This window comes from Haliotis rufescens, unplaced genomic scaffold (genome assembly GCF_023055435.1).
Source record: "Haliotis rufescens isolate VD_foot unplaced genomic scaffold, xgHalRufe1.0.p SCAF_57, whole genome shotgun sequence".
Lineage (NCBI taxonomy): Eukaryota > Metazoa > Mollusca > Gastropoda > Lepetellida > Haliotidae > Haliotis > Haliotis rufescens.
In genome coordinates, this window is record NW_025964301.1 from 2214774 (window position 1) to 2503131 (window position 288358).

The 288358-nt window shown below is 41.1% G+C and overlaps 4 protein-coding genes across 9 annotated transcripts; 2 read left to right on the forward strand and 2 right to left on the reverse strand.

Annotated features, from left to right (window-relative positions):
• Positions 1-21304: 21304 nt before the first annotated feature.
• LOC124137801 lies at positions 21305-32021 on the forward strand. Of its 3 annotated transcripts, none has more exons than XM_046504247.2 (6): positions 21305-21438; positions 26142-26384; positions 27539-27745; positions 28869-29084; positions 30976-31107; positions 31242-32021. In XM_046504247.2, exons 2-6 carry the CDS (start codon positions 26324-26326, stop codon positions 31511-31513), a joined length of 888 nt encoding a protein of 295 aa, XP_046360203.2. In that variant the 5' UTR covers positions 21305-21438; positions 26142-26323; the 3' UTR covers positions 31514-32021. The 3 variants fall into 3 exon arrangements, with proteins under 3 accessions (XP_046360203.2, XP_046360201.2, XP_046360204.2); XM_046504245.2 differs by having other exon boundaries at positions 21336-21438; positions 26147-26384; XM_046504248.2 differs by lacking the exons at positions 21305-21438; positions 26142-26384 and adding an exon at positions 27169-27270.
• Positions 32022-54428: 22407 nt separating this feature from the next.
• LOC124137800 (sulfotransferase 1A1-like) lies at positions 54429-68305 on the forward strand. Of its 3 annotated transcripts, none has more exons than XM_046504244.2 (6): positions 54429-54612; positions 64257-64419; positions 65334-65612; positions 66286-66389; positions 66822-66969; positions 67464-68305. In XM_046504244.2, exons 1-6 carry the CDS (start codon positions 54589-54591, stop codon positions 67574-67576), a joined length of 831 nt encoding a protein of 276 aa, XP_046360200.2. In that variant the 5' UTR covers positions 54429-54588; the 3' UTR covers positions 67577-68305. The 3 variants fall into 3 exon arrangements, with proteins under 3 accessions (XP_046360200.2, XP_046360198.2, XP_046360199.2); XM_046504242.2 differs by having other exon boundaries at positions 54430-54612; positions 65292-65612; XM_046504243.2 differs by lacking the exon at positions 54429-54612 and adding an exon at positions 61233-61439 and having other exon boundaries at positions 65292-65612.
• A 9658-nt stretch (positions 68306-77963) lies between these two features.
• On the reverse strand, positions 77964-99582 carry LOC124137798. Of its 2 annotated transcripts, none has more exons than XM_046504241.2 (5): positions 99442-99582; positions 84662-85384; positions 83834-84145; positions 82539-82680; positions 77964-81684 (listed from the first exon to the last, which is right to left on the reverse strand). In XM_046504241.2, the coding sequence occupies exons 2-5, from the start codon at positions 85368-85370 to the stop codon at positions 79482-79484; spliced, it is 3366 nt and encodes a 1121-aa protein (XP_046360197.2). In that variant the 5' UTR covers positions 85371-85384; positions 99442-99582; the 3' UTR covers positions 77964-79481. The 2 variants fall into 2 exon arrangements, with proteins under 2 accessions (XP_046360197.2, XP_046360196.2); XM_046504240.2 differs by lacking the exon at positions 99442-99582 and adding an exon at positions 90276-90499.
• A 4762-nt stretch (positions 99583-104344) lies between these two features.
• On the reverse strand, positions 104345-218460 carry LOC124137854 (carboxypeptidase D-like). The gene is made up of 12 exons (XM_048385285.1): positions 218398-218460; positions 211067-211151; positions 119959-120142; positions 118766-118863; positions 117314-117486; positions 115522-115706; positions 113852-114028; positions 113085-113237; positions 111355-111500; positions 110595-110692; positions 106619-106644; positions 104345-104675 (listed from the first exon to the last, which is right to left on the reverse strand). The coding sequence occupies exons 1-12, from the start codon at positions 218451-218453 to the stop codon at positions 104656-104658; spliced, it is 1401 nt and encodes a 466-aa protein (XP_048241242.1). The 5' UTR covers positions 218454-218460; the 3' UTR covers positions 104345-104655.
• Positions 218461-288358: the final 69898 nt, after the last annotated feature.

Sequence of the window (288358 nt, forward strand, 5' to 3'; positions counted from 1 at the left end):
TTACCTGATGTTTGTACAATGTGATTTAATTTATAAAGACCCCAACACGTGTAGCCCAAATGCAGATGTTATTAGTTTCTTAATCTCCCATCTCGCTGGGGATCCTTTTCAATTTAAAAGGAGGAGTTATTTGATTCTATCAAAAGTATCAGAGATTAAGCGTTATTCAGCCTTGGTTTGAGAAGCCAATTTTACCTTGTGCTGTCAAACACTGTCTGCGCTGATACCCTTCTTGAAAGCCAAAAGCAATGTGAACTATGCAAGATGACTTCCAATTCATCTCAGAGACATGATGGCCCTAGAGAAGACACATTCATAATAGAAAATGTGTTGTGAACAAATCAAGGTAGGAATTCTCAGCTATGGCCATGGAGGGACAAGCTCAGTCTTTTAATGTCAGCATTTCTTGATCGGCTGAGAGCTGTTATGTGCCTGCTGTCATCCCCTGCTGCCATTGACTGTAGAATCGTTTCCTTGACGTTTTTCCCTCATGGGTCTAGATTAGCTTTTTTCTATGGCTATCATCACTGTTTGATAATGATTCGTAAACGCATGCTTATGATATAGTCATATTCTTACAATGGAAATACAATTTGTCGCCTTTTATTTCAGTCGTGCAACTCTGCATGGGATATGTCCCCAGTTTGTTGTGAATATAGTGACTGATGACTTATATAAAAAATGTCATATTTGTCTTTCATATATTGAACCGCCTCCGTGGTCTAGTGGTAGAGCGTCCGCCCGGAGAGCGGAAGGTCCCGGGTTCGATCCCCGGCCGCGTCATACCAAAAGACGTTAAAAGATGGTATTTGTTGTTACCCTGTCTGGCGCTCGGCATAAAGGGGTTAAAACAAGGACTGGTCGGCCCAGAGTCAGTATGCTGTGTCTAAGTGGGGTATTCGTGTTAAACTGCGGCATGGTAACTCAGTGAGCTAGCACTCAGCATAAATGGGCATCAGTCCGGACCAGTACAAGCAGCCACACAAACACGCACACGCACACACACACACACAAACACAAACACACACATACACATGCCTGCACGTCGCTATGTAAGTGCGATAATCTTGGACGCGACGTTAAACCCAATTTCAACACATATTTATTGGAATATTTTCCAAATACAGAGGTGTGTATTTGTTTTAGTTTTGGGCATAGTTGTCCAACGTTATGCGTGTTAATCCTATCTTGTTCAGCGTCTGCATATTACATTGTTTATGGTTTTGATGTTTGACGTTCCGTTCAACAACACGGCATCCCTGGGATGTCTCAGTTCACGTTTGGTGATCAATTATGATTATTGAATTATGTTGTTAGAAGTGTATGTTATCAGTTTCAATATCCAGAGTTTGCCCAAGAGCAATAATCCGAGAGAATATTATGCACATGTGAACATGTAACCCTCGCCAGCACTATTATGCCAGCATCGTTTTATACTATAAATATATACTCTTAAAAAAAAAGAAACTTGACATAGATGTAAAACCACTTTTTTCCAAATATCTAAAATAATTACATTAAATTAGAACCAAATAAGTCAAACAGAAAGATGATGTATCTATAATTCACGAAAACACATGCAAAGCACATAAACGTAGCGTTTGGGGATCAATTTTACTGCTTCATCCAAACGCAACCGCCTGTAAAAAACCTGCTGAATGGTTTATAAAAATCCACATCAACGGCTGTTCATGCAGTCCTTATAACGGCAGTAGAGGCGGTGACAGAATGCTAAGACTGAATGCAGCTCAACGGAACAACGCCATTGGGAGATTACAAGCTGGAGCAACTCAGCAAGAAGTGGCCAGACACTTTGGCGTATCCAGACAGACAATCTCCGCACTGTGGACCCGATACAACAACACCAACAGAGTTGACGACAGACAAAGGGTGACAACCCAAGCACAAGATCGATACATCCGGCTGCGACACCTCCGAGACCGCACTACCACAGCCCTTGTATCCCTGGGGTACGCAGAATATCAGATCAAACAGTACGCAACAGACTGAGGGAGGCTGGACTTTTTTGCACGAAGACCTGTTCGACGTCATGTATTGACCCCGCGTCATCTTGCGGACCGTCTGCTTTGGTGCCAACAGAGGGTTAGATGGGCACGTGCAAGGTGGAGAAATGTACTGTTTACTGACGAGTCCCGTTTCCTACTCACACGTGCTGATGGGCGCGCACGTGTCTACAGACGTCGGGGTGAACGTTACGCCCCCAACTGTGTGCAGCAGGTTGTCCCATTTGGCAGCGGGAGTGTCATGGTATGGGCCGGAATTCATCACGGTGGTAGGACGCCTCTCGTGCATGTGGCAGGAAAATTGACAGGTGTGCGTTACAGAGACTTGATCCTACAGCCTTACGTTCTTCTTCACGTCAACGTTCATGGCGGACAGTTCCAGCAGGACAACGCTCGACTGCATATTGCACGTGTTTGTCAGGACTTCTTACAGCACAACAACATCCAGACATTACCTTGGCCAGCCCGGTCACCAGATTTACCTCGATTGAGCATCTGTGGGACGAGTTGGATCGACGCGTTCGCAGAAGGAATCCACCGCCCCAAACACTTCCGGCGCTTCTTGATGCACTTCAGCATGAATGGCAGCACATCCATCAGCGTGTTATAGACAACTTGATTGCATCTATGGGTCGTCGGTGTCAAGCGGTGATTGATGCACGTGGTGGGCACAACCGGTACTGACATTTTCTGTACCCCTGTGACATTAACTGTATCGCTTTATATTACATTTTCAAAGTCAGTGTCAAGTTTCTTTTTTTGAAGAGTATATATCGTACTCGTTTTTTTCAAGTCCTTAAGATCATGTTGTTAATCTTTAACTGGTTACCAAGCCTTGTTGGCATGGAACTAAAATCAGTTTTTAACCTCATACATTGCTCATGAAACTTTTTTTTTAACATCTGATCTCAAGAATCGATCTTTTTGTGTCGAAAAAGCTCTGTAAACATTCCCCTGATAGAAGTAAAACGATACGGGAAGTTGCATTAATATTCTGCTTACACTGTAACCTTACCAAGCCATCAATGAGTATGTATACAGTGACTATTGATGTCCTTCTTTATAGACCAGGTCGTGATCAACAGCGAGAGGTCAAGGCCGGAGTCTGTCATACACGTTCATTCTGCTTGACGTCCGACATAGGGGACTACTGTTCAAGACTGACAGATATCTCATTCCTTTGTCAGTACATTAGAGCACAGATCCGACAATGATATACGTCAAATACTGGTTCGTTGCTGACAGGAATGATGTTACAGGAAGTCATCACAATTATGTCTTGGATTGTTTGTCGGGAGTTTGCAGAAGGTGAGTTGAATAACAGGAACGACATTCAGTCATATCACCGCTGTGAAGCAGGTTACTTGCTTGATAACGGTGTGAGAACTTACACCGAAACGTCTCTCTTAATTGTAATAAAGAAGTTGTTCATCCATAAATTCCTATCCTTACTTGGACGAAGGAAGCCGTATTTATAGTTTTTTTAGTTTGAAGAAGAAAGAAGAAAAGATCTTGTGTACGGTATGACAATATTAACAGCAGTGGGTAAGTGAGTGAATGAGCTAAGACTTAAAGTAAATAGTTCATTTATGTTGTGACTGGATTCGAATGGTTATTATATTATATACATCTTCCACAGTAGGATACGATGGAGTATATATAAAAAGCTTAATAACGCTGAATGTCAAAGAGTATTAATACCACATATGACCATATGACTCTTTTTACAAGAAGAATGTACTCTACAATGCCAACAACAGAAAAGTAACATGTATATAACCATGTCTGTTTTCGTGTTACCTGTTTTGTTCAGGGTATATAGTTGGATCGACTGGGAAGCAAGCTCGTGCCAGCACCTTCTGTCCTGACATGAGCCACGAGATGGCTGTTGATGGGAACACCAACGCGGTCTTCCCAAATGTGTTTCACACAGGCAGATTGAAAGTAGCTCTGACAGAAACTTTTTTTCTCGACGACGTTTACCTGTTTTTTACTCGGGTGTGACATCAATTGTATTTTCAGATAAACAATATCATTGCAAAACACATACTAAAGGTGAAAAAAGGCTTTGGTTGATCAGATATTATTATTCCTGTATCCACAAATATGACACTACATTTTGAGAGATGAAATGAAATTTCAATTAAAATTCCTTACAATTGATTATGGAAAGGGTTTTGTCGCATCTCTTTGACATTTTCTCGGTAATATTATTTATGAAAATGTTGCAGAAAGTGTGAAAAGATATATTCAACTTTTAGGTTTTTATGCTATCATGTGCGGTGATATAAGTACCATGCATTTAACGCATACGTTTAATGATATGTATTATGTGCTTTGCTGCATCACTTCGGGCTCTCCACCCACAGTTAGCTGACACGCTGTGATATAACAGAAATCCTTTTCAAAACTCACTCAGTCACTCAGTATGTTGACTCACATGCAGTAGCTATGCGGTGACCCTCGTCAGCACGTTTGTGCCAGCATTGTTTTCTACCTATTCCAAACTTGATTTATATTGAATTTAAGCGTAGAAATTCAGAAATCGCATTCTTTGGTTAATTTTAATGTCCATTGTATGTTATGCTGTATAATACGCAATCTTGTGTTGTATGCCCCCTCAATTGTCGGCAATTACATTCTGGAAAATATATCTGTCGTGTATAATACGCACTTTCATAATACAGACTTTTCTTTTGTATCATGTCAGGCTGTCAGCATAACCCACAAAATTTATGATCTTTCAACACTAAAAAGTGCCCCCTATTTCTAATTTTGAGAGCGCCCTGGGCGCTTACTACGTCGAATACGGTAATGTCAATGCCCATTGTATGTTATGCTGCATTCCACCCATTATGCGTTTTACTTGGGGTCATGATACACAACTCCTGGGTCTAATGTCTCCTTGAATCCGACAGATGCTCTTCGCCGTAATGGAGTGAAGATATCACTTTCGCTATCTAATCTTATATCAACTAAACGCAGACATGCAGCACACCTAGATATGTAAATATTCAATGATCAGTGTTACATTGCTGATTTAAATGCAGTAGCTAAGTGGTGACCCTCGTAAGTACTTTCATGCATTAATCGTTTTCTACCTATTCTAAACTGGATTTGCATTGATTTTGAGCGTAGAAATTCAGAAATCGCATTCTTTAATTAATTTCCCTGCCCATTGTATGTTATGCTGCATTCCACCCATTATGCATATTACTTTGGGTCATGATACACAACTCCTGGGTCTAATGTCTCCTTGAATCCGACAGATGCTCTTCGCCGTAATGGAGTGAAGATATCACTTTCACCATCTAATTCGACAAGCGCTGCTTTATGCCACACTGTAACAGGGAAGGCTGATGGATCAGACATCCCAACTGTCTTCACCATCCGCTGTTACGATAGGGGGCGCTACTTGACTTTGTCAACACACACTGGTAATGGAAATGACATAATGCTCGGCTTTGGCGAGGTCAAGGTTCATGGTAGGATATGATAACGATATAATCTTGTTTTCGTTGGCTGATATGTTGACTTGGTTACAACATCAATCTACTATATAATCTCAACAAGGCGGCCATACAGATTCGTCAACCAATAGTAAATTTAAAAGTGTTCCCATCTCTCTTAATCCTACAAAATAGCATTCCATCCGTTATTTCCTGCAAATGATTAATACACATTTATCACAGTTTTTCAATAGTTTAAGTCCCAGTTGTAAAGCTTAGAAGTGGTGTCAAATAGAATAATGACATACACATTATACGTATAAACATATTCAAAAAAGTTAATTTAAATATCATTATTCAGTAAAGGAAGAGCTGAACAAGGTGATCTGATATCGTTCAATAATTTCAAAAAGCCAATTCCCTCCCACTGATTTACTCACCTCAACTAGAAATAAAAGAGACCAATAAAATCGCCTCATCTGTTATATATTTAGATCTATACAAAAATATTGTAAAAATATTTCGAGTGACGAAAAACTCTCCACATGAACGTATGGCAAGAGGGGCTTCGACTGCCCCTATTCCAGCTGCTCCGGCCTTTGGTGTCTTCATTTCACAACATTTGCAATTGAGGTACAATCGATCATGCCACAGGTTAGGCAAGATCCGGACATGCTTACGTTTTCGCGAACATCGTGTTTCACTGATCCATTTATGTAATTATTCAACGCTAATTTGCCTTTTATGTCCAGTGGTATGTTTCGGCAGATAATATCGAGACTGATTATTCTCTAGCCGTGTAAGTATATTTTTCTTCAAAGATTTCAAAGAGCGTCATACGATTCTTGCTGAAAAGTTGTTTGATCAGGGTTACAACCTTCTAGGCCTAAATAATGCTTTCAAAAACCTTTATGGTAAACATGTGGAAATTTAAAGCATTAGTGACACAAACGATGTTTTGACGTACTACATGTTCCCGTATATTTCCAGGTGAACAATTGACTTGACTTTGCCTGTGTTTGTGACGGATGCGACCCGTCGGGCAGGGTGCATGAACAGGGTTGTGACGCCTTTTCGATTTATAAACAGGTATTCATGATATAGTCGGAATTATACAGTGGACTGCTTCAGCAGAGATTTCTTATGATTATGATTGGGGATGATACAAATTGGCATTAAGTGACATCCGATGAACAAAAAGTGCGTGCCCTTATTACAGATAGTTAGCTGACAATGTGTCTATTGCATATTTTCTTCTTGTTCCATACTGTCGGCCTTCAAATCAGACCCCTGTTGCTTCTATAGAACGTAGCCGACAAAAGCATACGGTTCCGCATATGCTGGGCATTTGGACGATGTTGCCTCCGTATAACACATGCAACACATATATTCCTCTTATCATATGATTCACATATATGAGGTCTATGGCACCAGGTATCTCCCTCGAAAATATAGGGCCATGGACCATGTGTCTAAGACAGACATACAACACTCTCCACATATAGTCAGCCTGTGGTCGACGTCCCTAGGTATATATGTGTCCAGATCATCTGTCTGAAACATTTCTCTGTTGTTTACATACCACGTATATCTCGTGACTTTGGTAGGCATACATACCACGTGCACCTCCTGTCCCTGGTAAGCCCTGAAGGTGACTGGAGACTGGTAGGCGTGTGTAAAGTGAAGAGTTGCCGGGAGGTCATAGTACCCCGTCATCAGCTCCACGTTAATGGCTGCAAGGTGTGTATGAAACATGGCTTGTGACTAGATAGCGGTTGTAACATGGCTTGTGACTAGATAGCGGTTGAAACATGTTTCGAGTAAATAGCGGATGTCTTATGGTTACAAACAGTGAATGGTCTAGTGGCTACATACATAGTGGAGAGCCCATGCACGTCAGAATTAGTTTCTATTGTGAAGACTATAGCCACGCACTGCTTACTGGTACAGCTAATGTAGATATAGAGACATACACTTTTTACTGTTTCAACTATGCGATATAACCATATACTGCGTACTGTTACAACTACATAGAGATATATACATGTACTGCTGACTATTACAGCTATATAGATATACTATTAGTCATTGTGTCTTAAGTTGTCGTGTACAGTGTCAAAAAAGTTTTCTGCTAACCTAATATGACATCGTATACGGCAACTAAACATGGGATTAGCTACACATTCTATCCATGTTAGCTTTTATATCGGTAACGTTATTTTTCAGTGCATTATCATTTGCAGAAGCCCTCCCTGTTCAACTCCCCCGCTTCGTCGGCTACGCTATAAGTTTTATTAATAAAGACAGGAACGTGATTAATGTCTTTACACATCCCAATTAATGATATAAAACACAAAATAGTGTCGAAAAACGCATTTCTGTACTAGAATTTGCATGTGCAATATGTGATGTGGGGTATTCGAAAATCCAAGATGTCTGTTACTTACGGTGTACAATCTCAAATTAGGGCAGTAACAACCATCTTGGATTTATACTGAAGGTATACGGGCTCATATATGGCCAGTAGTTCTGCTCTCTGATTAGTCAATCTCACTGAGCCATAATAAAGTAAAACCAACAGCAGACCCTGACCTCCACAACGAACAGTTGCCAAAGTCATAACCAAAATGTCAGTGCATCACAGGCATGCATGCAGTCCATTTTCGACAAGTGGAGCACCACTTCCATTTCCCTCAAGGTCACCATAGCAACGATGGTTTCGGAAAAGTTGTCATAATTGGACATGTACAAATGTACTTTGTGTACACGCTGAAGTCTTTAGCCTTCTCCACTGCAACGACAATATTACCGATATTTTATTCTACAGTTACAATATCGTGTTTACCCACGATCGTGTTACTTTATTGAAAACCAGATTTGTAAAGCAATTCGCAAAGATACGATAACTTACGTCGTCCACACGACGCTGTTGTCCACCCCGCCTGGCATCCTGAAGGACAGTCTCCCGTCACAGAATCACAAGTAAAGCCATTACAGTGACAGTCCATTTCACATCCAGACCCGTACGTCATAGCAGAACATCCTACCCACATAGAAACATATACTCAAAGGCAAGCGTTTGTCTGACCTGAATTCTTTTACATACACACCTTTATATGACATTTTGTATTTGAAACAGCATATATGTTTACGGAAAATGTCGAAAAAGGAAAAACAACCAAATGTCGCTAAGTTTGTATCTTTTGCGAATATTCGGGATAAAAATGCTTCAAATGTTTTCTATAAAATGCCTTATATCCAACCCAATTACACTCCCACTATTAGCAATCTTCGGAAGTTGAGGGTTCAGAATGAAAACCACTTTTGATAGTTTTGATTAGACTTAACCATGTTACACCTACATTGTCATCAACCCTTGACTGAACAACAGGAATGAAGAGACTCCTTCTAGGAACCATGACTGGTAAACTCCTGCCAGGAATTATGACTCAACAACTGCTGCTCGGGATCATGACTGATCGACTTCAGCCAGGAATCATCGATTGATCAATTCCTGTCAGGAATCAAGGGATTGACCCACTTCTGCCAGGAACTCATAGTAAGAATTATTGACTGATCAACTGCCAGGAATCATCGATTGATCAACTCTTGCCAGGAATCAAGGGACTGATTAACTGCTGCCAGGAATCATGGTTTGATCAGCTCCTGCCAGAATCACGACCGATTAATTCCTGCGAAGGAATCACGACTTGTCAAATCCAACTAAGAAGCATAGTTTGATCGACTCTTGTCAGGAATCATGACTGATTAACTCCTGCCAGGGATCACGGACTGATCAACTCCTGACAGGAGTCATGGACTGACCAACTCTTGCCCGGAATCATGAGCTGATCAACATTGCCAGGAATCATGGACTGAAAAAGTCCTGCCAGCAATCACGAACTGATCAACTCCCGCCAGGAATCACGAACTGATCACCTCCTGCCAGGAATAACGGACTGATCAACTCCTGACAGGAATCATGACTGATTAACTCTTGCCAGGAATCATGACTGATTAACCCCTGCCAGGAATCATGAGCTGATTAACTCTTGCCGGGAATCATGACTGATTAACTCTTGCCAGGAATCATGATGGATTAACTCCTGCCAGAAATCATGACTGATCAACTCTTTCCAGGAATCATGACTTATCAACTCTTGCCAGGAATCATGGACTGATTAACTCCTGTCAGGAATCATGGACTGATTTACTCCTGCCAGGAATCATGGACTGGTTTACCCCTCCAGGAATCATGGACTGAAAGACTCTTGCCAGGAATCTTGAGCTGATCAACTCCTGCCAAGAATAATGACTGATCAACTCCTGCCAGGAATCATGGACTGGTAAACTCCTGCCAGCAACCACGGACTCTTGCTAGGAATCATGGGCTTATTAACTCCTGCCAGGAATCATGACTGATAAACTCTTGCCATGATTAACGGATTGATCAACTCCTGCCAGGAATCATGACTGATCAACTTTGCCAGGAATCACGAACTGATCAACTCCAGCTAGGCATAATGACTGATCGACTCTTGCCAGGGATCATGACTAACCAACTCCTGCCAGGAATCTTGACTGATCAACTTAAGTTATCATAGCTAAGTAATTGGTAATGGACACTGGGGGAATGGGGTAATTCATCCACCTATCAGTGCTAGTTATCCCGGGGCCCCCGTTCGCCGAGTGTCCATTACTAATTACTTAGCTATGATAACTTAAGTGTTGGCTTCTATTGTCTATTGCTAATCACCTATCAGCGCCAATCACCTGTTGGCTTCCTTTGTTAGCTTTACCCTTTTGTTATACAGGTTCCGGATGTTGATGTCCAGTGTTACAGGTTCTGGATGTTGATGTCCTGTATACAGGTTCCGGAGGTTGATGTCCTGTATACAGGTTCCGGATGTTGATGTTCTGTATTACAGGTTCCCGATGTTGATGTCCTGTATTACAGGTTCCCGATGTTGATGTCCTGTATTACAGGTTCTGGATTTTGATGTCCTGCATTACAGGTTCCGGACGTTGATGTCCTGTTTTACAGGTTCCGGACGTCGATGTCCTGTATTACAGGTTCCCGATGTTGATGTCCTGTATTACAGGTTCCCGATGTTGATGTCCTGTATTACAGGTTCTGGATGTTGATGTCCTGCATTACAGGTTCCCGATGTTGATGTCCTGTATTACAGGTTCCGGACGTCGATGTCCTGTATTACAGGTTCCCGATGTTGATGTCCTGTATTACAGGTTCCGGATGTTGATGTCCTGTATTACAGGTTCCCGATGTTGATGTCCTGTTTTACAGGTGCCCAATGTCTATGTCCTGTATTACAGGTTCCGGATGTTGATGTCCTGTATTACAGGTTCCCGATGTTGATGTCCTGTATTACAGGTTCCCGATGTTGATGTCCTGTTTTACAGGTGCCCAATGTCTATGTCCTGTATTACAGGTTCCGGATGTTGATGTCCTGTATTACAGGTTCCGGGCGTTGATGTCCTGTATTACAGGTGCCCAATGTCTTTGTCCTGTATTACAGGTTCCGGATGTTGATGTCCTGTATTACAGGTTCCGGATGTTGATGTCCTGCATTACAGGTTCCGGGCGTTGATGTTCAGTGTTACAGGTGCCGGATGTTGATGACCTGTATTACAGGTGCCCAAAGTGTATGTCCTGTATACAAGTTCCGGATGTTGACAAACACCAGGACGTGCCTCTTTTTGATGACCTGTATGACAGGAGCCGTTTGTTGGTGGCCAAAACAATTGGAGCCGATTGTTGATGACCTGTATTAAAGATGACAGATGCCGATGTCCTGTATGACAGCTGTTGGATAACCGATTGCATATTGCAGGTACTGTCCGAACTGAAGTTGGTGGATGTTGGATCAAGATATCTTCCTGCCCAGCTGACAAACAGCTTAAACCATTTTTCTATGACAAATGGGGGGCCACCGACATAGGCTCAGGTGAAACTTTCAGTCGTATCAGTAAAATAAAAGATAACATTTATACATCTATCTTGTTAAAATTGTTGACAGGTTTGGTTTGACGTTTCATTGATCAAGGTTCGCATAAATATAACGTTTTGTTGTGAGTGACAGTAGTTTTCTACCTTCCGTGAAATTTCTCAAATGTTAGTACATTTTGCAACATTTGAGAAAATAGAAGGTACAAATAGACCCTTGCTTGTCACAAATACTACCAACATTGACAGTGTATTTCTGGATTTTATCAACAAAGAGACCAAACATTTTTGCATGTCTCACAGAAATTAGAGGAGGCTGACACCTCTGTCTAATCATGACTCGTGAAGCTGATCAAAATTAAGTAATTTTATTCCCAGATGATAATTGTTTTGAGAGGGCGACCTCCTTCTGACAATACTGTGGCTCTCACCGGAACCTTCCTGTCACTGCCTACTTCCGGCCGCAAGCTACTCAAAGAACCGTACCAGCGAGCATTGAAAGGTCAACATACATTAAATAAACACGCAACTATGTTCTCGGTTTTTGGATATTTTATGAATATAATGGATCTTATAGCAGTGTCACGTCAGATTGCATTGAAAGTGCATCCAGTCAAACAGGTGACTTTAATAATTAGTATCAATCCACGCCATCAGAAGTGTCACTTTTCACTGGATTGTTAGACCCGTTTCACGACGGTCTACATTGTTAGAGCTTCGAAGCTTTACATCTTATGTGAACACCTACGCATGTCCTCCAAATATTACGTTGCAACAGTCACGTTGTCTGTCGTACAACACCAAGATCGTCATGGTGACGACATGGCTTCATATCTACAACATGAATAGTATACCATGTGATATCGAAAGGTAACTGACATTCAATCGTATCTGGACAAGCAGACCCGCCAACACTGCGTCCGGGACCTCTACAATAACAACTACTATGACAGCAGTGTCGACAGGGAGAACTGTCGCGTCAGCATCTTTAAAGCGTCGATTTAAATAAAAGTATAGCTGTGTCTCCATTCAAATTAACACATCTTTTTTAAAGTTACAGATGAATCCTCCCCCATAACATTGTCCTTGGTTTTGCATAATTAAATGCATTCTCTACCTGTAGACTTAGACTATGAGTCTGATTGTTTAGGCGTTCCTCGACATCCATGTAACTATGGAAGATCTTCAATCGCTACATGTAAAACATTTGGAATTCGTATCCTAAATGGACAAACACTGTGGATAACACGGAGGATAACATCACTGCGCTCTCATGCAAACGGAGGAAGACTCACAGCAAGAATAATATTCGATAGTACACAATGGATTCCCAGCTGACCAACTTCTGAAGAAGACTGTACTGCTTATCAAGACTTGGGACTGAAGCAAGATCACGATATTTTGTTTCAGTTGCCCAATATGACATTCGCATGCCAAGCAATGGTCACACTTCCAATAATCCTCTTGAGAGCACAGTACCTACAGTATTGCCAAGGATTCCAAATCTCTTTTTCTTCTGTGTCGTATGGATCCCCAGAGGACCATCATACCCACCTAAAGATATAAGAACTCCATTGCAAGATCCACCAGTAGCAACTCCATCGCCAGGCTCTGTTCGAGATGTTTTTACCTTCCACTCTCATACTAGTGTACCTGAAGAACCTGTAGATGATGCAGCCTCTTCAATTAACAATGTTGGATCTCCTTCACCTCTGGCCAAACTGAGTGTCCAAGGTCGGGGAGTCCTACCCAACATGTCCTGCCTGGATGAGGAATGAAGAGTGGGTTACCAACTTTGTTATTACTCTGAACAAGCCTGCCACCACGGGCGAAGTCTTTGTATAACATGAATTGTATTATCAGAAGTTTCAGTCTGCATGTGTTGTTGAAGTTCTTGTATGCATGTGTTTTCTTTGAATGATATCAGCATCATTGAGACCTATGTTGTTCATGATGTGAGTTAGTGAGCATCCTATGACTTCTCGTCTCTGGATCATCACCCAGCAACCCTTTTCCCAACGACTTCCTATCTTTCGTTTATCCTGTTAAATGTTAGAGACAACTTTTCTAGAAGGAGGAAACATGTCGTCGTCAGTCTTCTTCTAAGTTTTATCCACCTTAAGACTGATTCTCCAGTGTGTTAATATAACTAGTTGTAGGTGCTACCTACACTACTGCCTAAAAGTTCATTCCCCTAACACGCGTTGTGAACGCGTGTAACACGCATGTGACACGGGTGCTCAACGGGTTGCACACGGGGTGAGCACCCGTTGGACACGGGTGTGCAACGGGTGTGCATCGCGTGTGCAACCCGTTGCACACGCGTGTGCCACGCGTGTAACACGGGACCGGGTTCCAGTTGAAGTTAACAAATTTATCAAATGAATAGTGAGATAAAACAAAACAGTGAGATGTGAAATTTGAGTTAATGAGCGGCCATTGAGCTGTGTTCACCAGACCATAAATACAAGGTCGGCCCATCTTAATTAGTGTTCGGTTGCGAGTTTATTGCTAGGGGAACCCCCGTGTTGACACGATTGTCGCGGGTTGGTAAATGTTCGCCATTAATAAAATAATTGTTTGTGGATTGCGAACATATTCATTTGCCCACACGAGTCATTCCATTTGATTGCAATTATAACGTTTTTCGTTCGCCAAATTTATGCTTTAGACAGTACAATTATGACATAGCCGTCACCACTACTAATGTCTCTTTATTTCACGTAGGAATATGTCCCATTTCCCCACACCCCACTTTCTGTGTTGTATTTTGAAAAATAAATAAAAGAAGGTTTTGTGTGGGACACTTTTATACTAATTATAAGAGGATGTTGTAAATGAATATGCACAGCCATGCTGTCTGACAGTTGATTGAATTTGAGATCTTCACAATCACCGGGTGTGACCATGTAGACAGAATCTCGTTAGGGTTTGTGATTTTTACATTTGCCCAATGACCATAGTGAGTATTGCTGGGGATACCAAATGTAACAGTTTATTATTAGAGATTGTGAGTACCTATACCACATAGATAGGATATCTTTAGGATTTTAATCCTTCTTTGAGAGGCATTTAGAAGTTGGAGTACTACGTTAGGATAAGATTTATGGGTGACTTTAATCCTTTCTTTCTCTGTGGGTAATCCTTTCACGTTGATTGGAGGAAGTCACTCAACCAGGTCATGACAGGTCGTGAGTTTACTCACTAACTACTGTGAGCGTTTTTGGCATGACATCTTTTCTTGTATAAACATAGAAACGATGCTCACTCACTCACTGTTAATCTTCTGCAGTTTGCTGGCAAAGTGGGGATAAACTTCAGTGTCAAAGACGATCAAACTTAGTTCGAATCTTTGTTTATATGTGACATCTCCCAAATGGGGACATTTTCATAAACTTGGCAAGTGATGATGAATTTTAATATTAATATTAATATTATTATAGTTTATGAAACTGTTAATAAAACTTTAATAAAATTGTGCTTCACTCTCACGAAAAATATATTGTCTGTGAGTAAATTTATATGTCACGTTACATCGGCATTTTTCAGTGATATTGGGACTACATGAAACATGGCTGGTTTTACATTTCTGATACAGGTGCTTGACTGACTGAGTAGTTCATGATCAATAAGATATGTTTAAATCAGTCAAGTTTGCAACAATAGATGAATAAGTTGATACATTTGGACCGCAGTTACCGATTAACAACTTAAGACATAGAGACAGGGAGGAGATATATAACCAAACCTATGATCCTGTTGAGACAGTCGACAGTTAGAACGTTGGATTAAATGACAGTAACTAATTTGAACATTCCCCAGTTATATCATAAAATACATCATAACTCATAACAGTCCGAGAGACAGATTCCAGACATATACTAGTATTGAAGGGACAATCGCTTTTGACAGTTTAAAAATAAACTCACCTTAAGGTGCTTGGCAAGTCAAAACTGACCTCCCTGAATATGTTTTTTAGGTTTGACAGCAACTATGCTTGTGGATTTCAGAGATAGACATGATTGGTTAGCTAGATGTTATTACAATAAGCGAAAATGTCTTAAAAGTCCACAGTTGGTTTAATAGTACAAAAAGTGTGTTATAGATTTATCAACGTTTTCTTTTATTGAACATAATATTTGCACTATATTGCTGTAAGCTGTAAATAATCTAGCCTCCCCATGTATGTAACTTACATATATTTATGTATGGCCAGAACAGCAAATAAAGTTCTGGTAGATAGGTACCTCGGAGATTTAACGTGCGCTTTCCGACTTAAGCCTATCTCGCACACGGAGAAGCACTTATACTTTTAGGGTAAAAAAGCGTAATGATTAAATAAAGAAGTGCACCCCCCCCCCCCCCCCCCCAAAAAAAAATAAATAAATAAATAAAAATAAGTTTAGTCCTTGTAGTAGTCTCTTGGTCAGCTTCTCATCCTGGGGGTCGGGATTCTGGTAGAGACTCTTGGCAAGGGGGCGGCGGTATTGGCGACGAAGTGGTTTGAGGTCGGTACGCCACTACTCTGGAAGAAGTGGTACAAGTCTGTGTAGTTTGTGATGTCGTACTCGATGTCCTGTCCACCCTTCTTGTGAACCATGACGAAAGGGACTCCTTGTTTGGCGTAGAGATATTCCTTAGGGGTGTTGATCTGGTCAACCTTGAGATCCGGCTGGGGCTTGTAGTGGTTGATCGGAATATCTGATTTTTCCACTAGTAAATAAAGTTCTTTGGTATGACCTCTTTTATCCCTGCTGACGTTATCCTAATGTTCAATTTCAGTCTGCCTCACCAAGCGTATGAAAGCATTGTACATGTTCTGATAAACCACACTGATGCAATTAAGCAAATGAATATTTGCTGTGGGCAAATATCTATTTTCTATATATATTTGTAGATATGAAGCATTCTAGTTAATTGTGGATACACTGGGCAGACATAATTGTGTTTATTTCCAGGCCATCCTGATCGTCGTTTACTACTATAAGGTGTATGGTTGGAGGCAAGATCAAAGGCGCCGCACAGCATTTATTAGATAACAGACGGGGTCGTCCGTTTCGCTTTGAACAACCACCCCACCTGTCTGTAGGAGTTATATAATCGGTGCGCAAATAATTGTGTCAAGTCCACTGCCGGGCTGATGCGGTGTCAGTGTCAGCGATGAACATGAATGCTCAAATTATAGACCTGTAGCACTCACAAGTTGCTTAGCCAAAATATTTGAAAAGTGTATATTCAATTCTCTGATAACAGCAAATATAACCTTAGAAAAAGATTCAACATACAAACAATCAAATGTAGAACACAGACCTATGCTTATTATCATTTCTTCTGGATATGATCAACCTGCGGAACCCTCTATCCGATTAAGTAACAAATGCTCGCTCATTAAAAGAAATCAAATCCTTAATTAATCGTTCTGATGCAATTATTAATAATTTTGACTTCAAATATTTTCATAGATCATGCCAAATTGTCCACTGTCGCCTTAGGCTCGGCTGCAGTGACTTAAACGCTGATAAGTTTAGACGACATGTATCAGACATACCAGACTGCACTTGTCGATATCACCTTGAAGATGCAATTCACTTTTTCTATAACTGTTAAAAAATACGATAATATCAGAAACACTGTGTATTTCTACACACATGGGTATGGTCTAAAAATGATATTACATGGTAGTAGTTAAGCAGTTCTACAAACATGACTCTTCTTAAATCAGTTCATGACATCATTGTCAAAAGCAAAAGGTTTGAGTAGCTTAATTTTATGCATGTGGTAAAGGAAAACTGCATTACCTTATTTCACAGACACCACTTGCTTCAGTGTATTGGCTTCGTGTATTTCATTTGTGCATTTTGTATGTTTATGTTCATCACTCTCTTATATATATCCAGCTGTTGTTAAGTTGTTACCTGGAGAGGTATTACATAAGCAAGTTTTGCTTGTTTACCGATCCAGATTTCTTTTGAAATAAAAATACGTTTAAGCCAACACAGCTAACCCTAAAACACATGATTGTAAACTATTCAAAAAGGGGCACTAATCCCTGGCTTCTTCTCGGGTGTCGGACTCAAACTCATTTATTCTTAGAATAACATGACATACAATTATCTACAATTTTTATTATGTACAATTTAACAAAAATAATAAAAATAGGATGAGTGGATACTAATACAATTTACCAATTGTATTGTACACATTGTTAAGGAATTTAGATAGGCCTTTAAGATTTCTTACACTGTAAGTGGTCATAATTTTCTTAAATGTTTGGAAACTTAAGATATTGCTTATTTAAGAGTTCATATCGCCGTTGGTGAAAAGCTTCACATCGGAATAAATAATGCAATTCATCTCCCACAGCGATAGAATCACAGAGTGGACACTGGCTGTCTTCCCTGGGAATGTTCAGCCATCGACCAGTTTCAACTGGTAATACTTGGTTAGAAAGTTCTGACTTTTAGTATTGGGAGAAATATTGATTTTGAGAGCAGTAGATATTTCGCAAATGAAGGTTGATTCTTCAGGTAATACGACCTTTGGATTTCCGCTTGGGCTTACTAGCTGCCGTGAGTCAATTTGCTCGTTAACGCAACCGAGCGTGACAAGAGACTGGGCTACCAGTCTGCAAGGACAGCTAAATAAACTTACGCATTTTTGAAAACTGATTGGTTACCCGTGATCTATGAAGATTTCAACAAAGGGCGCATGGTAATTAATTTCTTCAGCCTAAACAAACAGACAAATAACGGCGAAAGCTCATCGGATGTCGTTATTTGGAAATACCCCTGATTGTTACAGTTTGATAATAAAAAAGTATCCCTGAGTGAAAGCATTTGCGGATTTCGGATTGCGTGGATGATACAATTACTACTCCCTTGTTGTCATCCACATTTTCTGGTATAACCCTACACTTCTGTATTTGTCGTAATTCACTTGCTGCTCAGTTAATGAATTTATAACATGTATGCTTAGTTGTAGCACCACTCAGATTACCCGATAAAGGTTCAAATTTGGTCTTTCTTGTACCTGGGGTAATTATTTAATCTAAATCCAGGTTTGAAGTGAGGTGGAATGTGAGTTATGCACGTGGCAGCCCAGCAAGAGATGTATGATCAGTTGCTTTACTTTTTTTGTAAATCAACTGATCATTCCCAGACATCAAAGGATCAACAGGAAATACGTTGATTGATTAATTACTGTTATCTTGCACAGTGGATATGTCAAAAGTAAGTGTTTACATGTGAAGGTAGGGTTACTAAACCTAGGGAATACTCATATCATGGCGTGAAGTACAGATGTAAAAACAACATACTTTGTTCAAAGGGTAACCGATAATACACTGACTGGTTGTTCATTGTTATCTAACTCAATGTATGTTTTTAAGAACCGTGGACATAAAAAAATAGTTGTCAAGTGGGCTTTCTCAGCTAACTTGGCGCCTATGTGAAACAATTGAAACAAAATAAGTGATCAGTTAAGAAACAAACACGGGTTATAATATTCGATACATTTAAATAACGTTTGAAAACGATATATTTAAATATTTTAATATATTTCATATATATTCCAAATATTGTTTCCAAATAATTATTATTAAAGTATTTGATTCTCACATAGACATTTGACATCGAATAAGTATTTTTGTACAGCTGCAGACGCAATGGATATTGTTCCTTTATGTTGATATTCCCGGATACATTATAACTTTGGTAGGTTGTTATAATGATATTTGCATTTTGTTTTCATTCATTCGCTGCAGCTTTGAACAGAATCATTCTTGTTCCTTTCCGTTTGGTTGGGAAGTTTTTCGATGCGCGAAAGACGTTGTTTTCACAAGTATTTTCTTTTGTAAGCGTGTATATGTTACAGTCAATGTGTAAAATATGATTCACTCAGGCAATTTATTAAATATCTAAATAGTTCAGTCATTTTACAAATTGACTGAATAATCCATTCATTTATTTAACCGACTGACTAAAAATGATAAAGACGACCAAGAGAGCTTAAACACATCACAATATATTAATTATGCTAAGAAAAGAAGCCAAACAATACAGAACTGTACTTGGTGATGATATTAAACATAAACAAATATTTGGAATTCGTTATCATATTAATAAAGATGGACATATTTTTCAGTTAATTTGTAAAATAAACTGAATATTTAGGCGTTTAATACATTTCCTTAGTGAAATCTGTTTACATTTTGAATGTAAACATATACACACGGTAAAATAAGCAATGTTCAGATGAAATATTTACTTTGTGTTGCAAGTCAAAATAGTGTACACGAAGATCGCACAATTACCAAGCAAGTGACTTATCAAAACTGCATCACCATTACCGATGCTCTACACAAATATACCTACATTTCAAAAACTGTATTTCATTTTTGTTGATCAGTGTGACCATACGTCCTTCTACTTTCAATAAAAATGCGCTTACGAATGGCGAGCACAGGTCGCGAACAAGTCTAGATTTCTGCTATATCATCCGGGTACTCACTGGGAAAATACAGTAATGCACAGGTAACAACTACTCCCGCGGAATTGCTTTAGATCAGTGCTCCTTTGTACGTTGAAATACTATATATTGTGAATGCCAAAATGATGTATCAAGGATCAAGTAGAAGATACATTGACCGTTGCGCTGGGAGTTTATTCAACAGACCGTGAAAATAACACTGCTGTATCTTATTATTTATTTTAGATGACGCAGTCAAAGCTCACTTCTCCTGGCGGCCATTATCGAACGGCCAGCTAAAACACAACCCCGCGCTTACGTCTACAGGTCTCTTCCTGTAGTAGGTAATTAGTATACAAGTGTATCCTCAATGATATAACCCACCCTCATTAATTACATGCTGCTCTTTTCCAGCCTCACGGCTATGGAGCTGTGATAAAGAGTCCAAGTCATCATAAAGTAATTAGGGTCCAATAAAAACAATGCGCCGCCAAATTAAACCTCATACATATTATCACTGAAAGTCGTACTACAGACGGTTAATGTCAAATCACAATAAAAGCATTTCAATTGCAATAACATGTTCCAGGGCCATGTATTCTCTTAACACCATCGGATTTAGAAGCAATGGTCGTATAAAACAAAACAGATCTATTTAATCGCAACAGTATTCGTGTTATTCCCACAAAATCACATAAAGAAAGGAGACATGAGGAAATACATGTGTATTATCATTTTTCGCCAGGATAACAAAATTTTCTCTCCTTGTTACCACCTCCAGGTTCAGCTTAACACGGGTCCTCCTTTGGTCAAAAGTTTGTTCCCCCTCTAATGAGTGTGTCACGCGTTGCACACGAGTGGCGGACGGGGTGCACACCCGTGTGCAACGCGTTGCACACGGGTCTCACACGCGTGACCAACCCGATGCACACTGGTTGCGTAACGCGTTGCCCATGCGTGTAAGGGGAATGAACTTCTAGGCAGTAGTGTATATTTGGCTCCACAACAATTCACGAACTACTACCTGTGACGACATGACAATTTGAATGTACATTCAATTGTCAGCTGGGAGGATTGCTAGCTGTAATCAACACCTTTTTGATATTGACGTTTCATGTTACTTCCCTTACATATTCATTCTACATCAATATCTAATTGCTAGTGTATCAATCATATATAATATATTACTTCATATCCAATCAAGTAATGTCAATTCAAGTTAGTAAAGAATCGATCGCGTATAATGTCAACACCGTGCTTATCGCCATGACTAACATAAGCACAGCGCTTACCGTTTTGTTAAAGCTCGTTCATGCATATCATCAATGACATCTAACTTCAAAGGGTATACGAAATAATCAATAAACAAATGAGAATGTACCAAGTAACCAGTGTTTGTATATAAATGCGACCTTCCAGAGTATGGTTTCTCTTACTTGAAAACACTCTGCATCAGATGTGTCCACCGATTGATGTCTGCCAAACCATTTTAAACATTACGACTGACAAGCTACATACGTCAGCCCAGTAACAGGTATGTCATGATACTTCGCTATATATTTATGTTTTGGGCCAAGCAGATTATGTCACATTTTAGGATAACCATTCAAGTGATGATACAAGCATCACAAGTGGCATAGGTACTACTGTTGGACTACTTTTTCGAACAAGCCTGAAAGCCGTTTCCAAGACACCCGACATTTCAGAAATAAAATAAGATGTTTGCTATAACATTTGACTGGATAGTAAGATTTGAATAATCATAGGTTCAAATACAACTGTTACCGTTGCAAAATCAAGACTTCTCTGGAGCATCCTACTATCATTTAGAGAAGAAAAAGAGTGAATGTCGATGCACAACCAAGCACATTGGTGACATCACTGCTGTGAAACTCAGCATGGGGTTTAGCTAAATAATCACTGTACATAATGTAGTTTAATACATTTTTAAAAGGCTATTTAACGAGTCCCATTCGCATAACCTGAGTCTAGTTAGATGTAGTACCAGTTAGATAGCTGCTCCTGATTCGACAGGATATGCCAGCGCGAGAGCTGAACCTAAGGTAGCATAGCTTTAGTTATCCGTGTGGTGTACTATTTTCCTATGGAACAAGCATCTTCCAGCTCCCAAACTCAGACAATGAAAATGTGAATCAAGAGGCAAAAGTGAAAAGGGTTCCGGAACTTCCTGATTCGTTCGCCATTCATCCTTCTTTCTCCGCGATGCCGAGTCCTGTTTCCTCCAAATTCGGCAGCCCCAGAGACCCAGATACAGATTTTTGTTCCGATTGCAACCCGTACAAATACTTGTACGCAGTATTTGATCTTCAATATGTGTGTCTTGCTGTATCTGGCTTTAAGTCGGGGCGGTCGGGTAGCCTAGTGGTTAAAGCGTTCGCTCGTCACGCCGAAGACCCGGGTTCGATTCCCGACATGGGTACAATGTGTGAAGCCCATTTCTGGTGTCCCCCGCCGTGATATTGCTGGAATATTGCTAAAAGCGGCGTAAGACCATACTCACTCACTCACTCACTGGCTTTAAGTCACTGCTTGGATGAAGGCTTCTTATGAATTTATCTGTAAATATTAGTATTCCATTGCCTAAATCTGTCTCTGACTCGGGGTCCTAGTTAATTGGAACACACATGGTTGCCTATGTTCCGCTGTGACTATGATGGAGGCTTAATTGTAAAACACAAGGAGTATGTCTTTTCACTGACCTAGTACAGGCTTTTAGTGTCAGATATTTGCAACTCATGATCAAGCTGAAGATTTGTCTACACTGTCAGGGAATATAGTCTTTTTAGTGTTGTTATGGTCGGACTACGCGATAAGTAACTGCCAGAAAATGAGTTCGATACGTTTTGTACAACACACACATGTTTTTTTTTAAGGACGATCTCAGCTGACAGACCTTTTCACTTACTCTTTGTCACCAATGCAGTGTTTGGACACAATCTTTCTATAGCACTCCCTCAGTATAGAAACATTCGGGATATCTTCGTTGGCACGGAAATTCCATAATGGAAAATATGTTGAGCACAAATCAAGTTTGGAATTCTCATCTGGAAGGACAAGGATCAGTCCTTTCATGTTAGCATGTCTTGATCAGCTGAGAGCTAGGATATGTCACTCAGTTTGTTGTGAAAATAATGACAGGGATGCATGACTGATAAACAAATAATTCATCGTCATGTTTGTCTTTAATTTTAAGGCTCAGTCTTTTAATGTTAGCATGTCTTGATCAGCTGAGTGCTGTACCTGCTGTTATCTCCTGCTGCCATTGACAACTTAATCTTTTCCTTGACGTTTCTTTCTCCATGGGTCTAGAGAGCTTTTCCATATGGCTATCATCGCTATTTGACAGTGGGTCGTAAACGCATGCTTGTGATATATACTAGCCACATAAAGAAACTGTGCACGGAGAAAATATAGATATAAGGGCACACCGTCAATATATGAAAGATAGGTTTGAACACAGCAATTATTGGAGAAATTCAAACGCTCATGCACGTGCCATGCGATATGACGTCATTAATGGGGGCCTATGGACGTGCAATGTGTTACTGCACGTGCATCCTGTGCAGCTGTACACAGCATGTGCAATTCAAAATTCGCTGTCACTTTGGAAAGCATGATATGTGGTCATTCAAAAATTCAAAACTTCTCAGGCGCAGACACAAGCATATCACAAGCAAATCATGCCAAGATTGACAGCTGCACAGCGTCATGAAGCCATTGGAATGATCCGAGCGGGAATGAGGCAACAACAGGTGGCAACAAATTTCCAATGCCATCGTTACACGATATCGACATTGGTGAGGCGTTATCAGAACACAAATGATGTTGCCGACCACCCACGTTCAGGACGTCCCCGAGTAACGACGCCAAGACAGTACAGTTGGATTCGAGTTACACATCTCCGACACAGGTTCCAAACGGCAGTAACGACGTCCCAGACAATTCCTGGACTGCGCCGTATCCATCCCAACACTGTCAGGAATCGTTTACGTCAGTACGGGATTCGACCACGACGCCCTGCCATACGTCCCATCCTGACACACCGTCATCGAGTCAACCGTCTAAGATGGTGTCGAAATCATGTTCGCCAACCTCGAATATGGTGGAGAAATGTTGTCTTGACAGATGAATCGAGGTTCAACATTTCCCACAGTGACGGGCGCCAACGTGTCTACCGGCGTTTGGGAGAACGTTATGCACGCAACTGTATTGTGGAGAGGAATCGTTTTGGAGGTGGCTCCGTGGTGATTTGGGTCGGGATAACAGCACGGCACCGAACCCCTTTGGTGGTTGTTCAGGGCAATCTCACCGGTGCTGGCTACAGAGATCAGATTCTGCGGCCTGTGGTCATTCCTTTCCTGCAACGTCATGGCCCGGGATTGACATTTCAACAGGACAACGCTCGTCCTCACACGGCTAGGGTCGCAATGGATTTCCTTCACCATAACAATGTCATGTTACTGCCATGGCCTGCAATTTCTCCAGATCTCTCCCCAATGGAGCATGTGTGGGATGAAATGGAGCGCCGTCTGCGTCGTCTTCCACATCCTCCAGATAATGTCCGTGACCTGGCACAGGATTTGAGAAGGATATGGCAGGCCATTCCCCAGGCCTTCCATGCCCATTTGGTGGACTCCATGCGTCGCCGATGCACTGCTGTGATTCACGCACAGGGTGGTCATACCCGTTATTGACTTTGTGACTTTGTCGTTTGACCCCCTACTCCATTTTGATCTTCTGACGTCATCGTAACAGATGTTGTTCAGGTCCCGTTGACATTTTCTTATGGTCCGATCATTCAGCTGCTACAGCGTCTGCATCATTTTGTTCTTGCTGTGTTGTATTTCAATCCAGAATATATTTTCTCCGTGCACAGTTTCTTTATGTGGCTAGTATAGTAGGAATCGTACAATGGAAAAGTAATTTGTCACTTTTGTTTCTGTCCTGCAACTCTGTATGGGATATGTCCCCTAGCTTGTTGTGAAAATAATGACTAGGATGCATGACTGATGTTTGTCTTTAATTTTAAAGAATATTTTGACCCGAAAAAGTGGGGTTAAATTGCTAATGTATTTGTTTTAGTATTTGGCATGGTTGTCCAAAGTTATTCGTGTTAATCCTATCGTCTAACGCTGACTTCGCGTGTGTTTGGTGTCTGCATATTACATTGTTTGAGATGATGATTAGCGTTCCGTTCAACAACATGGCGTTCCTGGGCTTTCTCAGTTCACGTTTGGTGATCAATTTTAATTGTTCAGTCATGTTTTCAGAAGAGTATATTATTAGTTTCAGTATCAAGAGTTCGCCCAAGAGCATTAATCCGAGAGAATACTGTGCAGCTGTGAATATGTGAATATAAGTTGACCCCATAATTATACAGAAAATGAAATCTCCAAATGTACGTCAGTACATTTAATGGTCAATGTTACATTGCTGATTTGTATGCAATAGATAAGTGTGACCCTCGCCAGCACTATTGTGCCTGGATCGTTTTCTACAATAAACATATATATCATATTCGGTTTGTGCAAGTCCTTAAGATTATGTTGTTCAAATCATCAATTTGAGTCAACAGAAAAATCTCGCCTCTGAGCAACATGACATTATCTTTTGCTGGTTACAAAGCCATCTGGGCATTGCACTTAACCAGTTTTTACCTCCAAACACTGCCTATGAATCCATGGGAGTATGTTTGGTTAACATCTGATCTTAAGTATTCATCTTTCTGTGTCGAAACAACTTCGTAAACAATCCCCTGCGAGAAGTAAAACGATACGGGAAGCTACATGAATATTCTGCATGTGTTAATGATGATTGATCTTCCGCTCAAAAATACGGCGTCCCTGGGCTATCTAAGTTCATGTTTTAATTATTCAGTAATGTTTTCAGAAGCATATATAATCAGTTTCAGTTTCAAGAGTTCGCCCAAGAGCAATAATCCGAGAGAATAATATGCCCTTGTGAATATGTGACCCTCGCCAGCACTTTTATGCCACCATCAATTTGTAACCCCATACGGCCTATGTAGCCATGGGAGTATGTTTGTTAACATTTGATCTTAAGAATCGATCTTACTGTGTCGAAAAAGCTTTGTGAACATTCCCTTGATGGAAGTAAAACGATACGGGAGGTCGCATTAATATTCTGCTTATACTTTAACCTTACCAAGCAATCAATGAGTATGTATACAGTGACTATTTATGTTCTTCTTTTCAGACCAGGTCGTGATCAACAGCGAAGGGCCGGAGTCTGTCATACACGTTCATTCTGCTTGGCGTCCGGCGTAGGGGACTTCTAACTGCTGTTCAAAACTGAAAGATATCTCATTCTTTTGTCTGTATATTAGAGCACATATCCGACAATAATATACGTCAAATACTGGTTAATTACTGACAGGAATGATGTTAAATGAAGTCATCACAATTATGTCTTGGATTGTTTATCGGGAGTTTGCAGAAGGTGAGTTGAATAACAGGAACGACATTCAATGATATCACCACTGTGAAGCATATATATTCATTAAGCACCGTAGCTACACTTGCGTACAACGGTATGGTGCAAAAAAACCATGGTTGATAAATGGGACGAATAAGGATCCAAGGATCCTGTCATTTATGAGGGACATAGCCCATGGTTGTTGGTTTCACTAAAAGGATAAGAGTCTACCACCTGTTTTATCCATTTTCCACACATCAGCTGTCACGCGGTAACATAACTTAATGCCGTTCAAAACATCATTGAACACAACTTACTTAATCAGTTTGCCACCTTTGCAACCCGTGCCTTTTAGTCAAAATAAAGGGGTGGTAGGTTGGAAGCAAAGGTAAAAAGTATACGCATGGTAAATATGCGTAGAAACTACCAGGGTGGGCAGTGTATTCGTAATTAACAAAGCATTAACAGTGAACATCTTCTCTGATGGGCCATGTATTTACGATGTTGTTATACTTATAATTACATCTTCAGATACTTTCCTACCGTTGGTTGGTTGGTTTGTTGTTTGACGCCGCACTCAGAAATATTCCAGCTATTTGATGGCCGTCTGTAAATAATCGAGTTTGGACCAGACAATCCAATTATTGATATCATGAGCATCGATCCTCGCAATTGGGATCGATGACATGCTTCAACCAAGTCAGCGAACCGGATCGGAAAGTATCTAAAGATGTACTTATTACTATATCAACATCGTAAATACATGGCCCATCAGAGAAGGTGCTCAAATAGATCTGTGAGATTACTGTTCAGTTATATACGGACTGAAGGAAGAATGCCGTATTTATAGATTTTTTAGTTTGCAAAAGAAGAAAAGATGTGGATGATATGACAATACTGACAGCAGTGGGTAAGTGAGTGAATGAGCTAAGACTAAAAGCCAATAGTTCATTTTATTGTGACTGGATCCAAATGTCTATTTATATTATATACACCTTGCACAGAAGGAAACGATGGAGTATACATTAAAAGCTTAATAACACTGAATGTCAAAAAGTATTAATAACACATATGACTATTGGACTCTTTTTACAAAAAGAATGTACACTACAATGCCAACAACAGAAAAGTAACATGTACATAACCATGTATGTTTTCATGTTACCTTTTCTGTTCAGGATATATAGTTGGATCGACAGGAAAGCAAGCTCGTGCCAGCACCTTCCATCCTAACATGAGGCCAGAGATGGCTGTTGATGGGAACACCAACGCTGTCTGGCCAAACGTGTTTCACACATTGGAAACTGATTCGTCTCCCTGGTGGCAGGTTGACTTGGCTGAGGAAGTATTCTCACCTGAAGTGACGGTCTACTTTCGTTCTGACTGTGAGTGACAAGACGTCATAAATATTATATATATTCTGTATATTCAAACATGAAAACGGTAGTGTCTTTCAGGCAGTCTGAAAGTAGCTCTAACTGAAAGTGTTGTCTTCTCGACGAAGTTTACATGTTATTCACTCGGGTGTGATATCAATGGTATTTTCGGATATATCATTGCAAAACAGATACTAAAGGTGAAAAAAAGTTATATTAGGCTTTGGTTGATTAGATATTATTGTTCCTGTATCTTCATATATGAGCAGTCCATTCTGTTATTCTTGTCAGGAACATAATATGTTTTTCTGCCACGGAGGATGCATAGTATATCTTTACTCCTTCGTTAGTAGTCTTCCTGTGTCATGAATCCTTCACATACGCCGTGCAAACGGAATTTTCATACCGAAAACAAAAATGCAGGTAATAATGTTATTCGGTCAGGTTTCTACACCAAGGGCTAGAGTTTATATCAAATGCGAGATGGTCTCTTTCTTTTTTATTTTGACAGATGAAATGAAATATCAATTACAATTGATTATAATTGAATATGGAAAGGGTTTTGTCGCATTTATTTGACATTTTCTCAGTAATGTTATTTATGAGAATGTTGCAGAAAGTGTGAAAAGATATAATCAACTTTTAGGTTTTTATGTTATCATGTTCGGTGATATAAGTACAATGCATTTAACAAATACGTTTACTGCCATGTAATATGTGCTATGATGCATCACTTCGGGCTTTCCTCCCACAGTTAGTTGACATGTCGTGATATAACAGAAGTTCTGTTCAAAGCGGCGTTACACCAAACTCACTCACTCAATATGGTGCCTTATATCGACTAAACGCAGACATGCAGCAAACCTAGATATGTACATATTCAATGATCAGTGTTGCATTGCATATTCAGATGCAGCAGCTACATGTAAGTGGTGACTCTCGTAAGCACTTTTGTGCATCGTTTTCTACCTATTCTAAACTGGATTAGTATAGATTTTGAGCGTAGAAATTCAGAAATCGCATTCTTGAATTAATGTCAATGTCCATTGCATGTTATGCTGCATTCCACCAATTATGCATATTACTTTGGGTCATGATACTCCTGGGTCTAATGTCTCCTTGAATCCGACAGATGCTCTTCGCCGTAATGGAGTGAAGATATCACTTTCACGATCTAATTCGACAAGCGCTGCTGTATGCCACACTGTAACAGGGAAGGCTGATGGATCTGACATCCCAACTGTCTACACCATTCGCTGTTACGATAGGGGGCGCTACTTGACTTTGTCAACCCTGACTGATAATGGAGATAACATAGTCCTCGACTTTGGCGAGGTCAAGGTTCATGGTAGGATATAATAACAATATAATCCTATTTTCATTGGATGATAGTCGCTGTAACAATGTCTGCCCATCTGATATATTATCTCGCGATGCTAGGAAGCCATACTGAAACGTTAGGAAGAGGTCAATCAATAGTAAATATAAACGATATGCTATTTCTCTTTATGTTGTTTCCTGCGAGTGATAAAACACATCAGTCTTTCTGATCTAGATACGTTCACCTTTCTTCCTTCAGCAATGATCAGGTTATTGCTGGGTTTGTGTAACTATATCAATACATCTCTGACGAAATTCATTGAAACATAATAATGGTGTATCAACAATATCCAAAGGAATATCTGAAATTAGCACTGATAGATAAAAGAATTACCCCGGGCCCCCCGTTCGCCCAGTGTCTATTGCCAATTACTTAGCTATGATAACTTAAGTTGATCAGTCATGATTCCTGGAAGGAGTTGATCAGTCATGATTCCTGGCAGGAGTTGATCAGTCATGATTCCTGGCAGGAGTTGATCAGTCATGATTCCTGGCAGGAGTTGATCAGTCATGATTCCTGGAAGGAGTTGATCAGTCATTATTCCAAGCTGGAGTTGATCAGTCATGATTCCTGGCAAAGCTGATCAGCTCATGAGTCCTGGCAGGAGTTGACCAGTCCGTGATTCCTGGCAAGAGTTAATCAGTCATGATTCCTGGCAAAGCTGATCAGCTCATAATTCCTGGCAGGAGTTGATCAGTCCGTCATTCCTGACTGGAGTTTATTAGCCATGATTCCTACAGGAGTTAATCAGTCGTGATTCCTGGCAGGAGTTCATCAGTCCATGATTCCCGGCAAGAGTCGATCAGTCGATGATTCCTTGCAAGAGTCGATCAGTCGATGATTTTTAGTTGGATTTGACAAGTCGTGATCCCTGGCAGGAGTTAATCAGACGTCATTCTGGCAGGAGCTGATAAAACCATAATTCCTGGCAGCAGTTAATCAGTCCCTTGATTCCTGGCAAGAGTTGATCAATTGATGATTCCTCGCAGTTGATCAGGCTATAAATCTTTTTCTGGAGTTTATCAGTCAATGATTCTTACTATGAGTTAACAAGTCATGATTCCTTGCAGAAGTGGGTCAATCCCTTGATTCCTGACAGGAATTGATCAATCGATGATTCCTGGCTGATGTCGATTAGTCATGATCCCGAGCAGAGTTGTTGAGTCATAATTCCTGGCAGGAGTTTACCAGCCATGGTTCCTAGCAGGAGTCTCTTCATTCCTGTTGAGGGGACATGGGGGGCCCAGTCGTCTAAGGCGCCGCGATTCGCTGAGCAGAGTTGCGTCCCTTGGGCACGTCAGAAAGCTATGATTGTGGGTTCAAGTTCCGGCTCGCCCCGATTATGTTTCTAGGTTTGTCAGCAACATACCCGTGCTCGTGGGTTTGACCGAAGTGGTAAACGTCTGAGACCTGCATCACTTCGGGCTTTCCTCCCACATTAAGCTGACACGCCGTGATATAACTGGAATAATGTTAAAAGCGGCGTTAAACTCAACTCACTCACTCATTCCTGTTGATCAGTCAAGGGTTGATGACAATGTAGGTGTAGCATGGTGAAGTCTAATCAAAACTATCAAAAGTGGTTTTAATTCTGAACCCTCAACTTCCGAAGATTGCTTATAGCGGAAGTGTAATTGGGTTGGATATAAGGCCTTTTATAGAAAACATTTGAAGCATTTTTATCCCGAATATTCGCAAAAAATACAAACTTAGCGACATTTGGTTGTTTTTCCTTTTTCGACATTTTTCGTAAACATATATGCTGGCTCAAATACAAAATGTCATATAAAAGTGTGTATGTAAAAGAATTTAGGTCAGACAAACGCTTGCCTTTGAGTATATGTTTCTATGTACCTAGGATGTTCTGCTATGACGTACGGGTCTGGATGTGACATTGACTGTCACTGTAATGGCACGACTTGTGATCCTGTGACGGGAGAGTGTCCTTCAGGATGCCAGGCGGGGTGGACAACAGCGTCGTGTGGACGACGTAAGTTATTGCATCCTTGCGAATTGCTTTACAAATCTGGTTTTCAATAAAGTAACACGATCGTGGCTAATACGATATTGTAATAAGGGCCAGTTGAACTGTAGAATAAAATATCGGTAATATTGTCGTTGCAGTGGAGAAGGCTAAAGACTTCAGCGTGTACACAAAGTACATTTCCTCATGTCCAATCAAAACAACTTTTCTCAAAACCACCGTTGCTATGGTGACCTTGAGGGAAATGGAAGTGGTGGTCCTCTTATCGAGAATGGACTGCATGCATGCCTGTGATGCACTGACTCTGTGCACACATTTTGGTTATGACTTTGGCAACTGTTCGCTGTGGAGGTCGGGGTCCGCTGTTGGTGTTGATGTGGAAACACGAGAACTGTGGAAGAAGGAGAACTGAAAGTTCACACAGAATGAAGCCTTTGCCTTAACTATAAGGACTCAGAATATAACTGGTTTCTTACTACCGGGACGCTGTTTGTGTGCGATTTAAAAAAAAAACACTTTCGTTTACAAATTGGTTTAAAGCACTGTAAATACCAATACTAATATGTGAAATATATACACATAACACGATATTGTTGGTTTAAAGCACTGCACATACTACATGTTGTTTTAATTTGGAAACACTGCACATTATACGGTTTGCGTACCTTTCAAGATGTTGTAGTTAGATAACTCTTAAAATCTTCTTATTCTATAATCATATAGAATAGACGTTTGTATTTATTGTCTCTCTTTCACAATCTCTCTCAACCACATGTTCCTGTAATGTTCAACCACATCCATTTCGACTGCTGATCTTGTTAATCAGTTAATATACCAATTATGTACGGATGTATATATCAATCTTGTGCTATTTGAACTTTATTGTAAGCTGTGTGAAATATTTTACATAAAAAGAGTTGGCTGACTCCAGCATGTTCTTATTGTTGTGATATCAGTGATATGATTGTGAGTGTGTGAGTGAGGTTTAACCCGGAATGCATTGGGCAATTGAACCACGTTTAACCCTTATAGGCCATGTGCCAGATGTTGAAATTTCACATATTGGTAGAAACCCAAGGAAAGAAAAGCGACTTTCATCAGATTCAATAGATTGTACGATTCCGACTATGAATCACCCTCAAGTGTGAGTGAGTTGGGTTTAACGCCGCTTTTAACATTATTCCAGTTATATCACGGCGTGTCAGCTTAATGTGGGATGAAAGCCCAAAGTGATGCAGGTATCAGACGTTCACTATTTTGATGAAACCCACAAGCACGGGTATGGTGCTGACAAACCTTGAAACATAATCGGGGCGAACCGGGATTCGAACCCACAATCATAGGTTGAATCACTATCAAATAGTGATGATAACAGGTGTTGGTGAAAAGGTGAGCGTAAAAGCTTCTTTCCTTGATCCATGGGGCATTCGTCACTAAACATGGTGCCCATTGATATAGCTACATATCCAACTTTTGAGGTTCAGGACATTTTGTCAAAAATGAAAGCAAATGTCTTCTGAAGTCTACTTAGAAAACTATATGTGACATGATGGGCATGCTCACTGATAACAACTATGTAACATTTGGGACGAACAGACGAAATTGTGTGGTTGACGTTTCACATGACTCTCATAGAGTTCAACCGATAATAGGATCATAATGATCCCTGGTCGCCAAGCCGCGTGTGCCACCATAGACTATTGACTAAATCTCTCCGGTACTCGGAACAATGGAACACATGGAACACTCACAATATTAACTATTCACGGAATGTTTTTAAAAGGCACTTTGAGTGCTATAGGGTGCAACGGGAAACCCAATCGTGTATCTTTTGCAACAATGTGTTAACTGACAAGGAACACTCACGTTAGAAATTTATGATTTGCGTTTTCTTAATGGTTGCATGCCGAGTTTAACTTAAGGTGACATCGGACAACACAGACGTCTGAACTCAATCTGGGTGCGTTGTTCTTTTATTTAAGCCTATGATGGAAAATATGCCTTGTGCTGAAAAGACGTAACTTGACTTTAACGTAGCGTTTTCAATAGAATTTTCTGTGAGTATAGGTGCATAGCAATAGCTATTTCACAGTGACAGTTTGACATTTTGAAATAATAGATGCTCCCTTGATTGTTTGGTTTACTGCGAGCCAGTGATCCACGACTTAGAATGCAATTCAATTCAAATGTTTTAAAGTGTTGTTCACGTCCTTGATCCACTCTTTTGGGTCCTAAACATCAATATGACACAACATAAAGATTTATGCCATGTCCTATGCCATTGTCAGTTAGGTTCATACATTTCGTAGAAAGTTATTTTGCCTCGTATCCTAATTTCGTGAGATCAGTGCGCACTTATCAGCTGACGTGCAAAGAAAACGTTACCAAACAATATACTAAAACTAAGAACAGGATCAATATCAAGAAAGATTGCGTGTTGTGAAAAATTATGCCGTGAATGAGAACAGAAATGCAGGTGTTTTGTCCAAAGTTTTGATGCCCGTAAAGATCAGAGGTAGAATAGATTTTTAGGTTCAACTACACCAAATCACAACCAGTTGGGACAGTTCGAGTGCCTTCAGTGCAGATCCAGAAACATCTGCAGGCTGTGATAGGAAGATATTGTGTAACCTTTTTATGTCTTTTAAATGTAGATCCATCCAGTTATTGAAACTGACCATGTTTTTCTATATTTAGTACTGTCTTTTTCAACATGATGACCACAGATATTTTCAAGTAGGTTACATTTTGTGCGCAACTGGGATTGGTGTGTTTAGCTTCCTGTACTCGGAAAAGGAGCTGACTGAGCTAGTCGTTTTTTTTGTTTTTATTGCTGCTCTAAGGCCAAACTGTGCACGTACGTACAGGTTATAGCTGTTGAATGCTTAGTTAAGTTTTTAAAAAATATAACGTTACTATAGAAGTCTTTTGGAAAACATTTGGTTGTGTATAACCTTTAGCCACCCATGCTTGCCGTAAAAGTCAACTGTGCTTGTCGTAAGAGGCAACTAACGGGGTCGGATGGTCAAGTTCGCTTACTTGGCTGATGCATGTCTTCGTATCCCACATGCGTTGATCGATGCTCATGGTGTCAATCACTAGATTGTCTATTCCAGACTGGATTAATTACAGACCGCCGTCATACAGCTGGAATATTGCTGATTATGGCGTTAAACAACAAACAAACACACTTTGGAGGATGAAGTCGGTTGTATAGTAATCAACCATCAAGACTGAAATTACCACATGAAACTCCCCTGAAACCTTCAGAATGTCACACTTCCTAGTCATTATCGTGTATACCCACTTCGGACATATGCTTTGAAAAGCTTGAATCTGCTCTCGGCTGTGAACATGACTCTTTGCAAGTTTCTGTTCTGCCAGTGTCGCACTGTTCGGTGTTCCCACGTCAGCGTTACGACTCGTAGTATTAGCTTATAGTTGGTACCAACGCAATCGTAACAGGCGTCTAACGGGATCGGGTGGTCAGGCTCGGTGACTTGGTTGATGCATGTCATCGTATCCGATTATTCCAACTCGACGCTCATAATGTCAAACACTCAATTATTTACAGACCGCCGTCATATAGCTGAAATATTGAAGAGTGTGAAGTTACCCAACAAACACTCCTTGGATTCAAGTTTGTCGTCAGATGTAAGATGTTGATATTGTCACAAGCCAGGTAATTTTATTTCTGAGTGTCGTATTCTCAAGGCTAAATATCTGTCACAAACCTCTGGCCATGCTTTTGTGAATGTCAAGTCCAAGCCTATTAGTGATGACATTAATAAATCCATATTCTACTTGGCACAGGCGCACAACCGGCTTTATATTTAAAGGGTGTCTTGCCAATTTTAGCTGTGTGTTATTTATGTATTTCCATAACGACAAGTTGATCCTTCAAAACAATTTCAAGGCAATTTCCGGAGCACAAATGTTGACTATTTAATGCTGAAACTTCACGTCAGTCCAGTGGTGAACTGGTGCCTTTTGATGATTTGGTATTTTGAAAAATACTGAACACATTACTTTTGTCTTCACTGAACTGAAGGTATCCAATGGCAATGAACCAAACGTGGGGTATAAGTAGCCTTACTTCATTTCTGAATTGCAACGGACCCGGGGGATATATCATCCTGCTCTACGATTGGCACCAGTCACAAACACATGCAAAGGCAATTTAATTAATCACCTGGAAAAATGGGAACACAAGGTTCCTGTCAAAAAGGGGAATTGCATCGGACATAATTATTGTTACTGATGCGTCAAATTTGGAAATGTCTTCCATAAAACTCTAATAATTAAATTTCCGTTGTGTTCATTGAAATTCCTGAATTCTAATTGGCTGAATTGGTTACGTGTTATTGCATCCATTTCCCAAAGAATGTAAAACATTAAGCCACGCCCACTGAAGCGGACTACTATTATTACGACGGAATGTCGGGGAATCCAAATATTACAGTCGAGGGACTTCCCTTTCTCTTCACGTGTATAGTCATGCACAGGACATTTAGCGAAATTCATCCATATTCATTGTCCAAACAACATATGGAGACTGAAGGCCGAGAAGGAATGAAACAGCAAACGTGCAGGCTCTCTCGCCATTTTGTCCCCGCTCGCCGCGGTTCCACAACTTTCATGTCTTCGGGTTTCATTTCTAACTAGCATATTTCCAACTGTATCTTCCCGTTCTCAGGGACCTAATGTTTGAATCTGGCGGTAACTGACCATGCCATTTGAAACAGCCGCCTTCTCCAAGACATATTTATTCTAGCTCGTTACAGTCTGACTGTTGCAGTTCTTCTCGCCTCTTGCCTTGATTGACAGGTCATTTGAACATTGTTTTGATCTTACTCTCCATTGATTGGCTTCTAACTTTGTAGGCGTGTCAAGTTATGTGCATAAATTAAACAATCACCTCATTCATGTCACGCCACAGTATGTATTCCTACGTCTGGAACCTATATTGGTTAGGTTTTATACCACACGCCTCCATGAGATGGTATAAAACCTAATGCAGGACCCATAAAACCACATGTTAAAAAAGAATAACACCACCAAAATCATGTCAAATTAAAGCTATATTTCGGTCCATACTGAGCTATGTGGGAGTAAATATTGTTGTAAATGTAGTTATTGTGATTTTCAATTGGCAGCAAATGGTTGAAGGGCTAGTAAAATGAGTGATGTTGTGGTTGCAGCGGCAGCAATGAGTAATTTAGAATCTTTGTGTATTGTTGAGTATTTCAGGGAAAGGACACTTTCTAGAGGCCTTTTACGAGCTGACTTGTGTTGTATCTACGAACCTGACCACCCGATCGCGTTATTTGCCTCTCACAAACATGGGTGTGGAAGACCAATTCTACATGCAAGTGCCAATATGATGCCAATCTGAAAACATTCCTACTATGTTCCAACACTCCCAGATTCACAATAAACAGTGATAATATTCAGGACATTCTGGAAATAGACCCGTACTGCTTGTTTTACAAATTTGCGTCAGAAAAACAGTTAAGTCCATTTATATATAATCAAGTAAAGTAGATTGAATAAAAGCTATCTAACCCTTTCCATATACATAAGAACACCATTTGTTTTGGTAATTGCTAGCAAGTTAAATAGATCCTTCAGTAAGTGGAATGAATATCATTGTTCCTGTCCGAATATATTCGTATGACCTACACATTGACTTGTCATACAGTGAGTGAGTGAGTGAGTTTGGTTTAATGGCGCTTTTAACAGTATTCCAGTTATATCACGGCTTAATGTGGGAGGAAAGCCCCAAGTGATGCAGGTATCAGACGTTTACCACTTCGGTGAAACCCACGAGCACGGGTATGGTGCTGACAAACCTAGACACATAATCGGGGCGAACCGGGATTTGAACCCACAATCATAGGTTTCTGGCGTGCCCAAGGGACGCAACTCTGCACAGCGAATCGCGGCGCCTTAGACGACTGGGCCACCCGTGCCCCCTGGCAACTAAAGATACCATAACTAATGATATAGTTCTATAGTGACTTTATATCGTTTAATAAAATAATTATGTTTTCAGCTGCTTTTTCATATACATGTACGTTAGCCTGGCCTTAGAGCTGTAAAACCACAAAGTATGACCTTACTGGTACAAATAGATGACCACTGAGCTATACATACTATAAAATGATTCAAGGTTTATATTCTTTTTGCTGCCGTCCGTTCCTTGGCACTGACCTTGAAACGACGGATCATATCAATATATTATTCACAAAATATGGTCTACTAGACCCTGATGTACACTTAATAACAACAAGTTCAAAGGGTCACAACTGCAGAAGAAGTACATCCTTTGCGCCAACATCTTGGTCAAATTGATTTAAATGATCAAAAAATCTTTAGAAGTTACCATAGACAGACACACAGCTGGCTAGGTATCCCGTCGTCAGCATATAGAGGTACGTCTGCCTACCCAAGTCATCATCATCATATAAAGACCTAGAGGTAGGTCTGCCCACCCAAGTCACCATCAGCATCATATATAGACCTGGAGGTAGGTATGCCTACCCAAGTCACTATCAGCATTATATAGAGACCTGGAGGAAGTTCTGCCTACCCAAGGTACCATCAGCATATATAGACCAAGAGGTAGGTCTGCCTACCCAAGGTACCATCAGCATATATAGACCAAGAGGTAGGTCTGCCTACCCAAGTCACCATCAGCATATATAGATATGGAGGTAGGTCTGCCTACCCAAGGTACCATAAGCATATATAGACCTGGGGGTAGGTCTGCCTACCCAAGGTACCATCAGCATATATAGACCAAGAGATAGGTCTGCCTACCCAAGTCACCATCAGCATGTATAGAAATGGAGGTAGGTCTGCCTACTCAGGTCACCATCAGCATATATAGACCTGGGGGTAGGTCTGCCTACCCAAGTCACCATCAGCATATATAGACCTGGAGATAGGTCTGCCTACCCAAGGTACCATAAACATATATAGATCAAGAGGTAGGTCTGCCTACCCAAGGTACCATAAACATATATAGACCTGGAGGTAGGTCTGCCTACCCAAAGTACCTATACATATATAGACCTGGAGGTAGGTCTGCCTACCCAAGGTACCATAAACATATATAGACCAAGAGGTAGGTCTGCCTACCCAAGTCACCATCAGCATATATAGATATGGAGGAAGTTCTGCCTACCCAAGGTACCATAAGCATATATAGATCAAGAGGTAGGTCTGCCTACCCAAGTCACCATCAGCATATATAGATATGGAGGTAGGTCTGCCTACCCAAGGTACCATCAGCATCTATAGATATGGAGGTAGGTCTGCCTACCCAAGTCACCATCAGCATATATAGATATGGAGGTAGGTCTGCCTACCCAAGGTGCCATCAGCATATATAGATATGGAGGTAGTTCTGCCTATCCAATTCACCATCAGCATATATAGACCTTGAGGTAGGTCTGCCTACCCAAGTACCCTCATCATAAATGGACCTGGAGGTAGGTATGCCTTCCCAAGGTACCATTAGCATATATGGACCTTGAGGTATATCTGTTTACTCAAGGTACCATCCGCATAAATGGACCTGGAGGTAGGTCTGCCTTCCCAAGGTACCATCAGCATATTTTGACCTGGATGTACGTCTGCCTTTCTAAGGTACCGTCAGCATATCTAGACCTAGCTGTAGGTATCCAGTTATCATCATATATAGACATACAGGTGCGAGTTACCCCATCATTAGCGTGTAGAGGCCTGCATGTGGGAAGGTACCCTGTAATCAACATATAGAGATTATCAGGTACTTTGTATACGGATCCGTGACGATCCGGGGTAGAAAAGGTCTTCAGCAACCCATGCTTCTCGTAAATGATGACTATGCTTGTCGTAAGAGGCTACTAAAGGCATCGGGTCAGGCTCACTGACTTGGTTGATGCATGTCATCGTATCCCAATTGCGTGGATCGTTACTCATGATGTCAATCACTGGATTGTTTGGTCCAGACTCGATTATTTACAGACCGCCGTCATTTAGCTGGAAAATAGCTGAGTGCGGCGTTAAACAACAAACAAAAACTTTGTGTAGGTCCTACGTCGGTCAACCACCCCTTAACTGCATAACGTTCTACTGGGTTTTCGTCTTACAATGTATAATGAGTCTAAAATAACTTTCGAATGATCGACCATTTGATATTCTGGAGGAAGGGGTGGTGGAGGCTAGGCAAGATGATACTAAAATCTTTTTGTATAAAAACACTTTGCAACAGTGTAATGTGTGTGGTAGTTGCAGGAAAAAAAACCTTTATTTTCTTCAAGATTTTCGGGGACAATTCATTTTTTTCAATAACACCTCTCCCCCCTCCCTCCCGAATGGTCGGTCCCTAACCACTAATTACAGTACACAGATAACTAGATTCACAAACATGTTTGCACACAGTCGCAGATATCATGTATGTTAGTGTTCCCACTGTTTGTATTGTGATCGACGTGTTTATTTATGCGTTCCTGACCATTGGTTCATAGCTCATGTTGTGAGAACAATGTTAATACAAGTGTTGAGGACATTGTGTTTTTGCAGCTGCTTTTAGAAAGGCAGGAGTCTGGGTGCTGGATGAGAGTTCCTACTTTTCCTCCTGTGGCACGTGACGCTACGAAGGAGGTTTCGGGTGCATACCATATTCTTATCCATCGACTCGATGCATGAGGAATAGAAATTCGAAATAAACGGACCCATTCATTGTGTGAGATCGCAGGGATCATAGTGAACAGAAACTATAATTATTCTCATGTGATTACTCATCTTCCCGAGGCAAGAGAGTTAACTGACATTAAAAGTCCAGTTCCCACCCTTGCCGAACTAGGCTGGAATTCCTGGGCTCGATCGTAGCGCCACCAGTGGCTATTACGAGTTGTGTCCTTTCTATGCCTCTCCTATTGACCAATCAGATTCAACCTCTCGTATCACTTGCATTTGCTTCAAACAAAACGGTGGCGCCCAGTCAAGACAATCTGATCGATAATCAAGATCTATATTGTGATAAAACGAGTCTTACATCGCGAAGTGCATCAAATAATCTGAGCAATATCTAACAGCCTGTCTGTATTTTTATATTCTGTACACAAAGGCCTGGCGTGCAAGGGACGCAACTCTGCACAGCGAATCGCGGCGCCTTAGACGACTGGGCTAGCCCCGTATCTGTGAATGTGCTTCCACTGGTATCTCTTACTCCGCCATCAGGTAGCTCCCTCCATCTCTGGATACTGTTACTTCCTGCATTGCTGGAAATGATGTAGATATATATGCTGACACATTGAACCATGTCTCAAGTAAGTCCTTCAGTATGATCTCCACACGTGTCTGCTTAATGGTAAATCGGCAAAATGAGTGAAAGATGACGCCAGTGTGTTGCTAAATGCACCTTTTTATGCACATTGTGCGTGTGGTAGGTGCTACTGATAAGGCAGGACAAGTTTACCCTTTTTGCTAACACCTGGTGTCATCGCTGATTTTCAGTGATCCATCCCTATCATTTCACCGCTGTTTTGCCTTTCACTCCCAATGGAATATGCTTCGGCAAATAACCCATTATTCTCTCATTGACGTTTAATATCTTAATATTTCTATCAACGTATTATATAACACGGCGAATTATTATGGTATGAATATTTCATTTATGTCAGGGCATTACAAAGTTTATGGTATGCTTACTTGGGTATCGGATTAATGTCACACACCATATTATCAAAAACTGCCATGGATCCCATGAAGATCCGGGTTAGAATAGGTCTTCAGCAACCCATGCTTGTCGTAAGAGGCGACTAAGGGGATGATTGGGTTGTCAGGCTCGCTGACTTGGTTGATGCATGTCATCGTATCCGAATCGCCTAGATCGATGTTCATTATGTCAATAACTAGATTGTCTGGTCCAGACTCGATTTTTACAGACCACCGTCATATAGGTGGAATATTGCTGAGTACGGCGTTATACAACAAACAAACACAACTGCCATTTTAACAATAAAAGCTGATCATTAAACTTTGAGTATTGCAGTTTGACTATTTGGTATGTGGTATTCTAACGGGTATCGAATTAAATTCATACACCACATCACTGACAACTGTCACTGAGGCTGTTTTGTCAGCAAATGCTTACAAAGCAAACATGTTCTGATCATTTGAATCAATATGTCCAAGATCCCTGAGATCTGCAGCTCTTTTGTTATGTGGTCTCCATCTGTTTTATCCAGGGGCATGTAGAACACGTTTTGTGAATGAGATATTGATATGGACGGGATCGGAGAAGTTTTTAGTTCTGTGCTAAGAAACGGACGTCACACACTGACGGAAAACTGAAATCATTTTTTGGTTATTGACAACTCGACTCATACACATTTTTGAATATAACTTGCTTATTCATTCTGTGTAATGGTGTGCCATCATACTGTTGTTTGCAACCTGACACCAACCATGCCATGGTTCCAGGTTAATGTACAGGCTGCGTGATATAGCTGGAATATTGCGTTTTAGCGTTTAACAAACAACAAGGAAAGAGAGAAGCTAAAATGTGAAACCAACTGGAGAAGTCCCGTTGTTCCTCGCCTTTCCTGTTTCCTGTATGCACTCAGCTTATTCCCCTCCCTACATATACTGAAACGTAAAAGAAACGTCATTTCAGGAAAAATATACATGAAAGTCTCCCATTGAAATATCAATGTATCTTTATTAGGTATCTCGTTTTTTTACATCAGTCTGTATCTGAATGTAATCTTAACGGCAAAAAAGTGCCACAAATATGGATATAATAGGTTGCCAAAACACAGCTTAACAAATGACCATGGTACAAAGTCCCGAATGTTTTCCATTATAATCAAAATGCAGTTACGTTTCCTTGTGCTTTTTTCTGATACGTGGATCCAACAACACCGCCATGCCAAAACTTTCAAAGAATCAGAGAAACCATTCTTTCGGAGATGCATGCTGTTGGTGACCTGGTATCATTGTTGTATTCTGAAGATGATTCTCATGTGGACATTAAAAGCATTGGCTACCATTATTGCAGTCTGGTCAGCATGCATTCGTCCTAAAGCCTTGTTCCTCTGAATCTTCGAAAGTCTTGCCATGGCACATGATTATCGAGGATATTACGTAACCTGCATCGCTTTTTATCTCATCTGGCCACTCCGTCGGCATGGTCACCTACCAGAGACATTTTACATTTTAGATTTCTCTGAATTGGCTTGAGAGATTCAGCTGAACCTTTCTTCCTGTAGTTGATTCTGGTTTGAGCAAGGTATCTAAATCTCATTTGTATCACTTCTTCCATAGAAATAGAAGAGCCCGATGCAAAAAACGTAGTAGGTTAGATGGCACCCTTATGTATCCTACTTGAACCTGCAACTTGCTTGTTCCCTGCAAAGATGACACTATATTTGTTCAAGAGGTTCGAATCTTATTTTTCGACATGGCAGATATATTAAACGAGGTTTTTTAAGGCCATTACTCAATCACTTTTGTTAAAAAATGTAATTAAAAGTTTGGTAGTGGGTAGTTAGTAGCAGAGGGTGTTCAACGTATATGCTACGGGGTTATTGTTTTGAATTGTGTTTTGCGGTATTTAAGATTTTGACCATTCTTAAATTCTCGAAAAATATATTTCCTTCTCAGGTACCCATGAAACCGTATGACACTAAAACTTCACATGCCTGTTCCCTCCAATAGTGACACCTTAATCTGTTCAAGAGATTCGAATCAAAACACTTATATTCCTTTTTCCAATATATTTTGAATGTTTACCCTTTTTTTACCTTTGAAATTTTACCTTGCTCCTAGATTTTCTCACAACGCTTGTCTGGCACTGTAAACACGTTATCCCACCAAAATCACTTGAATAATAATTAAGCTGAAACGTCACATGCATCACTAATGATGACACCTAGATATATTTGAAAGCAGTTCGCAGTTCGTAGTTCTCGCAACAGCTAAACAAAGATCAGAGGACATCTCATTTTGCTCTGTAAACAATTTCTCTGAAATAGCCAGACTGTTCCATGTATTTTTCTCCTGATGATGACAATGTCATAATATCTTGTTCAAATCAATAGATTTTGGTGTTAGAAGCTTTCCTCGGTATTTATTGATAGTGACAAAGGCAGGAGCATTGTTCCCACACAATGTCCGCATGGATCGTGAGATCCAGGGTAGAATATGTCTTCGGCAACTCATGCTTGCCATAAAAGGCTGATGCATGTCATCGATCCCAATTGCGTGGATCGATGCTCATGTTGTCTGTCACTGGATTGTCTGCTCCAGACTCTCGATTACTTACAGACCACCGTCATATAGCTGGGATATTGCTGAGTGCGGCGTTAAACAACAAACAAACAAACCACATATCACGGCGTGTCAGCTTGAAAGCCTGAAGCGATGCAGGTTTTAGACGTTTAACCACTTTGGCGAAACCCACGAGCACGGGTATGGTGCTGACAACGTAATTGGGGCGAACCAGGATTCGAACACACTGTCATAGGATTCTGGCGTGCCCAAGGAACACAACTCTGCAGAGCAAATTCCAGCGCCTTAGGCGATTGGGCACATGTGCCCCCGTACACAACTGTAACAAACTATCATACAACAAAGATGTTTTAAATGAGATATGTATTGCGTACCATTCCATGAAGAAACAGTGGCAATATTACTCTATCACAAATTACAAAATATATGCACATTAAGCGATAAACACACAGGTACATTTAACATACAAAGGAGGTACATTATAACAATTCTATTTTAAAACAAGTGTATTAATATTATATGGAAACAATATAAGACGGAGCAAAGCTATGGTAATGTTGTACAAACAAGGAATTTGTTTATAATTGTAGACATGATAACAGATCCTGAAAATTGTTTCTTGAAAACTGTTGTTAAAATTTATTGAGAATTGTTCCTTTTAACAATATGTACCAAAATCTTTATCATGATTGAGGACTTTTTGTGATTCTCTTTCTTGGTTAATTGTTATACATAATGTTGCTCAACTTCTAAGACATCACATGTTCGACAACCACGTTGTTCTATGTAAACCAGTTTCAATTTTTAGTTTGTGATTACTTAAACGAAGTTTTGAGAAATGTGACCTATGAGCTTTGTAAAATAATGTAAAATAATTCTCAATATTTATAGATGACCAACCTGTATGTTCTTATCTTGCTGTTTGACAAATGGGAATCCCTTAATGAATGCGTGAACGTATCTGGACTAAAGTTTATTTACAGTGGGCTTATTACATTTATTTGAGTTTACTATTTCAAAAGTTTAGTTTATTTTAACCCAGCCAACGTTTTTTACCAGAAAGATTGATATTTGCTTGCCAAAGCATGTTTCAGAATGACCTTTGTTGTGTTATCTATATATGACTTGTAATCAATTATTGTTTATATTATTGGTACTAATAGAAGGCATGTAAAAAGTTCTGCCTGACAGGCCCAGTTTTGTGTTTTCTTGCCTTGGTTTTCCTTGTTGTGACCATTTAAAGACACTGTTCCTTTTATTGTGCTTTCCAAAGACAACTACATTAACAACAACCAATTTGAACTTTACACCAATCCTCTCCTCCCATTGATTACACTTCCTTCCTCCGCATATAACAGTATACGGCGGGGAACAGTTGATGCACTGCAGCAATCTCTACTTGTTATTATAGTCCAAGAGCAATGTTTTTGCCCTTGGATCGTAGCTCAGGGTAATGGCTGAAGACAGAACTCAGGGGTGAAGTTAAAGATGACAGCAGCCATGTTTATTGTTGATGGGTTGAAATAGGTGGAAATGTTACAAGTAATGGTAATCACCTGATAGAACGCATACCGGGACCGAGGGGATATTAAGTTCCTGGTGTGGTGACCCGCTCTGTCACTTGCCCCTTGGCAGGAAGTCGGATAGGGATTGTTCATCGTCGACGGCCTTGGAGGTGTTAATAGACATTTATAGAGAGCGCCGGGGATTAAGGGTCCTGCCCGGAGGGTGCTTATGATTAGATGCGATATGCCGAATGTTTGGTTTATAGTAAAGGGATAGAATTTCGGTGTACTTTGGAAACATTGAAACAATTAGGTATTTTAAAAGTTTTAAATAAAAGTATTAAAGTACTTTGCACTATAACATTGAAGTGCTTTGCACTATAACATTATAAATTGTTATTGTTGTTGTTGTTGTTGTTGTTTTTTTATAATGGGCGATGGTTTTGTTCCAAAGGGCTATAACTCTCCTTTGATATGATATAAATGATATATGCTACCGTCCAACTTCTCGCTGTCGTCTGGTTCCCGGTTTAATATACGCTGTGACAACGGGGGACAAGTAAAGACGGAGCCAAGCTCAAACGTTACCCTGTTAACTTCATTACAGAACGGACATTTACCACTGAATATTTTTAAATGACACGTTTTGGTGAGATTTTTAGTTTAGAATAGCATCATTTGCTCTTCAAATAAAACATGACAGATGTTTACGAGTGAAAACGTCAAGAAAAACTATATATTTCCGTAGCATTTCCTCCGTCAGAAAACAGCAGCGCATTCTGTCAGTCAGGGGTAACACCACATCGATGAAATAAATTAACTGTATGCAAACTTACTATATTAATCAGCCTTTGTGTTATTTCACCGGACAAGTTCTTACCTATTGCAGCATTCACAGCTTCATGTGCGCTTTTGCACTAAATGGCACTTTATGTTGTCTGATGTCTTTCGGTGCGTGCACCATGCACTCCAGACACACTTCACACTTCAACAGCCTCTCTGTAACTTCAGGCACACGTAGTGGACGTTCCGGCCGACGGCGGTGACACCCTCACCTCGATAAACGACAACGGCGTCCTCATACCCAACTTCCCCGACGGATCAGGCATCCAGGGTGTACGATCTGTTAAAATACGCAACGATGACATCATGCTCTGCACGTATTCTAAATCAGGTAACATTATAACACACCATGCACAGTATGCCGATGATTGACACTTTTCGAAACTTTAAAGAAAATCTAACTACGAGCGTGACCCATAATGTGTTTTCTATCATGTCTCTACTGTCATTTCCTGCCTCTTACTAGACGCTCAACTTGGGTAAAACACTTACTCATGTTCAATGGCCAGAACAAACATTCTTGGAAACTTGTCAGCATGTATTTGTTAAAAATCGTATATATGTGAACGTTCATCATTCATTCTCTCATATACCTTTTTGTAAGCGTTGTGCTGGTTTCTCTAATGTTGTAAAAAGGGTCCTTATCATTCATGTGAGTGTTTTCATGCATTTTTTTATGTGGCATTCCTCTTCATAGGAACCCACTGGCTGTTTGAAATAACACGGGAACTTCTCACAGGGGAGATAATTGAAGATGACGTCACGATGAGCCAGACCTTCATGGAATTTGGTCCAGAGGAGGGTTATGCCGACCTCCAGTCTCCCAGGATCCTCTGTTCCCATTTGCTAATGAAACATCTGCCAGAAGATGTTCTCAACAAGAAAATAAAAGTCATTACTGTTCTACGAAATCCAAAGGATGTGGCAGTTTCCTTCTATAATTTCTTGAAAACGCTTCCACTTGTAAGATACAAAGGGCAGTGGAAGAACTTCTTGAATCCCCTCTTCCAGGGAAAGTGTAAGTATTCGTTCTGTCTGTTATCATCCATGTAGAAACAAAACGCAAGCTTCCAATAACTGTGATCATTTTTCGTCGTCCTTTTCATGAGGAAACTGGCTTGTTCAATCCTCCAGAATTTGATGCTAGTATCTATGCTTGAATGTCTTCTTCCTATGATCCTTCCTACAAGCATACTCCTTCCTGTGATCTGTCATAACAACATCGCCCTTCTTTCTTATAACCCTTCGTCTTGTACTCCTAATAGTACATACGAGTACTTCCAATAATCCTTAATAATTATAAACATGCTTGGAGATCTTCTTCTGTTGACCATTCCTCTTACAATCCTTCTTCTTATAATCTGTTTCTTAATCTTAATCTTCTTCCATCTTACCCAAAATTGGCACGCCAGAAACCTATGATTGTGGGTTCGAATCCCGGTTCGCCCCGATTATGTTTCTAGGTTTGTCAGCACCATACCCGTGCTCGTGGGTTTCACCGAAGTGGTAAACGTCTAAGACCAGCATCACTTCGGGCTTTCCTCCCACATTAAGCTGACACGCCGCGATATGACTGGAATACTGTTAAAAGCGGCGTTAAACCCAACTCACTCACTCACTCACTCTACTGTCATTTCCTGCATCTTACTAGACGCTCAGCTTGGGTAAAACACTTACTCATGTTCAATGGCCAGAACAAACATTCTTGGAAACTTGTCAGCATGTATTTGTTAAAAATCGTATATATGTGAACGTTCATCATTCATTCTCTCATATACCTATTTGTAAACGTTGTGCTGGTTTCTCTAATGTTGTAAAAAGGGTCCTTATCATTCATGTGAGTGTTTTCATGCATTTTTTCATGTGGCATTCCTCTTCATAGGAACCCACTGGCTGTTTGAAATAACACGGGAACTTCTCACAGGGGAGATAATTGAAGATGACGTCACGATGAGCCAGACCTTCATGGAATTTGGTCCAGAGGAGGGTTATGCCGACCTCCAGTCTCCCAGGATCCTCTGTTCCCATTTGCTAATGAAGCATCTCCCAGAAGACGTTCTCAACAAGAAAATAAAAGTCATTACTGTTCTACGAAATCCAAAGGTTGTGGCAGTTTCCTTCTATAATTTCTTGAAAACGCTTCCACCTGTAAGATACAAAGGGCAGTGGAAGAACTTCTTGAATCCTCTATTCCAGGGAAAGTGTAAGTACTCGTTCTGTCTGTTATCATCCATGTAGAAACAAAACGATAACTTCCAATAACTATGATCATTCTTCGTCGTCCTTTTCATAAGGAAACAGGCTTGTTCAATCCTCCAGAATTTGATACTAGTATCTATGCTTGAATGTCTTCTTCCTATGATCCTTCCTACAAGCATACTCCTTCCTGTGATCTGTCATAACAACATCGCCCTTCTTTCTTATAACCCTTCGTCTTGTACTCCTAATAGTACATACGAGTACTTCCAATAATCCTTAATAATTATAAACATGCTTGGAGATCTTCTTCTGTTGACCATTCCTCTTACAATCCTTCTTCTTATAATCTGTTTCTTAATCTTAATCTTCTTCCATCTTACCCAAAATTGGCACGCCAGAAACCTATAATTGTGGGTTCGAATCCCGGTTCGCCCCGATTATGTTTCTAGGTTTGTCAGCACCATACCCGTGATGGTGGGTTTCACCGAAGTGGTAAACGTCTGAGACCTGCATCACTTCCGGCTTTCCTCCCACAATAAGCTGACATGCCCCGATATAACTGGAATACTGGTAAAAGCGGCGTTAAACCCAACCCACTTACTGACTTTTATACTTTATTGTATATGATACCATAAAGAACATTCTTTAAGGACGTACTTCTTTTAACACGTAACTGTAAGCATGTTTTCATTATCATGTCTGATTTAACTTTAAAGTAGTAGTAGTAACTTAAAGGTAATCTTGGTACCTTAACTGTCACCGTCATGTTTGACCCAGCCCTGTACCAACATATACCCTTCTGTTACAGTTATGTATGGATCATGGATGGACTATGTTATTGACTGGGAGCAGGTGAAGAAGACCAATCCTGATCTGCCTGTTCTGACTCTCTTCTACGAAGACGTTAAACAGATGAGAAGGGCATCACTTGGATAAACATTACATTTTGTTTGTTAGTTGCTCACTTTTAGAATACCGCTTTCTTCAGTAATCCAACTATATGATGGCGTCCTGTAAATAACTGAGTCTGGACCTTAAAAGACAGTCGTTAAAAATATTAGCAACGCTCAACGCCGCTATGCAATCAACCAATTCACCGATTCATGTAGGTCGCGTTTTGCGACATGCATAGGTCCTGTGGATCAATTCTAACCAGAACGTCATTGAGATACTCAGCAGTTCGCAATAAAGAGGTAAAAGATCAACCCAGGGCGCATTATTGCTGTAGCAAAAAAATGGGCAGGTATGTCGGGACAACACGTGGATACATTAAGCAGGTATAGCGGGCAACACGTGGACACATTATTCAGGTATGGTGGGGCAGCACGTGGACACATAAGTCAGGTATAGCGGGCAACACGTGGATACATTAGGCAGGTATAGCGGGCAACACGTGGATACATTAGACAGGTATAGCGGGCAACACGTGGACACATTAACCAGATATGGAGGGGCAACACGTGGACCGATTAAGCAGGTATGGTAGGGTAACACGTGGACACATTAAGCAGGTATGGCGGGGCAACACGTGGACAGATTAAGCAGGTATGTCGGGGCAGCACATACAAACACTAAGCAGGTGTGTCAGGGCAACACATGGATACATTTATTGTAGGTGTGTCGTACCAAACTAGGAATTCATTAAGAAAGTATGTCGGGGCAAGAGGTGGACACGGTTAACACTCATACACGAAGCCGTTATGTAGGGTCAACACGTTGATACATTAAGAAGGCATGTCGGGGTAACACCTGGACGCATTTAACCAGGTTTGTCGAGGCAAAACGTGAACACATTTAACCATGGTATGAGCGGACAACACCTACAAACCCTAAGCAGGTATGTCGGGGCAACACGTGGACACATTTATTCAGGTTTGTCAGAAAGGGAAACAAGTGGATGCACTAAACGAGCAAGCCAAGTTTAGAGTGAGGTAAGTGATAAATCTGTTGTAATGTTGTATGTGTAATGAGAAGATATTGGAGGTTGGTTTATTGAACTTTATGTTACTTCAGGATCAGATGCGAGAGATGAGGAGGATATGTGAGTTCCTGAGTGTAGAGAGAACGGATGCCTTCCTTTCCAGAGTCTGCGACAACACAACAATGACACCCATGAGAACTCTTAAGAAGACCACGGCAATACAAATCGCCGTGTTTAGAAAGGGTAAGGATGGGTTTTATAGATGTCGAATAGATATATCGTCTCGCGGTACTTTTTAGGCTAGAAGTTGGACTTTAACCGACAATACTTGTGATAAGAGTTTGTTACTCTAATTTGAGACGAGGTCGATCACATTTGCGTTTATTTCTGATGCTCATTAAAAATCCACATAACATTTTCTGTTCTGCAAAAAATGTTAAATAGCAACCAGGAGGGATTCCCTTCGTACTGATCCAAGTGGCACGGCTGGTATGGATTCAATTGTTGCTTGTAAGTAGGACAACGTACACACTTACATGTATGTCTGTTTAAGGCGGAGTGGGTGACTGGAAGAACTGGTTCACTGTTGCCCAGAACGAGTGGTTTGATCAGCTCTACCAGGAGAAGATGACCGACTGTCACCTTCAGTTCAAATACACACTGTGACTTCTGTTCTTTATTCAGTTCAGTAGCCTCTCATTGGAGGGTTTGGATTAGAAAAAAATATATCTATATATAAGGTTGACAGGGCCAAGGTTTTCACAACAGTTATTTTAACTATCAATGTTAAATTTCATTTAGTTCAATTCACCAATATTTTATTATTTCAAATTTCTTTTTTTGTATTGATTGCCCACAGATTATTAAAGTTAGAATTAAGAGTTATTCCCAATATTTCAAAGTCCCAACAGTGCCAGTTCAGTTTCAGATCCCGATGCAATTTTATGTTACAGCCTTTGAGCTGTCATTGAGCCTTTTCACATTGCCTTTCTCTTATCAATATTCATTTGTAATCCAGACATTTTATAAAAGTCATTGAGGGTGTCAATATCTTCACTTAAACTTCCATCTGTCCTATTTAGAAATATTTCTTATCATCTGATCATATCATCTAAGTACTAATCTAGTATATGTTCATTTTTCAGTTTGATACCCTTTTTTTACATTATTATCACAAATCGTCATTCCTAACTTTTCGCAACTAACAGGAACAAATAAAGTGACAGTGGGTCTCTGTGTTTGCATGTTCTTTTCTTTATAGAATAAAGAGGATGTGTGTCCATTTTGTATGACACAAGATGAAACAGTATTTATGTATTCAATTTTATCTATTCGGCTAAAATACACATATCCCGCCTGTTTTTTAACTTCTCGTATCTTATGTGTCAAAATGGTATATTGTTTTGGTATCATTACTATTTGATAATGATTTATAAACACATGCTCATGATATAGTCGGAATTGTTAATCGACTCTGCTTTATGAAGAGATTTCTATTGGATGTGGAAAGGGTTTTGTCTTTTTATTTATTTGAAACTGTATCACAAGATGTTTTTGAGTCTGCAAGTAATAGAAGACCAGGCATATTTGTTTTAATTTGTTTCAGACAAGATCTCACATAATAGTCTTTTGTTTTTGTTGATATATCTTTGGGGTTTTTTTTATGTATAAATGCATTAAGTGTCATTTTTATTCTGTTTGATATAAACTTGCTCTAACCATTCTACGATGATTTTAAATGGCATGTTAAGGGAAAAAACTGATTGTGTTTTTGTTGCAAATGTCAATTTTCCCAAATACATTTTTCCGTAAGAGAAAAATTGATAATGTTCATAGAAAGCATTTTGATATTCAAGCGAAAGTGTTGAAATCAAATGTTCCATAATCGGCTTCCAAAACAAACCTGTTTTGAGTTGTGGCCTAAAGCTACCGGCGCAGCGTTGACAACGGTTTTTACTGGCTGTATGTTTATACCACGTAAATCTATCTTGTGATTCATAGCCGTTATACATATCCTGTTTCTGATATTTATTTTAATACTACAAAAGTACCAACGTTGCATGCATTGTTGAATGTGTGAAACTACCTTTGATCTTGACATTATGAATAATCAAAATAACATTTACAATCGGTAACTAGCGTTTTATTACTATGATCCAATTCGGGTAATAGACTACCAGCTGGCCTCGGCCCTATTCTACAAAATAAATTCATGTCGCGGAAAAATCCTGATTAAAACAACTGAAGGCATCTCTGGTGTTGTTACTGAGGTGACATAAGTTGTGGGAATGGTAATTAAATGTTTGAGCAGACAGAAAAAAACTAGATATAATGTATCAGAAAATTCGAGGCAGAAGCAGGCAGAAGTGCTGCAGCGCGTCAAACACTGGGAAGTGTAATGGTTTAGGGTTGCATCACCACTCATGGTAGAAACCGAACGCATGATTGTTAATTGCATGTTGAATGGCATACACATCCAGGACTCATCGTTGAGGTCATGTTCAACCCTTTGTGGAAATGCAAGGACGTAACGTCACCTTGCAGCAGGCTGGGCATGCCCACCCACATGTTGCACGTGTTGCAAGCAACTGTTTGAGGCAAAATAAAATTACCGTACTGCCATGTTTCTCGAGAATATGGCTGGGATGAGATAGTCCGACGCCTATGACAGGACCAGAACCAGTCAATAACGCTAGCTCAAATGGACGAATCTTTGGTTGACATTTGAGCAACAAAACCAGGCTGTTTTCGATCATCTGGTGTCTTCAATGGGCCGCCGTTGCCTCGCCTGTATCAACGCAAATGGTGGTCACGTCCGATATTGATATTGTTAATTGAGCTGTTACACCACCCCTCTTTTAGGGCGTGTCTCTCTGTCTCCTGTTACCAGGTGTGAGTTTTCTCGATCATTTTGTTATCATTAAACATTGATCAGACGAATGACAAAATATGATGTTGTTATTTTTAATAACATATACACCACATTATGTGTTACCCTTTTCCTTGGTATATTTAACAAGCTGTTCCATAGTAGCAATACAGACTAGTACGAGTTTCCAGTCATTGGTACATGAACTGTTAAAATAGATAGTATAACAACTACTCATATACATTTCGGAATATCACTTGCTGGTTCTCGTATCTGGCTACACGAAATCAAACTAGGAACACGGGGCATGAATGAAGAAACCACAAGATGTGACTGGATATTGTTTTAGATTTTTATGTTTTTGTCTACATCCACCAAGTGATTAAAACGGAACATTTTTAAATATTTAGTCCTTTATTTTTAACAGTATCTCTAATGCTGAACGTGACTAGACATACGTGTTCGTGGAATGGCAGTTTATTACCTGATTATATTTTTTAATTTATAACGTCAGTGTAGACGTATATGGAATAATGTTTGGTTCATGACGCTGTAGAAGTATTTTGGGTAATTGTTGGTTGCACATCGCTGTAGAAGTACATGTATATGGGAAAATGTTTGGTAACATGTCACTTTAGAAGAATATGGGTAAATGTTTGGTTGCAAATCACTGTAGAAGTATGTGGGCATAAGTTTGGTAACATGTCACTGTAGAGGAATATGGGCAAATGTTTGGTAACATGTCACTGTAGAAGGATATTGGTAAATGTTTGGTTGCACGTCACTGTAGAGGTATATGGGAACATGTTTGGTTGCAAGTCACTATAGAAGTATGTTGGGAAATTTTGATAACATGTCACTGTAGAAGAATATGGGTAAATGTTTGGTTGCACATCACTGTAGAAGTATATGGAATAATGTTTTGTTGCACGTCACTGTAGAAGTATATGGGGCCATGTATGGCTGCATGTCACTGTAGAAGTATATGGAATAATGTTTGGCTGCATGTCATTGTAGAAGTATGTGGGAAAATGTTTGGTTGCAAGTCACCATAGAGGTATGTGGGAAAATGTTTGGTTGCATGTCATTGTAGAAGTATCTGGGAAAATGTTTGGTTGCACGTCACTGTAGAAGTATCTGGGAAAATGTTGGTTGCACGTCAATGTAGAAAAAATATGGAAAAATAGTTGGCTGCACGTCACTGTAGAAGTATATGGGGCCATGTTTTGTTGCATGTCATTGTAGTAGTATATGGGAAACGTTTGGATGCATGTCACTGTAGAAGTAAGTTAGGTTGCATGTTACTGTAGACGTTTGTGGGAAAATGTTTTTAGTATGTCACACTTGAAGTATCTGGGAGTATGTTTGGTCGCACGTCACTATAGAGGTATGTGGGAAAAAGTTTGGTTGCATGCCACCTTAGAAGTATGTGGGAAAATGTTTGGTTGGATGTCACAGTAGAAGTATCTGGGAAAATGTTTGGTTGCGTCTGAAAAGAAATATGTGGGTAAATGTTTGGTTGCATGTCACTGTGAAATATATGGGAAAATGTTTGGTTGAGTGCAACACTAAAGTAGAAAAAAACACCCACATTGCACATCAACAGCATTAAAAAGCTCCTGCATGCACACACGTGGGTCAAACACCGCTGGATCGTCCCACACAACAAACACAATTATGTACTCATGTTTCGTCACAGCTGTGACCTCCTTCACGACAGAGAGCTTACCAGGTATCTATCTTGGTATTCGTGCCTGTGATTCTACTGTTGGCTCGTTCACCGCCATCAGCAAGCCTGGTAGCCTGCTCCATTCCTGGATATTGTTGTCTACTGGACTGTATTGCTGGATATGCCGTAGATCTATATGTTATTTTCAACCATGTCTCAAGTAAGTACCTCAGTATGATCTTGATATATGTGTCATAGTGAATCAGAATAGTGCTGTGTGCAACCTGACGCCGCACGCACTTTACTTACAAGCAGCAGAATCTGCATACCCTTTTCGCGAAAACCACCACGGATTTTCTTTTTCCTATACATAATTTTCACATTTATTTTGCCTTTTACGCCCAATGGAATTTGTTTCGGCAGATAATCGAGATGGCGCAGTGGTGACTCAGCATAACACCTCTGCCACAGGCGAAGTTGCATATCACGTGACCGGACTTTTCCCTTGTTTGTAAATAAACGCGCTTTTTCAAAATCAGAACAGAACGGACTAATGCATGTATTTGGGGGCGCTTTACATTTTGTTTTCCATAATTATATAGATATAGCGAATTGCATGACAATATATATTTACACATCAAAGTGACCGTATCGCTAGCTCTCCGTTGGGCTTCGATGACAGCACGTGGAGCTGTACAACCAATGTAAACAAACGATAACTACGCAAAGCTAGTAGATTTTCACGTATTAGGATACTTTCTGAGTGAAGCGTAACCATTCGTTGACATTTGTTTATGAAAATGTGTGGACTTGTTTCAAACATGAAACGGATGAAAAACATATGCAATATCTTGAATGGACTGTGAAAGATGTGAAGAATCGTCACTTGGCGTTGGCCTGTGGCAGATGTGCTATGCTGGCTGGCTACCGGCCGCATGGAGTGAGTGAGTGAGTGAGTTGGGTTTAACGCCGCTTTTAACAGTATTCCACTTACACTTTTTGCGAAGATAAGCGTTTGTGTGTATGTATGTATGTGCGTGCGTGCGTGCGTGCGTGCGTGCGTGCGTGCGTGCGTGTGTATTTATTTCAACGGCTCCTATCCATTCATCTTCGGCATATACTTTAACAACTGCACGTTTGAAAAGGAATCTTGATAAAGGAAAAAATGACGGCTGGTTTCTTGGTCGTCAAGGCTAGGCAAGGAAAGGTTGTTAATTTCATACATGTATTTGCCTTTTAATTTATTTAAATATTTTTAATTTACAATAATCAGCTACTTTATGCATTTCACACGCATTATCGTCCAAGTATAAATGTCAACGCTACCTCCTGGGGCGGGAGCCACCTGTTAGGCGGAATACGCTCACCTTTTCCAAACTGTTTGATGGTGATTGATAATCACATGCTCATAATATAGTCAGAGTCGAACAATGGACTCTGTTTCAGCGGATACTTCGAATTCTTTTCAATATGGAAATCTGTTTTGTCCCTTTGACTCAGAAATAATGAGAGGGAGAACGCGCGTAGCGACCAGGACTGGGATAAACACCATAGAAAATAAAGTGTCACATGCTTCTATGTATTCATGAAGTAAAGTATAGATTCCAGTACTTTCCTTTTTTTTGGAAGCCTCGGTTTCTGAGTGCGTTAGTTCGCTGACTTTGTCTGCTGGCGATTAGGTGCCTAAATCTGGCAGTGTGGGTTCGAATCCCGGATGGGATTCAACCCAAAAATGTACTAGAATCTGTACTTTACTAAGAAAATGTTATTCCAAATGCACATTTCTTAAATATTATTGTCACTTTCACGTTAGACTTTGGTGGAAACAATTATTCAATGTCTACTCTTTTGCCAGCAAAGTGTCTTCAGTATAAGTGGCATCTAAATATTAATATTTAATATGATTGTCATGTTTAGGAGGCTTCAACATTACCTAGATAAGACAAAAATATATAATTATAAACCCCATTACTAATAGAGAATTGAAGTTGTTATTCCATGCTCTGTCATCGTTGACACTGATATTTGTGGGACAAAGCATCAGTAAGAGTTATCCTCCATTCACCACTTGATCACAGTGACCGTCTGATCCTTGCTGTTGGAGGCCAAGTGGCTGAAGTTTCTGAGATGAGATTATTTTTTTTAAAGATGAAACTCTCAAGGTAAGTGATATATATTTTTCTGTGGTTTCTTATGATGACTAATTATTACAGTTGTGAAGGGGGCGAAGCTTTTTTTAAAACTATGTAGTTTTATATACCAAACTAATGATCAAAGAACATATTTCTCACAGGTGTGAAATGTGAATGACAATCACAAGCAAACAAAAACTCTCAAGATTCAATTAATTCTTGAAAGCATTACTTTTATGTCATTTCTGGCCCAGTAGCCATGAGCAATAATATCGTACAATATATCTTAAACTTAGCAGTATTGACTCATTGCATTCACGTTCTGCTCACAAGTTGGAAATGCTATTTACTATCATCAGCCAGACGAAAATCTTAAGATTCCATTAATTGTAGATTTTAAAGGCGTTATCCCACTTCTGGTCGAGGGGTAACCATGAGTAATAACATAGTCACAAATATCTTAAAATTAGCAGTATTGACCCATTGCATTCAGATTCTGCTGATAAGTTTAAAAGGTAATATACTATCATAATATTTCCTATTGGTAGATGATGGTAAATAACATTTCAAACTTGTCAACAGAATCTGAATGCAATGGGTCTTTTCACACCCGCCTTTCTTTCTGAATAATGTGTATAATATATCTAAGATATACACTCAACCGCCTTTCTTTCTGAATGATGGATATAATTTACCTGAGATATACACACACCCGCCTTTCTTTCTGAATAATGTGTATAATATATCTAAGATATACACTCAACCGCCTTTCTTTCTGAATGATGTACATAATATACCTGAGATATACACACACCCGCCTTTCTTTCTGAATAATGTGTATAATATATCTAAGATATACACTCAACCGCCTTTCTTTCTGAATGATGTATATAATTTACCTGAGATATACACACACCCGCCTTTCTTTCTGAACAATGTGTATAATATATCTAAGATATACACTCAAACGCCTTTCTTTCTGAATGATGTATATAATTTACCTGAGATATACACACACCCGCCTTTCTTTCTGAATGATGTACATAATATATCTAAGATATACACACACCCGCCTTTCTTTCTGAATGATGTACATAATTATATCTAAGATATACACACACCCGCCTTTCTTGCTGAATGATGTGTATAATATTCTAAGATATACACACACCCGCCTTTCTTTCTGAATGATGTGTATAATATATCTAAGATATACACACACACGCCTTTCTTTCTGAATGATTTATGTAACATATCTGAGATATACACTCATCCGCCTTTCTTTCTGAATGATGTGTATAATATATCTGAGATATACACACACCCGCCTTTCTTTCTGAATGATGTGTATAATATTCTGAGATATACACTCATCCGCCTTTCTTTCTGAATGATGTGTATAATATATCTGAGATATACACACACCCGCCTTTCATTCTGAGTGATGTACATAATATATCTGAGATATACACACACCCGCCTTTCTTTCTGAATGATGTACATAATATATCTGTGATATACACACACACACCCACCTTTCTTTCTGAATGATGTACATAATATATCTGAGATATACACTCACCCGCCTTTCATTCTGAGTGATGTGTATAATATATCTGAGATATACATCCACCCACCTTTCTTTCTGAATGATGTACATAATATATCTGAGATATACACTCACCCGCCTTTCTTTCTGAATGATGTACATAATATATCTGAGATATACACTCACCCGCCTTTCTTTCTGAATGATGTGTATAATATATCTGAGATATACATCCACCCACCTTTCTTTCTGAATGATGTACATAATATATCTGAGATATACACACACCCGCCTTTCTTTCTGAATGATGTGTATAATATATCTGAGATATTCATCCACCCACCTTTCTTTCTGAATGATGTACATAATATATCTGAGATATACACTCACCCGCCTTTCTTTCTGAATGATGTGTATAATATATCTGAGATATACATCCACCCACCTTTCTTTCTGAATGATGTACATAATATATCTGAGATATACACACACCCGCCTTTCTTTCTGAATGATGTGTATAATATATCTGATATATACATCCACCCACCTTTCTTTCTGAATGATGTACATAATATATCTGAGATATACACTCAACCGCCTTTCTTTCTGAATGATGTGTATAATATATCTGAGATATACACACACCCGCCTTTCTTTCTGAATGATGTGTATGATATATCTGAGATATACATCCACCCACCTTTCTTTCTGAATGATGTACATAATATACCTGAGATATACACACACCCGCCTTTCTTTCTGAATGATGTGTATAATATATCTGATATATACATCCACCCACCTTTCTTTCTGAATGATGTACATAATATATCTGAGATATACACCCACCCACCTTTCGTTCTGAGTGATGCATGTGATATATCTGAGATATTCACTCACCCGCCTTGATGTATATAACATGTCGGATATACTCACACGCTGTTTATACTGAAAGATGTATTGAATATCCGATACACACACACGCCTTTCATTATGAATGATGTATATAACATGTCCCATATATATACTCCCTCGACTTTCATTCTGGATTATATATAAAATATATCTGATAAACAATCTCCCTGCGTTTCATTAAAAGTGATGTATATTTTATGTCTGATGTACACACTTCCTCGTATTTCTTTCTGTCAATCACTTAATTAATATAGAGATGAGGGCAAGGTGTGTTTCATTTGGGGAAAGAATGGGAGAGGGCTTTGTTTGTTTGTGTATTGTTTAACGCAACACTCAGCAATATTTCAGCTATATGACGCCAGCCTGGACCAGAAAATCGAGTTATCGATTCACTCAATAGGGAAACAATGACATGCAATTAACCAAGTCATCGAGCATTACCACCCGGGCCTTTTTTGACAAGCATAGTTTTCTTGGGACCTATATTCTTATCCGCAATCCCCAGAGTTTTTTGTTTTTTTACTGCCTTTGGGTTTACAGATAAGGACGCCTATGTTGATTGTTACATTTGAAGTGTGAATTATTAATGTTTCTGAATTAGTATATATTTATTCCAAGATGTTTGAAAAACCTTAGTGGAAATAAATCAAAGCCTGGGCTTCTGCTATTTTTCATAGAGTTTACACACTTTCTTATTTCAATCCATTTGTTAAAGATTTCTAAACTATCAAACCTGTGGCAACACTACGCCATCTTCCCGAGGCAAGAGCGTTAACTGACGATCAACGTCCAGTTTCCGTGCACCCTTGCCAAACTAGGCTGGTATTATGGAGTTACATTTTGGCTGGACTAACGAGTCTATGCATAGTCCAATCAAAATCGCACAACGAAATCAAAATCCGGTTCGTAAACTGTCGTTCAGATTTCTGTCGACTGCAGGATTTCCAAAGCATGTGCACCGCCAACTCGTTGTCAACAGATATTTTCCAAATCTCACGTGATTTGATGCATTTCGCGATGTAAGACTCGTTTTATCACAATATACATCTTGATAATCGATCAGATCGTCCTGACTAGGCGCCGCCTTCTTGTTTGAAGCAAATGCAAGTGGTACAAGAGGTGGAATCTGATTGGTCCATAGGAGAGACTTAGAAGGGACGTAACTCATAATAGCCACTGGTGGCGCTAGGAATTCCAGCCTAATTCGGCAAGGGTGGAAACAGGACTTTTAAAGTCAGTTCACTCTCTTGCCTCGGGAAGATGCACTACCCAGGTATGTCGGGGCACCACTTAGATACAGTTGATAGAGTATGGCTGGCTTAAGGTGTCTTGTGGTTTCAAGAACGAGGCAAAACAATTCAGCGTTTTTTTGAAAGGATAAGGATGAGTTTCAGAGGTGTCCCCAAAATATAGCGCACCAGTGGTATTTGTTACGATGCAAGTTGGACTCCATCGGGCAATACTTGAAGTAAGTAGTGAAACACACTTTAGGTCATATTCGTTGCTGCCTTCACTGATAAATAATTATGAGGAATGAATCCATTCGGAGAAAAATCTAAGTTGTAGTATGGATTAATATTTTGCATGAACGTGCGTGGTTTCAGTTCTAGGCTTTGTTTGGGGTTTTGTTTTAGGGTTTTGTTAAAAGCCGCAATCAGCAATATTCTATATATTATGACGGCGATTTGTAAATAATCTAATCTTGACCAGACAATCAATTGATTGACATCATGAGCATCGATGTACACAGTTGGGATATGTAAAGATGCATCAACTAAATCAGTGAGTCTGACAACCGTTAGTCCCCTCTCACAACAAGCATGACTTTCCGAAGACCAGTTCAGATCTTTACTTAATGGGTTTACTTCTCGTCATCAACATCATCACTTATGCTGAACGTGTCCACAGTCGTGTTCAGTTCAGAGTCATTTGGCGCAGAACTGCAGTTGCTGTGTTGAGTTTCCTTCATTAGGAAATGAAGCTGGGAGAGGTATCCATGTTTTGTGATTTCACTGCAGCTGAAACTGCAGGCTAAGGATACATAGATGTGGCAGTTGAATGCCTAATTATTTTATTGAACCATATAATGTCACTAGAAGTACTAATACTAGTATATGAGAGAATGTTCGCTTGCGTGTAACACGAAAGGGGACATTAGAAAACCACTGTATAAACACACACATGTAGGTTACACATAGCTAGATCGACAAGCACATTCGTGTAAATCATACCACCCTCGACAACGTTGACCTGGCAATAACGTTTAATGCAGACAGATCGCCTTGTAGCTGCATGGATATCTCCACTGGGGCTTCTACTGTTACCTCGGTCACTATCATCAGCTCGCCTTGAAGCCACCTCGATCTCTGTGTGTGAGAGCAGTTGTCTTCGGTTGTCTATATACTGGAAGTGCTGTAGAGGTGAATGCTGATACATTGACACATGTCTCAAGTAGGTTCTTTAGTATTATACCAATTTGCGTCTGTGTAATCGTGAATGATAACATGGCTAGGTCAACCTGACACAGCGAGTACACACTTATAAATGCACAACTGATACCGAGTCCCAACTTTGCTCCGTTCACTGTGCTGACAGCTCACCTGGCCTCCACCCAATCTGTGTCTGGATACCTTTGTCCACTCGCCTGTATTATTGGATATTCCGTCGAGCTGTATACATTGAACCATTCTCAAGTCAGTATTAGTATCATCTCAATTTGAACCTGTGTAATGGCGAACCCAGTATATTGTTGTGTGTAGCCTGACGCCACATACAGGTCGTGATTTCCATCTTAATATGGGACCCGAGTATATATGGGCCGCCGTGACATTAGCGTTAAACAATTTATAAAGCCCCCTTTACACAAGGCTGCGACCTTTGTGCCACCTTTGAGCGATCAAAAAATAGGCAGGACGCTCAATGGTCGCCTAAACTCAGAAAATCATGTTTCTATGTAACTGCTCCAGCAGTTGTTCAGCAGTAACTGCGAGAGTTGTTCAGCGTCTGCAACCACAATGAAACACTGCAGGTACATGCCCTCTATTTATAGGCAGGCTGAGGAGGCACTACAGGTAGTCTCAAGGGTTACCGTGGTCGCCGAATCGAGGCATGGTGGTCGCCAAAGTCATCGTTCAATGCACGCTGTTGATCGCCCAAAGGAGGCAGAAGCGTCGCCAATGATTGGCGGGAAAATATTTCAGCAGAACGCATCTGTTACCTGGCGACCATTGAGCGACCACTGTGCCTTTATTCTGCAACAGCGGCAATGCTTGTGCCTCCCTTCTGCCGCCTTTGAGCCACCTTTGAGCAACCAACCTCCTCGGCGACCTTTGTGCGACTGTTTTGAACCTCCTGTGTACTACATTTGAACGACCTAGGCAACCATTCTGCCTCCTTTGAGCCTCCAACGACGACCTGGCAAATTTTATGGTCGCAAACGGGAGGCACAAAGGTCGCCATCCTGTGTAAAGGACCCATAAGCGACAAAACCTTTTCCATATTCAGAAGAAATCTATACCAAAACCAGAGTTGATTTACTATTCCGACTAGATCATGAGCATGTGTTTGTGAATCACTATCAAATAGTGATGGTATCAGGTGTTCGCGAAAAGGTGAGTGTATCCTGCCCCTCCAGTGGCACCCGTCACAAACACATGCAAGGCAAGTCAATTGTTCGACTTAACAAAACAAAAGGAACATATGGGTACAAGCCAAAATAGGGAATTGCATAGGACATCAAATTAATTTATCACTGATGGTCAAATTGGAAATGTCCTCCATCATATCTACCATAAAACAGTTTGTAAGCTTTACTGAGGTCTTCAATGTTGTAACCTTGAACAAACAACTTCTGATCAAGAGTCGTATGACACTCTATGAAACATTGATTAAATACTTGTTTATACCTCAAAAGTTGTGAAATTTAAACGTCAAAGACTAGAGCTGCTCGACGTTGAAGTCATCCCTCGTTTTGGGATACAGGCTTGTCGTAAACACATGCTTATGATAGAGTCAGAGTCGTACAATGGACCCTGCTTTCTTACGATTATGAAAATGATTTCGTCGCTTTTATTAGCATTTCTTCTTCTTTGATTTGTAAGTAACTGTATTCGTGAATGTTCAGTTTGTCAAAATTAATTCTCCTGTGAATTTTCGGTCTCCTGCTTTGAGTTCCAAAAAGGAACACCTCTAATATTACACATTTTGTGTGTTTCCAATGATGCGTTACTATTCTTGTCGAAGCAGCCATCCGATTTGAAATCTAATGATGGAATTTTGATGTGTAAGAGACTTTCATTAAAAAACAGCAGGTTTGAAGTATCTATAGTCATTATTGGCACTCGGCTATTCCGAGAGGAACATTAAACATGTGTGCGTCCATTTCGAGCGTGCTTACATAACGTTGCTATGCAAGATAATATTCTCAGGGGGCACGGGTGGCTCAGTCGTCTAAGGCGCCGCGATTCGCTGTGCAGAATTGTGTCCCTTGGGCACGCCAGAAACCTATGATTGTGGCTCCGAATCCCGGTTCGCCCCGATTATGTTTCTAGGTTTGTCAGCATCATACCCGTGCTCGTGGGTTTCACCGAAGTGGTAAACGTCCTAGACCTGCATCAGTTCGGGCTTACCTCCCACATTAAGCTGACACGTCACTCACTCACTCACTCACTCATTATTCTCAAAGACACCCCTACTGGAAAAGGGATTTACTACAGTCTTTCAACGTCTTCGCGAAATGTGCGTAAAACAAGACGCTATGAGATCCTGGAGGAAGTGTTAGGGTTGAAGGTCTTCTTTCATAAAACTGGGACCTGTTTTGTTCCAACCGCCGCCTTCAGTTTAGAGGCAAAGCTTGCTTGTTGTTTTTGACGCACTCAGCTATATTCCAGATATATGACCCCGGTGATCTGTCAATAATTGGGTCTGGACCAGACAATCCAGTGCTTGACCACGAGAATCGATACAGGCAATTTGGAAACGATGACATGCAACTAAGTCAGCACGTCTGACCACCCAAACCATTTGGTCGCCTCCTATGACAAGCATAGGTTGCTGGGGAATCCCCGAGTGTACTGAAGGCAGATCAGCAGTGGGACAGGTTCATGATCACGAAAGTGGTGGAAGGGAGGCAACCCTAAAACGGAATATTTTTTTGCGTCAAATGACACTTTATGTTGTCTGATGTCATTCGGTGCGTGCACAACGCACCTCTCCCCGTCATGTACTCCAGACACACTTCACACTTCAACAGGCTCTCTGTGACTTCAGGTACACGTAGTGAACGTTCCGGACGACGGCGGTGACACCCTCACGTCGTTAAACGACAACGGCGTCCTCATACCCGAATTCATCAACGGACCAGGCATCCAGGGTGTACGTTCTGTGAAAATACGCGACGATGACATCATGCTCTGCACATATCCTAAATCAGGTAACATTATAACAACACCATGAAGTGGGCAGAGCGTCTGCCTGGCGAGCGGAAGGTGGTTGGTTCGATCCCCGTCATACCAAAAGACGTTAAAACATGGTACTTGTTGTTACCCTGCCTGGCGCTTGGCATTAAGGGGCTAAAACAAGGACTGGTCGGCTCGGAGTCAGTATAATGTGGCAGAGTGGGTTATATAATTATTCCTATTAAACTGCGTCATGGTCTCACAGTGGGCTAGCACTAAAAAATCGGCACTAGCGCTGACTAGTACAAGTAGCCACGCACACACAGGCGCGAAACAAGTGCAACAATCTTGAAGGTGACATTAAACCCCATTTTACCTCACTTCACCATCGTACATCGCTACAAAAAACAGCTTGGGTCAAAGACTTACTCAAGTTCAAACAGCGTTATAAGCACATAACATTCGATTGTTGAAAATCGTATATATGTGAACAGTCATCATTCCTTCTCTCGTAGAACTATTTGTGAAAAGTTTTGCTGTTTTCTAAAATGTTTCCAAAAGGGCCTTGTCCCAGTGTATAACATTTCCAAAACTTTCAGTCAGCTGCACTGATAACTTTGCAAAGTTACCACGCCAGTATTTGCTAGACTTACGAACAAAAGTAATAAAAGGATAAACATAAGACTAGTACTGTTCAATGTTAGTTCTCCGAAAATAACAACAAACTTGTGGATTCACAACTTAGTAACTTTAAAACCCGACCATCGAGCATGCAACTTTTCAAAACTGTCCGTCCGCCAGCAAAATAGACCGCCTCGGACTGTCGGGCTGGCGGATATTTTTAACAGTTATCATTACATAAGTGTGTTTTCATGTATTGTTTTTCACGTTGTATTCCTCTTCGTAGGAACCAATTGGGTGTTTGAAATAACACGAGAACTCTTGACAGGGGAGATTACTCAAGATGACATCGGAATGGACCAGACCTTCTTGGAATATGGGCCAGAGGAGAGGTATGCCGACCTCCAGTCTCCCAGGATCCTCTGCTCCCATTTGCTGATGAAGCATCTGCCAGAAGATGTTCTCAATAAGAAAATAAAAGTCATTTCTGTTCTAAGAAACCCAAAGGACGTAGCAGTTTCCTTCTATAATTTCTCGACAACAATTCCATGTGCAAAATACAAAGGGCAGTGGAAGAACTATTTGAATCCTCTTTTCCAGGGAAAGTGTGAGTATTCGTTCTGTCTGTTATCATCTATTTAAGAAATGAGCGACGAGGGGGAGTTACTTATCACACAATAAAACACTGGAGGGAGAATATTTGAATTGGAAGTTTATTCTTACTGCACTGTGGTGTGATAAATAACGTCCAACGAGTCGTTTATGTCTTATATGAGATATCAACATTACCTACAGCCGCTACAAGGATGAGGATGAATATACAACCTTTAAAACTATTAAACCGTATTTAAATAATGATGACAGCCTCAATAGAATCCGACCTCGGCAATGTCAGAAAAGTCCATTTTATGCACAGGTTGGTATTTCCCGCTTATTCCCATAATCCTAATGTTGATTACCTGTACCTTTTCTCCCAATACCGATTGTCATATCTCTTCCGCTTTTGAATGCGATCGTTCGGCCATCGCGTTAATCTGCGTTGCCCAGCTACATCTACGTCATGATAGTCGTGAAATAAACGATCGCATCAGAAAAAAGTCTTTTGCCGTAAAAGGCAACTATGCTTGTCGAAAGAGGCGAATTACGGGATCGGGTGGTCAGGCTCGCTGACTCGCAATTTTTCCTAATTATAATCCCAAATTTCATGATTCATATTGGTTCTTAACTGTCACAGTCATGTTTGACCCAGGTCTGTACCAACATATACCCTTCTGTTACAGTTATGTATGGATCATGGATGGACTATGTTACTGACTGGGAGCAAGTGAAGAAGACCAATCCTGATCTGCCTGTGTTGACTCTCTTCTACGAGGACATTAAGCAGGTACGTGTGGGCAACACTTGGATAAATAATTGTTTGTTAGTTTGTTATCATCAATAATCCAGTCATATCATGGCGTCCAGTAAATAATTGAGTGGGGACCTTAAAATTCACCGAGTGTGTCCGTCCGATGTATTCAGGTCGCCTCTTCCGACAGAGAATTAACAGATGGCATACTCAGTAGTTTTCGTTAAATATATCAGACCAAAATGAGGGAACTCAGCAACTTGTGAACACATCAGTAGATATGTCGGGATAACGCGGAAAAACTAAGGACGTATGTCGTGGCAACACGTGGCAGCACTAAGCAGGTGTGTCGGGGGACCACTTCAGTTACAGTTGACGGGGTATTGGCTGGCTGAAGGTGTCGTGTAATGTCATATGTGTAAAGATCAGATGTTGGAGATGAGTTTATTGAACTTGATGTTGCTCCAGGATCAGATGCGAGAGATGAGGAGGATATGCGAGTTCCTGGGTGTGGAGAGAACGGATGACTTCCTGTCCAGAGTCTGCGACAACACAACCATCACCTCTATGAGAGCCATCAAGGTCACCACAACTGAATACGGCGTTTTTCGAAAGGGTAAGGGTCCGTTAGATATATCAAAGACATATATCGCAATAGAGCCACGTGTTATGCTACAAGTTTATCTATTTCGGGCAATACTTGGAATTAACTTTTGTTACTCAAATTTGAGACAAAATGAAACACATAAAATGCACATAACGTTTTCTGTTCTGCTTAAAATGTTACATAAATATCACGGGTGAAAAACTTTGTATGAAGTTCAGAAGTGGTATGGATTAAAATGTTGCATGTAGGTATGACAACGTGCACTTGTTGACCCGTGAAGGGATAGAATAGGTCTTCAGAAACCCATGCTTGCCGTAAATGGCGACTCTGCTTGTCGTTTAAGGCGACTAACGGGATCGAGTAGTCAGGTTCGCTGACTTGGTTGATGCATGACTTCGATCCCAATTGCATGGACTCGATTATTTACAGACCGCCGTCATATAGCTGGAATATTGCCGTGTACGACATTAGACAATAAACAAACAAACGTCCATCTGTTCCAGGCGGAGTAGGTGACTGGAAGAACTGGTTCACTGTGGCCCAGAACGAGTGGTTTGATCAGCTCTACCAGGAGAAGATGGCCGACTGTCACCTTCAGTTCAAATATACACTGTGAATGTTCTGTTCTTTATTCAATTCATTAAGTCATTAAGACTATTCATGTTGCCTTTGTCTTGTCAATATAATTTTTATATCCAGACATTTTATGAAAAGTCATTGAGGGTGTCATAATCTGCTCTTAAACTTCCATCTGTCCTATTTATAAACAGTCATCACAAATCATCATTTCTGAAAAGTCCACAACCACCAGGGACAACTAAGGAAACAGTGGGTCTCTTTGTCTGCATCCCTTGTCATTATAGAATAAAGAACATGCGTGTCCATTTTGTATGGCACAAGAAGCATTACTTAACAGTATGTGTATCCATGTCTTCACTCATATATATATATTCCAAGATGTTTGCAGGTATAAATTGTTAAACTCTAGTGGAAAGAAAAAACAACGTCTTCTGCAATTTTTCATAAAGTGTCCAGTTTCATTCATTTGATCATGGTTTCGAAACTATAAAACAATATATTGCAAAATATTGGTGTATTATTTTTTTTCTAATGAATATCAAGATGTAAAGCGTAGTTTCTTTTAAAGACTTCTTTGTTCACTCAGAATTGTTTCTCCTTTGGTTATTAATTCTTAACCCTTTGCACTGGAAATGAAAATTAGTATAGCCTTGTCTTTCAGCAGATTTTCACATCTTCTATTTGCTAGGCCCCTGACATTTGTTTATACTATCCTGATTTTGTCACCCATAGTCATTTTTTTCCAAAATAAACAGAATCATAGTTTTGTTAGGTTCGTTATTTGTATCTACTAATTAAAACAAAGTATACATTGACATGGACAAAAAGCAAACGCACTGGGATCGCAACTGTCGCTTTTCACTAAAAAACAGCTGATGACAAAGTCTGACAACAAATTAAGACCTGAAACCTCAACCTGACCCATGACAGCAAGGCACATACACAATTCAGCAGACAGACGTGGGCCAATATTGACAGTAGCGGGTGACCTTGCCCAGATGAACACAATTCAGCAGACAGACATGGGCCAATGTTGACAGTAGCGGGTGACCTAGCCCAGATGAACACAATTCAGCAGACAGACGTGGGTCAATATTGACAGTAGCGGGTGACCTTGCCCAGATGAACACAATTCAGCAGACAGACGTGGGCCAATATTGACAGTAGCGGGTAACCTTGCCCAGATGAACACAATTCAGCAGACAGACATGGGCCAATATTAACAGTAGCGGGTGGCCATGCCCAGATGAACACAATTCAGCAGACAAACGAGGGCCAATATTGACAGTAGCGGGTGGCCATGCCCAGATGAACACAATTCAGCAGACAGACGTGGGTCAATATTGACAGTAGCGGGTGACCTTGCCCAGATGAACACAATTCAGCAGACAGACATGGGCCAATGTTGACAGTAGCGGGTGACCTAGCCCAGATGAACACAATTCAGCAGACAGACGTGGGTCAATATTAACAGTAGCGGGTGACCTTGCCCAGATGAACACAATTCAGCAGACAGACGTGGGCCAATATTGACAGTAGCGGGTAACCTTGCCCAGATGAACACAATTCAGCAGACAGACATGGGTCAATATTTACAGTAGCGGGTGACCTTGCCCAGATGAACACAATTCAGCAGACAAACGAGGGCCAATATTGACAGTAGCGGGTGACCTTGCCCAGATGATTTAGCGCATTATAATAAAAGCAACAAATTCCTTTCCACATTCATAAGAAATCTCTGCCAAAAGGAGAGTCGATTGTAGAATTCCGACTATATCTAAGCATGTGTTAGTTAATCACTATCAAATAGTGATGATCGCAGGTGTTCGCGAAAAAGTGAGTTTAGGACTTCCAAACAAAACTTGACCTTCCAGCAAAGAGGCACGTGTAATTTTCAGTGAGCATATAGCTGAATCACAAAGTTGTCATTTAGTTTCATAAATCATCTTATTCACGTTTACACGGATCATCATAACATCCAAGAGAACATCATCACAGACTTCACGTGTCATCAAGTTAGACATGGGGAGGTCGGGTAGTCTAGTGGTGATTTAAAGCTTTCGCTCGTCACGCCGAAGACCCGGGTTCGATTCCCGACATTGGCACAATATGTGAAGCCCATTTTTGGTGTCCCCCGCCGCGATTGAATATTGCTAAAAGCGGCGTAAAACACACTCTCAAGTTATACATATCCATATATACTCGTTGTGTTATTCTTTGATGTTTTATGAACGCTTGCTTCCGTCAGGTTTCCGGGAAGGTATGTTTGTGACCGTCTGGTTAAGCCATTTATTTATTATCTGTGCCAAGATGAGCCTTTTGTTGTAATCTCCCAACCTTATATAATATTTGAAATGACAAAAAAAATTAAACCAGGTATTTACTGTTATGTAGCGGTACAGATTGGTGTGAGTATATTATTAGTGATTGTCAAGGGCAGCGAGTGATTGAAGGGCTAGTAAAATGTCGAGTGCTGCACTCAACAATATTCCAGATATATGACGGCGGTCTGTAAATAATCGAGTATGGATCAGACAATCCAGTGATTGATATCATGAGCATCGATCCACGCAATTGGGAGCGATGACATGCATCAACCAAGTCAGCGAGCCTGACCACCCGATCCCGTTAGTTGCTTCTTACGACAAGCTTAGTCGCTTTTTATGGCAAGCATGGGTTTCTGTAGACCTATTTTACCCCGGATCTTCACGGGTTCAAAGCCTGTCGTAAATCCCTCTTGTGGCAGGTGTTCTTCACGATTAATGGCATCCTATCCTGCATAGCAAGGGAAGCTCGCCCGAAATGGACTCACACATGTTAAATGGTCCTCTCGGGATAGCCAAGTGCCAATAATGACTACATATACCTCAATCCTGTTGAAGTTTTAATGATAGTCTCTTACACATCGAAATTCCATCGTAAGATTTCAATCAGATGGCTGCTTCGACAAGAATGGTTACGCCTGATTTGACACAAAAAAGTGAAATATTATTAACAAACAGGAGACATACCCATAAATCACAGGAGAATTAATTTTGACACACTGATCATTTAAGAACACAGTTACTTACAATGCAAAGAAGACGAAATGGTTATAAAAACGACAAAAAACATTTCCATAAATCTCTTCTGAGTCCATTGAACGATTCTGACTATATCATAAGCATGCCTGTACGAGAAGACTGTATCCCAAAAGAGGGTGACGTCAACTTTACAATCGTCAACTTTCCCTAATGTCGAGCAATATTCCTGCAGCTCTCGTCTTTGACGTTTATATTTGGCAACTTTTAGGGTACAGTTAACCATGCCATCAAGATTTCAAAGAGCGTCATACGACTCGTGCTCAGAAGTTATTTGATCAAGGTTACATCATTCAAATGTTTTATGGTAGACCTGTGGAGGACATTTCCAAATCTGACGCATCAGTGACAAACATGATGTCCGATAAGATTCCATATTTTGAGTTGTACCATATGTTCCTCTTATTTTCTTCGGGTGAACAATGGACTTGCCTTTGCATGTGTTTGTGACGGGTGCCACTGGAGGGGCAGGATGCGCTCACTATTGGATAGTGATTCATTAACACATGTTCATGTTCTAGTCGGAATGAGACGATCGACTCTGCTTTAGGAAGATATTTCTTCTGCATATGGAATAGGCTTTGCCGCTTTTAGCTTGTTGCTTCTTTAAACGCTAAAGTGAGGATTCCAGCTATATCACGGCGGTCTCTATATAATCGGGTCTCATATTAAGATGGACATCACGACTTGTGTGTGGCGTCAAGTTACAAACAAAAATATACATATTCACCATTACACAGATGGATATTAATTATTGAGATCATACTAATGAACTGACTTGACATGGTTCTAAATTTATGTGTCAGCAAAAACCTTGACAGGAATAAGGCGATTGAGCAATGGTATCCAGACACAGATCAGCTGTCAGCAGTGAAGAAGCAAGGGTGGATTCACCCAGTATCAGTTGTGCATACTTGTTTCCTCCCTGGGTCAGGGGGCGGTCGGGTAGCCTAGTGGTTAAAGCGTTCGCTTGTCACGCCGAAGACCCGGGTTCGATTCCCGACATTGGTACAATGTGTGAAGCCCATTTCTGGTGTCCCCCGCCGTGATATTGCTGGAATATTGCTAAAAGCGGCGTAAAACCACTCTCACTCACTCACTCACTCCCTGGGTCAGGATGACCTGGCTGTTTTATCTGTGTATAGCGTCACAGCGGTATTCGGGCTGATGATAGTGAACGAGGCAACAATAGAACCCAAGTGCATATATCCGCGCAACTACGTTGTCGTGGCAGGTAAGATTTCTACGAATGTGAGTCGCGTGAGTGTCAATCTAGCTGTGTGTAACCTACACGAGTGTGTTCATACAGTGACTTTCTAATGTTCCCGTCAGCGCACGAGTTGTCAGAGCCACTGATTTGGTTGATGCATGTCTATATATCCCAACTGCATAGATCGATTCTCATAATGTCAATCACTGGATTGTCTGATCCAGACTTGATTATTTACAGACCGCCGACATATATCTGGAATATTGGTGATTGCGGCGTTAAACAAACAAACAAACAAACAAACAAACGAAGCCTAGAACAGAAACAGCATTGCAGATGAGGTGCGGGATAGAGCTGACTGACCATACATGTGTCGGTATATATATGTGTGTGTGGGGACTGATCGTGTGACGGCTCCAAGATGCAGTCTGGCCATGTCTGTCCAATTACAATTATGTAGGTGTATATCTATAAGTGACGAATTAAATTATTGTGGCCCCAAAGATGGCATCGTGTGGTTGAAGAACAGATATCCCAGACCAACCATCTCTGGATGCAAGACTCGGCCTGGTTTCATTTGACAAGACTACCATTTCGGCACCACCACTACTTTTCCAGGAGTCACACCTTTTCCCTGTATGCAACTCGAGCATCTATACATAGAAATCTTATTATTGGTTTTTAAATTGGATGGGTAGAATAATATTGCCAATGACAAATGTCTGCTTTGCCAATAATAATTAATATAAGCGACAAAACCCTTTCCATATTAATAAGGCGACACTGTTTTTATTTCATGGTTACCGGATTTCAAACTCATTTCAAGGGTGAAGTAAGCCAATTTTTTTTTTAAAAAGCCCCTTTTTTATACTTGCATTTTGTCCTTAAAAGTTAGGTAGGTATATAAAAAGATATTCTGGAGTAACAAAAGTAAAATAACTCAATTTTTCAAGAACATTTTATTCCCTGGCAATCAGCTTGTGCACAAATAGCAACATAACAATATGGGCGACGATTAACTCTTTCAACACCAGTCAACCAGTAGATGATTACTGCTGTGACACCGAGTTCCCAGAGACTGGTTGTAAAACATCTTTCAACTGCCTCTAGATCTACATGTTTGGCAATACAACATTTGAAAGGTCTAATAAATCCTATTGTTTATAAATATGAAAGTTATGTGTATCACATTTAAATAATTCATTTAAAACTTAATTAAGTTCGTTCTAAAATAAAATAATGTAAGCTAACACATTCATAACGTCCATATTAAGGACCAAGGAAGCGAAAATTTAACGATTTTCGGCAAATATAAGATTTTATCAAACCCACTTGCCTATTTCTTTTTTAGTTTCATTGTTTACGTAATCGGAAAATTACAACTAACATCTGTCATCACCCATACCCCGATAATAGTACCGCTACGTGACATTAGGAAATACCTCCGTTTTCGGAGCTTCGTATGAAGAACACGTACGTCGAAGGCTGCCATGTCACTATCTTTAAAAAAAGTTACATTGTTTCACCGACATAATGATGACACGGAAGTAACACCCACTGGAGTCTTTTCGTAGCTGTGACATGTATAACTTGGTTTCTAGAGACGCTTTCCTGCCGAAATATACTACAAGGTTTGTGATTGGTCAAATTTAAGCATGTGACCTAAGGCAGCCAATCAAATTACAGCAACGGTACCATCCTCGTGTATGATAAGTTTTAGATTTTGACGAAGGGTTTTGGTTAAATCATGTTATTCTGAACGTTTTAAGGAGGAAATCGCGATCTATATTACAAAAAGGAACTTCATGGATGTATAGTGCAAGGTTACGAGCTGTGACAAAGATTTCTTATGCATATGTTTTGGCATTAAACATCGTGTGCGAGCCGAGAAATAGAGGCGACGGAAGCCGTAAGACAAGTATGACCTTAATAACTTTGACATACCTGCCATGAACCTCCGAAAAGCCAGCTCTAATGTCTTCATTCTTCCTTTACAAGATGCAGTTATATATCCGAAACATGAATGAATCCAGGCGCTGAACTGACACACAACGATATGCTGATCACCATCACACAGAATATTAAGCAAATTTTATTGTGGAATTTGAGTCGAATTGTCAAATACTATAAAATGATAATAGTGTTTTGACTTTCGCCTAGTGGCTAGCGTTCGCCTTTCACGCCAAAGACCCGGGTTCGATTCCCTACATGGGTACAATGTGTGAAGCCCATTTGTGGTGTCCCCTGTCGTGATATTGCTGGAATATTGCTAAAAGCGGTGTAAAACCTCACTCACTCACACACTAACGGACTTTCGCCAAAGACCGTCCTCTAGCACTGTACTTAACTCTACCGATCTTGTCAATATCTTATCAACAAATAATCATGTTCTATGTGTCCCAAGCTAAAATTGATGTCGTCTTAATAACAACAGAACTGCACAACTCAGTGAAGGATACACAACCTCCGCGCCAAGTCTTGGACATGTTGATCAGAACATCTGTACAAGTTCGCGGATTTTTGCTTAGGAAAAGGCCTCAAAGGCAGTTGTCAGTGATACGTTAATTTAATTCGTTACCCAAGTTAGCATTCCATATACTTTGTAATTGCATACATAATTTGATCTTCCATACAATAGAGAGGTGTTCAGGTGATGGAAATATAAAAAGGCCAACGTCAGAGAATAGCCAGTCTAAAATCAGTAATGACACCAAATGATCTTGAATAAACATGTCCTGCTTTACCGGTAGCACCATAAAAAAGTATGTGTTTGTTTGTTTGTTTCTTGCTTGACGTCGTTCAACATTACTCCTGCAATAGAATGGCGACCTGTCAACAAACTAGAGAATCAAGTGATAGATTATCCACAAAATCCAGTGACACCATAGCCCATTTACTGCTTTTGTTGAAATTAAGAACGATATGTTGATTTTGAATACAGTATGAAGAGATTCTGCTGCTTATTAGTAAAGAAAACATTTTTTAGAAATATTGTTCGTGATGCCACCATCCCGTGTGTGGCTTCAGGTTGCATACTGCCCTAGAAGATCCGGGTCAGAGAATTGGTTTTCAGCAACCCATGGTTGCCGTAAAATGTGACTACGCTTGTCGTAAGAGGCGACTAACGGGATCGTGTGGTCAGACTCGCTCAATTGGTTGATGCATGTCTTCGTATCACAATGGCATGTATCGATGCTTATGATGTCAATCCCTGGATTGTCTGCCCCAGACCCTCTGCAGTGAAATAAGTCAAAGTTGTTGTGACGTAACATGTGTTCATAAAAGTGATCGTTGTCTACTTGGTTGTGTTTATCTGGGCAAGGTCACCCGCTACTGTCAATATTGACCCACGTCTGTCTGCTGAATTGTGTTCATCTGGGCAAAGTCACCCGCTACTGTCAATATTGACCCACGTCTGTCTGCTGAACTGTGTTCATCTTGGCAAGGTCACCCGCTACTGTCAATATTGGCCCACGTCTGTCTGCTGAATTGTGTTCCTCTGGGCAAAGTCACCCGCTACTGTCAATATTGACCCACGTCTGTCTGCTGAAATGTGTTCATCTGGGCGAGGTTACCCGTTACTGTCAATATTGGCCCACGTCTGTCTGCTGAATTGTGTTCCTCTGGGCAAAGTCACCCACTACTGTCAATATTGGCCCACGTCTGTCTGCTGAATTGTGTTCATCTGGGCAAGGTCACCCGCTATTGTCAATATTGGCCCACGTCTGTCTGCTGAATTGTGTTCATCTGGGCAATGTCACCCGCTACTGTCAATATTGACCCACGTCTGACTGCTGAATTGTGTTCATCTCTGTTCATCAAGTGATTGTTTAGGTTGCTAGATCATTATTTCCACAGTCAATTAACCAGTGTGCACTCGATTTTCATGCTCAGCTCAACCTGTGAGGCGTTAACAGTCACATTACTATCACATCCTACCGGGTACCCATTCACTGCTGGGTGAACAGAGGCATTTTATGAACAAAGTCGCCTGTCTAAAGCGACACCACGTGTTTTGCATGTTCTTCAGTTGGAGGAAGGACTTAAGCCCTAGAAGATCTCAGGAGTCAAGTTGCCGAACACGATCACAACACGGGAACAAACACATAATCTCGGATTCGAACCCACGATCTTACGATTCCTGTACGCATATGGCACTCAACCCTGTAAAATAAACAAGAGGTACCTCTCGCCCCTTCATCTGATGAATGCGTGGTTTTAACTGCTGATTGCAGGAAACATGATGGGTGCTTCTGGTGGGGCAGGACAGTCACCTCTCGAAAACATGACATCATCACTAGTTAATACTGATTCATAAGCACACCTGTATGACGCAGTCGGACTTGTACAACGGACATTTCTTGTGATTATAGAATTGGTATTGTCACTATATTTGTTCAATCAACCACGTGTCTGCTTTGTGCAGGCTGTTATTTCAGGACGCCGTTAAATACACTGCCGGGCAAAGGAAAGTATACACCCATGTTTGATGGTGGCTAAAAATAAAACAAACAAGAAATGTTTATTCAATCGTAATGAATATGATACGGATATCATCTTAGTATTTTGGATCTTACGTTTGACGCGTTTCTGTAAAGGGTGTCAGCCTGGTAACGTTTTGTTAATATTTGTAATGGTTGGGTCAAAGACAATTTTCAAGTTTATGCTTTCTTTTGCCCGACAGTTAAGTTAAAATATTGCTGACTTCAGTGTTCAACAACATTCACACACTGACTTTACTTGTTTTGTCAAGTACCACAAAACAAGGTAGACCTTTATACGTTTTAGCTCCCCTTACTGAAAGTCAAGCGTGGTTATGTTGTGACCTGCTTGTCCATCCGTCGTAAACATCATCAAAGCAACCTCTGGACCAATGAAGCTGAAACTGCACTTCAGAGTAAGGATGACACCAAGGCATATTGAAAAACTATGAATGGCCATTCATAGTTTGTGTTCAGATGAAGTGAAATGTGTATTGTGTTTGAGTGTTGTGTGTTTGTGTGTTGTGTGTTGTGGTTTTGTGTGTTGTGTGTTGTGGGTTTGTGTGTTGTGTGTTGTGGGTTTGTGTGTTGTGTGTTGTGGGTTTGTGGGTTTGTGTGTTGTGGGTTTGTGGGTTGTGGGTTGTGTGTTCAGATAGTAGTGGGACTCAACACCAGTGTTTCAGTGGTGTTGTATTTTGCATATGTTACAGTTGGACCTTTTGAACTTGTTTGCTCTAAGACACTTTCAAAATGCTTTTTTTTTGCACTGTACACACTATCTCCCAAAATGTCATTTCACTACTGAATCTGAAACTAGCTTGTTCCCAACAATGATGACACCCATCTTTGTTCAGGAGGTTCGGAACCTATTTATGGCTTCTACTGTGTGTGTGTGTGTGTGTGTGTGTGTGTGTGTGTGCGTGCGTGCGTGCGTGCGTGCGCGTGTGTGTGTGTTTCATCTTGTATAACACTTGTCTATCTGTCTTGATATTTTAAATTGCAAACTATAAACCCAGGTGGTCTACTGTGAGGATACGTGTGTATTTTTTCAAAAATATTAGGAAATCCTTCACTTCCGTTTTATTAAATATTCAACCTCCAAGAAATCCCAATCAATGTGGGTGTTTTTTACTCATGACTATATATTGTATTTTGTTTGTTTGAATGTTGTTTAACGCCGCACTCCGCAATATTCCAGCTATATGACGACGATCTGTAAATAATCGAGTTTCAATATTGCGAATAACGAGCCAAGCCGTCGTGGCACGATAACACGCTATCAACTAAGACATCGAGCCTAAGCATCCAGTCCACTAGGTCGCTTCCTACGACAGCATACCAGGTTCCTTGGGACCTATTGTAACCTGGAATTACCCACGGGGGATATCTATGATAGGCCGCCTGTTCGTCTGCAGACAATGGTATACATGAAAATGCATATTATATCCAACTCTCCATAGTAGGAATTCAGACATTCAATTTCCTTTGTGCTGGGACAAGGCCATCATTCGTTGGTTAAACATAGCAATTACGCCTCATAGTGGCCATTGTATTCATGGGTTATGGATGAACTTCGAATGATGTCTCTAACATTCTTATTCATCTAAAACACGCCGAGGCTCATAATTATTGCATCGAAACAAGAAAACGAAATTAGGAAAATAATAGTAGATTTTATCCGTTAACATAAGAACAGATGTAAACATATACATTGATAAAAAATATATAACTAACTAATGTAAATAATAATAAATACATTATTGGACGGACGTTGTACATTATGCACATCCTTTGAAACAGGTTCTTCAACTCTGTGTTGCCATGAATTATACATGTATTGTAAAGACTATTAACGTCTCAAATTGGGGCTTTGTTCAAATTCAGTCTAAGTCAAAAATAGAATCATATCGTTTTACTCCAAATGTGCTTATAATAACATAACTGTGTATCCTTTTTTGATCGCAAAATAGCTAATATGGGGGAACAGGGTTTTCTTTGTTGTGCATGCGTAGACAGTATCCCTGTTTCCGTTTTGAACAGTTTCGCACAGTACCTTAAAGCTCGACCTCATTTTCACATCACTTTTACCAAAAATATACGTGACGGGTTGACATACTTATTAAATTCGCAATATTGATTATGGTTCTTCTTCTCGGTTGAAATCATAAGATCTGCTGAAATCTAACGTACACATTAAGAAAACCGCTGTACGGCCAGAGAAACAAAGAATATGTTGCTAGCTACATATAGACTATGGTTTTGTCATGATGTGTGTAAGCAGTTCAAAAGTTATATGTTTCTATAAAAGAACTTCCATGTATTCCTTAATTTTTAGACATACCCACATCCGCTCCACAACGTAATTGTTAAAATGGTGACATTTTAATACAGAAAAAATACAACTTAGTGTTCCAATGCACACATGTTACCAACAACAAGTTGTAGAGCCATACCAACATACCAAAGTTTTTTCAACGATCTTTCTTCTGTTTCCCATCGCTGTGCCTACGGTGGTGATCCTGTATAAATATATATTGTATTACACTGGCTGAAACTGAAACTGTAAATTCCCTGAAATTGTTTTTTTTTCAGTTGGCAACTTGTACATATATCCCCGCCCTTCTCCTGCTCCAATCACAACCTCTAGAGAGAGTGAGTTTAACATTTAACGGTCGTATCGGCATTATTTCGGCCATATAGCGACCCCAGCGTTAGAAGTAAGATGTTTATGGCACACCAAACTTATGAACTGCTTCTAGTGGAAGGGAGGATTCCCTGTAATGAGGCAATGATGGTAAACTGGCACCAAGTGGCATCATAATAGACAAATTAACAATGAAACATATAAAAATTAACTTTGTATGTACCCAGAAGACATTACATGGAAAGGAGACATTTTTATAAAATACCAAATACTGTCACATTGCTTTAAAGTATTCTGAGGTTTGGGTTTACATCATGGCCTACTGAACTTTAATTTACAACATGGAATAATGGCAACTCATTACGTAATCAGTCGTTCGAGACATGTGGATTGTCAATATTACTGAGAAGTGATATTCCAGGACCATAAAGTGACACTGTCTTGCGGTTCTTGATGAGGTTTCTGGAATCTCCAAACCTGTAGCCATTCATTGACCAAGCAAATGATTGAAATGTCAAGCGTTGAAGTTACACAGGGCTGATATATTTTAATGTTTTCAACCCGACAATCTGTAACGCAGATTCCTTGGCCTGTGAGATGAAAAGGCGACCCTCTGAAGTCATCTTTGCATAAGAAACCACCAGTTTGGTCAATGTTCGTGAATCTGCAATACCTCCAGCTAATATCAAGCACAGCTCAGTTGTCAGCTCCGAGTTGCTGAGATCCAGACACTGGAGAGTGTTTGACATACGGATGGACTCCGCCAGGGCCACCACACCTGATCTGTCGAGACGCGTGCCACCAAGATTCAGCTCCTCCAAGGATTCACCCAGTTTTACACCTTTTGTTAGAGCCTTGATGTCAGAGCTCTCCAGCCTTGTACTGCTCAGATTTAGCCTCTTAAGCTTTTTGGAGTGCTCAATCTTTGTGGCAACCTCGCCGGCACAGATTGGGTTCATGGCGCACCCGGCAAAGTCAATCTCCTCCAGTGTCTCAGGCAGATGATGAAGAACATGGCAGACAACAGACGCCATCTTGCAGTTCAGGAAAATGAATTTCTTTATGTTTTCCAGCTTGCTGCAAAACTGTTGGAGGTCAGCCCACGTTTCTGCTGTCACCTGCGTACATACCTTCTTTGAACAGTCTTCAATCTGCAACGACTGTAGACTTTGTGCATTACGAGTTGCGATTGAGAGGAACTTTGCCATCAATTCAAGCCCATACCACAACACCCTTAATCGTCTTACACGAGGACTGTTTCCGATTGTTTCTGCAAGTGTTAAGTAGATATCTGGTTGCAACATGTACACTGGAAGAAGGTTGATTTCAATGTGTGTGATGTTCACCGATTCATTAATAAGAACAGCACTGAGACCGTGTACACATGTGTGAGGGATTGCTCCATCTCTCCGGATGATCAAATGGCTTGGCATGGATTCCACAACTTGTGTCAAAACATCGTCTCGACACTCGCTTTCCGAAAGACCTTGAAGACTATGATAGTAGTCAGTCACATAACCAGATGTCAGGTGACTTGTAGTGGACGTTTCTCCATCAACTGGTTTTCCATGCCCTGTTCTGTTCAACGCTCTTGTTTGTTTTATGTTGTGAGTTTTTAATTCTGTGAAGATATTCCCTAGAGTTGGAGTGTCATGGTCGTTCCTGAACAAGCCACACAGGAAAGAGATCATATTGGCATAACATACTCGACTGAGTAGTTTCTGTTCTGCAATGATCTCGCTTAGATCCCCCATTGGCATGTCTGCCAGGTACCGAGCGGTGAGGAAATCTGCCAGCAGAGAACATGTCATTTTCCAACAATTGCTGAGTCCATTTTTGACAAGGACGCCAAATTTGGTCATCAGGATGTTTTGACTTTCATGGATCAACTCGCCATCTGTGAAGATCCTCCTTTTGCCGCAAACAGCAGCAAAGGCAAGTTGTTGCAACTGACCAATGGTTTTCAGAACTTCATCAGGAAACTCCGTTCCAACAACATCAATATTTTGTCTTCCACAAAAATCTTTCGCCATAGCCTCACCAAAGAGTTCAAACAATTCCGTTGTGGTAGATATGCTGACAATTTCGCGTTCCTTGCAAATTTTATACACCATAATAGTGGCTAGGCAAATGAAAGGTGAGGATAGCAAGTGTCTGAATGTCCATTCCTTGTTTTGTGCCATCTCCAGTAATTCATCACATTGCTCCGCAGTCATTTCCATTAAGTATCCATACGTCTTCAGACACCTTGAGACATTACCAGAGTTCAAGCCAATGTTGAACAGTTTGGCATCTGCAGTAACATATCGATGGACGTGGATTTCAGGATGAACAAACAGAACCACGGAAGAGAGCTTCATCTTTGTCCCTTGAATTATTTGTTTAAGATCAGGACTTGGCACATCCTCATCAAATCCGTCAATCAGGAACACAACATCCCTTGCGTTAGCTTCAAGCAAAGACCAAAACTCCTGGACTGACAGTTTTGTGTTCTCTGGCAGGACCTGTTTGTAGACTGAGTCGTGGAAATCTTCCCCAATTGCATGCGCATCAATGTGAACCAGAAATTCGTATTTTACCTTGAAGTAGTTCTTCTGGTTGGCCCACATGTGTGTAAGCATCGTTGCAAGAGTTGTCTGCCCAATCCCAGGAGCTCCTTCTAGAACAATTCTTTTTCCCTTTCCCGATTTGTTCTGGGTGGGAAATATATCACTCAAGTGTTGTTTCTTCCTGTAGATTGAAAACACAGTTATGGTCACTTCTATAATTAGCATTCTTACTTACATGGTATGGAAGCGTATTAGTGCCACATTCTAAACTAATTATCATCTACGAAGGTGATATTCAAATTACGTAGATCGTTGCTCATGATGTCAGTCACTGGATTGCCTGGTCCAGACGCTTTATTTACAGAACTCCGTCATGTAGCTAGAATATTTCCGAGTGCGGCGTTATACAACAGACAAACAAACAAATATTCTTCTGAAATAATAAACACTTCAATTTTTACTGAGAACATATAGGAATTATTCACTCATGACAAACCTTTAATGAATAAAGGGCTACAATGGACATTTAAAACAATTTTCCCAACGGTAAAATTTAGGATGTTTATCCAGGCTCTATTTTGTAGGGTTTCTTGTTTGATCAATGTTACAACATTCAAGGCCTCAGTAAAGCTTTCAAAAGGATTTTTATGGTAGACCGTTCCAAATTGAAGCGTCAGTGAGAAAAAAATATGTCCGATGCAATTCCCTCTTTTGACTTGTACGATGTTCCCGTGTTGTTTCTTTTAGGTGTACAATTAACTTGTCTTTGCATGTGCTTTTAACGGGTGCCACCGGTTGGGCAGGTAACACCCAACACCAGGTATCATTACTATTTGATAGTGAGTCATAAACACATGTTCATGATATAGTCGGAATCGTACAATCGACTCTGCTTTATGCAGAGATTTCTATTGGATATGGAAAGGGTTTTGTCGCTTTAGGTATATTATTTTGTAAAGGGTTTTCGAGAAACATTTAGCCATGGTCATACCAACAATAGAAAGTGTGAATTCTTCAACGTGAAAGAACACTCACCCATCACTGTCTACAATATCAACCGGAGTATAGAAGTCCCGGACACTCATATGCAGAGACTCCATCCATGGCAATGGTGTACAGCGGGAGAAGGCCAGTTTGTACATGGCAGAGAGAGCCTCCTGGCACACGCTCACAAGGTCTACAACATCAATACTGTCATTATTTATTAGGCTTCACATCTAGAAAGGAGTACTAGAAAGGTTAACTGCCTCGGGTGAACTAGATATGAGTATTGTAACTATGAAATAATAAACTTAATACATGTACCTATGTCACAAATACATTGTGTTAAAGGTCCACAATAGCTTCTTGTTGATAACCACAGTGTAGCTAGCAAGAAGCACAGGTATTATTATCATACATATCTGCTGCAATAATAGTGATTGAGTGAAGTAATGTTTGATACAGACTTGGATAATGTATTGTATAAGTAACATCAGTAGATGAGTGGACAATTCAATGTCATTGTATCAGTTAGATGCACCATATGTTGTGTGATTAATCATGCATGGGTACTTCATAGTGCAACAAAAGCTGGAATAGCAATACATATACTTTAAGCTTCTTTAAAACTGGGCGCCGCGATTCGATGTGCAGAATTACGTCCCTTTGGGCACGCCTGACACCTATGATTGTGGGTTCGAATCCAGGTTCGCCCCGATTGACACGCCTTGATACAACTGGAATAAATGTAAATGTTAAAAGCGGCCTTAAACGCAACTCGCTCACTCTTTAAAACTCTATTTTACGTGTATGTGGATGCTTGTACAGATTCACTGTTACCGAGTGTTGGCCCGGTAGTGTAAGGCGCCCTGATTTTCGTCCTGTAGGCGTGCAAGAATCATATGTGACCAACAATGAGATAAGGGACCTGATGGGTGAAAAATCACATTTTTTACAGCATCCTCTGAACACAAAAATACTATTCACAAGCTTCAATTCATATTTATTACAGAGATACATGACATCATACATGACTATGTTCACTGACGTCAAAAGTCTTATGACGTCATAGAACACTTGTATCCTAGCAACCATAGGGTCCCTTTATTCCTGGTGGGTCACATATGATAGCGTGATTCGAATCTCACATTCGCCCTCATTGTGTTTCTAAGCTTGTCAGCACCATACCCACGCTCATGGCTTTGACAGAAATGGTAAACGCCCATGACGTCCATCACTTCAGACTATCCCCCACATCAAGCTGCCACACCGTGTAATAACTAGAATACTGTTAAAAACCAAACCTAACCTATTCACTCACTCACAAATACCATAAAGTAAAGCCTTACCGACAGTCTCAACAATGCCTTGTTTATAAGTGGCCTTCCTCGTCTTCATAACCATTTCATATTCCTTCGGGTATTTGAATTTCAGAGCATCACAGAGCAGTTTAAAGGCATAGTTCACTCTGGAGGCCAGGATCTTGTCAAGAATCAGCTGCATTCTCTCCTGGTTTTTGCTGAGAGCCATAATCTCTTGTCTGTCACTGATCTTTATTATCTGGCCTTGCTGCAGACGGTCCATGATGTCCTCGGCAATGATGCTGTCGACAAGAGTCTTGTACACTTTCATAATGACATGCTTGTCTTCGGGGGGTATACCTGCATATGATTGATTGAGAGAGATTGTTGTCAAACATGCATTTCCAAACATAAAGTACAACATAAAGTACAACATAAAGTACCTTTCTCGTTATACGGTCAACTTAGGGACGGAACATTTGATATTCGGGGGCCTGGGATTTTATCCCCCAAAAACATTCTTCCAGAAAAAGCTTTAAAACCTAAATTATGCATTAGACTGTTGAAACAATAGCAATTTTACCCACGAAAAATTATATTGTTCCAAGATGTTATTTTTTTATAAATTAAGGCTAGTTTTAATTAAAAAATAATTGGTTCTGAAGATGTAGCTGAAGACATCTCTCGTCTCAATACAAAATTCACGAATATGAAATGGTTGATCCCTTACAATTTGAGGTGATTCCAGGGACATAGCAAATGTATTGAGAAAATGACGGCCTAAAATTTTGTAGTTATTATAGGTTGAAGAAGTGGACTTTCTTTCTATAACTAGTATATTACTTTAAGTAGGAACATCATATCTGTTTACGCTACCTTCATCTTCCTTTTTCTTCACCCGCGAACCTTTTTTCTTGGGAGATTTTGATGATGTCTGACTGTGACGTGAAAGAGCCTCCAGGTTTGCACTGAACATCCCCTTCTCATCCAGTGTCCATATTTCTTTAATCAGCTGTATGTAATGGTTCTGAAGGTCTGGAGGAACACTCTCGTTATCAATTCTCTGGATCTTTATTCTAGCTGGAGGGCCTCCAAGTCGTAACAGGACCTCCCCGATCTGTTTCCACAGCACTGGATACTCCTCGTCCCTGACGCCGCCCAGACTCCCGATCTGCTGGAACAGGATGGACAGCCGTACCACATCTGCACTCAGACTGCTGTCTGTTCCAAGGGGTAAAGCGTTCCATCCATGGGGGTAGGGGGGACAAAGATGACATACTGTCTGCAGAAGAATGGCTAGAAGCCGACTGTCATATCTTTGTGAGGTAACGCCTCTCTTCTTTATGGGATACAGTGTCTTCCAGTGTTTGTCGGTCAGGGCCTTCTGTTGGTGCAGTTTTGTAAGCATTGTCTTGACATGGGTTTGGCTAAGATGTTCCTTGAGGACGAGCGGTGGGTGAATGGTGTCGAACGTCACACGCAATGCATGTGTGCCAGCGTCGTGTAGCAGCCAGCACAGCTTGGCCAGGTATTCCCTCTCATTGGCTGTGAGCAGATAGTGGGCACTCTTGGCGGAAGCATCCATACTGGCCTCTGTAGCTGCAGATATAATCACACATGAGTTAATGTGTTTTGTTTTAATTCATAGTGAGTTGGCATTGCAGCATTCGAAGCATTTCCATGAGACTCAAAGATTTCATTATAAATATATTCATGTCCAGCTGGCTGTCCAAAGTTGTTCTAAAACTTGACACGGGTGGTCGCCTAATTGAATTTGCGGAGTTACGTCCCTCAGGCATGCCAGAATCCTAATGTTCGAATCCCAGATTTGTCAGCACCATACCTGTGCTCGTGATTTAGCGTCAGTCATGGCGTCATGGAACGACTTCTGATGAATTTTCCAAATCATTGTCAAAGTATCTAATTATTAACTCCTCAGCTCTTGCAACGATTGTCTTTTCATGCATAGACGCAATAAGCTGAGCTAATTTAGGCAACAAATAGAGGACTGGCTTTCTCGAAATAGTAGAAAATGTTAATTTGTGAAAGCTAGATGTTTGCTTCGTTTACATTTTTAATCGAGTGGGTTAAACTGGAAAGAATACGGTACTGTGAGCTCATATCAGCTTGTCGAAGTATAATCCAATTATCAACAAATTGTTTATTACCTCAGCAACATCGCGGTTAGAAATGATCTCATTTCTATGGCCTGGGGATATATACACTATCGGCCGTCATTTCATCATTTATTCCACGAAACCACAGAAGTTCATTATTTACACTGTATTACCCTGGTGGGAACTGACAGAGTGGCAATCATGCATGTTGATTGTAAATGTCAAGTAACATGTTATTCTTTCAGCTTGGAATATGTGAGGCAATCACGATACAATGTAATGATGTGTGTGTGCATTTACGAAAATCCCTCAAGGGCACCAGTGCGATTAATGTTTGTTCTACAGAGGTCTAAACTTGAGAAGAACCCTGTGAGCATATACTCGATCATATGAGTGTTGGGGTTAAGGTAAGGGAAGCTGGGAATTGTATAAATAAAAGCGACAAAATCTTTTCCATGATCATCAGAAATATCTTCTTAAAGCAGTTTCCATTGTAAGCTTTCGACTATATCATGAGCATTGTCTTTGAATCAGTATCACTCTGTGATGATACCAGTTGTTCGCGAAATGGTGAGCGTATCCTGCCCACCGGGGGTAACCGTCACAAACACAAGCAAAGCCAAGTCAATTTTTCCCAACAAAAAACACATGAACATATAGTACGAGTCAAAATAGGGAATTGCATCAGACATCATTTTTGTCACTGTTTGGTCAAATTTGGAAATGTCCCTCAAATGTCTACCATAAAGGTTTGTGAGACCTATAATTGTGTAACCCTGATCAAACAACTAATTTTTAGAACATTCGACATGTACAAAGGCTGATTACGAAACAGGCCCGTGAAGATCCGGGGTAGAATAGATCTTCAGAAACCCATGCCGTAAAAGGCGACTATGCTTGTCGTAAGAGGCGACTAACGGGATCGGGTGGTCAGGCTCGCTGACTTGGTTGATGCATGTCATCGACCCCAATTGCGTGGAGCGATGCTCATGATATTAATCACTGGATTGTTTGGTCCAGACTCGATTATTTACAGACAGCTGTGATATAGCTGGGATAGTGCTGAGTGCGGCGTTAAACAACAAACCAACCAACCAACCATTACGAAACATAATCAGAACTATCAATTGCCATTTCATTATGTCCTAGAAACTATTAAAACTTCATATCTGCAGGCTAGGCTTTCCTCGATTATGATAATAATTCAGTGGAATGCATACTTACATCTGCACACCTAGGGGCTGCAGCATAGTGTTTTCAATTATAAACTGAATATTGATGCGGTATACCTCTGGCTATTTTAACTGTGAATAGAGCCTTCAGATCATAACACTTTATCTTGGCCACCATGGCCCTTCAGTGACAAACAACACGAAGTCCTCCTTCCTATGTATAAAGTACAGTTCCATATATAGATATACTGATTACGTGAGTGAGAGGACAGCGTCTTGCTGCCATGAAGACTACGAGCTCGTGTGTCCCAGGTTCATGACTGTGCAGAGTATATTGTAACACGCGTAACGCCACATAATCCGCGTATAGGGCGTTGGATGACGTATCTATGAAATACCTCGTCTCGGAGACCAGTCTTCACTCATAGGCATTATAGAAAGGGTCGACGTTAAGTCGATGTCTGGACACCCGTCTCATATTTCACACAGACAAGTGGAGTTCCAGGGTTGAGGGTAGTGGATGAGCTCTGTGACTCATTTATATTGTAAAGTGATTGGAGGGGTATTGGTTGAAAGAGGTCTGGCTGGCAAGGTAATCAATTGTAAGTGCAGGACTTGAAACATTGGGTGAAGGGTGTCTGTGGGCGAGAGGGGCAGAGATAATTCAGTTGTTGCCGAGGGTTCTCGGGATACTGTAGTTTTTCCAAATAACTTACGATAGTCGTGAGAAGCGACGGATTTGATCAGATGGTCATGCTCGTTGCCTAGGTTGATTGGGTGTCATCGTACCCGGCGGCGTGGGACATTGTCATAATATCGATCATTGGTTTGTCTGGTCTTACTCGACTTTTTACAGTCCGCCGTCATAAAGCAGAAATATTGCTGAGTGCGGCAATAAACAGAACAACAAATAGTCGTGCTGTTGGTTTACTACAAACAAATCCAATAACTGGTGTCACCGTGATTGTGTTTAGTCCATAATTTACGACGATACAGCTGTGCGTGATGTCAAACAATAAGCCAGATGCGGTAATGACCCATTCCCACTGTATGACAGCATGGGGAACTTAAGATATGTTTTGGTTAAGTTTGCGTTGTTCTTATGTGGTTACCACGGAGGCAACAGTGGCGGTGGTGCAGATTATCAAAATTACAGAAAAACGACAAATCGAATTCCATTATCTCTAAATATCTTTTAACTTTATAGAGTTATTGAATCTTTACCGACACATTGGCCTTATATCGATACTCCGTATAAGTCGAAAATTCCATATCTCGACACACATTTGATAGTCCCAAGAACTTCGAGATAATGATGTTTAACAGTAAATTACTTTGTGTCATTATTTGTTGAGATGGGACAGAAACACGATGATAGTATAACTATCGTGACTAAACTCTTGTCTTCAGATTTGTTTTTGTTGTTTGTTGTTTAACGCCGCACTTAGCAATATTCCAGATAGATGACGGCGGTCTGTAAATTATCGAGTCTGAAAGTGACTGATATCATGAGCATCGATCTACGCAATTGGGATACGATGACATGCATCGACCAAGTCAACGAGCCTGACCACCCGATCCCGTTAGTCGTCTCTTACGACAAGCATTGGTTGCTGAACATATGCTTGAAATTAATTACCAGTCATTTCCGTGGACGACCGAGGTTCCACTATAGAGGATATGGTGAGATAATGATGTTAAAGGGACCACAATGTGGATGAAGGCTGTACGGTATTGGTGCACATGAATCAGAGAAGGCACACGGCTGTGAAGATATGGACGACGACATACGTGGAGAACACCAACCCCTTATGGGGCGGCACTTGAAACAGATATCAGTTGCTTAAGCTCTGAACTGTACTGTGTGGCCCTGGCAACATGAAAACACTGGGGTGATGGGTCGGCCACAGAGTGATTTGTTGCCCCACCCGACTTCCATACATAAACACGTTAACAGTTACAAATAGGACAGCGAACAATACTATTATGCTTATGCATGGTCAGACAATATTCCGTGTTAGCTGTGCTGCACCGTGCATTAAGCCTGTACGTTCACAGAACTCGATATCGTATTACATTAACATGTATTGTAAGCATCCGAGGAGAGACTGAAAGTGTTATGCTATTACTGCATGTATGAATAGTAAATGGTAGCATTAACACGTATTTAAATGAAATATGATACCGTATTCGACGTAATAAGCGCCCGGGGCGCTCTCAAAATTAAAAATAGGGGGCTCTTATTGGAATATAATTTTGGTGAAAGAGTTGAGAGATCGTAAATTTCGTGGTTTATGCTGACAGCCTGAAATGATACAAATGAAAAGTCTGTGCGTATTATACACGACAGATATATTTTTCCAGAATTTAATTGCCCGTAATTAAGGGTGCATATAACACACGAGTGCGTATTATACACGAATAAGTAAGTCCTGTATACATTGATCAATCGGAAGGGTGCTAATTGGGATTGTTCACTAGCCAATATATTAGCAAATATCGCCGTGGCGCTTATTAGAGCGGGGCGCTTATTACGTCGAATACGATATTCTTTTTAACGATAACCGAGGTATCAAGGCGGCGTTAGCCCTGTTCTGGTATCCCCGCGGTGATATTGCTGGAATATTGCTAAAATCGGGGTAAACCATACCACCCACACTCTCAAAGCGGCGTTACACTCAACTCATCTTACACTCAACAGATATAACAAGTTGCAGAGAGGCTGTATATATGATTCAAAATCAAACTGCATTCAAAAGCCATATGCTGATCTCTCACAATATTTCTACCATTTGAGTACTAATATACAACTTGCCAACAAACTCTTCTCTGAAACATATCAATTTTGTTTCAGTCATATTTCTGAAAATTGATATATTACTATACCCTTAAATATTCACGAATAAACCCCGGGGGTTCAATACTGGCACAATCAAGACATGACTAATCGTTTGTTATTGTGTTTAATGTTACCAAAGACATTTACAGTAATAACATGAATACCTGTTAAAGACCCGTTCACAGAAATAAAGCCATACTCTTATTCAAGCAAAACAGTAGCACACAAATCTCCATTATTAATGGTAAGCCATGGTATCAGTGTTTCGTTATAACCGTCATTCCATCCACTACACGATTAAGCGTGAATTAAATTAAACATCATGTGATTAGCGGCAGTTTGTTACAAAACAAATTACTCACCCATGATTCTGTATAGCGGTGATACAATTCACAGTGACGAGTTAACGCAAGACTAGGTAATCTACCCCAATCGACCGCACACCTGAACGCTGTGAGGGGGCGGCCTCAACTGCCCGTATTATTGACGTGATTGTGTCTCGCTTTAACCGCCCAACAAAACCTCCCTGATATGAAAAGCGGACTCGCGTTGTGTCCAAAGCAAATACTCTATGAAATATGGTGGTCACAAATTCGTTACCATAAAATGGCGGTTTAAGTCGTTTCAAAAAGCTTGATAACACTTGTAAGAAAAGACGTATAAAGCCGCGTTGATGTTTAGAGAACGTGATCCGTGCTTGCAGAGGTAATATGGTGTAAAGGAGGCGTTTCCAATTTACGACTATTTACACTGCGTGTAAATCACAACCTTGCAGTGAGACTCGACTGCAAGCAGTGTTATATTCATGCACGCGTGCTTTTGTCCGAGAGTGGAAATCGAATAAAGATTTCCAGCGATTGAACCTTTGTCTTGGAAACTTTGGTATCAAACACGTATCGCTAACGACGTCAATATAGACTTGGTTCAGTTTCCAAACTATCATTTCCGTTAGAGTGAGTGAGTGAGTGAGTATGGTTTTGCGCCGCTTTTAGCAATATTCCAGCAATAACACGGCGGGGGACACCAGAAATGTCCGTTAGAGTGGATGAGTTTGGTTTAAGATGTTGTGAAAAGTATTTGAGTTTTGTATTACTCGCCCGTGAAGAGAAACTCGTAACAATTATGGGCTTATTCAACAGCATTGAGTGTAGAGATGAAAGATCACTGAGAGTTGCTATTGCCTGTTTCTAGGCTGACGTCACATGGTATTGTTTCGCTGGTGGATCCAATCTGCAGAGGGCGCTGGCATAATAAAGTAGAGACAATAAATCTTAGACAATATATAGACACAGAATATCCAAGACAGCATACAGACAGGATGCAGACTATCCTAGACTACATACAGACACGATACAGGCTATCCTAGGAAAAATACTGACACTATAGAGACGATGCTAGACAAATACAGTCACTATACAAAGTACCCTACACAGAAAAGTCCATGGGAAGCCACATCTGGAACATTCTTCGCTTTCTGCTCTTGGGAAAGAAACGGCCACTAAGCCCACGGAAGGGTTGGAATGAACATTCCTTCTATGCTCTATCCAAACACTAAAACACTAAAAATGTCTTTGGAAATAAACATCATTCGTTTTCAGTTTTTTTCGAGCGAGAATTCCATGCCCGCGAATTTCATTTGGAACCGAAAGAGTTAACCGTGTAGGAGACTGCGGAGAAAAATAACTAAATCGAAGTTGTTGAGATAAATATTTTTCACCATTGTCGTCTTGAAGGAAACGCTACTTATCAAGATTCTTCATACGCAGTGCAGAGCCCTCAAGATTACAGGGATCCAATCGCATTTAACAACGGTTTTTAACTAACCCGATTGCAGCACACACTCCAGTTCGTATAACGATGTATATTTAATTGATTTACAAAAGGTTAAAAATGGGGGATTACCGTGTTCAGGAAAGCTATGCACGCATTCACTCCCTGAAAACGAGAAATATAAATTTCAACTTAACTTAGCGTTATCTTGTAGTTTCATAATTCACATGTATTCGAAAAGTGATTTTTAAACCTCGAAAGGATCTTATCAGAATGGCACAAGGAGAGTTTACAACCTCTATAATTCCACTGCAAACAATCGCTCAAGTTATGTTCAATATATTTGCTCATACGTAGCTAGACATGGCAGCTCGTTGACCCTCTCAAGGGGACAACGTTCATCACAAGCCTTGTCGCCAACCCAACTCATATAGTTAATGGCTGAGCCAACAATGGCCTCGTTTGTATCACCAAGCACCTGCTAATATTTGCCTTGTAATGCCTGACGTCCTTGTGAAACATACGTATGTTTGTTGACTACATAACCTAATAGAACCTGCTTTGTGGCTGAACATCGTTAGCCATATGTTTATAAAATTGCTTCATTGTGTATGAAATGAAAAGTTTATTCCGTTTTCCAACCTGACTGACTCCTGTTCCCCACCCCGTGGAATTTCGAGTAGCATAGTTCCAAGCAGCCTCCATTTGTCGTACGATGCGACTTAACATTTGTATGTTTGTTTGTTGTTTAACGCCGCACTCAGCAATATTCCAGCTATATGACAGCGGTCTGTAAATAGTCGAGTCTGGACCAGACAATCCAGTGATTGACGACATGAGCATCGATCCAGGCAATTGGGATCGATGACATGCATCAACCAAGTCAGCGAGCCTGACCACCTGATCCCGTTAGTCACTTCTTACAACAAGCATAGTCGCCTTTTATCTCAAGTCATGGGTTGCTGAAGACCTATTCCACCGCGACTTAATGAATCGGGTGGTCAGTGACTTGGCTGATTACATGTCATCGAACCCCGACGGCGTTGGATGTTGTCATAATATCAATCACTGGTTTCTCTGGCCCACACACGATTATTTTCTGGCTTCTGTAGAATAGCTGGAATATAGTTTAGCGCGGCGCAAAACAACAACAACTTTTACTCAAGCATTGCATAACAAGGTGTTTCACACATTGTAAACGTGTAGGGACATGGCAAAGGGCCCCTAGCTCCCAAATCCCCTTCAAAAGAAAAGAAAAGTCAGCGTCAAGGTGTAATGGCATTCACTTTTAAGAGATAACCTATAATTGGGGTCATATGCATTTAACACCAAGCATTCCATTATCAGCACGAAGTGAAGATCGATCAGTTCAAAGTGCTGACAAATGTGCACCTCGAGTAGGCATGTCTCAGATGTTATTTCCCTGTCGGGGCCCGTATTTCGTCGTTTACATAGAGTTTTCACATCTACTTACTCAATTGAATTTACTATTTCAATGAAAATTATGCGTGCGTGCGTGCGTGCGTGCGTGCGTGCGTGCGTGCGTGCGTGCGTGCGTGCGTGCGTGCGTGCGTGCGTGCGTGCGTGCGTGCGTGCGTGCGTGCGTGCGTGCGTGCGTGCGTGCGTGCGTGCGTGCGTGCGTGCGTGCGTGCGTGCGTGCGTGCGTGCGTGCGTGCGTGCGTGCGTGCGTGCGTGCGTGCGTGCGTGCGTGCGTGCGTGCGTGCGTGCGTGCGTGCGTGCGTGCGTGCGTGCGTGCGTGCGTGCGTGCGTGCGTGCGTGCGTGCGTGCGTGCGTGCGTGCGTGCGTGCGTGCGTGCGTGCGTGCGTGCGTGCGTGCGTGCGTGCGTGCGTGCGTGCGTGCGTGCGTGCGTGCGTGCGTGCGTGCGTGCGTGCGTGCGTGCGTGCGTGCGTGCGTGCGTGCGTGCGTGCGTGCGTGCGTGCGTGCGTGCGTGCGTGCGTGCGTGCGTGCGTGCGTGCGTGCGTGCGTGCGTGCGTGCGTGCGTGCGTGCGTGCGTGCGTGCGTGTGTGTCGGGTGCTACCGGGAGAGCAGGACATGCTTACCATTTTTGCGAACACCTTATGTCATCACTTATTTTCAGTGATCCATTCATACAATTGCCGACCGCCTCCGTGGCCTAGTGGTAGAGCTGCAGGTCCGGGGTTCGATCCCCGGCCGGTCATACCAAAAGACGTTAAAAGATGGTACTTGTTACCCTGTCAGGCGCTCGGCATTAAGGGGCTAAAACAAGGACTGGTCGGTTCGGAGTCAGTATACTGTGTCTGAGTGGGGTATTCATGTTAAACTGCGGCATGGTATCTCAGCGAGGTAGCACTATAAATCGGCATCTGTCCGGACTAGTACAAGCAGCCACACAAACACACACACTTGCATGCACGTCGCTATATAAGTGCAATAATCTTGGACCCCATTTCACCTCACCACCTCATACAATTACTATTACCGTGTCCCTTTTACAACCCATGTCATCTATTTCGGCGCCATTTGTCATATAACTATAGTTAATCCGTCATGCCTGGTGGACTTTGAATGCACATCCTTCCATTCGTGGGTGTTCTTTAACTTGTATTGGGTAGTAAATTCGAGACTGATTATTTTTGGCCGTTGACTTTTTGAATTTATAATAAATCCTCAGCATGCCACTGCTGGTCGCAAGAGGCGACACAGTCGGGATTGGTGGTACAGTTCTGCCAATACAATGTGTTCTTCAGATAAGGTAATAAGATGTGATGGAAATGGATAATATACTGTCCCTCGAAAGCCTCAAACGGCCGACCCAGCGGAGGCGAGGGTTAGAATACGTCCCCAGTCCTCTCTTTTGTTTGTGATAAATCGGATCTGAAGGTCAGGTTTTGTGACGGCTTGCTCGGCGTTACTTAATTTACCCCGATGGCGTGGATCGGTGCTCATGCTTTCAGTCAATGGTTTGTCTGGTCCAGGCTCGATTACTGAAAGGCCGTAGTGATATAGCTCGAATACCGTTTTTTCTTGAAACAGTATTAGTCTTTTATTAGCAAGTGTTGCTTGTTTTCATTGTAAGAGGGGATTAATGAGAGAGGGGCACAACTGTGACATGGGTCGCCGCGTTAACTACTGGAGGACGGGTTCGGAGATTCGAACTCAAGAAGGGCCGCTACTTTGCTTGAGTTGTGTCGCTTTTACATTACGATCTGATTACTCTTATTCATCTCTGTTGTAGCCCGCCTCCGTGGTCTAGTGGTGGAGCGTGCGCCCGGAGAGCGGAAGGTTCGGGGTTCGATCCCCGAGTGCGTCATACCAAAAGACGTTAAAAGATGGTACTTGTTGTTACCCTGTCTGGCGCTCGGCATTAAGGGGCTAAAACAAGGACTGGTCGGCTCGGAGTCAGTATACTGTGTCTGAGTGGGGTATTCATGTTAACTGCGGCATGGTATCTCAGTGGGCTAGCACTATAAATCGGCATCAGTCCAGACTAGTACAATCAGACACACACATACACACACACACACACACGCACGTCGCTATATAAGTGCAATAATCTTGGACGCGACGTTAAACCCCATTTCACCTCACCTCATCTCTCTTGTACATTTTCTCAGATTTACCCTTCATTAACGTACTGCTGTGTGGCGTCAGGCAACAAATACTTGCCCTTTTAAGCAAATTGGCGTGTCAGTGGCGGGTGCTACCGGTCGGGCAAGACATGCTTACCCTTTTCGCGAACTCCAGATTTTTCAGTGATCCATTCATATAATTGCCACAGCTGTTTTGCTTATACATCCAATGGAGTCTGTATCGGCAGATAATCGACTACCGCCGTCATATAGCTGGAATATTGCTGAGTGCGGCGTTAAACAACAAGATAATCGACTTGTTATTCTCTGGCGTTGAAGTTTTATGTTCTGAGTGAGTGAGTTGGGTTTAACGCCGCTTTTAACAGTATTCCAGTTATATCACGGCGTGTCAGCTTAATGTGGGAGGAAAGCCCGAAGTGATGCAGGTCTCAGACGTTTACCACTTCGGTGAAACCCACGAGCACGGGTATGGTGCTGACATACCTAGAAACATAATCGGGGCGAACCGGGATTCGAACCCACAATCATAGGTTTCTGGCGTGCCAAAGGGATGCAACACTGCACAGCGAATCGCGGCGCCTTAGACGGCTGGGCCACCCGTGCCCCCTTTATGTTCTGAAATAAAATCGGTTAACAAAGGACTTCCATAAAGAGAACTTTGCTGAATGGTCAGGTGTCAATGTTCAGTATATGTCTGTTACATTGTATTGTATGCTTCGAGTGAAACTGAGACAATGTACCTTAATGAGTCTTTGAATGACATTAAGAAGTGAAAGGGAATTTCTGGATGTCAACTTGTTTATCATGAATAACACAACGTTTCTGAGTATATACTTACTCCTTAAACTTAACTCCTCCACCTGATGATTGAGTAAGGATATACACCGAAACGTTGTGTTCCTCATAATATAGAAGTTGACATCCAGAAATCCTCTTCCTTGTCACACAACTGGTGTTTGAGGTCAAATGAATCACATTTGCTGGGACATTTGCCCGAGCCAATCCCTCTTTAGACCAAAAACGGTCCAGATATATATATTACGATTTGGATCATGCCATCTGTCCACACCAACCCACTATCTGATGACGTCCATTGACGCATGGAACAGACAGGACGGAACATTTACCTAGACAAAGGACTACCTTCCGCTGACATATATCTGATAACAATCTTGCATGCATTGCGTGCTTCTCCGGACTTTCGTCAGTCACGTTATCAAGTAAATAAATGAAGTGACAAGTTGAACAATGCTTTGTAACCACCGTCCCGCGTTGTTTTGTCGCTGACATAAACAGATACATGTAACATAACGATGTTACTTGTGGTCGCACCTGATAAACCTGGTTCCTTCGACAAGCAAGTGTTAACGTGACTTAACGTGTTCATAACGGTATGTCTGCCATGGTGTGTCAAAGGGACTTTGTCACCTTTGGCTAAAGTAGCATGTTGGTCTCACCGGTAGGGCAGGACATGCATTCCCCTTTTCGCAAAAACCTGGGATCAACACTGATTTTCAGTGATCCATTCATATTTTGACTTTTACACCCAGTGGAATCTGTTTCGGCGGATACTCGAGACTGGTTATTCTCTGGCGTTGACTCTTTACGGGTTTTTTAAACAATGAGGTTTTATATCTGAGCAGTATTGTACCAGCTTCACTGCTATTGTTGCTTTTATTTTCAATTTGTTGATCAGTTTTTGTCAGCACCACATCCATGCTCGTGTCGGATAGTAATTTGCGACTTTGGTAAAAAGTGTATATTGGTGACAAACGAAGGATAAAAGTAGGGAAGAGTCAATTATTCGAAACCGCGATCAGCGGATCGTGGCAATGTAAAGGGAAGCAACTCTGGTCAGGGAATAACTGCACCTTAGACCTCTGAGCTACCGGAACTGTCGTGAACAAAACAAGTGAAGTTGTGGAACCCTCTAAGTGCCAATTATTTAGAAGAACTTTCACTGTAAGGGTCACCAAGAATGAACACACATTTAACCGACGAAATCCAGAAGTTGTACTCGCAAACAAACTAGCCAACAGTCACAACACGGTGTAGGTAGTGAACTAATATACTTTTTAATATATTACATATTCGTAAAACAATATTTAGACTGAATAGTGAATGCAGAGAATTAATATATATTCTTTATATTTCATATTCGTCAAAAAATATTTGGAAACTGAATTAATATATATTCTTTATATTTCATATTCGTAAAACAATATTTGGAAACTGAAAAGTGAATGCAGAGAATTAATATATATTCTTTATATTTCATATTCGTAAAACAATATTTGGAAACTGAATAGTGAATGCAGAGAATTAATATATATTCTTTATATTTCATATTCGTAAAAAAATATTTGGAAACTTAACTGTGGTTCACTCTCCAAATATTATTTTTCGAATAGGAAATATATATATATAAAAAAAAAAAAATTCACTGCATATAGTGTGTTGCAGCTGTAGGCTGGTTTCTTCAATGGTGGATGATTAATAACAGCTGTAATATCAAACTGAACAACAATCCATCAATGTACGTTTGTATACACTTTCACCACCAGGCTACCTTGCCGCCCTGTGTGTGTGTGTGAGTTGGTTGAATGAGTGAGTGGGTAGGTAGGTGGATGAGTGACTGAGTGGGATGGTAGTTGGATGAGTGAGTTTGTCAGTGAGTAAGTGGGTGAGTGAGTGGGTGAATGTGAGTGAGTGAGTGAGTGAGTGAATGTGAGCGAGTGAATGTGAGTGAGTGAGGGAGTGAGTGAGGGAGTGAGTGAGTATATTGTTGGTATGAGTGTAATAGTTAGATATGTTTGTGTACATAAATGATTTCATTTACACATGTCACCGCATACAAAAGGTTTCCCTTGCCTTACGTTGTCTCACTTTATATTAATGTTTACCTTAGATATGTTATTTAATGTATTTATAAATAAACAATTAAGTAGGTGTAATTACATACAGTGCTAATAATCAATGTTTAACACTTGATGAACTTGTTTCACTGAAATCATATTATTAATTAATATGAAAACCTGTTGGCCTAAATGAACTATTTATGAACTTCTTGAGGGTATTATTATTTTTACTATTATAAATAAGAGGTATATTACCATATAATAATATTCTTAATCTGTTTGTCCTCTTTCTTGTAAACGTTTACAACAAGTGATAGTCGGTAACACAATATTTCCTAGATGTACACACCAGTGTATAAAGCGTGTTCTAACAGACGCAGCAATTTCAGAAAGATATGTGTATAATCAGGTTTTGTTATCTTCGCCAAACAAACACCAGTGACCTTTGTCAACACAACAACACCTATGCCAGATAATGGCCCGTTTGGCCTAAACATTGCATTTGCCTGTAGCAGTGAACGGAACTGACTGACGTGACAAACACCAATCTACCCAAGTAATTTCATTCGTCCATTTCTCAAGTCCCCGTGTATAGTGTTGCGTGATAAACCATGACTACAACAAAACAGCATTGCCTGCTTTCAAATCACCAACAGACCTTTAAACATTCATTAGATTCGTGTCCTAACAGCCGCCTGACTTTGAAATATTGACAACGCTCGTGATAACATCTGATGACCCCCAGCAGCGATCTGGACACGATATGTTCGTGCAAACAAAGTCTTACCACATGTGTATAGAAATTCTACGAGGTGTGTTCAGTACTCGAGTCGTCCCGGCAGAACCGTTTGTATCTGCCTTGACTCTATAGTGTTATTCTCAACACGGTTTTATGATGTAATGTATTCCTGTAAGCTACCCACAAATAAACTCAATACACCCAAACCACGAGTACTTATTCCACGTCTTCATAAAGGATCACTCCCATTACAAGTCGAGTAATATACTTGTCCTCAATTGCTTTGAAATATATTACGGTAGACCATAGTCAATGAGAAAGCTTACTCACTTTGAGAACATAATAGGGTATTTATGACCGCCAAATGTTTCGATTACACTACAACCGTTGCGTTTCTGAGCCACAATGAACAGATCAGTTACAAACGGTTTGTTTTCAAGTGTAAGACTTGAATTGTACTCTAATACTGACTAAAGTTGAAAGCTGCAAACATACTATACAAACCGTTAAGGTCATATAACATACTTTCTATGAAACGACGATCACCGATGTTTATATCTAGAGGATATAAAATTATAACAACTCTCACCTGGCTTCGTGGCAGTCTGCTGGGGGGATAGTCCAGGTGGCTGTGTTTGTTTTCTTTGACAAGATCGTGTCGTCTGATATGGGTAGTTCGCGAAGGTGTCGTCTGCTTGTTGCTAGTTTCGCGCCATGGCTACGATACTGTTTCTCGCCTCGAGAAGGCGAACTGATTGATCTACGGTGGGACGTTAGGGCCATGTGTTATACATTGATGACGAATCAAGTTTGAACGGAAAATGCTAAGGAACTGGTCATTTATTATAGAGGATGCGGATGGGGATGGGGAGATTAAGGGATGGCCGTCATGACACAGCGAAAGAGGGGGGTCGTCAAAAAAATTTTACAACTGAGGGGAGGGGGAGGCAAGAAAAATTGCCTAGTTCTATAAAAAAAAAAAAAAAAAATTCGAATAAAAAATATATATATTTGACATTAATTAGGGACTGGCCATTCATTGTAAGGAGAGGGGTAGTGAATACAATTTACAATTTGGGGCTGGCCATGAAAAAATGTTACATAGAATGGGAGGTGGTGGCGTTTTAACACCTGGTATTGTTGAATGTTTCTCTTGACTCTGTTGTGGCAGTATTGATGTTCACAGCATGTTGTAGTATCGTGTGTAATGTGAGATCGCGGTTCATTATAAGACGATAATGGGGGTAAGGTGAAATGGGGTTTAACGTTGCGTCCAAGATTATTGCACTTATATATCTCTGTGCACGTGCGTGTGTGATTGTGTGGGGGGTGGGGGGTGGGGGGTGGGGGTGGGTGGGGTGTGCGTGTATGGTGTGTGTGCTGCTTGTACTATTCCGAACATATTTTACGGTGCTAGCCCACTGAGATACCATATCGCAATTGTACACGGATACCCCACTGAGACACGATTTACTGACTCAGAGCTGACCAGTCTTTGTTTTAGACCCTTAATGCCGAGCGCCAGGCAGGGTAACAACAAGTGCCATCTTTTGGTATGGCAAAGCTGTTGAAGGACGGGTAGTAAATGGACCTTACGTCATCACAAAAACATTTCTCCATGAGTTGATATAGGACAATTAATACAAAGGCGAAGTTTAAGGAATACACAGCATCTGATTTGTTTGCATTTTGGCGGAACAATGATAATCAAAAATATAAAAATATAAATAGTGCCTACATCGGTCAATATCATCTCAAACATTTTCTGCACACTGGTACAATTTGATATTAATAAAGCATTTTGGCAGAACAATGATAATCAATAAACTGAAAATATAAATAGTGCCTATATCGGTCAATATCATCTCAAACATTTTCTGCACACTGGTATAATATGATATTAATAAAAGCGACAAAATCTTTTCCATAATCATATGAAATCTCTGCTACAAACAGTACATCGTGCTCGTCACTTGTCATAAGAGCGAGTAATACATGCGGAGGCCACGCTCAATGTGCTATGAATGATAATACATGTTGGAGCTACTCCTTAAACAGAGTGAGTGAGTGAGTGAGTATGGTTTTAAGCCTCTTTTACCAATGTTCCAGCAAAATCGCGGCGGAGGACAACAGAAATAGGCTTGCCGGGCGAACACTAGACTACCCGACCGCCCCGACAGGGAAGTAACATCTGAGACATGCCAACTCGAGGTGCACATTTGTCAGCACTTTGAACTGATCGATCTTCACTTCGTGCTGATAATGGAATGCTTGGTGTTAAATGCAAATGACCCCAATTATAGGTTATCTCTTAAAAGTGAATGCCATTACACCTTGACGCTGACTTTTCTCTTCTTTTGAAGGGTTTGGGGAGCTAGGGGCCCTGTGTCATGTCCCCACACGTTTACAATGTGTGAAACACCTTGTCATGCAATGCATGGGTAATTTACGACCGCCCATCTTAAACAGACATGGGACATCTGTTTGGTTATATCGGTACAGATGTGGGTCAAACATGACTGTGACAGTTAATGTACCAAGATGAATAATGACAACATCAATTTGGGATTATAATTAGAAAAGAATGATTACAGACGGATGTTAAAAGAAGTACCTACATCAAAAATGTTCTTGGGTTTGTGAGAATCATAGGTATACATGTATATGATTTGTTTGTTTGTTTGTTTGTTGTTTGACGTCGAACTCAGCAGTATTCCAGCTATATGACGGCTGCCTGTAAATAATCGAGGCTTAAACAGACAATCCAGTGATTGACATCATGAGCATCGACCTACGTATTTGGCATACGATGACATGCATTTACCATTATGTGACTGGAGTCATAACATTGCACAAATCAGGTAATACGCCGACAAAAAGATCAAACTACGGACGACAAATTGGCTGGTACCAGAATTGGCGCTGAACCATGTCATTGATTTCGTATTGATGTCTCGTTTTGGGGTTTAATTATTTAATAAACAGCCTGTGAAGTTAAGATTTTTTTATGTATTTATTGATAAGAATTTACTGCAAAATGTTGTGTTTATGTAGTTTTAAATGTAAAACCGGCGTGCACACTATGCGGTTTTACACGGTGCGTGCACATTTCTTTTTCTCATACCTCCATAAACGAAGACATATTGAAGTTTGTTTGTTTGTTGTTGAAGGCCAGATAGATGGCGGCCGTCTGTAAATAATTGAATTTGGACCAGACAATCCAGTGATTGATATCACGAGCATCGATCTACGCAATAGGAATACGCTGACACGCATCAACCAATTCAGCGAGCCTTCATGTACATATACCGGTTTTGTTTCCAAGTTGTTAAGGTGTACTCTGGCAGCGCACAAGACCAGGGTTCGACTCCCGCTTAGGTACAATGAGAGAAGCCAATCCGTGGTCACAAACAGCCCGACAACGTTAAACTTTGTTTTTATATGTGTGTAAAAAAGATGTCTGAAACAGATATCCATAAAATGTTTAGGCGACTATGGTCCCCTACAGCAGAGCAGGCCTTGCCGTACATATTTGAGCACATTTAAAAGGTCATTGTTTTCTATATAATAGTTGCAGAGTAGACAGCGGTACGTGACACGCCGTGATAAACAACCACAGGTCGAACAGAGTCCTTTTCGTCCATTAATCTGGTATAGAAACCTTTGAGTATATAGTCCTTGAGTGGAGGCGCCGCAGCCTTAACACTTCAATACGATATCACAAAGATCTTTCCTCCTCTGTGATCGAAGATCTATAGCAATTAAAAGTTCTGAGTAGTGTTCTTATACACCCGTCATGCGAGAAATATACAATCCAATCACTCAGGAGAGGTCTTCAATCAGTTATTGCAAATAAAGCATCGTCCGAGCCCAACATGGTCAAGACGTAAACAGTTTATTGGCTTCGTCTTTTAATACGTGTACTTACAACAGTAGGAATGGCAATAACGCGATTCTTGTAGACACATTGGTCACTGAGTGACCATCTCCAGAATGGGTTCCTCACACAATGGAAGAATACGGCCTGCATTAGACTGGTAGTCACAGACGGTTAGTGAAAATACCACTTTGGGCGACAGTGTACATGATTATTGATTTAACATTGGGTCCTATTTGCTGCCTTTGAAGGCTGGTTACCTTCCAGAATTAGCTGAAATAGTGTTTAATAGGAGACAATTGATTAATCGATTGAATCCTTCCGAGGCGTTAATTGAAAATCAAAGTCACGTATTGATCTGAATATTGGGTGAGGTGAGGTGAGGTGAGGTGAAATGGGGTTAACGTCGCGTCCAAGATTATTGCACTTATATAGCGACGTGCATGCACGTGTAGGTGTGTGTGTCTGCTTGTACTAGTCCGGACTGATGCCGATTTATAGTGCTAGCCCACTGAGATACCATGCCGCAGTTTAACATGAATACCCAACTCAGACAAAGTATACTGACTCCGAGCCGACCAGTCCTTGTTTTAGCCCCTTAATGCCGAGCGCCAGACAGGGTAACAACAAGAACCATCTTTTAACGTCTTTTGGTATGACGCGGCTGGTGATCGAACCCCGGACCTTCCGCTCTCCGGGCGGACGCCCTATCATTAGACCACGGAGGCGGTCCTGAATATTGGGAGTTGGGATTGTATGATTGTATGATTGGCATCTTTCCTCAAAGGTTCTTTATTTGTGATGATATATATATATATATTATATTCAGTTTTAATATTGAAGAGCGGGTTAGATCCGGCCATGGACATTTATCATCCCAAAATGACCTTTAAAAGGGTTATGGCTTATCTGTCCCGAGTGAATGAAATGGAGATTGTATGCTTAAGTACCAGGGCCCACTTGCACAAAGCGATCTTCGTGCTACGACTTTCGTAAGCCTTTGTTGAAGTGAGGGCGTTACAGTCATCGTAGCCCTAAGATCGTTTTGTACAAGTGGGCCCTGGTATCTTACCTCAAAGGTTCTTAATTTGTATTAAGAAACATATAGAGAAGTATGTTTCATGTGGGTGGGTGAGTTGGGTTTAACGCCGCTTTTAACAGTATTCCGGTTATATCACGGCGTGTCAGCTTAATAGGGGAGGAAAGCCCGAAGTGATGCAGGTCTAGGACGTTTACCACTTCGGTGAAACCCACGGGTATGGTGACAAACCTAGAAACATAATCGGGGCGAACCGGGATTCGAAGCCACAATTATAGGTTTCCGGCGTGTCCAAGGGATGCAACTCTGCACAGCGAATCGCGGCACCTTAGACGACTGGGCCACCCGTGCCCCCTCAGGTCTAGACCAGGCAATCCAGTGACTGATAACACGAGCATCGATCTACGCAAATGGGATACGATGACAAGCATCAACCATGTCAGCGAGCCGGATCACCTAATACTGTTAGTCACCTCTTACAGCAAGCATGGGTTGTGAAGATATTATGCAGTGACCTGAAAAAAAAAAAAATCACGTTCCCCACCCCTTTACTGACAAAAAACAGTCAAACAGTTATACAAAATCATAATTTATTCCCGTGAATTTTACATTGGAGCCTTAAATACCATTTTGAACAATCTGTTAAATATCATTTTGATTTGGCCAAAACTTGCATATATATTGCATATTGATATATCTATTTTCAATTGGTGATGAAAATATTGTTTATTGTTCTCCCTGTACAATGACAGTCGGAAGAGATATCCTGTAAGTTAATATATTACTGAAGTGTAGAGACATGTTGGTAGAGCTTTGATTGGTTGATGGGACATCTTAGTCAGATCTGATTGGCTGAACATTATGCAAATCACCAGCCAGTCTTGGAATCATATCCTGGAGGTAAGTCCTGCAGGAGAACATATGATTTGAAAGTATTTGGACAGTTTCTTTGAAAGGGTATTACAAACTGACTTTGTTGTCAACAACCAACAACATTAATGATTGTTAAGGAAGCGCAATATAATACAAAGCCGATACTCCAGAAAATATTCTTTCTCGATTATCCAGATTCCATTGGGCATAAAAGGCAAAATAGTGAAAATTATTAGAATGGATGACTGAAAATCAGTGACACCAGAAAAGGGTGAATGTCCTGCTCTTCTGTGGGTGCAACCCTCAACCTCTAGGTATCCGGCATACAACTTATTTTGTCTTGGCTCCAATTTAAGAACCCTTGAGTCATATCAGTGTACACAGCTACAAGTACATTAGAAAGGGATTTTCACATAGAATTATCTTTAAGCTAACTATTTTGTTCTGTCACTTTTTGCAAGAAAACAAAAGACAAAATATCCCACATGCCAACCATCTGGATCGGTGCTAGGGCTGGGACGAGTCCGAATTTACTACCCGGCTACCTACCCCTCTATTACCTGTAGGTCTCAAGAGATAGGTACAAAATGTCCGATTGGGCATTTTTTTATAGGAATGGGTGCATGGTCAGAAAGAAATGCAAACATAAGTGACTTGTAGTGTAACCATAGAGTTATAGATACGTTTTGTCATTAAACAATATATCACGTGACTAACCAGCCTTAGGGTACCCGGGTCCTACACAGTACCCACCCGGGTACCCGAGCTACTCGTCCCAGCCCTAATCGGTGTATAAACAGGTACAGGTACTTGTGTATGGCTCCATGACATACCATGATGTATATATTGCTGCATAATAAATGGAGGATCAGTTGATCTAACATGGCAAACCATCGTGAAGCCATGACAACAAAGCATGAAATAACATAGGATATATAGCTGGAAAGATATTGAAAGAATCAGAGAAAAATAGGCTTCAGATATAACATATCAGAAGAAATTGTGATAGGCATCAAACACCGGCACTCCAACAGATAAGACATGATTTGTCATTTATACAAATCAATTCAATATTTTTAATTTAATTTATTTTTAATAATGCTTTTCGGGGTGAAAACCTTTTACAATTAACAGCCCATTTGTTTCAACATGAAAGTTGCAACTTCATATGATAAGTCTAGAAAGGAAGAGTGAGTGAATGCTATTTTATGCCTCCATCAGGCATATTCCAGCTGCATCACAGCCTGTGGATGAGGCCTGGAACAGGAAGACCAGTGGTTGATAGCATGAGACAAACAATGAGCAAGATCACACATTGTGACCACTCAATCCCCAATCATGGTCTAGATCGTCTGCCCAGAGAGTGGAGGGTCGGTGGTTAGATTCCCGCTTGTCATACGAAAGATGTTAAAACAGGGTACTTGTTGTGACCCTGCCTGGCACTCGGCATTAAGGGGCTAAAACAAGGACTGGGGGGTTCGGACTGTGTCTGAGTGGGGTATTCGTTTTAAACTGCGGCTTGATATCTCGGTGGGGTAGGACTGTACTGTAATACCTGCATTAGTCCAAAACAGTACAAGCACCCACCCACAAACAAGCACACACACGCACGCACGCACGCACGCACGCACGCACGCACGCACGCACGCACGCACACACACACACACTCACACACACACACACACTCTATCTCTCTCTCTCTCTCACACACACACACACACACACACACACACACACACACACACACACACGCATCCATGTCGCAATATAAGTGTGATAATCTTTCACGCGACGTTAAACCCCATTTCACCTCACCCAATCTTGTCAACTTTTAGAACAAGCATGAAGTACTTGAGACCTATTCTGGCACGCATCCCTCAGACAACATGTACAGAGCACGGAAACCTCAGGCAAGAATTACAATGTATATGTATAGGTCAGAACAACACAGTCGGCCAACACCAGTAATTGTGTTACCTCGATAGAAACGGCTTCCCCTGGTGCTGAAGAAGTAACACACACAATGTTATATCCAAACGTCTAATTGTAACATCTTTCTGTTCAGAGAAGTGTGGATGCTATCTTCTGGACAACTTGTCACAATACAAATAACTGTCAAATAACTTTAACAATGTTTAATTTCATATTCTTCACATTTGTTAAAAATTAAATGAATTCTACTACCTGAAAATATTTAACGATCAGGTGAGATTTGAATGATTAGAACCCAAATATGCTGGAAAATAAAATCGGTAAAAAGTAAAACCATCTTTCAAAATTTGAAATAATGTTATTAAATCCTGACCCAATAACATCTGTCCTCTATAGAGGGGACCTATTTACAGATAGTTCTTTGAAAATGATAAACTCATCATGATGATATAAGATATATCCCCTTCAAAACTAGTACTACTACTGTCCTGTCAGAATATTAATAAAATACTTGCACAAACTACCTCAATAATCAATAATGCCCTGTCTGACAACCAGGCAGAGAAAATTGATGAATCCAATGAAGTATTCATAAAATATCTATCATCACCAACAAAAGCAAATCACCAAATTAAATGCTTTCTTGCAGATGAAGGCAGATTTCGTGGTTTAAAGATACACTGACAAAAATTTCAAAATGTTTATCTTCGTCAAGTCTGTTAACTAGTTTATCAAAAAGCCTTCAAAATAGGTATGATATAAAGCAAATTAACCCTTGATTTGTCACTAAAAAAAGACACATACTATATTATCATAATTTGAGAAATCACACAAACAAAACATTTCTAAAAGTTACAACTGATATTTCAGTGACTGAGGAGAAAAAATGTGTAGACAGTGACCAAAGTGAAGATAATCTCCTGAAACAGTTTCCAATAAAATACACAGAAGTGGAAATAAATTTAGTTTGTCGTTTAACGCCGCACTCAGCAATATTCCAGCTTTATGATGGCAGCCTTTAAATAATCAAGTCTGGACCAGACAATCCAGTGATTGATATCATGAGCATCAATCTATGAATTGGGATACAATGATATGTAATCAATGAAGTCAGCGAGCCTGACCACCTGATCCCGTTAATCGCCTCTTACGACAAGCATAGTCGCCTCTTGTGGCAAGCACGGGTTGATGAAGACCTATTCTAACCCTGATCTTCACAGGTAAAATAAAATCACGACTGAACATTAGGATATGATATGACAGACACTTTAGTATATTTATATATTTTTCAAAGACTAGAAGATTAAAAGATGATAAAACATTCACTTGTAGTGAGTGAGTGAGTATGGTTTTACGCCGCTTTAAGCAATATTCCAGCAATATCACGGCGGGGGACACCAGAAATGGGCTTCACACATTGTACCCACATTCACTTCTAGAGAATAATTGGTTGTTGATATCATGATGGATATGACATTATGGACTGGCTAACAACCATGGGAGCTGTAGAACAATGGGAGCTGTAGAACAATTGGAGCATTCGTGACCAACTCATGTTATCCCGGGAAAAGCCGCATAGCGACTCGTGCCCCTCTCATGGCTTTTGGCGACCGGGTTCCGTCTTAGTGCAAACGGGCATACCTAAAATAATTGTCAACTCGTCGCGTTATGGTACACATACATTTCTCCATATATTATATATATTTCAGATGCAATTTAAAGCACATCTGGACATGTGGAATTATACAGTATGATTGAACACATTTGATGGTGCCTTGGGTATATTTTTAGATGCAAGACATATGTAAAATCAAAAATTATTTCTGAGGGATTCTTTGACGAAGAACTTGAAATCATACGCGCATTCTGATTGGTTTGTCGTATTTTCGCACATAACATTCATGGATAGGTTACGGAAAGAGGCGAGTAGTGACGAATGCAATTGGAGCTGCAGAACAAATAGACGAGAACTGTTCAGCATCCCATACTGGAGAAATTAATCAGAACAGTCTGAATGATAACAATGACATTTTCAAATCTACATGAACATGTACGTACAGGACTGAAGGATACCTGTCTACATGCAAATGATTGAATCACGTTTATATAAATATGAATGATCAAAATATCATTATGTCAATGTCCAATTTGATATCATGGAAAGTATCCATATACAGTAATAACATGAAAATATCAAGTATAGCATTATCATGAATCATGAAAATGTCAAGTATAGAATTATCATGATTCATGAAAATATCAGGTATAGAATTATCATGAATCATGAAAATATCAAGTATAGTATTATGATTCATGAATATGTCAAGTATAGTTGTTATCATGAAAATATCAAGTATAATATCGTCATTAATCATGAAAATATCAAGAACAGTATCATCATGAATCATGAAAATATCAAGTATAATTTAATCATGAATCATGAAAATATCAAGAACAGTAGCATCATGAATCATGAAAATATCAAGTATAATTTAATCATGAATCATGAAAATATCAAGAACAGTAGCATCATGAATCATGAAAATATCAAGACATGTGTATAGTATTATCATGATTCATGAATATGTCAAGTATAGAATAATCATTAAACTTGAAATAACTATGTACCTTTGAATCATGAAGAACCAATAACATCATTGAATCATGGGCATAAAATAGAATCATGACAATATCATTGAGACAAATCATGCAAACGTGGTATTTCCTTGACTTTCTCTTGACAGAAACGGTGACATAAATCTGGTATACAATTCATATATAATCCCAATCACATTCATATCACATAAAACATTATGTAATCACACTGAGTGGGGGAGATACAGGACGAGTGAAGGAAGGAGAGAAAGAGAGAGAATGAGGGAGAAATAAGGAAGATGATAGCCTGGGATTAAGAGAGAGAGAGAGAGAGAGAGAGAGAGAGAGAGAGATGCAACTTTACTAAGTATCATGTGTGACATAAAAGCTTCTTCTAGACAGGGAGCAGTAGTATCTAAATGTAGCATGCATTGAGAAGCTAGGGATCAAACTTCAATCAAGAAGGGTTACGCCTCTACTTAATAAAAGCCTTTTATGACTACTGCGAGGTGACATGACCTGCTTTCTCGGACTGTGTTGAAGGCAGTGTGGAAACATTCTACCTAGAGTTCTAGTTTTCATCTGTGCTATGTGGGAAAGATTTGTATTAATAGTGAAACTGTGTACATTTCTTAAATTATACCTATTTCTTTGAAATTTTCTGATGGGCAGGTTCATGAAGCTCTCATAAAATCTATCCACCAGATTTCATTCTAAGGTCTGAAAAAACGGAAACTTTTCTCTGGCATAAATGCATCACTTAAAATCTTCACATGGAGCTATTTATGTTTTGTTAATGAAAACAATGTTTCATTTCTTGCATTGTGTATTAAGTGCTTCTGTCATAAATTCAAAAAAACTTTCTTCTGATTGATTATGCTGAGTTTACTTCACAACAATAGATAAAGTTTCAATTTCAGCAAAATACAAAACAAAAATGTGACCCTCTTTGATGGTTTTCTGAAAATTAACAAACGTTCTCCTTCAAAAGTTGAAAACAAAATTATGCCACAGAAAAATCTGATGATGATGCACATATAAATATTTTGTATTATTTTTACATCACTTCAATCACAGGCACACAAGACATTTCTAAATAAATGAAAATATCTCTAAAAATAGAATACTGAGCAAATCTGATTAAATATCTCGTCTTAAAATAATTAGAATTCAGTTTAATGTATATTATGCCTGAAAATAGGAATCACATTCAAAATAAAAAATGCCATTTTGATCGCCATGAATTCTTTCCATCACAGTTCGCATCACAATCACATAATCAAATGACAGATGTTGTAATCTTCACCAAACAATCAAAAGACTTCAACCAACTGAGCTAGTCACCCAGGCAGACGTGGATGCAAAGTAGGAATACAGACAACAGACAGACATCCAGATAGACAGATATCCGGGACAACTAGCGCACCCTGTTTTTGCCTCCGGTAGCTGAACATCCACTCGAGTCACCTCCCCTTGTTGAACAGTCACAGATTTGGTCTCCGTCAAGAAACCATTGAAACTGAACTGAAACAAACAAATACAAACTTCAACTTCAAGTGCGTCCATGTTGTACAAATATGTCCCGCCTAAATGACTGCAAAACTGAATATGTCATATTGAACGTCCGTAAGTCTTATCGATCTACGTCGCTTCAAGGCGCGGTCGGGAAGCCGTTAAAGCGTTTGCTCGTCACTCCGAAGACCCAGGTTCGATTCCCGACATGGGTTCAATGTGTAAGGCCCATTTCTAGTGTCCTCCGCCATGATATTGCAGTAATAAAGTGGCGTAAAACCATACTCACTCACTCACATCACTTCAAATTTAGCAATAAACACTATTTCATATTTTGTATTTCTTATTTTGCAATGAATCCTCTATTAAACGCAACTAATTTGAGTGATATTCCAAGTTAACTTATTTTTTTATTATTTTTTTTCTATACCATAAGAGTTGGCGGCATTATTTGCGATGAATCCTCTTTTAAACACAACTAATTTGAGCGATATTCCAAGTTAACTTATTTTTTTATTATTTTTTTTCTATACCATAAGAGTTGGCGACATTAAAAAAATAGCATGCAAATTATGATTCTTCTTGTTGTCATGTCGGCGGATCTGTCAACCACCAATAACAAATTAATCATCTGAAGCTGAAACTGTTCTGGCAGCTGACCCCAAACACCTTACCTCCAACGTGTATGTTCCGGGCATCAACATCCTCCAGTACTCTCCGCGGGTAGTTGTCTTAAACACGATCTCCTCTCTGTCCTTCACTATGACCTTCACACCACTGACAGGGTTATTGTTGATGTCTGTCACCAGCCCTTTCACTCCTGCAATAGGTCAAGGTCACAGACTGAGCTTTCCTCATTCCCTCGGCACCGTTCCACAAAGCGATTGTGGCGCTAAGTTTTTCGTAAGCCAGTGTTAAAGGATGGGAGTTACGATCACATTAGCGCTAAGATGGGGCTTTGTGGAACGGGGCCCAGGACTGAGATACACAAGGTACTGCTCCAGTAGCAGTGGTCTGAACTCTAAACTCTAAACATATAGTTCCACTTATTAACGGGGCAACACTTTTCTGGCCCTATCTACATCAGTCAAACATCACACTTGACGGTATCTTGTCACTTCTTTAAGACAAAAACATAAAGGTTTAGGATATCACAACAGATAAAAGTGGCTGGCCAGTGAAGATAAGTCTTTAAGAAAATGGTTGACATGTCCACGTGCCCTACGTTTCTTTTTCAGCAATCTAGTCACAAAAATAAAAAGTTTAAACACTGATTTCACGCTCACATATTCCCATCCTAGCAACCGTCATATACTGATGACTTAAGCCTTTGCTTGTCATAAAAGTCAACTCAACAAGCCACCCATTTCACACTCACTCACTTACCCACCCACTCACTCACTCACCCATCCACCCACCCACCCACTCACCCTCACACACTCACTCACTCAGCCACCCACCCACCCACCCACCCACCCACTCACTCACTCACTCACCCACCCACCCACCCACCAACCCACCCACTCAGCCACCCACTCACTCACTCACTCACTCACCCACCCACCCACCCACCCACCCACTCACTCACTCACTCACCCACCCACCCACCCACCAACCCACCCACTCAGCCACCCACCCACTCACTCACTCACTCACTCACTCACCCATCCACCCACCAACCCACCCATCCATCCACTTACTCGCTGAGTCACTCACTCATTCATCCAACTACCAACCCACTCAGTCACTCATCCACCTACCTACCCACTCACTCATTCAACCAACTCGCACACACACAGGGCGGCAAGGTAGCCTGGTGGTGAAAGTGTTCGCTCGCCACATGGAAAGTTTTGGTTTGAAGCCCTACATAGGTACATTGTGTGAAGCTGTGTTTTGGTGTTGCTCAAAATGGAATTGCTGGTCTGTTGCTAAATGTGGTGTAAAACAATGCTTGCTCACTCACTCACTCACTCTCACTCACTCAAACATCCAACCACCCATCCACCCACCCACTCACCCTCACTCACTCACTCAAACACCCACCCACCCACTCACCCTCACTCACTCACTCAAACACCCACCCACCCACCCACCCTCCCACCCACTCACCCTCACTCACTCACTCACTCACTCACTCACTCACCCACCCACTCACTCAATCGATCACTCGATCACTCACTTACTCACTCAAGCCACTCACCCACCCACCACTCACTCACCCATGTGGACCGGGGCGGTCGGGTAGCCTAGTGGTTAAAGCGTTCGCTCATCATGCCAAAGACCCGGGTTCGATTCCCGACATGGGTACAATGTGTGAAGCCCATTTCTGGTGTCCCCCGCCGTGATATTGCTGGAATATTGCTAAAAGCGGCGTAAAACCATACTCACTCACTCACTCACTCACCCATGTGGACCAGCATGAGGTAGTTGACGAGGGCGTCCTTGTTGTCCGTCCAGATCTTGGGCAGCTCGCTGGCCATTGGGTACTTGCAGCATGTCATCTCGACCAGCACCTCCATACAGCTGGCCCGCACGTAGTTGTAGTCCTGCATTCCGCCTGCCAACATGTCAGCTCAGTGTGGGAGGAAGCCCCAAGAGATGAGGGTCCTACACATTTACCCGGTGAAATCTAAGGTAAGATTCAAGGTGAACCTAGGGTAGAACCCATGATCCTAGGATTCTTACAGGCCTAAGGGAAATTGTTTTCCACAGAGAATATTTCCATATTTGCTCTTAGACAACTGGCCCCGCCCATGTCCTTATATTCTGAATGATCTCTTATGTCCCCCTTACCTGTTACAGGGTACAAGGCCAGACCCCAATCCCCTTACCTGTTTCAGGGTAAAAGGCCATCCCCCCACCCCCTCCCCCTTACCTATTACAGGGTACAAGGGCAGCCCCCACCCCTTACCTGTGACAGGGTACAAGGCCAGCCCCCCACTCCCTCCCCCTTACCTGTCACAGGGTACAAGGCAAGCCCCCCCCCCCCCCCCCCCCCCCTTACCTGTCACAGGGTAAAAGTCCAGCCCCCCACTCCCTCCCCCTTACCTGTCACACGGCCAAGGCCAGCCCCTCATCCCCTTACCTGTCACAGGGTACCAGGCCTGGCTCCTCCCCCTTACCTGTAACGTTGAACCAGGCCAGTCCCCTGCCCCTCCCCCTCCCCCTTACCTGTCACTGGGTACCAGAGTGCCCCATTAGTGATGCCATCTTTGAATCCCTCGTCCCCGGTGATGTTGGTACAGGGAAGCCCCATGTACATGTTGCCATGGGAGAAGGAGTAGACCTTGGAGATATGGACGAAGACATCATCATCAGGACTCTTGGAATACTTGGCGACATCATCAGCTGGAATATAACATAACTTCAGTGATGCGGTGAATGGTAAGGATCTGCAATATTAATAGCACAACAGGTGAGGTTTGACTAACACCCAGTGTCTTCACTACCTACATTAGGGTACATTATGGTACCTCTACCAGGGATAGTGGACTACCCATTAGGGTAGCCCTACTATTGATAGTGGACTACCAACATAAGGGTATCTCTACCTGGGATAGTTGACCACCAACATTAGGGTAGCCATACTATTGATAGTGGACAACCTACATAAGGGATGCCTAACAGGGATAGTTGACCACCAACATTAGGGTAGCCCTACTATTGATAGTGGACTACCTATATCAGGGTAGTTCTAACAGGGATAGTTGACCACCAACATTAGGGTAGCCCTACTATTGATAGTGGACTACCTACATAAGGGATGCCTAACAGGGATAGTTGACCACCAACATTAGGGTAGCCCTACTATTGATAGTGGGCTACCTATATCAGGGTAGTTCTAACAGAGATAGTGGACCACCAACATTAGGGTAGCCCTACTATTGATAGTGGGCTACCTATATCAGGGTAGTTCTAACAGAGATAGTGGACCATCTACCATCAGGGTAGTTCTAACAGAGATAGTTGACCACCTACCATCATGGTAGTCCTACTATTGATAGTGGACCACCAACATTAGGGTAGCCCTACTATTGATAGTGGGCTACCTATATCAGGGTAGTTCTAACAGAGATAGTGGACCATCTACCATCAGGGTAGTTCTAACAGAGATAGTGGACCATCTACCATCAGGGTAGTTCTAACAGGGATAGTTGACCACCTACCATCAGGGTAGTCCTACTCTTGATAGTGGACTACCTATATCAGGGTAGTTCTAACAGAGATAGTGGACCATCTACCATCAGGGTAGCCATACTATTGATAGTGGACTACCTATATCAGGGTAGTTCTAACAGAGATAGTGGACCACCTACCATCAGGGTAGCCATACTATTGATAGTGGACTACCTATATCAGGGTAGTTCTAACAGGGATAGTGGACCACCTACCGTCAGGGTAGTTCTAACAGAGATAGTGGACTACCTATATCAGGGTAGTTCTAACAGGGATAGTTGACCACCTACCATCAGGGTAGCCCTACTATTGATAGTGGACTACCTTTTTCAGGGTAGTTCTAACAGAGATAGTGGACCACCTACCATCAGGGTAGTTCTAACAGAGATAGTGGACTACCTATATCAGGGTAGTTCTAACAGGGATAGTGGACCACCTACCATCAGGGTAGCCCTACTATTGATAGTGGACTACCTATATCAGGGTAGTTCTAACAGAGATAGTGGACCACCTACCATCAGGGTAGCCCTACTATTGATAGTGGACTACCTATATCAGGGTAGTTCTAACAGGGATAGTGGACCACCTACCATCAGGGTAGTTCTAACAGAGATAGTGGACCACCTACATTGGGGTAGTTCTAACAGGGATAGTTGACCACCTACCATTAGGGTAGCTGTCCCAGGGATAGTTCACCACCTCAACACCTCCATGGAAGTTTGCAGACAGAACAAACGGTATATCTTCAATCCACTTCATTATGTTCTGTGTCTCAATTTGAATTGGATCTGGGTTGGTTGCAAAGTAGTCAGGGAAGTTCCGATTCAAATCATATCCGTTATTGTTAAACCTTGAAATAAAGACTAAAGTCTTATTAAAGTATACATTTTAACATTACAAGAAGAAAACAGTGTTATCACTCTCCCCCACAATTGGGCACATTAGAATTGTGTTTGTTTATATAGTAGCGAATAATATGAAGCTGATGAAGACAAGGCCAAAGTTAACTTTTTTTGACAGGGGGTGCAAATAAGATTATTCATTTCTTATTCAAGTTAACTTTCACAAGGAAAAATGATTCCCGCCGACTGGCTACGGCACTGGATGATAAGCATGGTGTAAGGGCCAGCACTCTGTAAAAATACATGTAGTAAGGGATGTAACTCTGGAGAATATAATTTTCATGCCACCAAGTTTTAAACTCACTCTTAATCAGCATCTCTTAGATAAATTTGCAAAGTTTTATTCATGTAACTTCTGTAGTTTCTCAGAAAACTTGTCCCCATTGCAGACACTTATGCAGTAAAACTGGGAAACACAAAAAATATTTTTTTTAGAAATACCAAAACATCAAAAGGCACCAGTTCAGCATGTGTTTGATACATATGCAGAAGTTTCAGAATGAAATATTAAATGTTTTTTTAGTTATGCCCCAGGAAGGAATGCTACATATATTTGATTTTAAGTCCAGTTTGTTGCCAAGGAACCACAAAATATAATTTTGTAAAGAAGTATCAAAAGGCACCAGTTCACCAGGTGTTTGATACATGTGCAAAGTTTCATATTGAATATAAAACAGATTCTGAGTTATGCTCCGGAAACTAAATGTGACGAACGGAAGGACAGACAGACAGTACCCAATCCTATATGCCCCTCAACGTTTGTGGCAGGAAATAATAAATAATAAATAAATTTACTCAGACTGTAGCTGATGTGAATATTTCAGAGTTCAGTTGCCAATAGAATCTTGAAAACTGACAACATTCTTACCCCTAAAATAGTGTCATGGTAAGAAGTCAACATTGTGTTGTTAAAGAATTGTAGGCAATGTCAAACTGGAAAGGTCCCCAAAAGATCAATATTCAAAATGTTTGTTTGTTTGTTGTTTAATGCCGGACTCAGCAATATTCCAGCAAAATGATGGCGGTCTGTAAGTAATCGAGTCTGGACCAGACAATCCAGTGATGGACATCATGAGCATCGATCTACGCAATTGGGATCAATGACATGCATCAACCAAGTCAGCTGGCCTGACTACCCAAACCCGTTAGTCACCTCTTACGACAAGCATAGTTGCCTTTTACAGCAAGTATGGGTTGCTGAAGACCTATACTACCCCAGATCTTCACGGGTCTTCAAAATGTGATAACCCTGTTACATAGACTGTGATATCAAATTTTTAAATATACTTCTCGAAAGAAGTTAAAGAACACCCAATTCTTTCATATTATGAAATAATATAATAAGAATGATATGAAAGAAACGGGTGTTCTTCAACTTCCAAAAAGCCATCTGAGTGCTCATATAATCATAACTCTCATACTTTATCATCGACTTACGATAGTCGTAGCCATACCAAAGCTTTGTGGAACAGAGCCTTCGACTTCGGTTATGACCGTGTCTCTTCAGGGTTCATCATCAGAATGTTACCAGTGAGTATAATGATCCCTGTCTTACCTGCCCACCACACCTGTACAGTTGCCCTCGACGGACTTGGCGAAGCCGTCTGGATTCATGGTAGGCATGAGGTGGACGGTGGTGGTGTTGAGGAACTGGGTGATGGTGTTGTTCTCCATGTAGTTGGTCACAAAGTATTCCACCAGATGCAGCACCATCTCACGGCCTGGAACCTGGACACAGGGGAAGAAATGTTGGCGCTGCACACAGAATAGTTTCAGTGGCACAGTCATTCTTGTTTGACAAGGCAAAAACAACTTCAAAATAGCCTGCCATAATTAAAAATCCAAAACATACTGAGGCGAAAACAACTTCACATTATTCCAAGTCAAACTGACAAGGTGTCAACAAGGTGTCAGCAAGAGGTCAACAAGATGTCAACAAGATGTCAACAATTTATCAACAAGGTTCCAACAAGATGTCAACCAGATGTCAACAAGATGTCAACATGATGTCAACAAGATGTCAACAAGATGTCAACTATATGTCAACAAGGTGTCAACAAGATGTCAGCAAGATGTCAACAAGATGTCAACAAGGTGTCAACAAGATGTCAACAAGTTGTCAACATGATGTCAACTAGGTGTCAACAAGATGTCAACAAGTTGTCAACAAGATGTCAACAAGATGTCAACAAGGTGCCAACAAGATGTCAACCAGATGTCAACAAGATGTCAGCAAGATGTCAACCATATGTCAACCATATGTCAACAAGATGTCAACAAGGTGTCAGCAAGATGTCAACCATATGTCAACAAGATGTCAACAAGATGTCAGCAAGATGTCAACAAGGTGTCAACAAGATGTCAACAAGGTGTCAACAAGATGTCAACGAGATGTCAACAAGATGTCAGCAAGATGTCAACAAGGTGTCAACAAGTTGTCAACAAGATGTCAACAAAATGTTAACAAGATGCCATCAAGGTGCGAACAAGTTGTCAACAAGGTGTCAACAAGTTGTCAACAAGTTGTAAGCAAGGTGTCAACAAGTTGTCATCAAGATGCCAACATGATGTCAACAAGATGTCAACAAGGCAAGCCAGGGTTGTGGCTGGAATCCAATATTCTCCCTGATCAGGAGCAATGGTTTGTCAGCACCATGATCTAAGACTGGCATCACTTCAGGCTTTCCTGCCACATTATGCTGAAACGTCATGGCGTAACTGACATACTGTTCAAGCAGTGGGATTGTCAAGACATTTGGTGATATATTTCATAGCAGATGACGCTCAGGCAAGATCATCAACACATCACAGAATCATATGCTAGGCTAGGCGAGGCTATATGATGGCAGCCTGTAAAAGATTGTTATTGTGAGCAAAGATCCACATGGTGGGGGTATGTTGACAAGCTGTAAAGAAAGTAACTGAGCCTGACCACCGAATCAACTAAGTACCACCTACGACCAGTGGGTTGCAATTCCCCGGAATCCCCTCAGGAGAGGATTGTTACCTCGTTTCCATGCATGTTGCCAATGTATTTCACATTGGGGCGAAGCAGGGCCTGGTCCTTGGGACTCTCTCCGATGGCAATAACCCACATCTCTGCCCCTGTAACATGGGGGAAAACATAAACTTAAAATACAAACATTCCAGACATTCCAGACATTGATACTTGCATTATTAAGAACATAATTCAAACGTACATTCACACTCTTCCGAAAAGTGTACGCGTGAGTTATATCTGGGTACATTGTGACATACGTACCACCCATACTCTTCCGAAAAGTGTACGCGTGAGTAATATCTGGGTACATTGTGACATACGTACCACCCATACTCTTCCGAAAAGTGTACGCGTGAGTAATATCTGGGTACATTGTGACATACGTACCACCCATACTCTTCCGAAAAGTGTACGCGTGAGTTATATCTGGGTAGATTGTGTCAAACGTACCCCCCATACTCTTCCCCACACTGTACAGATGGGTTATATCTGAGAAGATTGTGTCATACGTACCCCCATACTCTTCCCCACACTGTACAGATGGGTTATATCTGGGTAGATTGTGTCAAACGTACCCCCATACTCTTCCCCACACTGTACAGATGGGTTATATCTGAGAAGATTGTGTCAAACGTACCCCCATACTCTTCCCCACACTGTACAGATGGGTTATATCTGGGTAGATTGTGTCAAACGTACCCCCATACTCTTCCCCACACTGTACACATGGGTTATATCTTGGTAGATTGTGTCATACGTACCCCCCATACTCTCCCCAACACTGTACACATGGGTTATATCTGGGTAGATTGTGATATACGTACCCCCATACTCTTCCCAACACTGTACACATGGGTTATATCTGGGTAGATTGTGATATACGTACCCCCATACTCTTCCCAACACTGTACACATGGGTTATATCTTGGTAGATTGTGTCATATGTATCCCCCCTACTCTTCCCCACATTGTACGCGTTGGTTATGTCTGGGTAGATTGTGTCATACATACTCCCCATACTCTTCCCCACACTGTACACATGGGTTATATCTGGGTAGATTGTGTCATACGTACCCCCATACTCTTCCCCACACTGTACACATGGGTTATATCTGGGTAGATTGTGTCATACGTACCCCCCATACTCTTCCCCACACTGTACACATGGGTTATATCTGGGTAGATTGTGTCATACGTACCCCCCATACTCTTCCCCACACTGTACACATGGGTTATGTCAGGGTACATTGTGGATATGTTCGTCAGGAATGTTTCTACAGCCCCCTGGTCATGGTATCCAAAGTCAAGGCCATTGACACACGTGAGGTAGACCACCAAGGTCAAGGTCAGATGTACTTTCATTCTTAAATGTGATTTTCTTCTCTGAAACAGAAAAAAAATTGATGAGTGAATATGGTTTTATTCCGCTTTTAGCAATATTCCAGCAATATCATTGCAAGGGACACCAAAAATGAGCTTCACACATTAACCACTTGGCTACCACGCCACCCTTGGCCTTACTGATACAAATTTAACTTGTGTTTCATGGAGAGCACGATCCAAAACATACTTGAGATCGTACGTATTTCATGCTCAAGTTGAGCACGAAAACATACTCAGATTATTTATAACCTCTGTTTATTGAGTCAAGGCCCCGTTCCTCAAAGCGATCTTAGCTTCGATGATCGTAAGCCTATGCTAAAGTATGGGACTTACGATCACCTTAGTACTAAGATCGCTTTGAGGAATGGGGCCCTGAGTTTTAAGTTGAGGACGAAACTGGATTTGAGCATGAAATCGTCCTCGGGGAAGTTTTAAAACCTCAGGGACTGATCTCAAACGGAGACATCAGCTTTATGACACTATTGCATCAATAACATTACATAATGTTGTAAATGGTGTCATGAACAATTGATGACATCATCTTCACTTATTGAGACAATGGGTTCAGGTGACAACATAATGAAACGTGAAACAATGAACAATGAAATTACGGGAACAATTGGTGCACAATATAGCAATCAGAATGAAGCCAAACAGAAATGCACATTGAGAATTTCTGAAAATAATTCCAGCTATATCTATGCCCCTGATGGGTAACAGACTATAATATATCATCATTGACACTTGGTTTAATGAAATACTAAACCCTCAAAATAAACTAGAAAACTTCAAGGCCCTAAGTGTATTCCTAATCAAAACAGACCTAATTAAGTGCATCTAAAAACTAATTAATCTACCAATCCAAAATCCAATAAACATACAAACACCCACCTCACCCGGCTCCCTTAGTTCCCTCCTCCACCCACCTCGGCATTTATTCCAAATTTAAAAATTCCAAAAATTCAATATAAGCAACCCCTAAAAGCCCCCTCTTGGGTTGCACACACCACTTTCACCCTTTTCGGAATACACTAAATGGTCCGGTCAGGCCCGTGTGCAAAATATGCTACATTTGGAAAGCGCACGTTAAATCTTCTATATCAGTCAGTCAGACTTGGTTTACTCGGGAAATCTCAAACCATGACTTGACTATTTACAGGATAACAGGATGCTGCAGAGTTAAACAAGAAAACAGCATTATCACTATCCCCCGCAATGGGGCACATTAGAATTTTGTTTGTTCATACAGCAAACTATATAAATCATAAAAAAAGCCCTATAAAGTCTTAAGAGGAGATAGCCATTTGGGCCTCTTTACATCATAAAATGATTAAATATGAAATTAATACACACAAAGGCCCCTTCTCTGGAAAAAATAACTCCGTCTTTGTAAGTATCTCTCTGATAAGCTAACTTCAGTAGTTTCTGAGAAAACTTGTGCCCATTGCAGACACGATGCATCAAGTGATATAACATGGTCAAGAGCCGTAACTCTGTAAACAATGAGACTAATTTTTGAACTCAGCCTTGACAAGTATTTCTTTGATAGGCATGCAAACTTTCTTTCAAGTAACATCAGTAGTTTCTGAGAAAACCTGTCCCCATTGCACACACTATGCAAGGCCGTAGTTAACTATTTTGAGAAGGGGGTCAAATATTTGTACAAGTATCACTTGTCCCCGACTTGATTCAATAAAACAAAAACAAATCTAGGGGGGCAACTGCTCCCCCCCCCCCCCCCCGGCTACGGCACTGCTATGGACAAAGTTGAAAAGCACCGAGCAAGGGCCATAACTCTGTAAAAAAATAATAAATAAAATAATTTTCAAACTATGTCTTGACAAGTATCTCTTAGATAAGCATGCAAACTTTCATTTTTGTAACTTTAGCAGTTCCTGAGAAAATTTGACCTCTTGAGTACCAGATGGACAGATGGGCAGGCGGGCGGCTGGACGGACGGACGAACGGACGAACGGACGAACTCCGTTCCAATATCCCCCGCCCCACTTCATGGTGGGAGATAATAACATTCACTTACTCACTTGAACCAATTTTCCTTCGTTCCATAATGAAATCATAATGCTTTCATGTGTGTGTCATACTGGTATTACTATGTGCAGTAGATATTCAGTAAGATTATTTGTAGTGATTGTCAGTGGCAGCAAGTGGCTGAAACAACAGTAAAATGTTGAATGCTATCGGCAGCAGCGAGTGAGTGGAAATTAGAGTTACCTCCCCTGCTAGTTTACCAACATGACAGGATTGATTGTTTGAGAAGTTTTTCGGGATGGGACAGTTTCTAGAAAGCTGGCTGCACCTAAATAAGAGCAACACGAAGGCGATCCAAGGCGTTTTTGGATCTGATTTTCATCTTGTTCACTTGCGAAGTGTCAGCTTAACATAGCATGAAAATCCAAGTTAATGCATATATCCATGTATTCTCTACATGGTTTAACCCTGGTTACCTTAGTAACAGTCTTATTTTGTTACATACATTAATATCACATATTTCTTTTTTTCATATTTTAGTGCCAATCAACAGTGCAATATAAATTTCCCTTGGGATAATACAGTCTTAGCTTAGCTTAGCTTAGCTTAGCTTAGCTTCTTAGCTTAGCTTAGCTTAGCTTAGCTTAGCTTAGCTTAGCTTAGCTTAGCTTCTTAGCTTAGCTTAGCTTAGCTTAGCTTAGCTTATTTCTTTTGTATTTTTATCACTTTAGTGAAACCAACATGCATGGATATGGTGCAGAGGATCATAATCTTGGATTCAAACTCACAATCACAGGATCCTAGCATGACCAAGGGATGCAACTATGCACACACAAAATTGTGGACAACAGGTTCACATGTCATACAAGTAACAAAGAATTAGTTCAGTAATGAATTTCATTATCAAAAGCTCCAAACTAAAATACCTCCTTAAGGTCCTGTACATATACCGTATTCAACAAAAAAAGCGCCCAGGGCACTCTCAAAATGAGAAATAGGGGGCTCTTATGAGAATATAATTTTGGTGAAATTAAAAACGAGGTTGAAAGATTGTAAATTTTGTGGTTTATGCTGACAGCCTGATATGATATAAAAGAAGAATGTGTGTGTATTATACACGATAGATTTATTTTCGAGAATTGAATTGCCCATAATTAAGGGTGCATATAACAAACGAGTGCGTATTATACACGAATAAATAAGTCATGTGTACATTGATCAATCGGAAAGGGTGCTAACTGGGATTGTTCACTAGCCAATATATTAGCAAATAACGCCGTGGGTGCTTATTAGAGCGTGGCGCTTATTACGTCGAATACGGTACGTCAAACTAATATTGTCAATCTTTTATTACCTGCTGTAGTAACAACTTCAAGAATTGTTTGTTTAGGAACTTGATGGAAATATTATTATTACTTGCCAAGAAACAAAGAATGACAAAAATCAGTTGCATAATGCACTGCAGCACATTTTCTTTTTATTCCTTAAAATAACACTTTGTGGAAGAAGAAAGCAATGCACAAATAGTTGGCCAGCAAGTAGAGCCCATGTCTACAGCTATACAGCAGACAGCCTATGGGTGTCAACAACACTGAGCAGTGCCACATGGAGGTCGTAATTCTCCACACATTCACCTACACGCACAATGGGCAAAAACAATGTTGTTGTCATTCCTGTGCGTTGTAAACAAACATCATTCCAGGTCCTGAGTGAATACCATGGTATATTTGTTTGTTTGTTGTTTATCGCCGCACCCAGCAATATTCCAGTTACATGACGGCAGTCTGTAAGAAAATCGAATCTGGGCCATACAATCCAGTGATTGACGTAATGAACATCAACCTACGCAGTTAGGATACGATGATATGCATCAACCAAGTCAGCGAGCCTGACCATCCGATCCGTTAGTTGCCTCTCACAAGCATGGGTTGCTGAAGATCTATTCTAGCCCGGATCTTCACGGGTCCAATGGTATATAGAAAGAATTAAGTGACACTCTTTGTCATCATATAGGTGACAAATCTTGTTTTTAAAATACATTTATTATGAAATTTTCAAATCATATTTTTTTTAAATTATGAATAATAATTTGCATATTTATAATACTGAGTACTCCAAATCCACACCCAAAGCATGGTCACAGCACTACATCCTTACAATCAACTCTGATTTCGGGAGGGATTTCTTATGAATATGGAAAGGGTTTTGTTGCTTTTATTACAATGCGCCAAATCAAATTCATCAAGTGAATGTTGAGGGCAATAGGTTATTTTTACCACAGTCAATGGATCAGTGTGCACTGTTTTCATTCTCAGCTCCCTGGGGAGTATACCACTAAAGCCGCTTGTGAGGCACTAGAAGGTTAACAGTCATATTGCTTTCTCATCCTACCAGGTACCCATTCACTGCTGGGCGAACAGAGGCACATTTCGAACAAAGTCACTTGTCCAGGAAGAGTTACATGTGCTACATGTGCTTCAGTGTGGGGCAGGACCGAAGCCCTAGAAACTCTCAGGAGTCAAGCTGCCGAACACAGTCACCCATCCAACTACTCTCCACAACCATGTTGCTTAACTTCATTTGATTTGTGACCTGTAAACTGTGCACAGGACCATGTGCCACCATTTACACAGAGGATAACATTTCATAGAGGATTGTCAAAGAAGCAACCTAAAGTAAATGCAACTTCTATTTACTAATGTTCTAGAAATTAATGAGTGTGTGGTTAATGCCACTTTGAACAGGGGGGCATGGGTGGCACAGTCGTCTAAGGCGCGCGTTTCGCTGTGCAGAGTTGCGTCCCTTGGGCATGCCAGAAACCTATATATGATCGTGGGTTCGAATCCAGGTTCACCCTGATTATGTTTCTAGGTTTGTCAGCACCATACCCATGCTTATGGGTTTCACCGAAGTGGTAAACGTCTGAGACCTGCATCACTTCGGGCTTTCCTCCCACATTAAGCTGACACGCCGTGATATAACTGGAATACTCTTCAAAGTGGCGTTAAATCCAACTCACTCACTCACAATGAACAGTTTCCTGGCAACTGTAAGAGGATTGAGTGAATACGTAAATGCTATGGTATTGGATTGACTTTATGACAGGGGTTGGGGTTGTACCCCCAAAATAATTTGTTTGCTGAATATGCTACAGGTCCTGAAAATAATGCAGGGGAAAAAATTAAATTGTTTGGCTCCTCTTTGCTTTGTTTGTTTGTTTGTTTAACGCCACACTCAGCAATATTCCAGCTAAATGAAGGTGGTCTGTAAATAATCAAGTCTGGACCAAACAATCCAGTGATTGACATCATGAGTATCAATCAACGTATTGGATACGGTGACGTGCTTCAACCAAGTCAGCAAGCCTGACCACCCGATCCCGTTAGTCACCTGTGCTGAAGACCTGTTCTCTACTTGGATCTTCACAGGTCAGCTCCTCTTTGCAGACAATATTACAAAAATCTGGGTGCTCACTACCGCTTAACAAATATCTGAGGACATTCCATTACAGGTCACGTCAGAACAACGTTTCGCAAACATTTACCATCCAATGAAAAAACTAGTTTCAAACTGACAACCTCCATTCCAGACAACACTTTGAAAACTATTTTGATAAACTTCTCTATTCAAAATTTGACGACTGAACGAACGAAAATTCTGGAATGTCTAATAGATCGCCAAGATTGTATGGCAGTACTTCCCACGGGCTTGTGAAAGTCTTTTCCGTATATCCCACTGAAACTAGAAATAGATGATGATTTTGACGGAATCAGTCGCACAGCCCGTAACTGTTGTTTAGAAAATACATTCAGACTTTCACTTTCCCAATCTAGTAAGTGATACTCTGATTGGTCGGATGGAAGGTCCCAATCTTGTCAGTGACGCTCTGATTGGTCGGATGAAAGGTCCCAATCTAGTGAGTGATGCTCTGATTGGTCGGATGGAAGGTCCCAACCTCATAAGCATCGCCCTGATTGGTCTGAAGTGATCCGTTATGGGATGTCCTCAGATCTTTGTTTAGCGGTATCGACAACTAATATAAGATCAGAAAAAAACGTCTTGAAGCAGTATCTGAAAATATATCTTGTCTCTAATTAAACCCAGGCTGTATGAAATATGATAACTAATTCCTTTTTTCTGGTGTCTCATTTCATTCGAGCTGGAGCACACTTTCTAGTTGATGTATTGCAGAAAAAATTGAATAATATGGGTCATCTTCAATGAAAGAAATACGTCTAACAAGGCCTTCTGACATCACAAGTAGAGCCATAGGAAATACTGGTATCTAGTTTGAAAGAAATATTAGTCATATGCATCTCATTATCCGACAATAGTCATTCAAGTTAGCAATTTCATATAACAATAGTTTATCAAGTTAGCCATTTCGTATGACAAAAGTTTATCAAGTTAGCCATTTCATATGACAATACAGTGTTCCCTCGTTATTGCGCGCTTCAATATAGCGCTTACTCAGTTATAGCGCGAGGTAAAGCATGGCTCCCCAAATTTACTAACATTTTAAATAAACTCAAGTTTTCCAATGACACGATGTTTTCCCCCATCTCAGAAAACATTATCAGCTGATCACCGCGATCACGTAACACCAGAAATACCAGTCAACAAATCCTAACTGAAGTACGCAATTTAATCCTATTATTATAATATCTGGTAATATAAAAAAAATTTCATTGTTTATCTGGACCAATGTTTGCAATATATTTTTTTTAATTATATTCAAAATTTCATTCAATAATGTTCACAATAGTTTATCAAGTTAGCAGTTTAAACCAAATCAATAATAATATGGAAGCTCCATAAGCCAGTGAGCCTGTGAAGACTGTGGGTTAGAATCTAGGTCCTCAACAACCTGTGAGTGAGTGAGTGAGTATGGTTTTACGCCGCTTTTAGCAATATTCCTGCAATATCACGGCGGGGGACACCAGAAATGGGCTTCACACATTGTACCCATGTCGGGAATCGAACCAGTGTCTTCCGCGTGACGAGCAAACGCTTTAACCACTAGGCTACCCGACCGCCCCCAACAACCTGTGCCTGTGATAAGAGGCAACTGAATGAATCAGTTGGTCAGACTCAGTGATTTTGTTCATTGCCTGTCATTGTTTCCTAATTGCGTTGATCGTTGTTCATAGTGTCAATCACTGGATTTTCGAGTCCAGACTCAATTATTTACAGACCATCTTCATATGGCTGGAATATGATGAGTGCAGAGTTTAACAACTAACACAGACATATGCAAGTGAGTGAGTGAGTGAGTGAGTGAGTGAGTGAGTGAGTGAGTGAGTGAGTGAGTGAGTGAGTGAGTGAGTGAGTGAGTGAGTGAGTGAGCATTGTTTTACACCACTTTTAGCAACAGAACAGCAATATCATGTCAAGAGACACCAAACAACAGCTTAAATTGTTTGATGGGCATTACTTAGAATACTGTAAAAAGCGACGTTTCGGTATAGATCCTTACACCGTTGTCAAGCAGGACTTTGGGAAACAACAGCTTCCCACAATGTACCTATGTAGGGCATCAAACCCTAACTGTACATGTGACAGGCAAACACTTTAACCACCAGGCTACCCTACCACCCTGAATGAGTGAAGGAATAAGGAACAGTACAGGGAAGATCCATTGTCTGATAGGCATTACTTAGAAGTGGACGGATGACAAGATAGTCACAATTTTATGGATAACAACATCTTTAATACTGTGAAAAGTGATGTTTCGGTATACATCCTTATACCGTTGTCAAGCAAGACTGAATGAGGGACATAGTACAGAAAATATATAGTAGGTGGAGGCTTAACAGTAGAGGATTAACAGTAACAACAATTGCATACGTGAGTGGGATAACATTGGTAGGTGTAGACAACAAAGGGCAGATCCAGCATTTCTAAAAGGGAGGGTACCAAAATATCAAAATCCTCTCTCAGATAATTTTACTGCCTACAACATACTGTATTTGGTTTTCAAAACGGGGGAGGGTCCGGACCCTCTGGACCCCCTCTGGATCTGCCTTTGACAGTACAATCATCACAGCATGTTGTAAATAATCAAATTTGCTTTCCTGAGACATGTCACCCATTAAAACGATGCAAATAAAAATGTTCATAGTTCTCCAGTATCCAATACTGATGTTTAGAGTGTTATCACAATAACGCACACCTCCACTGTCACGACAACAGCTGGTGCACTGGTCCCCGCATACAAGCGATGCACAGATAACAACACAATACACGTTATTGTGAGCCAGTTTCAGTGGGCAATTTATTTTTCTTCTTTTTTTAACATTTGTCTACTGCTCCCATTACTTGATGTCTGGCCTTACTTGCTTTTAAGCATCTCAAACTGTTGACTCAAAATTTCACATCAGTGAATAAAATTCAAATTGATAAAATTTTCTCAGCATTTTCTTTCTGGAAACAATTCAAGCTAAATCAATTTAAAGACAAATAGAATACATACTGTGTCCATTACCAGTTTTTAATATTTTAAGTCCATAGCTGAGAAAACACTGAAATCAATTCTTATAAATAAAAATGTTAATATAGACACAGACTGCTTATTTTATCATCATCTCACCCACAAAACTGAAGAAAAACCTATCAAACATTTATGCTAGTTGAGAATCACGTCAATCAAGAGTTGATGGACATGCACAGATCCATAAAACAGTTTGTTCAAAACTAAATAATAAAATGTCCCTGCATGACATTTTTGAAAAGTTTTGACAAAAATCTGAAAATTAATTTGCCACATATACCATATATACATACATCATCATCAAAAATTCTTAATCAAAACATCACTGCCTTACGGTTTTCATGTTTGTATCAGTGATGCTCCTCCATCATCAACATTCATGATTGTTAAATACAAGAAACCAATCACTAGGTTAACAATAACAATTCCCAACCATAATATTGAAAATATTAGGTTCATTTATTGTAAAGTAGATCAAAACATGCACATGTGGTATCCACATTACATTGTCATCGGTTGTTGGAAATAGATGAGAGTGCCACCATTTGTGCTAGTCAGAGGCCATACATATCTCTATATGGTCTCAATGCTAATCAACTCATTTTGTGAATGTAACAGGATATTGTATATATAGTTGTTAGGAATATAGTTTTAGCTTTTTTATTTAAAGTAGTTGTATATATCTTCATTAGTTGTAGCACAAAATGTATATGCTTGGGTTAAGAGTCCAAATGGCTGGTCCATTTTATTGAAGGGTGGACAGGTTAGTCTATTCCTGTCCCTTTTTCGCAAACTCTCAAGCTTGTGAATACAATAACTTTCAGCTCCCTAGGTGATTAGTGAGTGAATATGGTTTTATGATGCTTTTAGCAATATTCCAGCAATATCACGGCGGGGGACACCATAAATGGGCTTCACACATTGTACCCATGTCGGGAATCGATCCTGGGTCTTCGGCGTGATGAGCGAACGCTTTAACCACTAGGCTACCCAACCACCACCCCTCGCTGATTAACATTATCAAACTACAGCTTTCATCCCTAACATTTGCACACTTTTTATTCACTCTGATTATAACTTTACACAGGCAAGACGTAGACTACATGTAGCTCAGGTTAGATATTTACATTATCTTTCGTAATAGAATTCTAACTTATGGATTAAATATGTTATCAATAATGTAAAGTATTGAAAATCGTTACCTATTATCAAATAATCAATAATATCTTCTATTTTATCAGTATAAAGTGTTTAACATGTATGTATGTGTTAGAGCATGATTTGATTGGCAGTTTTGATTGTAAGGATTGAATTAGAAGTTGGTTTTTCTATAATTTAAGGAAATGGATGTCATGTGTGTGTGTGTGTGTGTGTGTGTGTGTGTGTGTGTGTGTGTGTGTGTGTGTGTGTGTGTGTGTGTGTGTGTGTGTGTGTGTGTGTGTGTGTGTGTGTGTGTGTGTGTGTGTGTGTGTGTGTGTGTGTTCAGGCATGATAGTTATGTTATATTTACTTTTTATAGGCATGCCATAATCCTATACTCTTCATGTGGGTTAACAGACACACCCCGGTGTCACCCACAGGGTATGTATAAATCCTTTATTTTATCACTCACTTAGGAATGAATTTGTATGTATTATCTATGTTATAATTTAACACAAAGTGGTAGCATTTTATATATATTCCTACTCTTACTGATAATAAATATATGTTTATGACGCCATATGGCTACTAGTATTCTTCTAACTATATAGTGGGTAACTGATATATTCAGTTATGATAAGAGACATTGAATATATGTACTACTAATTTGAAAGTTCTGTAAATTGTATATGATATAAGTTATCTACAATGAACTAGTGATGTGTAACTCTATGTGTTGCATGTGTAGCAGGGCGTGGAGTCATCCCACAGATGCCATCCTTACCTTGTCAGCTTGCGTGGGGCTGAGCACATTCATATTAAATTTGAGCAAAATAAGCCTCAGTACCCTACTATGCCGCCCGGGACGTGCCTTCTGTTGACGGGGGAGTATGTAGCAGGGCGTGGAGTCATCCCACAGATGCCATCCTTACCTTGTCAGCTTGCTGACGGGGTTAACCTCTTTGGTCATGTGGACAAGGCGTCCGACCTCGGATCAGAAGGTCTGTGGTTCGAATCCCATCACGGGACTCGGAAATTTTATGGCAGCTACACATGGATGGATTAATATGACTGCTCAAACTAGGACATAATTAATATGCAGCTGTTTCTTTGAATGCTATTGTATGTATAGTATATAATCAGGGTATGAAACTCCCAAAAATTTCAGCCAGACCACAGGACTGGCTAGCTGAAATACTTGCCAGCCCTGACCAAAACCTGCCTGCCCACTATAATCATATGTTTCTCAGGATAAGCTAACGGGGTTTCTTTTTGGTTACATTTTATCATTCATCTTTACATGTGAATTAATGCTTATCATCGGGAATTTTTTTGAATATTTTCACATATGAAATATAACCCGACCGTCGAGCAGGGGGATTTGAAAATCTGGCAGCCCAAGTTGAAATCAACCCATCTCGGACGGTCGGGCAGGCAGGTATTTCGAACACTGATATAATGTTATATTTTATTACAGGGTGATTGATTGAGGGATTGATTGAAATCATGGAATTAATGTCACCTCAGCACACAACAACAGCTTGTCATTGTTCGTAATGAACCACCCCCGCAGCATTAACACGAGTTGTAAACATACGATATTATCATCCAAAACTGGCTCCCACAGGAGATATCCTTGGGTGAGATCAAGCGATATCTACACTGTAGATATCACTGCAATGAAATTGCATCACAATGCATTGCAGACCATTGTGACGTCATTGGTTACCTTAATGTCACAATCAAATGACATCACTAATGGCTCTGCTACTGAAGCTGTAAGCATTACATTTTACACTTTAGACACTGCTTATTACTGTCTACAACCTGAAAAAGTTGGAAGCCTCGGTGTTTTTCTACTTTTATCAACTCGTGTTGATATATTTGATATCAAAAGACACTCTGGTGAGATTCTCCATGTCACTTGAAGAGGGGCGGTCGGGTAGCCTAGTGGTTAAAGCGTTCGCTCGTCACGCCGAAGACCCGGGTTCGATTCCCGACATGGGTACAATGTGTGAAGCCCATTTCTGGTGTCCCCCGCCGTGATATTGCTGGAATATTGCTAAAAGCGGCGTAAAACCATACTCACTCCACTCCACTCACTTGAAGAAGAAATGTTGCTCATTCACAATTCATTCTGCTCGTCATCCATCAACACACCTCTTCTTCTCTTAGTGATCATGTCTTGTTAAATATCCTTTTTCTCTCATGTGTTTGGAAAAATTATATTCATTTGAAGCTGCATCAGCTGTGAAAATTAAAACCCTACTAATTCGCATAACACCAGGGACAGGCCATTTATTGTAAGGGGGGTGGGTCCGAGGAAATCAGGGAAGGGTTATAAAAAAATAGGAGTGAGTGAGTGAATATGGTTTTACGCCGCTTTTAGCAATATTCCAGCAATATCACGGCGGGGGACACCAGAAATGGGCTTCACACATTGTGACCATGTTGGGAATCGAACCCGTGTCTTCGGCGTGACGAGCGAATGCTTTAACCACCAGGCTACCCGACCGCCCCCCAAAAATAGGACAGTCTCTAGGGAGGGTAATAAAACATGATACAAATATTTGGGGAGGATCATGAAAAAATGTACAAGGACATGGGGAGGGTCATCCAAAAATATGACAAGCATTACGGGAGGGTCGACGTCATTATTTCCTGTGCATCAAAAACCTCTGATACACACCCCTGTAATAAATGACTGGTCCCTAAATATGATATAGAAATATCCCTTCAGACAGCATGACTACACATAAACTTACATGAACCTTAACATTTTTTGTGTAATATATCCATCAACAAGATACTAGATCTACAAATACTATTGCATCCCCCTTACAAGCCTGCCCTCATCACACACATCCTATGTAATCTGATACTCCTTATGTATATTATCTACACATGCGTTTCTGGTGTTTCTACAAATGATGAATATTAGTTTTCTTTATATACATTGTATTGAACACAATAAGCACCCAGGGCACTCTCAAAATTAGAAATAGAGGGCTCTTATTAGACTATAATTTTGGTGAAACAAAAAACAGAGTTGAAAGATTGTGGATTATGCTGACAGCCTGAAATGATATAAAAGAAAAGTCTGTGCATATTATACACGACTGACATATTTTCCAGAAATTAACTGCCCATAATTAAGGGTGCATATAACACATGAGTGCATATTATACACAAATAACTAAGTCTTTTGTACATTGATCAATCAGAAGGGATGCTAATTGGGATTGTTCACTAGCCAAAATATTAGCAAATATCGCCATGGACGCTATATTAGAGTGGGGCGCTTTATACGTTGAATACGGTAATTTTTTATACAATGCTTAGGGAAAAAACATGTCATACTGCAAGTTATCATGTTTTGTAATCAGACCCGAATTTTCTCATTTTACTTCTTGCTTCCAACGGTATTCCTTTATCAAGAAACACTGACAAAAAGCTGTTTCAATTACTTTCAAATAATACCAAAAATAACTTTAAATACAATAGTATCACATACAAAACCATATTGACAATAATGGCAGTGTTAGGTAAATATCTTTGTAAAATTTGGAGATAAACATTATGCGTTTTTAGATTTGTGGGTGAACTGAGTATTTGAGTGTCTTGCTTGTAAGTTGTGTGGCTTTTTCTATTTAAAGTACCGTATTCGACGCAATAAGCGCCCCGCTCTAATAAGCGCCCACGGTGACATTTGCTGATATATTGGCTAGTGAACAATCCCAATTAGCACCCCTTCGGCATTAAGGGGCTAAAAGAAGGACTGCTCGGCTAGGAGTCAGTATACTGTGTCTGAGTGGGGTATTCATGTTAAACAGCGGCATGGTATCTCAGTGAGCTTGCACTATAAATCGGCATCAGTCCGGACTAGTACAAGCAGCCACACAAACATGCACGTCACTATATAAGTGCAATAATCTTGGACGCAACGTTAAACCCCATTTCACCTCATTCTAAAATCAACAGACACAACATAACATCATAAAGCACACAAACACCTACGACAAACTGCCCAATTTGAAAAACGTCTACTACTACAAGATGTACAGCCACATATGTAATAGCAAAAAAACAAACAAAAAAATTCTTTTCTTGACATGTAATTTTCTGCCACTTGGGTAAAATAACTTCATACCTGCTGCTGCGAGTTGTCAGACATGGAATTGGAAGCAGTTCCTCCACCGGAGACAGAAACTTGCACAATAGCAGCCACATGCACAGTCAATCAGTCTGCTAATTACATTGCAAATAGGAACGGCCCTTCCTCTCCACACACATACATTTAACAAATTTCCATTCATCAGTGAGCTATAAAACTCAAAAGTTATCTAGAAGGATGTAAGCATGGTTTTTAGCGGCTTTTAAAAATATTCCATCAATATCGTGTCAGGATACCTTAATGGGCTTCACAAGTTGTACCATGTGGAGAACTGAACCATGTCCTTTGGGATGATGTAGAAATTCTTGAACCAGGGATCTATCTCGACCTGATTAGAGGCTGTTATTCATCCCTAGGTCTGAAGCAAATGCCAGTCAAAATTCCCAAATTGGAGTGAGTGAGTGAGTGAGTGAGTATGGTTTTACGCCGCTTTTAGCAATATTCCAGCAATATCATAGTGGGGGACACCAGAAATGGGCATCACACATTGTACCCATGTCGGGAATCGAACCCGGGTCTTCGGCGTGATGAGCGAACGCTTTAACCACTAGGCTACCCGAGCGCCCCTCCCAAATTGGAACTTAACAGTTTCCAATTCATGTTGTTATATTTATAACTAATGCTATGGTGTTTGTAAGGTGACTTCTATTTCACTGATAACAGGACCAATATGTAGGGGGTTCGATTCTAACCTAACATTATTGCATTGAATGCAATGTTAAAATTCAATGTCAAATTATCCCTGAATTGAGGAAACTTTAACTTTTTCCCCACTTTTGAATATAACTATTTTTCCCATTTGCCTGCCATAGGCACATATTTTGGAATCGAAAATACATCCCTCATCAGGTCCTTAGGGAAGATGGAGAAATGCTTTAACCACTAGGCTACCCACCATCCTGTGTGTGGGGGAGCGAATTAGGAGATAAACATACTGTGTTTTCAATGCAGAGCTAGCTAGGCTGAAATAGCCTGCATGTTTAACCTTGCAACACTGAATCAGGGGACCAGATGTGCAGCATGAAGTTTCAAATGTTAAATAATGTTAAACAACGTGTGTCTTAATGAACAAAGTATGTTTATCTGCATTCTACCATAACTTAATAAAACGCAAACTCTTTGCTGTCAGCTAATATATTGAGTGAAGCAGCACAGGACAGGCTTTGAAAGCATGTACCACTGCAACTTCTTTCTATCTATACAGGGGCAGTCGGGTAGCCTAGTGGTTAAAGCGTTGGCTCGTCACGCCGAAGACCCGGGTTCGATTCCCAACATGGGTACAATGTGTGAAGCCCATTTCTGGTGTCCCCCGCCATGATATTGCTGGAATATTGCTAAAAGCGGCGTAAAACCATATTCACTCACTCACTCTTTCTATACCACACGTCACTATTATCACGTCAAAAATGACGTCAGTCTTTTTTGAAAAGCACCAAATTTCAAGCTCCCTGTTGTCCTAAAAAACTTGAATTACATTCCCGTAGATTTCTATCCTGTTTTGTGCACAAACCGTTTTGAATATTGCTGCAACCACAACTTTGCATTTTGTAGCCTATAATTGTACATATAATTATCTAAAATGCCTACCGACAATGGTTTAAAACAGAAGTACTATTCTATAAATATTAGCTTTCGCAGTGATTTGACTGTCAAATCAGCTGTTTCAAGCATAGGGGGTTTATTGTGATTTGAGAACCTCTGATTGACTAATCAGAATAGAGTTATTTCCAATAAGTGTTGTTTTACTTCACATTCACCATTATTTAAGTTATATGATGACAGTGTACTAGGATGCACACGCCAGTCACGAATTCTGACCACCTGATCCTCATCTGAGTGAGTGAGTGAGTTGGTTTAACGCCGCTTTTATCAATATTCCAGTTATATCACGGCGTTGTCAGCTTAATGTTGGAGGAAAGCATGAAGTAATGCAGGTCTCAGACGTTTACCACTTCGATGAAACCAACGAGCACAGGTATGGTGCTGACAGGCCTAGAAACATAATCGGGGCGAACCCGGATTCGAACCCACAATCACAGGTTTCTGGTGTGGCCAAGGGATGCAACTCTGCACAGCGAATTGCGGCGCCTTAGACGACTGGGCCACCCGTGCCACCTCTTCATCTGAGACAAACATGGGATACTGGGGATTTTTCTACTCCAGAATCGTGACAGTAAATTATTTTGCTGGGCTCCGTTCCACAAAGCAATCATAGCACAACAAAAGTCGTAAGTCCATGTTAAAGCATGAGAGTTACGATCACCTTACTGCTATGATAGCTCTGTGGAATGGACCCCTGGAGAGCTTGACATGTCAACATCAGTCTGAATATGTTTCTTGTTTCACAGATAATACCTAGAACAAGCAGAATGTATAGAACTATTTTGTGTTGATTGATAATACATAGAATCTTTACAGCTGGTAAGCTACTTTGGCATAAAAGCTGTTAGTTTGTTGTTTAACGCCACACTCATTAATGCACTAGGCAATATTCCAGCTATATAATGACAGACTGTAAACAATCGAATCTGGACCAGACATTCCAGTGATTGACATCACAAACATCGATAAGAAATATGGATACCATAATATGCACCAACCATTAACATATAAGTATACTATGAAATTGTTTGGTACTTCAGAATCCGAGAGACCCAAATTATTTTGCGATGTATCAGGTTGTGAACTTCTTACCACAGTATAAAGAAAGCATGCATTTGTACGAGTCTTTGGGCAATCAAAACTTAATATTGCTCAAAAAAAATATGTAATGAAATTAAAATATTCTCTTTAGCCCAAACCAGCTGACCAGATTTTGTTGGGCTATATGCAAAACAAATATGTTAAAAAATAACAGAGGGTTGATTTGCAGCCAATTTCCTAAAAAAATGTATTAAAGCTTATATTTTAACTAAATTCAATAAAACATGTTATCTTTTTATTTTATTTTTTGGTTTTAAGGATAGGCCCTTCACTGAAACAAAAATCTTAATAGGACTGGCCTTACCTGTACATTAAAATATTATCTAAGGTTGAAAAAAGTAGTGTTAAATAGTTTTTAACTAGGACCCTAGTATACACTTGAGGTACACACTGCAACAGAAGAGAATTGCATCTAGCATTAGACAGCCAACTTCGGAGGGGAGTCCCGAGGGATGTACTTTTCAATCATTAAACGATGGACTCTCTCCTATAGTAACATCTGGGGAAGGACTTCAGTTGCAGTTTATCACTCATGTTTGCCTTTATTGAAAAACAAAGTGATGTTTCAGTGAGTACTGAGTATAAACTTACAGGTATTTTCAACAGAAATATATAAATATACCCTTGAACTACCTGTACACCTGTTGATTGAACGAGAAAAAATATATCTTATATTTACCTTCAAAGTATATTTTTAGACAAAGTAAAGCAGCACTTTAATGTTTTTATTCTAAAAAAGAAAAGATGCATAATATGACAGTACATTCTTTGATGATATTTCTGTAGGTTAAAACTTGTTTACAACACTCCAACTGTTTGCAAAGGAGGATCTGATAGGAATAATAAACAAGACAAAAAGTAAGCTCTATCGCTAATACCCCCCACTTGGACTCCAACAGGGACGGTCGGGTAGCCAAGTGGTTAAAGCGTTCGCTCGTCACGCCGAAGACCTGGGTTCAATTCCCGACATGGGAACAATGTGTGAAGCCCATTTCTGGTTTTCCCCGCCGTGATATTGCTGGAATATTGCTAAAAGCGGCGTAAAACCATACTCACTCACTCACTCAACTCCAACATATTTCTAAGTTCAAAACATAAAAAAAACAATTTCTCGTCAGAAAATCCACATATCGAAATCATACTTGGCACAACACTCTTGGCACAGAAACTGTACCCCACATGGACAGAATCCAGGAAGTGGTATACAAGTTGTAGGTCATACAAATGTTGAAGTAAAAGAAATATTCTGTTCACAACATTAAAAACATCATATTTTTTCAGAAAATACACACTTATATTAATAATATTATTATGGAAACTGTTTCCTAAATTTGAACAGAATCCACACAAATGTTTCCGTAAAAGAAATTTAAGTAAAAAAATGAAGAAAAAAATCTATTTTTTTCAGAAAATTCAAATATTGAAATCAAACTTTTAACTTCACCTCTTCTGTAGGTATTATAAGTGTTCGCCAAGTTTGAAAAGAATCTATGTAGTAGTTTTCAAGTTATAGGTCACAGAAAAAAAGTCCTCAGGACAGACAGACGATATTCAGCCAGGGGTATAATAATAGATGGAAGTTTATGATGCATTGTTGTATCAGTTGAAGCATGCTCAAAGTGCTGACACCATTATTACCCTAGTCAGTGGATCAGTGTGCACTCCAATTTCCTTCTCAACTCAGATGTCAGCGCAGTGTCTTGGCTTATCACATGACCTCACGCCCTAAGTGCATGGGCGTTGCTCATAATATCAACCACTGGTTTGTCTGGCATAATTATTCTTGTTTGTTGTTTAACACCGCACTCTGGAATATTGCAGCTATGTATATGATGGGGGTCTGTAAAGACCAGACAATCCAGTGGTTGACATCATGAGCATCGATCCACACAATATGGTCACGATGACAGCGAGTCTGACCACCAGCTCCCATTAGTCACATACCTGTCAACTCTCACGCATCTCGCGCATTTATCACCTATGACACGCTCACACGCAAGTAGGGGAAAATTCTCACGCATCCATATAAAATGCTGAATACATGCTCTCTGAGGCCATTAAAATGGTCTTAAATCATTCAAAACCAGATCTGCCCCCCCCCCCCCCCCCCCCCCCCCCCCCATCAAAGCTTAGCCCTGCACCCTGGCTTCTCACTCATTTAGACATCCAGGGGTTGACAGCTATGAAGTCACTTTTTACGTTCGTTCGTTTGTTGTTTACTGCCGCGCTCAGCAGTATTCAAGCTTTATGACGGCGGTCTGTAAATAATCGAGTCTGGACCAGACTATCCACTGATTATTATCATGAGCATTGGGATCAATGACATGCATCAACCAAGTCAGCAAACCTGACCACCCGATCCCGTTAGTTGCCTCTTACGACAAGAATAGTCGTTGGTTAAGACAAGCATGGGTTGCTGAAGACCTATTAGACAAGATTAGGCTGGAAAAGTGCTCCCTGTGACATAAAATAACAAAGAAAAATGGATGAGATAAAGGTTCATTTACAACTCTGTTACATACCAGGGTGATATTTCCTTACTGAATGCTTCTTCAGGCCTGCAGCGTGAGGCTGGTGTGGGTGTTTATGTATAATATCCAAATGTCACAAATTAACAGGATCTTCAAACAGGAACTGAATATCAAACAGATTAGCATAGCCTTTCATAAACATATCCTCTTAGAAGAAAAAAACCTAAGTCCTTCTTGACTCATCATGAAGCCTTTCAAGTTAACCATCCTGTTTTCTGTACGACTTTTTTTTAAACTTGGTTTCAAATCTGCCAACTCCAAAAACTTTAAATGCGAAAAAAAAAATTAATAATAATTGAAAACAGTGTTTTTTCTATTAAAACTCCTTTACTGTCACTTTCAATATAAAAATATTATTTAAAATACTGTCATTAAAACCTGTTGGAAATTTATGTCAAAAACTCTGCTCCAACATTGTTTTTTATAACTACTTCAAATTTTGAGAAAATTTAAATACCGACTTAAACTGTTTGGGCCAAAACTCTGTAAACAAAAAAATAAAAAAGCCTAACAAGCAGCCTATATTACAATGAAACAGGTAAATAAAGGATCTGAACGCCAGACGATATACAGGTGCATTAATAACTCAAATTTGTATACCAACTTAAAATGTCTGGGCCAAAACTCTGTAAACAATAATAAATAAAAAAGCCTAAAAAGCAGCCTATATTAAAATGAAACAGGTAAAAAAAGGATCTGAAAGCCAGATGAGTGAGTGAGTGAGTATGGTTTATGCCACTTTTAGCAATATTCCAGCAATATCACGGCGGGGGACACCAGAAATGGGCTTCACACACTGTACCCATGTCGGGAATTGAACCCGGGTCTTTGGCGTGACGAGCGAACGCTTTAACCACTAGGCTACCCGACCGCCCCTGAATGCCAGACGATGTACAGGTGCACTAATAACTCAAACATGTGTTAGTGTGACAAACTATTGTCTGTTGGGATGAACCACACCAACATAGTTACAAATGCTTCTGAAAGTCATTGAAAATAATCTACATGACTGTCCAACACAAAGAATTGTGTTTCCTCGACCTGGTGCTCTGGCATGTATTTTTCAGACATTATGATGACTCAGCACTATGATTCAATTCTACATTATAATTCTTTGATTCAGTTCTTAATACTTCTTCTATGATTCAATTCTACACCACAATTCTATGATTCAGTTGTACAACACAGTTCTATGATTCAGTTCCATGATTAAGTTTTACAATACAGTTCTAAGATTAAGTTTTACAACACAGTTCAATGAGTAAGCTCTACAATACAGTTTTATGATTTTGTTCTACGATACAATTCTTATGATTCAGTTCTACACTACAGTTCCATGATTCAATTCCACAACACAATTCTATGATTCAATTCTACAACACAATTCTATGATTCAATTCTACAACACAATTCTATGATTCAATTCTACAACGCAATTCTATGATTCAATTCCACAACACAATTCTATGATTCAGTTCTACAACACAATTCTATAATTCAATTCTACAACACAATTCTATGATTCAATTCTACAACACAATTCTATAATTCAGTTCTACACTACAGTTCCGTGATTCATTTCTACAACACGATTCTATGATTCAGTTCTACAACACAATCCTATGATTCAATTCTACAACACAATTCTATGATTCAATTCTACAACACAATTCTATGATTCAATTCTACAACACAATTCTATTATTTTCAGTTCTACAACACAATTCTATGATTCAATTCTACAACACAATTCTATGATTTTCAGTTCTACAACACAATTCTATGATTCAATTCTACAACACAATTCTATGATTCAATTCTACAACACAATTCTATGATTCAATTCTACAACACAATTCTATGATTCAGTTCTACAACACAATTCTATGATTCAATTCTACAACATAATTCTATGATTCAGTTCTACAACACAATTCTATGATTCAATTCTACAACACAATTCTATGATTCAATTCTACAACACAATTCTATGATTCAATTCCACAACACAATTCTTTGATTCAATTCTACAACACAATTCTATGATTCAGTTCTACACTACAGTTCCATGATTCAATTCTACAACACAATTCTATGATTCAATTCTACAACACAATTCTATAATTCAGTTCTACAACACAATTCTATGATTCAATTCTACAACACAATTCCACGATTCAGTTCTACAACACAATTCTATGATTCAATTCTACAACACAATTCTATGATTCAGTTCCACAACACAATTCTATGATTCAGTTCTACACTACAGTTCCATGATTCGATTCTACAACACAATTCTATGATTCAATTCTACAACACAATTCTATGATTCAATTCTACAACACAATTCAACGATTCAGTTCTACAATACAGTTCTATGATTCAGTTTTACACAACAATTCTATGATTCAGTTCTATGATTTCATTCTACAATACAATTCTTTGACTAAGTTCCACAAACCACTCATATGATTCAGCCCTACACTACAATGCCGTGATTCAGTGATATAATTCAGTTAATAAGCTAATCAGAAGGAATACTCACACACGCTAAGCCAAGCACCACCTTCCCACCAAGCAGTAGCTTCCCCTCACAGCACACTGTGTATCAGGACTCCAGCGTGTGGACCTGCTAATACAGTGTGAGGCTGTGCCAGCGTACACTGAGGTAGTCTCACAGTACAACTCGCTGTGTTCTCCCTCCTTCATTGAGAAACTACTGCACTCGGGCAGGGTATGTGTGAGGTGTTGGATCAGACACAGGCATCTCTGGCTGCATGATGCAAGCCTACACTAGAAGTGTGCTGTATTTGTATATATATATTGCTGTTATTTGGGGGTCGGTTTTTTATAATTGAAATTTTATTTCTGTACCACTTGTATGTATGGCTCTGTGACACTGGGTATTGTAGAACCAATGTGTATATCAACATTCACGCTATGCTATGATATATAATGTGATGCGACGTGATATATGACACAAGCAAGCCTTCATATAAATGAATTCATAACTGTTCAAAGAAACCTATAACCAAACACTCTCTCACTCACTCACTCACTCACTCACTCATTAAACTCATATTTAGACAACCCATGAAACAAGAAACAAACAAACATATCATTAGTTATAATGAATTTACAGAAATGTACGAAAGTTAAACCTAAGTATCTGCCACATTCACAACATTAACATTATCACAACATCAGGCGCTTAAAGGGAGAGATTACAAAATATTCACCATCTTCTCATTATATGGTTCTACTGAAGGAAACTGTAGCCTGATGACTTGAAAATCTGATCGGATCTAAATCTATCAATAGTATATCATATGAATCCAGACCGATTTTGAGCATGAGTAAAATGCACATAGCTATCAATAAATGTCATGAAGCAGATTTGTTTTCTGATATCAGCTTGATACTATTTCAACAGCCACAGACCCAACAGCACCCATTGACACAACAGCATCTATTTACACAACAGCAGTCATTAACACAACAGCATCCACTAACAGCAGCCTTTGACACAACAGCATCCACTAACAGCAGCCTTTCACACAACAGCATCCACTAACAGCAGCCTTTCACACAACAGCTCCCTGTGACACAACAACAGCCTTTGACACAACAGCATCCACTAACAGCAGCCTTTGACACAACAGCATCCACTAACAACAGCCTTTGACACAACAGCTCCCTGTGACACAACAGCCTTTGACACAACAGCTCCCTGTGACACAACAGCAGCCTTTGACACAACAGCAGCCTTTGACACAACAGCAGCCTTTGACACAACAGCTCCCTGTGACACAACAGCAGCCTTTGACACAACAGCAGCCATTGACACAACAGCAGTCATTGAAACAACAACAATCACTGAAACAACAGCACCGACTAACAGCAGCCATTGACACAACAGCAGCCTTTGACACAACAGCAGCCTTTGACACAACAGCTCCCTGTGACACAACAGCAGCCTTTGACACAACAGCAGCCATTGACACAACAGCAGCCACTGAAACAACAGCACCTATTGACACATAATCTATTGACACAACAGCATCCACTGACACAACAGCATCTATTTACACAACAGCAGTCACTGAAACAACAGCACCTATTGACACAACAGCAGTCATTGAAACAACAGCAATCACTGAAACAACAGCACCGACTAACAGCAGCCATTGACACAACAGCAGCCTTTGACACAACAGCAGCCTTTGACACAACAGCACCCTGTGACACAACAGCAGCCTTTGACACAACAGCAGCCATTGACACAACAGCAGCCACTGAAACAACAGCACCTATTGATACATAATCTATTGACACAACAGCACCCATTGACCGAACAGCACCCATTGACACAACAGCAGTCACTGAAACAACAGCAGTAATTGAAACAACAGCAGTCACTGAAACAACAGTAGCCACTGAAACAACAGCACCCACTGACACAACAGCACCCATTGACACAACAGCACCCACTGACACAACAGCACCCACTGAAACAACAGCACCCATTGACACAACAGCACCCTTTGACACAACAGCAGCCACTGAAACAACAGCACCTATTGACACATAATCTATTGACACAACAGCACCCATTGACACAACAGCACCAATTGACACAACAGCACCCAGTAGAATGCACATAGCTATCAATAAATGTCATGAGGCACATTTGTTTCCTCACATCAGCTTGATGCTATTTCAACAGCCACTGTCCCAACAGCACCAATTGACACAACAGCATCCACTGACAACAGCCATTGACACAACAGCACAGCACAGGTTGACAAGAACGCAAAGAAAGAAAAGCACAACATGGCATGTTCTTTTGTCATAAAACACAAAGAGTCATTTCCATCTGAGTATTGATCTGTCTCCTATGAAAATATTTATGACTGAAATATCCTAAGGCCACACTTTTTTAATTTTTTGTTTCACAGATTTATTCCAGATTTTCCACACCAGGTCGGTCGAAATAAAAGCAAAATTTATTTATTTATTTACTAACGGTTTAACATCTCGTCCAAGATTATTGCACTTATAAAGCAACGTGCATGTGCGTGCGTGCGTGCGTGCGTGCTTGTACTTGTGCCCATTCATAGTGCTAGCACACTGAGATACCATGCTGCAGTTTAACATGAATACCCCACTCAGAGACAGTATACTGACTCCGAGCCGACCAGTCCTTGTTTTAGCCCCTAGCCCCTGTTTAGGGTAACAACAAGTACCACCTATTAACGTCTTTTGGTATGACCCCGCCGGGGATCGAACCTTGGACCTTCCGCTCTCCGGGCGGATGCTCTACCACTAGACCATGGAGTCGGTCACAAAATACTTGAAGTAGACCAGGTCAAATTGTTACTGTCTTGCTGTCATAATAAGTTTGTTCAGGACACACAAAACTGATCACCATGAAATCCACCCAACCACCACATCCCTCCCCCATTCCCCCACCCAGCCACCCCCTCCACTCAAACACACTTACCCTACATTGTAGAACAAGTACAGGCAACAACTTATCGATGCTGCTCCGATGTAATAAGAGCATACAGACATATAATCCTGTAAGTGTGCCCTGGGCTTAATGTGAGATACTTAGTAATGACACTTTGATCTCGTGTAAAGCTACTTATATTTATCTACAATATTGTTTCCCGCAGATGACACAGACAGTCAAGTGGAAAATGGCTGCCTGGAACGATGCTGCTTTCCTGGAATGATTTTTCAAAGTTTAATGTTCCTTAATGTTAATTAAAAAGTTACATAACCCTTTGGAAATCTGGCATCTTGTAGCCGAGGTAAAACATAGAATACTTGAATTGGTGTAACTTTTAAGAAACTACTTATGTTGAGGGGCGGTCGGGAAGCCTTATGGTTAAAGTATTCGCTCGTCATGCCGAAGACCTGGGTTCGATTCCCGAAAGGGTACAATGTGTGAAGCCCATTTCTGGTGTCCCCCCCATGATATTGCTGGAATATTGCTTAAAGCGGCGTAAAACCATACTCACTCATTCACTCACTTATGTTGCACATCAAACAACAAATATTAGGGAGCAAGTTATCTGTGTTCGTTCAAAAGGAGCTATTGTCACGCATTACTCTGCCATAAGGACATGGTTTTTAAAACAGCTCATGGCCCACCGAGCTCCAGATAAGCTGCGTATCTGCGTAAAATACGCATCAGAAATGCAGAAATATGCAGTAAAATAAAATTTAAGCGTATCAAATACGCAACAAACATTACAGATACGCTACAAAAATAAAACTTGTGTGTATCATCAAAATATTGTGAAGTAACCCTGCATATTCGATTAGCAAATCAGCAACTTATTTTGAAATTATAAACGGGCATTCCGTCAACCTTGCCAGACTCCACGATGACAGTTACAACATGATCATTTGCCATCACACTTTCTTGTGGAAGTATCATGGTATTTTTGAGTCCTATAAAGCTCTCAAACCCACACGACACCAGTTTGCAGGGACTAGATGAATAGTGTTTTTAAATATTTAACTTAAATACCCACATGTGTAAAAACTAGTGGGTAACAGAAATTTGAATACCCAGATAGAATTACTGATACCCAATGATTTTAAAATGCATGGGTAAAATACCCACAACACCCAAAGCTTATCTGGAGCTCTGGGCCCACCTTTAGAATACACTACCACAAACTTTTCAAATGGAAATAAAAGGATTATAAATGGGAACTAACATGCATATAATATTTTTTTTGATTCCGCAGTTTTCATTTTTATGCACAGGAATGCAGTTTATGAGGAATTCTTTTAAGGGCGTTGCACACATTTAAACGTCTTCGGTCTGAATACTATCTACCGTGGTATTTCTTTTGTAAGAGATCAATCAGATTTGTAATGACAAAGATGGATACAATGCTGTACAAGTTTAGTATCGGGTCTAATGGGGTACTTCTAGGCCGAATGCAGGGAAACAACAAGTACAATCTTTTAGTATCGTTTGGTATGACGCGGCTGGGGATTAAACCATTGCTTACAATGAAAGGCGACTATGCTAATAGGAGACTATCGGGATCGGGTGGTCAGGCTTGCTGGCCTGGTTGATGCATGTCATCATATTCCATCATATTCAATGCTCATGATGTCCATCACTGGATTCTCTGGTCCAGACTCGATTATTTACAGACCGCCATCATATAGCTGGAATATTGCTGAGGGCAGCTTTATACAACAAACAATCAATCAATCACTACTAGTCTTAATTCATAGGATCAAAACTATGTTGTAACCCTATATTATTAATTGAAGAAGAAAGAAAACTTATACTAAATTGTTATGAAAGACTATATCCATTTTGTAACAAACAAATAAACCATATTCTGTTTAAGGGATTTTATTAATGTTTCCTTAATTCAAATCACAACATCAATCGCACATTCAATATCTAACACCAAAGACTTCATGTTTAATTTTGTCATGGTAGAATGGAGATAAACAGTGAAGAACTGGGCTACCTGTAAATTAACCATGCTAAATATTATATTTTAAACCTCATGTTGTGTTTTCAGTTCCAAATTCAAATTAGCACAGTCAAATCTACCTAGTTCTACATTGAAAACACAGTAGGAATATCGTTTTATAGGAAATAGAGCTTTGAGATTGTATGAGTGAGTGAGTGAGTGAGTATGGTTTTACGCCGCTTTTAGCAATATTCCAGCAATATCACGGCGAGGGACACCAGAAATGGGCTTCACACATTGTACCCATGTCGGGAATCGAACCCGGGTCTTCGGCGTGACGAGCGAACGCTTTAACCACTAGGCTACCCAACCGCCCTTGAGATTGTATGAACCATGTACTGTATGTTGATTAGCTTCAGAAGATGGGTGGCACAGTGGGATGAGGGTTTGTTTCTCACACTAAAGGTCTTTTGCCCTTAGTATAACACATTCTAAATCCATCTGCTCATGGCCATTATTGATAAAATGGTGCAATGGCCTACTCACTGGTGTGAATGAAAGCACAAAAAGCAGAGTCCATTGAATGATTCTGACTATAATTGAAACAGTTCCATGGAAACACTACAAAACATTATAGCTAAAATGGATAGAATTATCACTAAACCGCCCGCGTGTTATCAGAAATCAGCGGGCCACTGTAACTTGATAATGCCCTCATATTGCTTGACGACGGGCCATATCACGCCCGTTGTTAGGTGATGTCATGGGGTGGGGTTAGGTGACATCACGTTCAATAGTGACGTCATATCTGGTTTGTTCTATGACGTTTCCATATTTGTAAAAGTGGGTCAGTGACATTTGTGTTGATTGCAGTAAATGTTTCAAAACCGATATTGTTGTTTCTTTTTATTTGATAACAAATTCCATCCATTTTAGCTATAATAACAGTAAGGCTCTTTTTCAGAGCATTATCATTTGCAGAAGCCCTCAGTCTTTTCAACTGCCCTCCTTCTTCGGGCAGTTAATGTAAGACCTCGCGCTTCTGCAAATGATAATGCCCTGAAAAAGAGCGTTACCCTTATATTAATATGTCTCTGCATGCACTCAAGTCTGGATGTTTTGAAACATAAAAAGATTTAACAGATTGCTTGATTGGAATACTGCTTTTCGGCGTCAGACAACAGACACTTACTCTCTCATACAAATGATGTGACGGATGCTACTAGAAGGGCGAACACACTTACTTTTTTCATGAACACCTGTTGCCATGACTGCCCTCTTCAAAACACAACTACACTTCCATACTAACCAGCTAGATCCAGGTTAGAATAGGTCTTCAGCAACCCATGCTTGCCATAAAAAGCGACTATGCTTGTCATAAGAGGTGACTGACAGGATTGGGTGGTCAGGCTTGATGGATGCATGTCATCGTATCCCAATTGCATGGATCGATGATCATGATGTCAATCACTGGTTTGTCTGGCTCAGACTTGATTATTTACAGACCACCGTAATATAGCTGGAATATTGCCGAGTGCTTCGTTAAACAACAAACAAACAAACAAACAAACAAACAAACAAACTAACCAGCTGCATGGTACAAATGGTGGCTGAAATGTTCTGAGCATAACTATGATGGGCTGTGTTGATGGATTAGTTTCAAACAATTTTTCGAAAAAATCTCTTCAAAGTTCCACACACTTCTGCCAACGATGCTGAAATGCCTGGATCCAACTGTTGAAGGAGGCTTCCTCCTGGTAGTGTAAAACGTCATCCACAGCAGAAATGGCATCATCATTTACATAATTCTTCTTTTACAGAGTTCTTTCTTCAATATCAGGAAGAGGTGAAAATCTGACAGTGCCAAATCGGATGAATACGGATGTTCTATGAATTCAAAGCCAAAGACATGCATTGCAGCCATGGTGACAACCAACGTGTGCACAGCTACATTGACCTGGTGGAACAACACACCTTTAGTGAGTTTTCCACATCTTCCCGAGGCAAGCGAGTTAACGGACTATAAAAGTCCAGTTTCCACCCTTGCCGAACTAGGCTGGTATAATGGAGTTACATTTTGGCTGGACTAAGGAGTCTCTGCATAGCCCAATCGCGCACCGAAATCGAAATCCGGTTCGTAAGGTGTCATGCATATTTCGGTCGACTGCAGGATTTGCAAAGCATGTGCACCGCTAACTCGTTGTCAATAGATATTTTCTAAATCTTTTCATGTTTTTAATCAAGGTGCTCACGCGATTTGATGCACTTCGCGATGTAAGACTCGTTTTATCACAATATAGATCTTGATTATCGATCAGATCGTCTTGACTGGGCGCCACCATTTTGTTTAAAGCAAATGCAAGTGATACGAGAGGTTGAATCTGATTGGTCAATAGGAGAGGCATAGAAAGGACATAACTCGTAATGGCCACTGGTGGCGCTACGATCGAGCCCAGGAATTCCAGCCAAGTCCGGCAAGGGTGGAAACTGGACTTTTAAAGTCAGTTAACTCTCTTTGCCTCAGGAAGATTGTTTTCCATGACATTTAGTCTTTATATTTCTCAGGTAGTTGCCATAATAAATGCAAACTGTTACTGGTGGCCTATTGACCTTTTTCACACTTCGCTACTTCCGGTTTGAAAGCGAGGCTTGGAGAGCAGAAGGTGAAGGCTGGATAGCACATGAAACACATGGAGATGTCAACAAGGCATGCAATCGGGACAAACTGTGACAATTTAACCATCCCGGTACATTTATCGTAAGTATTGAACATTATTCTTATTGACAAACTATTCTACTGTTATCTGGTCTCCTTACCGATATAAATTTGAGTCTGGCCGTTCTGTTGTGATTTCAATTTAAAATATCCATGACCACCTGGTAACTCCCAGTGCAGTTTATGGTACCTGAACAGACTTAAAACAAATTCTACTGAAATCTTTTAAAAAATAATTCATTGTTTACACACCATTAAGCCAAACTATTTTCTGTGAGTTTAAATAACTTTGCGGGTTGTATTTGAAGTCGAAATATCGACCTTTTGACCATATCTAGATATATGTCAGAAACTAACTAAATTGATATGTTGATATAATGTATCAAATTGTAACCTACTGAGAATTTACAATCGTAACAAATCAGAAGTTTGCATCAGTTGTGTATTTGATGTAAATTTTAATAGACTCAAATGCATTCCAATAAAATATTAGACCTCTAGATCTACTTGTGCTGTTGGGATTGTGAACAGTTGTTATTTTGATTGTCAATGTTGACAGATTAGATAGCATGAGGTGTAATATTTCTACTGAATTATTACATAAAGGGTGTGTTAATATTTAAAGTAAAGTACAGTTTGATCTGCAATTTTGGTAAAAATTAATATTTCTACCAAAATGATATTTACTTTACTGTACCAATTTAATCATGTCATGAAATGGACAAAAACCCAACTAATAATGTCCAGTAAATGTTCAATCTACATGTGATCTTTATATAATTTACAGAAACAGTTAACTCTTTAACAGTTTGTATTCAAATATTTCAAATGCATAAACTGATATTGACATTACTAAAAACTTAAAGTATAAAAATAATTATTTTTAATTCCCATGCGTATTGCAATCATAACTCATTATTCCCTTTGTTTAATTGTGAAACCCATCTGGTTTTATGTCCACAAACATGTTTTGAAACTTTTAAAACAAAAAGATATTTTTGGGTGCAAGCAATTGCCATGTATTATTGATTATTAATCATATCAATTTATACATAAGAATATAGTTGTGCTTACTGTGTCATTTTGCAATAATTATATTGTTATGATGTAATATTTTACTATTGTTAACAATCTTTAGAACTTTAGTTTATTTCAATCACGTCAAGTGGTGTGATCATTTTGATATTTTTTTATAATTCAATCAAAACGAGAAAAATAAAAAAATATAAATACATAGAAGAAATTTGTTTTCCTTGTCAAATAACGATGATAGCATGAATTTATCTCATGCTCCTTGTATAGCATGCTCTCCTTGTATAGCATGCTCCTTGTGAAAATTCATTCCATTTTTTCTTCGAATGTACCTTATAAGATGATTTTAGGGAGACATTACTGACAGCTATCGATAATCTTGGAGGACAAAATACTCTACATAGTATTCTTTTTGGTGATTCAAACTTAGATGTTTTCCTGAATACAAAAATATTCTTGTCTGTACACAAATTTATAGAAACGACTAACAGATTCAGTAGCTAGCATATTATTGTTTCCAAACTGTTAATCATTAATATTGTTAAATCTATATACAACACTAAAATGTATAATATTAGGATATGTATGAGATGCACACTGCCTTCACTTTCCAGCACATGGTACATATCCTTCATATGAGCACTGTATATATATTGCGCACTATGTTTCCACAATGTGAAGCTTCAACTGTAAATTGTTCATTTTCATTATGCAATACTATGTATAACTGTATATAGGGAGAAGGCGGTAATAAGTGCTGCCCTTTGTCTTTTTGGACAATAAAATATGTTTAATAATATTTCATCTTGTGATCTGACAAAGTTAATATAAAAGGTTTATAAACAAGGTTATTGAAGTAGGAATATTATTATATATAGAATTATTCATTTCAGGCCAGCAAGTCAACACAATGAAGTACTAGTATCCGGTGACGGATGTCTGGAGGAGCTTTCTGCTGACAGTAACACAATGGTTACAATGTGCGTCCTATCAAAGGACGAGGAAGTGAAAAGCCTTATTCACTCACAAATCAACATGGCCAATATTTATCGGACACTGAAAAAGCACATTGTACCATTTGTTTACAAGCAAGAAAATTATTTTCTCCTGGAATTTAATTAGGTGCTTTTGACTGACACAGACACCCAGTCCATGTTAAGTTTTGAAAACTTATATTGTGAGAAATAAAGATATGAAAATTTTGGTTTGTTTTTCTTTGTCAAATATGAGAAATCCAGATTGTTCCATCAACATAATTTGTACCGATACATATATTTTATCTTGGCTTGATTACCAATTGAAGTTGATTCTTTTTATCTTTTGTTATTTTATCTGTACTCATATCTGATCAAGACATTTTCAAACTATTCAGGATAAATGTATTAGTAGCTTCCTTTTGATATACAATTACCTTTCATCATACAGGATTAGGTGAGGGTGTTCAAGAAGTTGGTAGTTGTATCAATTCTTATATTTCTTCAATTTCATGCATTATTTATATTTATCAATTTTTAGTTTCCTTTTAACTTATTTTAAACAGTTCACACATTATTACTTTTGTAGTGCACGGTGCAATCTCAATCGGCAATAATCAGTTAAGTAAGTGATGTTTGAAGAACAAGTAAAGTATCATCTGTCATTGTACACGCTGAAGAGGGTTATCGCCCCTTCTGAATATTTATTTTGACACACGAATTATTTTCATAATTAACATTGTAATATGTTAAAATGAAAATCATAGCAGAAAAAGTGTCTTTTGTCAACTGGACTCATGGCAAAACGATAGTGCGTTGTGCAGCAAACACCACTATGAAACGTGAAATAAACATGATCTCAATCTTGATCTAGAGTTCTCCAAGCCACGCATTGACAGCAATTTTGCAAAAGTACACTGACGTGTTTCATGTTATGTGGTTTATTTACAATAGAAAACTTCTGTCATTGAATGTACAGTCACATTGTACCTATATGCCGACGAGGTTATGATAAAACAATCTATTTCTGAAATACGTATCTCGAAATGCACCTTTCGATTCACTTCCGGGATCCTGACAGCAAAATGCTAATTCCAGTGTATAACAGGTATATTTTAGTTGGACCTCATGATTTAATGTGAAATATCTTCTGTATTATATACAGAGGATACCATTTTTTGTTTGTTTGAAATGTCGATCAGTGAAATGCACAACATGCTGTCTATTCCCAATGAGCTGATGCGACTCTCACTGCATGGAGCTATGCTCTCCAAGCCTCGTTTTCGATCCAAGATGGCGAAAGTGTGAAAAAGGTCAATATGCAGCCTGTAAGCAAAATTTCAGGAAAGTGAGTGAGTGAGTGAGTTGGGTTTAACGCTGATTTTAACAGTAATACAGTTATATCAAGGCATGTCAGCTTAATGTGGGAGGAAAGCCCCAAGTGATGCAGGTCTCAGACGTTTACCACTTCGGTGAAACCCACGAGCACGGGTATGGTGCTGACAAACCTGGAAACATAATGGGGGCGAACCGGGATTCAAACCCACAATCATAGGTTTCTGGCATGCCCAAGGGATGCAACTCTGCGAATCGCGGCGCCTTAGACGACTGTGCAACATGCCCCCGTAAGCATGGAAAGTATTGTACTTAAAATGTTCAAACTGTTCAGGGTGTACTATACATTCATCGAAGTTTCAGCCACCCCTAGTATTTGGAAATCTAAACTAACACTGAGCACAAAGTTCACATAACTCAGTGTGCCCGCTGGCTTTATAAAATGCCAATCCTGGTGGACTGGCAACTCTAAAAATAACCAGTCCCCACTAATTTTTGTCAGTCCCAACTTTCAACAAATAAAAAATGTATGAAAATTAGCTGGTTTTAATTCTTTCAACATCATGTTCTGTGAAATGAGTCATCTCTGAAATAACTTAGATCTACATGTCATTCACACAAACTTCAATCACAATTTTCTCTCTCTTTTTTTAATATTTCGAGACAAAGTCACTACAAATGGATATTTAACCTCGAAGCAAAGATAAATGTTATTTCCTTGCACTAAAAAAAGACAAGGGGATGACCTGATGGTAACAGACAAGCTGACTTCTTTAAAAAAACATATTTCAATGAATATCGCTGATGTTTTGTTCAACAACAAAGATTTATAAGGATCTTTACTTGCCGGTCCAGAGGGACTGGCAGTCACCTGAATTACCAGTCCAAGCCTAAATTTACCGGTAAAAAACTGGTATTTACCGGTAAATGGGAACACTGCAACTCAAATGTTCATATTTGTGAACAGGCTTAACAGGCTTAACAGGCTTAAGGAGGTATCTGCTGTCATGTTGCCTGTTTAGGGATAGCAGGGCTCCAATTAAGGAACTGGATTTAAGTTGCTCTAGGACAAAGCCACGTTGCACCCCGGTCCCATAAATTTATCATAGTTGAAATATAGAGGCATAAACTAGTAGAAATGAAAACAGGGGGGGTCGGGTGGGCAAGTGGTTAAAGCGTTCGCTCATCACGCTGCAGCCCCGGGTTCGATTTCCAACATGGGTAAAATGTGTGAAGCCCATTTCTGGTTTCCCCCGACGTGATATTGCAGGAATATTGGTAAAAGCGGCGTAAAACCATACTCACTATCTAAATGAAAACAATCTCAGCTCCCTGATGACTGTGTCATGAGATTACAAAAATTAATGCCATTTCTGTCAAATGTAATTGGTATGTGCACATAACCTTGAAGAACCCACAGTTGGATTACATCAAGCCCAAGAAAGCATGACAAATTACATGTAACATTAGTGATGCAGTACGGTACAAAAACTTTAACGATATAGGGTGTGTTCAGAGATCGTTGTGTGCACAAGTAAGGGTTAGACAGACACCAATTTGTCTTTTATTCACATGCACCTGGTGCATGTCGATATAAATATTAGGTTGCACATCGCATGTTTTATATACCGTATTCGACGTAATACGTGCCCAGGGCGCTCTCAAAATTAGAAATAAGGGGCTCTTATTAGAATATAAGTTTGGCTCTTATTAGAATATAAGTTTGGTGAAAGAGTTAAAAGATTGTACATTTATTTCGTGGTTTATGTTGACAGCCAGAAATGATACAAAAGAAAAGTCTGTGCGTAATACAAACGACAGATATATTTTTCCAGAATTTGATTGCCCGTAATTAAGGGTACATATAACAAACGAGTGTGTATTATACACGAATAAATAAGTCTGGAGTACATTGATCAATCGGAAGGGTGGTAATTGTTATTGTTCACTTGCCAATATAATTAGCAAATATCGCAGTGGGCGCTTATTAGAGTGGGGAACTTATTACGTTGAATACGGTAGTTAAATCTAGTCCTACAAAGGGACCCATCTTTATGTGTTCAAGAGAGTGAGTGAGTATGGTTTTATGCTGCTTTTAGCAATATTCCAGCAATATCACGACAGGGGACACCAGAAATGGGCTTCACTCATAAATGTGTTCAAGCTCCAAATACAGAGGGAGGCAAAGGCCACAACCCCCACCCCAAGGCATACCAAATAATTTGTCTTGGCATCCAGTTAAAGAACTTATGAGTCATATCAGTGTAGGCAGTTGATATGAGTAAACTAGACAGGGATTTTCACACAGAATGCATGACCTTGCATGCTGATGACATTAGGGCTAAATATATTATATTATATATCATCATACCAGACAAATATTTTAAGGCATCCAGCATACTGCACTGGGGCATCCAAAATACCACTTAACGGGGCATCCAGCATTCTTCACTAGGCATCCAAAATACCACTTAACGGGACATCCAGCATTCTGCACTGGGCATCAAAAATACCACTTAACGGGACATCCAGCATTCTGCACTGGGCATCAAAAATACCACTTAACGGGACATCCAGCATTCTGCACTGGGAATCCAAAATACCACTTAACAGGGCATCCAGCATTCTGCACTGGGCATCAAAAATACCACTTAACGGGACATCCAGCATTCTGCACTGGGCATCAAAAATACCACTTAACGGGACATCCAGCATTCTGCACTGGGAATCCAAAATACCACTTAACGGGACATCCAGCATTCTGTACTGGAAATCCAAAATACCACTTAACGGGACATCCAGCATTCTGCACGGGACATCCAGCATTCTGCACTGGGAATCCAAAATACCACGTAACGGGACATCCAGCATTCTGCACTGGGAATCCAAAATACCACTTAACAGGGCATCCAGCATTCTGCACTGGGCATCCAAAATACCACTTAACGGGACATCCAGCATTCTGCACGGGACATCCAGCATTCTGCACTGGGAATCCAAAATACCACTTAACAGGACATCCAGCATTCTGCACGGGGAATCCAAAATACCACTTAATGGGACATCCAGCATTCTGCACGGGGAATCCAAAATACCACTTAACGGGACATCCAGCATTCTGCACTGGGCATCAAAAATACCACTTAACGGGACATCCAGCATTCTGCACTGGGCATCCAAAATACCACTTAATTAACGGGACATCCAGCATTCTGCACTGGGCATCCAAAATACCACTTAACGGGACATCCAGCATTCTGCACTTGGCATCCAAAATACCACTTAACGGGACATCCAAAATATCACTTAACGAGACATCCAGCATTCTGCACTGGGCATCCAAAATACCTATTAATGGGGCATCCAGCATTCTGCACGGGGCATCCCAAATACCACTTAACAGGGCTTGGCATCCAGCATACCAATAGAAAATTGGCAACCCACTACTTCAAATAAATTGGCCCTCGTCTTAGAAAGATGCAGAAATATCATTTCCTTCCATTTCCCATTACAATAATGTTCTTGCTTACCCAAACAACATTTTCGTATTTAGATATTTACACGACTCCCCGAGGTTCACGTGAATGTTTGACATCCATTTGATCCTTTCAAAATAACATTTTCTACAATTTCCCCAGCAATTTAACAAGGGAACAGCCAGCACAGGAATCATCAGCACATGGTGGAATGTCACTGTTATCTGAGCATCCTGCTATCGCTGTGATACCCTCATCTGATAACCTGCAGTTGCTTGCTCACACATTAATCACACAGACAGCCTTGTCTGTCTCCTGCAAGGCACCCCCCTCCTCCTCCATACAGAAGTCAGGAACTAGCAATGCTTATGGTGTCTTGTGTCATTCAAGACTGACAGCTTTATACTCAAATGTGAACACAGAAAATATTATCTTTGTATTGAATGTATAGACATGTAAGATAAATTTGCTTTTTTCAGAGGTAATTATATTTGTAACCTAAAACAATATTTTTTTTAATTCAGTTTTTTTGTGATTGGAGCAGGAGACAATAAAAACATATGAATCTGAAAGGAAACAGACCTAGTTTCCTTCAAATAAAAGTGAAAACATGGAAATTGAAAAAAAAAGTTGTCTCTATCAAACACTTTCCACAATCATAAGTAACAAATCATTGCCAAAAACAGAATCAATTGTAGGATTCCGACTATATCATAAGCAAGAGTTATCAACCACTATCAACTAGTGTAACGCTCTGTGTGTGTGTCTGTGTGTGTGAGTGTGTGTCTGTGTGTGTGTGTGTGTGTGTATGTGTGTGAGTGTGTGTGTCTGTGTGTGTGTGAGTGTGTGTCTGTGTGTCTGTGTGTGTGTGTGTCTGTTTTGTGTGTGTGTGTGTGTGTTTGTGTGTGTGTATGTCTGTGTTTGTGTGTGTGTGAGCTTCTGTCTGTGTGTGTGTGTGTGAGCTTCTGTCTGTCTGTCTGTCTATCTATTGGAAAAAAAAGCTTTGAATGGGTTTAAAATGAAGGCATATTGGTAGCATATATTCCGTATGCGAACAAAAACAAAAAGATCTGAAACTCGGACAAATGCAGCAGAATAACTTCGGCTGTATCCATCAAAAGCCGATCGTAGTTAATTGACAACACCTTTTCCAGAAAAACAGCGTGCGACAAATGGCAGCTTTAAACAAATAAGCAACTAGCAAAGTAATTTCTTTTGGTTTGTCTGACTCAAAGTCTTGACCATAAAACATAAAATCCATGGCATTGAGCAACCAGTATTCATATGCACCAGAACCTTTTTATCTATAGTGGTAGGTGTGTTCTCTGGTATCAGTTTTTGCACATGAATGGGCAGTAGTCAGGTATGGCCCCCGAACACGCTGAAGATGTCAGACATCAGGATCTGGTAATGGTATATGTTAATAAAATACATATAAATTAATATTATTGTTTAAGTACCACTCAGCCACAGACAAATTCCTTACTGTTGATATGGACTGACAGAATTGTTATATGATCCCTGTTATATCAACAATTATTGAGCAAATACTAGATCTAGCTCTAAGAAATCAGAGAATGAAATTATGGGTGAAGTAATTTATCTAGCTCTATGACTGATCAGCTTTCCTTTTGACTCAAAACTTCTTAATAAGAATACATTTTCTGGAAACAAGTTGATTAAAACACATCCCTGTTAATCTTCTCTGCACCTTCTTAATAAGAATACATCCCCATTAATCTTCACTGCTTCTTCTTAATAAGAATACATTTTCTATAAACAAGTTGACTAAAACACATCACCGTTAATCTTCTCTGCTCCTTACTAAGAATACATTTTCTATAAACAAGTTGACCAAAATACATCACCGTTAATCTTCTCTGCTTCTTAATAAGAATACATTTTCTATAAACAAGTTGACCAAAATACATCACCGTTAATCTTCTCTGCTTCTTAATAAGAATACATTTTCTATAAACAAGTTGACCAAAATACATCACCGTTAATCTTCTCTGCTTCTTAATAAGAATACATTTTCTATAAACAAGTTGACTAAAACACATCACCGTTAATCTTCTCTGCTTCGTCTTAATAAGAATACATTTTCTATAGAACAAGTTGACTAAAACACATCCCCATTAATCTTCTCTGCTTCGTCTCAATAAGAATACATTTTCTATAAAACAAGTTGACTAAAACACATCCCTGTTAATCTTCTCTGCTTCGTCTTAATAAGAATACATTTTCTAGAAACAAGTTGACTAAAACACATCCCCGTTAATCTTCTCTGCTTTGTCTTAATAAGAATACATTTTCACCAGTTTTCAGGACCAGTTTCAACACAGGACCACATGGGGCTATATGTAACTACAACACTATACCGGGTCCGCTGAAACTGCTGGAGTTCTGGCTCCTGGGCAGGAGAACCATCAGAGGGCCAGCTGTGACTCAGTGTCAGTAGTCCTCTGGGGTAGTCACTGCTCATGTAACCCGTCAACATCCAGGTTAGAATTGGTCTTCAGCATCCCATGTTTGTCGAATGAGGCAACTAACAAGATCAGACTGTCAGGCTCGCTGACTTGGTTGATGCATATCCTTATACCCAAAATTGCATAGATCGATGCTCATTGTGGGTGTCAATCACTGGATTGTCTGGTCCAGACTCAATTATATACAGACCGCTGTCATATAGCTGGAATATTGTTGAGGGCAGCTTAATACAACAAACAATCAATCAATCACTACTAGTCTTAGTTCATAAGATTATAACTATGTAAATTTCGCTGTTGTAACCCTATATTATTAATTGAAGAAGAAAGAAAACTTAAACTAAATTGCAATGAAAGACTATGTCCATTTTGTATCATTCCATTGCCTGTCTGAGAACCCCTTCTGTATGGTTTGTTTGTCGCTCCTATGAAAGTATAAGAGGTAGAATTCTCCCAAAGTATTTTATCATTTTTCCAACTCACCATGAATTCAATCAGTTGTCGACTACCAACCATTATGAAGCTGCTATGAAAGTATAAGAGATAGAATTCTCCCGAAGTATTTTATCATTTTTCCAACTCACCATGAATTCAATCAGTTGTCGTCTAGCAACCCTTATGAAGTGAGCTATATGTCTCTCGTATCTTGTGTCTATCCACTCCATGCCATGTAAGTTGCCTGATGCATTATGCTGCTGTGTATATGGGCTGAGGCGCCTTTACCGAAATTAACACATAAATTACTAATCACACATCAGTGCATAGTAGTTGTTCTGCAAAACTCTGGGAGGACCAAATGTTAAGATTGTCCTTCAAATCTTCCTTAGTCTGTCTTACAGTCCTGAACGATTAGGGGACCCAGTTGTCTAAGGCGCCGCGATTCGCTGTGCAGAGTTGCGTCCCTTGGACACACCTATGATTGTGGGTTCGATTCCCGGTTCGCCCCAATTATGTTTCTAGGTTTGTCAGCACCATACCCGTGCTCGTGGGTTTCACCGAAGTTGTAAACGTCTGAGACCTGCATCACTTGGGGCTTTCCTCCCTCATTAAATGAGTGAGTGAGTATGGTTTTACGCCGCTTTTAGCAATATTCCAGCAATATCACGGCGGGGGACACCAGAAATGGGCTTCACAAATTGTACCCATGTTGGGAATCGAACCCGGGTCTTCGACGTGACGAGCAAACGCTTTAGCCACTAGGCTACCCGACCACCCTCCCACATTAAGCTGACATGCCGTGATATAACTGGAATAGTGTAAAAAGCGGCGTTAAACCCAACTAACTCACTCACTCCTGAACCATCATATTTAACTTCTGTAATCCCAAATGAAGCAAGTCTAGATTTTCCACATATTCTGATTCTCCCATCTCATTGGGGCTCCTTTTTAATTTCAATAGTTATTTGTTTAAATCATAGTTACATATTTTCGTAAACTAAGTTTTAGTATACATCTTCCGCTGATGTGTTCATAATGGTTTTCGTGGGGGCACAGGGTCGTCTAAGGCGCCACAATTCGCTGCGAAGAGTTGCATCGCTTGGGCACGCCAGAAACCTATGATTGTGGGTTTGAATCCCGGTTCACCCTGATTATGTTTCTAGGTTTGTCAGCACCATACCCGTGCTCATGGGTTTCACAGAAGTGGTAAACATCTGAGACCTGCATCACCTCAGGCTTTCCTCCCACATTAAGCTGACACGCCGCGATATAACTGGAATACTGTTCAAAGGGGCGTTAAACCCAACTCACTCACTCGCTCATCATGGTTTTCAATGGGAAATGGCAGACAGCTTCTTCAACAAGCAAGTAATTAATGTGGTTTGGCCTTACAGCATGTTTCACCTGATGTGCACAGGGAACGAATCTATTCCAGATCCTATATCACAAGACAGCCCTGAGCAGCAATCAATTAAGAAACAGATCTGGATTATTTCAGATGTATGTCTTGATGCTGGCTCTACTATAATCAGGATGTGGATCCTGAGTCCAGCTGCTGATGTTCTTCTAGGCTAGCCCAAGTCTCTAAGGCAATAATTATTACCGTATTCGACGTAATAAGCACCCCACTCTAATAAGCACCCACAGTGATATTTGCTAAGATATTGGCTAATGAACAATCCCAATCAGCACCCCTTCCGATTGATCAATGTACACAAGACTTATTTATTCGTGTATAATATACACCTGTGTGTTATATGCATCCTTAATTATGGGCAATTGAATTCTGGAAAAATATATCTATCATATGTAATCTTTTCAGGCTGTCAGCGTAAACCACCAAATTTACGATCTTTCAACACTGTTTGTTTTTCACCAAAATAATATTCTAATAAGAGATCCCTCTTTCTAATTTTGAGAGCGCCCTGGCTGCTTATTACGTCGAATACAGTAGTTTAAATTATAAGCTCTACATTAAGTAAATGATAAGAAGAAGTTGTCCCTATAAGAGACTGGAGTCCTTGTACTGCCACATATCTAGACTTGCCTATAAGGAGGACAGAATTTCTATACATCCATGAACTTTTCTTTCAGTACAGCCTTGAAGCAAGGCTACTGTTCTTCCCACAATGCGGTCATATTCAAGCTGTGCATTAGATGGGTTTGTGTTTGTCATAACAGCTAAGAACAATGTTAGCGAACAACCTGCTTGGTGGTTCTAGGGACCTCATGGTGTTCTGTGGTGCCGATAAAAGGTTAAAAGGCCAGCAGGCTTTCTGGACAAAAGTAAAGAAATGAAAAATCAAGAGTTATGTTAAATGAAAATTATTTTGGAGTATTTTTTATTGAGTTATATATATAAAATTACAATGAACAAACCCTACATTTACTGCATAATTGTAAAGCAAAAAGAAATAAGTGAAGAAAGAAAAATAAACAATGTCTGTTTTATCAAAGAAAAATGTAGACAGACCCAAGGATCACTCGATTCCTTCACATTTCTGTAGTTAATCTGTCATGGCATGAGTGATGAACTTTTGTAACATGAAAGAATCGGGTGATCCTTAACTTTTTTTTAGAAGAATATTTCGATTGAACGTGACAGTTGAGTGGGTGAATGTTAGGCAAATATTCCAACTGTGGCAACAAAGGGAGCATGAAGAGACAAGTGTTAAAAGTGTGCTGACAGACCTCATTACAGCGTTTGGCTGAGCCTAGCAAGGAAAGGATGCCATCCAGATGCTCTGTACCTTGTTGTGAATGGACAAAATTTGCTACATAAGATTTCAAAACTATTCTCATCGATTTTACGAACATTTAGCATTAATTCGCTAAATGGGTTTATGGGCAGCATTTATATCTCGCTCTTATTAACTGCTTACATGCTGAACGTTTTACTTCCACATTCTACAAAGTTATGTTACTTCCACTGGCCCATGTCAATTCTGTTTGCTTAAATCACTTCCCCTTCCTTGATTCCAAAGTGTTTTCAAACAGCACATTTCTTTCACTATCACTTTCAGCCTTTTTTTAACTTTTCTAAAAATAATTATTAATGAATAATGATACCACCCCACCCCACCCAATTAACCACCCCACCCCCATCCCCACCCCAGCTGACATCTATCCACCCCACACCACCCTGGCCGAACCAACCCATCCCTTCCCAAACCCATCTCATCCCACCCCACCCAATACACCACCCCACACCTACCTGACCAAACCTTCCCATCCCTTCCCAAACCAATCTGATCCCATCCCACCCAATAAACCACACCATCCCCATCCCCTCCCCAGCTGATATCTATCCACCCCAAACCACCCTGGCCAAACCTACCCATCCCTTTCCAAACCCATCTCATCCCACCCCCTCCAATAAACCACCCCACCCAAGCTGACATCTATCCACCCCACACCACTCTGACCAAACCTACCCATCCCTTCCCAAACCCATCTCATCCCAAAACCACCCAGTAAACCGTAAACCACCCCACCCCCATCCCCACCCCAGCTGACATCTATCCACCCCACACCACCCTGACCAAACCTTTCCATCCCTTCACAAACCAATCTGATCCCACCTGACCCAATAAACCACCCCATCCCCATCCCCACCCCAGCTGACATCTATCCACCCCACACCACCCTGACCAAACCTACCCATCCCTTCCCAAACCCATCTCATCCCACCCCAATCAATAAACCACCCCACCCCAGCTGACATCTATCCTGGTCCTCCCCACACAAATCCAACCCATCAAACCCAACCCATCCCATTCCCTCATGACCTTCACGAGTAGCTGTGATAGTGCTGACTTCAGCATAAAACATCCCCTCAGTCAGACAGCACAGCCTAAACATGGTACCTTAATAAAGAACAGTGTTCTGCCTCATGGAGACTTGAACAAACCAAGCCAGATGAAATAACCATTGATTGTCTAATCCTGACTATACTCTGCCACACTTAATCAAACTACTACTGTTGACCTCATCACTGTGAAAAAAACTCAGAGTTATAGATTATTGAATTACACAGCCATTCCTGAAAGACAGAAAGAGAAAAAAGCACACTCCGTGTCTGTACCCAAAGGAATCGGCAAGGAACCCAGAAAAAATTGCAACTTCTCCCCCGGCCAGCAGGATGTCTAACAAATTCGATTTTTTTTTTTGTACGTTGAAGAAACTTGTATCTGTTTTGTGATGAGCGCTTTTTAAGAAATCCTAGAAATTGTGTTTGAAATTGGTTGGCATGAAATGAAGAGATTGTGGACAGTTGCACAATACTGGCATTCAGAAGTGTTGTGCGAGTTAATCTAATTCAGCAATGATACCTTGGCTTCAGTCTCCAACATCGGAATCGATCATGAATTCCAGTATTGATTATTTTCAAATGATATTAGTTCATGTCAATGAATATGTGGGGATAAAACCATTGAGCATCACTAGTAGAGACACAAGCCTCATATCAGTCAAGCTGTCAAGGTCTGTTGCTATTGCAAGCTCTTTAGTAGATGTTTTACTGTAACAGAAGGTTAGCATAATATCACCTAAGTTTTTCCAGTTTAAATGTGTTGTTTACATAAAACTGCAGAACAATTCCTCTTAATTTATGATTTTTTATCCGCTATCATGACCAATCATTAATCAATCATTTTCAAATCAATCAAAAATTTTAACCAATCCCTAACAAAACATTTTCATTAATCCCCAAGGTAACAGTTTCACCAATGTCCAACAAAACAGTTCCACTAATCCCCAGCAAAACAGTTCCACTAATGTCCAACAAAACAGTTCCACTATGGTCCAACAAAACAGTTTCACCAATGTCCAACAAAACAGTTCTACTAATCCCCAGCAAAACAGTTCCACTAATGTCCAACAAAACAGTTCCACTAAGGTCCAACAAAACAGTTTCACCAATGTCACACAAAACAGTTCCACCAATGTCCAACAAAACAGTTCCACTAATCCCCAGCAAAACAGTTCCACTAAGGTCCAACAAAACAGTTTCACCAATGTCACACAAAACAGTTCCACCAATGTCCAACAAAACAGTTCCACTAATCCCCAGCAAAACAGTTCCACTAATGTCCAACAAAACAGTTCCACTAATGTCCAACAAAACAGTTCTACTAATGTCCAACAAAACAGTTCCACTAAGGTCCAACAAAACAGTTTTACTAATGTCCAACAAAACAGTTTCACTAATGTCCAACAAAACAGTTTCACCAATGTCAAACAAAACAGTTTCACTAATCCCCAACAAAATAGTTCCACTAATGTCCAACAAAACATTTTCCACTAATGTCCAACAAAACAGTTTCACTAAGGTCCAACAAAACAGTTTCACTAAGGTCCAACAAAACAGTTTCACTAATGTCCAACAAAACAGTTTCACTAATGTCCAACAAAACAGTTTCACTAAGGTCCAACAAAACAGTTCCACCAATGTCCAACAAAACAGTTTCACCAATGTCCAACAAAACAATTCCACTAATGTCCAACAAAACAGTTTCACTAAGGTCCAACAAAACAGTTCCACTAAGGTTCAACAAAACAGTTCCACTAATGTCCAACAAAACAGTTTCACTAATGTCCAACAAAACAGTTTCACTAAGGTCCAACAAAACAGTTCCACCAATGTCCAACAAAACAGTTTCACCAATGTCCAACAAAACAATTCCACTAATGTCCAACAAAACAGTTTCACTAAGGTCCAACAAAACAGTTCCACTAAGGTTCAACAAAACAGTTCCACTAATGTCCAACAAAACAGTTACACCAATGAGCAACAAAACAGTTTCACTAAGGTCCAAAAAAACAGTTCCGCTAATGTCCAACAAAACAGTTTCACTTAGGTCCAACAAAACAATTCGACTAATGTCCAACAAAACAGTTTCACCAATGTCCATCAAAACAGTTCCACCATGGTCCAACAACACAATTTCACTAAGGTCAAACAAAACAGTTCCACCAAGGTCCAACAAAACAGTTTCACTAAGGTCAAACAAAACAGTTCCACTAATGTCCAACAAAACAGTTCCACCAAGGTCCAACAACTCAATTTCACTAAGGTCCAACAAAACAGTTTCACTAATCCCCAACAAAACAGTTTCACTAAGGTCCAACAAAACAGTTCCACTAATCTCCCCTTCTCCAACAGTTCCTCGACTTTCTGCTCTCTGGGCTGATGCTCTATCCACTAGACCACAGAGGCAGTCACTTAAATTGAAAATGCAAGATGACTTTTCTGTTTTTAACTGACATTACCCTTATAAGGCCAGCCAATGTATTTAGAGTATGGCAGATTTTCTTGTTTAATCTGCCCAGAGGCAGGAAGCATAGGAAAAAAATAATATTGTCAGGATTGATTTGTAGCCAATTTCCTGTTTCCAATCAAACACCAATTTCACATACAGTCGCCTGCCATAAATAAGTTCCAAAGACGGCTGTTCGTCACAGCTGTTTGTCAGTGGCATAAGGTCGGGATAACTTTCACAAGCAAAATATCAAAAAGTTTTTGATGGAATTACCTGAAATTGTCAGTATTGAGTTATATGTCCTCGTATTCGCAACACATCTCAGAATCGTCTCTAAATTCTCTGAAAGAGGCTCTGTACACAATGAGATGCTAACTGGGTCCACTCGTCACTTACTCCCCGTATCAGATCTGTTTTTGATCTCCCTCAAATGTCTTTCCACTTTATATTTCAGTACTTTCCAAACATTTTCTACGATATTGAAGTCTGGGCTCTGTGGTGGCCACTTAAGAGTGTGTATGTATGTATCCCATTGTCAGATTTCCACTGGTAAGCCAACACTGAAACATGGTAAGGGGAGCTATCTTCTTGGAAGATCCAGTCGTCATTATGAAAATGTCTGGCAATAACCAGCCATAGGCAAGTATCTGGCAGTGATTTGTACCTATCAGTGTTTAGATTCCGAAGAACTGGAATGAGTGTTCCCACGCAATAATAGGTTACAGAGCCCCAAAACATGACCAATACACAGCATTTTTCGTCCCGGTCAGAACGCACCTCCATATATTTGGGCCTCAAACACTCATCCATCTTCCCGAGGCAAGGGAGTTAACTGACTATAAAAGTCCAGTTTCCACCCTTGCGGAACTAGGTTGGAATTATGGAGATACATTTTGGTTGGACTAACAAGTCTATGAACAGTCCCATTGAAATCATGGAATAAGATCAACATTCGGTTCATAAAAAACAGTATTTGCAGAGCATGTGTACCGGTCAAATGGGCGTCGACAGATGTTTTCCACATCTTTTCATGTTTTTAATCAAGGTGCTCAAGTGTTTTGATGTACTTCACGAGGTACGACCAATTTACAAAGCAATATCTTGATTATAGAACTGATCATCTTGAATGGGCACCGCCATTTTGTTTGAATCAAACGCAAGTCATATGAGAGGTGGAATCTGATCGGTCAGTAGGAGGGACATAGAAGGGACGAAAACCGTAAAAAGATCGAACCACGATATTGCAGCCTAGTTTGGCAAGGCTGGAAACTGGACTTTTACAGTCAGTTAACTCCCTTGCCTCAGGAAGATGAAACTCATCAGATTTTCTCCAAATATACACTTTTTGGTCATTACCAATCACAATTCGAGTTTCATCACTAAATATAATGACTGACCAGTTATTGTCAACTATCCAGTGAATTTTTGTCCCACCCAACTGAATCCTCTTGACATGGTTCACTGGAGATACGGTTATTTTCTTAGACCTACACAACACAGCACTTAAACTCTTTTACAAACAAACGTCTTCTAGCAGTTCTAGATGACAAATTTGATTGATTCATGTTGTTACATTCTTTTGTCAAATCTCCTAGTGTCTCTTCTGTTCAATTTAGGAATACGAAAAAGCACCCAATATGTTCTAGGAATTGTTTTTCTAAGTCCCCCACTTTGCGGCTTATGTTGTAATGAATCACGCTGTTCAGCTCTTTCAAGAAATTTTGTGACTGTTTTCCTATTAATACTTGTCACTTCTGTAGTTTTTGGTCCGGAAAATACGTCATTTGACAGATTGATAATTATTTTCTTTTGGTCAGGTGTAATTTCCCTGCTATGCTGTGCCATCACGGAAGCAGACAAGAAAATAATAAACAAAGCGGGATAATCAGTTAAAACGTTGAAGATGCATAAAACACACCTTGTACAAAAGTTCAGTTACAGACATCAAGACCTATCATGAACCCCAAGAGGCAATGAATAGTTTCTAAGATGTGATTTACGTTGATAACGTCAACCATCTTGGGAACTTATGGCTAGGGAGTGTACATGTAATGTCATATTTTTCATTATCATATTTTTACAAAATTTTATTATTCTCACTTGAAATAATTTCATATTTCTCATTATATCATTTTCACATAATTTCACATTTGTCATTAGCTCATACTGTATTAAGGGCCCCAGGCACTTTAAAATTTTCAAAGGGATCATTTACCTCGGTCACATACGATTCATGGGGATATATAAATGATAAAAAAAGCGGAATACAGGAAGGAAACGTCTGTCTGTTAGCTGGAAACAGGACACAGAATCTTGTTTGCAAAATATATTTGAGGTCTCTTGTTGGCACAGACTGGCCATAAAATAGACAAACACTTAGTCTCGGAAATATATAATTTTGATAGAAACAAACAACTCCATTTAATTGAAAAGGGGCCCCAGGGAGATGGGAGATTAACCACACTTTTTTAACGTTATGTTTCACGGATTTATTCCAGCTTTCCACACATGGTAGGTCACAATATATATAAAAATAAATAGCTATGTCAATCAGTTAATTATTCATATCAAAGTCATTCTGATGTGGAGTTAACAAGTGCAGCTAGCTTCTTGAATCACTGATTGTGAGTGAGTGAGTGAGTATGGTTTTACGCTGCTTTTAGCAATATTCCAGCAATATCACTGCAGGGGACACCAGAAATGGGCTTCACACATTGTGCCCATGTGGGGAATCGAACCCAGGTCTTCAGCGTGACAAGCGAACGCTTTAACCACTAGGCTACCCCACCGCCCCTCACTGATAGTGATGTAGACATGGAATTTATATATAACATTTTATATTGTTAAAGAGGGGCTATATTACTAGTGCGGGACACAATAAAAACAAATATTGTTATGTTTAAGTTATTTTTTTTCAGCTGCTTTTTAGTAAGGGTGGTGGGCCAGTTAAACAAAAAATGTGTGGCCTTATGAACTGGTGGAAAATCTGGACTTGCTTCATTTCGATATAGCATTACAGTAAGGGCTGGGCAGAAGGGAAAATAATATGTTTGAGTGAGTGTGAGTGAGTTGGGTTTAACGCCGCTTTTAACATTATTCCAGTTATATCGCGGCGTGTCACCTTAATGTGGGAGGAAAGCCTGAAGTGATGCAGGTCTCAGACGTTTACCACTTCTGTGAAACCCACGAACGCGGGTATGGTGCTGACAAACCTAGAAACATAATCGGGGCGAACCGGGACTCGAACCCACAATCATAAGTTTCTGGCGTGCCCAATGGACGCAACTCTGCACAGCAATCGCGGTGCCTTAGACGACACCCGTGCCCCCTAATATGTTTGAGGGATGGTGGGACAGACTAGGCACTAATATGTTGACTGGTGTGTGACTTACAAGAGACACTCAAACATATGGTTTATTTATCAGTGCCTTGGTCTATAGCAATCCTGTAAAGTTAGATTTGTATCCATCACCTCATAAGAGTGATGACAGACATAGGTACTGATATTATCTGTGGTGATACATTCCGTTTGACTCGCCATGGTGTGTGCCAGCCTGCTGCATGCTGGGAGACTGATGTATGTTGATACGGAGACAGATTTACATCACTTTACCTATTCAGTCAAACTTGTATTTGAGAGATAGGCGGCAGGTGTTGGGTATGAGAGGATCCACTGATCGTATCATCATCGACCTGCCTCGCTCTGGGCTTCCTTACACCACATAACCTATTCAGTCAAACTTGTACTTCAGTGTATTTGGCAGAGGTGGCTTTGAGGTCTGAGGTAACACAAGTTGCTGTAGAGAGTTGCATCCCTTGGGTATGACAGGATCCAGTGATCGTATCATCATCGACCTGCCTCGCTTTGGGCTTCCTTACACCACATTACCTATTCAGTCAAACTTGTATTTGAGTGTGTTTGGCAGAGGTGGCTTTGAGGTCTGAGGTAACACAATTTGCTGTAGAGAGTTGCATCCCTTGGGTATGACAGGATCCAGTGATCGTATCATCATCGACCTGCCTCGCTTTGGGCTTCCTTACACCACATTACCTATTCAGTCAAACTTGTATTTGAGTGTGTTTGGCAGAGGTGGCTTTGAGGTCTGAGGTAACACAATTTGCTGTAGAGAGTTGCATCCCTTTGGTATGACAGGATCCAGTGATCGTATCATCATCGATGTGCCTCAGTTTGGGCTTCCCTACACCACATTACTTATTCAAGAAAACTTGTATTTGAGAGATAGGTGGCAGGTGTGGTCTGAGGTCACACAATTTGCAGTGGAGAGTTGCATCCCTTGGGTATCACAGGATCCACTTATCATGGGCTTAATCTCATATTTACCCTTATCCTGGTCTGTCAGGACTGAACTCATCCTCGACCTGCCTCACTTGGGCCTTCCTTCATCATTAAGTTGCCAGTTACTACACGAGTGTCTGTTGGAGACCATTTATCTTACATCAGGTTGTTTCATAACATATATAATGAACAAAACGAGTTGTAAAATATATATGGTAAATGTCAAGCATGAGAGCAGTAATCTGTTTCCTACACATCCTGGACTCACATTATGTTAGCACAGAATCAATACTTATTTTGTCTATTTTCATGATTGCAGTGGCACATTAATACATAACACAACAGTCATGAGTGATGTCATCCTGCTTACTGATTACAACTCATACCTAGAGTGATCCTCCACATACGTTGCAGCCATATCTGAGGATTATCAAGGTGAGTGATGGTGATAATGCAAACAAGAAAAGATCTAAGAACATTTTTTAAACACTCTGTAACCATAACTTTTCAACATACTGACATGGGTGAATTCCACTGAAGCACGATAAACTTATCAATGAATTACAATGAAGAAAGTAGTCTGTCATAACCTCAGGTCATCACCATATGTTTGCTACCAGTCATCTCAAATTGGTTTCTCACCCAGTGCTGCCTCTCCAGCAAATGGGGTCGGTCGGTCGGGTAGCCTCGTGGTTAAAGCATTCGCTCGTCCCGCCGAAAACCCGGGTTCGATTACCGACATGGGTACAATGTGTGAAGCCCATTTCTGGTGTCCCCCGCCGTGATATTGCTGGAATATTGCTAAAAGCGGCGTAAAACCATACTCAGTCACTCACTCACTCACTCACTCTCCAGCAAATGGAAGTGCTTGCTTGCTCCTTTGTTGCTTAATGCCGTACTCAGCAATTTTTCAGCTATATAACGGCAGTCAGTACATAATCAAATCTGGACCAGACAATCTAGTGATTAACATCATGAGCATCAATCCACACAATTGGGATCGATGACATGTATCAACCATGTCAGCGAGCCTGACCACCCGATCCCATTAGTCGCCTCTTACGACAAGTATAGTCGCCTTTTACATCAATGATATTGTAAACCTGTGACAGTTATTAATTGGTTATCATATAATCCACCTCAATAAGGTCCAAACATTACATAAATAGCGACTGACTTGACATTTAGACTACAGTTTTATATGTCGTGGTTTACGTGTTGTTTTGCTAACCCAATAGATGAGGTCAGTCAAAGTATAAATTAATTTCTGCAGCTCAATTTTATTTATTTTTCTTTAGCATATTGTATGGGTGTGGCTGGAATATTGCTTATCATGGTACTAAACAACACGGGTCAGACAGTTTATAGTGGCAATAATAACTTCTAATTGTGTTTATAGAGCAGGATGTTTAATATTTTTACAGTAAAATATACATGTATTCATTTCTGTTAAAGCACATTCTCTTCTTTTCATAAGGTGTTGCAGTGGCAAGAGACCATAAGGTATTTCATCAAATAAATAATTTAAAATTTAAAGGTTATCGTATATGACTGTAGATAAGCCGATCTCATACTTAAGCTGAGCTATTAACTTGATCCTTGAAATCTGTATCAAAATGTATGTCCGGTACATAAGCCGGACCACCAACCTACCCACATCTTCTGGTCATGATTATCATCGAAAAATTTGTATTGAATTACAAAAGTTAATCCTGTTGTTACACTATCTGGTTATAAACAGTGTTGATTGTATATCTGGCCTTCCGTTTCTAACCTATTATAGTAATTTTTTTCAAATGTTCATTCAAATAATAAATTTCAGGAAAATTGTGGGGTTTTTTGTTTGATTTTGTAGTTTCATCTTTTTATGTTTGAATAAATATAAAATAGGGTGACTTGTACACTACTTTCTCAATCACTGACAAGTACTGCATGAGTGAGTTTTGTCTTGCTTTATGGGTGAACCAGACGTAAATATTGCAAAATGTCAACTATCGAAAATGACACACTGCTGAGTTGCAATTGAAATAATGCTTACGTTATTCCACTTCTGGCTAGGGGTTTTACTTTATGGATACTTCAAGAACTTTGAGCAGACAGACAAAAGCAACTTTAATTTTCCATCAATATGCATTTTCAAAATAATCACCAGAATTCCTCAGACATATTTCTCATTGGGGGCACGCGTGTCCCAGTCGTCTAAGGCGCTGCAGAGTTGTGTCCCCTGGGCACACAAGAAACCTATGATCGCTGGTCCAAATCCCGGTTTACCCTGATCATGTTTCTAGGTTTGTCAGCACCATACCCTTGTCACAGGTTTCACCAAAGTGATAAACATCTGAGACCTGCATCACTTAAGACTTTCCTCCTACATGCAACTGACATGCTGTGATGTATCCCATACCGTTCAAAGAGGCATCAGAACCAACTCATTCACTATATCTTACATAAATTGTATTCATCTGTAACAGGAGTGGTCGGGTAGCCTAGTGGTTAAAGTATTCACTCCTCACGCCGAAGATGCAGGTTCGATTCCTGACATGGGTACAATGTGAGAAGCCCATTCCTGGTGTCCCCAGCAGTGTTTTGCTGGAATATTGCTAAAAGCGGTGTAAAACCATACTCACTCACTCACTCATATGTAACAGCTGATATTGCTGTGTAATGATGCATGCCATGTCTATTTCTTTCTCTCTTCCACCCTTCCAAACAACCCAAAATGAAACTTAAAACATAATAAATATAATTTTAATACATCATCAAAATGGTTTTGGCCTAAATGTTATCAGTAACAGTATCTGATATTTCCAAACTGTTCCCAAATGAAATGATAATAAAAAGCTGTACTGAGTTATATAAAAATCACACATCTCTCATCTGAAGCAATGTTTAAACTAATCGACCTCTGGTATATAGCATTTTCTCTTTTAAAAATCTGACCTTTCTTTCCCTAAATCAAGTATTCATTAAACATCTAAACAGTAGATATCCTTTCGTCATATCCTAAAAAAGATATCACTTTCCCTCAGTCGAGAGTGCAAAGTCATTACACAGCAATATCAATGTCAATGTTACTACCATGAACGCTGCTTTATTGGTGTGAGGTAAAGGAGGTTTGTTTTATCCAGGCCGGGTGAGCAGCACCATGATATGTCCCTGTGATAGTATTATCAACGCGTGTCGGTCTGACGTTGATTAATGAACAATTTGCATACTCATATATGCAAGGGGCCGACATATGGTTCTCAGTAGGAAGTGACAACTTGGTGACGATGGCTTGCAGTATATACAGTTTTACTTTATACATGTAGATATATACATACAAATGACACTATGTGCCAAGTCAGCACATAGTGGTAGTGGTTGTTGTCTTGGTGCCCCGGAGCACCCAGCCTAACCCTAGCTAGGCTAAGGGTAAGACCTTTTTTTCCCCCTTCTCTCCTCTCTCAATCTCTCTGGACCAAGGCTTATATAGCCAAGGTCACCTGACATTTAGTAAGTAATAAATATAAATGTAAACAGTAAATCATCAGTGACATACTTGCACATCCTGTTCAGAATGGCAGACGGTCGATGTACACAAAAAAGGGGGTTAACAAATAGGATTAGCATCTAATAAATAACAGCAATTAAATGTTTCAAGGCATATAGATGTCATGGCTCCAGGGTAATGAGCCTTTGCAATTAAATGTTCTTTACACAATGGGTGTCGTAAATCAGTCACCATGACAGTATGATGATAAGTAACTGCAACATAAAAAAAACACCATCCCACTGCACCACTCTGTGGCTGTGTGAACACCAGAGCTCCAGATAAGCTGCGCATCTGCGTAAAATACGCATCAGAAATGCAGAAATATGCAGTAAAATAAAATCCAAGCGTATCAAATACGCAACGAACATTACAGATACGCTACAAAAATAAAACTTGTGCGTATCATCAAAATATTGTGAAGTAACCCTGCGTATTCGATTAGCAAATCAGCAACTTATTTTGAAATTATAAACGGGCATTCCGTCAACCTTGCCAAACTCCACGATGACAGTTACATCATGATCATTTGCCATCACACTTTCTTGTGGAAGTATCGCGTTACTTTTGAGTCCTATAAAGCTCTTGAACCCACAAGACACCAGTTTGCAGGGACTAGATGAATAGTGTTTTTAAATATTTAACTTAAATACCCACATGTTTAAAAACTAGTTGGTAACAGAAATTTGAATACCCAGATAGAATTACTGATACCCAATGATTTTAAAATAGCATGGGGAAAATACCCACAACACCAAAAGCTTATCTGGAGCTCTGGAACACAGGCTAAAAATTGAACTGAGTAGAAGAACAAGACCACCTACACCTTTGGACGAACGTCTCTGTGATCACTGATCAGTCCTTGCAGATGAAGAACACTATCTGATGTCTTGTTACAAATTTCAGATTTTAGGCAGTCCCTGTAAATAAATATTTTGAAAATAGTATTTAGTATACTTTTTTCAAATAATGAACCAGGTAACATAGAAATTATCTGCTATCATGTATACAACTTCAAATAAATCTGGGGGCGGTCGGGTAGCCTAGTGGTTAAAGCGTTCGCTTGTCACGCCGAAGACCCGGGTTCGATTCCCGACATGGGTACAATGTGTGAAGCCCATTTCTGGTGTCCCCCGCCGTGATATTGCTGGAATATTGCTAAAAGCGGCGTAAAACCATACTCACTCACTCAAATAAATCTGAAATACTTACGATAGATAACCCAAGGTCATAACATGATATTTTGCTTTGGTACTTTGTATTGTTATCCTGACTTATTATGTATCTGTTCATATAGTTTATAGAATATTGTCTCTGTTTCTACATGGAACATTTACGCAATAAATGTTGTATCTTGTCTCAAAGACATTTGGTGAACAGATCGGCGGCCTCCACTACAACACATTCCGGAAGGTGCACAACTGTGCTAGATGGCTCCTGGAGATGTGCACCAGCCCACAATGCACCAGCCCACAATGCACCAGCCCACAATGCACCAGGGTGCTCAGACAGTGATGAGGATGGGGATGTGTCCTGATGATGAATGAACAACAACAGCTACCCATCTTTCTTGTACTGTATAACTTGAGGCGATCGAGGACAAATGCACCGAGATAACAACGTTCAATATTTATGGGAGAAAAACTATCTACTTAAATGTGAAGACACATTTGCCATGTGTCCTGGGTAGGCATGTTACCTTAAGTGGCACTGAACTCTGACAAATCACCAGGACTGGTTGTTGCCTTTGTTATTGTTTTTTCCCGCGGATACCTGGATGATATCCCAGAAATGTGACCAGTTCATGGTGCGCCAACCCTAAGCGCAATTGTCACTTTTTTTAAATAGTATAATGGCGTATTGTCACATTGCTCAGCAAAATGAAATACAGTTTTTTATTGGAAATAATAAGGAAATGTAGGTGTCTTTGGGGGTAGCATCGGTAATGGTGACAAAGTTTTGAATAGTCATATACAGACACAATAAAATATGTAAGTTACCTTGTTCGAGGAATGTTTTTGTAAATATCCACATAAAGGAACAATATCCCATACATGTGAAGCTGTACAAAGAAACTTTTGCGGTGTCACGTGTCTGTGTAACAATCTAATATTTCAAACTGTATAGCATTTCTGGATATTATAACTCAACTGATCACTTAGTTTTGTTTCAGGTGTTTCACATAGGTGTCAAGTCTCATTGGTCAGCTGAGATAGCACACGGGACAACTATTTTCATGATGTCCACGGTTCCAACAAAATCCATTGTTAGATGACAATGAACAGTCAATCCATGTGGTATCAGGTACATGGTTTTAACATTGGCACTTCACGCCCAGATATGGGTGTATTCCATCTGCTTTAGTAAACCTACATATATAAACATTTTCTTTTGACAAATCAACTCTGCAAGATAACAGTGAATAATCACTCAACATATCTGCAACTCAACTGATCATTCCTCTCTTGCTGCGCTGTCACGTGCATATTACCGTATATCGCTGTGTATAAGGCGACCCCACGTATAAGACAACCCCCCTGTACACGCCTTCAAAATCAACCCCAAATCCTATACTCCGTGTATAAGGCGACCTGGACCTGGTACATAACATACATTTCACCCCACTTCAGACCCAGACTTCAGACAGAATAATTACCCATGACACAAGAAATGACAAATGGGAACCTTTGTCAGGTAATTACCACTACCACTAATTATACCTGAAACAAATTTATTAACTTAGCATCAAGTGAATGACGACAAATACACATGTAGGGTTATACCAGGAAATATGGATGACAACGAGGGAGTAGTAATCGTATTATCCATGCAATACAAAATCCGAAAATGCTTTCTCTGCAGGGATACTTATATTTTATGAAACTATAACAGTCTGGGGTACTTCAAAATAACAAGATCCAACGAGCTTCCATTGTTCATTTTGTCTGATTGTTTAGGTTAAAGAAATTCATCAACATGCGCCCTCTGAAATATTGAAATTTTCATAGATCACAGGTAAGCAGTCTGTTCAGAAATGCGCATATATATTGCCTGAAAGTTGATTTACGCTGTTCTTACAGACCGTAGCCCAATCTCTTGTCATGCTCAGTTGTGTGAGTGAGTGTGTTTGGTTAACGCCACTTTTAACAGTATTACAGTTATATCACAGCATGTCAGCTTAATGAGGGAGGAAAACACAAAGTGATGCAGGTCTCAGGTGTTTACCACTTCGGTGAAACCCACGAGCACGGGTATGGTGCTGACAAACCTAGAAACATAATCAAGGGGAACCAGGATTCAAACCCGTAATCATAGGTTTCTGGCAGGCCCAAGGGACACAACTCTGCACAGCGAATGGCAGCGCCTTTGACGACTGGGCCACCCATGCGCCCTGCTCAGTTGTGTAAGCAAGCAAATCAACTCACGGCAGCTAATGAGCCTAAGTGGCCAGTGTCAGACAGCCAGATACAAGCCAGAGATTAGTGCTCCTTTATAAAAACGGTCTGCGTGTTGCATAATCTGCGGCATCTCTGAGGACGTCGCTGTCATGCATGTGGAGCACTGTCTGTTGTTAACATCTTATTGCTTTTTTATTGCTTTCTTTTTTTGGTGGAGGCGATAGGGGTAGGGGAGTAAGTGTAGACAATGTCACTGTACAATGCTGCCATTAACCTGAGTGAATCTATATAGCATGTCTGTGTGCACAACAGTTGTTCACAGTGTCTATCAAATATAGAGTCCTCAACCCCTCCTCCCAACCAATAACCTCCCTCTACCCACAACCTCCCTCCCAGCCATCACCCTCCCTCTACCCACAACCCCTCCTCCCAACAATCACCCTCCCTCTACCCACAACCCCTCCTCCCAACCATAAACCTCCCTCTACCCACAACCTCCCCTCCCAACCATCACCCTCCCTCTACCCACAACCTCCCCTCCTAACAATCACCCTCCCTCTACCCACAACCTCCCCTCCTAACAATCACCCTCCCACTACCCACAACCTCCCCTCCCAACCATCACCCTCCCACTACCCACAACCTCCCCTCCCAACCATCACCCTCCCTCTACCCACAACCTCCCCTCCTAACAATCACCCTCCCTCTACCCACAACCTCCCCTCCTAACAATCACCCTCCCTCTACCCACAACCTCCCCTCCCAACCATCACCCTCCCTCTACCCACAACCTCCCCTCCTAACAATCACCCTCCCTCTACCCACAACCTCCCCTCCCAACCATCACCCTCCCACTACCCACAACCTCCCCTCCCAACCATTAACCTTCATCTACCCACAACCTCCCCTCCCAACCATTAACCTCGCTCTACCCATAACCCCTCCTCCTAACAATCACCCTCCCTCTACCCACAACCTCCCCTCCCAACCATTAACCTCCCTCTACCCACAACCTCCCCTCCCAACCATTAACCTCCCTCTACCCACAACCTCCCCTCCTAACAATCACCCTCCCTCTACCCACAACCTCCCCTCCCAACCATCACCCTCCCTCTACCCACAACCTCCCCTCCTAACAATCACCCTCTCTCTACCCACAACCTCCCCTCCCAACTATCATCCTCCCTCTACCCACAACCTCCCCTCCCAACAATCACCCTCCCTCTACCAACAACATTCCCTCCCAACCATAAACCTCCCTCTACCCACAACCTCCCCTCCCAACAATCACCCTCCCTCTACCCACAACCTCCCCTCCCAACAATCACCCTCCCTCTACCCACAACATCCCCTCCCAACTATAAACCTCCCCCTACCCACAACCTCCCCCTACCCACAACCTCCCTCTACCCACACCCTCCCTCTACCCACAACCTCCCCTCCTAACAATCACCCTCCCTCTACCCACAACCTCCCCTCCCTCTACCCACAACCTCCCCTCCCAACAATCACCCTCCCTCTACCCACAACCTCCCTCTACCCACACCCTGCCTCTACCCACAACCTCCCCTCCTAACAATCACCCTCCCTATACCCACAACCTCCCCTCCCAACAATCACCCTCCCTCTACCCACAACCTCCCCTCCCAACAATCACCCTCCCTCTACCCACACCCTCCCTCTACCCACAACCTCCCCTCCTAACAATCACCCTCCCTCTACCCACAACCTCCCCTCCCAACAATCACCCTCCCTCTACCCACAACATCCCCTCCCAACTATAAACCTCCCACTACCCACAACCTCCCCCTACCCACAACCTCCCTCTACCCACACCCTCCCTCTACCCACAACCTCCCCTCCTAACAATCACCCTCCCTCTACCCACAACCTCCCCTCCCAACAATCACCCTCCCTCTACCCACAACCTCCCTCTACCCACAACCTCCCCTCCCAACAATCACCCTCCCTCTACCCACAACCTCCCCTCCTAACAATCACCCTCCCTCTACCCACAACCTCCCCTCCCAACAATAAACCACCCTCTACCCACAACCTCCCCTCCCAACAATCACCCTCCCTCTACCCACAACCTCCCCTCCTAACAATCACCCTCCCTCTACCCACAACCTCCCCTCCCAACCATAACATCCCTCTACCCACAACCCCTCTTTCCAACCATTAACCTCCCTCTACCCACAACCCCTACCCCCTTCCAACCCCCAGCCTCCCTCTACCCACAACCTCCCCTCCCAACCATAACATCCCTCTACCCACAACCCCTCCTCCCAACCATCACCCTCCCTCTACCCACAACCCCTCCTCCCAACCATCACCATCCCTCTACCCACAACCCCTACCCCCTTCCAACCCCCAGCCTCCCTCTACCCACAACCTCCCCTCCCAACCATAACCTCCCTCTACACACAACCTCCCCTCCCAACCATTAACCTCCCTCTACCCACAACCTCCCCTTCCAACCATCACCCTCACTCTACCCACAACCTGCCCTCCCAACCATCACCCTCCCTCTACCCACAACCCCTACCCCCTTTCAACCCCAACCCTCATGCAACACCAGCACTCCACCATCACCCTTCCACCCCTCCTGTCCACCTACCTTCCACAATCACACCCACCCCAAGTCCAACTACAGATCAAACCTCATGAAACTCACCAAAGAAGACAAAATTCAGCAACTGACCTAATACAATAATCCAACCACAAACATCACTAATAAAACCTGTCACGTCATATAAAAAAACAATCTACGACGGAAAGTGTCAATGACAGTCTAAACTAGTCCTTGAGTCATACGTCACCTCCAGTAAAAGTCTACCCCAATATCACGTCACAGTCATACAATGTAAGTTAAAGAAACACACACTCAGAACACAGACAGAGATACCACATCAATAAACATAGAGACGTCCATACCACCTACCTTGCAGTGATGGGTACGGGGGAGACTGATCCTGTCTGCCAGCTAGCCTGAGTCCGGGTCACTGACTCTGTTGTATTAACTAAGCATGCTTCCATGTCCAGGTATTGTGTGGTCTCACTGACCCGTCTAAAGAAACGAGTACAATAACACTACATCCTACTGCTGCCCCTTGGCCATGAGAAAGTCAAACCTGTTTTATGTTCAGTTAGCAATATTCCGACAAATCAAGGTCACCTGTTAAAAATTCAGTGTGGGTCATTCAAACTAGTGGTTGATAGCATGAGCAGCGATTCATGTGATCAGGTCAATGATGCACACTAAGTCGAGTCCCCACTGATTGAGTTTTGTGTTTACTTGGTTGATTGGTTGGTTTGTTGTTTAACACCACACTCAGCAATATTCCAGCTATATGACAGCGGTCTGTAAATAATCAAGTCTGGACCAGACAATCCAGTGATTGATATCATGAGCATCGATTCACACAATTGGGATCCATGACATGCGTCAACCAAGTCAGCGAGCCTGACCACCCGATCCCGTTAGTCGCCTCTTACGACAAGCATAGTCGCCTTTTACTGCATCAAACTGGGTTGTTTTTGCTGCCTTGAAGGAGATGTACAGTGAAGATACGGAATTAAATCATATATAAGCCTATCAAAACAAGTATCTTGTAGAAAAATATTTTCTACAGTCAATGAAAGTAGCAAAAATCTTAAAAACCTACTCATATTCAAGGAACTACCAAGAGTAAATGGGGAGAGATGTCATCACGTGACGTGACGTTATACTGGAGAGCTGACTTGCAGACAATCACTGTTTCTGTATAGTGTTTTGTAGATTACTAGCCTTCGCCATGGCATCACCTGACAATGACACCGATGAAAACTTTTCGCTCTATGACCTTACACATTAGGGCTGGGACGAGTCCAAATTTACTACCAGGGTACCCACTCTGCTATTACCCGACCCTACCCGGGTACCCGCTACAGGTCTCAAGAGTTTGGTACAAAATGTCCAATTGGAAATAGTTTGAGCGTAGACCTGGTGAAATGTATTTAAATATATGTATAAAACGATCGAGTCATGCATACACTGAAGTTGACTGAAGTGTTATTTGTATTCAAACCTATAAAGGTCAGAAGCAATGGCGCTTAGTCAGAAAGAAATGCGAACATTAGTGACTTGAAGTCTAACCATAGAGTTCTAGATATTTTTAAACATTAAACAATATATCACATGACTAACCATGGGTCCGGGTAGGCCAACTCAGGACCCACCCGACCTGAGTACCCGAGTACCTGAGTAATTTAACCCGTCCCAGCCCTATTACATATATACATCCATTTCAATTTGAGCCTGTGATTGGTCAAAATATATATATAGGCCTGAGGGCAGTGAGGTAGATCTATCGAACAAAATCCGGTATTGTGCATTATCCTAACCTTTCTAAATAAAATACTGTAAAACGTGAAATTAATGCGTCTCCAAAAGAATGCGACCGCTGGCCCCTAGCCAAAAATGCGACTCAATATGAATGCATCAGTGGATTTATATCTAAACAAAATGTCCTCTGTCCGGTACAGGAGAATCCTCACCTTAATCCAACCTTACATTAATCCAAACACACACCAAATAGCACTGCTTATTAGCTCTGAGTAGTGTAATTCAGCTAATACAATAGGCTCGTGTCGGCCTTTGATGCAGTCGCAAAGAGCAAAGACACCGTTTTGGGTGGCGTCTGTCTGGACTTGCAGGTGTGATCAGTGAAGACATGAGTGAGTAGAACGCTTGTCTTGACTCCAGCAGTGACAATTCACAGAATGTAATTAGTGTTTGAATGACATTGTTTATACCTGTAACAAGTGCTGCTCAATAAACAGTGATGTGGAATACATAGTTGTTTGTTTTCAGCATATGTCTAAGTTGGTATTTCTGCTATCCAAAATGTCTTATTGTTGATATAAATGTGATGTTTAATAATGCGAGCAAAGACCACTCGCATTTTTTGCATTTAATTCACGCTCACGTTAATATCAAGATTTACAGTGGATGTTTATGCAATGTCTGTGGTTAATGTAATAAAACAAAATCGTGAGACAGTTATACTTGTGTAAACTGTGCCAGGTGTAGATTGAAGCTTACCATTGTCAAAACATTGTTCACTGAGTTGTCTTAATGAAAAACAATTAGCACAGGGCTTAAGCTAAATGTGTTTTCTATACAAATGAGGGGCAGTCGGGTAGCCTAGTGGTTAAAGCGTTAGCTCGTCACGCCGAAAACCCGGGTTCGATTCACGACATGGGTACAATGTGTGAAGCCCATTTCTGGTGTCCCCCGCCGTGATATTGCTGGAATATTGCTAAAAGCGGCGTAAAACCATACTCACTCACTCACTCACTCATTCTATACAAATGAATGTTATGTATTATTTGTATTGTCTAGCGATGGTTGACTCAGTTAATACTGCCATTTAAACAGTCGTAATGTGTACTTCACTGATAAATAGAGGGATATAACTGGCGGGCAATTAGCTTACAACACACACTCTACTTGTATTGTCTGAAAACATCCATCATTATAACATGTACTACCATAACAAGGGCTTCCCACATTGCACCCATGTTGGGAATCGAACCCGGGTCTTCAGCATGACGAGCGAACGCTTTAACCACTAGGCTACCCCACCACCGGTAGAAAGAAACATACACAGAACAATTTAACAACAAATAGATGAAATAAAACTGACAATATTACACTCAAAAATACGCGTCACATAATTTCTCTAAACATGTACACCACATTAACACTTGTCTAACCTAAAACAGCTTTTTGTCCTACAATAACTTATCCTAGATTTAGACACAGAATAGGAATAATCATCACGTAGTGGATCCAGATGCGGGATTCAGAGGGTAAAACACATCCCTCCTTTTGAAATCTGCATCCAGTAAAAACTACCTCCTTCCCGACCACCGAGGGTAAAAACAGTTCATTTGAAAAACCTGGATCCACCGTAGATCACTAATGATTGATAATAAACATATATCCAATCAAACTGACAAACGAACACTTTTTTTCACATTGACATTCATCAGATTTGTTTGACTTTTTTAAATGTAACGGCTAATACATCTTCATTCATATCAGTAATCCTGGGGTATTTTAATCAAAAAAGGTATATATATATATTGTATGTGGGAGTGAGTATTAACCTATTAAATTAAACTTTTAAATGAGAACTCAAGTTATTTCAGGGCTTACTGAAACTGTGCATGCAGAAGAGTATCAACTTCAAGTCTTGTTTAAAAAGGGGGCCCAGTCGTCTAAGGCGCCGCAATTCGCTGTGCAGAGTTGTGTCCCTTGGGCACGCCGGAAACCAATGATTGTGGATTCGAATCCCGGTTCGCCCCGATTATGTTTCTAGGTTTGTCAGCACCATACCTGTGCTCGTGGGTTTCACCAAAGTGGTAAACATCTGAGACCTGCATCACTTCAGGCTTTCCTCCCACATTAAGCTGACATCCCATGACATAACTGGAATACTGTTAAAAGCGGCGTTAAACCCAACTCACTCACTCTTGTTTACAAAAGACATCCCAAAAATGTAGTAAAGTTCATCCTGCAGCATATGTTTTGTGAATAAAATGAGAGAATACTTTCCTGAACACATATGACCCATGAAGATGTTTTTTATCAGTTTCATTTTTGACAAGTCTACACATTTAGATAAACATATGTCATAGAATGGGTAATGGGTATTTGCATATTTATCCTTTGTTTACATTGGTTGTGTGCTTCCATGTGATGTCATCGAAGCCCTTCGGAGAGCTAGCGATATGGTCACTTTGATGTATAAAGATATATAGTCATGCACCATTGTCACAGTTGTAGTAGCATATCGATATAATTCAGCAAAACAATATGTAAAGCGCCCCCAAATAATTACATCTGTTCTGATTTAAAAATCAGCGTGTTTGTTTACAAACAAGAGAAAAGTCTGTTCACGTGATATGCAAATTAGCCTGTGGCAGTGCTGTTATGCTGCGTCACCACTGCGCCTGAGTGTAGTGTGTTCAACGTTAGGTTTTATACCATGAGCCAGAGGCCAATCAGATGTCATCATTCTGACATGGAGGTAATATAGGGTCTGTTGTCATGGGAAGCATACAACGATGGTGTTTGCATTGGTTGGTGTTGTCACAGCACAACACCTATACAGTGATCGTTCAAAAACAAATAATCGACAGACTGAAATACAAAAGTCAAGGTTTCACTTCCAACCGCTATTATGAACCTTTTGCTTGCATAAACATGTTTATAGCTGTACACCTGCAACACTTCAAAGAAAATAATTCTCAAGAACTTCTATATTCTCTCCTTTGTCAACCCAAATAATGGCGGTGTCATCACCGGGCGTGGGATAGGAAATGACGGAAAAACAAATCAGTCTGGAATACCTTCTGCGTTAAAAAGGTAGTGGTTTAATGATTGCAATACAATTTGTATTTCATAGTGATGTTTTATCAATTACACTTGAAATGGTTCATCCTGTGTGAATAGCTGCTCAATTTTATTATATGCCTTAAAACTTCCAAACAGTAAGGACCCGTGAAGATTCCGGGGTAGAATAGGTCTTCAGCAACCCATACTTGCCGTAAAAGGCGACTATGCTTGTCGTAAAAAGCGACTAACGGGATCGGGTGGTCAGGATCGCTGACTTGGTTGATGCATGTCATCGATCCCAATTGTGTGAATCGATGCTCATGATGTCAATCACTGGATTGTCTGGTACAGACTTGATTATTTTACAGACCGCCATCACATAGCTGGAATATTGCTGAGTGCGGCGTTAAACAACAAACAAACAAACCTAACAGTAAGAACGCACATTGAAATACCCAAACTTAATCTACCTTCACTGAGAAAACCTCCCCATTATGGACTGCGGAAACATATACACCTTGTCAATGTGGAATGAGTAATTGTATATGAATATTGCAATAAAAGATGAAAATAAAACATGAAGAACACCAACATATACGCCAATGTTGGCCATGTTATAACACATCTAATTTGGTGAACCCTGAATTATTTACTTTTTGCTTTGGAGACGATCTGGATTAAGTAAGACACCGGCATGACTGATTTCACAATAAATTGGCACAACGTCCTAATTGGGGATAAGGGAAAATTCAGTTGGTCACTGTCCTGAGAATACCCTCCCCACCTGCAACACATATCCCATGTAAAAATGTACATTCTGTGACTATTTAACATCTGGGCCACACAGCCCGACCATTAACGACTCCATTTTGGAAAGCGATATTTTTTATATTTCCACAATACACAAAAGTGATTTTCATAATCTGTCAAATGTATGTTAAATTAGAATGACATGTCATCCTTATCAACAGAGGAGCAGTATACAAGGAATAAGACACAACAAATATTCTCCACCTACCTGTGAAGAATGTGGGTGTGTTGCAGAGTCGCTAGAGATGTCGCTGAAGTTTATTCTACACAAGTAACACGTTTTGTGAACCACACCTACTGCACAACAACTTGTTTACACTTCCCATGTACCCGAGTCTTCCACTGTTATGATAATATCATGTTCTCACACTCTATGACATCGAAATCTATTCATTAGATTCATCCCACACAATGCACCCAACCATTGTAGCTGTCATTTTTTCCCTCCAGGCCCTGTCTGGTCACTCTGTGGGATTAGTTGTCACGCAACATGTATTGTCTACCATACACTCTTGGGTCCATTCATCAGGCTTCTCGTCGGGTATGTATGGCGCAATGATTTTGGGCGCCACCCAATCATATAAGGCTCCACCCAATGATCAAAGGCGCCACCCAATGATCTAAGGCACCACCCAATGATCTAAGGCACCACCACCAAATGATCTAAGGCATCACCTAATGATCTAAGGCGCCATCCAATGATCTAAGGCACTACTCAATGATTTAAGGCACCACCCAATGATCTAAGGCACCACCCAATGATTTTAGGTGCCACCCAATGATCTCAGGAGCCACCCAATGATCTAAGGCGCCACCCAATGATCTAAGGCACCAAACAATGATCTATGGTGCCACCAATTGATCTAAAGCAACACTTATTGATCGAAGGGGGCATCAAATGATCTAAGGCGCCACCTAATCATCTAAGGCGCCACTAAATGATCTAAGGCACCACCCAATGATCTAAGGCTCCACCCAATGATCGAAGGCACCACCCAATGATCTAAGGCACCACCCAATGATCGAAGGCACCACCCAATGATCTAAGGCACCACCCAATGATCTAAGGCGCCACCCATTGATCAAAGGCACCACCCAATTATCTAAGGCACCACCCAATTATCTAAGGAGCCATCCAATGATCTAAGGCACCACCCAATTATCTAAGGCACCATCCAATGATCGAAGGCACCACCCAATGATCTAAGGTACCACCCAATGATCAAAGGCACAACCCAATGATCTAAGGCGCCACCCAGTGATCTAAGGCACCACCCAATCATCTAAGGCGCCAAACTTTACTGTGCGTTTCATCCTCTGGCTAAAACTCTTGATGACCATGGGCTCACATCCCAGATTCACCCTGATTATCTGACTAGAGCTATCAGCACCATACCCCTGCTTGTGCGTTTCACCAGGGAGATATACATCTAAGACCTGCATCGCTACAGGCTTAATTTCCTCCCTCATCAAGCTGAAATTCGGTAAAAGCCGCATAAAAACAAACTCATCCACTCATCAGGCATGTTAATTAACATCCCCATGAAGCCGGAGGCATGAGGTATAAAACCTAACACAGCACACATAAAACCCCATGTACCCCGAGTGATCCTGCTACAACAAATTTATTTTACAGACATGTTTTAATATGACATTGTTTAAGAATTCAATCAAATACAAAATTGATAGGTTAACTTGTGCTATGTCTGGTGACTTTCATGGACTCAGAAAGCACGCTGCTTTTTGCTTCGGAAGGTGGATAGGGGATTTATTCTGCCTCTCAGAAATCCACATGCAGCCTGTCCTGCTCGTGGCGTGGTATAAGGGATTTATTCTCTTGCTGAGAAATTTATTTCCCTCCAAGGCGGGTTACACAGTATTTTATCAAGATCACATGGACCAATGAGATCTCATCATTCTGACGTGGAGGTATGATAAAAGAAATTGGCCTCATCTTGACTTCATGATAAAGGAGGGCAATACTGTTGAAACCATCCAACAATACTGTCAATGATCTGACCCTGCATCATCTGAACCATCTGAACCAATGTGAAGTTATGCTATTTCTCACAACCAGATGCCATTTACCTACAGATTGAATCTGGTAGTTTTAACCCCCTCTCCGTACAATCAGCTGCCATATACCAACTGGTTGATTGGTTCTAAGGGTGAAACTATATGATATAATCTGCTTCGGTGACTATGGGAAGAGACTGCTTATGTTTCACACGTGATCAAGCAAGCAATAAAAACGATGTCTATGGAAAGGCTTCCTTAATGCAGTAGGCAGGTTATAGATCAGTACAACCTGCCAAGTCCTCGTCAGCTTAATGCTGTTCCCCTCCATTGCATGTGCCCCATTCTGTAGAAACCTGCTACATGTGCTTTTTGTTAACCGCCATTCATGAGGAGTTGTCTAGTAATAACATACTGAATCTTTCTAATATCTCTAATCTTTAAAATTTCTTTTCTTTTTGTAATATTTCACAAAATGGCCACACAAGTCAAATTAAGTTGTTCGGTGTATATAGGCACAAGATAATCAAACACAACAATGTTATTTTGTCACACAGTCCTCATTCTTTGTCATGCAAGTTAATCATTACTGCTAAATCATTTTCTTGTGTCAGTATATGTAGTCAGTTTTTACAAAATGAGGTAATTGTCTATCTCAGACACTTTATATGTCTATACCTGAGACACTATCACCTCCAGGAAAAGCCTATCTTGACCAAAAGATACCTGATGTCACCATCCCCTCCAGTATAGCCTATCTTGACCAAAAGATACCTGATGTCACCATCCCCTCCAGTATAGCCTATCCTGACCAGGATATACCTGATGTCACTATCCCCTCCAGTACAGCCTATCCTGACCAGGAGATACCTGATGTCACTATCCCCTCCAGTATAGCCTATCCAGACCAGGATATACCTGATGTCACTATCCCCTCCAGTATAGCCTATCCAGACCAGGATATACCTGATGTCACTATCCCCTCCAGTATAGCCTATCCTGACCAGTAGATACCTGATGTCACCATCCCCTCCAGTATAGCCTATCCTGACCAGAAGATACCTGATGTCACCATCCCCTCCAGTATAGCCTATCCAGACCAGGATATACCTGATGTCACTATCCCTTCCAGTATAGCCTATCCAGACCAGGATATACCTGATGTCACTATCCCTTCCAGTATAGCCTATCCAGACCAGGATATACCTGATGTCACTATCCCCTCCAGTATAGCCTATCCAGACCAGGATATACCTGATGTCACCATCCCCTCCAGTATAGCCTATCCTGACCAGAAGATACCTGATGTCACTATCCCCTCCAGTATAGCCTATCCAGACCAGGATATACCTGATGTCACTATCCCTTCCAGTATAGCCTATCCAGACCAGGATATACCTGATGTCACTATCCCCTCCAGTATAGCCTATCCAGACCAGGATATACCTGATGTCACTATCCCCTCCAGTATAGCCTATCCTGACCAGGAGATACCTGATGTCACCATCCCCTCCAGTATAGCCTATCCTGACCAGGAGATACCTGATGTCACCATCCCCTCCAGTATAGCCTATCCTGACCAGTAGATACCTCATGTCACTATCCCCTCCAGTATTGCCTATCCTGACCAGGAGATACGCGATGTCACCATCCCCTCCAGTATAGCCTATCCTGACCAGTAGATACCTCATGTCACTATCTCCTCCAGTATTGCCTATCCTGACCAGGAGATACGCGATGTCACCATCCCCTCCAGTATAGCCTATCCAGACCAGTAGATACCTGATGCCACAATCCCCTCCAGTATAGCCTATCCTGACCAGTAGATACCTCATGTCACTATCCCCTCCAGTATTGCCTATCCTGACCAGTAGATACCTGATGCCACAATCCCCTCCAGTATAGCCTATCCTGACCAGAAGATACATGATGCCACCATCCCCTCCAGTATTGCCTATCCTGACCAGTAGATACCTGATGTCACCATCCCCTCCAGCATCCTTGCCTCTGTATCAAGCCAGGCAACCAGCCAAGCACATGTGTCTTGTTAGCAGGTTTTAGTGAAGGATGGCAAGTTGATGTGACATGGTGTTAATGGTATTGTGCACAAAGTATGTTTCTCTGATTTATTGATGTGATGTTCCCAGCCATAAAATATTTTGTTTGCATAATTGAATCTTTGTATGGTTTTTTACTTGGCTCTCATTCTCTCAAGGGATTTTTTTACTGTCTACTTCCTAAAGGTACTCTCTCATTCTCTCAAGGAGCTCTCACACTTTCTCAGGAGTTCTCTCATGGTACTCTCGGTCTGTCAAGGGACCATCTCAAGGTACTCTCACTCTCTTAAGGGACCATCTCAAGGTACTCTCACTCTCTCAAGGGACCATCTCAAGGTACTCTCAATCTCTCAAGGTACTCTCACTCTCAAGGGACCATCTCAAGGTGCTCTCAATCTCTCAAGGGACCATCTCAAGGTACTCTCAATCTCTCAAGGTACTCTCACTCTCTCAAGGGACCATCTCAAGGTGCTCTCACTCTCTCAAGGTACCATCTCAAGGTACTCTCAATCTCTCAAGGGACCATCTCAAGGTGCTCTCACTCTCTCAAGGGACCATCTCAAGGTACTCTCTCTCAAGGGACCATCTCAAGGTACTCTCAATCTCTCAAGGTACTCTCACTCTCTCAAGGGACCATCTCAAGGTACTCTCACTCTCTCAAGGGACCATCTCAAGGTGCTCTCACTCTCTCAAGGTACCATCTCAAGGTACTCTCAATCTCTCAAGGTACTCTCACTCTCTCAAGGGACCATCTCAAGGTGCTCTCAATCTCTCAAGGGACCATCTCAAGGTACTCTCAATCTCTCAAGGTACTCTCACTCTCTCAAGGGACCATCTCAAGGTGCTCTCACTCTCTCAAGGTACCATCTCAAGGTGCTCTCAATCTCTCAAGGGACCATCTCAAGGTGCTCTCACTCTCTCAAGGGACCATCTCAAGGTACTCTCTCTCAAGGGACCATCTCAAGGTACTCGCACTCTCTCAAGGTACTCTCACTCTCTCACAGAATCCTCTCAAGGAAGGCTCTCTCACACAGTACTATCTCAAGGTACTCTCTCTCTCTCTCTCTCTCAAGTTACCATCTCAAGGCACTCTCACTCTCTCAAGGTACTCTCACTCTCTCAAGGGACCATCTCAAGGTACTCAAGGTTCAAATAAATACTCAGACAAAAAATACACTACACAGAAATATGTCCTGAATGATATGACGGTTGACACTGAGATAAGAAAAAACACTGTAACTGTGGAATATTGTATCTCAGAAGGAATTATGACAGATGTGGAATATGTCTGATAGGAACGAATGTGAGCCTCAACTAAGGCATACTCGTACATCAGGAAGATGTGTTTCTCTGTCATTAATTTCAAAGAACCCCTTCCTTCCACCTACATCTAAAGATGCTTATCACAAACATCTGCAGTAGCTGTAGAGAGGCTGGAGAAAAAACACCATCTCAAGTGATCAATGTATCCAAGGATGAAAACCATCTGACTGAGACGCCGACCGTTGTTGGAATCAGCTGATAAGTATGTTCAACAAGACTCTTACTGTTTTTTCTACAGAGCAGCTTCACTTCAAACCAGGTAGGATTACAACAGACTTGTAGGAGAGAGATAGTAGAGGGATATTAACTCAGTTGAAAAGTTTGTGATCTGTGTTATCAGATAACAGGTACAAATCAGTGTAAGAAAACTAGCAGAAGCAGTCCAGATTTACTGCTACAAGCCATCAATCAACAGAGATCAAGGCTATTTCATCCCATCTGCCTTCCATAAACTCAAAAGCAACAGCTCCATCTCCTTTATCCATTCATCCCATCTATGTATACTTGATCCTTTTTAATCAGCATCCTCATCATGTGTTCTCTGTCCATCATGTTCTTACACTATTATCCTTCTGTTGACATTATTTAACCAACTCATGTTAGTGAGTGAGTTGGGTTTAACGCCGCTTTTAACAGTATTCCAGTTTTATCACAGCGTGTCAGCTTAATGTTGGAGGAAAGCCCGAAGTGATGCAGGTCTCAGACATTTACCACTTCGGTGAAACCCACGAGGATGGGTATGGTGCTGACAAACCTAGAAAGATAATTGGGGTGAACCTGGATTCGAACCCACAATCATAGGTCTCTGGCGTGCCCAAGGGATGCAACTCTGCACAGCGAATCACGGCGCCTTAGACGACTTGGCCACCCGTGCCCCCCAACTCATGATAATCTCTCGCATGTATACAAATTGTTACTGTTAATCCTTCACCTACCATGTATAATTCTGTACAATGTTCATATTATCCCAGACCACCTCCGTGGTCTAGTGGTAGAGCGTCCGCTCGGAGAGCGGAAGGTCCGGGGTTCGATCCCTGGTTGCTTCATACCAAAAGACGTTGATAGAGATAGTACCTGTTGTTATCCTGTCTGGCGCTCGGCATTTAGGGGCTAAAACAAGGACTGGTCGGCTCGGAGTCAGTACACTGTGTCTGAGTGAGGTATTCATGTTAAACTGCAGCATGGTATCTCAGTGAGCTAGCACCATAAATCAGCATCCGTCCGTACTAGTACAAGCAGCCACACACACGCGCACGCACGCACGTTGCTATATACCGAAATTATTAAACTTTATTCAAGGAAAAGAGATACAAATCATGTTTATGTATGGAAATAGTTATTGGAACAGTTATTTAGGACGAAATGCGAAGTTTTATTGTCAAATGCTGGGCTGGCTATCTGACGCCGGTTGACATCGCCAGTGGAAAAAAATGTGAGATCTTTGACTCCGTGTATAAGACGACCCCCCTTCTTAGCCCCCCCATTTTAGGTACGAAAAACTCGCCTTATACACAGCGATATACGGTAAGTGCAATAATCTTGGACGCAACGTTAAAACCCATTTCACCTCACCAATTCACCATTATCCAGTCCTGCTTGACAACAGCATAAGGATCCATACCCAAACATTTCTATAACAGTATATTAATAAAGTTGTTATCCATAACTTATGTCTACTTTGTCATCCATCAAATAAAAAGAAATGCCTATCAAACAATACCAATCCATGTAAAGCGATCACAATAACATGAGCATGCTCTCATGTCCTCATCTTGTTTATCATGCAAGACGTCCCTTGGGCACGCCAGAAACCTATGATTGTGGGTTCGAATCCCGGTTCGCCCCGATTATGTTTCTAGGTTTGTCAGCACCATACCCGTGCTCGTGGGTTTCACCGAAGTGGTAAACGTCTGAGACCTGCATCACTCCGGGCTTTCCTCCCATATTAAGCTGACACGCCGCGATATAACTGGAATACTGTTAAAAGCGGCGTAAAACCCAACTCACTCACTCACTCACTATCATGCAAGAAGATATTTCAATTAACAAAATGTAGAAGAAAAAAGTTGATTAAACATGTTAAACATTTACATTTTTTATGATATTTGTTTGTTGTTTTATGCCACTGTGGGGAAGTAAATTCTAAGCTACATATAATGACAGCCTGTATGTGATCAAGTCTGGGTCAGACAAACCAGGGGTTGATATTATGAGCAATGTCCTACAGTCGACATGCTTCATCACCAAATTTGGTGAGTTACAAACCGATTTAGTGTGGTATCAGGTCCTTATTTGTCCTTATAAATATGTGACCAACACACAGCATCAGTGCCACAACATGATGGCTAGAGATATCGTCACTCTACTAGATGTCAGTAGCAATCAGTAACACAAGGTTTTCAATGAATTAAAATAAGGCCTAAGTTTATGGAGGTGATTGTAGAGGGTATCTAGATAGTCAAATGTTTTTTGACGAAACAGGATACTATAACCAACAAAATAAAGGTACCAAGGTTCCTCAAATAATTAATTTCAAGGGTCTTTACAAAACAATATCGGGGTCCTATAAAACAACGAAATTATAAAGTGTGCTGTACAGTTAGATTTGATAATTACCGTAATTTACCGTAATTTACCGTAATTGACGTAATAAGCGCCCGGGTGCTCTCAAAATTAGAAATAGGGGGCTCTTATTAGAATAAAATTTTGGTGAGAAAAAAAAACAGAGTTGAAAGATCATAAATTTCATGGTTTATGCTGACAGCCTGATATGATACAAAAGAAAAGTATGTGCGTATCATACACGACAGATATATTTTCCAGAATTTAATTGCCCATAATTAAGGTTGCATATAACACACAAGTGCATATTATACACGAATAAATAAGTCGTGTGTACATTGATCAATCGGAAGGGGTGCTGATAAGGATTGTTCACTAGCCAATATATAAGCAAATATCGCCGTGGGCGCTTATTACAATGGGGCGCTTATTACGTCAAAAACGGTACTTAAATTACAGGACCTTCATTTTTTTTAAAGAATTTGGTACTATAAATATTTTTTTCTGCGACCATTCTATACATTTGTGCATCATGTAAACCCCTATTATATAACAGCCTAAGAACCAAAGTTTCTACTAAGAAGTAATAGCTACTCACTGATCCTCTGGAGATGACAACTCCGCTGCACCAGGTGTTGTACGTATCACTGCACACAGCATCAGTCATCCTTGGAAATTGACAAGAACTAATGCAGTGTACAAATATAACCTACCTGACAGTTGAGGAGGAGCAGAACCACAGGAGAGGCCAATGTCAGTGGAGGAAGTCTAGAGGCTCTCCCAGATGCTCTAGTCCATTACCAGCATCAACATACCACAGGACGAGCTCGGCTGTGGGGGAGGGGGTCTGAGTGCTGCAATCTCGTGTTAGATAATTGGGAGAGGGTTTGGAGGGGGTCTCTGTGTGTTAATGTGGGGCTATCTGGTTTTAGCTCATTGGGGGGAGCAGTTTGGAGAGGGTCTCTCTGTCTGTGTCCTTTGATACTGTGACCATTGCCAGACTGGGGTTAGTCTCTGTTGATGGTGTGATCATTGACAGATAGACTGGGGCTAGTCTCTGTTAATACTGTTATCACTGACAGAGCAAGTCTCTGTTGATACTGTGATCATTGATTGATAGACTGTGATTAATCTGTTGATACTGTGACCATTGACAGATAGACTGGAGCTTGTCTCTGTTGATATTGTGACCATTGACAGATAGACTGGAGCTTGTCTCTGTTGATATTGTGACCATTGACAGATAGACTGGAGCTAGTCTCTGTTGATATTATGACCATTGACAGATCTATAGACTGAAGCTAGTCTCTGTTGATATTGTGACCATTGAAAGATAGACTGGAGCTAGTCTCTGTTGATATTGTGACCATTGACAGATAGACTGGAGCTTGTCTCTGTTGATACTGTGACCATTGACAGATAGACTGGAGCTAGTCTCTGTTGATACTGTGACCATTGACAGATAGACTGGAGCTAGTCTCTGTTAATACTGTGATCATTGATAGATAGACTGTGGTTAATCTGTTGATACTGTGACCATTGAAAGATAGACTGGAGCTAGTCTCTGTTGATACTGTGACCATTGAAAGATAGACTGGAGCTAGTCTCTGTTGATACTGTTATCATTGACAGAAAGACTGGAGCTAGTCTCTGTTAATACTGTGTTCATTGATAGATATACTGTGGTTAATCTGTTGATACTGTGACCATTGACAGATAGACTGGAGCTAGTCTCTGTTGATACGGTGCCATTAATGGATAGACTGGGGTAATCTCTTAGACAGTTAGAAGTTGAAAGAACTTGAATTATGAAATTTTTTTCCATGGATAACAACTTCTATATTCTTTGTATAAAAAAGTCTATTGACAGTTACATGAACTACAGTAGCCATAACAAGATTCTTATCTGGGACTCTGGGTTTGTGTCTCGTACTGTAAACATAGACATATTCTAGCAATATATCTCTGATAACACTGTAAACGCCATAGATAGACTTGAGCAAGTCTCACAAATCAGATACAACATTCATCACTGTTTCACAACCCCCAAAATGATCATTACAAAAGGACAATAAGATGTGTGCCAATCAAAAACATGCTCTCTGAAACACACTGGCCTCCTTAAAGCCAGGGCAAACTCTATGGAGACGAAGGAAGGTGCTCGCTAGATAATTACATCCACACTGATAAGCATTTTGTGATAATGAGGTTGGGTTAACTCTAAACCAAGTTACACAAAGTTCACCTTACAGCCCTGGTTCCACATACCAACTACAGCACCATAGCCTTCTCAATTCCAGCCCTGGTACTATATGTTATAACTGTGCGTATACAACAGCACCATAGCCTTCTCAATTCCAGCCCTGGTACTATATGTTATAACTGTGTGTATACAACAGCACCATAGCCTTTTCACTTCCAGCCCTGGTACTATATGTTATAACTGTGTGTATACAACAGCACCATAGCCTTCTCACTTCCAGCCCTGGTACTATATGTTATAACTGTGTGTATACAACAGCCACATAGCCTTCTCACTTCCAGCCCTGGTACTATATGTTATAACTGTGTGTATACAACAGCTATATAGTCTGTTTACTTTCCAACTCTGGTATTATATGTTATAACTGTGTGTATGCAACAGCAATATAGTCTGTTTACTTTACAACTCTGGAGCTATATGTTATAACTGTGTGTATACAACAGCAATATAGTCTGTTTACTTTACAACTCTGGGGCTTTATGTTATAACTGTGTGTATGCAACAGCAATATAGTCTGTTTACTTTCTAACACTGGTACTATATGTTATAACTGTGTATACAACAGCAATATAATCTGTTTATTTTACAATTCTGGAGCTATATGTTATAACTGTGTGTATACAACAGCAATATAGTCCGTTGACTTTCCAACTCTGGTACTATATGTTAAAACTGTGTGTATACAACAGCAATATAATCTGTTTACTTTACAACTCTGGTACTATATGTTATAACTGTGTGTATACAACAGCAATATAGTCTGTTTACTTTCCAACTCTGGTACTATATGTTATAACTGTATGTATGCAACAGCAATATAGTCTGTTTACTTTCTAACACTGGTACTATATGTTATAACTGTGTATACAACAGCAATATAGTCTGTTTACTTTACAACTCTGGAGCTATATGTTATAACTGTGTGTATACAATATCAATATAGTCTGTTTACTTTCCAACTCTGGTACTATATGTTATAACTGTGTGTATACAACAGCAATATAGTCTGTTTACTTTCAAACTCTGGTACTATATAATATAACTGTGTGTATGCAACAGCAATATAGTCTGTTTACTTTACAACTCTGGTGCTATTTATCATAACTGTGGGATAAAAACAGCAATGTAACCTGTTCATTTTCCAAACCTGGTGATATGTGTTATATCTGTGTGTATACAACAGCAATAACACCTGTTTACTTCCAGCCTTGGTGCTAAATGTTAAAATAGTGTGCATACAACAGAAAGAAAAGCTGTTTACTTCCAACCATGGCACTATATGTTATAACAGTGTGTATACAACAGCAAGGAAACCTGTTCACTTCCAGCCCTCGTGCCATTTGCTATAACAGTGTATATACAACAGAATTAAAATCTGTTCACTAAGCCATGGTGCTATATGTTATAACAGTGTGTTAAAACAGCATAATAACCTGTATACTTTCAGCCCCTGTGCTATATGTTGTAACAATGTGTATACAACAGCAAGAAAACCTGTTTACTTCCATCCCTGGTGCTATATGTTATAACATTGTGTATACAACAGCAATAAAACCTGTTTACTTAGAGCCTTGGTGCTAAATGTTATAACATTGTCTTAACAACATTAATAAAACCTGTTCACTTCCAGCCCTGGTGCTATATGTTATAACCTTGTGTATACAACAGCAAGAAAACCTGTTCACTTCCAGCCCTGGTGCTATATGTTTATTACAGTGTGTATACAACAGCAATAAAATCTGTTCACTTCTAGCCCTGGTGCTATATGTTATAACAGTGTGTATACAACAGCAATCAAATCTGTTCACTTCTAGCCCTGGTGCTATATGTTATAACAGTGTGTATACAACAGCAACCAAATCTGTTCACTTCTAGCCCTGGTGCTATATGTTATAACAGTGTGTATACAACAGCAACCAAATCTGTTCACTTCTAGCCCTGGTGCTATATGTTATAACATTGTGTATACAACAGCAATAAAACCTGTTTACTTAGAGCCTTGGTGCTAAATGTTATAACATTTTCTTATAACAGCAATAAAACCTGTTCACTTCCAGCCCTGGTGCTATATGTTATAACAGTATGTATTCAACAGCAAGAAAACCTGTTCACTTCCAGCCCTGGTGCTATATGTTTATAACAGTGTGCATACAACAGCAATAAAATCTGTTCACTTCTAGCCCTGGTGCTATATGTTATAACAGTGTGTATACAACAGCAATCAAATCTGTTCACTTCCATCCCTGGTGCTATATGTTATAACAGTGTGTATACAACAGCAATCAAATCTGTTCACTTCTAGCCCTGGTGCTATATGTTATAACAGTGTGTATACAACAGCAATCAAATCTGTTCACTTCTAGCCCTGGTGCTATATGTTATAACAGTGTGTATACAACAGCAATCGAATCTGTTCACTTCTAGCCCTGGTGCTATATGTTTATAACAGTGTGCATACAACAGCAATAAAATCTGTTCACTTCTAGCCCTGGTGCTATATGTTATAACAGTGTGTATACAACAGCAATCAAATCTGTTCACTTCTAGCCCTGGTGCGATATGTTATAACAGTGTGTATACAACAGCAATCAAATCTGTTCACTTCTAGCCCTGGTGCTATATGTTATAACAGTGTGTATACAACAGCAATCAAATCTGTGGGGGGGGTAGTGAAATGGGGTTTAACGTTGCGTCCAAAATTATTTCACTTATATAGCGACGTGCATGTACGTGTGTGTGTTTGTGTGGCTGCTTGTACTAGTCCGGACTGATACCAATTTATAGTGCTAGCTCACTGAGATACCATGCCGCAGTTTAACATGAATACACCACTCTGACACAGTATACTGACTCCGAGCCGACCAGTCCTTGTTTTAGCCCCTTAATGCCAAGTGCCAGACAGGGTAACAACAAGTACCATATTTTAACGTCTATTGGTAGGACGTGGATGGGGATCGAACCCCAGACCTTCAGCTCTCCAGGCGGACGCTCTACCACTAGACCACAGAGGGGGTCTGTTAAATTGAGCTTAGGTTAACTTGTGCTATGTCACGTGACTTCCATTGACACGGAAAAGCGTGCAGCCTTTTGCTTTGAAACGGGGTATAAGGGATTTTTTCTCCCTCTCAGAAATCCACATGTAGCCTGTATTGCTCGTGGCAGGGTATAAGAGATTTATTCCCCCGCTGAGAAATTTATTACTCTCCAAGGCAGGTTGCACAGTATTTTATGAAAATCACGTGGACCAATCAGATCTCATCATTTTGACATGGAGGTATGATAAATGTGGGTATGCAATAGCAATATCCTAAGTTATGACTTCGCCAAGATACAGATCCAGACAACCACAAGCTTCGTCTCATGGGTGAATATATAGCTTGGCAGATTTGGATAAATCATAACATCATTAATGCAAATATTGTATTCAAACATCAAAAGTGGCACATACTCGTAAATAAGGTTTACTGCACTTTTGTCCTGTCTATAAATTTCAAAGGCTGCAACGAAAATACAGCCTTTATATACAGAGCCTCTATATATGGTCTTGGAGAAACCTCCAATGCACAAGCTACACTCATGCCCCGCTTATACGGATTTCAGATGTCCGGAAACCTCGGTTCCCGGACGATTTTCATTCAAAACGAAGTAATTACAATATAAATTTACCCATATATATGGAAATTCAGTTTCCGGAACCGGATGGTCATTTTCATACACAAAACACTGAAATGCACACAAAATAGTTTCACTTACCCGAAAAATACACTTCCGCTGGTGGCAATCCTTTTATTCGTGAGAAGTCAATTAACCAAGTGACACTGAGTTACGTTTGAGACGAGCTTGTTTATTGTACATGTAATCCCATTCGATAAATATGGCCTCTGTGGAGGTCAGAGGTCAAAGTTGTGACTTCAAACTGTGAGTATGGCCTGTCAACCAGCGAAACATAAGCGACTCGCAGTTACAGCACGCGAAAAAAGGGAAATTTGGAAATTAAGGAAAAACACCCGTCAGCAAGTTTGGAAACCATCAGTAAGCATTATGGCACTGAATTTGGACATACCATAGGAAAATCGATGATTGGTGACATTGGGGACATTTTAGTAAGAAGCTGGTTTCAGTTATGCGTAAATTCGTTTATACGGACAAATTGTTAAATGACGCAAGTGTCCGTATAAACGAGGCACGACTGTACCTCCAATTTACATCCTTTAGTATTCGAGCGGGCAAGCCTCCCCGTTCAAGGTCATGGTCAGCTGCACACATTTTCATTCAGTCAGCTACACACGTTTTCATTCGTCACCCTTTTTAACCCTTTCCACAATTAGCAATGACCATTTGCACACTGTACTTTCCTTCGTATGAGTAGGGTTAAAGGATTAAAATATACTCTTTTTTTATTTCAATAATGGAAGTGTGACAGAGGCCAATGCATCACAAATTGACTCACTATTTGGTGAGAAAACTACGTGCAAACATACTACTTCTTCAATTGCATTAATTGTTCTCGTGTTGATACTTTTTTTTTCTTTTTTTAGACTTTCCATGAGTTTAAAATATTTGCCCTCACCCCTAAAATTGAAAAGAAATATCTTACAATGTTAAATTGTCAAACTTTACATGCTAATCCTGTGTATCTCGAGTCAAGGATCTATGACGTCACATGTGATGCGATCATGAGCGTTGGTTCACACAACATACCAGTATGTTCGTTTGTCCATCAAACCAATCTAATATCTCTTGAAAATGAGTAATTCTTCATATCTTTACCAACATATATGGTAGTCGCTTTTCTTTTGTTGGTGAGTATATATACAACACAGGTCTTCCCAAACTAAGGAACATGACGTGTACATCTAAAACCACCTGTCAGGTTCAACCTCAGTCAAGTACATCAGAGGCCTTAATGCATCAATGTTGGCATTTTCTTGATAGGACTGAACCATCGCCAATGTTATTGCTCACAAGGAAGGGAGCTCCGGTTTGAAATGTTCCGTTTGAAGATGTATGGATTGGTTAGGTCTCTTCCTGAAGCATTGAGCTGGGGTCCATTCCACAAAGCAATCATAGCGATCGGGTTTTAATGACACACAATTAACAAGGTCATGCAATGGTGGGAGGGGGAAATGGATAACATCGTGTTCAAGATTATTGAACTTATATAGCGATGTACATGCACGTGTGTGTGTGTTTACTAATGCTGGTTTGACAGTGCTAGCGTACTGAGAAACCATCCCACAATTTAAAATGGATATCCCCTCACAGTATACTGATGACCAGTCCTTCTATCTAATTTATGCCACGCCAGGAAGAGTAACAACAAGTTTCATTTTTGGGGTATGACAGAGCCTGGGACTGAACTACCAACGTTCCACTCTCTGGACAGAGGCTCTATCCACTGTATCATGCAGGCAGTCTCCAGGCAGAGACTCTATCCACTAAACAATGCAGGCGGTCTCCGGGCAGAGGCTCTATCCACTAGATCATGCAGGCAGTCTCCAGGCAGAGACTCTATCCACTAAACAACGCAGGCGGTCTCCGGGCAGAGACTCTATCCACTAGATCATGCAGGCAGTCTCCAGGCAGAGACTCTATCCACTAAACAACGCAGGCGGTCTCCGGGCAGAGACTCTATCCACTAGATCATGCAGGCAGTCTCCAGGCAGAGACTCTATCCACTAAACAACGCAGGCGGTCTCCGGGCAGAGGCTCTATCCACTAGATCATGCAGGCAGTCTCCAGGCAGAGACTCTATCCACTAAACAACGCAGGCGGTCTCCGGGCAGAGGCTCTATCCACTGTATCATGTAGGCAGTCTCCAGGCAGAGACTCTATCCACTGTATCATGCAGGCAGTCTCCAGGCAGAGACTCTATCCACTAGATCATGCAGGCAGTCTCCAGGCAGAGACTCTATCCACTAAACAACGCAGGCGGTCTCCGGGCAGAGGCTCTATCCACTAGATCATGCAGGCAGTCTCCAGGCAGAGACTCTATCCACTAAACAACGCAGGCGGTCTCCGGGCAGAGGCTCTATCCACTAGATCATGCAGGCAGTCTCCAGGCAGAGACTCTATCAACTAAACAACGCAGGCTGTCTCCGGGCAGAGACTCTATCCACTAAACAACGCAGGCGGTCTCCGGGCAGAGACTCTATCCACTAGACAATGGAGGCAGTCTCCAGGCAGAGACTCTATCCACTAGACAATTGAGGCAGTCTCCGGGCAGAGACTCTATCCACTAGACCACTCAGGCTGTCTCCGGGCAGAGACTCTATCCACTAGACCACTCAGGCTGTCTCCGGGCAGAGACTCTATCCACTAGACCACTCAGGCTGTCTCCGGGCAGAGACTCTATCCACTAGACAATGGAGGCAGTCTCCAGGCAGAGACTCTATTAACTAAACAACGCAGGCGGTCTCCGGGCAGAGACTCTAGCCACAAGATCACTCAGGCGGTCTCCGGGCAGAGACTCTATCCACTAGACCACTCAGGCGGTCTCCGGGCAGAGACTCTATCCACTAGATCATGCAGGCAGTCTCCAGGCAGAGACTCTATCCACTAGACCACTCAGGCTGTCTCCGGGCAGAGACTCTATCCACTAGATCATGCAGGCAGTCTCCAGGCAGAGACTCTATCCACTAGACCACTCAGGCTGTCTCCGGGCAGAGACTCTATCCACTAGACCACTCAGGCGGTCTCCGGGCAGAGACTCTATCCACTAGACCACTCAGGCTGTCTCCAGGCAGAGACTCTATCCACTAGACCACTCAGGCTGTCTCCGGGCAGAGACTCTATCCACTAGACCACTCAGGCTGTCTCCGGGCAGAGACTCTATCCACTAGACCACTCAGGCTGTCTCCAGGCAGAGACTCTATCCACTAGACCTCTCAGGCGGTCTCCGGGCAGAGACTCTATCCACTAGATCATGCAGGCAGTCTCCAGGCAGAGACTCTATCCACTAGACCACTCAGGCTGTCTCCGGGCAGAGACTCTATCCACTAGACCACTCAGGCTGTCTCCGGGCAGAGACTCTATCCACTAGACCACTCAGGCTGTCTCCGGGCAGAGACTCTATCAACTAAACAATGCAGGCGGTCTCCGGGCAGAGACTCTATCCACTAGACCACTCAGGCTGTCTCCGGGCAGAGACTCTATCCACTAGACCACTCAGGCTGTCTCCGGGCAGAGACTCTATCCACTAGATCATGCAGGCAGTCTCCAGGCAGAGACTCTATCCACTAAACAACGCAGGCGGTCTCCGGGCAGAGACTCTATCCACTAGACCACTCAGGCTGTCTCCGGGCAGAGACTCTATCCACTAGACCACTCAGGCTGTCTCCGGGCAGAGACTCTATCCACTAGACCACTCAGGCTGTCTCCGGGCAGAGACTCTATCCACTAGACCACTCAGGCTGTCTCCGGGCAGAGACTCTATCCACTAGACAATGGAGGCAGTCTCCAGGCAGAGACTCTATTAACTAAACAACGCAGGCGGTCTCCGGGCAGAGACTCTAGCCACAAGATCACTCAGGCGGTCTCCGGGCAGAGACTCTATCCACTAGACCTCTCAGGCGGTCTCCGGGCAGAGACTCTATCCACTAGATCATGCAGGCAGTCTCCAGGCAGAGACTCTATCCACTAGACCACTCAGGCTGTCTCCGGGCAGAGACTCTATCCACTAGATCATGCAGGCAGTCTCCAGGCAGAGACTCTATCCACTAGACCACTCAGGCTGTCTCCGGGCAGAGACTCTATCCACTAGACCACTCAGGCGGTCTCCGGGCAGAGACTCTATCCACTAGACCACTCAGGCTGTCTCCAGGCAGAGACTCTATCCACTAGACCACTCAGGCTGTCTCCGGGCAGAGACTCTATCCACTAGACCACTCAGGCTGTCTCCGGGCAGAGACTCTATCCACTAGACCACTCAGGCTGTCTCCGGGCAGAGACTCTATCCACTAGACCACTCAGCTGTATAAGGGTTTATTTTCTGTGGTTTGAATTCTATCAGTTTAGTTACGAAATAAGATAACTGAATAACCGGGAGTGAACATAGCCACACATGACTGCTCTGTCAGGGTTACCATATGACAAAAATCACACATGATAACATTGATCCCAGTTCATGATAAATGTCTAATGTAACGGGAAATACAATTCCAACTGTAAATAGTCATCTGTAAATCATTAAAGTCCTTATTTTCATAAACTCAGAGGTATTAGTATAATTACAACATCAGAGCTCCAGATAACTTTTTGAGCAATTGAGTTTTCACTCGAAGGTTTCTATTTTATTTGGGTTATTACATTTTTCATTGGGTAACCAATAATTTTTCACTCATTTCTTCAACACTCTATTGGGTTTTCCCCAAAATGAGTAAACACCTTTTAGATATAAAAAATAATGAAATAATGTTTTAGATGTAATATAACGGTTCTAAATATAGTCTTGACTCGGAAAGTAAATTAGCTCGTAATTGTGTTTCGGAAATTACCTCCGTTGTATGCATGCTGAAAAAGCATAATTGAGTTTTCCTTTTAATGCTTGCGTTTCTGTTAAATGAAAGTAATTGGGTTTTGAATAGTTTTGGGGGGTATTTTACAAAAATACGCAGCTTATCTGTAGCTCTGCAACATGGTAACCAATACAATAATTCCTCTTCATTTTTTTAGTCCTGTTATTAATGAGTCAAGTCACATCGATGAAGTCTTCAACTTAGTTGTTTCTACAGTAATATAATTAGTATGAATAGCAAAAACCGTAATTCCAATTGTGGATTTTTACTGACAATTGCAGACTTCTGAGAGGGATAAGTCACTGTAAAACAGCATTTGTTTCTGAAACTGTTATCTGAGAAGGGGATGTATGTATTATATTCACAGTGAGTATCAGTCACATACAAAAATGACACCCAAACATCGAAGTCATATGCTTAACACAAGCACAGATAAAACCAGAACACATACGTCCCCTTGGGCTTATACAAACAGTATTAGTAGGGGATAGCTGATGCAAAAACGTATTTCAATAAATATTATCTTGTTCTGGATATCCAACTCCTTTAACATGTTTAAAATAACAGTTTTAAAAATATTAAGATTTGTGACTATGTACTGTTTGAAAAGATCCGGAATTAATAATAAGCATTAATAATAATAATGATAACCATTATTATTAGTGAGTGAGTGAGTATGGTTTTACGCCGCTTTTAACAATATTCCAGCAATATCACGGCAGGGGACACCAGAAATGGGCTTCACACATTGTACCCATGTCAGGAATTGAACCCGGGTCTTTGGCGTGACGAGCGAACGCTTTAACCACTCGGCTACCCGACCGCCCCCATTATTATTTATAATAATAATAATAATAATAATAATAATAATCCATTTATATAGCTGTACTCCATGCATCAGCATGTACTAAGCACATCATTATTACCCCAGTCAATGGACCAATGTGTACTTGATTTCTTTCCCAGCTCCCTGGGGAGTATCAACCATAACATGAACAGTGCAAAACTTCTAACCACAGAGCAGGAAGCTCACAGCACATAACATTATTAGTCTAGTGAATTGGATCATCATGCAAGCCATTTACATTCTCAACTCCCTCGGGAGTATACAATCCAAAACGTCTCATCTAGTACCTGCCAATAGGCATGTATCTGGAAGAGATTAAGCAAACATATTGATGTAACCTTATCAACAAATATTCCTCTTAAGACAGAATTTAATCATCGCAAGAGCATATTTTATCAGACTTATAACCTATGTGTGCAATCCATTTGCATTCTCAACTCCCTTGGGAGTATACAACTCAAAACGTCTCATCTAGGTACTTGGTGAATGGAATGTATCTGGAAGCCATTAAACGAACAGGTTGATGTAACCTTATCAACAACTACTCCCCTTAAGATAGAACTTAAGCACCTCAAGAACATATTCTCGGATTAAAGACTTATAAGAGATTAAGCATCACAAACCATGCATAGCATCAATCTAGACAGGTCTAAAGAGCATCTAACTGAAATCTCAGCTTGGGTTAATTACAAATAATGTCTAGAATCCTCCGATAATATGAAAAACATCTGAAACATCAACAGACACTTACTTGCAATTTCAGCGATCAGCAGCTCATTACGGGAGAATGAAGAAGCGATCTGATTTCACACTGTCTAAGCCCACACATAAACACTGAAGTGCAGTGATCAGTCAATCAGCTGCTGTTGCATATATCTAGGAGCTATCAGTTGTAGAAATCTCTGACACCTGTCATTTACAGAAGTTGCCAGTTGGATGAGCACACCTACATCAATACTGAACATCCTCATTATACCATGGGCACCTGCCTCATTATAAGATGCTTTCCAGGATAATTCCTTGAAGGTTAAAACATGATTTTCAATGTTTGTTTTGTTGAGTGGTGCTTTGTTATAATATGAACGAATTATTGCGATATTGTCATAAATCTGGGTTGTGATAGATATGTCGTTTTGGGCATGATATGGTGCATTCTAGCGCCTCCGTGGTCTGGTGGTAGAGCGTCTGCCCAGAAAGAGGAAGATCGGGGTTCGATCATGCCTGCTTGGCACTCAACATTAAAGGAATAAAACAAGGATTGGTCGGCTCAGAGTCAGTGAACTGTCAGTGGGGTATTCATGTTAAATTGTGGCATGAAGTTTAACCTCACCTCACCTCACCTCACCTCACCTCACCTCACCTCACCTCACCTCACCTCAATCACATCCCCTGACAGTTGCCCACAGATACCTTGATAAGATTAGGAGCGGTCGGGTAGCCTAGTGGTTAAAGCGTTCGCTCATCACGCTGAAAACCCGGGTTCGAGTCCCGACATGGGTACAATGTGTGAAGCCCATTTCTGGTGATCCCCCGCCGTGATATTGCTGGAATATTACTAAAAGTGGCGAAATTACTATATGAAATTACGCCCTTTGTGAAACTGTGCCCAATATGAAACTGTGCCTTATATGAAATTATGCTCTTTGTGAAACTGTGCCAAATATGAAACTGTGCCCTATGTGAAATTACACCCTTTGTGAAACTCTGCCCAATATGAAACCTGGCCCTATATGAAATTACGCCCTTTGTGAAACTGTGCCCAATATGAAACTGTGCCCTATGTGAAATTACACCCTTTGTGAAACTCTGCCCAATATGAAACTCTGCCCTGTGTGAAATTACACCCTTTGTGAAACTGTGCCCAATATGAAACTGTGCCCTATATGAAATTACGCCCTTTGTGAAACTGTGCCCAATATGAAATTATGCCCTTTGTGAAACTGTGCCCTATATGAAATTACGCCCTTTGTGAAACTGTGCCCTATATGAAATTACGCCCTTTGTGAAACTGTGCCCAATATGAAATTATGCCCTTTGTGAAACTGTGCCCAATATGAAACTGTGCCTTATATGAAATTACGCCCTTTGTGAAACTGTACCCAATATCAAACTGTGTCTATATGAAATTACGCCCTTTGTGAAACTGTGCCCAATATCAAACTGTGTCCTTTATGGAATTACACCCTTTGTGAAACTGTGCCCAATATCAAACTGTGTCCTATATGAAATTACGCCCTTTGTGAAACTGTGCCCAATATCAAACTGTGTCCTATATGAAATTACGCCCTTTGTGAAACTGTGCTCTCTCTGAATCGGTGCCTTATGTGTAACAGTGCCCTTTGTGAAATGTGCCTTGTAGGAAATTACGCCCTTTGTGAAACTGTGCCTTGTAGGAAATTACGCCCTTTGTGAAACTGTGCCCCATTTGAAACTATGCCCTATGTGAAACTGTGCCGTTTATGAAATTGCGACACACAGACGGAATATATGACCCATTCAGGCCAATATTGAGTGAATGAATATGGTTTTACGCCGCTTTTAGCAATATTCCAGCAATATCACAGGGACACCAGAAATGTATGTCAAGAAGAGATGTTTTCAATTTTTACCACTTTATGACAAGACTAACAATCTGTCACGATATGCTGCACATGATTTCCAAACTTTACACGCTAATCCTGCATGAGACAAATTTTCCATCCTGAGTCATAGATCTATGACGTCACATGTGATGCATTCAGTATGTTCGTTTGTGCATCGAACTAATCTAATATCTCTTGAATATGAGTACCGTATTCGACATAATAAGAGCCCCGCTCAAATAAGCGCCCACGGCGATATTTGCTAATATATTGGCTAGTGAACAATCCCAATTAGCACCCCTTCCGATTGATCAATGTACACAAGACCTATTTATTCGTGTATAATACGCACACATGCGTAATATGCGCCCTCAATTATGGGCAATTAAATTCTGGACAAATATATCTGTCGTATATAAACATTTCAGGCTGTCAGCATAAACCAAGAAATTTATCTTTCAACTGTTTTTTTTCATCAAAATAATATTCTAATAAGAGCCCCCTATTTCTAATTTTGAGAGCGCCCCGGGCGCTTATTACATCGAATACGGTTATTCTTCATATATTAACCAACATGTATGATATTCGCTTTTCTTTTGGCAGTGACTATATTATTAGATTATTATTAGATTCTGATCACAAAATCCATTTAGTCGCCTCTTATGTCACCAGCATAGGTTGCAGGGGACCTATATTCTTACCCAGAATTCCACTGGTCTAGTTCCCTTGTGCTGACGGTATGTTCGACATAGTGGTGATGTTTATCCCCTGTCTGCTACATCTACCAGAATATCTGGGAGACGGACAGCTGACCCACTGGTCTGGAGAAGGATGACAGCCATAAGTTAGTTAATGCTGCAATATTTGTCACAATCACTCTTTTGTGATAATCACAGCCGTAAATCAGGAATCACAGCGCCTTGATACTAAATCATTACACCAATGATAGAACCTCATCAAGCAACTCCTATTTGTGGAAATCTAAATTGGTTCATCTAAAGATGCAGTATTTCAGTTATATCACACGTCAGTTCCATAGGCTACAACAAATTACTTTTTTACAATTTTATCCACTTTTTTTACAAACTTGGGCAGACACATCTTTTATATTATTTTTAATTAAAAAAATTGTTTAATCTTTTGAAGGCATCTACAGACAGCTGTCACCGTATGTGGTTCTTACAAAGTGAGTTGAGGTGAGGTGAGGTGAGGTGAGGTGAGGTGAGGTGAGGTGAGGTGAGGTGAAATGGACTAGTTTGGCAAGGGTGGAAACTGGAATTTTAGTCACTTAACTCCCTTGCCTTGGGAAGATGGTTGAGAAGGTTTTTAACCAGAGCATAAAATATGCACAATAAATCTCCATAAACAATTAATTTGGAGTTTCTTGCATACAAATACCGTATTCGACATAATAAGCACCCAGGGCACTCTCAAAATTAGAAATAGGGGGCTCTTATTAGAATACTATTTTGGTGAAAAACAACAGGGTTAAAAGATTGTAAATTTTGTGGTTTATGCTGACAGCCTGAAATGTTTATATACGACAGTTATATTTTTCCAGAATCTAATTTCCCACAATTAAGGATGCATATAACACACGTATTATACACAAATAAATAAGTCTTTGTGTACATTGATCAATTGAAAGGGGTGCTAATTGGGATTGTTCACTAGCCAATATATTAGCAAATATTGCTGTTGGTGCTTATTAGAGCGGGGCGCTTATTACATCGAATACGGTATGCATGGAAAAGATTAAAACCCCAACAACATAACATCACTGTTGGTAATTAATTACTCAATATGGCCTTGTGTATCTGTATTTCTTTGCTGACTGAATGCAGGCATAATGTATGCATGGTGAGGTGAGGTGAAATTGGGTTTAACGTCGCGTCCAAGATTATTGCACTTATATAGCGACGTGCATGTACGTGTGTGTGTTTGTGTGGCTGCTTGTACTAGTCCGGACTGATGCCGATTTATAGTGCTAGCTCACTGAGATACCATGCCGCAGTTTAACATGAATACCCCACTCAGACACAGTATACTGACTCTGAGCCGACCAGTCCTTGTTTTAGCCCTTTAATGCCGAGCGCCAGACAGGGTAACAACAAGTACAATCTTTTAACGTCTTTTGGTATGACGCGGTCGGGAATCGAAGCCCAGACTTCCGCTCTCCAGGCGGACGCTCTACCACTAGACCACTAGAATGTATGCATGGACTCTACTGCAGGGAATTATGAGAATGTGTGCTATGTGTGCCTTGTTATAACTTAGACATGTTGGTTGGTTGGTTTGTTGTTTAACGCCACACTCAGCAATATGACAGCCACCTGTAAATAATGGCATCTGGGCCAGGCAATCAAATGATTGGCATTATGAGCATCGATCTCCACAATCTGGGGTATGATGACATGCATCAACCGAGGTCACCAAGCCTGACCATCTGATCCCTGACGATCTCAGATAAGAAGATACAACATATATTGACTTTGATTATAATTTTAGCTATAAGATGTAAAAAGTGATGGCCTATTATGTGAACACCAATAACGGAAATGGAGAGGGATATCACACAATACTGGATGAGATGGTAATGGGACTGTAAACCGTCTCAGCACCTAATAAGGCAGCTTGAGATGTATAACCCCTAGGGAGCTGAGAATGAAATATGACTCCAAATTCAAAAGGCTGATGATAATATAGCCCATGAGACTTCACTTGGTAAATGCTGCAATATAAAGGGACAAAAAGTTACTATGGCAACGAGGCCAGCATTGTGGTAAAATAGTAAACAGCACATACCTGGCCAGGTACGTAAGAAGGTTTCTAACTCGACGCCACTCCAGTCAAGAAAATTATTTGTTCCCTTTCCATTTAAGAATGACTGCTAGAAATAATATGTGTTCACTTTGCAACTCAAACTGTTGCATAAAACAGATCCTAATGCGACATACTGTAAATCTTGAAATTAATGCATCTCCAGATTGATACGACAGCTGACCCCAAATCAAAAAAAAAAGACTGAAAATCTCCCCCACCCCATCCCCATTAGAATAATACATATCCTTACCTTAATCTAACGATAAATGCAAAGTTCATCATTGCAAACAAAGACCACTCATTTTTTGCATTTAATTCACGCTCAATATTTACAGCATGTTTAGTTAATCACAAGCCAAGCCGATGAATACACAAATCCTAGATAAGAAGTCAAACGGTCCAATATATGGTGTTTACTATCAAGAAAAACGTGAATTTATTCATAGTTTACAACCAGTCATATTTTACTTATGGATTACAGGTATCGCCACACCCTTCACTGAACTGAGCCATCACTGCATTGCAAAACAACATCAATTTTTTGTCTAATGTCAAAATGTCCAGTTTCCACCATTGCCGAACTAGGCTGCAATTATGGAGTTATATTTTGGCTGGACTAACGAGTCTATGCATAGTCCAATCTAAATCACGTAACGAAATCGACATCCAGTCATATTTTGCTTATGGATGACGGGTATCGCCACTTCCTTAACTGAATTGCAAAACGACATCAATTTTTTATCTAACGTCAATAATGAAACTGCACATTAGAAATAATGGGAAATACAAAAATGCTAACATATTTATTCATTTACTCAAAAACATTTGCTACCAATAGAAAAGATGATGTTTTTGTCATAAATATTTTATACATTTGTGATTAAATACCAAGTTAAATACCAATAATTATACTTGCATCAAAACAGCGAGGTGGGGTAGCCTAGTGGTTAAAGCATTCGTTTGTCAAGCTGAAGATCCGGGTTCGATTCCCGACAAGAGTACAATGTGTGAAGCCTATTTCTGGTGTCCCCCGCCGTGATATTGCTGGAATATTGCTAAAAGCGGAGTAAAACCATACTCACTCACTCACTCATGAAAAACAGTCAACAGCAGGTGATTCCCCATACGCCTCAAAGGTAAAGTGTGATTCTAGCATGGATAGTGTACCTTTCGCAACAGAATACACACTAACCCCTGCTTTGTCTAACAAGAAGAAACCATGGCAACCAGACCAGCAGTGTGGTCTAACGATAAACACAAAACACACATCTGTCGAGGTGAGGTGACGAAGATACCAGACTTACCTGGACACAGAACTCGACTCTCCTTCTGTCAGCCTCCTTCTTGCAATAGAAGTAGAAATTAGTTCTTATCTGTCCTCCATCTTGGCTGTAAAGCAATATATCAGCTAGAATCAGTCAACAGACACTGACATGATATACTAATGGTCCATATACTCAATGATTACCAAGTGGGAACAGGCAGGAGGGTGTTGACTTCAGCTGTAATTTCCGAATAGCATTTGACAGGTTGCAGTACTTTTGACTGGTTGACGGTAAAATGTCAGTAGTAATACAAGAGTTAATATTTTCTACTTTGGATTAATAGATGCTGTATTTTTTAAATCAGTGACAGTCATGCCTAATTTTGAAGACTGAAACTTATACAATTTAGAGTGAGTGAGTGAGTGAGTGAGTGAGTGAGTGAGTGAGTGAGTGAGTGAGTGAGTGAGTGAGTGAGTGAGTGAGTGAGGTTTTACGCCGCTTTTAGCAATATTCCAGCAATATCACGGCGGGGGACACCAGAAATGGTCTTTACACATTGTACCCATGTCGGGAATCGAACCCGGGTCTTCGGCATGACGAGCGAACGCTTTAACCACTAGGCTACCCGACCGCCCCTATACAATTTAGAACTGACTTCATTATGTTTTTATGTTTATGAGATACAAACTGGTTTCTTTGTTCCTTTCTTAGCGCAAAAACATATTGAATTTAATTTTTATAATAAGTATAAATAATAAATTCACATACTTTAACCATTAACACCAAAACTGTAGACAATGATACAAAATCAGTGCTATCACTCAGCACAATAATGCAACACAAGCCCTGCCCACTCTATTTTCAACCAATCAGTAAACTGCTGTCTGCTAGTGGGTGTGGCCTATTGTTTTCGGTTTAAGGAATATTAAAGCAAAATATATTGCTTGCCTCAGCCAATCAAATGACACGGAATCACTTGCACATTATTTATTTTGGGGTAATTCAAATTATCTCTAATGATGAAATGAAACAATGAAAGAATGGACCATTCATAATACCAGTCTCTGGGTTGTCTAGTCTTGATTTGAATATTCACAAGCTGCCATCAGGCAAACAAAACAAACAACATAATCGACCATTGCTCCAGATACTTAATTAATCCTGGTCATATTAAAAAATATTTCCCACTCACTAGCAATGATAAAGATCTCAAACAACAGTTACAATGACCTTCCATGCCCAGGCAGTGGACAGAGTTATGTCCCTTAGTTGTGCCAAGATCAGCTGCTCAGAGTTTCAAATTCCATATTTATTCAGATTAGGATTCTCGTTTTAGTCAGCACTCTTGCTGATTTTGACCAAGTTAGAAATATCACAGAACGGTATTGCCTCGGGCTTTCTCACGATATCAGTGATATTAAAATGACATGCCATGATAAAATTCAACCTCATTAAAATAAGATCTTAGTTTTCGCTACCGCCAAACAAAGATCTAAGGGACATCCCATGAGGGATCACGTCAGACCGACCTTTTATCCGAAACAATCAGAGCGTCGCTTACCAGATCATGAAAGTGACAGTCGGAATGTGATTTCTAATCATGCAACCTCGAAAACTGTAACACGGGGTATTCCGATCGATAGTTACTGGCTTAACACCTGAATCCATACAATCTTGCCGATCTATTAGCCATTCCAGAATGTTCTTTTGTTCAGGTTTCAATAATTTAATGAAGATTTTGTCAAAATATGTTTTGCAGCGTAGTCGCCAAATTGAAATTAGAACCATAAAGCACGAGAAAGCTGCCTTCTGATTGGCTTATGTTGACTTCTTGTCAGTCATTCCATTGGTCGGTCAAAGTTTGCAGAAGGTCGGTCTGACGTGACCCGTAATGGGGTGTCCTCAGATCTTTGTTTAGCGGAAGCGAGAACTAACATCTGACTTTAATGAGATTGAATTTTATCATGGCATGTCAGTTTAATATCACTGATATCGTGAGAAAGCCCAGGGTGATACCTTTCTTAGATATTTTTAACTTGGTCGAAATCTGCAAGAGTGCTGACAAAACAAGAATCCTAATCTGAATGAATATGGAATTTGAAACTCAGCTGAGCAGCTGATCTTGGCACAACTAAGGGACATAACCCTGTCCACTGCCTGGGCATGGAAGGTCATTGCAACTGTTGAAAAAATTTCAACGTTCAAAATGGTGATCAATATCTCACTCACTCACTCACTCACTCACTCACCTACACCAACCTGTTATAGCGACTGATTTACAACACCCATTGTCTGAAGAACATTTAATTGCAAAGGCTCTTTTTATATGTATATATCTACATGTATAAAGTAAAACTGTATATACCACATGCCATCGTCTCCAAGTTGTCACTTCCTACTGAGAACCATACGTCGGCCTCTTGCATATACGAGTATGCAAATTATTTATTAATCAATGTCGGACCACGTCACGCATTGTTAAACCACTCACCCACTCAGACAACAATTCTGTTGTATATTTTCTCAGGTGGGATGCTTGTAATCATAGATTTATGTGGAGAGTCATTGAATGAAGTGAAGCTGTCACTATATAACATGGCCACCATCTGGAGGAGAGCTGCTCCGCGAGCCAAAGGGTCCATGTGGTTGCGGACAAAATTGTCAGCCAGGGAAGTACACAGAATCTGATCATGATGATTGAAATCCTGATATTCAAGAAAAATAAAAAAAGGTATTTTTTTAGCATTATTGGGTTATTAATGCCAGCAAATTGGCCCATGTAATGTCCATAAAGAACACACTCACTGTTTCTTATTTTATCGACTACAGATCTTCTTGTGGAGCATACAGTAGTAAGAAGGTCCAAATTTAAAAAATGTGTTTTGCTCATCATTTCATATTTTTGGGGTGTAAAGTTGTTTGGGTCTGTTGGGTTAGTGAGAAAAAGAAAATGCTAAGTTTCAAGTGAATGAGTATGGTTTTATGGCACTTTTAACAATATTTCAATAATTCACAGAGGGGACACCTAATATTGGCTTCACACAATGTACCCAGGTGGGGAATTGAACCCAGGTCTTTGGTGTCATGAGTGAATGCTTTAAGAAAAGGATAAAACACGCCTCCTCGGTTTTGGTTGAAAATGTATAACCTTCAATGAGGGAGCCACATTATGAACTGTCTAACTGCAAGATATAATCGAAAAAATAAGAAAACATTGACATACCTTATAGTGAAACAATACAGTGTGTCACGGTGTAAAAGGAAATATATCAAAACATGCAAGAGAAAAAATGTGCAGCATGGACCAGCTAAAGTCATGACAAGTAAAATTGAACAACTTCTCATCACCTGCTACAGAGGGAAAATAATGGGTAACAAAACTTAACACCACATGTGAGGTTGCAGATTCAATTCATGTCATGGAATTTTCATGCAAAAAAAATGTAACTTTTAACCAATCATCTAACACAATTGTTTTCATATCAAAAGGCAAGTTTATAAAACCTTAACTGGAAAACCTAGGTATTACAATTGAAATGCTAAACCTCAAAGCAGGTTTAGAAGTAACCCATTTCAAAACCTAGGTTGGGAGTGAGTGAGTTGGGTTTAACGCCGCTTTTAACATTATTCCAGTTATATCACGGCGTGTCAGCTTAATGTGGGAGGAAAGCCCGAAGTGATGCAGGTCTCGGACGTTTACCACTTCGGTGAAACCCACGAGCAAGGGCATGGTACTGACAAACCTAGAAACATAATCGGGGCGAACCGGGATTCGAACCCATAATCATAGGTTTCTGGCATGCCCAAGGGACGCAACTCTGCACAGCGAATTGCGGCGCCTCAGACGACTGGGCCACCCGTGCCCCCCTAGGTTGGGAAGAAAACCGCTTCAAATCCTATTTTTGGAAGATGAGTTGGTTACTATAGGTTCACCCAAGGTTGTCAGGAACCTAATGCAAGATGGGGTAACACGGTGATAGGTTTATAACCACTATAGGCTACCCCACAGCCCCTATGTTTCAAGAGCAGGGTGTCTAATAGTTTAACAGTAAGATGTGTATGCTTTTGTTCTCTTCAAAGGGAGTTTGCAGTCACAAGCGACTACACATACCATGCATTTGATCATTTATTATTCAAAAGATCATCAGTAACTGCCGAGCAAAAGTAATATTACCCCCATGTTTGATGTCGGCTAAAAATGAAACAAACAAGAAATAGTTATCCTATGGTGATGTATTAAACGGGTGTCATAGTTGTTTTTTTAACCTTAAGTTTTCAGTGTTTCTCAGGTGTTTTCAGCCGAGTAACGTTTCGAACAATTTGTTATTTTTCTTGTCAAATTCAATTTTCAAGTACATGTATATACTTTATTTCACCTGGCAGTGAGTGAGTGAGTTTAGTATGGTGCTGACAAACCTAGAAACATAATTGGGGCGAACAAGGATTTGAACCCATAATCATAGGTTTCTGGCATGCCCAAGGGACGGAACTCTGCACAGCGAATCGTCACCTGAAGATTATTTTTATTTGGGCTCAGGAACACAAACCTGTTAACCAACAAATTAGAAAAAGTGTCGCCTTAGATGTGTATCAGGTGGTTACAGCTTGTGACTTGGGATTCAAACTGGAAACCCATACACACAATGCAGCCTGGATACTAAGGGGCATAACTCTGCACCGGGATGTTAAACCAAAGGAAAAAAATCCATTTTTCAACCAAATGTTATTTTATGACACAGCTTAATTCAGTTCAACAACTTTTAACATACGTATTTGGAAAATTTTAGCAATTCAACTGAAGATTTATGTGCCTTTAATCTGAAAAAATTATATTATGTATACTTGAGACTGAGCATGGTGACACTGAGAGAGCAATGGACTCCATCGCCCTAAACCTACTAAACTGTTCTAAATTGCTCTACAACCCGACAAGCTTGATTTAAGGTCTCTTATTAAATCGCTATACAACCCGACAAGCTTGATTTAAGGTCTCTTACCATGGCATTTGCTAAACTGGGTTAAGAAAGTTCAATGCCCTGCCAACATGTTTGTTTTTAATAAAACTTAATGTCTTAAAGAAAATCTACCAATAGAATTTGACATATTTGTCAATCACATTAAAATCAGATCTTAGTTCTCGCTATCGCCTAAACAAAGATCTGAGGACATCCCATAACGGGTCACATCAGAACGACCTTTCATCCGACCAATGAAAGCGTCGCTTACCAGATCATGAAGTGACATTCGGAATATGTTTTCTAGTCATGCAACCTCGAAAACGTTAACATGGGGTATTCCGAATGACAGTAACGACTGATTCCGTAAAAATTATCGTCTATCTCTCGCTTCCGTGGGATAAACATTTGAACGGGGGAGGCGTTGCACAGTACGCGGGAAGCACTGCCATACAATCTCAACCATATATTAGACATTCCGGAATGTTTGTTTGTTCAGTTTTCAAAATTTTAATCGAGAACTGTGTCAACATATTTTTCAAGCGTAGTCTGAAAAAGAAGTCGCCAGGTTGAAACGAGTGCCATAAAGCTCGAGAAAGCTGCTTTCTAATTGGCTGATGTCGACTTCTTGTTAGTCATTTCAGTGATTGGTCAAAGTTCGCGAAAGGTCGTTCTGGTGTGACCCATAATGGGATGTCCTCAGATCTTTGTTCAGCGACAACGAGAACTGATTTTAATGAGATTGACATATTTGTACATGTAGGACTTTTACTTGAGTGAGTGAGGTTCAACGCCACTTTGAACAGTATTCCAGGTATATCACAGCATGTCAGCTTAAAGTGGGAGGAAAGCCAGAAGTGTTGCAGGTCTCAGATGTTTACCACTTTGGCGAAACCAACAGGCACAATAGAAACACAAACCTAGAAACATAGTTGGGGCCAACCGGGGTACGAAACAATCGTAGTTTTCTGATGTACTCAAGGAATGCAACTCTTCACAGCGAAATGGACACCTTGGACGACTGGGCCACATAAACAAACAAACAAACTTATGTATTCCAATATAATATTGTAACATATAATTGTGTGTGCTATACTGTATTCGAAGTAATAAGCACCTAGGGCGCTCTCAAAATTAGAAATATGGGGCTCTTATTAGAATATAATTTTGGTGAGAAAAAAACAGAGTTGAAAGATTGTAAATTCCGTGGTTTATGCTGACAGCCTGAAATGATACAAAAGAAAAGACTGTGCGTATTATATACGACAGATACATTTTCCAGAATTTAATTGCCCATACTCAAGGGTGCATATTAAACACGAGTGTGTATTATACACGAATAAATAAGTGTACATTGATCAATAGCCAATATATAAGCAAATATCGCCGTGGGCGCTTATTAGAGCGGGGCGTATATTACATCAAATACGGTAATCTTTTTATTCATACTGATAACACCATTATTCACAACCATACACATGACCTCGGAACATATACTCGACTCTTGTCCTATTAGTAAATCAGAGGTTCCAAATAACAATGACATATGTCTCTGATCAAAACCCAATGTGATCATTAACAAATTCATAACAGAGTTGTCTCCTTCTCTCTCAAACAGGCCAGCTGGCCATTTCAATTTCTGACAGTATAAATGAACGGATAGGTTCCAAAATACAGATCTGTGGTTCCTGGAATATATCAAGCCTATGTGAAAATACAATTTGGGGAGAAAGCATGAAAAATAATTACGAATAGAGTGTGTTTTTAATTATGTTCTTCAACTTCAGAAAAAATTCTGACCATAATCCCTCCTTCAAATTTTAACCCTAACCCTAGATTCAAATATTTGTAACTTTCGCTTGTTCCTTTTCATACTAAAGAAAACCATCGACGCACAAACTATTTTTTAATAGTTCTAGCCTGGGTTTATGAGAGAGATAAAAAAATGAGGCGTGGTTTCTGTAGCATGTTGTCAATGTATCATACCAATTTATAGAGGGGTTGAATTGAACTTAACCATTAGTGGAGTAGGTTGTTATTGGGTGTGTCACCATTATTACTCCGCCAAAGCCACTTCACTCATAATCTTCGCTGGTAGCATAGAGTTCCAATTCCTTTTATGCCAGTCAAATCTACAGGTAATAGATCTACACAGTCTGTTTATCTCCTAATTGCTGACCTGCGTACTCGTACGTTATCCTCTGGTTTGAAGTCCTACAAGAGAAACGTGCGATTTTACGTACGATTGATAAGGATATATCACCTGCACAGACAACGATGCTTCATTTGATAATACACTTGTTGAATGTGGCAGGTAAATCAATGCGCCGTCCCATAATGTGTTTCAAAGTTTATAAGGTGACTGCAAATCAGGTCATTTACGAGATCTGTCATGATTTTGTTTGCGATAATTACCTCAGGGGCCGTCGACCATCCTTGTGAAAACCATTTCCTCGTTTCTCAGGAATCATCCGAGCGTGATTATGTAAAAAGTGAGAGTTACTTCCCTTGGACTGCCCCAGCCAACGATGCTTCACAGTCACAGCAAATATATGATTACGTAATTATTATTTCTGAATGCCAGAAAGTCTACGTAGAATCTTGATACCCGTGACGGTCCGGGGTAGAATAGGTCTTCAGCAACCCATGCTTGCCGTAAGAGGCAACTAAAGGGATCAGGTGGTGAGGCTCGCTGATTTGGTTGATGCATGTCATCGTATCCCAATTGCGTAGATCGATGCTCATGACATCAATCACTGGATGGTCTGGTCCAGACTCGATTATTTACAGACCGCCTTGTTAAAACTTGAATATTGCTGAGTGCGACGTCAAACAACAAACAAACAAACATGTCCTGTTAATATAATAACTATAAAAGCAGGACATTGCTCTCTGAATAAGAGCGATTTATCAGAGTTCTGTTTTTAACTGTTTTGGCATAAACAATAGCTAGGATCAAGGTCAAGTTAGGTATCGAGTTCTATTTATGACGTTTTTTCTTAGTGATATCATTTATCATACCCCGAAATCCATGGTATTTTTTACTCAGATTGAAAACAGTTACGACAGAAAATGTTACTTCACTGTAGTGAAAAGATATTTCATATTTGCTGTTAAAACAGTACGTATTTCATTGGCAAATGTTTAATGAGTGAGTTTGGTTCCTCAACGCCGCTTTGAATAGTATTAGTGTCAGCTTAATGTTGGAGAAAAGCCCGAAGTGATACAGGTCTAAGACGTTTATCGCTTTGGTAAACCCTATGAGCCAGGGTATGGTGTTGACAAACCTAGAAACATAATAGGAGCGAATAGGGATTCGAACCCACGATCATAGGTTTCTGGCGTGCCCAAAGGACGCAACACAGCGAACCCTATTCGACTGGGCCAACCGTTCCCCACAATGAGGGTGAAATGAATAACAAGTATTGCCCCAAATATCAATAGGGGCATAGGTGTCAGTGCATACTGTCACTATTTATCACTGAGTCATCTTCCCGAGGCAAGCGAGTTAACTGACTGTATATATATAATATATTTCAGATGCAATTTAAAGCACATCGGGACGTGCGGAATTAAACAGTGTAATTGAACACACTTAACTGTGTCTTGGGTATATTTTTAGATGCAGGACATATATAAAATCAAAAATTATTTCTGAGGGATTCTTTGACGAAGAACTTGAAATCATACGCGCATTCTGATTGGTTTGTCGTATTTTCGCACATAACATTCATCGATAGGGGGACGAGTCTTCTTGTAGGTTACGGAAAGGGGCGAGTGGTGACGAATGTGAAGGCTGCCTTTTGTTCAGATGACGTAATGTAATCAATTTGTGGCGTCATGAACAGTGGGTGACGTCATATCGTATTTTCTCAACAATGAAGCACTGTTACGTCATGTTCGGATTTCATCAAAGTGTTACACGTTTGAATCACTTCGGGCTTTCCTCCCACACTAAGCTGACACGCCGTGATATAACTGGAATACCTTTCAAAGCGGAGTAAATACAAAACTCACTCACTAAATCATATCTTCAACTGACCAGTCATCATTGAGAATCACTGTTGTCATTGTTATTGATCAGTTGCAAAATAATACAAAGCAAAAACAGTAAAGACAATGTTTTCTATTCAAAGGGCCAATTTTGCTCGACGGAAATAACAAATTGTAACGGTACATGTTCAAATTGTTGACAACTAGCACGTTTTAGACAGCATTAAATATAATCAAGTGCATAGGAATGGCTAAAAGTTGAAAATCTAAGTATGAGCAAATCCTGAAGATGATTGTTTTGTTTTTTCTTCATCTCCTAAAAAGGGTCAGCTAGGATCAAAGACTTGCTCATGTTCAAGTCCTAGAATAAAGCCAATAGCAGCCTTTTTGACACATGTAGCCTCACTAATGTATTTAAATGTTGTTATGAACCAGAAACATGCAAGTGTTCAAATAAACATGTAAGGTGAGGTGAGGTGAGGTGAGGTGAGGTGAGGTGAGGTGAGGTGAGGTAAGGTGAGGTGAAATGTGTGGTGTCCAAGACGTGTTATAGTGTGTGTGTGTGTGTGTGTGTGTGTGTGTGTGTGCGCGCGCGCGCGCGTGTGTGTGTGTGTGTGTCTGTGTGTGTGTGTCTGTGTGTGTGTGTGTGTGTGTGTGTGTGTGTGTGTGTGTGTGTGTGTGTGTGTGTGTGTGTGTGTGTCTGTCTGTGTGTGTGTGTCTGTGTGTGTCTGTGTGTGTGTGTGTGTGTGTGTGTGTGTGTGTGTGTGTGTGTGTGCTTGTACTAGTCCGGACTATTGTCGATTTATTGTGCTAGCATACTGAGATACCATGCTGCAGTTTAACATGAATACCCCACTCAGAGTCAGTATACTGACTCCGAGCCGACCAGTCCTTGTTTTAGCCCCTTAATTCCGAGCGCCAGACAGGGTAACAACAAGTACCATCTTTAACGTCTTTTGGTATGACGCGGCCAGGGATCGAACCCCGAACCTTCCCCTCTCCGGTCTGGCGCTCTACCACAAGAGGTTTAGGTCTAAATGAACAGTCATGTAAACACGTGTTTTTCATGTAAACATATCTGAACAATAACATAACTGTTCATATTTCTTTTTTCATTTTTTAATCAGATCCCAAGGGCCAAAAATATCCTTTTACCATATACCTTGTCTTTAACATGTTCTAATCTTAAGAAGATTCACCAAGATTCTGGGGCGGGCGGTCGTTTTCAGTGTGTGTCTGATAGCAGTATTTCGTGTCTTGTGATAAGTCGAAACAGTTTTTTTATTCAACCATGTAATCTTTTCGGGCTAGATTTATCGAGAACACGAAACTTGATTACACTAATTGGAAAATTGACTGCAAACTGGCAACTCGTGATACAATGATAAATACCGATTAGCAGCTGTTTTGAAGATTGTGCTCATCTATTTGTACCCAAGCACATTAAGCACAACCGTTATCTGTTTCGGAAATAGGCAAGATGTTTATAGTTTAAGCTATATATACAAGTTGTAACGCTAAGCTGGCCCTGTTGGAATTCCGGGTTAGAATACGCTCGAATTCTTCACGACACTGAAGGATGATCAAATTATACTTGTTAATTATAATAAATTTAATGTCTTTAATTAGCGATAAATACTTCTGACTGCATCACTGCATTGCATATGTTCTCAAGAAAAAAGTCCGTTTGAAAATGCGCATCTTAGTCTACGATAGAATGTAGATAAACCTATTCTGTTCTTAAATTAACACGTGTTAAATGTAATATTTAGCGGTGTTGAATCAACGTTGAAAGCGTGAGGTTTAAATGTAACATTTAGCGGTGTTTAATCAACGAAGAACTCCGTGATTGTTGGTGATTGTTGGTCTTCGTTCACCGGTGGTGTGGACGTTGGTCATGATGTCGACAATTGGTTTATGGAGCCCTGATTCGATCATTTTCAGGCCTCCCTGAAAGAGCTAAAATTTTGCTGACCGCGACGTTAAACAACAAACAAAGCTCATCTGCATATTTGTCTCTTGTCGGTATTCTTTTTCTAGAGAAATATACAGCAATCCTCGTGTTTCTTTAATTGCGTCAAAGAATAACAGGTGTTTGTTTGCATCGAACAAAATGACAGAATGACAAAATGATGGTGTTGAAAGAAATGCTTGAAGTAATTGAAGCGGCCCTAAAATATTAATGGATTTCCCATACAACCGTTTGATGTTACACTTGACCCAATCGCATCTTTAATCGCATCAATTTACTTGAATCATTTTGGGTTTTTTGTTTGTTGTTTACCGCCACACTCAGCAATATTCCAGATATATTACAGCGCTCTGTAAATAATCGAGTCTGGACCAGATAATCTAGTGATTGATGTCATGAGCATCGACCCACGCAATTGGGATACGATGACACGCATCAGCCAGGTCACCGAGCCTGACCACCCGATCCCGTTAGTTGCCTCTTACGACAAGCATAGTCGCCTCTTAGGGCAAGCATAGGTTGCTGAAGACCTAATCCACCCCGGATTTACTTGAATCAAACAATGGAGACATGGTCAGGGTATTCGTCAGTTTTATATCTTTTACCTTGCTGTCGATCAGAAAAGTTTTATTTTGATAACAGATGTTGATTATACCCAGGCCAACTGCTTCATTCAAGGCATAAAATAAACATTGAGGTGAGGTGAAATGGGCTTTTACGTCGCGTCCAATATTATTGCACTTATATAGCGACGTGCATGTACGTGTGTGTGTTTGTGTGGCTGCCTGTACTAGTCCGGACTGATGCCGATTTATAGTGCTAGCTCACTGAGATACCATGCCGCAGTTTAACATAAATACCCACCTCAGACACGGTATACTGACTCCGAGCCGACCAGTCCTTGTTTTAGCCCCTTAATGCCGAGCGCCAGACAGGGTAACAACAAGTACCATCTTTTAACGTCTTTTGGTATGACGCGACCGGGAATCGAACCCCGGACATTCCGCTCTCCGGGCGGGCGCTCTACTTGACCACGGAGGCGGTCCGAATGTATTTAGAACTGCTGTGACAATGATGGGCGAAATACAGTCGATGGGCAATATCTTCGTTTGTGTAACATGTGACAAGACAAGATGTATAAGGGATATCGTTAAAATAGTCGTTGGACGACTAATTCTGTGCTGGGGGCGTGGTCAACTCCGCTGGGTAAGAAGTTAGGTCCCCAGCAACCTATGCTGGTCGTAAGAGGCGACTAAATGGATCGGTTGCAGGGTCAAACTTGGTGACTTGGTTGATTGTCTTCGATTATAATGTTGACAGCCATTATATAGCTGGAATGTTGCTGAGTGCGACGTTAAGAAGCAAAGAAACAAATCTGTCAAGCAGTTAATTTCATGAAAAACCCACAGTCACGCGATGTTAGTGAAATATAATCGCATTTTCACATCTCATCTTCGGGTCACCTCTTTGCGTCGTCGCATCGCGTCTTCGACTCATCGCCTCGCGTCTTCGAGTCATCGCATCGCGTCTTCGACTCATCACATCGCGTCTTTAAGTCATCGCATCGAGTCTTCGAGTTATCGCATCGCGTCTTCGCGTCATCGCAGTGCGTCTTCGAGTCATCGCATCGCGTCTTCGAGTCATCACATCGCGTCTTAAGTCATCGCATCGCGTCTTCAAGTCATCGCTGTACGTCTTCGAGTCATCGCATCGCGTCATCACATCGCGTCTTCGAGTCATCGCATCGCGTCTTCAATTCATCGCATCGCGTCCTCAAGTCATCGCATCGCGTCTTCGACTCATCGCCTCGCGTCTCCGAGTCATCGTATCGCGTCTTCAAGTCATCGCATCGCGTTTTCGAGTCATCGCATCGTGTCTTCGAGTCATCGCACGCATGACATCGTATATTTGCCTTCGCAATAGAACGCGAAGGTGCCAATCTAAGTTGCGAAATGGCAGAAATATGTCACCATAGACAATACTATTGATTTAACGTTCGTATAAATCTCTAATATGTAAATATTAATACCGTCTACTAGAAACACACTTAATAAGAAACAAGAACAAAACCATTGTCAATAAAAGCAGTTATCCAGAAATTGCTCACACATGACTGTACTTCCCAACAAATAAAATGACATTGATAGATTTATAAAGAAATAAAAAACAAACAAAATCCCCAATATAAAACGTGCAATAACCCCAATCACTATATACAAAGACGCGTAGTGTGTCACCAGAGGCCTGTGTTCAGGATTAATTCCCAGTATGGGATCGTGTGACCAATATACAAGGAAGATAAATGTATATTTATTATCTCCTTATACCTACATAACTTCAGAATCACACAATGCACATGCGCATGCGTCACAGGTAAATTGCATCTACCGAAATTGTGACGGTCCCTATAGGCCGATAAACAGGCCAAGCATTGTGTGTGTGTTTAAACAGATAGTCTCCTCCAAATCACGACAAATACAACCCAGAATGACAAATGGGGTTCACTGTGTATAATGTTATTATGGGTAGATGCATTTACATGTCTTTTAAGCTCGTCTTATGATTTGGTCTTTGTGAAGTTGGATTGTTTAGTTGCCGGAAAGTCATTGTCACCTGCACGTATTCATGTCAAACTTGCTGATAAAATAATTCCCCTAAACAATGGGTTTATTATGCTTATGGGGAGGAGTGTGCTAGGTGTCATTGTTTATTGTTCAGGGGGAAAGTGCGATTGTGGCATCCAATTTGTAAGAGTAATTGTAACACTATCAATAGTCCGTGAGTGATGTTCTGTTACCGTGTGATGTGGATATACCCTAACGTTACCCTCCAGACAGAGGGCTCATTATTCCGGAACTGCTGACATGGCACATTACATCAGTCACTTACATAACAATAGGCGTTACCACTCTGTATCGTACCTCCTCTGTACCAACCCCACTACGCTCAAGCGTCCTTTAAATTTATTTTATGGTCTTTGATTTCAAGAAGCTATATAAGCACCCATGTACACTTACATTAATCAGCCTTCTGACTTGACTTCAAACAATATAAACTTTTCAGACAACCTGTCAACATCTGTCTTTAATGCCTTTAGGAATACTGTTAAAAGCGGCGTTAAACCCAACTCACTCACTCACTCACTCACTCACTTTAATGCCTTTCTGCGTCTTAAATAGCTATATGGATAACCTGAATATTCATTTCTGTCATAAGTTCCGCACAATTGAATTTGTTGCGCCATCACAAGTTCTCATACACAGTACGTTGTTTGGATTGTTATTATATAGTCTGTGCTTGATAATGTTCTATAAATGTGTTCAATCATCTTCCCGAGGCAAGAGAGTTAACTGACTTTAAAAGTCCAGTTTCCACCCTTGCCGAACTAGGCTGGAATTCCTGGCCTCGATCGTAGCGCCACCAGTGGCTATTACGAGTTATATCCTTTCTATGCCTCTCCTATTGACCAATCAGATTCAATCTCTCGTATCACTTGCATTTGCTTCAAACAAAACGGTGGCGCCCAGTCAAGACGATCTGATCGATAATCAAGATCTATATTGTGATAAAACGAGTCTTACATCGCGAAGTGCATCAAATCACGTGAGCATCTTGATTAAAAACATGAAAAGATATAGAAAATATCTGTTGACAACGAGTTAGCGGTGCACATGCTTTGCAAATCCTGCAGTCGACCGAAATCTGCATGACACTTTACGAACCGGATTTTGATTTCGGTGCGCGATTTTGATTGGACTATGCATAGACTCGTTAGTCCAGCCAAAATGTAACTCCATAATACCAGCCTAGTTCGGCAAGGGTGGAAACTGGACTTTTATAGTCAGTTAACTCACTTGCCTTGGGAAGATGCTGTGCAATGGGCCCTGGCTTCTCTGTCATACACACACTGAAAACAAATTTCCAAAATATCCAAAGGAAATTAATAATATTTGGCATGTCCAGAATAGTTTCAGATGAAATGAGTTTTTGGGATCCTATTAAGATAATTAAAGAACGTTAAAAAAAAAAATATTCATAATAGAGACTAGGGAGTGATTATGCTTTTACGCCGCTTTTAGCAATATCCCAGCAATATCATGGCGGGAGACACCAGAAATGGGCTTCACACATTGTACCCATATGGGGAATCGAACCCGGATCTTCGGAGTGACGAACGAACGCCTTAACCACGAGGCTACACCACCGCCCCTTTAGGTGAGTGAGTGAGTTGGGTTTAACGCCGATTTTAACATTATTCCAGTTATATCACGGCGTGTCAGCTTAATGTGGAAGGAAAGCCCCAAGTGATGCAGGTCTCAGACGTTTACCACTTCGGTGAAACCCACGAGCATAGGTATGATGCTGACAAACCTAGAAACATAATCGGGGCGAACCGGGATTCGAACCCACAATCATAGGTTTCTGGCGTGCCCAATGGACGCAACTCGGCACAGCCACCCGTGCCACCCGTGCCCCCCCCCCCCCCCCGTGACCCCCCGAGACAAGATGTTCGTCTAGGTCTGGGCCTTCATTACACCGAATAAACCTTTCTCCTCCATATTCGATGTCCTGTTTGCCTTGTCCAGTCTCACGCCGTAGACAATAACATTACAATAATGTGACTTTCTAATGACCCTTTATATTATATTGAAACAATGTACATAAATTGATAATCATTCGATTTCATTTCGCCTGTTTCACATTCAAATGGCATTTAATCCCTTGTCGGTCTGGGGATGATTTGATTGCGCACTTTCTGGAATGACGTCCAATTTTCAATGTGTTGATGCTGCAAAACAAATTATATTCACCAAAACTCAATTATATAAAAAGTGCGTTTTTACAAAGTGCTTGTTTAAGAAACTACATCAACACCTAAACAATGAATTAATAAGTTTCAATGAAATAAACTACAGTAAATTATGATTATAACGAACAAGCTTATAACGAACTGACCGATATAACAAACTTATTTTTTAGTCCCTGCCATTTGTTGTAGATATGCTGTTTATATGTTTATAACGAACTACGGTTATAACGAAGTAAAATAAGCGGTTCCTTTGAGTTCGTTATAACCTTAGTTTACTGTAGCTGTTTTTGCGTGTCTGACATGACACAAAACGGCAACCGTTTTGTGTGTTCCACAACGAATCGTTTGCATTCAACAAGGTGTATCTTATTTCAAGTGTTTACGTAAAATTACAATTAAAAATTAGAATTTATAACAAAAAATGCTTAGAATCCGCTCAAGGAACAATTGTCGTCTACCTGATATATTTTACCTGCCTACATGTCCGTATGACAGGCGATAAACCCGACGAGTGTTCTTTCACAATGGCTGAGTATTTATATCGTGGCATGATTAAGGAGACAAGCATCGTCACTCCAAGTGCATTAAATGTTCATATGAACTAATCCTGCGTCGAGACTACGAGAACATTTCGCCATTAGCCCGCCTCTTTGTTTACCTTGCAGACTGAATATGAAGACCACCAAATCAAGGAGGATTTGGGAAACATTTTACTGGCGAAAATTGAGACCCTGTTTAGTTATTGATAAAATGGTGCCAGTGTTTGATTTTTATCCCTTAAGACAGCGCGAGGAATCTCTCTAGAATACAATACTCATCAAATATAATTCCCGCTCAGAAGTCGAATAGCCGCATCACTTAACCGGTATTACTGCGCGTGGTCAGAATTATCACCGCGGAGCGTCTGGGAGGGATATAATTTAATACGGCGTTCTGCCTTTATTTGGGATATTTTTTCATTAAGCCCATAAATGCAAATATATATCTGTCGGCGTTATTCACGTGAAACAGACAGAAGACTCATCGGCGCTTGGTCGCATTCTTATTTCGTGCGAAATATGGCAATTTGTCTGTGCATATTTCTGCAAGGAAAGACATATATCTACTGCGCAGTTTTCATGTTTACAGTACATTGTATCAATAAGGACCGGTAAATATAATCGGCAATGCTTTGTTTTGTTAGTTGGCTGGTTAACGACGTAGTCAGGAATATAAATACTAAATTAAGTCGGGTAGTAATAATCGAGTGTTGAATAGGAGGAAAACAGTAATTTGATATTATCAGCAACGTCTCGTGCCATTCGTGACCGACTCGTGTTATTCCGGGACAAGCCGAATAGGGACTCCTGTCCCTCTCATGGCAATTTTTGCGACCGGGTTCCGTCTTAGCGCAAACGAGCATACCTAAAATAATTGTCAACTCGTCGCGTTATGGTTCACATATATTTCCCCATATATTATATATATTTCAGATGCAATTTTAAGTACATATGGACATGCGGAATTATACAGTATGATTGAACACATTAAACTGTGCTTTGGGTATATTTTTAGATGCAAGACATATGTAAAATCAAAAATTATTTCTGAGGGATTCTTTGACGAAGAACTTGAAATCATAAGCGCATTCTGATTGGTTTGTCGTATTTTCGCACATAACATTCATCGATAGGGGGGCGAGTCTTCTTGCAGGTTACGGAACGAGGCGAGTGGTGACGAATGGTCTCGTGTATGCCGTCGGGATACCATAACACGCAATCGACCAAGTCCCCGAGCCTGACCGTCCTAACCATTTAGTCGCCTCAACGAGTGAGTGAGTGAGTGATAGGGTGGGTGGGTTTAACGCTGCTTTTAGCCAAGCTACAGCACTATCACACAGTGTCACCACAATATTACACATTATCACACCGTATCACAACTAAAGGGATCGGGTGGTCAGGCTCGCTGACTTGGTTGATTTATGTCATCGTATCCCAACTGCGTAGATCGATGCTCATGATATTAATAACTGGATTGCCTGGTCCAGACTCTATTATGTACAGACCGCCGTCATATAGCTGGAATATTGCTGAGTGCGGCGTTAAACAACAAACAAACAAACAAAACTATGTGATAATTAACCTCTGGCACATTTGTAAAATCACGATTCTTCAGCCAGTATTACAAAAACACCAATCAGAATAAGTCTAACTGATTCAAACCAATAAAACAACTTGGACAAATACCAGAAGTCAAGGTGTCATTTGATTCAATTGGAAACAGGACATATTGAAACTCGTTGGGACATTTAAGGCTGGACTGACTGATTGTGTTACTGAATCTGGAAAAGCGACCTCAGCGCTGTGGCCTGCCGTAATTCAATACATTTACATGGACGTACAGAGGCGCTCGGGTAGCCTAGTAGTTAAAGCGTTCACGCCGAAGACCCGGGTTCGATTCTCGACATGGGTACAATGTGTAAAGCCCATTTCTGGTGTCCCCCGCCGTGATATTGCTGGAATATTGCTAAAAGCTGCGTAAAATCAAACTCACTCACTCACTCACTACATGGACGTACGACAGTCGTAGCCCCAAGATGGCTTTGGTACGCTATGAGTGAGTATGGCTTTACGCCGCTTTCAGCAATATTCTAGCAATATCATGGCGGGGGACACCAGAAATGGGCCTCACAGATTGTACCCATGTCGGGAATCGAACCCGGGTCTTCGGCATAACGAGAGAACGCTTTAACCACTAGGCTACCCCACCGGCCCTTGTATCTACATGAGGACCGGGGACCTGTTCCACAAAGCGGTCTCAGCACTACGACTTTCATATAATTATGTTAAGGTGTGGGAGTAACGACAGCCGTAGCTTTTTGGAACGGACCCTTATGTCCTATTTCAAATAGCATTCGGGGGCACGGGTGGCCCAGTCGTCTAAGGCGCCGCGATTCGCTGTGCAGAGTTGCGTCCCTTGGGCACGCCAGAAACCTATGATTGTGGGCTCGAATCCCGGTTCGCCCCGATTATGTTTCTAGGTTTGTCAGCACCATACCCGTGCTCGTGGGTTTCAACGAAGTGGTAAACGTCTAAGACCTGCATCACTTGGGGCTTTCCTCCCACATTAAGCTGACACGCCGTGATATGACTGGAATACTGTTAAAAGCGGCGTTAACCCCAACTCACTCACTCACTCACTCACTCACTCACTCAAATAGCATTCTTAGCCCTAAGATGACCGTCACTCACATAAATATGAAACGTCACCAGAGAATAAATCTCGATTGTTGGGCAACGGATTCCATTGGCCGTAAAAGGCAAAATCTCGGTGAAAATTATATGAATGATAACTGAAAATTAGTGATGACGCCATGTGTTTGCGAAATGGTAACATGTCCTGCTCTACCGGCAGCACCCGCTACTCACACAATTTGCATAAAACTTGGATAAGAGCTAGTCGTTGCGCTAAGATGGCTTTCTGGAACGAGGACCTGGGTCTTGTTTCACAAAGAGATCGTAGCACTAAGGCGAACGTAACTCCCATAAGTAACACAGACTTACGACAGCCGTAGTGCTACGCTGTCTTTGAGGAAGGAGGACCTGGGTCCAGTTTCACAAACAGAGCGTAGCGCTAAGACGAACGTAACTCCCATACTTACGACAGTCGTAGTGCTATGCTTTCTTTGAGGTAGGAGGACCTGGGTCTTGTTTCACAAACACAGCGTAGCGCTAAGACGAACGTAACTCCCATACTTACGACAGTCGTAGTGCTACGCTTTCTTTGAGGTAGGAGGACCTAGGTCCAGTTTCACAAACACAGCGTAGCGCTAAGACGAACGTAACTCCCATACTTACGACAGTCGTAGTGCTACGCTCTCTTTGAGGAAGGAGGACCTAGGTCCAGTTTCACAAACACAGCGTAGCGCTAAGACGAACGTAACTCCCAGAAGATCGTTTTATGGAAGGAGGACCTGGGTTCAGTTTCACAAAGAGAACGTAGCGCTGAGATGACCGCAAGTTCCATAAGTAACTTAGGCTTAAGACAGTCGGAGCGCTACGATCGCTGTGTAGAACGGAGGCCAGATCGCTTTCTGGAACGAGGACCTGTTATTTATAACACATATTCTCGTATAACAGCAGTATCAAGTCGCAAAAGGTAGATGCATATCCCCGACTTATGCTAAGGTTGCATTGTTGTTAAACGGGGCCCAGGACATTCCAGCGACAATTTACTTGTCCAAAAGCGTTTTAATATCCAGCTCAATCGCGTTATAAGTATAAAGAGACTGCATTTCACACAACGCATTGATTGAAATGTCTAGACAGGCCAAACACCAGATAGAGATTTAGAGAGAGGGTCTTTACGGGAGACGAGGATTCACATCCTGGTGTCTATTTCCAGTGTAAGTCTAGACGCTATAATTAGTGCCTTGTGTGAAATCGATACGTTGTGTTTATGCAATTAGGCGAGATTGATCCTGATCATGAAACTTGAGATAAGCGGTGAGGTGTTTTAATTCAAATTGTCCGGGTCTGCCAAATAGCCCAACTGTAACCCCTCTTTAACTGGCGATATGAGTCATGGTCTGCCAACTAATCCACTGTTCGCGGTGTAAGGTTAAAAAATATTATCAGTCATACTCAGTCTTTCCTTCTGATTTGTATCAACCTTGAACCAAGGATGAATCATTCATGACCTAATTGAACGTTCAAGCTGTAGTTGAACACGTCATAATGGATTGATAACTTTTCGGGGAGGTACCCAGCCTATACAGCACGTTTCTCCCACCCGTTCTCAATACCCCGATAAAAGCGGGCGACATGGTTAAAGGAAGTCATCAAACGACATCCCCGGGCAGGAAGACTTAGAGTAACACGTGACCTACATACGTCACACTGAATTCCCTTTCGGAACACATCAGCGTTACAACTACCAGATAGTATATACACCACTTGGATGTGTTTTCCGTTACAGACTTGGACTTCATTACAAAAATGCAGGGGTCTTTGAGAAATGTGCCTTCAAAATGTGAGAAACAGAAAACACTGACAGACTATTTTAAGTAGATGAAGCAAGTTGTTAAGACAGTAGCACTTGCATTTACACGAGGAAACGTGTGTCGTTGATGTGATAAATTCAGTGAGTAATGTCTCTATTGTTATGTATAAATGGGACAATTATTATTATTTTCGCAATGTCATTAATTATAAATTAAGGAATGAATGAATAAACAACATAACAATATAAATATTTCGTTTTTAATGATTTTATTACAAGGTACACAAGGTTATTATCTATCGTGAAGACGTCCCATTTTCGATTACAAATCACTTAATTTCGTTAATCCGACATACTCGTTAATCATGTGCAACCAACGATGTCGGATTAACGAGACTTGACTGTATCTAAAACAAATACAGTGACGGTACAAATACCGCGATATTGTAATCATAATGTGTGCAATGAGAATAAGCCACGAATTGAAAGAGGGTTCGATGACTCCCTTTAAAGTAGTCAGTGTTATTAACAGAGATGATACTGTACGATGTGCGTCAAGTAAGAGGGCAAGATCCCTTTGCTTGCTTCGCAAGTATATATATCACCACCTAAATGACTCCTAGCGAATCAAATGGTATTGACCATGCCTATTATAGGAATTATTCATCATGCATCTATTAAGTGAGTGAATTTTGTTTAACGGTGTTGTATTTTAACACAATCATGGGGTATTGTGAGACTGAGACCTATTCTCCCTCAGTGTCGGCGTCGACTCGCATAAGTGACACATCGTTCATCCATCTTCTCATTACATGATGGTATAATAGTTATCTGTTATCTTAACACGAGGACATGAAGATGTCCCATCGGGATCACAGGGGACAAGAGGTGTCCCAGAAAAGGTGTCCCAGTTGAGAGTCCCAGAGGTGGTGTCGCAGTGAAGGTATCGCAGAGGAAAGGTATCCCATAGAACCATCTGGGACACCCCAACTCTCCTGAAGGCGTGTCCCAGAGGAGGTATCCCAGAGAAGGAGTCCCAGAGAAGGTGTCCCAGAGAAGGTGTCCCAGTTGAGAACCCCAGAGGTGGTGTCGCAGTGAAGGTATCGCAGAGGAAAGGTATCCCATAGAACCATCTGGGACACCCCCAACTCTCCTGAAGGGGTGTCCTAGTGGAGGTTTCCTAGAGTAGGTCTTCCAGAGAAAGTGTCCCAAAGGAGGTGTCCAAGAGAAGGTGTCCCTGTTAAGGTCGTGTCCCAGTAGAGTGGCGCGGGTGTCCCAGAGGAAGTTGTGTCAGAGATGAAGTGGAGTCCCAGGGCCGGTTGTGTCCCAGATGAGTTGGTGTTCCAGAGGAGGTGTCCCTGGGAGGGTGTCCCAGAGGGGATGAACCAGAGGTGATGTCCCAGAGGATATGTCCCATAGGTGGTGTCCCAGAGGATATGTCCCATAAGTAGTGTCCTAGAGGATATGTCCCATAGGTGGTGTCCCAGAGGATATGTCCAACAGGTGGTGTCCCAGGGTGTCCCCGAGAAGGTGTCCCAGAGGTGGTTCACCAGAGACGGTATCCCAGAGGTGGTTCACCAGAGACGGTGTCCCAGAGATGTCCCTTACAATGGTTCGGACTAATGGTGTGTCACTGTAGCAGAAGGGTTCCTTGTTGTGTCATGTGTCAGACCCTGCTACACTTTACATAGATTGAAAGGCGTACTACTTCCACATAGGTGCAAATCTTCATTCAATAACTCATTCATTCAACAGGAGACTTGTTAACATACTCGGTGTATGTCCACATGCACTTTACCCAGAGGCCGTTCCCCTGAAAGACAAGCTCGTACACTTACGTAACAATGGTGAGTCTGTTTCCAGGCCAAGTTTCAATCACTCAGTGACTATGTCATGAATTAATCTAAAGCCGCTTTATTTAACACATGGGTAAAATAACGGGGTTATACCATCTCAGACAGACAGCAAACATAGAGAGTACATTCCCCAGACAGTTGAGCGTTACCGCAGATCAGGGGAAATCCCAGCCTGGTCACCCAGTTTTACCTTAGCTGGACAATATGCACATTGCAACGTACACGTGAGTCGTATTGTAAACAGCGGGACTTTCACTCAAGTAGAGGTCAGGCTTTGAGTATTTTACTGTTAGTTACGACCCTCAAACCCCGTCGAGAGGGCACGGGTGGCCCAGTCGTGTAAGGCGCTGCAATTCGCTGTACACAGTTGCGTCCCTTAGCCGTGCCAGGATCCTATGATCCTGGATTCGAATCCCAAATACGCCATGATTTTGATCATGGCTAAGACAAGCATCACTTTGGGCTCTCCTGCTTTACGCTGACAGAACGGGGTATAACTGAAATACTGTTCAAAGGGGCGTTAAGGGACACTCACTCACTCACACGCTCTGTTATATCCTCCGCTTATTCCGTGTGTTCCGATCTATTATGATATTTGAAGTCCCCGTGGTGTAAATCGTCTGCCCAGTGAGCGGAATGTCGGTGGTTCGAACCCCGGCCGCGTCAGACCAACAGCCGTTAAAAGGTGGTGCTTGTTGTTACTCTGCCTGACGCTCGACATGAAGGGGCTAAAACAAGGACTGCTCGGTCGGTGTCAGTATACTGTGTCTGAGTGGGGTATCCTTGTTTAACTGCGGCATGGTATCTCAGTGGGCTGGCACTTTATAACCAGCAAACGTCCGGACTAGTACAAGCAGCCACACATACACATGCACGTCGCTATATAAGTGCAATAATCTTGAACGCCACGTTAAACCCCATTTCACCTCATCTCACATTATATGATATTCAAGAAAAAATCTGGTAAGCTTCATAGCCTGAGGTCTCATTTTTTAAATGAAATTTACAACGACTTTTTTTTTAGCTTGCACTATGTTCATTAAAAAAGCACGTCGCTAAGTGCAATACTCTTGGACGCGTCGTTCAGCGCAGTTCATATCTATATGTATAGATTCCTTTCCCCACGTCTGTTAAATCTCACGGCGCATCCATTTGTCTGAAATTAAATTGTTCCCTTGACATTTACGAAACATCTCCTTTTACTAGCATTACCGACGGCGGTATCGCCTTCGTAACGTGACCCCGAAGTGAGTTAACCATTATAACCTTGCCTCACCGGGCGATCACTCTTGTAACACTTTAAAAGCCAACCCTATTATTAATTTTGATCAAAGTACGCGTGAATCACCAACTGCCTGCAATTACAGGCCCTACATTCACAACACTGCCATGTAAACCCTACGTTGGAACACTGGCCGATTGTTCGCATGGTTTAACAAAGTTGACATCAAGTGCCTCCTCCCGACTGGGTTTATCTATCAGAGTCGAGCGAGTAATCTATCGTTTGATCCGGCAATGACAATCTCAGTGAGGCTTATACTGTTTCCTCAAATACTCGAGTGGCTGTGACTGTACCAGGACAGAGGGGGTTCCGTCCGTGCCTCTCGCGTTTATTATCGGGGGTACAGTGCAGAGTTGAGTTGTTCAGTCAACACAGGGGTTGTGAGTGAAGGTTTTCGTTGTTATCGTTTTTTAGTGTAACAGATCTTGGCCCTGCTTCACAAAGCGATCTTAGCGCTTCGACAGACGTATAAAGTCAATGTTAAAGTATAGAGGCTGATCCAGGGTATTAAAAATAGGTGTGACCCGTTAAGATTCCGGGGTAGAATAGGTCTTCAGCAACCCATGCTTGCCGTAAAAGGCGACTATGCTTGTCGTAAGAGGCGACTAACGGGATCGGGTGGTTGATGCATATCATCGTATCCCAATTGCGTGGATCGATGCGCATGATATCAATCACTGGATTGTCTGGTCCAGACTCGATTATTTACAGGCCGACGTCATATATCTGGAATATTGCCGAGTGCGGCGTTAAACAACAAACAATCAATCAGTTGTATGCCCAGTGTATTATCATTATCGCCATATATGCACCAGCAACCAAACATTTTATATCATGTACTTATGCCTTCCAAAACTGTCAACGTGTAAAAGCGGGTGTCATAATGCAATGAATTATAGAAAATGTTTGTTTTAGGATTTATTAATCATATGTATACTACACTATCCATGCGATGTGTACTATAGGCCTATGGCCTTTCAGTGTACATGTAAATAAAGATTTATTGATTTAAAAAAACAAAAACAAAGCACGTGCAGTGCCGAGCTGTAGACAAAAACAAAAGTGGTACAGTGCCGAACTGTAGACAAAAACAAAAGTGGTACATTGCCGAACTGTAGACAAAAACAAGTGTTGCAGTGCCGAACTGTAGACAATCACCAACGTGCATGCAGTGCCGAACTGTAGTCAAAGACCAAGGTAATGATAACTGCCGAACTGTAGAAAAAAACAACGCGGTGCAATGCCGAACTCTAGACAAAGACTAAAATGCGGGCAGTGAGAACTGTAGACACCGGGGCTATAGTCTCTCCTCTCCAGAGAACGGTTAAAAAATAGACAATGTTTTTTCAGCACTATTTCTCCGTGTGACAATCATCCGGTCCATGAGAGGACACTCGCCACAGACCATTATAGAACAAACGTTAACCCACTTCTCCGCTTATCCCTCACTCTTGTGTCGCTCCCCTTGCATGTCCCTCTATCCCCCTTACAGGTGAGTGATCATTGCTCATGATTACCTGTGACTGCCACGCCTACAACACGGTCAAGCGTCATCTATATATACCAATCTGGTAGCGGAATCTGTTTCTCCGGTTACAAATTCAACATACATCGTTTACGAAGTTTTTCGACACACCGTGGGTCGATGTTGGATGAGTGAGTATGGTTTTGCGCCGCTATTAGGAATATTTCAGGAATATTACGCCTTCACAAAGAAAACCCATGTTAACTTTTTGTTGGTCGATTGAAATTATGAAAAATTAAAAAGGACAAATTTAATGATAAATCAAGGAGTTATCTCCCTTACTACATTGATCGACATTTCTTAGCAGGAAGACAAATAGACAGTTATCAAAATTGTAATTTTTTCCATAATTGTGGCGTTTTCAATAAGTGGATTCGTCAATAAAGTAGAAACAAAACACTTAAGTGGACTCGTGAAACTCCATCAATAATGTTTTGTGTTCATAGCATCAAACATCTGGTGGGGCGGTGGGGTAGCCTCGTGGTCAAAGCGTTCGCTCGTCACGCCGTACATCCGGTTTTAAATCCCAAAATGGGTATAATGTGTGTAGACCATACCTGGTGTCCCCCGCCGTGATAATCCTGGAATACTGCTAAATGCGGCGTAAAACCATACTCACTCACTCGTCGGAATCAAATGAACGCACTGACATGAAATCATTTAGACCATCGAAACCATTGATTAAATTACACTGCAGTTCAGTGCATACCCGTATTTGGTTGCGTCGCTACTCGAAGATCTTTTAAAAAATTCATTGAAACTATCCTGTTCAGCACAATTAAACTATATCGCTTTTATCAAGTGTTAATATCTGAAGCACGCTTTGTTTACTAACATCTAAATTACTAATGTTATCTGTCAAAGGAATAATTGATGAGCCAAGATTCATTATATGGTTATAGTGACATCGTTATCGATAACCTTGATAAATGTAATCAATGTAATTAATCCGAATTTCACTTCACAGTTATCAATATTTGCAAATCAAATACTCCGATTGGTTGTCAATGTATTGCTATGTGATAATGCCACGCACCGGGCGAAATGCCATGTTAGGATCTCTATACTACAAACCAGTGTACTACTCCGCCAGGTAAACAAATGAGTCCTTATCACCGATGTTATTGAACCTGCCGCGAGTCAAGTAGTACCACCACTCCAGACGCAGGTTAAAAGCACACCTGAACTAACATAACGCTCAGGTAACCGATAGGTTTGATGGGAGGTATATGTGTTTTCCATTTCGAAATTAGATCGTGTAAATCGTTCTTAATAAGTCGGATCGTTTTCTCGTGGTAATATTTAACTTGGTGTCTACCAGTAAGCTCTGTTTCCACACAGACCGGTCATGACTAGGCAAGCTAATATAACAGACTCGGTGTATCCATTGTGTATACATTGTGAGTATACAGCAGGTCGACATTAAGGGGATATGGTGTATCATCTAACGGTTCTATGTGGAACACAGTGGCATTCTATAAAGTACTTACACTAACAAGCTTGCATCGGGACAGGGACGAGCCATATTGTTGCATGTATTAACAATAGCTTGCAATACCTGGGCGATATGTCCTGGATTATATGTCCTGGATTATATGTCCTGGATTATATGTCGGTAATGCTGACTCAGCTTATTGTGTTCCTCCTTGAGGAATGTGACTGCTTTGTATTTCTATTTAATGAGAAGTGATGAAACATCGCTTAAAACTAGTTCGTTTCGTGTTTAGCTAGACATGGTCGGCCCGATCGCCTGTGTTGTGTACCTTAATAGTGTGCCAGGATCCGGTGACATTGGGTTAAATCCAATTTTCCTATTTATGATCTTTTATTTTTCAGCAGCATATCTGTGCTCGTTGGTAAATATCTATGGCTTGCCACACTGTGTGTTTTTTCCAACAGCTGTACTCACTCACTCACTCACTCACTCACTCACTCACTCACTCACTCATATACAATACGTCTTCACTTTCCTTCCAGGAAAGTCATATACAATACGTCTTCATTGTCCTTCCAGGGAAAGTCATATACAATACGTCTTCACTGTACTTCAAGGAAAGTCATATACAATACGTCTTCATTGTCCTTCCAGGGAAAGTCATGTACAATACGTCTTCACTGTACTTCAAGGAAAGTCATATACAATACGTCTCCACTGTCCTTCCGGGGAAAGTCATGTACAATACGTCTTCATTGTCCTTCCAGGGAAAGTCATATACAATACGTCTTCATTGTCCTTCCAGGGAAAGTCATGTACAATACGTCTTCATTGTCCTTCCAGGGAAAGTCATATACAATACGTCTTCATTGTCCTTCCAGGGAAAGTCAGGGAAGTCAAGTCAAGTCAAGTCTGTGAAACAAGCCGTCACTTCAGCAGTTAAACGAACACTTAAGACTGTCTCACAAAGCGTACCTGTTTCACACTGTAATGGCGTGGCATACTGTCATTGTTCTGACAATAGTCATTAGTTTCCTTTACAGTTACAATGTACGACGATGATTCAGATACTTGAACGTGATGTATGGCCACTCAATTCAAGATGTCAATATTACCTATCCTGTGACGTCATAGCACGTGACAATATGTGAACAGACGACACCAGGTGATTGAGTGACAGAGAATGAAAACAATTTGCCTCCCGTGACAGAGTGTCAGATCGTCAGGGCCACGGTGATGGAATTTCCTGTCATGTTTACAACCTTACAGTGTTTAATCTACTACACAAGACTATATAAACACAGAGTAAATGATATATTCTAGGGCGGTCACCAGTCAGAGGTTTCATGTGGGAGTGAAGACAGGTGGTTATTTACATGTACCTGTCCTTTCTTACGTTACTGTCAGAAGTGGTTATGAGAATTTCATCCCGGGTAGCTTTAAATCACGCTATTATAATCATAGAGGTAGAAGTTTCTTTTCATCCCAATTTGCTAGGTCGAAGATTTGACAATATCAGCACGGTTGGGATATTTATCAGCCCTCCCATTAGCCAACCCAAACCAAACCCTACCCACAAACACCACCACAACACCACCACAACACCACTACCACAACCACAACCACAACCACCACAACACCACACATCCCTCAAGTCTCCCCAAGTCCTGTTCTTTCGATAAGGACAGTCTACCCAAGTCTTATTCTGTCGTGAAGGACAGTCTACCCAAGTGCCATTCTGTCACATGGGCCAGTTTCCCCAAGTCCCATTCTGTCAAGTAGGACAGTCACCCCAAGTCCCATTCTGTCAAGTAGGACAGTCTACCCAAGTCCCATTCTATCGAGTAGGACAGTCACCCCAAGTCCCATTCTATCGAGTAGGACAGTCTACCCATGTCCTATTCTGTCGAGTAAGACAGTTTCCCCAAGTACCATTCTGTCGAGTAGGACAGTCTACCCAAGTGTCATTCTGTCGAGTAGGACAGTCTCCCCAAGTCCCATTCTGTCGAATAAGACAGTTACCCCAAGTACTATTCTGTCGAGTAGGACAGTCTACCCAAGTCCCATTCTGTCAAATACAGTCTCCCAAAATCCCATTCTGTCGATTAGGACAGTCTCCCCAAATTCCATTCTGTCGAGTAGGACAGCCTCCCCAAGTCCCAAACTGTCGACCAGAGCAGTCGCTAAAATTTCATTCTGTCCACCAGAGTGCGATTACATGAATCTACAATGTCTGTCTATGTAAATATCATAATCAGAACCCATGCTAATAACCATAATCACTTCACTCTCCTCCATCACGACAATCACTTGTCCAGCTTTACGAATTATGTCGGCACATGACATGTGTACAACCGGATGAGGCCCACCACAAACATTTCCTGTAAGGCTAACCCGGTATTTACATCTGTGTCCGATAACCCAGTAATCACACGTTCCCTCCGCCATGCTAAACTGGTTCCCGGTGCTCTCTGCGCGTCGTCAACTTGCGCAATACTATATCATGAAGAGAAGGAGCCCAGCTTAAAGTCAGGTGGCCATGTTCCAGGTGAACTCTCGTCGAAACAACGGTCATATGACAACGAGATTACAGTGCGGGACTTGACTACTTAAGTGTACATGGAGGCGTTCTGACACACATCGCATTGTATCAGTCTGTGATGGAGGATGTTACGGGTTATTTATTACCCTTAAATGGTGGCTCCATATTTTGTACGAGCTAAATAATGATAACATAGCCTTACGATCAGATACGAAACTGATCATTACATCGTATGTTGCTGTCTACTTGTTATTATTTACATTGGTTAACGTAAACATGCTGTACTTAAGGGCACTGGACAATGACACTGCAAGCAGATTTGATGCCAATCTTTCAAACATCACCTTTGTCTACTAACTCGTACATCCATCAGCAAATATGTTAATTATTTCGATGTATTGTCTCAGTTTGTAACAAGTGCTCTTTGTAAAGTCTGGACGTGAAATGGGAACCAGGCGTATGGTAGCTTCTCTTTAAGTGCGTTTTATCCCTCTTTACGATGGTTTTGTACGACCATGAATATGGACATGGATACCTATTTGAATATGGATGTTGATACAGTGTCATGATAAAGAATTGATCTATTGATCATGTTGATATAGATATGAATGTAAATATGATATTAAAGTAGATATGATGTTGATTTTATATAAATATGATTTAGATGCGTTGTAACACATATTGATGGGGTTGTAAATACAATATGTATGTATGGGGTTTTAAATATAGTACGTATGGATGGGATTGTAAATAAAGATAAAGACGGGGCTGTAAATATAGTAGATATGGATGTGGTTGTTAATGTGGTAGATGTAGATGGGTTGTAAATGTAGTAGATATGGAAGTGGTTGCAAATGTGGTAGATGTAGATGGGTTGTAATGTAGTAGATATGGATGTGTTTGCAAATGTGGTAGATGTAGATGTGTTGTAAATGTAGTAGATATGGATGTGGTTGCAAATGTGGTAGATGTAGATGTGTTGTAAATGTAGTAGATATGGATATGGTTGCAAATGTGGTAGATGTAGATGGGTTGTAAATGTAGTAGATATGGATGTGGTTGCAAATGTGGTAGATGTAGATGGGTTGTAAATGTAGTAGATATGGATGTGGTTGTAAATAAAGTAGATGTGGATTGGTTGTAAAAAAAAAGTACGTATGGATGGGATTCTAAATGTAAAAGATAAAGATGGGTTGTAAATATAGAAGATATGGATGGGGCTGTAAATATGGTAGATATGGATGGGGATGAAAATATAGTAGATATGGATGGACGTTTTTGTAAATAAAGTAGATATGGATGGATTGTAAATTAAGTAGATATGGATGGATTGTAAATTTAGTAGATATGTATGGGGTTGTTAATATGGTAAATGTAAAAGATGAAGATGGATTGTAAATATAGTAGATATGGATTGAATTGTGAATATAGTAGATATGAATGGATCGTGTTGTAAATATAGTAGATATGAATGGATCGGGTTGTAAATATAGTAGATATGAATAGATCGGGTTGTAAATATAGTAGATATGGATTGACGGGGTTGTAAATATAGTAGATAAGGATGGATTGTAAATATAGTAAATATGAATGGATCGGGGTTGTAAATATAGTAGATATGGATGGATTGTAAATATAGTAGATATGGATCGGGATGAAAATATAGAAGATATGGATGGACGGGGTTGTAAATATAGTAGATAAGGATGGATTGTAAATATACTAGATAAGGATGGATTGTAAATATAGTAGATATGGGTGGACGGGGTTGTAAATATAGTAGATAGGATGGATTGTAAATACAGTAGATATGGATGGGGATGAAAATATAGTAGATATGGATGGACGGGGTGGTAAATATAGTAGATAAGGATGGATTGTAAATATAGTAGATATGGATGGGGTTGTAAATGTAGTAGATAATTGAATGTATATAAGAATGTGGATGCAGATAGGTATCGAGAAATGAATAACAAATGTTGACATTGATGTAGACGTGCAGATGGCTGTGGATATAAGATAACCACATATACACTGTCTTATATACAGAGGTTGACATTGATGTAGACGTGCAGATGGATGTGGATATTAGATGGCCCTATATACACTACCTTAGATACAGATGTTGACATTGATGTAGACGTGCAGATGGATGTGGATATAAGATAACCACATATACATTGTCTTAGATACAGATGTTGACATTGATGTAGACGTGCAGATGGATGTGGATATAAGATAACCACATATACACTGTCTTAGATACAGATGTTGACATTGATGTAGACGTGCAGATGGATGTGGATATAAGATAACCACATATACATTGTCTTAGATACAGATGTTGACATTGATGTAGACGTGCAGATGGATGTGGATATAAGATAACCACATATACACTGTCTTAGATACAGATGTTGACATTGATGTGGACGTGCAGATGGATGTGGATATTAGATGACCACATATACACTGTCTTAGATACAGAGGTTGACATTGATGTAGACGTGAAGATGGATGTGGATATTAGATAACCATATATACACTACCTTAGATACAGATGTTGACATTGATGTGGACGTGCAGATGGATATAGTTTGCGATTCTAATATGTATATTATGCTGGATAAGAATATTGTGGTCACTAAATGAATGTGAATATTCACATTGACAGAATATGACATAGACCAGATACAAAAAAATATTTTCTATTTTTTATATTTTAGAATCTCTTTTTCAAAAAGAAATTTCTTGTAAAAGTGTTGAAAGATAATAACATTCCATATTTACATGCAAATACGTTACCAAATATTTTTTCTCAAATTCAAATTCCCCCAAAATCTTTTTGCATGAATATTCAAATCAAACGATAACACGGTAGTGTATACATTCTACAAAAATATCGACCGGCATCTGGCGCCAGCGGAATTCGTTAAAACCCATACCATCGGAGTACCAACACGCAGAGAAACAATGAGGTCTTTGATTAAACATACACATCACTTTATTACCTTGATCCCTCGGTGTTATAAAATACTAATGATGAAAAAAACTTTTTTCCGTCGTCAGTATCACGTTCTTAAAAGCAGTGTCTGACTACAGACAAGAAAATCACCATTCTTTTTTGAGGTTGTTTTTTACAAAGGGAGTTGTAAGATCTTACGAATCTAAACCACGTTATTCAGTCGCTTTAAACCAACCTTTCAAGTCATATGACTCGAACGCATTATCAAAGCAACACGGATGTCCCCTTCTACAAGACGAGCTTTGTGCCCAAATCACTATGCAGCTATTTCTAGGCAGCTCGTTACAAGTGCTTGTTTTGTATTACGCAACAACACCCACAGACATACTTCTGAGTTCCAAAGTTTCGAAGCACGTCTACTTGAGACATAACTCTCAACAGAGAATTAATTCCAGTATTCAGTGTTGGTCTGTCCCCTTGTCCAAAGACCACTCATCATCCATCGGGCCTTTGGCCAGAAGCGGCGTCACTCCTACCAGGGTTTTCCGCAAATAAGTCTCATTCAGTCACTAATTGATACAGAAATTCATTACAGCAGACTTGATCCTGTGGGGGCGATACCTCACCCCCGGGGCATTCGTGAAGAAGATACGAGAGACAATTACCCACATGGCCCCTGCTTGATCGGACATGATTTATCTCGACGACAAATGGCCTCGAGCGAGAACGTCTCCACGGCCGTCTGAAAATGGGTGACAAATACAATGTTCGCACCGTTTGAACGACTTCTGAAACAATACGGGATTGTAGTGTGATTGACCTGGCTATGCAGGTGCGTGGCGCCCAATCATAGCTGTCCATTACGACAGAAGTTGGTCTATGTATTCAAGTAGATTCGAGGATTTAGAGGGCATTGACGGCCGCCTCACGTCAGTGATGGCGTGTTAGGGTGTACATGTCTGTGATGGCAGATTCCTCTGGGTGGTCGTTGATAAATCATGTCATCCTTAGGGTCTTGGTAATGGCTGGAGCAAGACTAGTATTTAAAGGGTGGACGATGTCGTACGCCCAGGGCCTTGTTTCGCAAAGCGCTCCTTGGGCCTCAGATGTCTATGTTAAAACATAGACATTACGATAACGTCGTTTCGTGAGGCCAAACAATGCATATTTTTATCTGTTTTGTATACTAGTGAGGTGAGGTGAAATGGGGTTTAACTTCGCGTCCAAGATTATTGCACTTATATAGCGACGTGTGTGTGTGTGTGTGTGTGTGTGTGTGTGTGTGTGTGTGTGTGTGTGTGTGTGTGTGTGTGTGTGTGTGTGTGTGTGTGTGTGTGTGTGTGTGTGTGTGTGTGGTTGCTTGTACTAGTCCGGGCTGATGCCGATTTATAGTGCTAGCTCACTGAGATACCATGCCGCAGTTTAACATGAATACCCCTGACTCCGAGCTGACCAGTCCTTGTTTTAGCCCCTTAATGCCGAGCGCCAGACAGGGTAACAACAAGTACAATCTTTTAACGTCTTTTGGTATGACGTGGTCGGGAATCGAACCCCGGACCTTCCGCTCTCCGGGCGGACGCTCTAACAAACCAAAGGACGTTAAAAATGGAACTTGGAGATCCGGGTTAGAATAGGTCTTCAGGAGCCCATGCTTGACGTAAAAGGCAACTATGCTTGTCGTAAGAGGCAACTAACGGGATCGGATGGTCAGGCTCGCTGACTTGGTTGATGCCTGTCATCGTATCCCAATTGCGTAGATCGATGTTCATGATGTCCATCACTGTATTGTCTGGTCCAGACTCGATTATTTACAGACCGCCGTCATATAGCTGGAATATTGCTGAGTGCGGCGTTAAACAACAAACAAGCAACAACTTGTTGTTACCCTGCCTGGCACTCGGCTTTAAGGGGATAAATCAAGGACAGGTCGGCTAGGAGACAGTATACTTTGTCAATGGCGTTGCCATTTTCTATCGGCGATCGAGTTAGAATTGACCATTGGAGGCCTGCACAAATTACTGGGATAATTTTCATTCTGATCAGAAGAAATAGTTCTTGTTTCCGATCCTTGAGTATTTATCTTCTTAAATGTTCATTGAATCATATTGTTCCTTTCTGCCGTGTGTCGGTAAAACCACTCACTCACTCACTCACTCACTCACTAACTCACTAACTCACTCACTCACTTGATTGCGTGTCATTATACCCCGATTGCGAGGATCGTTTCTCAATTATTAGTTAGTTCACATTTAATTAATACATTTCAAGACATATCACACGACACTCTTTCCCCGAAGCACATACAATCCCAGATAAGCTGAACGCTCCCCAGTACCGTTTCAAATCGTGAGCATTCGTGTCACTCCGGAACAATACAAATTGATTAGTTCCGAATGATCTCTCATTGCAAGCCTGCAAAGAACACAAAAAACGGAACCGCCGAGAAATAAAAACGGAAAAAAATCTGTAAGGGAAGTCTGGAACGTTTATCAATTTATAGAACCTGATTGTAGAAGTGATATATATATTTAGCTTGTTGCCGATCCCCCCGAGAATGTATTGATTCGTATAACTACCACCACTCTTTGATCTATGGTGACGTATTTCCGATACTGTTTCCATCCTCAGAGAAACGCCATAGCTCATGTTTCTTTTATTTGTAAAAAAACCCACGTTGTATAGGAGTTGCTACAAATGGGGATCAGGGGTGTCGGGAACGCTTGTCCACGACTCTCACACCCCCACCCCATCCCCCTTGTCATCAGCACCCCCGCCACCTCGGCGTCCGGTGATCTAGACTGCAGAAATAGAAGCAGATGTTTGACTCTAACATTTGCACTCGAGGAGTTCTGGGACCCGGAGGCCGGTACCTTGCTTTCATCTTCACAGTTACACCAATTTGTCTGTGGTTTAAACACCGCACTCGCCACTATTCAGACTACATTGTGTATGATGGCGGTCTGAACATGATCGAGCCTGGACCAGGTGATGCAGTGATTGATATCATGAGTGAGTGAGTATGGTTTTACGACGCTTTTAGCAATATTCCAGCAATATCACGGCAGGGGACACCAGAAATGAGCTTCACACAATGTACTCATGTGGGGAATCGAACCCGGGTCTTCGGCGTGACGAGCGAACGCTTTAACCACTAGGCTACCCCATCGCCCCTGACGTCATGAGCATCGATCCACTCAGTTAGGATACGATGACAGGCATCAACCAAGTCAGCCAGCCTAACCACCCGATCCCGTTACTCGTCTCTTACGACGACCAATTCTAACCCGGACCTTCACGGGTAGGGGGGCACGGGTGGCCCAGTCGTCTAAGGCGCCGCGATTCGCTGTGCAGAGTTGCGTCCCTTGGGCACGCCAGAAACCTATGATTGTGGGTTCGAATCCCGGTTCGCCCCGATTATGTTTCTAGGTTTGTCAGCACCATACCCGTGCTCGTGGGTTTCACCGAAGTGGTAAACGTCTCAGACCTGCATCACTTCGGGCTTTCCTCCCACATTAAGCTGGCACGCCGTGATATAACTGGAATAATGTTAAAAGCGGCGTTAAACCCAACTCACTCACTCACTCACTCACTCTTCACGGGTGGCTACTGTAGTACTGGTCTCGGAATGTAGCTTACCGCTTAAACAGTGCAGAGTAACAGATCCAAGACGTTGTTTTATGCCGCAATCACTAAATGTTCCAACCTCGCAGGATTCAGGATTGGTGACGAAATGGTTCGGGGAGTCAGGCCCGTTGACTTGGTTGATTACGTGTCCACGTATCCCGACGGCGCGGATCAATTATCACAATATCGATCACTGGATTGTCTGGCCCTGACTCGATTATTTACAGGTCATCGCCACACAGATGAAATATTGCTGACTGCGGCGTCTGGACCAGGTAGACCAGGGGTTGATAACATCAGCATATGTCCGATGGATCACAAAAGGTCACAATTACCCATCCTCGATTATTTACAACCATCTTCTCAAGTCAGGGGCGTTAACTGACTATGAAAGTCCAGTTTCCACCCTTGCCGAACTCGGCTGGAATTTCCAAGCTTGATCGTAGCGCCACCAGTGGCTTTTACGAGTTATGTCCCTTCTATGTTCATCCTTTTGACCAATCAGATTCCACCTCTCATATCACGTGCAGTTGCTTCAAATAAAATGGCGGCGCCCAGTCAAAACGATCCGATCGATAATCAAAATCTATATTGTAATAAAACGATCCTTACCTCGCAAAGTGCATCAACTCCCTTGAACACTTTGATAGTAAACATGAAAAGATTTGGAAAATAAATGTCCTCCCCCAGTTGGCGGTACACATTCTTTGCAAATCCTTCAGTCGACCGAAATCTGAACGTTGAAATTCATGTTGTACTCAAAGGAACACGCAATTCTTTCATATTACTATAGTTGATATGGCAGGGCAGTCTATCTATAGTAATATGAAAACAGCGGGGGTTCCAGTTCAGTTCATTTTTAGATATAATATCGCTAACTGAAGACATTTGGAAACGAAAATCAAACATATGACAAAAACACTGAGAGGTATAGTTTCTTTTGCTCATTAGTTTACTTCTCAAAATAACACACAATTCTTTCATATTACTATAGATAATATGGCATGGCATGGCAGACTAACTATAGTGATACGAAAAAATCGGGTGTTCTTATACTTCTTTTAAGCAGTATATATCATATAAATATTTAAGCATTGGTAAACCAGTTCACGAAACAGTATGTTGAACCACCGATATCACAAATAATTGAATGTAACAATACCACTACAACGTTGAGATAGTCATCGATTCATGGTAATAGGCTGGATTGCCAAAGTATCACGTGGCCTTAATACGTCACATTGCAATTCCCTCTCAGCAGTACAATATTTTGTCTAAAGTTATCTCGCAAACCTATTGATTCCAGTGAACAGTGCAGTATGGTGTGTCTTTATTACACAGGGCTTATCCAAAAGCTGTTTCTGAATTCGCCGTTCGATTGTTGCCTTTAAAACGTTGGTGCTTTGACCTGCTTTAAGTTAAGTGAAGATCAATCTTATCGTGTAACGTTATTATTAATCGTAAGCTACTTGGCCAGAATGGAGGTTTTAGGACTGATAGCTCAAGCAGCATCTCCGATACCTTAGTCAAGGATACGAGCACTGGGTTCATTAGTACGCCATTATGTCTCGTCGTTTAACATTGCCACAGATCAAAATAACGTTTTATGTGGTACGTTCAAGTTAACAGCATCGTAAACTACTTGATACATACTATAATGGATTTCTCGTGTCGTTGTAAAATAATATATCTGGTATTACCTGAGATTGATCTCCTGGTTTTTATAGCCCCTGATGGTTTGTCTCAACAAATGTCTATTTGAATAAAGGTGATTGCATGATCTTCTTCTTCCAAGGGGGGCACGGGTGGCCCAGTCGTCTAAGGCGCCGCGATTCGTTGTGCAGAGTTGCGTCCCTTGGGCACGCCAGAAACCTATGATTGTGGGTTCGAATCCCGGTTCGCCCCGATTATGTTTCTAGGTTTGTCAGCACCATACCCGTGCTCGTGGGTTTCACCGAGGTGGTAAACGTCTGAGACCTGCATCACTTCGGGCTTTCCTCTCACATTAAGCTGACACGCCGTGAAATAACTGGAATACTGTTAAAAGCGGCGTAAAACCCAACTCACTCACTCACTCTTCTTCCAAGGCGACAGTCAACACGACTCCAGCTTCAGCATGGGGACCTATATAACGAGTCTGGAGGAGGCTCGTTCTTAGTTGTTGTTTAACGCCGCACTCAGCAATATTCCATCTACATAATGGCGGTCTGTAAATAATCGAGACTGGACCAGAGTGAGTGAGTGTGTTGGGTTTAACGCCGCTTTTAACAGTATTCCAGTTATCACGGTGTGTCGGCTTAATGTGGGAGGAAAGCCCGAAATGATGCAGATCTCAGACGTTTACCACTTCGGTGAAACCCACGAGCACGGGTATGGTGCTGACAAACCTAGAAACATAATCGGGGCGAACCGGGATTTGAACCCACAATCATAGGTTTCTGGCGTGCCCAAGGGACGCAACTCTGCACAGCGAATCGCAGCGCCTTAGACGACTGGGCCACCCGTGCCCCCTGTCTGGACCAGACAATCCAGTGATTGACATAATGAACATCGATCCAGGCAATTGAGATACGATGACATGCATCAACCAAGTCAGCGAGCCTGACCACCCGATCCCGTTAGTCGCCTTTTACGACAAGCATGAGTTCCTGAAGACCTATTCTAACCAGGATCTTCATGGGTCCTGGACAACACAAACCAGTGATTGACAGTATTAAGCCACAGTCAACATCAGTCCAACTATAGCACGGCGGCCTATATAACGCGTCAGGACAAGGTCAGCGAATGGTTGGTTGAGAAACGCCGTCGTGGCGCCATGACACGAAGCCACCCAAGTCACGCATGGCGCCGAGATTCGCTGTGCAGAGTTGCGTCCCTTGAGCACACCATGAAACCTATGATTGTGGGTTCGAATCCCGGTTTGCCCCGATTATGTTTCTAGTTTTGTCAGCACCATACCCGTGCTCGTGGGTTTCACCGAAGTGGTGAACGTCTGAGACCTGCATCACTTCGGGTTTTCCTCCCACATTAAGCTGACACGACGTGATATAACTGGAATACTGTTAAAAGCGGCATTTTACATAACTCACTCACTCACTCACTAACTTTAACCCGGGTTCCAACGCGCTGTCGCCATCCGATCCTCATTAATGGCTCTTGTCACTCCCAATCCCCGAGGCGTAATTTTCTTACAGCAAAGGCATTCAAAAGCACCAATCGGAAAAAGCCAATGAAGTTCAGAATTTCAGGTTTATACCGGGTGAGTATGTTTCGATTGAAACGTGTGCTGAGATGACTTTATATTTCCTCAACGGAGCAGAAATAAATAAATATCATGTGTGGATGCACTTCTGTGTTGGACGTCCCAAAATAAGTTTTATTCTGTTTAATTAATTGTGTACCCTTTCAAATGAGTCATCATACGGTTGATAAAGGTTGTGTTTGGGTACACCTTTTTCCGGCCCATTTATCTGGGCCATGGACTGACACACATCCGGGTCCTCACAAAGCCCACGTGACCCTCGAATGTGTGAAACTTGACCGATCTACCCCTGTCATACATACTTTGTTCACTACACACGTGTGTTTACGAACGTTTTGACCACTGAGGGAGATGACCATCTGTGACGTGAATAACATGCTCTCTGGTTACCCGAACTCTGACCTATGTGACCTGGTGGCCCGGATGGTGACCTATCGTGATCTCGGCAGTGTATAACAAGCCCATCGGAAGCCTCGGGCTGATGGTTTGCCATATAACACATTACTGACATCATGGCCTGTGTTACAACGTGGATCATGAGCTGAGTACAGAATTGTACCAGAGACAGCTGACGACAGTGTTATGTTTAGTACCGTAAGAACACATAAAACCAATGTCTTGCTCGACCTGGTGGCCGAGCCAGGATTTTGGAAAAGGAACATTTACATAGTTCCCGAAGTGTGTTGCTCGAGGGCACAGTTGACATGTATATTTGTTTGTTTGTTTGTTTGTTTTGTTTTTTAAAGCTGCATTCAGCAATATTACAGCGTTATGACGGCAGACTGTAAATAATAGAGTCTGCACCGGAAATTCAGTGACTGACATCATGAGCATCAGTCTACCCAAATGGGACACGATGGCATGCATCCACCGAGTGAGTGAGTGAGTTTTACGTCGCATCGGCATTATTTCAGCCATATAGCGACGAAAACAAGTTTATATATACAGTAAACTACGGTTATAACGAACTCAAAGGGACTACTAATTTTAGTTCGTTGTAACCGTAATTCGTTATAAGCATATATACAGCATTACTACAGCATACAGTCGGGACTAAAAAGTTAGTTCGTTATATCCGTTAGTTCGTTATAAGCGTGTTCGTTATAACCGTAGTTTGCTGTATATAAGTGCTATACACTATATTTAGTACAACAATATATCAACCAAGTCAGCTAGCCTAACAACCCGATCCCGTGATTTGGCTCTAACGGCAAGCATGGGCTTGCTGAAGATCAGCTCTGACCCGGATCGTCACGGGTAGTTAGCAGGTAATCGTCAGACAACTTTCCCTTTCTTGAGCAATATTACAAGTGAACAATTAGAATGCCTTTGCATGTATTTGTGACGTATGCCACCAGTATTCGATTCGATAGTGATTCACAAATACGTGCCTATGATATAGTCGGACTCGCACAATTGACTCTGCTTTTAGGAGATATTTCTTATGATTATTAAAAGGGTTTTGTCGATATTATTTAAATCCGGTTCCGGTTCTGCAATTTAGAATTATGTCCTTTCCGAAGTTGCACTTTTAGATGTATCCTTGCGCTGACGGCGTGTGGTGTTATTCGTGAATGCGTTTCTAAGTAAGGCCATACAAAGAATTTTTTTAATTTTTTTTTTATGTCATTGTGTTCATGCAGTACAATTGTGAGACACTAAACCCCTGGGGATTCCGGGTTTAGAAGGGTACCAAGCAACCCAAGGATGTCGTACAAGGCGGCGACATGAATTGGATGGTCAGGCTCCGTGATTGGTTACTAGCATGTCATAAGGGGCCGGCTATTTATTGTTTGTTTGTCTGTTTGTTTGTTGTTTAAGGCCGCACTCAGCAATGTTCCAGCTATGTGTTCACCCCAATTATGATTCTAGGTTTGTCAGCACCATACCCGTGCTCGTGGGTTTCACTGAAGTGGTAAACGTCTTAGACCTGCATCACTTCGGGCTTTCCTCCCACATTAAGCTGACATGCCGTGATATACCTGGAATAATGTTAAAAGCGGCGTTAAACCCAACTCACTCACACCAGCTATGTGACGGCGGTCTGTAAAGAATTGACTCTGGACCAGACAATCCAGTAATTTTCATCATGAGCATCGATCCGCACAATTGGGATACGACTGTAATAAAAGACCGGTCCCTATCCCGACGGCGTTGGGCGTTGTTCATTATGTCAATCACTTGTTTGTCTAGTCTATTAAGTCATATAGCTATGAAGAAAGCCCCCAAATGATGCAGGTTTTATATGTTTATCACTTTGGATAAACCCACGAGCACGACTGTGGTCCTAACAAACCTAGGATCATAAAACTAATATGGGATTCGAAACCATGGCCATATGATCCTGGCACGACTAAGGGGCGCAACCCTGCATAGCGAAGACTGAGCCACCCATGTCCCTGTATACAATATAACCTTATATCTATCAGTAATAGCCCTCTGGCCAAAGCTTCCCTTGCCCTCACATCCAATTATTTGCACATGTCTAGATCAATACTCAACTACTCTTTTAAAATAAAACGTTTCCGAGGAAATAATCAGTGAGAGTTTTTTCGGAAATCCATTGGATTATCCCTTTCCACGTTGGAAATGAAAACCCTTAACAGTTTCTGATATTTAACTTCATTTTATGTGGGTGAAATCGTTTCAAAGCCAATAAGATGTCCCTTGGGCGACAGCTTATGTCGTCGTACGTAAATAGTACGAGTGCATGTTCTGTCGTTGAATCGCTCCCCGGCTCGTTTCGCAAAGCAATCTTAGCGCTACGACTGTCGTGATCATGTGTTACGACCGGCCCACACTCAACCAGCGCGGCGCGGCGCGTCGACAGAAACATATCGCGTCAGCAATTATTACGGATCGCTCAAAAAGTGATTTTTTTAGCTACACCGACCCGACGGGGAATCCGCTAATAATGACGTCAACTTTATGTCAAGAAGAATACGTGTTTGGAAACATCAATTGCTTTTGGTGCCTTTGTTAGCTACAAAACAATACCGACGGACATGTTGATGAGGAAATGTTGATAATGTTGATAAGGTGGCGAAGCATCCCTGGTATACAGCATTGATTCACCACACTATGGTGATGCAGAAAGGCAACCAGTGATTAAAGGGCCATCAGTTAACTGTTTAGAGGTGCAAGTGGTAAATCATTTGTACATACACTCTTCAAAAAAAGGAACGCAAAGGTAGATCTTTAGTAAATTTATTGTACCTAATAAAGTCGATATATTTGATTTAATATCATTGATACAAATATGAAATTTTGGAGCCTGATAGTCACATGTGGTCGTTGTACAACGGCATTGAATAATGTTCATTGTCATGTCACGTAAGGCCACAAGGCAGCGCAATCACGGCTCTGCATCTCCTCGGCACTGACTTGATAAGTGTACGAATTCTGTCCTGCGGAATTCTGCGCCATTCTGCTTGTAACGCGTTGGTCAGTTGTCGGAGTGCCTGCGGCGAGTTCATCCCAGAGGTGTTCGATTGGGTTGAGATCTGGAGATCTCGACGGCCAAGGTAAGATTTTTTGTGTGGTAAGGTTCAATGAACTACATACTACCTGTTCGTTTCTTTTTATTGAAGAGTGTATTAATGTATTAAACTTTCGGTTCTCACTTGTGCTAGTGTAATTTACAGTTGTCATTCACTAAATATACAGCATAAAATGAAATAAAATGTTGTTCCTTCAATTCGAATTTTATGAACTTGTGCTCTGCTGCGCTGTTTGGATGTGGTCTAGTGTTCATTGGGGGTTACTGCCGTTGTAACCTTGCGCCAAAGCTTCATGGAAAGGGCAAGATTTTTTAACAGCAGAGTTGAAAAATAATTTTCCGCATGGGCTATAGCCACTCGATACCCAATAGGAGAGTTGGTTGATAAGTTCGTATCCTCACATGGAAGGAATTGCGTGATAGTGAAATCTTTGTTGTGGACCTTACATGTCCTAGAGTTCTATCCACAAAAACATTTGAGGAAACTTTCGCTGTGACGAGTCAGTAAAATAAGCAGGGGTCTGTGGTCTTTGACAAATGGACACACTTGAGAAACAAATTGTGCTGTGTGTCTTAACTGAAGATACAAATTTACTTTAAATCATTTAGAATTGAACACCGCCAAGAGACAGAAGCGATAGATGTTTAAGGATATATCAGATTGTTGATAATAAAATAATTACAATCATAGTAAGTCTGACCATGAAATGAGAAGAATGCATCAGAGCTAAGTCTTACATCTTTTGATCATGATAAGGGCGACGATGATACCGATGAAGATGACGACGATGATACAATTGATGATGACGACGACGATGATACCGATGAAGATGACGACGACGATGATACCATTGATGATGACGACGATGATGATACAATTGATGATGACGACGACGATGATACCGATGATGATGACGACGACAACGATACCGATGATGATGACGACGACGATGATACCATTGATGATGACGGCGACGATGATACCGATGATGATGACGACGACGATGATACCATTGATAATGACGACGACGATGATACCGATGATGATGATGACGACGATGATACCATTGATAATGACGACGACGATGTTGATGGTGATGATGATGGTTATTCTGATGATGGCGTGGTGGTGGCGATTGAGACCGTCGCGGTCATCGGAACTAAGTGTTACATCTGACGATCCCTATTTCAACCGACCGCCTCCGTGATCTAGTGGTAGAGCGTCCGCCCGGAGAGCGGAAGGTCCGGGGTTCGATACCCGACCGCGTCATACCAAAAGACCTTAAAAGATGGTACTGTTGTTACCCTCGGCATTAAGGGGCTAAAACAAGGACTGGTCGGCTCGGAGTCAGTATACTGTGTCTGAGTGGGGTATTCATGTTAAACTGCGGCATGGTATCTCAGTGTGCTAGCACTATAAATCGGCATCAGTCCGGACTAGTACAAGCAGCCACACAAACACACACACGTACATGCACATCGCTATATAAGTGCAATAATCTTGAACGCGACTTTAAACCCCATTTCACCTCACCTCACCTATTTCAACTCTGTTTTGCCTAGTCCTCGGTAAAATTCGTGTGTGAAAGTATATTCCAGGGTATTTTTTATATGTTTAAAAACGCCTTGTAATGTCGTGTTAAATTTGTTGACAATGTCCTTGCTGCCTCAAGCATTTAAGACCAAAATAACTGTGTATGTTTTTCCCCCCAAGAGGCAGGCTTAAACTTCGTTTTTTTCTCATCATTCAACGTATACATGTACTTCTTTTTAGAATACATAATCAACCAAAACATTTGGAGTCCAGGGACAATGTTTTGCAAGTTTGAAATAAATAAAATTGCACTTTTTGTTTCATCAGTTTGGTGTAAATAAATTACACATTGCATCTCAACCTCCTAAACCGTAAAAAAAACACGTGGAGCTAGAAATAAACATTAAATACCACAAATGAAGATGGATTAGCCACTGTTTTCTTGAAACAGTTTAAAAAGCCTTAATAACAAAATAACATACATATGCTTCGTTTAATTTTTTTTATCTCCCGCAGCACATGGACCCTTGAGCTTTCCCGAACTACAGAATTTAACATTACATCTGAGTGAGTGAGTGAGTGAGTGAGTGGGTGGGTGGGTGTATGAGTGAGTGTGTGAGTGAGTGGGTGAGTGAGTGAGTGAGTGCGTGAGTGGGTGAGTGAGTGAGTGAGTGGGTGGGTGGGTGGGTGGGTGAGTGAGTGAGTGAGTGAGTGAGTGAGTGAGTGAGTGAGTGAGTGAGTGGGTGGGTGGGTGGGTGGGTAGGTTTGGTGAGTGAGTGAGTGAGTGAGTGAGTGAGTGAGTGAGTGAGTGAGTGAACGCCTTTGTTTTGCAATATCACGCCTGGTACAGTGTGAATTGGCTTCACATATTGTACACATGCGGGGCATCGAACCCGGGTCTTCGGCGCGACTAGCGAACGCTTAACCAGATACTGTGCCACCTGGCGGAAGGTGCTGACGGGGATGTTTGGTCGCGCTCTTAACCACCAATATACAGGGACAAGACGCAATTATTTACACAATATATATATATGGTCATTATATAACATTAACGCAAAGCTGCATATTGCGCCGTCGGCCCCTCTGATCACGTGACGGTCCTGTTCTCATTGTCTATATACGTGTGGGTGAGCCCCGTGAAGATCCGGGGTAGAATAGGTCTTCAGGAACCAATGCTTGCCATTAAAGGCGACTATGCCTGTCGTAAGAGCCAACTAACCGGATCGGGTGGTCAGACTAGCTGACCTGGTTGATGCACGGCATCGTATCCTAATTGCGTGGATCGATGCTCATGGTGTCAATCACTGGATTGTATGGTCCCGACTCGATTATTTACAGACCACCATCATATAGCTGGAATGTAGCTGTGTGCTGTGTTAAACAACAAACAAACAACAAACAAAACAAAAAACATGTGGATAATCAGCAACAGGTCCCCGCCCCCACCAATCACCCACAACGTCATTGCGGAAGTGACGTCACAATATACCCAGAATTTCTGTCGCTGATGACCTTGAACTCCATAACCAATCAAAATGACGCTTCTTAACGAGTGTTACGTTAGGCATATATATAATGTAACAGTAACATGCATGTACTTGTAACAAGTTGCTATATACACAATGACGTATATGCAAACATAAATTGATCAACTATATAAAAGCAACTTTTAGTGCGATTTTTTTAATTGTGTTATTATATATAAGATTAAACGGTTGGTCAAATAAAAATAATTCAAATTGTTGTATTTTTATTTTCTGACAGTGTCTTTTTGATCCGGTCAGTGGAATTCGTACAAAAAAAAACATTAAAGGCATGTGTCCTTTCCGCCCTATAAACACAGGCAATTCGAATCTGGATATATGCATGTTTGCTGCTGACAGAATAACTGCCTGCAGCTGGCGAAATTATCACATTTCTATGTTAAAATACTGAGTCGTGCGTTACTTAGCGGTCTTCTCGCCGACAGCCACCTCATGCCGACTTTTACATCAGCCGCAATATATGTATATATACGAATACCGACAGTCGCTGTTTAACGGAAGTGGGGAAGATGCTAACGCACAAGAGGCTCTGAATTTCTATTACTTTTTATGTTGATTTCAGATTTTTAAAGGATATAAATCAAAACTGTCGTTCCCAAAAAGAAAATAAATGAGTCAATATGCGTTTGAACGACTTTTATCTGGGTACCGATCCAGTGCCGGTTTAACGCTTTGCTGGATTAATGCATTGCCGGATTAATGCATTGCCGGATTAACGCATTGTCGGATTAACGTATTGCCGGATTAACGCATTGTCGGATTAACGCATTGCCAGATTAACGCATTGCTGGAATAATGCATTGCTAGATTGACGCATTGCCGGATTAACGCATCATTGTAAATGTGCTTAGTATAAGTAGACGTCTTTAACTGTCCGGAGAGCGGGGATTGTGGTCTGACGAGGTTTCAATGTATCGCGACACACAGCTCTAGCGATATCAAACATCGGCATGCAAAGCTGCTGATTCATGACTGGTTTGTACATTGTTGTTTTATGCCGCACTCTTCGCACAGCTATGTGACGGCGGCCTGTAAATAATGGAGTCTGGACCAGACAATCTAGGGGTTGACATCATGAGCATCGACCAACGGAATTGGGATTCGATTGCATGCATCAACCAAGTCAGCGAGCCTGACCACTTGATCCCGTTGTTGGGTAGCCCTCGAAGAGACCGGGATAGTACGGGTCCCCATCACCCCATTGCTGGCCGTATAGGAATAAATTCGATTTCTTGTTCTGAAATAACGGCCTGGGTAGTTGCTCATAAAAGTATTTACGTGATTGCAGCAGTCGAGAAGCACTGACTCTTGATTTGTTACGCGTATTATGCAAACTCCGTGAATACTTAAACACAATATGCGTGGTCTCCAAAGAAATACGCATAGGCTCCAAATCTTCTCAACTGAGGGGCAAGAGAAGTCATCTTCCCGAGGCAAGGGAGTTTACTGACTATAAAAATCCAGTTTCCACTCTTGCCGAATAAGGCTGGAATTATGGAGTTATATTTTGGCTGGACTAACGAGTCTATTCATCATCCAATCAAATCAACGAAATCGACATCCGGTTCGGAAACAGCTGTGCAGATTTCGGTCTATTGCAGGATTTGCAAAACATCTGTACCACCAGCTCGGCGTCAGCATATATTTTCCAAATATTTTCATGTTTATAATAAAGGTGCTCACGTGATTTGATGCATTTTGCGAAGTAAGACGCTTTTTATTACAATATAGATCTTGGTTATTGATCAGATCGTCCTAATTGGACACCGCCATTTTATAATAGCTTGCAATAGCCACTATGATCAAGCCCAGAAATTCCAGCCGAGTTCGACAAGGGTGGAAACTGGACCTTTACAGTCAGTTAACTCCCTTGCCTCAGGAAGATGGAGACATTACACCGAGTTTGTTTTTTAAGTCATTGAAAATTGAAAGAACTGTTGTTAAATTAGATTTTTCAGAGATATTATGTCTAAGATATTCAACAGTTCTGTATAATGCGATCTTTTTTATTTTTAAAAGCTTTTAATCAAAATATATTTTAAAAAATAAAACAAAAGTATTCTTTGAGTGCTCACTAAGCGCCAGCACAGTTCTTTGGATATAATATCGTTTATGATACCGTATTTAAATAAGCGCCCACGGCGATATTTGCTAATATATTGGCAAGTGAACAATCCCAATTAGCACCCCTTCCAATTGATCAATGAACACAAGACTTATTTATTCGTGTATAATATGCACTTGTGTGTTATATGCACCCTTAATTATGGGCAATCAAGTCTGGAAAAATATATCTGTCGTATATAAACAGTTCAGGCCGACAGTATAACAGTATAAACCACGAAATTTATCTTTCAACTTTTTTTCCCCCACCAAAATAATGTTCTAATAAGAGGCCCACCCACGTCGAATACAGTATTTCCAATTGAAAATCAAACATTAGCTAAAATCAACTAAGAGCCTCAAAGGAACAAAGGAAGTTAAAGAACACCCGATTCTTTCATATTACTACAGTTAATATGTCATGGCACGGTGCTCTTTAACTTCCTTTAAGTACAAATAGCATAATTGCATCGACTGCAAGCAAAATGTGCATATGCCCCAAATAAAAGAGCAAATAAAAGAGTTCCGAGCAAATATCATGAATCGGTTCCAAACAGATATGCACTGGCACAATAGACGATATCAATATGAAAAAGCATCTTGTTCGTATCCTTTGTCCTTATGGAATGTAGATGTGTTGAGTGTGGATGTGCTAATTACTGTGTAAACCAGCATTACATTCGACAGCGATACCCTTTATCAGCTCCCTGATACCTGAACAATGAGTGGAATGTTCCCAGTGTGCACGTGAGGGATCAGCGTGTGTATGTTTACACGTGTTGGTTGCTAGATAAGGCGCCGCTGGGTTCTTCTTTGTCCTGCATCAGTGTTAGGAAGCTTTGGTATTGGAGCAGTGTGAATGCATCACGAAGAAGCGATTGAATTGAAAAGTGGGTAAATATCACCAGAGAGACTATCGACGGGTAGACGTTGAAATAAATATTACATTACATCTTAAGATTGAATTTCGTCAATTTGGGGATTTCTTTGGAAATCGTAGATATGTGGGTATGTTTTAAATTATCGTTTATTCTGGGAAGAGATGTTTGAGATTGAAAATGTTATCGGTATTATACTCTCAGTCCTTAGTTACTGATGACCTACAGTGATGTACAGACTGACGCTGGCCTACAGTGATGAACAGACTGACGCTGGCCTACAGTGATGTTTAAACTGACGATGACCTACAGTGATGGTACAGAATGACGATGACCTACAGTGATGTACAGACTGACGATGACCTATACTGATGTACAGACTGACGATGACCTACAGTGATGTATAGACTGACGATGACCTACAGTGGTGTACAGACTGACGATGACCTAGGGCGATATGTAGACTGACGATGACCTACAGTGATGTACAGATTGACGATGACCTACAGCAATGTACAGACTGACGATGACCTAGGGTGATGTACAAACTGACGATGACCTACAGTGATGTACAGACTGACGCTGACCTAGGGTGATGTACAGACTTACGATGACCTACAGTGATGGCACCGACTGACGATGACCTACAGTGATGGTACAGACTGACGGTGACCTACAGTGATGGTACAGCCTGACGATGACCTACAGCGATGTACAGACTGACGATGACCTACAGTGATGGTACAGACTGACGATGACCTACAGTGATGGTACAGAATGACGATGACCTACAGTGATGTACAGACTGACGATGACCTATACTGATGTACAGACTGACGATGACCTACAGTGATGTATAGACTGACGATGACCTACAGCGGTGTACAGACTGACGATGACCTAGGGTGATGTGTAGACTGACGATGACCTACAGTGATGTACAGATTGACGATGACCTACAGCAATGTACAGACTGACGATGACCTACAGTGATGGTACCGACTGACGATAACCTACAGTGATGTACAGACTGACGATGACCTACAGTGATGTACAGACTGACGATGACCTACAGTGATGTACAAACTGACGATGACCTACAGTGATGTACAGACTGACGATGACCTACAGTGATGTACAGACTGACGATGACCTAGGGTGATGTACAGACTGACGATGACCTACAGTGATGTACAGACTGACGATAACCTACAGTGATGTACAGACTGACGATGACCTAGGGCGATGTACAGACTGACGATGACCTACAGTGATGTACAGACTGACGATAACCTACAGTGATGTACAGACTGACGATAACCTACAGTGATGTCCAGACCTACGATGACCTAGGGTGATGTACAGACTGACGATGACCTAGGGTGATGTACAGACATACGATAACCTACAGTGATGATCAGACTGACGATGACCTACAGTGACGGTACAGACTGACGATGACCAACAGTGATGTACAGACTGACGATGACCTACAGTGATGTACAGACTGACGATGACCTACAGTGACGGTACAGACTGACGATGACCTAGGGTGATGTACAGACTGACGATGATCTACAGTGATGTACAGACTGACGATGACCTAGGGTGATGTACAGACTGACGATAACCTACAGTGATGTACAGACTGACGATGACCTACAGTGATGGTACAGACTGACGATGACCTACAGTGATGTACAGACTGACGATGACCTACAGTGATGTACAGACTGACGATAACCTACAGTGGTGTACAGACTGACGATGACCTACAGCGATGTACAGAACATTAAGGAATCTCCTCAATTTTATGTGAAAGTAACATGTATTTAATCACATTCAAATAAAGTGTCTTTTCACACACATTTTGGGATGAACATATCACGTAAAACCCTTAAACCATAACATTAAGACCCCTACAGATGCCGTAACAAATAGAAATAAAAACTTTATGAGTGGTTAGTGGTTAAAGCTACGTCAAGGGAGTTTCACGGCTGACAAGTTAGTACCAAGGAAAGGATCCCCAGGGACAAGACCCAGGCACACCTGAACGATCCGAGAAACTATTACCAGGTCACAAACAACCCCAATCAGCAGGAGACCCCTAATTTGTTCTCCCTTACCCCCCGTGATTACGTTTTAGAGGTTTTTGATGGCGTACCCGTGACGGTCCCGCTTATTAAAGAAGCATCATTTACACCAATGCCCTGTAATTGGCTGTGACGTAATACTAACACTGGCGTGATTGCCGACCCAGGGTAACCATTGTGAGGTGAACTCCTCAATAAGGGGCTTAGGGATCCAATCATTAAACTCGTAACCTGGTGTAAACATTGTCCCCCAAGACTATTGTTCCGGTCACGCTGGACCACGGAGGGGGGAGAGGTGCACATGGGTATCGATGGCAGGGAACCACCCTTATGAGTGTGTGGGGGGTCGGGGGGGGGGGGGGGGGGGATGTTGCTCATTAAGAGGGGGTGGTGCTCAGAAAGGGATCTGTCGTATTTCCCATGAAGACTTGCTGCAGATCAACGAATAGATGATTAAATAATATTGGTTTAAACTGCAGTAGGATACTCTTGAAAATTGGAGGTGTCTTAGAAATTACAAACCACATGAAAACGTTGCTAGGTTGAAAACAGCCGCCGAAACACTGAAACCTTAAGGTCCAAATCAAAACCTATGTCACCCGTATCTAATACATCACAATGGTTTTATTTTAGCCACCATTAGGCATAGGTGTATAAATTCTTTTACCCGGTCGTTTTCAGGTAGTAGTAGTAGTAGTAGTAGTAGTTGTGTAGTAGTAGTAGTAGTAGTGTAGTAGTAGTAGTAGTAGTAGTTGTGTAGTAGTAGTAGTAGTAGTAGTAGTAGTAGTAGTTGTGTAGTAGTAGTAGTAGTTGTGTAGTAGTAGTAGTAGTAGTAGTAGTGTAGTAGTAGTGTAGTAGTAGTAGTAGTGTAGTAGTAGTAGTAGTAGTAGTAGTAGTAGTAGTAGTAGTAGTGTAGTAGTAGTAGTAGTAGTAGTGTAGTAGTAGTAGTAGTAGTGTAGTAGTAGTAGTGTAGTAGTAGTAGTAGTGTAGTAGTAGTAGTAGTAGTAGTAGTTGTGTAGTAGTAGTATTGGTAGTAGTAGTAGTAGTAGTAGTAGTAGTAGTGTAGTAGTAGTAGTAGTAGTAGTAGTTGTGTAGTAGTAGTAGTAGTAGTAGTAGTAGTAGTAGTAGTAGTAGTAGTAGTAGTAGTGTAGTAGTAGTAGTAGTAGTAGTGTAGTAGTAGTAGTAGTAGTGTAGTAGTAGTGTAGAAGTAGTAGTAGTAGTAGTAGTAGTAGTAGTAGTAGTGTAGTAGTAGTGTAGTAGTAGTAGTAGTAGTGTAGTAGTAGTAGTAGTAGTAGTAGTGTAGTAGTAGTAGTAGTAGTAGTAGTGTAGTAGTAGTAGTAGTAGTAGTAGTGTAGTAGTAGTAGTAGTAGTAGTAGTAGTGTAGTAGTAGTGTAGTAGTAGTAGTAGTAGTAGTAGTAGTGTAGTAGTAGTGTAGTAGTAGTAGTAGTGTAGTAGTAGTGTAGTAGTAGTAGTAGTAGTAGTAGTAGTGTAGTAGTAGTAGTAGTAGTAGTAGTAGTAGTGTAGTAGTAGTAGTAGTAGTAGTAGTGTAGTAGTAGTGTAGTAGTAGTAGTAGTGTAGTAGTAGTGTAGTAGTAGTAGTAGTTGTGTAGTAGTAGTAGTTGTGTAGTAGTAGTAGTAGTAGTAGTAGTAGTGTAGTAGTAGTAGTAGTTGTGTAGTAGTAGTAGTAGTAGTAGTAGTAGTAGTAGTAGTAGTAGTAGTAGTAGTAGTAGTAGTTGTGTAGTAGTAGTAGTAGTAGTAGTAGTAGTAGTAGTAGTAGTAGTGTAGTAGTAGTAGTAGTAGTAGTAGTAGTAGTAGTAGTAGTAGTAGTAGTAGTAGTAGTGTAGTAGTAGTAGTAGTAGTAGTAGTAGTGTAGTAGTAGTGTAGTAGTAGTAGTAGTTGTGTAGTAGTAGTAGTTGTGTAGTAGTAGTAGTAGTAGTAGTAGTAGTGTAGTAGTAGTAGTAGTTGTGTAGTAGTAGTAGTAGTAGTAGTAGTAGTAGTAGTAGTAGTAGTAGTAGTAGTAGTTGTGTAGTAGTAGTAGTAGTAGTAGTAGTAGTAGTAGTAGTGTAGTAGTAGTAGTAGTTGTGTAGTAGTAGTAGTAGTGTAGTAGTAGTAGTAGTGTAGTAGTAGTAGTAGTAGTGTAGTAGTAGTAGTAGTTGTGTAGTAGTAGTAGTAGTAGTAGTAGTAGTAGTAGTAGTAGTAGTAGTAGTGTAGTAGTAGTGTAGTAGTAGTAGTAGTGTAGTAGTAGTAGTAGTTGTGTAGTAGTAGTAGTAGTAGTAGTAGTAGTAGTAGTAGTAGTAGTAGTAGTAGTAGTAGTGTAGTAGTAGTGTAGTAGTAGTAGTAGTTGTGTAGTAGTAGTAGTAGTAGTGTAGTAGTAGTTGTGTAGTAGTAGTAGTAGTAGTAGTGTAGTAGTAGTAGTAGTAGTGTAGTAGTAGTAGTAGTAGTAGTAGTAGTAGTAGTAGTAGTAGTAGTAGTAGTAGTTGTGTAGTAGTAGTAGTAGTAGTAGTAGTAGTAGTAGTAGTAGTGTAGTAGTAGTTGTGTAGTAGTAGTAGTAGTAGTAGTGTAGTAGTAGTGTAGTAGTAGTAGTAGTTGTGTAGTAGTAGTAGTAGTAGTAGTAGTAGTAGTAGTAGTAGTAGTAGTAGTAGTAGTTGTGTAGTAGTAGTAGTAGTAGTAGTAGTAGTAGTAGTAGTAGTAGTAGTAGTAGTAGTAGTAGTAGTGTAGTAGTAGTGTAGTAGTAGTAGTAGTGTAGTAGTAGTGTAGTAGTAGTAGTAGTAGTAGTAGTAGTGTAGTAGTAGTAGTAGTAGTAGTAGTAGTAGTAGTAGTAGTAGTAGTAGTGTAGTAGTAGTGTAGTAGTAGTAGTAGTAGTAGTAGTAGTAGTAGTACTAGTAGTAGTAGTTGTGTAGTAGTAGTAGTAGTAGTAGTAGTAGTAGTAGTAGTAGTAGTAGTAGTGTAGTAGTAGTAGTAGTAGTAGTAGTAGTAGTAGTAGTAGTAGTAGTAGTAGTAGTGTAGTAGTAGTAGTGTAGTAGTAGTGTAGTAGTAGTAGTAGTGTAGTAGTAGTGTAGTAGTAGTAGTAGTAGTAGTAGTAGTAGTAGTAGTAGTAGTAGTAGTAGTAGTAGTAGTAGTAGTAGTAGTAGTGTAGTAGTAGTAGTGTAGTAGTAGTAGTAGTAGTAGTAGTAGTAGTAGTGTAGTAGTAGTGTAGTAGTAGTAGTAGTGTAGAAGTAGTGTAGTAGTAGTAGTAGTAGTAGTAGTTGTGTAGTAGTAGTAGTAGTAGTAGTAGTAGTAGTAGTAGTAGTAGTAGTAGTGTAGTAGTAGTGTAGTAGTAGTAGTAGTGTAGTAGTAGTAGTAGTTGTGTAGTAGTAGTAGTAGTAGTGTAGTAGTAGTGTAGTAGTAGTAGTAGTGTAGTAGTAGTAGTAGTTGTGTAGTAGTAGTAGTTGTGTAGTAGTAGTAGTAGTAGTAGTAGTAGTAGTAGTAGTAGTAGTAGTAGTAGTAGTGTAGTAGGAGTAGTAGTGTAGTAGTAGTAGTAGTTGTGTAGTAGTAGTAGTAGTAGTAGTAGTAGTAGTAGTAGTAGTAGTAGTAGTAGTAGTGTAGTAGTGTAGTAGTAGTAGTAGTGTAGTAGTAGTAGTAGTAGTTGTGTAGTAGTAGTAGTAGTAGTAGTAGTAGTAGTAGTAGTAGTAGTAGTAGTAGTTGTGTAGTAGTGTAGTAGTAGTAGTAGTAGTAGTAGTAGTAGTAGTAGTAGTAGTAGTAGTAGACTGAAACTCAGAACACTCTCTGATATTGAGTAAGGTTAAGAATTTATGGATGAACAACTTCTTTATTACAATTAAGAGCGACGTTTCGGTGTAGGTTCTAACACCGTTATCAAGCAAGTCCTAGAACCTACACCGAAACGACGCTCTTAATTGTAATAAAGACGTTGTTCATCCATATATTCTTATCCTTACAGGTTACTCCAACTTCTAAATGCCTATCAAAGAAATCTCTGATATTTACAGGTTCTGTTGAATTCTTCATTGTCCTTAAGCACAAGGACATGTTCTTGCTTAAGGACATGTCCCAACTGAGCATCTACTCTCATCAAGTCTGGACCTGGGCCCACTTGCACAAAGCGATCTTAGCGCTAAGATGATCTTAACTCCCATACTTTAGCATAGGCTTACAATAGTCTTAGCGCTAAGATCGCTTTGTGCAAGTGGACCCAGATCCTAATTGATATTATGAGCAACGTCAAACAATGTCTCGGACGCTGACCCACAATCAACCAAGTCGCCAATCCTGACCATCCGACCCATTTAGTCGCCACAGAAAGAGGCGTCAAAAGAGTCAAACAACGTCAAACAGAGGCGTATTCTAACCTGGAATCCCGACGAGGTGAAATACAAACGGAATTATAGCACTCGATGAATATAATTATAAGGCTGTTGAAATTGACCCAGTAAGTCTCATACGAGCAGAACCAATTGGTGTAAAATCCCTAAGACTAATATTGAATGCTTTGCGCTAATGGTCAATGGCCCCTTAATAATTGTATCAACGATTTAACTCAGATGACTCGCTGGAGGTGATGACTGTTATGTTAACAGCAATGCAGGGGACACGGTTAAAGCAATATCGAAAACCAATTGTCCGGGCAAATGCACGCTGCTAGAGACGGGGCTGCTGCCTAATCCCAGACTATCACTGACTTTGTAGGAACACAAAGATACCGATGGATTAGCGGTAACAGATTGTGATATGGCAACATGGCGTACACCGATCAAACGCTCATTTGGTCAGATTCTGAAGAGGACAAAGGCGATTGGGAGGGTCAGCTGCAACAGTTGGACATGGTGGATTTGACTCTGGTCACAAATAGCCACAGACGGGGGGCATTACAAAAGCATGAAGTCAGTCACTTCAAAAGATACGGTCTAACATATTTGGCGGCGGTTTTATGAATTGAGTGAAAGGAGGAACAACGGTTTAAATCAGGCGGAAGATCGGTCAGTTGGGTGGATGGAGGTCAACTGTGGACTTTTCAAGGTCAAGCAGAACGCCCTTCCTACCCGCTTTGTGTTGCCGTTGAGAGACAATGTCCCAGTCAGAGTTGAAGGCAACTTTTGTTTGTACTGGTGATCACACAGACGTTGTAAATCCCTGAATTTGGGGTGAGGTGGAATGAACGGGTGTGTTTGATGACATGGGTGGGGGTTCCTTAAAAGGAGATTTATAACTGTGATAAAACAGGCGGAACAGTGATTGATGTGATTCGGATTAGTATGACCGGTGTCCGTCCAGTCAATTGACTGTTCTTTGTTGTCATGGACACGTGTAGCCACAAGAACATGCTGTCAGTGACATTATCAATGTTTAGTCTTGGTGAGATAAAGGACACATACATTCTTGTTCCTTCTTGCACATGGACCCTGTCTGTCTGTCCGTCTGTCTCTGTCTAACTCATACATTCATCAATTCTCTGTCTGTCTGTCTCTCTCTCTGTGTCTCTCTGTCTATCTGTCTGTCTCTATCTCTCTCTCTCTCTGGGGCGGTCGGGTAGCCTAGTGCTTAAAGCGTTCGCTCCTCACGCCGAAGACCCGGGTTTGAATCTAGACATGGGTACAATGTGAGAAGCCGATTTCTGGTGATAGTGATAGTGCTAGAATATTGCTAAAAGCGGCGTAAAACCATACTCACTCATTCACTCTCTCTCTCTGTGCTTCATTCTGTCTCATGTGTCTCACGCGTCCTCATCCACTCTTTCTGCCTCTCTCTCTCTCTCTGCTTCATTCTCTGTCTCATGTGTCTCACTCGTCCTCATCCACTCTCTCCCTCTCTCTGCTTCATTCTCCGTCTCATGTGTCTCACTCGTCCTCATCCACTCTCTCCCTCTCTCTGCTTCATTCTCTGTCTCATGTGTCTCACTCGTCCCCATCCACTCTCTCTCTCTCTCTGCTTCATTCTCCGTCTCATGTGTCTCACTCGTCCTCATCCACTCTCTCACTCTCTCTACGCTTATTCTCCGTCTCATGTGTCTCACTGGTCCTCATCCACCCTCTCTCTCTCTGCTTTATTCTCCGTCTCATGTGTCTCACTGGTCCTCATCCACTCTCTCTCTCTCTGCTTTATTCTCCGTCTCATGTGTCTCACTCGTCCTCATCCACCCTCTCTCTCTCTCTACGCTTCATTCTCTGTCTCATGTGTCTCACTCATCCTCATCCACTCTCTCTCTCTCTACGCTTCATTCTCCGTCTCATGTGTCTTACTCGTCCCCATCCACTCACTCCCTCTCTCTGCTTCATTCTCTGTCTCATGTGTCTCACTCGTCCTCATCCACTCTCTCTGCTTCATTCTCCGTCTCATGTGTCTCACTCGTCCTCATCCACTCTATCTATCTCTGCTTCATTCTCTGTCTCATGTGTCTCACTCGTCCTCATCCACTCTCTCTGCTTCATTCTCCGTCTCATGTGTCTCACTCGTCCTCATCCACTCTATCTATCTCTGCTTCATTCTCTGTCTCATGTGTCTCACTCGTCCTCGTCCACTCCCTCTCTCTCCCTCCCTCTGCTTCATTCTCTGTCTCATGTGTCTCACTCGTCCTCATCCACTCTATCTATCTCTGCTTCATTCTCCGTCTCATGTGTCTCACTCGTCCTCATCCACTCTATCTATCTCTGCTTCATTCTCCGTCTCATGTGTCTCACTCGTCCTCATCCACTCCCTCTCTCTCCCTCCCTCTGCTTCATTCTCTGTCTCATGTGTCTCACTCGTCCTCATCCACTCCCTCTCTCTCCCTCCCTCTGCTTCATTCTCTGTCTCATGTGTCTCACTCGTCCTCATCCACTCCCTCTCTCTCCCTCCCTCTGCTTCATTCTCTGTCTCATGTGTCTCACTCGTCCTCATCCACTCTATCTATCTCTGCTTCATTCTCCGTCTCATGTGTCTCACTCGTCCTCATCCACTCCCTCTCTCTCCCTCCCTCTGCTTCATTCTCTGTCTCATGTGTCTCACTCGTCCTCATCCACTCCCTCTCTCTCCCTCCCTCTGCTTCATTCTCTGTCTCATGTGTCTCACTCGTCCTCATCCACTCCCTCTCTCTCCCTCCCTCTGCTTCATTCTCTGTCTCATGTGTCTCACTCGTCCTCATCCACTCTATCTATCTCTGCTTCATTCTCCGTCTCATGTGTCTCACTCGTCCTCATCCACTCCCTCTCTCTCCCTCCCTCTGCTTCATTCTCCGTCTCATGTGTCTCACTCGTCCTCATCCACTCTATCTATCTCTGCTTCATTCTCCGTCTCATGTGTCTCACTGGTCCTCATCCACTCTCTCTCTCTCTCTCTCTCTCTCTGCCTCTCGCCTTCTACGTTCTTTTATCGATACCTAGCCCCTCCTTGGTGGCCCAAAGTCTGCCTCAACCAAGATCAAACGCAAACCGATCTCAAGAACATCACACAATCGTACTTAGTCTTGTTATAGTTAGTGTACTCTCCCTATTTGATATTCCATCTTGAGGCCATGTCGTACCACCCATGGTCAAGTCCGTCGGATACAACACCAGACACATTAACGCTGGTCTTTCTGTGGTCACTCGATGACCATCTGGCAGGCCTAACCTAACTGGGCAGTCCCTCGGAACAGCCAGCAGGCTTACAAATTCAACAAACTGTACCGCCTTGCTGAGATTACTAATCATTTCTTCACGTGTGTTTACGCGTGCTTCTTGTCTGCAGGCAATAATCCCTCCCCCAAGCTGCACCAAGTATGTGATAGCACCCATATTGTGAACGACATTTACATTTCAACGTAATTACGATGGCATGTTTTTGATTGAAGGCTAAGTCTAGACTTCATTTTAAAAAAGGATCTGCATCTGGGAATGATGATGTTAATGTTATTTCTGACGAAATATGTATAAATTGGATACAACAGCAGTTGCATTTTGTAGACCCACTGGAGAAGAGAACTGTGAGAAAGAAAGTATTGAAAAGGGCGGAATGACACAGTGCGGGATTCATGAAGGAAGGACAAGCTGTAATGTCACTTATGTCAGACGTATTTTGTAATGTTCGGAGATATTTTTCACTGATCAATTCCAGACTAATGAGTATAGATTACGCCGCTTTTAGCAATATTCCAGCAATATCACGGCGGGGGACACCAGAAATGGGCTTTACACATTGTACCCATGTCGGGAATCTAACCCGGGTCCTCGGCGTGACGAGCGAACGCTTTAACCACTAGGCTACCCGACCGCCCCAATTCCAGACTAAGGGGGTCGGACCAGCGTGGTTTAACTTTTTTCATTGATGTGTAATTTTGTAAATATCTATAGCGATAGCTTAGGACACACGAGAAGAAATATCACAGCAAATTACGTATGTCTTATTTTCTCAAGTCTTTTCTCAGGTCGAGTCGTGTTTTTTGCTGAAGTTCACTTAACTCTATGTCGCAGTGGGTATAATGATACGGTCGACAGGTCGAAGAGAATACTGGACATTTGAAATGCGCTAAATCCACCCTCTGACGCATCCCCCAAGCGCTGAAATTGTGGTCAGGGGATTATGTAAAGAGGAGCTTGAAAAGATGGGTTTAAAGAGCCAATAAAGATGCAGAATGCTTAATATCCGTTAAGGGTGTGGGGGGTAGGGGATATGTGTGTGGAGGTTGGGGTTGGGGTAGTGTGTGTGTGTGTGGGGGGGGGGGGGGGGGGGGGGGGACTGCAAATTTCGTGGAGGTACTGCATGTGTCGGAAAACGAGGGATATGAGTTTCGGTGTCGGCAATGTCAGCAGTTGTTGGGTTTCTGATTTTTGGCTTTTTGCTGGTGTCATTGATCAGCTGTCGATAGTCAGGTGCTGCTCCATGCTCCAAGCTCCAAGCTCCATGCTCCATTTGATCTGCACTGGTAGGTGAGCGTAAGGGTCTTGTATTCAATTCTTCCTGTTTATGGTAACCAATGAAGAACTGGTTGATCACCCTGGTGGTACGGCCATGGGTCATTAGAAGACTTTGTTGTTGAGGGTCAGAATCCATCCTCATCACACGCTCATCATCTGACCATGACGTCGCGAGAAATACGAGCGATACGTTTCTCAATCAAACCCAACGACTTACTCACAAACACCCAAGACAACAAAGTCTTTTAAATATACTATCGACACATTTTCTTTACTGATCCCGCTTCTAATAAAAATCAATAAAAAAGATTTATCGAGATTTCAAAAGAATCAAGAACAATGACCGTCCGTGATTTTGTCCAAACCATTCTGACCTCTGTGGAGGTCAACGGCCCGATCTGGCTAAAGGGCGTGTAACTCTTTTCCCTCGGGACCCGTAATTGTTTCTCAGCATAGAAAGGGTTAATTAGGGAGCTCTTAATACCATTAGGTCTATCAAGGATTCCCCACGGGGGAAGGGACGGTGTAATTTGACGATGATCAAGAGAAATACAGACGTAAATTCCGAAACCTTATAACAATAGAGCATTGTGACTCCAGATTCGATTACCCTGGTTCTAACTAGTTCTATTATTAAATTATTAGATTGTTAATTTACGAATAATCAGAAGTGTTCGGCTACAAATACAGTCGCTGATCGATTTCATGCTACGTTTAAGAATAGCCGATGGCCGGGGCTTTTCTGGTCAGTCATCGGTCTGACAGAAGGGGAATCAATATTAGTTTTAAGAATATGGACGGTCATATTGATATTGTGGCCATATGCTTGCCCGTATATGATGAAATTAAAATGTTTGGTATCTATAGTTGGCTTTAACGCTGTGCCCTACAGACTGATGTGAGTGTTAAGAGTCAGCGCCAGTGAACGAGGTATAATATAGGGCCAGGTATTAACTGACAAATTATAGTTTACATTCTGTAAGGTTCAATACGTTTTAAACTACCAAGCTTTCTTTACGCATATGAAATGCTGGACAACACAGTGAGGTGAGGTGAAATGGTGTTTAACGTCGCGTCCAAGATTATTGCACTTATATAGCGACGTGCATGCACGTGTATGTGTGTGTGTGTGGCTGCTTGTACTAGTCCGGACTGATGCCGATTTATAGTGCTAGCACACTGAGATACCATGCCGCAGTTTAACATGAATACCCCACTCAGACACAGTATACTGACTCCGAGCCGACCAGTCCTTGTTTTAGCCCCTTAATGCCGAGCGCCAGACAGGGTAACAACAACCATCTTTTAACGTCTTTTGGTATGACGCGGCTGGGGATCGAACCCCGGACCTTCCGCTCTCCGGGCGGACGCTCTACCATTAGACCACGGAGGCGGTCCCGACAACACAGTGAAGTATTTGAACATATTGCAGATAATTGAAAACCTATAGGTAGGAAAAACCGCGACCCATAAGAATATTCTCACTAGTGTGTCACATGTTGTCACTTACAACCTAGGAAAATCAACCTGAGTTGAAGACTTGCTCCGGTTACAAAATGTGCAAAAAGAGATCTCAATATCACAAAGCCGGTCTTTATCACACCCACAGACGCGCTTCACCAATCGTGAATAATTTATTATCGGTCCAGTGCGAGCTAACTTGTCAAGCTCCATACAGCGATATATCTGTCCAAGATCTAACGAATGCTCGCTCCCAGATTGTCAGGGGATTTCATGTTGTCAATACTTTGTGTACTGGTTGCACATTGTCTCTGCGTTGCGTCGTCTTCTTTCCCCTTTTTTGTGCAATGCCCCATATCGTTATGATCCTAATTAAGAAATACGAACAGTTCAAGATATGCCCTAACACATGTAATTCCAATTCATGTTGATCAGCTTGTGACGTTTGCTGGCTCCTGTATATTAAAAAATGAAAATGTTTGTTTGTTGTTTAACGCAATATTCCAGCTCAATGATGTCAGTCTCTAAAAATTCTAGTCTAAATATTCGAATCCAGTGATAGACATCATAAACATCTATCTACGCTGGGGGGCGGTCGGGTAGCCTAGTGGTTAAAGCGATCGCTCGTCACGCCAAAGACCCGGGTCCGATTCCCGACATGGGTACAATGTGTGAAGCCCATTCCTGGTGTTCCCCGCCGTGATATTGCTGGAATATTGCTAAAAGCGGCGTAAAACCATACTCACTCACTCACTCACTATCTACGCTGGGATATGATGACACCCCTCAACCAAGTCAGCGAACCTGACCACCCGATCCGCTAGTCGCCTCTAACGACAAGCATGGGTTCCTGAAGATCAGTTCTAACCTGGATTTTCGAGGGAGGCATGTCTCAAGTTATGGGGTATGATACCATATATGTCTCTCGCAAGAAAAGAAACACAGCACATTCACACCTGAAGCGACTAATTCCCCCGCATTTACCATAACCAGAGGTATGCTATCGCTATTCGACTGGGGGCGGTCGGGTAGCCTAGTGGTTAAAGCGTTCGCTCGTCACGCCGAAGACCCGGGTTCGAATCCCGACATGGGTACAATGTGTGAAGCCCATGTCTTCTAAAAGCGGCGTAAAACCAAACTCACTCACTCACTCACTCACTCTATTCGACTGCTTTACATGTCAAGGGGTGTTGGGATAGCGTAGAGCAAGCGATTCAAGCGCCCCCCTCACAATACAAGAGACCTGATTCGATTCTTAAGATAAGTTGAAATTGTGAAGCCCATTCTTTGCGTCCCCGCCTGGATATTGCTTGAATATTGCGCAAAATGGCGTAAAACCATAATACTCACCAAAACATGGCCATAATTATATCTTTCAATCAAACCCGAGACATGATATTAACAAATATTACAAAATTTCAAGATTAAAATATTCATAATCTTCACTAGTTCAAATAACATTGTTTTTCCTATTGTTGCATATTTGCACTGTTTGGACTCAAGCAAGTCATTTCTTTGAAATTGACGCCATACGTCATTTCTTAGACAAACATCTAGTCTCTGAAATGAACATATTTTACAGAAATAACAGTTGTTAAATTATAGTTATAAAATATAATAAAAAGGAGCCGAGAGACTTTCTTCATTTTCAGATACTGCAGTAATCTAGACTTGCCAAACATAATAGACTTGCATGGGCTGTATTGGATATATTTGTTTCAGGGTCTGTATGACAGACTAGTCATTTCTTTAAAATCAGCATTTCTTGGAATGAACATGACATTAATTTAAGTTAACATTCAGCATTATCCGACAAACGTCGTCATCATCATCATCATCATCATCATCATCATCAACTACAACAACATCACCATCTGTGATGCAGCACAGTTGGGACACCTGTCTGTAGTTAAAGGGGGTGGCAAGTGAGTTGTGACTAACGCGACCTTCTGCAGGATTTCATTTTGGCATGTTCCTCATGTCATGCCTGTGTAAACCGCCGCGCAACCTGTGCTATGCAGTTGAAACCAATTACCGCGTGTTTGTTGGAGACATAGTAATTTTCTTCACTTAAAGGAGGCGACAACGATATGGTTAGATTGTTACTAAAAGCGGCGTAAAACATGATTTACTCTATAATGTAGTCATTAGTTATAGGGGGCACGGGTGGCCCAGTCGTCTATGGCGCCGCGATTCGCTGCGCAGAGTTGCGTCCCTTGGGCACGCCAGAAACCTATGATTGTGGGATCGAATCCCGGTTCGCCCCAATTATGTTTCTAGGTTTGTCAGCACCATACCCGTGCTCGTGTGTTTCACCGAAGTGGTAAACGTCTGAAACCTGCATCACTTCAGGCTTTCCTCCCACATTAAGCTGACACGCCGCGATATGACTGGAATACTGTTAAAAGCGGCGTTAAACCCAACTCACTCACTCACTCACTCATTAGTTATACACACTATACGCTATATAGCAGGATCCCCGTGGGGACCAGGGGTCCGATCCACAAAGCGATCTTAGCTGAAAGTTGATCGTAACTTTACCTTAACCCGGGATTACGGTAGTCGTAGGGCGTTGTGGGACGTGGGTCTGGTGACAATAGTTCCCCAACACAGGGTTGCCCGTCCGTGGTCTAATGGATAGAGCGTCTGCCCGGAGAGCGGAAGGTCGGTAGTTCGATCCCCGGTTGGGTCATACCAAAAGCGGTTAAAATATGGTACTTGTTGTTACCCTGCCTGGCGCTCGGCATTAAGGGGGTAAAACAAGGACTGTTCAGTAAACTGTGTCTGAGAGGGATTTTCATGTTAAACTGCGGCATGGTATCTCAGTGGGCTAGCACTATAAAATCGGCATTTGTCCTGACTAGTACAAGCAGCCACACAAACGCACACCTGCACACACACACGTCCATGATCGTTGCTTTATGAGTGCATTAATCTTGAACGCGACGTTAAACCCCTTCACCTTCACCTCGTAATGGGCGACTAAATTGGATCCCTTCGTCAAGCTCTTTGACTTGACTGTTTGCGTGTCAACCTACTCCATTGACCATCGCTGATGATTACGCTGATGTGTCTCGCCAAGACCCCTCGATTATTTACCGGCTGTGATATAGCTGAAATACCACTGCGACGTTAAACGCCATTCACACTCAGATGACGTAGGGCAAAGTGATTATTGAGACCATATTTAGTTAAATTAACAAATGTACCAACGAGTAGAAAAAAAAGATGCTCAAAGCAATTTCCCTGTCACTGTATCAAGTATGTTTTTACTGGCGTCAGATTTAGTTACCTGACCTATTAAGGCGAGCACGGGTCTGTTTATTGAGATTTGAACCTGCGCCCTAGACACGCACGTAGGCGGGTAGCCGGTGATGACTAGGTCTCTCTATCTGTGTCGGTGACGCTGGTGTCTCATCAGCGGGTGCATGCCGACTGGGTCCCGTCTATGTAAGTACGTGACAGTGACGTTTCCCCATTCAGCGTTGCAATTCTCTCTCTGTTGACAAGTTAAATATAGAGCAGGTTTTATTGGGAGTGAACACAACTGAATCATCGCCTGGCTGACGTGAGGAGTTTCAGGGTGTTGAACTCCAACTGTCTGATCGACGTGTGCGACGTTAAAGGTGCACGTTCAGATGTGCAATTAGAATTATTTATTTCTACGAATTGTGATTTGTTGGCAAATTGTAACAAAGACATATTTCATCTACTCGACATTTAAAAAATTGTTTTCAATTATGGATCCTTAAGGAGACACTTTATTATTATCTGCTTTTTTTAAATTTTCGGAGTCGAGCGACAGAGCATAATGGCACAATAAAAAAATATAACTAAATGAATTGTATAAAGTTTCTGACCCCTACAAACACTTATGGGCGTAAAGACACGCTTCACATGTAAACATCCCACACTCAAAATCGAAATCTTTGTCAATCAATTTATAACACTCCATTTTAGTCAATTTTAAATTGACAGCGAATCAGACATTTTACACATTGACTGAGATTTTCATCATTTTACAAACTGACTGACTTTAACATTGACTGTAAAGTATAGATACCATGACAACCAAGGTCACATTTTGGTTTGAACATTGTTTTGCTTTTCAAATAATTACAGAAATGTGTGTCTGACGACTCTACACAGACGTGTATTCCTACCACAGGGAAAAAATGTACGAATTGTCCCTGATTAAATACGAATCTGTACAAATCTACACCAGCACAGCACGCGACGGAGCCATTTGTCTGCTTCGCCCCGCCAAAGATGCTGTTTTCGTGACGACACATATTCACGTCAAACTGTATGCAACCTCAGCCTCCCCCTCGACCAACTTGGATGTAATGTCTATACTTAGACATGCCAGGTACCTGTGTTCATTTCCTAATAGCAGTTGTCCTATCTACTTTATAGGCAATTAGATGCGAGGTCGGGCGTAAGAATGAACGCCTACAACGGGAATAGCCGGGGACAGTGTTTCGCTTGCAATGAGCAGGTTGCGTGCTCCGATCTGTAGACGGGATCAAGTTTGGGGATCGGGTGGAGGGATACGCTATGATCTTGGACTGGGTTTCTGAGTCCGTGACGATAAGAGGGGACGCGGGGGCTCAGTGACCGTCATTTGCTAGGGAGTGATGGCCAAGATCCGGTGTTTGTGAGTGAATCACAGATTATTCTCTTCGGTCTGAAGAACCATGCTTTGTACCTGTGGTTTCATTGTATTCATGTTGGGAATAGAACCCAGGCCTCGGCATGATGCGCGAACGCTTAGACTAGCCAGCCGACCTGGTAAATCAAGAACCGGTTGCACATACGTTTGTGAGACTAGGGTCTTGAGAACTAGTGAGGGAATGAAAACGACTTTCAATCAATTTATTGTCATGACATTTAGGCCAGTTAGAATACAGACAGTAAGCCATATTACTACGTATACTATGTAACCGCGTGATTTGGTAAAACGATCCACAACATCAGGGAACAATGACCTACCGTCATCAGGGAACTATCTACAACATCAGGGTATGATGACACACCGTCATCAGGGACTATCTACAACATCAGGGTATGATGACACACCGTCATCAGGGAACTATCTACAACATCAAGGTATGATGACACACCGTTATCAGGAACTATCTACAACATCAGGGTATGATGACACACCGTTATCAGGGAACTATCTACAACATCAGGGTATGATGACACACCGTCATCAGGGAACTATCTACAACATCAGGGTATGATGACACACCGTCATCAGGGAACTATCTACAACATCAGGGTATGATGACACACCGTCATCAGGGATCTATCTACATCAGGGTATGATGACACACCGTCATCAGGGAACTATCTACAACATCAGGGTATGATGACACACCGTCATCAGGGAACTATCTACAACATCAGGGTATGATGACACACCGTCATCAGGGATCTATCTACAACATCAGGGTATGATGACACACCGTCATCAGGGAACTATCTACATCAGGGAACGATGACACACCGTCATCAGGGAACTATCTACAACATCAGGTATGATGACACACCGTCATCAGGGAACTATCTACAACATCAGGGTATGATGACACACCGTCATCAGGGAACTATCTACAACATCAGGGTATGATGACACACCGTCATCAGAGATCTATCTACAACATCAGGGTATGATGACACACCGTCATCAGGGAACTATCTACAACATCAGGGTATGATGACACACCGTCATCAGGGAACTATCTACAACATCAGGGTATGATGACACACCGTCATCAGGGATCTATCTACAACATCAGGGTATGATGACACACCGTCATCAGGGAACTATCTACAACATCAGGGTATGATGACACACCGTCATCAGGGATCTATCTACAACATCAGGGTATGATGACACACCGTCATCAGGGAACTATCTACATCAGGGAACGATGACACACCGTCATCAGGGAACTATCTACAACATCAGGGTATGATGACACACCGTCATCAGGGAACTATCTACAACATCAGGGTATGATGACACACCGTCATCAGGGAACTATCTACAACATCAGGGTATGATGACACACCGTCATCAGGGAACTACAACATCAGGGTATGATGACACACCGTTATCAGGGAACTATCTACAACATCGGGTACAATGACACACCGTTATCAGGAACTATCTACATCAGGGTACAATGACACACCGTCAACAGGGACTATCTACATCAGGGAACGATGACACACCGTCATCAGGGAACTATCTACATCAGGGTACAATGACACACCGTTATCAGGAACTATCTACATCAGGGTATGATGACACACCGTCATCAGGGAACTATCTACAACATCAGGGTATGTTGAAACACCGTTATCAGGGTACATTGTACAACATCAGGGTATGATGACACATCGCCATCAGGGATCTATCTACAACACCAGGGTATGATGACACACAGTCATCAGGGATCTATCTACAACATCAGGGTATAATGACACACCGTCATCAGGGAACTATCTACATCAGGGAACGATGACACACCGTCATCAGGGATCTATCTACAACATCAGGGTATGATGACACGCCGTCATCAGTGAACTATCTACAACATTAGGGTATGATGACACACATTCAGCCAGGTGACACTATAATCGATCCCCATTCGGTCATCTTTTCTTCGGTACTGGACAAATAATCTGGGACACCAGTAGATCTGCCCTGGGCCCACTTGCACAAAGCGATCTTAGTGCTAAGATGATTGTAACTCCAATACTTTAACATAGGTTTACGATAGTCTTAGCGCTAAGATCGCTTTGTGCAAGTGGGCCCTGGAATCAGACAGAGATTGGTACAGGGACCTGTTTTACTCCCGAATCCTCACGGAACACAAGCTTGAGGTGCTACGACCTATTCTGTCCCAGACAAGTCCAAAGGAAAGGCATGGGATGTTGGGAACCTGTTCTGCAATGAAATCCTAACTAGGTGTTAAGTATGGGTACTGGGGGCCGTTGTACAAAGCGATCTTAGCGCTAAGGTGATCGTAACTCCCATACCTTAACACAGACTTACGACAGTCGTAGCGCTGAGGTTTTTTTGTACAACGGCACCCTGGAAAGCGTTACACGGAGCGATCATAGAGTCAAGGCGATCGTAACTCCCACACTTAAGCATAGACTTACGACAACCGTAGCGCTAAGATCACTTTGTGAAACGGGGCCTTGTTCTCCGGAATTTCCTCGTAGGAGACACAATCTCCCTCCCTTTAATACATCACTGCCCGAGGAATAATACTGATGAGGGAGATGAACGGCAGCTGACACATTGGTCCATAACGCCGACACTATTACCTAAACATTACAAACTCTCACTGCTACAGGTTCTGTCGTGACATCAATAAATCTCTGCACCTGAAGCCTGCGTCACTGTACGAAGTGAGAAGCATGTCGGGGTGAAAGTGCTGACTCACAACAATACCTCTTTGTGGTCGGCGTCTCCCGTCTCCCGTCTCCAGGTCAAAGGTCGGACACGACCATCAATATTTACATACAATCATATATCACAGCATTGTCTTTCTTCAAAGATCAATTAAGCACAACCTCGCTGACATGCCACTTTCAATTACGACCTGTATAACCCACGCACTCTTTGGAATAAACCCGTAAACTGTCACCTTGTACGAAGGGAGATAACTCTCATGCAAAGAAAATGATCCCTTAATTTTCCGTAAGCTCAAAAGCCATAAGCTTGCATATAATGCCGATTACAGCCTGAATAAGTACCTTATATCGAACCACGCCAGTGAATGTAATGGATACACAAAGGGGGGTAACTGTAGATGTTAATGTCACCGACTTTCTTTGACCGTAATTTGAAGTCAGTGCAAGACTCGCAACTTTGCAAGATGGCAACACCTCTCCGTTTTGCCGTGCTCTTCGTGTATTGTTCCTTCATTTATGCGAAACATATCCCACACATTGGCAAAGCACAAATACGGATTAACAGCAGAATATATACACATTCCCGATCCGAAGGCTTTCCGGGTTTACACCGAAAAATTGGACGGGTTATGAAAAATGAAAAATCAGTCCGCACTCGCACCATTCCAGGAACTGGCCGCATTGATGACAGGATTCTTCCCGTGTCGGTACCAGACAAAAGCAAGTACCAGGCAGACCAGCCACCTTTCTCCGTGCACCTTTTTGGACAACGCGGAGGGAAGCGAGGGGAGCGATCAGGTAGGGTGACTGTCTCGGCGCTCTCTCGGTATCAACAGTTGTCCCTGTCGTCTGTTGGGTCTCTCTGTTGTTATTTATGTCTCGGGTGTATAAATGACGTTCTGAGTGTTTGTCTGTATGACTAGAATTTTCACTCGATTGAATTTATTTTCATGATTTGGTAGCGGTAGTGGTAACTCTTTGTCGACTGTGTGTCAGTCGTGTGCTTAAATATTAGTCTGAATGTCAATTTGTGTGCTTAAATACTAGTCTGAATGTCAACTTATTCGCTAAATGTCTAAGCATATATGAACGGCTTAGACTTTAAGCTTAAAGTATGTCTGTGTGGCTAAGACGACCGTTGAATATAAGTTGGAATATTTGTGCTACAATATCAATCTAAACGTCCATCGGTGTGGCCTAAATATCAGTCTGAAAGTGTGACAGTGGCTTAAATATCAGTCTAAAAGTATGACAGTGGCTCAAATATCAGTCTGAAAGTATGGCTTGGGCCTAAATACCAATCTGAAAGTATGACTTGGGCTTAAATATCAGTCTGAAAGTATGATAGTGGCTTAAATATCAGTCTGAAAGTATGACAGTGGCTTAAATATCAATCTGAAAGTATGACAGTGGCTTAAATATCAGTCTCAAGGTGTGACAGTGGCTTAAATACCAATCTGAAAGTATGGCTTGGGTCAAAATACCAATCTGAAAGTATGATAGTGGCTTAAATATCAGTCTGAAAGTATGACAGTGGCTTAAATATCAGTCTGAAAGTATGATAGTTGCTTAAATATCAGTCTGAAGTATGACAGTGGCTTAAATATCAGTCTGAAAGTGTGACAGTGGCTTAAATATCAGTCTGAAAGTATGTCAGTGGCTTAAATATCAATCTGAAAGTATGACAGTGGCTAAAATACCAATCTGAAAGTATGGCTTGGGCCTAAATACCAATCTGAAAGTATGACAGTGGCTTAAATATCAGTCTGAAAGTATGTCAGTGGCTTAAATATCAATCTGAAAGTATGACAGTGGCTAAAATACCAATCTGAAAGTATGGCTTGGGCCCTAATACCAATCTGAAAGTATGACAGTGGCTTAAATATCAGTCTGAAAGTATGATAGTGGCTTAAATATCAGTCTGAAAGTATGAGAGTGGCTTAAATATCAATCTGAAAGTATGACAGTGGCTTAAATATCAGTCTGAAGGTATGACAGTGGCTTAAATACCAATCTGAAAGTATGGTTTGGGCCAAAATACCAATCTGAAAGTATGACAGTGGCTTAAATATCAGTCTGAAAGTATGACTTGGGCTTAAATACCAATCTGAAAGTATGACTTGGGCTAAAATATCAGTCTGGAAGTATGGCAGGAGCTTACATATCAGTCTTAAGGTATGACAGTGGCTTAAATACCAATCTGAAAGTATGACTTTGGCTTAAATACCAATCTGAAAGTATGACTTGGGCTTAAATATCTGTCTGAAAGTATGACAGTGGCTTAAATATCAGTCTGAAAGTATGACAGTGGCTTAAATATCAGTCTGAAGGTATGACGGTGGCTTAAATACCAATCTGAAAGTATGACTTGGGTTTAAATACCAATCTGAAAGTATGACTTGGGCTTAAATACCAATCTGAAAGTATGACTTGGGCTTAAATACCAATCTGAAAGTATGGCTGTGGCATCCCCTTTTCGCCAACATCTCAACATTGACGTTCCAGTGTCCTCTACTTGTATTGGCAAAAAGCCCAAGCCTGCATTCCCCTTAGCCAGATTCCTAATGAAGGGGAAATGTGTGCCAGTATCCAACACTGATAATAGTTCATTACCTCACGCCAGTGTGAAAGTGTGAAAGAGTCACCGTGAGCCAGGGGGTGTGGGGTAGATCGAGATGGTTTGTAACACCGCCAACAATGATTATAGGTATGTATACCACTCACCGGTAGGTGCTACAAATACACCTTTGTGAACGCCATTGTGAGCGGTCAAACTTGAGGCCAAACTGCGAAATACGATACATGTCAGTCACTTAAAACTACCTATCTGTGTCCAAAAGTGTCGTGTATGTGACAAGTTTACGTCAATGACTTATATATGACTATAGTCGGGTATCTCGACCACCCGTGGTCATCCCTCGGTCAGACTCACCCATAACTCGGCCAACCGTGACCCCGCGAGGAGTTTGACCTGACGTGCTCTTTACCGCGTACGCTGAATCCACGGACGCATGAGAAAATTGATACTGTTGATGAATATTTCATACATATCCAGATAACAGACCCCATGCTTATTTTAAAAACGCGTTATAGCTTTAAAATGACTATTTGATTTCTTATCAAATTGCCTCGCTCGGGGGTGTAATTCTAAAACTGTCAGGTTTGTATCGATAAAAGGGTCCGACTGAAACGAGGAGTTTCTCGCTAGCCATCAGGCGATGGGATGTACCATAAAGCTGAAGCTACGTATGCCTGGAGATGCTCCAGAGTGTATCTTGTTACCAAGGTTTACAAACAGAATAAATAATGAATATGACCTCGATGACCTGCACCTCTGACATCCTAAACAGGTGACATTTCCTGCCAAGACGTCAGTGCCACAGGAGCATTCTGAACAAACTTCTTTTCTAGCGTGTGTATATCATAGGCGAATCCAGGTGTGTGTGACGGGGGGCGGGGGGGGCGGGGGGGGGAAGGGGGGGGGGGGGGGGTCCAAGGGAGTCGTATGTTGTAGGCAGTAAAATAAATGCCTGTCAAATATCTATTAACCAATGAATACTAACCAGTAGTAGAGGTGAACGAGTATGGTTTCATGTCCTTTGTAGAATTGTCATCGCGAGTAGTGTCTCCACACGCTGTACCCTTGTAGTGAATCTTCGGCGTAACAATAACCCTTTCCAAAATCATATGAAATTTCTGATAAAAACACAGTCCATTGTATGACTGCGATTTTATCATAAACATATGTTTATGAATCACTATCAAATGGTGATTTTACCAGGTGTTCGCTAAAAGGTAGCACCTATCACAAACACATGCAAAGGCAAGTTAATCGTTCACCTAAAATACACGGGAACATGTGGTACAAGTCAAAATAGTCAATTACATCAGACATCGTTTTTGTCACTGTGTCAAATTTGGAAATGTCCACATGTCTACCATAAAATTAGTCTTCATGTTCCTCCGACTTCTAAATGCCAATCAAAGACTCCGGTTTTATTCTGTACTTAGAAAGACTTATGTGCGTTGACAACAATCCTCTTCAATATGGAGCACCTGTGACATTTTCATTTACCACCCAAGATACTAAAGTAAGATCCCTAGGGGAGACCAATTTAGTTTAGACGTCAGGTTTCCGTGTCCTGGATCCTGTCGTGGCACACTATTATCCAAGATTCGGAGAATCTCCGTCTGTGGCTGGAGGTCTTTGGGAGAACGCTCTCAAGGTAAATGTTACGACATTCAACAGAGCCGATTACGGCATGTCGCAACGACGGATATTTTCTCGGCACAGCATGAGGACTAATAGAACGGAATTAAAACATTGATTTCAGATTCTTCCACAAACTGGCCCTATGTTTGGCACAAAACACAGACATGCGTGCGGATAAAGGAGAGCTTTACTTAGCTCTATAACAACGGAACATCAATACTAGGTCATATTTTTATACATTAGTCTCCTCTTTGGTCGTCTGCTCAGGAAAACAATTACTTGACTTTTGTCCACAGTGACTGGCTGCAGATTGGACATCGATCTCCTTGATGGAAATGTGACACACATAATAAAGCTAAGTTAGGCAAACACGGTCGACGGCGGTAACTAGACTATGATCATGACGAAGATGGCCGCCACTTATCGTTCGTCTCTTCTATCTCTCGTCATTTTCCTCGACTTGTTTAAAGATGCATCTGAACTATAGACATCAAATGAGAACAAACACTTTGACGGATTTACTCAAGAGGTTTTATAGCGATACGGCGCATCGGATCGCAGGTCTGCAATGCGCAGAAGCATAGAATCAGTGCTTACCGTATTTTCTTAAACCGTTCATCTTTTATTAACAGATGGTATGTAGTTACGCATAGGAAAGTGATTAAGTGCGCTGTAGGATTTACGGAAGGTTAAAAATCAATACATATAAACACGCATGCCCCCAAATCCGTCATAATCAGATGCCTCCAATTTAAATACGAACGAGGCAGTGACCTGTTAACCAAGATGGCACCGTCCGGATAAGCAAGTCGTAGTTTAGAGTCATGTCCCTTTAATAAGTATCGCGTTATCAAAACAATCTCACGGAAAGAGGGTTTTTCGGACCCACAGGGTCCTGATTAGCTAAGTTTCGCTGTACTTTCTTCAAAGAAATCGAACTTCGAGAAAACCCAATCTCATTAAAATCATATCTTAGTTTTCGCTTACCTCTAAACAAAGATGGGAGGACATCCCATTGCGGGTCATGTCAGAACGACCTTTCATCTGACCAATCAGAGCATCGCTTAGCAGATCATGAAAGTGACAGTCGGAATGTGATTATTCATCGTGCAACCTCGAAAAAACAACAACAGGGTATTCCGAACGACAGTTATTGGCCTTTATGTCTGTATTCACACAATATCGACCATCTATTAGCCATTCCAAAATGTTATTTTGTTCGGTTTTTAATACTTTAATCGAGTATATGTCAAAATATGTTTCGAAGCGTAGTCGCCAGTTTGAAACTCGTGCCGTAAAGCTCGATTAAGCTGCCTTCTGATTGGCTATTGCCGACTTCTTGTAGGTTACTCCATTGGTCTGTCAAAGTTCGCGAAAATTCGGTCTGACGTGACCCGTAATGGGATGTCCTCAGATCTTTATTTAGCGGTAGCGAGAAGATATGATTTTAATGAGATTGGAGAAAACCAGTCTGTCAATCATATCCAGTGCATATAGTACACTTCTAATAGGACGGAGCGGTGGGGTAGCCCAGTAGTTAAATCGTCCGCTCGTCACGCCGAAGATCCGGGTTTGATTCTTGTTACATTTCTGGTGTCTCCGCCGTGATGTTGCAGGAATTATGCGATAATAAACATTGCGGCGTAAAATCATACTCACTCCCCAGTCGTTACATGTAGAACGGCTAATATTAAACATTTGAATCGATGAACGAATGGTTTATACGCTTACCGCAGCTATACAGAAGGATACTGGCTAATGTCGCATAACGACCCAGATTTCGAATGTTGTTTAACAATACTGAATCCTAAGGGTTGAGGCGACAAATGGGATCGAGTGGTCAGGCTCGCTGACTTGGTTGATGTATGTCATCGTATCCCAATTGCGTAGATTGCTCATGATGTCAATCACTGGACTGTCTGGTTCAGGAATAGATTATTTACAGACCACCGCCATATAGCTAGGATATTGCTGGGTTAAACAACAAATAAACAAACAAACAAACATAAGGATTACTTTCATCGCACAGCAGCCGGGGGGGGGGGGGGGGGGGGGGGCAAAGACCATTCTTAGGAGGACAATGTGAGACAATATATTGAGTGAAGATCTTCTCGTAATGACTGCGTAGTCACTGTCGCTGTCACCGTCGGCGATGTATTATAACGGCGTGAGATCCGTCCCTGTGATTCGTAATGGCAGGACTAGTGTTGGTGACGTCAATGACGGTGATGTTCCATTCGCCATGTTCAACCTGACTTGTAGTCACTGTCACCGTCGACGATGTATTATAGCGGCGTGAGAACCGTCCCTGTGAATTGTGATAGCAGGAATATCTAGCGTTGTTGACGTCACTGACGGTGATGTTCTGCTCGCCTTGTTTAATATGACCTGAGTTAAAATAGGACAGAGTCGTCCAGGAGAGACCATGTAACGTTCCAGATCAATCACCTTGGGCAAAGCCATCTAGTGTAATTTGCCATACTTAAGCATGGGTTTACTTTAAATGACGACTATGCTTGTCGTAAGAGGCAACTAACGGGATTGGGTGGTCAGGTTGATGCATGTCATCGTATCCCAATTGCGTGGATCATTGCTCATGATGTCAATCACTGGAATGTCTGGTCCAGATTATTTACAGACTGTCGTCATATAGCTGGAATATTGCTTAATATGGCGTTAAAGAACAAACAAACAATAAAGGTATACTTAGGGCTAGTCGAATCTGAAGCATTTATGGGGATATTGCTATATGTTATCACTATTAATGACCGCCTCCGTGGTCTTGTGGTATAGCGTCCGCCCGGAGAGCGGAAGGTCCGGGTTCTACCCCTGGCCGCGTCATACAAAAAGACCTTTATATAGGAGTACTTGATGTTACCCTGTCTGGCGCTCGGCATAGAGGGGCTAAAACAAGAACTGGGCACCAGAAATGGGCTTCACACATTGTACCCATGTCGGGAATCGAACCCGGGTCTTCGGCGTGACGAGCGAACGCTTTAACCACTAGGCTACCCGACCGCCCCTGATATTCATGATCGCCTAGCATCCAAAGTTTGTGCTTTTAGCTCATCTGATCTACGGCCTTTGTTACTACCGTGTTTTTTTTGAGTGAGTGATTATTGTTTAACGTCACTTTTAGCTATATTCCGGCAATATCGGGGCGGGTGACATCAGAAATGGGTTTCAAACATTGTACCCATGTGGGAAATCGAACCCGGGTCTTCGGCGTAACGAGCGAACGCTTTCACCATTAGGCTACCCCACAGCCCCTTGGTTTTTCGACCACAGAATAAGAATTTCAGCTGTTGTTTAACCTTATGGTTAATGCGTCCGCTCGCCACGTCGAACACCCTGTTTGATACCCCATATGGGTCAACTTTTCGATTAAATATATTGATGACTCGCACATACGCGGCCGCGATTTTGAACGTAGATCTTTGCCGAACTCGCGTTCATAAGAGACATTTTGATTGATTGTTGATTTCAATCTCATGTGCGAGAACTGTGTTTTGTGTTTCGTGAGTGATAGGAGTGATTGCGCAAGTCATGCACGTCACTCCCGGCAATTTATAATCGACGATGAGGATCTTGGGACTAGACAATCCAGTGATTGATAGCATGAGCATCGATCCACGCAATTTAATACGATGACATGCATCAACCAAGTCATAGAGCCTGACCATTCGATCCCTTTAGTCGCCTCTTACAAGCATAGTCGCCTTTTACAAGCAAGCATGGGTTGCTGAAGACCTATTCTGATCCGGATCTTCACGGTTGGGACTGAAACTAGCTGAAATTTACTAACTACTATCACGTGTGTACTGAACTGTGGAAATGGTGAAAATATGAACCAGGGGCCCGTTCCACAAAGCGATCTTAGTGCTATGATTATCGTAAACCTATGTTGAAGTATGGGAGTTACGATCGTCTTAGCGCTAAGATCGTTTTGTCGAACGGGGTCCAGGTCTCCTGGAACATTGTTTTGTTTGTTTGTTTGTTGTTTTACGCCGCACTGAGGAATATTCCATCTATATGAAGGCGGTCTGTAAATAATCGAGTCTGGACCAGACAATCCAGTGATTGACATCATGAACATCGATCCACGCACTTTGGATACGATGACAACCAAAAACCAAGTCAGCGAGCCTGACAACCCGATCCCGTTAGTCGCCTCTTACGACAAGCAAAGTCGCTTTTACGGCAAGCATGGGTTGCTGAAGACCTATTCTACCCCGGAATCTTCACGGGTCTTGCATGTCCTAAAAGCTGATCACCTAAGTCATTAAACCATCTCAGGAGCATTACAGCACCGCGTGGTTTATGTGTCTAATCAACCTAAAGTGGCCGAGATATCACCAATCTTATTTACATCAGAAGAGGTCAACACACGAACGTGTTGTAAGCGTTAAATTGTTTGGAAAGATAACCGGTGTCGCACACAAAAAGCGGCAAGCGCTTGACCGTTTCTCAAACCTGAGAGGTCATTCGGGTCGCCGGAACCT

What these genes read in the sequence shown, in the direction of transcription:
- LOC124137854 (XM_048385285.1), bottom strand. Translation starts at nt 218,453, where the DNA reads ATGATTCCTGAGAAACGAGGAAATGGTTTTCACAAGGATGGTCGACGG. An exon ending in GCAACATGCATGGAAACGAG is followed by an intron (nt 117,487 to 118,765) that starts GTAACAATCCTC and finishes CCCTGTGTCCAG; the next exon opens with GTTCCAGGCCGTGAGATGGT. An exon ending in CCGGAACATACACGTTGGAG is followed by an intron (nt 110,693 to 111,354) that starts GTAAGGTGTTTG and finishes TGTTTGTTTCAG; the next exon opens with TTCAGTTTCAATGGTTTCTT.
- LOC124137798 (XM_046504240.2), bottom strand. An exon ending in AGGCATTGTTGAGACTGTCG is followed by an intron (nt 82,681 to 83,833) that starts GTAAGGCTTTAC and finishes TTGATGTTGTAG; the next exon opens with ACCTTGTGAGCGTGTGCCAG. An exon ending in GATATTGTAGACAGTGATGG is followed by an intron (nt 81,685 to 82,538) that starts GTGAGTGTTCTT and finishes TTCAATCTACAG; the next exon opens with GAAGAAACAACACTTGAGTG.
- LOC124137801 (XM_046504247.2), top strand. Translation starts at nt 26,324, where the DNA reads ATGATGTTAAATGAAGTCATCACAATTATGTCTTGGATTGTTTATCGG. An exon ending in TGGCGAGGTCAAGGTTCATG is followed by an intron (nt 29,085 to 30,975) that starts GTAGGATATAAT and finishes CTATGTACCTAG; the next exon opens with GATGTTCTGCTATGACGTAC. An exon ending in AACAGCGTCGTGTGGACGAC is followed by an intron (nt 31,108 to 31,241) that starts GTAAGTTATTGC and finishes TTGTCGTTGCAG; the next exon opens with TGGAGAAGGCTAAAGACTTC.
- LOC124137800 (XM_046504242.2), top strand. Translation starts at nt 54,589, where the DNA reads ATGTTATTTTCAACCATGTCTCAA. An exon ending in CTGCACATATCCTAAATCAG is followed by an intron (nt 64,420 to 65,291) that starts GTAACATTATAA and finishes TCCTCTTCGTAG; the next exon opens with GAACCAATTGGGTGTTTGAA. An exon ending in TCCTCTTTTCCAGGGAAAGT is followed by an intron (nt 65,613 to 66,285) that starts GTGAGTATTCGT and finishes CTTCTGTTACAG; the next exon opens with TTATGTATGGATCATGGATG.